Source organism: Musca domestica, unplaced genomic scaffold (assembly GCF_030504385.1).
Source record: "Musca domestica strain aabys unplaced genomic scaffold, Musca_domestica.polishedcontigs.V.1.1 17, whole genome shotgun sequence".
Lineage (NCBI taxonomy): Eukaryota > Metazoa > Arthropoda > Insecta > Diptera > Muscidae > Musca > Musca domestica.
In genome coordinates this window covers 2,678,205-2,966,562 of record NW_026712230.1, presented here as the reverse complement: position 1 = coordinate 2,966,562, position 288,358 = coordinate 2,678,205, and the positions used below count along the sequence as shown (strand labels likewise).

The 288,358-nt window shown below is 35.0% G+C and overlaps 6 protein-coding genes across 7 annotated transcripts; 3 read left to right on the top strand and 3 right to left on the bottom strand.

Moving 5' to 3' along the window:
* Window positions 1-987: 987 nt before the first annotated feature.
* Window positions 988-9,735, top strand: LOC131801584 (serine protease inhibitor 42Dd-like). Its single transcript, XM_059120388.1, has 4 exons — window positions 988-1,146; window positions 1,221-2,251; window positions 9,341-9,482; window positions 9,550-9,735. Exons 1-4 carry the CDS (start codon window positions 1,101-1,103, stop codon window positions 9,672-9,674), a joined length of 1,344 nt encoding a protein of 447 aa, XP_058976371.1. The 5' UTR covers window positions 988-1,100; the 3' UTR covers window positions 9,675-9,735.
* A 7,198-nt stretch (window positions 9,736-16,933) lies between these two features.
* LOC101895825 (serine protease inhibitor 42Dd) lies at window positions 16,934-18,631 on the top strand. 2 transcript variants are annotated; one of them, XM_020035467.2, is made up of 4 exons: window positions 16,934-17,084; window positions 17,176-18,098; window positions 18,172-18,316; window positions 18,433-18,631. In XM_020035467.2, the coding sequence occupies exons 1-4, from the start codon at window positions 17,069-17,071 to the stop codon at window positions 18,444-18,446; spliced, it is 1,098 nt and encodes a 365-aa protein (XP_019891026.2). In that variant the 5' UTR covers window positions 16,934-17,068; the 3' UTR covers window positions 18,447-18,631. The 2 variants fall into 2 exon arrangements, with proteins under 2 accessions (XP_019891026.2, XP_005179835.2); XM_005179778.4 differs by having other exon boundaries at window positions 18,404-18,631.
* Window positions 18,632-37,526: 18,895 nt separating this feature from the next.
* LOC101897092 (serine protease inhibitor 42Dd) lies at window positions 37,527-39,167 on the bottom strand. Its single transcript, XM_005179785.4, has 4 exons — window positions 39,028-39,167; window positions 38,071-38,954; window positions 37,830-37,974; window positions 37,527-37,715 (listed from the first exon to the last, which is right to left on the bottom strand). The coding sequence occupies exons 1-4, from the start codon at window positions 39,041-39,043 to the stop codon at window positions 37,591-37,593; spliced, it is 1,170 nt and encodes a 389-aa protein (XP_005179842.2). The 5' UTR covers window positions 39,044-39,167; the 3' UTR covers window positions 37,527-37,590.
* A 26,076-nt stretch (window positions 39,168-65,243) lies between these two features.
* Window positions 65,244-66,569, bottom strand: SPN13 (serine protease inhibitor 3/4-like). Its single transcript, NM_001309013.1, is given in 4 exon segments — window positions 65,244-65,344; window positions 65,407-65,551; window positions 65,611-66,485; window positions 66,554-66,569. Coding segments are annotated over 4 exon segments (1,137 nt in total).
* A 16,303-nt stretch (window positions 66,570-82,872) lies between these two features.
* Window positions 82,873-86,750, top strand: LOC131801583 (2-amino-3-ketobutyrate coenzyme A ligase, mitochondrial-like). The gene is made up of 5 exons (XM_059120387.1): window positions 82,873-83,027; window positions 83,140-83,366; window positions 83,518-83,827; window positions 85,881-86,432; window positions 86,505-86,750. Exons 1-5 carry the CDS (start codon window positions 82,994-82,996, stop codon window positions 86,660-86,662), a joined length of 1,281 nt encoding a protein of 426 aa, XP_058976370.1. The 5' UTR covers window positions 82,873-82,993; the 3' UTR covers window positions 86,663-86,750.
* Window positions 86,751-151,157: 64,407 nt separating this feature from the next.
* On the bottom strand, window positions 151,158-262,081 carry LOC101894265 (protein espinas). Its single transcript, XM_011293514.3, has 6 exons — window positions 259,875-262,081; window positions 202,604-203,282; window positions 182,486-182,599; window positions 177,709-177,837; window positions 155,544-155,747; window positions 151,158-153,167 (listed from the first exon to the last, which is right to left on the bottom strand). The coding sequence occupies exons 1-6, from the start codon at window positions 261,326-261,328 to the stop codon at window positions 151,722-151,724; spliced, it is 4,026 nt and encodes a 1,341-aa protein (XP_011291816.3). The 5' UTR covers window positions 261,329-262,081; the 3' UTR covers window positions 151,158-151,721.
* Window positions 262,082-288,358: the final 26,277 nt, after the last annotated feature.

Genomic DNA, 288,358 nt, shown 5'->3' with positions numbered 1-288,358 from the left:
AAGATTTTAGATAAATCGAAATAGTAAGCGTAAAAGGAGGCGTGGTCAATATTTTTTTCTTTAAAAACCTAACTCGAGGAATGACAAATGTTTGTACAAAAAATTATGCAAATCGGTCCAGCCGTTTTCAACTGATGCCGTTACCAACAAACAACAATTGATTTTTATATATATAGATAATATTCATTAAAAATTCTGTTAAAATTTTAAAAATATTGGAAGGTGCCGATATATGGGGGATATAGGATATTGTGGACCTGTAAAGACAAATCTATTTCCTTGTGCGAATTTTCAGACAATTCCATTGCAAAATGTGGCTTTAATCATCAAAATACCGAATATCGGGGGGTACCGTTCTATGGGGGCTATACGATATCATGGACCGATATAGCCCATCTTCGAACTTGACCTGCCTGCAGACAAAAGACAGATCTGTGCAAAATTTTAGCTTCCTATCTTAACTCGTTTTGACTGAAGCGTGATTACAACAGACGGACAAACGGACGGACTGACATGGCTAAATCGTCTTAGAATTTTACGCTGATCAAGAATATATATACTTTATTGGGGCTAAAATGATTATTTCGATGAGTTACAACCGGAATGACGAGCTTAATATATTCTCCATACTATTTATGGTGGAGGGTAAAAGATGTAAGCTATCAAAGCCTAGAAATTATCCCAACGAAACTCATATTCCGAAATACCAACATACATTCATGTGTATGTAAATTATTTGCCACAATTTCCTACGAAAAACATCAAAGTCCCCTGGCAAAAGGCAAGAAAAAACCCATAAGCTTAGATTCCCTCATGGCAAAGAACTTTATTCCAGAAAGAGAATAATTCATTGACCACACCGAGATTAACACAACGCTCAGTAGCTGTGGCACAAATCTCTTACTCTTATTTAAATACAGCAAAAAACCCCAAGAGAACTCAGATGATAACGAGAATATTTGCAAAGCCATGACGTTATAAAATCAGAATATTCAATGAAGTTTCAGTCAGTATACGGCAGAGAGTAAGGCAGCAATCAGGTTTTTAAACGTAACGCAAATCAAGAAAATCAAAACAAAAAATAAAACAACAAATTTACAATGAAAAAAGAATGCAGCTCCGGCGTTAATAAAGCATGGAAATTTTGTAAGATAAAAATAAAAGCATTTACCAAAAGAATATTTATAAATTGTGTACAATTTTGTATTGACTAATTTCAGTTCTAATTGCCACGACAAGCCTGCACTTGGTTGCCGCTCAGTGTACTTCCCCGGAATGTATTGCACTCCTCAGTGGTAGGAAACAATTTGATGACAGAGAGACAGCAGAAACAAAATACGTTGAAAAGATCAAGACAACCCCGGCACCGACACGAATCTACTTCCCCAATGAAACACAGAATATTAAAATACCCTCGGACAGTTTTGATGTCAAACTATATCAGCTGATGTCGAGGACAACAAAGGATCAAAATCTGTGTATTTCCCCATTGTCGGTGCAGACATTGTTAACATATCTTTCCACCGTTTCCGAGGGCAAACTACACGATGAACTCTCCCGGTTATTGGATTTGCCAGAGAATCAAACACTAGTGGCCAAAACATATCAGATGTTAACCCAACTGCCAACAGAGAACACCGATGCCAATAATACAATCATCTTTGGAAATAAACTCTACTTTGACGAGCGTTACGGTTTTCTGAAGAGAAATGTGCTCGATTCTGCTCAAAGTGTGTATGCCACCGATCTAGAATCTGTGGATTTTCTATTGCCTTCTAAGGCCGCTGATAAAATTAATTCCTGGGTATCGGATAAAACACGACATCTTATCGAGAATATTGTCAACGCCGATTCTTTGAAGTCCAACACTATGGCATTGTTGGTCAACTCGGTTTATTTCAAAAGTGAATGGGAGAACAAATTTGCCCTGTACGATACGACGATGCGACCATTCTTTTTAAATCCTCGAAAAGAGATTCAAGTGGAGACCATGTACACTGAAGACCTTTTCCGTTATGGTAGTTTTGAACAGCTGGGAGCGACGGTGTTAGAAATACCCTATAAACTCGATGACTTCACAATGATGATAATATTGCCCAAGGATATCGATGGTTTGGCAGAGGTTGAAAGACGCTTATCGGAAATTAGTTTGAAACTGATCTCATATCGATTGGAGACGCGTGAAGTTATTGCAAAAATACCGAAATTTAAAATTGAATTTGAGGCGGACATGATACACACATTACAACAGGTGAGTAGTACATCTAACGCAGAATTTATAAATGTGCTGTACTTAGAGAGTGGAAGGGAATTCTAAAAAACCGTTGAGAACAAAATTCGGGTAGATACCCCATATCAGGGAAGTATTCGGGGGGAAAGGAGCCTTGGGTAGCCCTTCCTGGTAACCGGTAACCAAATTAGCTGTAATTTGGTGATATTGTTTCTTAAGTGATATTCTCACTCTTAACAAAAACAATTCCAGATTTTGACATATGACTGATCGGATTTATGTTATGTTATGCTTTGAAGGTCCTACGGAAATTGTCTGGAAGAAGTGTATTTAACTTGATATTTCAAAATGTTAAGGAGTAAAGCTCCTTTTCTCCAAAAAAGTCCAATATAGGTTCATGGTTTGCAATCCCTAAACGACGCCGCCTAATTATTGGCACTCAAAAAATCTGATTATTATTTCTCAACCGATTATATTTAAGTCATAAGTCTTACCGACATGGACTCAATTTTGATTCCTAAGGTAAATGATATATGGAGTTTGAATTGGCCGAATTAAAAGCTGTTCTTATTTTTATACCCTCTACCATAGTAAGTGGAGGTTGTGACTTATAACAACTCTAAATGAATATATTTTTGACCCCACAACATGTCTGTCTGTCCGTCAAAGAAAGGTTGATAACATTTTACTCAGGCGTGTGATAAGTTTGCAGGACTTTTAGTATTGAAAATGGGATGTATCGGCAGATTTGAGTTTTTTTGGGTGTTTTAGTCACAATTTTAACCCGAATTTGCAATAAAGTGGCAGTATATGTTCTCATTGTGAAAGAAATATTTTTGCCGAGAGGTTTCAGTATAGATCGGGGTTTTCCTATAGTCCCACATAACAGTTCCTCCAAATTTGAAATTTGAATTTCCAAAAGGGTACTAGGGTAAGTGTACCAGTAGTCGGCACTTTTAGGCTTTTCAATATTTCAATCTTTCGACATTCTGAGTGAAATCTTTCAATTGCAGAAAAATAAAGTTGTTCAGATTCCATATTTTGTTTAGTTTTCGAAATAATAAAAAACAACTGAATTTGGTTTTATTAAATTGGCAAAATTTGCAATTTTACCAAAAAAGTAGTAAAAGTTTTTTGCCAGTAGTCGGCACCATTTTCCAATGCTCGGCATGTCTATTTGCCAGTAGTCTGCATATATTATTTCATTAAAAAAATATTATTTTGTATATTTTTTTATTTCAAATAGTATAAAACAATACTAATTCACAGTTTAATTAACTAATTTCGTTTTTAAATAGTGTTTTATTTAATTATCATTTTAAACCAAATATAGGTAGAAAATCAAGAATAGAATGGATTTTCAATTAAAATAAAAATGATATTAAATAAAAAAGTACCTTTCTTATATTTGGAATTTGTGAATTGATCTTTTTCCTTTAGATAACCAACATTTTTTTAAAATGCCACCGCTATCTAAAACGTCAAATTGCTGATTTAAAAAAACCTACTTAATTTAGAAAAGTGGGTCAAAAAGCACAAATAAAAGCAACTGCCGACTCAAAACTATTTTTGTATTTGTGTAGTTTTTGGATTATTTTTTAATACTTTTTTCAAGTTTTGGTGAAATAGGTCAAAAATGATATTTTTCTAGTAATCGGCACTCCCTGCCGACTACTGGCAAATCTCTTTTTTTCTGTTCCTAATGTCGGCATTAAATAATATAAGAGAAAAAAGCTTGGTTATGTATGTTTTTTAAGTTATAAAATGATCTTTAGACTGTTATTTACTATTATAAACTATTTCTGATTCCAAAAGTATTAAATTTAATTTACTTAAATCGATTATTAAGTTGACGCCACCACTAATTTTTTCTTTACAAACAAGCACAATCGCACATGTTGCAAGACACTCACTGACAAAAACCGTTATTCTCTCGTAGTAAATGATGGAAGCTCATTGTTTTTTTACATAAAGAGAGCAGAGAACACTGTTAACGTTTTTCGCAATTATTTTATTATTTGGTCAATTCCATTTTAAGTTATTTAATTTTAAATTTCAAAACTGCCGACCACTGGGACATGCCGAACTTAGGCGCACTTACCCTATAACAGAAAATTGCTAATAGAGGTACAGAGGTATAGCTCTCATGTCACGGTACTTTCCTAAATTCGGTATTTTGATGATTTTAGCGACATTATCCACCGGAATTACTTCAAAATTTTATATTGAAGTTTCGTAATGGGTGCTACAGCCTGTGATCGAAAATTTTCGATACTGATCCACACCTTCGTATAAGTTCCATATAACGGTACCTGTATTTATTCGATATTTTGTTGATTTTAGCGACATTGTTCCGAAATTGTTAAAAATTTCGTATTTGAATATCGTACTGACTTATGACAAAAATTGCATACACAGATCGTTCGTTTAGGCCACAATATAGCAGTAACTCCCTATATTAGTTTTTTATGACTAGCGGTATTTTTCAAAGGCATTTTATTGAAAATTTACAAATTCATTCCAAATAGTGGAGGGTGTTCCAAGTTTGGGCCTGCCAAACTTATTGTTTTCGCACTTTCTATCTTCTCCTACTTCTTCATTTCGAAGAGTTACGTTGCCAGTTTTGCTTTAGTGCTGAGCCAAGTTTACTTGCGGGTAATTTTTATTGTCTACTCTACAGGTGGCAATTATGGTCCAATCCTCACGAAACTTTGCATAGAGGTGAGTTTAAAATCAGAATATAAGCCTATTGTTTTCGGAGATGACTGCAAAATATTTAGGGATTAAAATGGACCAAAAACAGAAAAATACCCTATTTTGCAGCTGCTCCACAGTTCGCAATTATAGACCAATTGACAGGGAATTTAGCATTGGGTTAGAGTCTAGGGCTGGGTCTACCATTTTGTTTGATCATCTGCTGGTCAAACAGACCATAACTCCTATGTTAAAGAATATAAACATTTCTGAACTGAATATGTGTTCAGATCTTTATATACAAGTCGCAATCAAAGTCCGACCCTCACGAAATTGTGTATGGGGCTAGGGTTAGGATCAGAATTGAAGCCCATTGTTTTTGAAGATGTATATTTAGGAGTGCGAAAATTAATATTTTTCTGACTTTGCAGTTCATCTACAGGTTGAAAACCTTTTGGACCTCAGGGGCTTCCAACATATTAAAGTTGTTGTAGGGTATCACATGGTCAGCCGCGCACGACTATAGCCTTTGCTTACTTGTTTTTTAATATGAATAAAAATAAAAAGACACGGTGGGACCAAATGTTTCTAAATTTTCAACCTCCTTACTCTCTCTTTCTCTCTCCTACAAAGAAAGATTTTCCTCAACTAAACGTTTCTAAAGTTAATTCGAACTTAATTTTATATCTTGGCGGAACATTCTTAGAGTCTTCGCGATCTCTGAGTTTTTGCGATTAATTATTAACACGGGAAGTTGTTAATCGTTTAACACAATTCAATCTGGTCTTTTTTGATATTGCAGCAATAATGCAAAATTTACTGTCTATTAGAAAGTTTAAAGTTGTTGATTTTTTGTTAGCGGCAAGTCTTGAAATTCCATATTATGATCCCACAAATGGATTTATATTAACCACTTATGTTAAGATCTCTGCACATATACCAGATAAAAGCGATTTTTTCGACTGATTCAGTTCAGCAAGTATTATGGCGTCTATTCGAAATGGCTATAAAACGCTATTAAGGTCATATTGTTCTTGATTTATACAATAAACAATAGTGGAAATTCCATAGGGGCTTTCATAAGAATATTATCATTATATTTCTTAATAGGATTGTGTAAAACACGTATGTTTGTACATCAAATTGAACTTAAAATAGAAATAGATTACATTTGGAAAACCAGAACAAAAGCTTTAATTGACTAGGAGAGATTGACATGAAAATCTGTACTTAATTGTTGCATTGTTTTACAAATAAGCTTTCTAACTTATGAAGGCATCAGACCAAGTTTGTGCGAAAGCATACTAAGATGGAATTTCCATTTTTTCGAGCTTTAAGTACTTTATTTCGTGTACTAAATATCGTGTCACTATATAATTATGTAATTTGGTATTTATATCACTATTGGTGTGTAGATATGAAACTCTTCTTGTAAGGTACTTGAAGGTACCAAATATCGTCCCATGGTACATAGAGAACAAAAAGGTAGGATTTTGAATTCGATGTTTGATTTTCGAACAAAAATAGCTCAAAGGTACTAAATATTGAATAGTTGTATTGATTGAACATATAAAGCTGGAACCTAGAAAGTTGACATATGATTCGCTGTTAGTGTGCAGGTTGGAATACAGCGTTTTTATACCCTACACCACAAGGTGGTCAGGGTATTATGTCTCTGTGCATTTGTTTGTAACAGACAAAAGGAAACGAGATAGACCCATAGTTCCTTTTGATGATCTGCATAGAATCACTTTCTTAGTTGATTTATGCATGTCAGTCCGTCTGTCCGTCCGTCCGCCTGTCCATGTAGTCTTGTGAACAAAATGCAGGTCGCATTTATTATCCGATTGAGATGAAAATTTCCAAACAACATTTGTTTGGCCCAAGGACGAACCCTATTGAAATTGGAGATAATCGGTAAAAATTTAGATATAGCTCCCATATATATCTTCGTCCGATTTGCCTTTTATTGTGCACCAAACGTGTAATATCAGCCCGAATAGTATGGAATTTTGCACATACAACCAAATTAGGCCTGAAAATAAGTATGCCAAATTTGATCGAAATCGATTCAGATATAGCTATAGCTCCCATATATATTGTTCATCCGATTTGTTATTTTTGTCCTCCGCAGCTGTAATATGCACTCTGTAACAACAATATTTGGGGAAATATATCAAATGCAGCTCAGAAATACCTTTGCTAAATTTCGAAATCGGTTCAGATTTGGATATAGCTCCCATATATAACTTCGTCCGATTTACCTTTGATTGTGCACATACGATCGAATTGAGTCTAGAAGGTAGTATGTCAAATTTGGTGAAGATCGGTTCAGATATAACTATAGCTCCCATATATATTGTTCATCCGATTTGTTGTATTTGTTACACACAGCCGTAATATGCACTCCGTAACAACGATAATCAGGGAAATATATATAATAAAGCTCAGAAATATATTTGCCAAATTCTATCGAGATCGGTTCAGATTTAGATATAGCTCCCATATATATCTTTATCTCCGATATATATCTTTATCAATACAAGTCCGAATTTAAAAGGTACAAATGCTTCGGCATATTTAGTCCTTTGAATTTTAAATTATAATCATAGGGTGTATGATTGAATTCTCCCATAAAAACTTTGAATTTTTATGTGGAGCTCTACTAAATTAGCAAAGTGGTGTAGGGTATCAAAAAGTCGGCCCGCCCGACTTTAGGACTATCTTTACTGGTTTTTTTGAAAAGTGATAAAGGGAACTTTTTATATAACAACTACAGAAAAAATTCTAAAATTTGGAATGTTTCGCCGAAGCCGTCCAATAACGGCGCATTTTTGGAGATTCAATCTAAAGGGGTATTACATTCTGTTCTTAGATATTAAGCAGTTGGGCACCTTTAGTTCACCTTTAGGGGTGAGATTGTACCGTGTTTTTTGGAAATTTTAACTAAATGGATAATAACAGAACTACAGCGTACTAAATGACGTATTAAACGATGGGTAAACCAGAATTCTCTCAAAGGGAAAATTAAGGGAATAAATGTTAGAAAGTAATAAATTAGGATCATTTATGATGTGTAGTATTAAATTATTTGCAATGGAGGTTATATACATAGACATGAAGGATTACATTAAAAATTATGTCGGAATATCATCAAATCTCGTATTTGCTTTCAGAATAAATTCAGTCGAATATGCAAAAATCTCTCCAATTTGGACTGATATATATGAGAGCTATTTCTGAGCTATATCTCCTATTTGGTGCCAAATATCATAGTTGTGGTCCAAATAACCAAATCGAATGAGACATATATATGGAAGCTATACCTATATCTGAACCGATTTTCACGAACTTCAAAGTAAATTCTCCTAGGCTGAATTTGGTCGTATGTGCAAAAATCTACTCCATTGGTATTGGTATTATATAAAACTGGAATCGGATAACGATATATATGTGAGTTGTATTCAAATCTGAACCGATCTCGATGAAATTTGGTAGAGGTATTTCTGGAATTTATCTGATATCTGTTTCAAAACATTATTTTGAGGAGTGCATATTACGAATGGGAGGGACAAAAATCCCAAATCGGAAGAAATATATGTGTGAAAGCTATGGCTATATCAGAACCGATTTTCCCTAAATCTGAAGTACTTACTTCTGAGATGACTCAATCGGATGTGACGAAATCCATTCCATTTGGACAAAAATTACACACATGGCGCACAATAAAATTGAAATCGAACGAAAATATTCACCAAAATTGAGTGTGCACAAATTCATTTAATTCGGACTGATATTTGGTGCACAATACTTTTTGAAATAGATCGACACTATATATGGGAGCTAAATCCAAATCTCATCCGATTATCACCAATTTCAATTTCGTCCTTGATTTGTTGAAAACTTTATCTCAATCTGACAATAAATACGACATGTACTTTGTTTACAAAAATACATGGACAGACGGACGAACTGACAGATGGACAGACATGCATAAACCGACTCAGAATATGATTATATGAAGATCGTCAAAAGGAACAATGGATCCAAATGCACAAAGACAAATGCATAGGTCGACTCTTTTAATGAGAATCCAAATTATAAAAATATAGCACAATTGGTTAAAAATTGGGTTTGAAGTTCTAAAGATCTGAAAATATAGTATGGTTATCCCGCACCTTCTGGTGCAAATTGGGGGCAGGCAAGTAAAATCGGCGAGGATATTTGAATTAAATCGTGGTCTCCTTTCTTTTCACAATTCTGGCCTTAGGTGTTTTTGTCCTGCAAATATTGTTGTTTCGTTCCAGTTACTATCAAGGATTCAAAATTGAAAATCTTGTATTTTGTATAATTATTTAAGAAATTTATAATTTTTTAAAATGTAATAATTTTCTTTCAAAATATTTGCATTCATAGTTGGGGTTGCGTTCTCTCTTTAACCGGGATTCTCGGATCAATATATTCAAACATCCATCGGAACCCTTGGTTGTGGATCAAATGAGGCACAAGACTGTAATAAATGTCAACGAAGCTGGCACAGAGGCAGCAGCAACCACTTGTAAGTATTACGTATATAAATAAAAATCAATAATATAAACACTAACTTCAATAATATTATTTTACAGTTGCAAAAATAGTTCCCCTGTCAATTCCAGTGGGCTTAGTGCGGTTTACGGTTGATCACCCCTTTATATTTGTTATACGAAATTCGAGAGCTGTATATTTTATGGGACATATTGTCGATTTTTAAAAATAAAATAAGGTGATATATATATTTTTGAAGGAAATAAATACAATTTTAAAAATTACAAGATTTATAAAATTAAATTTTCTTCAATTGAATTCAGCCCAAATTAATTGGCAAGTAATAATTTTCTTACTAAATGCCTACATTAACATTGATTTTTATATCTGCTCTCTCAACTAAAAATTTACATGCTGAGAATACTGGAAATCTTCATGTAGTACCTCTATCTATTTTACTAAAAGTTTGCTCTGTGTTCCTAATATTTTCATTTACCTCCAAACACATGCCATTTTCACATTCATGGACACTTTACGGCGTCATGAGTCTCATTAGTATTAAAAGTTTATTGTTCAACTTGTCTTTTGTATTTTTTCTCAAGACCAAAACATTTCCACTTCTCAAATTTAAAATATGTTCCACCCACATAGCAACGTGAAATGCCGGTAATGCATTTTTGCCAGTAAGTGTTGCACAATAACATAAATATTTTACTATAAACTTTGAAATAGAGAAAAAAGAAACAAACCTTTATTATTTGCAACAACTTAGCATATCGGAAATCTAGAGAAACTTAATATTATGGAAACGCAATCTTGTCATGCAGTTTGTAAATTAAGTGCTTGAATTTTTCACTTAAATTAAAGTGTCAAAGATGATGCCTTCGAACCATGTATAACATACAGAATTTTGTTTTCTGGCTAGCTTTATTTTTGTATATGTGTGTCACAGACTAAAATGATTAGAAATACGGTAGTATAACAGAACTGAAATCCAAAAAATTGCATCGAAAATAGAATATTTATGCAACATTAAAATTATCCCCGTTTGGCTCACCAGTCTACTTCCGTTCAAATATATTACATAATGAATTAATTTCTAATTCACTTACTTTTCGTATAAGTTATGTTAAGGGTTTCAAAATTAATCATTTTATCCAAATAGCAATCCAAACTGATTTATATAACAATATGCACAATTTTAGTTCTTTCCTACACTCTATTGCTCAAATTCTCAAATTTTGTACCATTTAATAACTGTTTTTCTTACACGTTACACGTTTGGGAATTTCCAAATTCGACTCCTTATCTAAAAACATTCACAGTTGTCTTAATACTTAAATTCATAATACCACTTCTTTTTCCATGCTATAAGCTAAATTGAGTAACATTTAGAACTTTTCGTAGATACAGGGTGAGATGAAAAAACTACAACCATCTTCAGACTGCTGTCATTTTTAAGCCACTCGTTCGACAGCTGTTAAAATTATTGCAGTGTTTAAAGCGTACAAAAGCATTTTGGTGAGAAATTTCCAGTTATTTATGATGTAATTCAAGCATGATAGTGTGATTTATTTTTATTTGGCTGGAAAACCCCAAGTGGCTATCGTTAGAGCACTCCAGCATTTAAATGTGAATAAGTCTTTTGTGTCTCGTATCATCACTCGTTACCGTGATACTGGTAGCGTAGCCCGACGTCAAGGAAGTGGACGGAAGAAAACAGCAGCATCAGCAGAAATGGTTCGATTTGATCGAAACACGCGTCGCAGTGGCCGAAGGTGGCTGGCTCGTGAGCTGAGCATATCGCATTATTCCATTCAGCAAATATTGAAAAATAAGCAATTGAAAGGAAATAGACTCAAAAGAGCTAAAGCGTTGGCGTGGCCGAAAGTGGCGAATTTGGGTTTCTTCAATGAGAAAACATTCATTGTCCAGCGGTTTGTAAACAAACAAAATGATCTGCTGAAAATGTGCACCTTTGGTTGGCCACCAGAACTCAAGCGCCGGCCATGGTGATGTTGTGGGCCGCCATAACAGCCGATGGTCGCTCTCCGCTCGCATCAGAATAAATGCCGAATACAATCGTGAAAATATTCTGGAGGGTGTATTAAAGCCTTGGGCACGCAAACATTTTGGCCGCAGACCTTGGGCATTCCAAGAGGACTCAGCACCATCGCACTCAGCACTCGCCACTCAAGAATGGTTACAAAATGAGGTTCTTCTCTTCATCTTTGGCTACCAATCCGTTAAACTATTGTGTCTGGAGTATTTTGGAAAACAAGGCTGCCACTAAAAAATACCAAAGTGTCGATCACCTCAAGCAAGCGCTTCGCCAGGAATGTGCCAAAATACCGCAGAGCAACATTCGGGCAGCGTGTGAGGGTTTCATTGGCCGTTTGAAGGGCATTATTCGTGCCAAAGGTGACCTATTCTAACAAATCTGAATTTATTCTAAAATTTGATACTATTTCCAACATATTTTGCTTTCATTCAATAAAATTTAAAAAAAGGAAACAATTATGGCGTTTGGCTTTGTTGCAGTTCTTACATTTAAACCACATTTCCAAAACTACCACTTTATATCAACCCTGCTTCCTACCTTGAATTTCATACTAAATTTCTTACCTTATCCAAATCCTAATGTAGAGCATTTTAGTACTTTTGTTACACTTTTTGTTGGAAGTCTTTAGTTCATCGATCCTATACAACAATAAAGACCTCCAATCCAAGCTTCTTATTTCCAGTTCTATTCCTTCCCTTAATACCAACATTAATGCTATTTAGTACTTTTCGTACGTTTTTGAATGTTCTTAAAAATCTATTTCCATATATCTAACACACTTCATAAAATGTTAACCTAATATTAAATTTCAGATTTCCCGCTCTATCTCGTACTCATATCCTAATTTGATAACATTTAGTATTTTTTACTACGTTTTTTTAGAATACACTTCCTCACAAAAAGTGACACCAATACTAAATTGCAGATTTCTAACTCTATCCCTTCCGCATGAACAAAATTTGGTACCATTTAGTACTTTACGAATTTAATTGCACATATTTCCCAAACCACCCTCAAATCTCAACCTTACACACTAAAACCAGTCCTAATATAAACTTTTAAAACTTCCAGCTTCATCCGTTCACTCAAATCCATTTTAGCATTTTGGTACACGTATTGTTACAATTTCGAAAAACCTTTTAGTTCTATCCTACACAAAATCAAATACCTAATTTCAAATTGCACTAAAAACTAAACAAAGTAAAAATTAACAATCATGCATCAATTTTAGATATCCAGCTTTATCCCTTTCGCAAACACCAAATTTTATGCCATTTAGTAATTTTGAAAATTTTTTGTACATATTTAGAAAAAACCTTTTCTTATCTCAACCCTACACACTAACGATGTCAACAGTTAAAATCTCCAGCTCCATCTGTGACCCAAATACAAATTGTGCCAAATTTAGTATCAATACATTTCTTACATTTTCATAATTCTTATACCAAATGTCTACATTTTAGCTCTATCCGTTTGCACAATGTCAAATGGTACAAAATGGTAACGGATTACAAAAAAAAAAAATACCTTTAGTGAATCTGTCCTACATCCCATCGGAGAGCTTAATTCTAAATTTCGGAATTCTACCTTCATTCCCTTGACCAATACAATGGATTCCATTTTTAGTACGTTTTAGTACATCTAGTACACTTAAGGAGGAAGTAACATAATTTGTACAATCTGGAACTCCTAATAAATTTACCATGGAACGAACTTTCTCTCGGTGTTCCGACTGACACATACCTTAAGCATTTGAACTCAATTGATACTTGGGATAGTTTCGAATTTTACGAAAGTTGTGATCATGTAGTACCGTCTAATTAGGATATGCGAAGTTTGAAGAAAATTGGAAACTCATTTTATATTTTTCGAGAGTTATTATTGCTCGAAAATCTCTCTTTTTTGGGAGGAGGAGAGTCAGTGAGTCAATATTTTCGATGATAGCTTTGATTTAAATGTCACCAAATTTCGATTCTATTGGGTACTCTATTCGTTTTATTTAGATAAATGATTCCTTCTTCGAGCTTTTGTGAAAGCACATACCAGAAAGAGTGGACCTGTATATTTCAACATCAAATATCGGGCAAGTCATGCTTAGCGCCAATTTTTTTATTTTATTATTTTTTTTCCAATTTTTGCAAAAGATCTTTATTGATACAAGTAATTGTCTCAATAATAATATAATAAAAATAGCCTAGATGATGTAAATAGAAATATCAATCAAAACGAAAGAAAGGTCAGGAATGTGTCAATGCAGTTTTATAATTTAATTCGACCATTCCATATAACAATGATTTCAATAAAATTCCACTCAATTATGCCGGCGTCTCGGTTACTACAAAACAAACCTGTTCTCTACGCAGAGGGTAGGCAGGCATTTTTGAGCTATTATCAACTTGTATTGTCGTTGTTGTTTTCTTTTTCTTAACAAATTAGTACTAATTAACACACCAACATGCATAAATATTATTTTGCGCTACACAAACTTTATTGAATGTGTTTACAAATTAGTCACTTTCCTGGAATTTCATTGGAAAATAACAAGGGTAGACCTAAAGTAAATCACCTACATCGGATGTGTAGGGAATATTTAGTTCGAACATGGTGCTACACTTCAATGGCGTTACTCTAATTTATTTTAAAGCTAGCATGTATATTAATATGACAACGATTTGCATACGAATGGAATTGAGTAAATCATACTTGTGCCGTTGACATACACTCAAAGAAATTAGTCCTAATGAAGATCTTTTAAATTATTTCATATTGGTCAAAACAATTGATCAAATCTAGGGTATTCCAAATGGAACTCAATTGTGAAATCGGAATTGATAACCAGCTTTTTTGGGGTAGGATTGTAGAAATTAATGTGATGGGCTTGTGCTTCATCAGTCAATTCTCGGTCGCGTTATTTCGCTTTTTGGATACCAGAATTGGCCGCTCAGATCGTGCGATTTAACACCTTTAAATATTTTTTTCTTTGGGGTTTATCTGAAGTCGATGGTTTACGCGAATAAGCCGACGATGACTCATTTATGCAAAACGATGATTGAAAATTTCATAAAAAGATCGTGTGTATGCCAACAAAGCCGCGGGGGCCATCTACACAATATATACTTTACCACATTAAAAATTTTCACGATTTTTTTTAACATTTGTGTTTTATTTATTCTAGTTCAGACAACGTAATAAACATTTTGGACACAAAATATTCAAATTCCATATTCAGCCTCACTGGCAAAAGCCAGTGAGCAACTTATGCCAGAAGTAAGTATTCTTAGGTATCTCCGTCCGGTATTGGGCGGAACCGTTATAAAGAACTTTACGAAAATGAAAACCTATTAAAACATTTTGTACGGGGTTGAATTACACTTTGAGACCCTTTTGTACAGATTTGATGTACCCGTAACCTATGTGGCAAACCACAAACAATTCCATAGCCAAATAGATTCAGCATCTTCAATATCGAGTGGATATACCCAATGGGAAACCTCAATACAAAATAATAACTATTTTCATTAAATGGGTTGCCAAAACTTTCAATATACATCAAATCGTTTAGACCCATTGAATGGGGTCTACTCTAAAACATGAACCGATTTCTGTACTTTTTTATAGCCAATTCCATGGACAAATGAGGTAAAACCTTCAAAATTTAAAAATGTGGTTAAATCCGTTCAAGTTTCCGAAATCGTGCGGTACAATTATTTTTGGTCACAATTTTGACTAAAATATCCCATTTTCAATCCCGTGAAACTTGCAGAAAATATGCGATTATAGGCAAACTTATAGTCATCTAGTGCGATCCTTAGTAATATGGAGACATATCATTTGTTACAGCCAAAATTTACCTCATGGGAATAAAGGTTCTAGAACAACTCACTCATTTGACGAAATCCGTTTTACGACATTCGGATTCTATCCGTCCGATTTTGAAAATTATAACTTACATAAAGTTTATAGTCAATGTCCGTTTTTTACTTCTCAATATTGAATACATTCAAAATTTTCATATTCGAATTAAATAGCATGAAAATAACATATAATCGCGAGTATAAAAAACCCAATAAGTTTTGAAGGGCCGAACATTGAAAACCCTCCACCATTTGAACGAATTTGGCAATTTTCAAAAAAAAAATCCGTTAAAAATTCTGTTAAAATCTTAAAACCACCGAATGTAGCCGTTATATTAGGGTCTATCCGACGACGTGGACCTGCGTAGGCAACTTTTGTCATAAGCCATTACAATATTCAAATGCGAAACTTGAAACAAAAAGTCGGTTAATAATGTAGTTATAATCATCAAAATACCGAGTATAGGGAGGTACAGTAGCTGTACCACAACGTGGACCTGCACAGACAATTTTCTGTCATAGTCTGTAGTATCCATTACGAACTACAAGTACCAAATTTGAAACAATTCCAGAGAAAAATGTCGCTAAAATGAACAAAATACCGAATATCGGGAGGTACTGTTATATGGGGGCTTTACGAAGACGTAGACCTGCACAGACAATTTTCTGTTTTAGGCTGAAGTATCCATTGCGAACTTCAAATACCAAATTTGAAACAATTCCGGTGAATAATGTCGTAATGAGTAAAATTGTATTAACCTACTTGATTTCGTTCAAACCCTAGAGTGATTTCAACAGACGGACGGACATCGATATGCAATTTTATGCTGATCAAGAACATATATACTTTGTGGGGTCGAAAATGTATACTTTGAGGTGTTACAAACGGAATGACAAACTTAATATACCCCCTATACTAGGGTGGAGGGTATAACATCCGTTGAAAAATTCGGCTAAACTCATAAAGATACAAAATATATAGAGGAACCGTAATATGGGAGCTATACGAAGACCGGGACCTGCATATGCAATTTTCTGTCATATGCTGTAGTACCCACTAAGAAATTCAAAAATCATAAAAATGTCGATTACAGGGAGATACCGTTATATGGGTCGTACCTGAAGACGTGGACGTGCATAGGCAAATTTCGGTCAGAGGCTGTAGCACTCATTAGGAACTTTAAATTACAAAGTTGATACATTTCCAGTAAAAATGAGACACAATACCCAAAAATTATATAATCTGTCGGTACACTTTCAATACCTTAAGTCGTGCAAACCTACTCACTCACTCACTCAAAAGCTGCGTTTACAAAAAAGGCCCTTACCGTAACAATTCATAAATAACAATAGTATTGGAGTATGTTCTCTTTGAGTTTGGTTGTTATTTGATAAACAATGCATAGCGCATTCATTCTTTTATAGCTTATGTAACACAATTCAACTATCTGTAAAAATGCAATAAATATCAGCCACCTTAAGTATTTTTTTCACTCACTCCAAACCGATATAACTCATTTTTTTCGCAGTGTAACGAAAAAAGCTCACTCAATTTTTTCTTAAAATTTACACTAAACGCTGGGCATCTGCTTCGAAGAAAATTAGACTAGTTCATGTGATAAGGCGTTAGTATTGATTTACATTTAGAGGAGTGGACATAAAATTCAAATAAGTGCTAGAAGTGGTTTAGTTAGTCTAAAAAATATGAAGTGCTACTTGTGTAAGATTTTCCCCTTTCTTAAACTTATCATATATAACAAAAAAAAAGAGAAGAAGCGATGGAGGTCAAAAATAAATCATTGTCTTTCTAGCTCTAGTTGTGACGATCGTGGCCATTGTGGGATTGGGTGAAGCAGCTACCACTTCATCACTGGCCTCCAATGTTGCCCAGACCATTGACCGCAATATATTCGCTGCTGACTTTTATAATGCCGTAGCTTCGGAAAAGCTAAACGACAATGTTGTTGTCTCGCCGGCAGCTGTGCAAATTTCTATGGCCTTGGCTTTCTATGGTGCCAAGGGCAAGACAGCTACAGAAATGCAGACAGGTTTGCGTTTAGGTTCCAGTGATCCAGAACAAGTGGTACGCCGATTTGCCGATTTCCAACAGACTTTTGCCAGGGGCAATAATATTCGTTTGGCCAACAATATTTACATCAATGAAAATCTGGAATTCAAACAAAAGTTTAAGGATGTTGCCCAGCGAGATTTTGAATCGAATATTGAAAAGGCTGATTTCCATCCACCCTACAACAAGCGAACAGCCGATCGCATCAACAAGGCAATGGAAACCAAAACGGCCGGCAAAATAACCAACATCTTGGATCATAACTTGCTGCAGGACCTGACTGAGGGTGTCATCGTCAATGGCATTAGCTTCAGTGCACCCTGGCAGAAGGCTTTCCGTACCGACAAGACATCGCGCCGTTCCTTCTCCGCTGGCGGTCGTCAAACCTATCAAGTAGACACCATGTGGACTTTGAATAACTTCAATTATGGCGAATACAAAAATTTGGATGCCAAGGCTGTTGAACTGCCCTATCAGAACACAGACTTCTCCATGGTTATCATTTTGCCCAATCGCAAAGACGGTTTGCGTGATTTGTTGCAATCCCTGAAGAACAAAAATTTGGTGGCCGTTCTCGACGAAGGCTTCAGCTCACAAAAGGTGGAAATTTATTTGCCCAAATTCAGTGTAGCATTCAATACGAATCTGGAGGAACCCTTCAAAAAGGTAGGCATAACAAATCACCTTGGCTAGCCATAAACTTGATTGGAGGCACAATAAATTTTATACCTTTTCACAGTTGGGTGTCACTACCATGTTTACACGCCAAGGTGACTTTGGCAATATGTATCGTATGTTTGTTAGCCACTACATCAACAGTGCCAATCACAAGGCCTATGTTGATGTTTCGGAGACCGGCTCAGAGCAGCCATTGGAAACTGGAGGTGAGTAGCCAACAGAAGATTGTCAGCAAATATGTTTGCCAAATAATTTTATTCTATTTTCTTTTTTTTTTTTTCTCTGGGGTTTAGGTTTGAAAAATCTGTTCTCACGTACAAAGAAATTCGATGCTGATCATCCGTTTGTCTTTGCCATCAAACACAAGGATTCGGTGATATTTATGGGCCATGTTGCCAATGTTTAATGCCTATGTTTAAGTGTTATTGCGATTTGTAAAATAAATTATTTCGAAAAGAAAAAATGAAAAAGAATTCACAGTTATACAATGAGTGAAGCAAAATAAACTATAAAATGACGCATATGAGTGTTGATCTGATAAGAAATGACATGTGTGACCCGGCTATGTACATATGTTTTGTATTTGGCATTGTGTGTTATCAGTGAAACGTAGAGAGTGCTGGTGAAATGAAATTTAGAAATTCCAGAAATGTTTGTTATGGGGTTTCTGAGAATTACAACCACGAGATGAAATTACTACCGTTTCGTCTTAAATCAGAGAAAAAATCCAAGTCCAATTTCCCCTTCTCCCAAAATGTTTGAATTTTTCGGATTAAGATTCCCTGAAATATATGCATTTTAGGTATATTGTGTCTGAACCAATATTACTGATAACAATATGATGATTATTTTGGTCAAATATCGTAATCTTCAAGCGAGTGAGATCACCAAAACCTTAAAAATTACTAAAATCAATTACAATTACATAACATTTCTCTATAATTTTTCAAAAAAATAATAATAAAATAAAAAGCTAATAAAAACTGTTCAGCCGCCGCCTTTGGACAAATAATACATTATTATATAAAAGTATCTGAATTCAAACGTGTACCACTTTAAATCACAAATACCAGTAAGACCGTTTGGATGATGCTGTCAAACTTTTCACAAAAAATCATAAACATACCAAAAGGGGAACATCTATGGACTATTTTATGTTTTAAGGTTTGTCATCTACCAAATTAGTTTTGTGAGACTAGGATTATGAAAGTACCGAATATCGGTGGGGGCTATAGGAAAACGTGGACCTGAACATTCAATGTTTCGCCACAGAAGCTAGAACCCATTATGACCTACAAATACCAATTTTAGACATTTCCGTGAAAAAATGTGGCAAAAATCATCAAATTACCGAATATTGGGGGTACCGGCATATGGCGGCTATGCGTAAGCGTGGACCGATATATCTATGCCAATACAAATTGTTCAGCCAAATTTTGAAGCTCTACGTCGAATAATGTGGTCTGTATTGTGATTTCAACAGATAGACAGACGGACTTTGTTATATCGACAACATTATACTTTATGGGTCTACGACAAATATTTAGAGATGATACAAGAGGAATGACGAAGTAGGTATACCCATGGTAAAATGAAGTGAAGGTAGGCTAACTTTGAAAAAATTGCAAGTATAGGGGTCTACCTGTTTGGCTTGTAATGTCAGAATTAGTATCAAAACAATAAAAAAACAAACAACTTGTTGCTTTTATTTTGAATAAATAATTGAAAACCGCGAAAACAGAATGAAAGATCCAAATTTCTTTTCAAAATCATGTTCATTATATATCTAAAGGTTTTTTTTCGCTACAAAAATTGTAGATTTTGTCGATGCATACGTTGAAATAAACATTTTGAAAACACCCGAATTTGAATATTTGCTTTTTTTTGTTTTTGAGAGGAAAACACATATATAAACAAATAAAGTTGACATATTAAGCCAAGAAAATAAAAAAATTAAAATCATATGGTATCATAGCCCTATTCACCATTGTTGCACCCTTAATGTGAGCTAAATCTAAATCTGAACCGATCTCCATAAAATGTGGCAGATATAGTTATACCCTAAACACTATATGTTATTATATATATAGATATTATAAGATTGAATAGAGCTCGACATATTGACAGAAGTCGCTGGCTCTACCAACGAAACGCAATTCCTTGGTTCGGTAATGCATTACTTGCTCGAAAAAACACGCGCCTGCGTATGCGGCTCTTGGGAACCACGACCGCCGAAGCGAGTGAAGTCCAGGACAACATCAAGATACGTGAGTGAATTCAGGAAGAAGAAAGATCGAGTTGACAAAAGCCGCTCAAGAGGACTCGGGTCAAGTCCAGTGAGTTGCCGAAGCCACTGAAGATAGGGACAAGGGATGCTGCTGGGAGTCCTCTTATCTCGAAGCCGGACGAATATCGGAGATCCATCTAAAAAGTCAGGTCGATATAAACAGAAAGATAATAAACAGATCTTTTTATACTCCCATCACTGACAGAAATAAATTTCTGTGACGAACTCTAGCCACCGCGAGCTAACCTCAGCAAACGGAGGAATCCGAGTCGTTACCTAATCTAGCTGAGTCTAGATATGTGTGTCCATCCATCGATCTGTCTTTGTTAATTTGTAATCGGGCAATTATGATCCCATACTTACGATCGTGTTCTGGGGTTGAAATGGACCAAAAACAGAAACATTTCCCAATTTTGCTTTGCTTTACAAGTCATAATTATAGAGCAATCAAAGCCGTATTTTTTCGTTAGATCGCGAATATATTTAATACCAGCCGTATTACAAAGACGTGTGGCTTCTGATCGGCAAGACATCGAATATATAGCAAAATGATTGTAATCTATATTAACATACATTTAGGTTAGGTTAAACGTTTATAACTCAATTAAGACTGACCTGATTTTTACAATTCTTACCAATTGAAAATAACTTCTTGTAAATATTTTTATGTTACATTTTGTAAAATTTTTTTTATATATTTATAGCATGATTTTTTCGATTAAATGGTACATTATGTAATTTTTTTACACACTGCAACTGTATCTGTTGGCTGTATTAAATACGGGTCTCAGTTATCGTCCGATCTCATGGGGGTTAGGTTCAGAATAGAAGCCTATTGTTTTTTTAAAGAAGATTGCAAAATATTTGGGGGTTGAAATATGCCAAAAACTGACAATTTTCCTGATTATGCCGACGTTCTACAGGTCACAATTAAAAAGCAATCCACATGAAATTTCACTTGTGGTTAGAGTTTAGAACAGAGCAGACACTTGGCTTTTTTAGTTGCCATTGGTCAATATGTAGCGTACATTAGCTTAAGTATAGGGCGAATGCCACCGGTCAAAAGCCAAAGGTAAATTGTTTGCAAGACTGTATTGGATTATTTCAAGAACGAAACCGACTAAAATGGGTTTGAATCTATGGGCCTTCCCAATATTCGCATTATCAGCCCTGCACGTTAATAGGCATTTTATACTGTTTTGAGTTATATCTAATATCTGGTACGAAATATCATTGTTGTTAATGCATATTACGAATGTGAGTGAATTAAACACCAAATCGGATGAAACATACATAAAGCTATATCTGAACCGATTTTCACTAACCTGTGAGGTGTTCAAACAATTTTTAGTATTTTACTCTACTAGTTTTGCAATATTGTACAATATCATAGAGGGAAAAACGTTTATCGTACTAAAAACATTTACGTTCTTTCAGTTTTCTCTATAAAAGTAATAAAAGCATTGCCAAATGCATAAATTTCGCCTCAATTTTTTCATTTTGTCCTCAGTAAAATGTATATTGATAACTCAATTAGAAACCGCAATTCTAATAAAATTTTTAATTAATTTCTCAAATAAATCAAAAAATTATGTTTTGTTGACAAATACGTTCACTCGTTCGATCGCTCGTTCACTTTATTAATTTCCAGCTATGGAAAAAATGTCCGTACTTGTCCAGTTTTGCATATTTTTAACCGGTTATAAATGAAATGTAATAACCTTTGATTGTATCCAATCAATGCAGTTCACATTTTTAATTTATACAAAACATAACAAATTTTATTATTCACTTCTAATCATAGAACTAATTGAAATTAGTTTATGTGTGGGCTCGACACGAAATCAACAGTTATTTACAGAAATTTATTCAAATCAAGGCATCGAATGTTTGAGGTAAACTTGAATTGATCAAACGGGCTGGACGTGTTACATACACAGGCAATGACTTGGAGTTTCTTTAAATTGGAAAGTACAGCTACATGGGAAGATATAACATAATAAGGTTTTTGATAAAAATTTTTACAAGGAAATTCAGCGCATTAATGTAATCCTTTAATGGGTTTCCAGAATAAATAGAATTTGTGGGACATAAGTAAATAGCTAGGAGTTAAAAACAATTTTTGATAATTTTCAAACGGATGAAGATAAGGGAATGAAATATATGGATATATTTTTGGGGAAATGGTTCTAAGTGTGCGGTACCGTTATCTGGGGGCTATATCAAACTATATGCATATATGCTAGTTTTCGTACCAATAAGAAATTGCAGAAAAGTTAGAGCTGTGCCTTCACTTCAAATAAGGCTACCATGGATAAAATCAACAAAATTATTTTTTTTTTTTTTCAGCCAGACCCTTTTCCATTACATTCAGTAAAACATTTGAAAATTCTTGAAAAAAAAACAAGTAAAAAGCTTGTAAATCCGGCCGGGCCAAATTTTGAATACCCTCCACCATTTGGAACGAATTTTGCCATTTTCCTTCCAAAAAATATAATCCGTTAAAAATTCTGTTAAAATCTTAAAAATACCGAATGTCGCTGTATGTACGCGATGACGTGGACCTGCATAGGCAACATTTGACATAAGTCATTACAATATTCAAATGCGAAACTTGAAAAAAATTCGGTGAATAATGTAGCTGAAATCATCAAAATACCGAATATAGCATTTTCAGATTAAATGAAACCTTTTGCAATTGAAATGAAACTTTTTGCAGCGGAAATGAAACCTTTTGCAGTGGAAATGAAACCTTTTGCAGTGAAAATGAAACCCTTTGCAGCGGAAATGAAACCTTTTTCAACCGAAAGAAACTTTTTGCAAATCAAATGAAACTTTTAGATTTATTGAAGGAAAAATTACAAAAAAAAAAATATTTTTAGTAAGTTTAAAATTAAATCAACTAATTATAACTGATATATAGTTAAAGAGGAATTTTTACTGATTATTAATATATATGTTTTTTTAATATTATTTCTTAAATTTTTGTAGATTCAGAACGATTAAAAAAAGTTTTTTCAAGGTCATTTCCCCAAAAGACCGGAATTAGCTATCTTTTTATAATTTCCCCCATGTAAAGGTGAGTATATTAAATTTGTCATTTTGTTTCAAAGTGTCAAATATTTGTATTTACTATCATGATCAAAGTTGACTTAATTATGTCCACCTGTGTGGCTATTGAAATCTCGATATTGAGGTGAAATTTGATGTATAGATTTCAAATTTGCACAACATTGTGAACATTGTGTGAACTTGAAATACCAAATTTGAAACAGTTCCGGTGAATAATGTCGCTAACGTCATCAAAATACCGAATATCAGGAGGCGCCGTTATATGGGGACTATACATAGGTGTGGACCTGCACGGACAGACGGACGGACATCGCTAAATCGACATATAATTTTATGCTAATGAAGAATATACTTTGTGGGGTCTAAAATGTATGTTTCGAAGTATTACAAACGGGATGACAAACTTAATATACCCTCCATACTATGGTGGAGGGTAAATTTTGAGATTGGGGACAATCCAGCAAGGTATAGACGGACGTCACGACAAATGTCATAAAAAAGATTTCAAATTTTTCTAAGGGCTGAGATTATGACTCGTTATCTCTGTAAGTGTTGAGATCTAAAATTCGTGATGTATATATTTTTTCTGTTATTAACAAAACTCCAAAAATTCAATTGAAAAATGTTCTTAAAATTGTCAAAATACTGAATATCAGGCGCTAGCGATGTATAATTCTTCATGGAAGCGTTGGCCTGTATAGACATAAGGTGTCGTCGGACTTGATGCCTTTTGCGAACTCCTAGTATCATCTTTAAAATTATTAATTTAAAATTGTAGATAAAATCATAAAAGTATCGGGGGTTACGGAGGCTGCACAAGCAAATTTATTTCATGGAAAATTTTGTTTGGAAATATGACTAAACTACCAAAAACGTCTTCAACCTGGCAATGGGATATAAGAAGACGTGTATCTGTAACGGCAATAATCTGTCATAGGAAGTATCAACAAAGGTACCTAGGCCTCAAACAGTTATATCGGTGGGGCACGTTTTGGTTGTATCAAATGATATATACCCTCTGAGTCATATAGATGAGAGTATAATAACTGAAACCCCCTGCAAATTTTGCGATCTTCTCGAAATTAAAACAAATAACAGGAAAAAATCAAAAAGAGCATGCCTGAAAAATACAAAAATTACGTATGGAACACTTAAGAATGACACTGACGAAATGTACTCCTGATTTTCTCGATATGATTAATTTCTGCGTAAAGTCAATATTTTCGTTCTATCTTATTGACAGTGGCCTTGCCCGTTTCCGTTTCCTTTAGAAAGTAACGACTCCCCAAAAAATCATTTAAATTTTTGGAGTCAATAGTACAAAGACTACCTATCCAATAAATTAACAATAATTTTACTTTCACATTGATCTTGGACCACTACTTGCTACCTTAAGTCATAATAAATTTGAGTTACATTTCTCGCTGAGTGACCTCAAAAAAAAATTCAAACTCAATTTTTTCCTAAGTTTTAACTTTTGCATTGTAATTTTAAATTTCTGAATTCCCTTCTAAAATAGTTAAATATTGAGTTATAAATGTAAAAAAAAGACTACCATACCTTTCTAATTCTGGAACATTTGTGGTTTGAAAGTTATCCATTTTGTTGAATTCGCCAGCTGATTATCCTTTAATATAAATTAGTATTTATGGAGTTATGCTGCACACTCTTACATTCACATGTTCACAGGTAAAATATTTTTGTGTATTCAAATTTAAGAAAACAACAGATTCACACCAACCGAATTAACACAAATTCACAGAAGTAATTTATCACTTTTTTTAAAATTTTTTTTGAAAATATTAAAAAATATTTCTCATTCAAAAATTTTTGCCACAGAAATTTATCTTTAATTCCATGATTTATAAATGAATGATTATGGGATTTATGATTTTACTTTTTTTTCGGAACAACCGAGATTGTCATTGAAGACAATCGCACGCTTTGTTGGAAATTATTTTTTATCACTTTTTTCTAATTTGTTTTATTTTATTACTATATTTTATGATTTCAATTCGGAATTTCCTTTTTAGTATGATTTTATTGCTGCTGTTGTTGTTGTTGTTTCGGTTGTATTACTGGTATTTTATTGACTGCTAGAGTATTTTTTTTTTTTTGGCTGCTGATCATTTAAATTATGTTGAACGATTTTTAATTATGATAGGCTTAGTGATTTAGTGATTAGCCACAAATCTAGTTGTTTTAACTGGTTGTTATTGTTGTTTCGATCTTATCCGTTGGATATTTATTCATTGTCGTGTTTAGGAGAGGTTTTATTGCCACTTTTGAATGGGAGTTTAAACGTTTAATTCGCTTTTTATTGCATTTTCATGGGGTACTTTTATTTATTCCTTTTTCTTTTTTTGGTTGGTCGCTCGGGCTGGCCGGTTGTTTCCTTGGCAAACGGTTCTCGTTAATGAGCGAAATATTTCTTTATTCGCTGTACTTGGTTATGGGCCAAGAAAAACGGCTGCAGCAGCAACAACAACGACCTCTCTGGAACGAAACTAACGATGTCTTGGGACACATTCACTCTCGAAAGTAAGAAACGCGCAAAAAACACGACAAGAACGTTGGTTGATAATTCTTGAGGCTTAAATTGCATAAAAAGCTATGCCACTGCCACAACTGCAATGGCAACAACATCAAGAACAAGAAATAGATAACTGCCAACGACAGCCTTCAAAGTATTCGGTTGTGATGCCGCAATTGCCACTGTGTTGGCCGGCTGTATTTCTTGTTGGTTTGCTACGGAGACGTACCGTCGGTCGATTGCACTTTTTCACGTATTTCTATAAGTGGACTTGTTGCTGCTATTGCTGTTGTTGTTGCGTTCGCGTAGTACTCGTACTTGTGTTGCAAGACACTTTAATGAAGCTCGGCTGCTGCTTATTAAGCAGTCTAGAAGGACTTTGGCTATCTTAACGTGGCTTGTTGTCGTCTTGGCCACAACGGACACACACATACAAAAAAACTTATATTAAAAACAAATGCCAAGTTGAAAACTTCACAAAAGAAAAAAGGCAACGAAAAAACTTTCAAGCATCGATCTATATTTACAGCGTCACGCAAACGCCAAGTAGTTTTTCCAAATTTATTTTTGTTACTTAGTTTTAGTACATTGTAGGCTTATTCAAACACACAAACAGACACAAACTCATTTCTATATTGTATTTTACAATATTTCACAGATCTCTCTGTGCAATTTATTAAAGTGGTAGGAAGGCAAGCTTCTTTTGATTCGCGTCAGACTACAATGACCGGACAATTGCATGGTAACGGTTTGCATTCTATTTCATTATGCTTGGCCATAATTCTTTTTATTTTGGCAAAATAACAATTTCACAGTTAACACTGGACCTGCAGGAAACACGCATAGGTTCCTGCCACCACACTACGGCAACAATAGAATTACACTTTCAAAAACATCGATCGTTAAAGGCCAAATGCAAAAAAAAATTCGACAATATTTTTACCCTCTTCCAAAAGACAAACAAGTCAAACAATTACACGCTCGCGCCGTCGTTATCCGCTTCTATTGTCAAGGGGTACTTTGTATCTTTAACAGTGAACACTGAAGACTGACATCAGCAACTTGGCAAAAGTCAAGACAGACACCCAAACAACAACTCAACACAAAATTTATCTGAAGTCAACGTCTGTTGTTACAACAACAGAAACAGCAGCAGCAACAACAGGCAATGTGCTCACTAAACATAAACAAACCGCTCTGCTAAACGCGATCGTATGGTTAACTCTTCAGATCGACATGCTCTCGAAGAACTCCCCACTTGAAGAAAAGAGTCATTTCAATTGCAAGATCTTCTCTTATTTTATCTATCTCTTCCTCTCTCCGGACTCCATTCGCGCTGAACAAAGCAAAAACTTGTAAAATACTGGTTCTTTAAATATTTATAGTCGTGTTTGCATTCAAAGCCAACGGCAGCCCAGTATTTTTTATTGTTATTTCAAAATGTGTATGTTTTGGGGTTTTTTGTTTACATTTGATCATTCCCCCGGTGGTATAGAACAACCATCTCCACGCAACATCAACAGAGAATTCAATCATCCAGTGCATACACATATCATTACCGATCAATGTTGATCGGCATACAGTGGCGGGCGAATGCAGTGGAACTATTTATGAGTAGTATGGTGCACATATGTTTTATTACTCCAAGATACAGCATGGAGTGTGTATTCAGTTTGTCCGGTTCCAACACAGTGAAATAATCCTTTTGAGACACAATAGAATCCTGCAGAAACTTTTAGCTGCATGACCTGAATAGAATACCAAGTAAAAAACATTAAGTTCGGCCGGGCCAAACTTTTAATACCCTTCACCTTAGGGTAAAAGAAACATTAGAAGAAATGTGGCAAAAACCATTAAAATGCCGAATATCGGGAGGTACCGTTATATGGGGGCTATACCAAAACGTGGACCTATAATTACAATTATGACCCACAAATACCAATTTTTAGACAAATCAGTGAAAAAATGTGGGAAAAACCATCAAAACACCGAATATCGGGAGGTACTGTTATATGGGGGCTATACCAAATCATGGACCCATACATGCAATGTTTCTCCACCGGAGCTGGAACCCATTATGACCAACAAACACCAATTTTCAGAAAAATTCGTGAAAAAATGTGGCAAAAAAAAAACTAAAATACCGAATATCGGGAGTTACCTTTATATGGAGGCTATACCACAACGTGGACCTTACATGCAATGTTTTGCTACACGCTCAGGGACTCGTTATGACCTACAAATACCAATTTTCAGACAAATCCGTGAAAAAATGTGGTATAAATCATCAAAATACCGAATATCGGGAGGTACCGTTATATGGGGACTATACTAGAACGTGGACCGATATATCTCATTTTCAATACCAACCATCCTAGACACAATGCAATTAGCTCTCTAAATTTTGGCAATAATGTGTGCTGTATCGTGATTTAAACAGACGGACAGACGGACAGACAGACAGACGGAATGACAAGGTTAATATACCCTCCTTTCCAAGGTGGAGGGTATAAAAATAGCAGTTGGAAGCAAAGAATAAAAAAAAAACAAGTAAAAAAGTTAAAAGTTTGGCCTGGCAGAACTTTGAATACACTCCACCATTTGGAATAAATTTGGCAATTAAAAAAAATAATAATAATAAATAAAATTCTGTTAAAATCTTAAAAATACTGAAGTTAGACGATATATTAGGGTCTATACGACCGCTTGGACCTGAATTCATATGCGAAACTTGAAAAAAGGCGGTGAATAATGTCACTAAAATCATCAAAGTACCGTTATATGGGGGCTATACGAAGACGTGGACCAGCACAGACAGTTTTCTGTGATAGGCTGCAGTATCCATTACGAACTTCAAATACCAAATTTTAAGCAATTCCGCTGAATAATGTCGCTCAAATCATCAAAATACCGAATATCGGAAGGCTCCGTTATATGAGGGCTATACGAAGACCTGCACTGACAATTTTCTGTCATAGGCTGCAGTATCTATTACGAACTTCAAATACCAAACTTGAAATAATACCGGCGAATAATGTCGCTAAAATCATCAAAATACCGAATATAGGCAGGTACCGTTGTATGGTGGGCTATACGAAGACGTGGACCAGCACAGACAATTTTCTGCATTGGGCTGCAGCATTCATTACGACCTCAAATACCAAATTTTAAACAATTCCGCTGAATAATGTCGCTTAAATCATCAAAATACCGAATATCGGAAGGCACCGTTATATGAGGGCTATACGAAGACCTGCACTGACAATTTTCTGTCATAGGCTGCAGTATCTATTACGAACTTCAAATACCAAACTTGAAATAATACCGGTGAATAATGTCGCTAAAATCATCAAAATACCGAATATAGGCAGGTACCATTATATGGGGGCTTTATATGGGGGTCTAAAATATGTATGTCGAGGCGGAATGACAAATTTAATATACCCTCCATACTATGCACTATGGGTCGAAGCCATGCTTGTGAGGCAACGAATCATATTTTGAAGTTTGTCGTTTGAATAACAAATTAATGGAATTATTACAAATATTACAATCTGGCCACAACTTACGACCTTATGCAGAGTTGTCAAAGATGTCATATTTTCTTTTTAAACTTAATCAAGCCGTATACCATTATTGGCGTCAAACAAATACTGTTTGCATTATATTAACAACAAAAAGTGGAAAACACGTGGAAAGAATGTAAATCAATTATTAAATATTGTTGACAAATATGAAACATAAGCATGAAAAAGCTAACTAATAACATACATGCACAAAATAACCTTAAGCGGCTCATTGGAAAGGAAGGTATATTAACTTTGTCATTCCGTTTGTAACATGCCTAAATATTCGTCGTAGACCCCATAAAGTATATAAATTCATCCACAACCTCTGGTACGTTTCGCTAACATTGATACTAGTTTAATAGTAAAATGTGAAGTTATTGCCGAATTTCCTCGCCTATATATTCCGGCTTCTCATAATAGTCCAAATTTGGAATGTTCATAATTCTCAAAATAAGTTATCGAACTTTGTTATATTAATACTACAATTTAATCAAATGCAAGACCTATTACGGGCCATTGTTGTGTATGGTCTCATATAGTCGGCCCTGCCCTACTCTATTTTTTTATATCCAACCTAGTACGAAGAGTATATTAAGTTTGTCATTCCTTTTGTATCTCCACGAAATAAACTTTTTAGACCCGATATAGTATATATATATATTCTTAATAAGATTCTATGTCGATTTAATATTGTCCACCAGTCTGTCTGTCCGTCTGCGGAAATCAATCTAGTTCCGGAGCGAAAAAAGATGAAGTTGCGCAAAATGTATAGTTTCGTACGTATTGAAATTGATCACATGGGCAGCGAACGAAAACAAACGAAACGAATAACGAACCGCTCACACGAAGTAACAATTTTTAATTTTTGTCAATCGTTTTTACTCCAAACAAAACATTTCAATGCCAGAAATACATGAACAATACGATTGCCTTAATGTACTTACTTTCGACAGGAAACGTTTCCGAAACGATGACTGGTACATTTGGAGTTGTCATTCTAAACATAGCTTTTTGTACCACTTTACATTGTATGATGGAGAAATAAATTAATAGAAAGGAATAAATTGATATTAATATTAGTTTGTAAATTACTTGTAATAAGTTAATATACCGGGAAACGTTTGCAATGCGTCATCCATCAGAGTACATTTCAGTTTTATAAAAATAAGAACCAGTAAGGAAAAGTCAAAAGTCGGATGGGGCCGACTATATGATAAACTACACAGAAATTTTGTTCACAAGAATACATGGGCGTGCCGACATGCTTAAATCGACTCAGGAAGTGATTCTATGAAGATCCTCAAAAGTAACTATAGGCCCATAGTTTTTTTTTCTTCTCCATGTTACAAACAAATGCACAAAGACATAATACCCTTACCACTATGTGGTGAAGAGTATAAACGAGTCTCGTTATCTTATTATCGGTTTTATTTAAGTACTTAAAGAAAATACAGGACGAAACGATCGCGGACGTTTCATATAGTTTATTTCATTTATTATCCCTCTTATAACTGTAGACATATGGTAGTTTGGGGTTTTTAATCACAATTTTAAACCGAATCTGCTGCAAATTGACAGTTTGTGCTCCAATTATGTAGAAAACGTCCTTGGAGAAAACTCCACATACATATCCAAGTTTTGATACAGACTACATACAGTGTGCTCCAGATATTCGGATTTTGATGATTTGTTTCACACTATCCACCAGTATGTTTTCAAATTTGACATTTAGAGTTCGTAATGGAATTATTTCAAATTTGTTGTTGACAATAGTTGCCACCTTCTCTGATAAAAAATATGTACTTGGTCCAGATTTTCGTATACCCAGATTTTCGTAACTGTACCTAACAAATTTAGGAATTTAAACAGTGTGGCTTGTTTGTTCGGGATACCGTAGTATTTTGTTGTTGCAAAATGGTCAGGCTTATCCCTTTATTGTTGTTTTTATAAAAACAACGTTTGTTTATTAGTGGAGAACGATGGTAATGTTTACCAGGGGGTAAGGCAGGGAATACCTAGGTTTCGGAAAGAGCCACCAATCCTCATCAGTTCCCTTGTTTTTTGTCTGGGATATTCTCCCCAGAAGTTATTTTAAAAAATAACTTCTATGACAAAAAACATTTTTTTTACCCAAGTGACGAGATCGTAAGCTCAATAGAAGAGGAACCAAAGAATTAAATAGAACTAAAATTCTTTTGGAAAGTCTTCTAAATCTTACAACCGCACTTATAAACATTTACATCTTTCTCCACTTGTTATGCTTTCGTTCAACCTGAACGAAGTAGCATAACCATGTAAGTTGGTTTTGTCTGTTACAACAAAAACCCCTTCGTCGACCGTGCCTTGTCTACAAATAGAACAGTGTGGCTTGTTTGTTCGGGATACCGTAGTATTTTGTTGTTGCAAAATGGTCAGGCTTATCCCTTTATTGTTGTTTTTATAAAAACAACGTTTGTTTATTAGTGGAGAACGATGGTAATGTTTACCAGGGGGTAAGGCAGGGAATACCTAGGTTTCGGAAAGAGCCACCAATCCTCATCAGTTCCCTTGTTTTTTGTCTGGGATATTCTCCCCAGAAGTTATTTTAAAAAATAACTTCTATGACAAAAAACATTTTTTACCCAAGTGACGAGATCGTAAGCTCAATAGAAGAGGAACCAAAGAATTAAATAGAACTAATAATAATTCTTTGGTTCCTCTTCTATTGAGCTTACGATCTCGTCACTTGGGTAAAAAATGTTTTTGTCATAGAAGTTATTTTTTAAAATAACTTCTGGGGAGAATATCCCAGACAAAAAACAAGGGAACTGATGAGGATTGGTGGCTCTTTCCGAAACCTAGGTATTCCCTGCCTTACCCCCTGGTAAATATTACCATCGTTCTCCACTAATAAACAAACGTTGTTTTTATAAAAACAACAATAAAGGGATAAGCCTGACCATTTTGCAACAAAAAATTTAGGAATTTATATTTCATTTTCTCAGAATTGTTTCAAAGTTGGTCCTTGGAATTCGTAATTCATATGCGAAAAATTTGCTGGACAGCTCCACATCTTCGTACATTCCCTATATAGTGGTACTTTCCAATTTTCGGTATTTTGTCGATTTTAGCCACATATTTTACTGCACAGAGAGATAAAGGATGATTCGATTTTTTTCAACCTTGCAAGTCCTAATATTTACATCAGGGTCAGGTTCGAAAATGGACAATATCGGTGCACTCCCTCAAGTAACTCCCTACTCTCTTAAAATATGATGCATTCATCACAATCTTTTTTTTAACCAAAGTTCTGGTATGAAGATGGAATTTATCGGTCCACTGCTTCTGGTACCTCTCCCACAAAGGGTCAAAATTTTGAATATCCATGAAGCTCATAGAAAGTTGGGTTAGGTTAAAGGATGCGCGGTTGCATTAACAACCACTCCACTCGGAGACCTTTTGGTCCATTGTGTTCATCCTAATTTAAGAAGATAGGAGAATAGAATAAAGAGAAGAGAAGGAAATGAATAGCGGATAGTGAAGAATTGATATCTATCAGAAGGTTTTGCATCCACGGTGTATCAGCGTGTCGTCCTTAGCCATTTTAGTCTTCTGGCTAACAGAAGAATGACTGCTGGCTCGATGTCGGAAAGGGAGCTCATAGAACGCGAAATTAACATTCGATTTCATTCAGACTTGGTACATCTCAATATTTCCATCAACACAAGATTTGTCACAAAGATAGTAGAGATCGTACTATTTCTTCTGGTACCTCCCCCACATAGGATTTAAGATTTTGAAAAACAAAACGCTCAAAGAAATCGAAATAAGCATCCAACACTCTTCAGATTTCGCGTATTAAAGTTGAGTACCAATGTTTGATTTTCTTGTATTTTTTCCCACACCAATATTTTTATGAATATTATATGAAGTAATGAAAGATGACATCACGCAGTGAAGGAAGTAACCGAAACCTGCCACGTCGCACTATCATCATATCATATTTATTTAGGTCCGATACGAAAAGGGCAATATTGACCAATCCCATCGGAACCTACTCCATAAGGGGTCAACAATTTGAATAATCATAAGAGAAGTCAAAATATATTTAAATAGTCGAAAATCAGCTGAGGGTATACATCTGTCGGCAAAACCGATTGATACCTTTTAACTTATTTTATTTTCCACCAACTGAATATTTGGCGGCCATGACTAAAAATCTATTCATGTCCGATTCCAAGCCTTTTGTAGAGTTTCGTGGTGAACGGTCCATACCGTAGTACAGAGTGTTGTGAAAGCGATATATGACTACACATGAATGTACTTTCTTTCAGAACATTTGTTTTTTTATTTCTCTTTTCACTGCATCTTTTTGCGGATATTTTCTCCCATTATTTCTGTCATTGTAATGTGTGCTCTTTATTGGGTCAAGACGGCTCGTAAATGCAAATTCAAAATGTAAATTGGGTTGTTGGATTCTCACATATCTCCAGTTTTCGACAGTCAACGATTGACATACAAAAACGACACATCCGCCAGCCCGTGTTTCGTGAAGAAGGAAAGTGTGCATCCAATTTAAAGTAGGTTCTACAGCGACGCCAACACCGAATGCATGTAGGAGAGTGTTTGTGTGAATGCGTTTGTTTTTGTTGTTGTTGTTGTTTTCTTAACCACTTGCCACTTGTTTTGGTCATTACAAAGTCTTTTAATGTTTAAATAGCTGCCTGCATTTAGTAGTTATGTCCATAAAGGAAATGCAATATTAATTTCTTGTAGTTATGGCATTTGAGACTGCGTGAGATGGCCAAATGTGTTGACAATTGCGGAGTGCAGTCAAGTCACGTCGGTGGGAGCCTCATTACCGAAACAAGGCGGATAATTGTGGAAATTTGTAGCTAGCGCTAATGTTGGATACCACAGCGATAGATGGCTAATGACAAGTTAATATGGTTTAATTATGAAGCCCCCTATGGGAAAGTTTTTGTGTAGCCCAGGCGAACATAGTTTCATATTTTTCCTATTCGCTTGAGGAAAAGTGGAAATTTATGATTTTAGACAGATTGTTGTTGAATTGTTGACTAGTTATTGTTGTAGAGTGTTAGTGTTGGCCATGTTTGAGTTTATTAATAACTAAATGTTCGATACTAAGTGAAAGAGTCTTGCAAAAAGCTTAATTTGGTAAACTTGCATAGCAGGGTGAAGGAGTAGGAGGTAACAGAAACGGCTGTTGATCATCATTTTCATTTTTCACATATAAGCAAGGAAGATTGAAGGTTTAAGACACTCTTGTTATATGTTCGACTCTTATCTTCCGCATTCTGGAATTAAAATTTAAATAGGAAAATTAGAGTGTACCAAAAATAAATTATATAAAAAAATTTAAACAGATGGGGGAAAATGTTAATTTTTTTTTTAAATAAACAAATCTTTTCAACAACATAATTTATAATATTTGTTTATAGTATATATTGAATATACAACTTCCGTTGTTTCCGAGAGATTAAGTGTAAAGGGAGATTTTGTCTCAGATTGGGTACGTGTTAAATTAACAATAAAAAAGCAAACTCGTAATTTTCACTTGTAGATCATAAATTTCGAATGTGATTTTCTTAAGAACTTTCGCACTCAGATATATAGTTTATTCTTAAAATACAATCAAATTTTATGTAGGATATTTCTTACGTTCTGTCTAAGAGGAAATTGTATGTTACCTTTAGGCTTCGATCAAAAAATTTGAAAAATTTGACTTTAGTGACTTATACTGAAATTTGATGAAGAATATATTTGTTTTTGACTTCATCCTTTTAAAATAATGCTTTGTAGGAGATTTTTGCATAGACTCAGCTTTAACCCTGACATATATTTTTACACAGACTTACACATTTGGTGTATGCTATTCCGATGTGTGTGTTGCACTCGATGTAAGTTTAAGCCTTTTCGAAGACATAACAAGCACTCTACAGCGTGAGATAAAAAAACAGCAGCCAATTTCAGATTGCTGTCACTTCTAAGCCACTGGTCCAACCGCTGTTAAAATTATTCCAGTGACATTTTATTTTATTATTTACAAGCGTACTAAAGCATTTTTGTGAGAATTTTCATCAAAAAAAAAAAAAGTTATTCGTGATGGAAGTCAAGCCTGATAGTGTGATTACTTTATATTTGACTGGAAAACCACAAGTGGCTATCGTTACAGCACTCCAGCATTTTAATGTGAATAAATCTTTTGCGTCTCGTACTATCGCTCGTTTCCGTGATACTTGTAGCGTAGCCCGATTTCAAGGAAGTGGACGGAAGAAACCAGCAACATCAGCAGAAATGGCTCGAAAAGTAAAGAAGAAGAAGTGGAGAACTGCCGTATTAGTTTTCACCGATGAGAAAACATTCGTTGTCCAGCAGTTTGTAAACAAACAAAAGGGTCGTGTTTGCTTGCCAAAGGGGTCAGCTGAAAATGTGCACTTTCGGTTGGCCACCAGAACTCAAGCGACGGCCATGGTGATGGTTTGGGCCGCCACACACACGCTCTCCGCTCGTAGTAATCCACCGTGGCATCAGAATAAATGCCGAATATTATCGCGAAAATATTTTGGAGGGTTTATTAAAGCCATTGGCACGCAAACATTTTGCCGCAGACCTTGGACATTCCAACAGGACTCAGTACGCGCCACCCAAGAATGGTTACAAAATAAGGGTCCTCACTTCATTTCCAGCGCATAATGATCACAAAAATCTCCGGACTATTGTGTCTGGAGTATTTTGGAAAAAATACCAAAGTGTCGATCACCTTAAGCAAGCGCTTCGCCGAGAATGAGCCAAAATACCACAGAGCAACATTCGGACAGCGTGTGACGGTTTCATTGACCGTTTGAAGGCCATAATTCATGCCAAAGGTGACCAATTCGAACAAATCCCAACGTATTCTAAAATTCGATGCTATTTCCGACAATTTTTAGATTTCACTCAATAAAATTTAAGAAAAAATATAAATATTATGGCTTTTGACTTTGTTACAGTTTTTTTTTATCTCACCCTGTATAGCAGTAATTAAAATATTTGAGGCACAAGCCCTGTGGTGCTGATAGGTATTCAAAATTTCACACGAAAGTTATGGTCCGTTTTACCCCCTAAATATAATCTAATGGTCATCTAAAATGCTAGGATTCTGTCCTGTCCTGTTTTAACTCTCTCCTAATGTAAGATTCAAGTCTGATCTGAAGAAAATTTGATTTTTTTTTTGTCAAATTGAAACAGTAGCCTTCAATTCTGACCCAAACCCTACACCCATGCATGAGGATTGGAGATGTAGAGCAACAGCAAAATCAGGAAAACTTTCTGTTTTTGGTCCATTCCAACCCCTGAATATTTTGCAATAATTTCCACAAACAATAGGCTTCTATTCTGGCCCTAACCCCACCTCCATGCTAAATTTTGGGAGGATCGGCCCATAAGTGCGAATTGTAGTGTGATTACAAATTAACATGAACAGACGGACGGATTGACATACATAACTAGATAGGTGGAACCATATATACATTCCCATGTGCAGTATTCACATATTTACATAATTGTTGGCCCAATCAAACTTATAATACCCACAACACATAGTGTTGTAGGGTATAAATACCTTCATATGTTGATTTCATCCGATTTCGACATATGCCACATAAATTCCTAATATTAACGTATGTTAGCGAAATCTGGAGTACTCCCTAATTTTGAATATAATTTAAATAATTCGATTGATCCCCTTGTAATTTAATTCAAATCTGTAAAATTATTACTTTTGCAAATATCTTTTTTGCAAAACCGATTATATTTTTTACAAATCTCTCAATCGAAAATTCTTCTTAATTTTTATTCTGTAAAAAGCAAAAATATCCCTTTTAATGCTAAAGCTAATCTTGTCGAATCTTAATATTCCACCAAATACCTATGCCATCATTATAACTATCCATTTTTATACGTTAAAACTACAATCACTTTGTCCTTCGAATCTTTCTGTTGTTACTTTTATTGCTTTTCTTGAAAATATTCCTTGCCTTAGAACTTTACAATATGTCCAGCAAAATAGACAGCAGTCTTGTCACGTATTATGAAAACAAAAGGATGATCGGCCACAAACGTCTTCGGATCCAGAGGCAATGACATTGGAACACCAACAGCCACTGTAAAGAGAGGCGATACCAGAAAACAGGCAGCAAACAAGAATGTGAAGAAATAGAAGAAGATTAATAACCCCACCACTCGTCACTTCTCAATATAAGGCCAAAACAACTTACCACTTGCCGCAGCTGCCTCACAGCCAATTTCATTGACGTCTATGAAAGCCTTGTGCTGCACCTTGGAGATGCGCATGCTGCCGGCACGATTATGGAACATGTTGGTAAAGTCGGCGGCATTCGAGAACATAGTGTTGATGCCAAGCTAAAACAAAACGAAGAAAAAAATAGCAAAGTGAAAAATTAGTAATTAAATGTAATTCCCCACCAAAAATGGCGGGGCTAATAAATGGCGAAATACCTTTTGCAGGACCGGCTTTAGATCAGTATCGAATTCAAAACCAAATTTAGGCAAATACACGCTCACACTCTTCCATTCCCAAAGATTCTCGAGGTCTTTGAAGTTGACTCCTTTGAGTTTTTGTTCCAAATCGTAGAGACCATCTCTTTTGTTGGGCAAAATGAACCACATGGTGAGATCAATGTTTTCAAAGAACAACTCCAGAGCCTTGGCATCTAAGTCCGGATAATCGGCATAGTAATACCAGTTATCGGCAAACATTGTCGGCACCTTAATCGATTCTGTGTTACTTAGCCAAAAATCTCTATCAGTAGTTTCATCATCCATAAATGGACGAGCCCACTTGGCCTTAAAGTAGATGGCATTCATCAGGGCGATATTTACGTCGGGATCAATGGAATCAATAACATGATCTATTTTACCATTTGATTTTTCCGACATCCACTGATTTATGGTGTTCACAGCAAAGGTCTCATTGGAGAAATCTAAAGGTTCTGCATCGGAATCAAAATAATCTTGGGCTATACGCCGGAACTCCGAGGCTATTTTCAATTTGTCATTGGTGTAAATCTTATTGGCTATTTCGAGTACAGTCTTCGATTTGATAAACGAATGCAACAAGGTATGATAGCCCTGGGCCAAGCCATCTTTGCTTTCATGGGCCGTGGCATGAAGACTCTTTTGCAGCTCCTTGGCTGTGTTACCATTGGCGCCATAGTAAAGTAGCCCCAAAGCTGTCTGCACTGCAACCGGTGATATAATGACATTTTTATCTTGACTTTGGCTAGCCACGGTTTGGAAGAGTTCAGTGGCAAAGAGATTTCGTTCTCGTACAGTATTGCACTCTATGACCACCAATAGCAGAGCCACTGGGATCAGAAAATCTATTCAAAAGAAATTTTCGTTGATTAATGATTCAAAAAATGTTTTTTTTTTTTTTAATATTTTGTTACTCACTAAGAACCCAATGCATTTTGTCAATAAAAATATTTGAATATCACTTTCTTTTTTGATATTGTTTTTTTATTTTTTGGGCGCACAATTTTCTTGGTTATTCCACCAAAACGTCCAGGTATTAACTGGCTATAATCCCAATGGGCACGCTCATTTATACCCCGGCCAGTTGTTGCGTCTGCCCATTTGAAACACACCCAAGAATCTTCATGAAAATACCTGTGGGGAATGGAGCTAACGACAAAGAAACTAATTTTGTGGAAAAATGGCTAGGAGTTGTAGTGTCAGATATGATATAAACTCTGTATTAAAAAAGGACAGGTGCTTGGTTTAAAAGGTATATGTGAGTATAAGAACGAATCCAAATTTCTTCTCTCTTAGAAGTAAAGGCATTCGACAAACAGATGAGCGAAGTTTATGTGAAATATAAGACTGAAGTTTTTTTTAAGATGCGAATTCGGGCCGACTATACATTCGTACAAACAACTCTAATAACACTAAAGAATTTCTCAGGAATATCTTCGGTAGATCGGTCCAAAATCGATACGAATGTCGGGAAATGTTTTTCCACACCGTTTTTTTACCGTTTATTTTTTACACTCTCCACCATACTATGCAGGGTATATTAACTTTGTCATTCCGTTTGTAACTCCTCGAAATACTCATGTCAGACCCAACAAAGTATATGTATATATTCTTGATCAACGTAAAATTCTAAGTCAGGTCGAGGTCTTCTTATAGGCTCCATTTATCAGCTCCTCCTTATATTCGGTATTTTGACGATTTTAGGTACAATACTCACCGAAATTGTTTTAGAGGTCGTATTTGAAGTTCGTTATGGATGCTACAGCCAATGACAGAAAATTGTCTATGCATGTCCAGGTCTTCGTATAGCTCCGATATAACGGTACCTCTCTATATACGGTATTTATTGATGATTTTAGCTCCATTATTAACCGTTCATTCCTACACGTCGTATGCACCCCAATATAACGGCATTTTTAAATTTTTAACAGAATTGAAATTGTGATTTTATTTTTTGAAATTTTCCAAATTCGTTCCAAATGGTGGAGGGTATTCAAAGTTCGGCCTGGCTGAACTTACTACTTTTTAACTTGTTAGTTATTTATTTTGGTTATTTGTTTATTATTTTGCCCGATAACATTTCTGCTTGAAATAAAAAACAAATGTTCCCATCAATACTTCAATAACTAATAACACTAGTCGCCTACCCAAACGGGTATAATCAATATTCTAGATTTACATACTCTCTCCACACCAAATGCAGTATTCAAGACATTTTCTTGCTGGACTTTTCTGTTGTGTTCTTTAATATTCATGATGTGATGCACATACAAAATCGCCTAGCCAACTCCAAAATATTCGAGTGACATGTTACTCTCTGGGCGACGAAAACTGGTTAACCACTTCCATGCTCATATGCTTCATGCAATACAATCTTTTAGAACTCATGGAAAGTGTCGGAGAGAGGAGAATTCGAAAGCGAAGACAAAAGTCATTATTTAATTCACTCAAGACTCTTTTGGAGAACTTCTCTCATGAAAAATATCAGTGTCTGCATTTTGTAAATCAAGCTTTGTACGAACAACTAGCAAGTGCATGCTACTTCGTCAGCGAAAAGGCCACCTTAATATTTCAGCTCGTGTAAGGCCTTTAGTAGGTATATTTTTTTCAGTTCGACAAAATCTTTTGATCAAAACTTCATACAACGTACTAAATTCTCAGAATTTCAAGATTTTATTTATTATTCAAGTTTTTCCTTTTTCGAGAAGAGCAATAGGAAAATGTTTTCCTTTTACATAAAGTCTTCAAAGTCATTCATTTTGAAGTTAACCTATGAGGATATTAGTAATACCAATGTAATACCATTTTCTGTCCAAAACTATCTCAAAATTTCCATATGTAAACCCTAGAAATCAAGAGTAACATCAAAATCAAATTTCAAGATTCAAGATCTATCCATTCCCTCAACACCCAATTTAGTACCAATTACTCCTTTTCGAACAATCATAGTACGCATTCCAAAATCCACTTTCTTCTCTCAAAACTATACAGGGTGATATGAAAAAACTGCAACCAACTTCAGACTGCTGCCCTTTCTAACCCAATCGTCCGACAGCTTTTAAAATTATTGCAGTGACAGCTCATTATATTTTTTACAAGCATTTTGGTGAGAATTTTCCAGCAAGAAAGTTATTCGTGATGGGATTCAAGCGTGATTTCTTTATATTTGGCTGGAAAACCACAAGTGGCTATCGTTAGAGCACTCCAGCATTGAAATGTGAATAAATCTTTTGTGTCTCGTACCATCGCTCGTTACCGTGATACTGGTAGCGTAGCCCGACGTCAGGGAAGTGGACGGAAGAAAACAGCAACATCAGCAGAAATGGTTCGAAACGTAAAGAAGCTACTTGATCGAAACCCGCGTCACAGTAGCCGAAAAATGGCTCATGAACTGAACATATTGCAATTTTCCATTTAGCAAATATTGGAAAATGATCTCGGGGTAAAGCCATTTAAATTCCAATAAGTGCAAGAACATACGCCACAAGAGAAAGAAAATAGACTCAAAAGAGCTAAATAGTTGCTTAGGCGAACTGCCGAATTTGTTTTTCTCCGATGAGAAAACATTCGTTGTCCAGCACTTTGTAAACAAACAAAATGATCGTGTTTACTTGCCTAAGAGGTCAGCTGAAAATGTGCACTTTCAGTTAGCCAGAACTCAAGCACCGACCATGTTGATGGTAAATTTAATGCTATTTCCGACATTTTTATACCCTCCACCATACTATGGAGGGTATATTAATTTTGTCATTCCGTTTGTAACTCCTCGAAATACTCATGTCAAACCCAACAAAGTATATATATTCTTGATCAGCGTAAAATTCTAAGACGATTTAGCCATGTCCGTCTGTCTGTCTGTGTGTCTGTCTGTCCGTCTGTCTGTTGTAATCACGCTATCTTTCGAACAAATTGAGATAGAAGGCTAAAATTTTGCACACATGTATATTTTGCCAGTAGGCAGGTTAATTTCGTAAATGGGCCATGTAGGTCCAAGTTATCATATAGCCCCCATATAACGGTACCTCCCGATATTCGGTATTTTGATGATTTTAGCGACATTATTCACCGGAATTGTTTCAAATTTGGCATTTGATGTTCTTAAGGGATACTACAGCGTAAGACAGAAAATTATCTGTGCAGGTCTACGTCTTCGTATAGCCCCCATATAACGATACCCCCCGATATTCGGTATTTTGATGATTTTAGCGACATTATTTAGCGGAAATGTTCCAAATTTGGTATTTGAAGTTCGTAATAGATACTGCAGCATAAAACAGAAAATGGGCCATGTAGGTCCAAGTTATCATATAGCCCCCATATAACGGTACCTCCCGATATTCGGTATTTTGATGATTTTAGCGACATTATTCACCGGAATAGTTTCAAATTTGGCATTTGATGTTCTCAAGGGATACTACAGCGTAAAACAGAAAATTATCTGTGCAGGTCTACGTCTTCGTGTAGCCCCCATATAACGATACCCCCCGATATTCGGTATTTTGATGATTTTAGCGACATTATTTAGCGGAAATGTTCCAAATTTGGTATTTGAAGTTCGTAATAGATACTGCAGCATAAAACAGAAAATGGGCCATGTAGGTCCAAGTTATCATATAGCCCCCATATAACGGTACCTCCCGATATTCGGTATTTTGATGATTTTAGCGACATTATTCACCGGAATTGTTTCAAATTTGGCATTTGATGTTCTTAAGTGATACTACAGTGTAAGACAGAAAATTATCTGTGCAGGTCTACGTCTTCGTGTAGCCCCCATATAACGGTACCCCCCGATATTCGGTATTTTGATGATTTTAGCGACATTATTCACCGGAATTGTTTCAAATTTGGCATTTGAAGTTCTTAAGGGATACTACAGCGTAAGACAGAAAATTATCTGTGAAGGTCTACGTCTTCATATAGCCCCCATATACCGTACCCCCCAATATTCGGCATTTTGATGATTTTAGCGACACTATTTACCGGGATTGTTTCAAATTTCGCATGTGAAGTTCGTAATGGATATTTCAGCCCATGCTAGAAAATTGTCTGTGCAGGTCCATGTCTACGTATAGCCCCCATATAACGGTACCCCCCATATTCGGAATTTTGATGATTTTAGCTACATTATAAACACATTTTTCTTCAAGTTTCGCATGTAAATATTGTAATAACTTATGAAAAAAGTTGCCAATGCAGGTCCACGTCGTCGTATAAGCATTCGGTATTTTTAAGGTTTTAACAGAATTCTTAACGGATTTTATTATTTTTTTTTTTTTTGGAAATTGCCAAATTTGTACCAAATGGTGGAGGGTATTAAAAGTTCGACCCGGCCGAACTTACAGCTTTTTTACTTGTTTACTTTCAATCAATAAAATTAAAAAAAAAATGTAAAAATATGGCGTTTGACTTTGTTGCAGCTTTTTATCTCACCCTGTAGACCATATAAAATTTCAGAATTCCAGCTTCTTTCTGAGACCCAATCCAAATTTTATTACTTTAATGTTCGTGCAGTTTTAACACGCATGTCCAAAACCACCTCCTTCTCTCCACCTAGACACGAACAGTTTCCCCGATTCCAAATTTCAGAATTCCTTCTCTATACTTACTATTTCTTCACACAATACCAAATTTAGTAACATTTAGAATTTTTCGTATAGTTTAGTACTAATTTGCCAACCTTTTCCATATTGCGATCATAGACACCAAAAGTTATCGCAATAAAAAATGTCACGGTTTCACCTCTATGCCATTATCCAATACCAAATTTTGTTTAATTTACTACTTTTCCAATAACTGTAGTACGATTTTCTACCTCCAAATCTCAAACTCTGATACCAAAGATTATCTAAATATAATTTTTTTCTTTTTTATCTCTATCCCTTCAACCACGACAAATTTAGTACCATTTTATATTTTTCGTGTACTTGTAGTACACGTTCGTAAAGCCAATTTTAATTCTTTAACCTTCCACAAATAGGCATTCCAATACCAAAATTGTAAAATATATTGCAGGAAAAACAAACGTCAATAAGGGTTTCACTGTTTTTTATACCCACCACCATACTTAGTATGGAGGGTATATTAAGTTCGTCATTCCGTTTGTAACTCATCGAAATAATCATTTTAGACCCAACAAAGTATATATATTCTTGATCAGCGTAAAATTCTAAGACGATTTAGCCCAGTCCGTCCGCCTGTCCGTCTGTCCGTCTGTTGTAATCACGCTACAGTCTAAACGAATTAATTGTCTTAAAATTTACAGAAGTAGTTCCTTGTGAATACTTTACCCCCTGAGAGAGAATTGTCTATATAGGTCCACGATATCGTATATCCCCCATATAAAGGTACCCTAAATATTCGGTATTTTGATAACTTTACCCACATTTTTCAACGGAATTGTCTGAAAATCCACACAAGGAGTTTCTTGTGGGTACTTTATACCTCGGCAGAGAATTATCTATATAGGTCCACGATATCTTATAGCCCCCATATAACGGAACCCCCCGGTATTCGGTATTTTGACGATTTTAGCCACATTTTTCAATGGAAGTGTCGGAAATTCCACAAAAGGAGTTCCATATGGTCACTTTATACCTCAGCACACATTCTACCCTCTGGAAAAGAATTGTCTATATAGGTCCACGATATCGTATATCCCCCATATAACGGTACCCCCGATATTCGGTATTTTGATAACTTTACCCACATTTTTCAACGGAATTGTCTGAAAATCCACACAAGGAGTTTCTTGTGGGTACTTTATACCTCAGCACAGAATTATCTATATAGGTCCACGATATCGTATATCCCCCATATAACTGTACCCCCCGATATTTGGTATTTTTCTGTATTCGGTATTTTGATGATTTTAGCCACATTTTTCAACGGAAATTGTACCTTAGCACTTTAGCACTTTACCCCCCGACAGAGAATTCTTTATATAGGTTAATGATATTGGGTATTTTGATGATTTTGGCCACATTTTCATATCGTATTGTCTGAGCACTTTAACCCCTGAAATAGAATTGTCTATATAGGTCCATAATATCGTATATAACGATACCCTCCGATATTCATTAGTTTGATGATTTTAGCCACTTTTTCCAATGGAATTATATGAAAATCCACACAATGAGTTCCTTTGCTTTTTTACTTATTGTATAAACGATTGTAGCCAAAACTTCTTACAGAATTTGAAATTTTTTAAAAAATGCCAACTTCTCAGGCAGAAAGTTATTTTTGTAGATCTACGTTGTCTATGGCCTCCATTTAACGAAACCTCCTGATATTTTGTATGTTGAAGTTTGAAGCTACATCTTCAACGAAATTAGTATTTAAAACTAGCAATAGATAACAACCTTTATGGCCGAAGTTGTCTATTTAGGACAACGTCTTCATAGAACGGTACCTTCCGATATTCATTTTTCCGAAGAATTATTTCACATTATTTTTAACGAATGTCATGCTGAGTATTACCTCTGTCGAGGTAATAGATATTCAAACAGTATATGAAAATTTAGATATTTAAACAGTATATGAATATTTAGATTCCTGTATGAGTATATTTAACATATCATAAGCGAATCCCCAAAAGGGACTGACGTCCTCTTTTGCCTATTGCAAATAAATATTCAAAGATCTTTACCTGTAGACTGTTAAAAAACGGTCATCCAGATATTAAAACGGATAAATGAAATTGAATTATGAACAATGCTGCCAAACTAACTATTAAAAATCATTGCATATCTTAAGGAGACTCGATAATTACCACATAAAAGTGTTACCTTCTTTCATTCATACAAATCGTTCATAATTGTTGTTACTATCAGGTTATAGAATATTAATATGAGTAATTAAATGAGTGTACTTCACCAGTGAGTCAACAAAATTATCTTATAATTATGCCTTGCTCATTTATTTAGCTATATTGTATGGTGCAAATTAAAAGTTTGTTTTATAACCTACGCCACACTGCAAAGTGGTTCCAAATCGTGAATAAAATTAAAAAAACCTGTACATAACAATTTTAAAATTTTGGCTCTAGCGCTCCAAAAATTCCCTTACAATATCCCATTTTAATATTCCAATAATATTTTTTGATATTAAAACCGCAACCCAAAGTAAAGAATATCGAATTATTATATATTAATAAATAATAATTAATATTTATTATATTATACCCTCCACCATTCTATGGAGGGTATATTAGCTTTGCGATTCCGTTTGTAACTCCTCGAAATATCCATAATAGACCCTACAAAGTATATATATTCTGGATCAGCGTAAAATTCTAAGACTATCTACTGATGTTCTCGACTGCCCGTCTGTTGTAATCACGATATCTTTCGAACGAATTGAGATAAAAGGCGAAAATTTTGAATACATGTATAGTTTACCAGTAGGCAGGTTAAGTTCGTAAGTGGTCCCCATATAACGGTACCTCCCGATATTCGGTATTTTCATCATTTTAGCCACACTATTTACCGGAATTATTTGTACTACTACATTATGGGTACTACATCCCATAACAAAAAATTTCGTATGCCGATTCACGTTTTCGTATATCCCCCACATAACGATACCTCTCGAAATTTTGATATTTTAATGATTCAAATTTCGTATTTGTAGTTCGTAATGGGTACTACAGCCTACGACAAACAATTTCGTAAGCAAGTCCACGTCTTCGTATAGTCCCCATATAACGGTTTTCATTTAGGTGGTAGTTTTTGGAATTTATTTGAAATTTTTCAAGTTCCTTTCAAATGGTGGAGGGTATTAAAATTTCGACCCGGTTGAACATAGCTGCTTTTTTACTTGTTTTTCTATGATTTTGGAAAAAGTTGAAGTACTGTTGCAGCATATTCAGTTCAAAAATGGCAGCTATTGCAGCTATACCCTTATATTCAATGTTGACAATTTTTGGCCCGTTAATTTGTTACCCTTTATCAAACTTTTCAGCAAAAATGGAAGCCATATCAAATTGTTGATCCATACACACAGGTTTTTGAAAGGACATTGTGTATACATTAAGAATACTAAGTGTAAGATTTCAGTCCATTTCAATCTTTCTAAAATCTTTCATTAAATCGGAAGAATTCCTCTTATGAATTTAAAAAATCAGATCGATTAGTTGAAGACAAACATTTTCGTGACACCTTCCGATACATGTGGAGCCACTGTGAATTGCCTGCGTAATCTTACCAGAATCAATTTGTGTATCGATTTATTCCTGACCATCTGTTGGTCCCTCTTCCAATACAAGAAGGTACAAACCGCATTTCTGGCCCAATTGAGATAGAATTCGGCACAGATATCCTGTTTGGTAAACCTTATTGAAATTGGCGGTAATCGGTTTAGAGGTGAATATATCTGTAATATAATTTAATTCAATTTTATATTTATTGTGCGGCAAATGTGTGATAACTTTCACAAAAACATAAATTTTATCACATAGAAGTGAATTAATGCTAGAAGTAAGTCCGAAACATTTGGAAAAATTGGTTCAGATAAATGTTTCACCCGATTTCAAATTTAAGCCTACCCAGCGACATAATAAACACTTCACAATAATGTTATTTGGTAAAAGATATTACCTACAACCTCTCGAAAAAATCGGTTCAGGTATAATTATTGTTCACATTCAGGGTGAGATAAAAAAACGGCAACAAAGTCAAACGCCATAAGTTTTACATTTTTTTTAATTTTTAATGAATGAAAGCAAAAAATGTCAGGAATAGCATCAAATTTTAGAATAAATTTAGATTTGTTATGGCCTTCAAACGGCCAATGAAACCGTCACACGCTGCCCGAATATTGCTCTGCGGTATTTTGTCCCATTCCCGGCGAAAAGCTTGCTTGAGGTGATCGACACTTTGGTATTTTTTAGTGCCTACCTTGCTTTCCAAAATACTCCAGACACAATATTCCAACGGATTGGTATCCGGAGATTTTGGTGACCTTTGTACGCTGGAAATGAAGCGAGGAACCTCATTTTGTAACCATTCTTAGGTGGCGCGTGCTGAGTTCGATGATGCAGAGTACTGTTGGAATGTCCAAGGCCTGCCTCCAAAATGTTTGCGTGCCCAAGGCTTTAATACACCCTCCAAAATATTTTCGCGATAATATTCGGATTTATTCTGATGCCACGGTCGATTAATATGAGCGGAGAGTGACCATCTGCTGTTATGACGGCCCACACCATCACCATGGCCTGCGCTTGAGTTCTGGTGGCCAATCGGAGGTGCACATTTTCAGCTGACCTCTTTGGCAAGTAAACACGATCATTTTGTTTGTTAAAAACTGCTGGACAGCGAAAAATTCGGCAGTTCCCCACTTTCGGCCAAGCGAAGCAACTCTTTAGCTCTTTTGAGTCTATTTTCTTTCTGTTGGGGTGTAAGTTCTTGCACTTTTTTGAATTTCAATGCATTTACCCCGTGCTCATTTTCCAATATTTGTCGAATGGAATATTGCGATATGTTCAGCTCACGAGCTAGTTTTCTTACACTGCGACACGGGTTTCGATCAAGTCGCTTCTTTACTTTTCGAACCATTTCTGCTGATGTTGCTGTTTTCTTCCGTCCAGTTCCTCGACGTCGGGCTACACTACCAGGAAGCCAAACTAAAGACTTAATACTCATTTAATCTCAATAATTGTTGGTATGATATACTTTGCATAAGTCTCCAAAACAATTGTTCGTTAAGAAAAAAAAAACACACATCGATAAAAAAAAATTGAATGTAATATAGCAAATAAGACCCTCCCTCATAAGATATACAAAGTCAAAATAAAGACCCATATCAATATTTTTTTTTTGTAAAGCAGTTAGATACCTATTCAAAATTCAAAACAAATACTTAATATATGGTGGTACCGATATATGGAAGGTATAGCACAATGTTGGATTATATAAACTGTTTTTTGCAAGGGAGGAGCCCGTAACAACCTCCAAATATCAAATTTCATGCAATTCCTGCGAAAAATGAGCAGAGAATCGTCGAAATTGAGGGAGGTCCATCATATGAAGGCTATACGAAAAAGTTGGCCGATATACTCGTAGCTCGCCTTCGAGGTTCTAAGCTCAGACCCAAAACTCATATGTTGCAAATTTTAGCACTGTCAATTCCTTCTGAAGATAGCGTGATTACAACAGATGGACTGACATGGCTAAATCGGATAAGAATTTTACCCTGATAATTAATATATATACTTTCTTGGATCTAAAACGATTAATTATGTTAATTACAAACTTAATATGGCTTTCATGTTATGGTGGAGACTTTAAAAAAAACTTCTAAAAATAGATCTATTTGGATAAATTTCTAACATTTAAAATAATTGAACTATTATTTGTGATTAGCAAATCATTATACAATTCGTCACGTTTGGTATAGTGCCAAATATTCCACAACTTAACACAGTTTTCAAATTAGTTTAATCGCATTTGTGGGTGCAATCGGAAAGCTTTTGTCATTGCCGGACCTCAGAAATAAAATGTTTTTCTCAATACATAATTTTAGTATTTGAATATGTTGGGCATGTAAAATGTTTCAACGTCTCTGTCGGTCATTGTACTTCAAATGTGGATGGACCGGTCTCTGACTTAAGGTTCTGTTGAATTTTACAAAAGGACAAAAAACATAAATCTTTAATTGTGTGGAAAATATGCATCTCCAATTAGTAATTATGTATATGTATAAATTGGACAAACATTAACTTGCAGTATTAAAAAAACACGCAAAGACTAAACATTGTACATTTATGTTCTCAAATATGAGACATAAAGTGCTCAAGTGCACATTTTCTGATACAACACTATTAAAATGCTCATGACGCAAAATAAGAATGGAGGAAAAGGAACCTATATTATGCATCTTTGTAAATTTTGGCTCTCAAAAGTCCATGGATCTTCTTACCAAATATATACTTTGTTTGCCCGACAAAAATCTTACATATACAGATACTCCAGATACAGAATTTTAGACAATTTGTTGAAAAATGTTGCTAAAATCTCTAAAATGCCGAATATTGGAGGTACCATTATATTGTGGTTATACGAAGAAAATGTTCTGTCTGTCCTTCTGTGGAAACCACTCTAGCTTACGAACAAAATTAAGTAGATTGAAAAAAAAAATTACTCAGATGTGTGGTAGGTCCGCGGGATTGTGTTATTGAAAATAGGTTTGTGCGCCCACGTTTTGGTATAGCCCCCATATAACTGTACCGACAGATTTAAGGGTTCTTGAGTGTTTTGCCACATTTTTAATCCGAATTTGGCAGCATGTATTCCTATTCTACAAGAAACATCCTTGCAAAGAACTGTCAAAATAACTCTAAGTTTTGATAAAGTCCCCATATAACTGTACCTCCACATATTCGGTATTTTAATGATTTGTGTCTCACTTTTCACCGGAAATGTTTCAAATTTAGAATTTGAAGTTCCTAACGAGTACTACATCACAGAAAATTTCTTATACAGGCGAACGTCTTCGTATATAACGATGCCTCTCAATATTCGATATATTCACAATTTTAGTGACATTATTCACCGGAATTGTATTAAATTCCGTATTTGAATATCGTAATGGCCTATGACAAAAATTGCATATAACTGTAATACCTGATACTCGGAATATTTAAAGTGGAATTTTCAACGGATTACTTTTTATACCCTCCACCATACTATGGAGGTACAATGAATACCCTACACCACATAGTGGTAAGAGTATTATGTCTTTGTGCATTTGTTTGTAACATGGAGAAGAAAGTGAGATGGACCAATAGTTACTTTTGAGGATTTCCATAGAATCACATTCTGGGTTGATTTATGGATGTCAGTCCGTCTGCCCATGTATTCTTGTGAACAAAATGCAGGTCGCATTTATTATCCGATTAAGATGAAATTTTGCACAAATCATTTGTTTGACCCAAGGACTAACCCTGTTGAAATTGGAGATAATCGGTAAAAATTTAGATATAGCTCCCATATATATCTTCGTCCGATTTGCCTTTTACTGTGCCAAACGTGTAATATCAGCCCGAATAGTATGGAATTTTGAACATACAACCAAATTAGGCCTGAAAATAAGTATGCCAAATTTGATCGGATCAGATATAGCTATAGCTCTCATATATATTGTTCATCCGATTTGTTATTTTTGTTCCCGCAGCCGTAATATGCACTCTGTAACAACAATATTTGGGGAAATATATCAAATGCAGCTCAGAAATACCTTTGCTAAATTTTATCGAGATCTGTTCAGATTTGGATATAGCTCCCATAAATAACTTCGTCCGAGTTGCTTTTTGGATGGAATTTGTCACATACGACCGAATTGAGTCTAGAAGGTAGTATGCCAAATTTGGTGAAGATCGGTTCAGATATAGCTATAGCTCCAATATATATTGTTCATCCAATTTGTTGTATTTGTTACCCACAGCCGTAATATGCACAACGATATTCAGGGAAATATATCAAATACACCTCAGAAATATCTTTGCCAAATTTTATCGGGATCGGTTCAGATTTGAATATAGCTCCCATATATATCTTTATTATACCCTACAACACTATGTGTTGGGGGTATTATAAGTTTGATTGGGCCAGAATTTATGTAACACCTCGAAATATTGGTTTCCCATATAGGAAAGTATATATGGATCTTCCTAGCTCGCCGAGCTGAGTCGATCTAGCTATGTATGTCCGTCCGTCCGTCTGTCCGTCTGTCCGTCTGTCCATGTTAATTTGTAATCACTCTACAGGTCGCAATTATGGCCCGATCTTCACGAAATTTAAAATGTAGGTGGGGTTAAGGTCAGAATAGAACCCTATTTCTTTTGGAGATGATCGCCAAATGTTTAGGGGTTGAAATGGACCAAATACTGAAAAAATGTCGGATTTTGCAGTAGCTATACAGGTCGCAATTATAGACCAATCGACGTGGAATTTCGCATGTAGCTAGAGTTTAGGGCGGGGAAGAAGCCTACCAATTTGGGTGGTCATCGGATAATATTTAGCGGCTAAAATAGACCATATCTTTTTTGTTGAAAAAATTCAAAATTTTTCATTAAACCGCGAATATTTTAAATCCCGGCGAAATCACAAAGCCATGACAAGGTTACTTCTGATCTTTACATTGATGTTAAGATCAAACAAATCGGATATATAGCAAAATATGTGCGATATGTATGTCTATCAAAGAAGATATGCTTGAAAGATCTCTTATATGTCGAGAACGGCTGAACTGATTTCGACAGTTCTTATTAATTCAGAATGGCCTCTTGGCAGGAAACAAAAAACGTCTAAAAAATCGCATAAAAATATCTCTCTAAAGATGAAAATATTGATTTTGTAAAATTTTCTCATATTTTTTCAATTTTGTCATATTTTTGGCATATTTTCATTTTGAATTAAACATTTGGTAATATTTCTACAGCTAACAAAACTAAGTAGTTAGGATATCAGGATATCATATACACATCGCATTTATGGCCCGATCCTTACGAAATTTTGCATGGGTATAAGATGAGGGTCAGAACAGAAGCCTACTCTTTTTGGAGATGATCGCAATATATTTAGGGGTTGAAATGGACCAAAAAACTGGAAAATTGTCAGCAGGTCGTAATTATCGCCCGATCCTCACGCACATTTGAATGAGGGTTACCGCACATTGCAAAAACCAAGCAGTTTTGGATGGCCATCCAAAAATATTCAATGTGTAAAGGAGTTTGCCAACTTTTGTAGACAAAATACGAAAATGTCCATTCCAGTGACTTTTTGGAGAATTCACAAATACAGGAAAGACGCACTTCCGACTATTTCGTTAACGCTGATTTCGTTGAAGAATGTAGTCAAATGGCTGTATCTCATATAGATGTGTTTCAGTCAAAAACCAATAATAAATGTTAATATTTTGCCACTTCTGAGAGATTATTGGTCTTTGGGAAATATTGGTTCCAGATCTAGGAACATCTACCAATAAATTGGAAATGAGCAAATTAGTTTAAGTTGCTATTATTCGAAAATTAGAGAACTAAATCTGATGGTTTTCTTTTATTATTTGTCACAATATCTTGTGGAATTCTTTCGAGTATCTCGCCTATATAAACTGTATCGTTTATTGTAGTGTTGTAGGGTATTCAACGGTCGGCCCCGCTCGACTGTAGCCTTTGCTTACTTGTCTGATTTCAAATTAATTTTGCAACAAATGGGTATACAAGTCCGAATTGAAAGGATACAAATGCTTCGGCATATTTAGTCCTTTGAACTTTAAATTATAATCATAGCGTGTATGATTGTATTCTCCCACAAAATCTTTTAATTGTTATGTGGAGCTCTTCAAAATTAGCAAAGTGGTGTAGAGTATAATACTGTCTGCCTCTTGTAATCACGCTATCTTTCGAACGAATTGAGATAGAAGGTTAAAATTTTGCACACATGTTTATTTTGTCAGTAGGCAGGTTAAGTTCGTAGATGGGCCATTTGGGTCCACGTTTTCATATAGCCCCCATATAACGGTACCTCCCGATATTCGGTATTTTGAGGATTTTAGCGTCATTATTCACCAGAATTATTTTAAATTTGGTGTTTGAAGTTCGAAATGGATACTACAGCCTAAGGTAGAAAATTGTCTATGCAGGTCCACGTCTTCGTATAGCCCCCATATAACGGTACCTCCCGATATTCGGTATTTTGAGGATTTTAGCGACATTATTCACCGGAATTGTTTCAAATTTGGCATTTGAAGTTCGAAATGGATTCTACAGCCTAGGAAACAGAAAATTGTCTGTGCAAGTCCACTTCTTCGTATAGCCCCCATATAACGGTACCTCCCGATATTCGGTATTTTGAGAATTTTAGAGACATTATTCACCGGAATTGTTTCAAATTTGGCGTTTGCAGTTCGAAATGGATACTGCAGCCTAGAAAACAGAAAATTGTATGTGCAAGTCCACTTCTTCGTATAGCCCCCATATAACGGCACCTACCTATATTCGATATTTTGAAGATTTTCAAATTTGGTGTTTGAAGTTCGAAATGGATACTACAGCCTGTGACAGAAAATTGTCTATGCAGGCCCAGGTCTTCGTATAGCTCCTATATAACGGTACCACCCTATGTATGGTATTTTGATGATTTTGGCTACATCATTCACCGTTTATTTCAAGTTTCGAATTTGAATATGGTAATGGCTTCTGACAAACAATGCCTATGTAGGTGCACGACTATATTCGGTATTTTTAAAATGTTAACAGAATTTTTGGCGATTATTATCTTTTTCGAAAATTTTCAAATTCGTACTAAATGGTGGAGTGTATTCAAAGTTCGGCCCGGCCGAACTTACTGCTTTTTTACTTGTTAATTATTCAAGTTTCTTCTAAATGGTGGGGGTATTAAACGTTCGGCCAGGGCCAACTTATCATATTTTTTACATGTTTATATTCCCAACCAATTTGCAAAAATATTTTTTTAATACGAAAATACCTGAATATAGGCTGTTAAAATTTTCTGAATACATAGGTAATGCATATTATTTTGTTGATAGTTTGATTTCAAATAAAATCGCTTTGTGACCATATTTTTTTTTAAATAAAAACATAAACATAATAAACTGGTTCCGTGATTCGAACCAAAGATATTTACATCATCAGCAGTGAGGAAATACAATGCAGATTCAAACCACATTGTGACTATTCTTTTGGCCAGCATGATCCTAAAAGAGTGCCCATATGGTTTCTCGCTTATCCATTGGCACAGTCCAAGGCCAAACCATCAAATTAAAAATAATAAAAATACAAAAGAAGTTCTGGTTACAAGAATACCACCATATGATGAAAGGAAGTTTGAACAGAACGCCAAACAATATCTGCAGGGAACAAACAAGTTTGGTTTTTTTTTTTTGTTCTTACGATACTGAAATGAAGAAGAGAAACGTATAAAACCGGACTTACATTTTCGTTTTTCCACCATAAAATGCGTACGTTAACATGATTTAAAGGCGAATAATATCAGTATAACACACTGGTTTAATGGATGACGTATAAAAAGGAATATAATAAAAATTTCAATTTTAAATAGCTAAAATGCATTTATGATATTGAATGAATGTGACTAGGATTATCAAAATACCGAATATCGGTAAACATTCATTCATTATAAACATTCAATGTACCGCCACCTGAGATAGAACCCATTGCGAACTATAAATACCAAATTTTAAAGAAATCCGTGAAAAAAAAATCTTTGTGAAAATCGTCAAAATACCGAATATAGGGAGGTATGGCGGATATACCAAAATGTGGACTGATATAGTCAAATAATGTTGGCTGTATCGTAATTTCAACAGATAGACGAAGATCGTTAAAGAATTTTATACTGATCATGAATGTGTACAGGGTGAAATAAAAAAACTGCAACCAACTTCAGACTGTTGTCATTTCTAATCCACTAGTCCGACAGTTGTTAAAATTATTCCAGTGATAGCTTACAAGCGTACAAAAGCATTTTGGTGAGAATTTTCCAGAAAAAAGTTATTCGTGATGAGATTCAACCGTGTTTGTGTGATTTCTTTATATTTGGCTAGAAAACCACAAGTGGCTATCGTTAGAGCACTCCAGTATTTAAATGTGAATAAATCGTTTGTGTCTCGTACCGTGATACTGGTAGTGTAGCCCGACGTCAAGGAAGTGGATGAAAGAAAACAACAACATCAGCAGAAATAGTTCGAAAAGTAAAGAAGCGACTAGATCGAAACCTGCGACGCACCTTCGGTTGATGGTGTGGGCCGCCATAGCAGGCGATGGTCGATACCAAATATTTATTACATCCGAAAATATTTTTTTACCTTCCATTATGGGAGGGATATGGAGGTTATATTAGCTTTGATATTCCGTTTGTAACTCCTCAAAATCATAATAGACCCTACAAAGCATATATATTGTGGATCAGCGTAAAATTCTAAGACGATGTAGTGATGTCCGTCTGTCTGTTGTAATCACACTATCTTTCGAACGAATTGAGATAGGCTAACATTTCGCAAACATGCATAGTATACCAGTAGGTTTAGTTCAGGTTAAGTTCGTAAATGGGCCATGTTCGTCCACGTTTTCGTATAGCCCCCATATAACGGTACCTCCCGATATTCTGTACTATCATGATTTTATTTTTATTTACCGAAATTATTTAAAATTTCGTATTTGAAGATTGTAATGGGTACTACAGGCTATAACAAAAATTTTCGTAAGCAGATCCACGTTTTGTATGGTTCCCATATAACAGTTTTCATTTAAGTGATAGTTTTCGGCACTTTTTATACCCTACAACACTTTGTGTTGGGGGTATTATAAGTTTGATTGGCCCAAAAATTATGTAACACCACGAAATATTGGTTTCCCACATAGGAAAGTATATATGGATCTTCCTAGCTCGCCGAGCTGAGTCGATCTAGCTATGTATGTCCGTCCGTCCGTCTGTCCGTCTGTCCATGTTAATTTGTAATCACTCTACAGGTCGCAATTATGGCCCGATCTTCACGAAATTTAGAATGGAGGTGGGGATAAGGTCAGAATAGAACTCTATTTCTTTTGGAGATGATCGACAATATTTAGGGGTCGAAATGGACCAAAAACTGAAAAAAAATCCTGATTTTGCAGTTGCTCTACAGGTCGCAATTATGGACCAATCGACGGAAATTAGCATGGGGCTAAAGCTTCGGGCTGGGCAGAAGCCTTCCGATTTTGATGGTCATCGGGTAATATTTAGTGGGTGAAAAAGACTATAACATTTGTGTTAAATAAAAGTCAAATTTCCATTATACCGCGAATATTTTTAGTCCCGGTGAAATCATAAATAGACGAACAGGTCAATTCTGATCGTTACGTAGATGCCGATAGTAAATATATCGGATATATATAGCGAAATATATACAATGCATATATACAAAGGAAGGGGATGTTAGCTAGAATGCTTATATTTCAAGAATGGCTGGTTTGACAAATTTTGTCAATTCAGAATGCCCTCTTGACATAAAAGTATAAAATCTAAAAAATCGCATAAAAATAAGTCAAAAATGATCTTAATATAGATTTTTTTGTATTTTGTGACATTTTTTTATTTTTTCATATTTTTTATCGCATGCGATTTTTCAATTTGACTTATAATATTAAGGTGTATGTTTTGTAATATTTTTCCACCTTACAACACAGGTTTGGGATATTATATACAGATTGCAATTATCGTCCGATCCTCACGAAGAGGGTAGGGTTAGGCTCAGAAGGACTTGGCCTATTGATTTTAAAGATGTCCGCAATATATTTAGGGGTTGAAATGGACCAACAACTAAAAATTTTCCTGATTTTGCAGCCGTTATAAAGGTCATAAATAGAAACCAAAGGACACGAAATCTCGCATGAAGTTAGAGTTTAGGACAGCGGGTAGAATGGACCACTACTTTTGTCTGAAAAATACCAACATTACTTACAGGCGATAGCCGAATTACACAAAATGCGAACTTCTGCCTTTTTTTGCTGATTTCGTTGACGAATATAGCCAATATCGTAGACAAGAAGATCGTATAGAAGAGTCTAAATTTGGAGATACAGAGGGGTCTCTTGCTTTTGGAGATGGTGGCAAAATACGACGGAGTGCGTAAATATTGAGCAAATGTCCCTGGTCAAAATGCTAAGGGTAATATCTGGGCAGTGCTCCATGATATAATTTCAAAAGCGAAATCTTCCAAAATGGATTTGGACATAAGGGGGCTTCTAATCTATTGTAGTGTTGTAGGGTATCACATGGTCGGCCCGCACGACTATAGCCTTTGCTTACTTGTTTTGAAATATTTTATGTTCCTTCAAATGGTGGAGGGTATTAAAAGCTTCTCTTTTACCTGTTTTCATTTACAATATAGTACTACTGGTGAAGAAATTAAATTTTTAAGCAAATATACGAAGTGAATGGCAGATTGTGATTAATAATTTGTTGAGTATTCATAGACGAAAACCAACAATTAGTATAATCTGACTCATGCTTCCATAATTTGGCAATCTATTTTCAATTCTAATCATTAGTGAAACATATGGAACGCTCTTATTTTAAGTGATTTTAATGAAGTAGTAATTATACGATTATTTATTAACACAATGTATTTGCAGTAGGTGTACAAAGTTATTTCTGTTGACTACAAAAACACTGTTTGAAATTAGAACTTTTCTTAAATGCATTCATGCATACATACATACGAGAGACTTTGCAAGAGAAAACTGGTTCAGATAGAACTGTACAAAGACGTCAGATCATTGGGATTTCCTGCGTTACAATTAAAGTAATCGACAACAAGCTTTTGTAAGCCCTGACACTGATTCTCGAAAGAAGTGTTCTTGTTGTCTTAAAGCTCTGTAACAATTTACCAACCAGTCGCTCAAGTACTCTAGGGCTTCCTCTGTCAATGAAATTAAAGAAAATGAAGACCAAATGTATTTTTATCGCTGCGTACTTTCGTACGCCAAAATACTTTTTTTTTGAACATTTCTGTTCCATGTTGGGAACTGATGCGGGGAATAATAGTTGAATTTTCTATTCTATCAATATCGATATTTAAAATTCTCAAACAAAATGGGGGCAACGTTTCAAAAAATATTTATGACAAATGCAAAAGCCAAAAATAGTAATAATGAGGCTAAGCCTGAATATTTTAATACATCCAATTTTCAGATGCTCTTTTTAATATTTCTTGCGGTATCTCACGAATAAACGCTTCAATGTAGTCTTCCAATTCTTCAATTGAAGTAGGCTCGTCTGCATAGACATGAGCTTTAAAATAGCCCACGATCTAGGCTGCCAATTAAATGCGATCCCGAACGTGAAATAAAACATTCACCGAATCCGACTCTCAAGAAGTTTTTGGTTACCAATGCTGTGTGGCATGGATATTATCTCAGAGTAGCGTTCACCATTCATAGTTACGTTACGATTCTTGGTAGAAGTACGGTCCAATGAGCCCATCAACCGCACCAAAATGTGATTTTTTTAAATTCAAATTTTTGGTACTGCTTTGTATTGAAAATTTTAGTACTGCTTTGTATTGAAAATGAGGTGTAAAGGTCCTCGCTTTCATAAAGCCCTCCCGATATTCGGTATTTTTATGATTTTAGCCATATTATTCCACGAGATTGTTTCATAGTTTTGGTATTTGAAACTCATAATAGATGACAACCTCTGCAGCGGAATAATTCTCTATGTAGGTTCATGCTTTGGAATAGCGTCTATGCAACTGTTGGATGAACTTATTGCAAAATATTTGTTAAATGTACCAAAAACAAAAGCTTTTTTATTTTGTAGTTGCTCTAGAGGTCAAAAGAATTTTGCATAGGGATAGAGTACCGAACTGGGCAGAAGCCTACCAATTTAGATGGTCATCGAATACAATTTAGCTTTTGAAATAGACCATATATTAGAAATACGGAAATTGCCATTAAATATTTTTAATCCCAGCGAATTCACAAATACATGAAAAGGTCACTCCTGACCGTTATTCACAACCAAGATTTCGCAAATATGTCAAAATATATATCTCATATATCAAAGGGAATGTTAGTTAGAACGCTTATAACTCAAGAACGGCTGGACTGATTTTTGTAATTCTAACAAATTCTGAATTAAACATAAAAACATGCTAATAAAAATGTGTAATATTTTGTAATTTTTGTGTCATATTTTTTATAGCATGACATTTGACTTACAATATTGAATCGTTCATTTTGTAATATTTTATAACTTCACAACTCTATGTGTTAAGATATTTTATTATATCGAATAGCCCCCATACAACCGAAACCCCCATTATTTGCTATTTTGAAGATTTCAGCGATTTTTTTACTGGCATTTTTACAAATTTCGTATTTAAATTCGTAATGGGTACTACAGCCTATGACAAGGTTTACGTCTTCGTATAGCCCTCATACAACGATGCCTCCCGATAATCGGCATTTTGATGATTTTAGGTGCATTATTCAACGGAGTTGTTTCATTTGGGTACTACAATCTATGACGGAAAATTGTTTGAAACATTTTTACCGGAATTGTTTCAAGTTTGGTATTTCCAGTTCGTAATGGGTATTACAGTCTATGACAAAAAATTGTATAAGTAGGACTGAAGGCCCCAATGTAACGGTTTTCCTTTGAGCTATATTTTTCGACGATATTTTTGGAAATTTTCAAGTTCCTTCAATATGGTGAAGTATAATATAAATTCGGCCCGACCAAAATTAATTTCTTTTTTACGTGTTTTAATATAGTCCTTCTCGAAGTTACACCATGCACAGGTCGCAATTATAGACCTATCGAACAATCGGAAGTTAGCATTGCGCTAGGGCTTAAGGCTGGGCAGAAGCCTTCTAATTTTGACGGTCATTAGGTAATATTTAGTGGGTGAAATAGACCATTACATTTGTGTTAAATAAAAGTAAAATTTTCCATTAAATCCGTCGAAATCACAAATAGTCGAAAGGGTCAATTCTGACCGTTACGTAGATGCCAATAGTAAATATATCGTATATATATAGCGAAATATGTGTATATACAAAAGGAGGGGATGTTAGCGAGAATGCTTATATCTCAAGAACGGCTCGACCGATTTTCAATTCAGAATGCCCTCTTGGCATGAAAATAAAATGTAAACCAGTAAAGAAAGTCTTAAAGTCGGGCGGGCCGTCTTTATGATACCCTACACCACTTTGCTTATTTAGTAGAGCTCCGCATAACAATTAAAAGTTCATACACGCTATGCTTATAATTTAAAGTTCAAAGGAATGAATATGCCGAAGCATTTGTATCTTTTAAATTTGGACTTGTATTACCCATTTGGTGGACAATTAACTTGAAATCGGACAAAGATATATATGGGAGCTATATCCAAATCGGAACCGATCTCGATGAAATTTGGCAAAGATATTTCTGAGCTGTATTTGACATATTTCCCTGAAAATCGTCGTTACGGAGTGCATATTACAGCTGTGGGTAATAAATATAACAAATCGGATGAATAGTATATAGGGGAGCTATAGCTATATCTGAACTGATCTTCAACAAATTTGACATACTAGCTTCTAGACTCAATTCGGTCGTAAGTGCCAAATTCCATCCCATTTGGACAAATATTAGACGTTTGGTGCACAATAAAAAGTAAATCGGACGAAGTTATATATGGGAGCTATATAAAAATCTGAATCGATCTCGATAAAATTTAGTAAAGGTATTTCTGAGCTGTATTTGATATATTGCCCCAAATATTGTTGTTACAGAGTGCATATTACGGCTGCGGAGGACAAAAATAACAAATCGGATGAACAATATATATGGGCGCTAGAGCTATATCTGAACCGATTTCGATAAATTTTGGCATACTTATTTTCAGGCCGAATCTGGTTGTATGTGCAAAATTCCATACCATTCGCACTGATATTACACGTTTGGTGCACAATAAAAGGGAGCTATATCTAAATTTTGACCGACTATCTCCAATTTCAATAGGGCTCGTCCTTGGGCCAAACAAATGATTTGTGAAAAATTTCATCTGGATAGGACAATTAATGCGAACTGTATTTGTTTACAAAAATACATGGACAGACGGACGGACGGACATGCATAAATCGACTCAGAATGTGATTCTATGCAGATCATGAAAAGGAACTATGGATCTATCTCGTTTCCTTTTGCCTGTTACAAAAAAATGCACAAATACATAATACCCTGACCACCTTGTGGTGTAGGGTATAAAAAATCGGTTCAGATATAGCTATAGCTCCAATATATATTGTTCATCCGATTTGTTATTTTAGTCCTCCGCAGCCGTAATATGCACCCCGTAACAACAATATTTGGGGAAATGTATCAAATACAGCTCAAAAATACCTTTGCCAAATTCTATAGAGGTCGGTTCGGATTTGGATATATATCCCACATATAACTTCGTCTGATTTACCTTTTATTGTGTACCAAACGTCTAATATTTGCCCAAATGGGGTGAAATTTGGCACTTACGACCGAATTGAGTATAGAAGCTAGTATGTCAAATTTAGTGAAAATCGGTTCAGATATAGCTATAGCTCCCATATATATTGTTCATCCGATTTGTTATATTTGTTACCCACAGCCGTAATATGCACTCCATAACAACGATATCCAGGGAAATATATGAAATACAGCTCAGTAATATCTTTGCCAATGTTTATCAAGATCGGTTAAGATTTGGATATAGCTGCCACATATATCAAATGGGCAATACAAGTCCGATTTTAAAAGATACAAAATTATAATTATAATCATAGCGTGTACGATTGAATTCTCCCATAAAAACTAAAAATATATTTAGGGGTTAAAATGGACAAAAAACTAAAAATGTTCCTGATTTTGAAGCCGTTATAAAGGTCACAAATAGAAACCATAGGACACGAATGCATGAAGTTAGAGTTTAGGACAGCGGGTAGAATGGACCACTACTTTTGTGTGAAAAAATACCAACATTACTTACAGGCGATATCCGAAATACACAAAAGACGAATTTTTTGGCTTTTTTATGCTGATTTCGTTGATGAATATAGTCAAATATCGTAGACGTATTATATAGATGAGTCTAAATTTGGAGATGATCGCAAAATATTAGGGGTTCAAATGAACCAAAAACAGAAAAAATTTCCTGATCACACAATTGAAGCCATTCCACACACCTGAGAAGAGCGTTAAGGACAGGAGTAAAATGTACCACAACAACTAACAGCACGACGGAGTGCGTAAATATTGGGCAAATGTCTTTTGTCAAAATGCAAAGGGTAATATCTGGGCAGAACTCCGTAACATCATTTCAGAAGCGAAATCTTCCAAAATGGATTTGGACATAAGAGGGTTTCTAACATGTTGTAGTGTTTTAGGGTATCACATGGTCGGTCCCGCACGACTGTAGCCTTTGTTTACTTGTTATGTAATAATCCAGAGTTTTCCAGATTATAGTCTAGTAGGCCATCAGGAAACCAGCAAGGAAAGGTCAAAAGTCGGGCGGGGCCGACTATTTGATACCCTACACCACTATGCGTATTTAGTAGAGCTCCCGCAAAAAAGTTTATATTGTTATTTCATGTAAAGTATACCAAAAAGTATACGAATTTATTTAAATGCGTATCATGGCTTTAGAGTAGTCACCAGAGTACACCACTATGCGTATTTAGTAGAGCTCCCGCAAAAAAGTTTATATTGGGATTTCATGCAAAGTATACCAAAAAGTATACGAATTTGGGAACTATATCCAACTCTGAATCGATTTGACGTAGGCATTTGTACCTCTAGTACCAATAACTTCATGCACCATAACATGATTTGACTTCGATAAAAATTAGATTAAAAAACCGAGTTTCACAAAAAACAGGTTGAATATGAAACAAGTAAAAAAAAAACATTAAGTTCGGCCGGGCCCTCCACCTTAGGGTAAAGGAAACATTAGAAGAAATGTGGCAAAGACCATTAAAATGCCGAATATCGGGAGGTACCGTTATATGGGGGCTCTACCAAATCGTGGACCTACACATGCAAGGTTCCGCCAATGGAGCTAGAACCCATTATGACCTACAAATACCAATTTTCAGACAAATCCGTGAAAAAATGTGGCATAAATCATCAAAATACCAAATATCGGGAGGTACCGTTATATGGGGACTATACCAGAACGTGGACCGATGTATGTCATTTTCAATACCAACCATCCTAGACACAATACCAAGTGCTCTGCTAAATTTTGGCGCTCTACGTCAAATAATGTGGGCTGTATCGTGATTTCAACAGACAGACAGACAGACGTACATCGTTAAATCGACTTAGAATTTTATGCTCCCTTTGAATATATATACTTTATGGGGTCTAAGACGAATATTTAAGGATGTTACAAACGGAATGACAAAGTTAATATACCCTCCTTTCCAAGGTGAAGGGTATACAAATCTAGCTATCTATCCGTAAAATCGGATGAAGATGTTTTTGGAAGGTAAACAAAAATCTGAACCTATCTTGATAAAATTAGGCAGAGGTATTTCTATACGATATATGGTACCATATATAATTGTTGTGGAGTGCATACTACGCGTGTGAGGGACTTTAACACCAAATCGGATGAAACATATATATATGGGGGATATAGCTATATCAGAACCGATTATTACCAAATGTTTGTATCTGCTTCTTGGCTGAATTCCGTCGAAAATGCCAAAATTCAGTCCATTTGGGTTGATGTAAAATAAACCTGAAATCTGATAGAGATATACCCGGGAGTTATATCCAAATCTGAACCGATCTTGACAAAATTTTATTTCTGAGCTGTATCTGATATCTGGTACCAAAGATCATTCTTGTGGAGTGCATATAGATACTTGTATAGAAATTTCCAAGTTTCAGTTCATTTAGGCTGATATAAGCCATTTGGTACACAATTAACCCGAAATCGCCTGTGGATATATGTGGGAGCCATATCTAAATTTGAACCGATTCTCACCAATTTTAATATGGTTCGTCCTTGGGCCAAACATATTTTGTTTGGAAATGTCATCTCAATCGGATAATAAATGCGACCTGCAGTTTGTTCACAAAAGTACATGGACGGAACGATGGACTGACAGACAGATGGACAGATAGAAAATGATTCTATGAAGGACCTCAAAAATAACTACGGGTCTATCTCGCTTTCATCTTCATGTTATAAACAAATGCACAAAGAAATAATACCCTTTGCCACTATGTGGTGTAGGGTATAAAATGTCAGTCTGGCTATATGGAAAAAAGTAACCTAAAATGCTCTATTGATGCAAGATAACCTCGATCAGTGACCAAAATGAGTGGTAACATAAGTGTTACGTTCTTATTCTTAGTTCCAGTTCTTATTCTAATTTTTGTGGTGACTTCTGATCGCTTGTATTTCCGTTTATATTATCAACAAAAGAAGTATTCAATCAACACCCAATTCCCATTAACAAAAACAAAGTTACATTTTACATTCATTGTTTTATTTATTTTCAATTTGCCATTCTAAATAAAACTTGCAGCGATTTACTGTCAATGGCATCGACAATTGTCATTTCAGTCATAGTTCCTTCCCTCTTACAACGATACAACATGGCCAGCAAACAGAACGTTGTGCTTGTTGCGGATGACGAAAGCAAATGGATGATCAGCATAGAAGGGAATGTAGGTTTTGGTTTCTACGAAGAAAAAGGAAAGCATTCGAATCACTGGCGAAAATAAAAGTCAAGTTTCAACTCACCATCGAGAACCAAATCGGAGGCATCACTTTCATGAATTTCAATCATTGCTGCATGTTGTACTTCCGAAATTGGCATATGGCCATGACCATGTTCAAGCATGTCACTGAAGTCAGCTGAATGGGTAAACATTTCGTAGATGCCAAGCTGAAAACGACAACATTACATTTATATATGGACTTAGGGACCAAATATGTTGGCCTTACCTTCTGTAGAGCAACTTTAAGTGGAATACTGGAACTAATTTTGAATTTGGGCACGTAGACATCCATTTGTTCCATTTTCCAGTGATCGTTAATATCGTCGAAATCGAATGACTTGAGTTTCTCTTCCAATTCATAGAGGCCGTTTTTCTTATTTGGCAAAATGATGATCATCGAGAGATCGCTCTGTTCGAATGGTGCCTCCAAAAGCTGAGCATCCAAAATGGAACTTTCGGCATAGTGGAACAAGTCCTTTGCATGGATTGTGGGGACCTTAATGCACTTTTCTTTGTCCAAGCAGAAGTCACGTTTGACGGTGAACTCCTTGCAGAAGGGACGAGCCCATCCTCCCTTGAGGTATGCCGCACTGACCATCTCAGCAATGGTGTGCTCATCGATCGAACTGCAAATTTGACGGATATTTCTCTTGGTTCTCTTCGATATCCATTGATTGATAATGTCCATGGACTTCTCTACTTCATTGAAATCAAGGGACTCGAATTCCGAATGGAAAGGCGTCTCAGCATGCAATCTATATTTGTCGGATAGTTTAATATCATGATTGTAGAAAAGTTTGTTGGTAAAGTCCAGAATTGTACGATTCAGTGAATCCGATGTCATTTTGGCATGTTTGATCAGATCGTCTTTGTTCTTCGTAATATGGAGGGCCAGTCTTATTTCTTCCGCAGTGTAGCCATAGGCACCACAATAGAGCATTTCCATGGCATATTTAATGGCCAGTGGAGACATGACGACATTTTCCTTCGATCTCTGCAAAAGTACTTTACTCAACACTTCCATCTCAAAGTCGCGATACTTCTCCACTACAGGATTGGCGTTGCTCAATGCCAACAACGATAGGCATATGGCCATAAGTTCTGAAATGGAAAATGATTTTAGGAACCACATTTCTTGTATTTCTGTTTTTCGTTTGGCCCACACTTACTTAAACACAACTTCATTGCTGCAAATATTCTTTAGAATCGTAGATGCTCTGATTGGCAACTGATTCTGACAGCAGTTGTGAGCCGTATTTATATCGTGGAAAACCAATAGAGCTTGCCCAACTCTCTCACTCTCTTTCGGTGTTAATATCTTCCTTGAAATTTAAATTTAACGCGCTTGGGAAAGATATATGACTTCTTGCATCCAGTTGGGTTTTACCAACAGCAAGAACACACATTCATTCGCACACTTAAGCTCATTTCAAAAGCGATTGGCGATTTAGTTTCTTTGTTCTTACCTCAAAACCGGTGTTCAATTCTACAACTGCCGAAGGGTGGGTTTCTTTCATATTCGTGGAATATTCTCTTTAGAACAATTGTTGGAAAATCGAAAGAGTGTTGCTGTATTCTGGCCAAAGTGTTGCCGTTTTAATGTTTTAAAAAGCAAAATGGTTACAAATTAAAGAAGTACAATAAAGTATATTCTCTTTAATGCCATAAAATTTTATAATGATTTTAGCGTATGACTCCACATTAAAGCTATTCATGTTACAGAACGTCCAACTGTAAAGGATATCAGTAAGATAATCGGGTCACAAATCGCAGGACAAGGACTACATTATAAATACTGCATATTTTAAAGAATGGAGATAATCTTTAGAAATATTTGCAGGCAACTCAAATGCTATTGAAAAAATTTTTGAATATTTTTGGTCTTTTTTTACATATGGTTAAAAATTCCATTAAACGGGATAGCAGCAAGTCAAAATATTCTATAAACTGATTTGTCATAAAATTCTATTATAGGTCTAGAAGACGTCAAAAGTCTAAATCTTACCTGAACACCTGGAATTCATATATATTAAAAACTCATTTAGTTTGTGCAAAAATCTGAAAAAAAATGTTTCCATCAATATTCCTAAACAAACCAAAAATATTCCATAATTTCCTAGGACTTTTTACAGTCGACGCCTGAAAGCCGTCACTGAAAATGAATTTCAAAATTTACGTACTTAAAGTGAAAAGTATGTCTTCGGTTTTTATACCCTAGAACACTATGTGTTGGGGGTATTATAAGTCAATTCAATTCGGAATGGTCTCTAGCCAGAAAATGATAAACAAAGAAAATCGTGAAAAAATAAGTGAATATTTTATTTTTTTTCATGTTTTTTACCGCATGCGATTTTTTTAATTTGACTTACAATTTTGAATTGAACATTTTGTAAAGTTTTTTACACCCCGTAACACTATGTCTTAGGATATTCTATAAAGGTCGCAATTATTGTTCTGATTTTGCACGGGGTCAGAATTAAAGCCTATTTTTTTGAAAATGTACATTTAGGGGTTCAAGTAGACCAAAAAATTTAAATTTTTCCAATTTTGCAGTCGCTTTACAGGTAACAATTGAAAAGCAATCCACACGAAATTTAGCATGGGAAGAGACTTAAGAAAGGAAGAAGTATGGACCACAATTTTCGCGTGAAATTGTTTTGAATGCCTAACAACATGAAGGAGTTTGTAAACATTGGCCAAAAGCCTCGATCAAAAAGTTAAGGGTAACATCTGGGCAGGGCTCAATGACATAATTTCAAAACCCAAATCTTCCAAATGGATTTGGACATAAGAGGGATTCCAAAATATTGTAGTGTTGTAGGGTATCACATGGTCGGCCCCGCACGCTTTGCTTAGTTGTTTAATGTTATTTTACATAGCAGTTAAAAATTAGAACTTTTTCCCAATTCGCTGTACATGTTCTTTTAATTTGACCGTGCAATAGGCAGTCTGGGTTCTAGAAAACGACAAGTGGACTCGCTAATTCTCGTTTATAGATCAAACCCCCAAAAGAAATCCTGGATTCTCTGGCCAAATGTTGTTAATGCCTTTATGTAATTGTGACTATAAGCAAAGGGACCCTCAGATGATTTGAGATATGTTTCGCTAGACTTAGGATAGAGCTTTGAAATTAACCGGAGATCTTAGAGTAAAATAGTTCTTCTTTGTTATCATTTGCCTAAAAAGACATTTTATGTTACATTTAGTCGTCAAAAATTCAGAGAAAAAATTGCTGAAAAAACTTTTTGGGAACATTAAGGCAAATATTTTTTGATATTTAGTGGAAATAGAGATCTCTTTTCTTTTGTGTCTCATAGTGAACTTTATTTTGAGTGTTTCTGAATACCGGTTCAGGTTTCTGTACAGCACTTCCATGCAGGGTGATATGAAAAAACTGCAACCAACTTCAGATTGCTGTCATTTCTAAGGTACTCGTCCGACAGCTGTCAAAAATATTCCAGTGACAGATCATTATCATGTTTACAAGAGTACAAAAGCATTTAGGTGAGAATTTTCCAGAAAAATAGTTATTCGTGATGGAATTCAAGTGTGATAGTGTGATTTCTTTATATTTGGCTGGAAAACCACAAGTGGCTATCGTTAGAGTACTCCAGTATTTAAATATGAATAAATCGTTTCTGTCTCGTACCATCGTTCGTTACCGTGATACTTGTAGCGTAGCCCGTCGTCAAGGATGTGGACGGAAGAAAAAGAGCTCAGTGTAAAGCCATTGATATTCCAAAAAGGGCAATAATTTACACCCCAACAGAAAGAAAATAGACTCAAAAGGGCTAAAGAGTTGGTTCGCTTGGCGAAAAGTGGTGAACTGTCGAATTTGGTTTTCTCCGTTGAGAAAACATTCGTTGTCCAGCAGTTTGTAAACAAACAAAATTTTCGTGTTTACTTGCCAAAGAGGTCAGCTGAAAATGTGCCCTTCGGTTGGCCACCAGAACTCAAGCGCAGGCCATGGTGATGGTCTGGGCCGCGATAACAGCCGATGGTCGCTCACCGCTCGTATTATTCGACCGTGGCATCAGAATAAATGCAGAATACTATCTCGAACATATTCTGGAGTATGTATTAAAGCCTTGGGCACGCAAATATTTTGGCAGACCTTGGACATTCCAACAGGACTCAGCACGCGCCACCCAAGAATAAAGTTCCTCGCCTCATTTTCAGCGCACAATGGCCACCAAAATCTCCAGATACCAAACCGTTGGACTATTTTTCAGTTATATGGGGGCTATACGATATCGTAGACCTATATAGATAATTCTCTTCCAAGGGATAAAGTGCTCACAAAGAACTCCTTGTGTGGAATTTCAGACAACTCCATTGAAAAATGTGGCTAAATGCATCAAAATACCGAATATCGGGGGCACCGCTCTATGGGGGCTATACGATGTCGTGAACCGATATAGCCCATCTTCGAACTTGACCTGCCTGCACACAAAAGGGAGATGTGTGCAAAATTTTAGTTTCCTATCTTAATTCGTTTTGACTGTAGTGTGATAACAACAGACGGACAGACGGATGAACAGGGCTAAATCGTCTTAGAATTTTACGCTGATCAAGAATATATATACTTTGTTGGGTCTAAAATGATTATTTTGATGTGTTACAAACGAAATGACGAACTTAATATACCCTCCATACTATGGAGGGTATAAAAATGTAACAATTATGGCGTTTGACTTGGTTGCAGTTTTTTATCTCTGCCTGTGAGGACATCTTTTGATTTTCAGATTTTTTTAGGTTTGAACAATATTTTCCAAACAAATCTACTGTAAATTCACATTTTGAGTTGTTACATACCCCTTATAGCAGGTTTGGCTGAATTTGGTATGTAGGGTTTTTTGTGGATAGAATCTCTTCTTACAAAATGCTTTCATAACGTTTTCCCGATTTTTGGAAATGTGATTTTCGCCACAATATCCAACGGTGGAGGATTTAGTTTGCAATTAAGGGTTCTTACTGGTTAACACTAAGTTCCACTATTTATAATTTCCCCTTATAATGATAACTGAAGATATTCTGTATTTTTATTGTTTCAATCATGGTAGATTTGTGCAATTGAAGGAAGGATGGTAATTAAGTTTGATCAGCATAAAATTCTACATCAATTTAGCAATTTCCGTCCGTCTGTCCATTTTCCTGTCTGTGGAAGTCGCTCTAGTTTCCGAACGAAATGAAGTATGTTGATAAAATTATACTCAAATGTGTTCTAGGTCTGCAGGACCTTTGGTATATAAAATGGGATATATAGGTCCACGTTTTTGTGTAGACTCCATATAACGGTACGTCCCTATGTTCCGTATTCTAATGGATTTAGAGATATTATTCACTGGAATTGTTTCAAAGTTCGTATTGTAAATTAGTAATGAAAGCTACAGCCTGTGACAGAAAATTGCCTACACAAAACCTCGTCTTCGGTACTCATAGGGGGGTTATGCGACATTATGTCGGAATTGTTTCTCATTTTTCGGGTTTTTAATATTGTAATGCCTGTGTAGACCTCAATATAAAGGTAACACCCTATAAAAGATATGTACTGTATTAGGCAATATAATCTAGAAAATGATATAAAACCTTGAACAAAACCTTATCGGCAGCTCATATGGGTGCTATGCTCCATAGTCAACAAAAATTTAAAGACTATTCCGGAAAAGAGTATTCTATATTGAAAACCTTATATGTTAAATTAGGGCAAATTTAGTCAAAGAATGTTAAGCGATGCCATTATAAGAGAGCTATACCTAAATGAGGACCGATATACACCATTTTTAATAGCAATCGTACTTCGAATAACATTTAAAACAGTTATATTTTAACAGTAAGTGTTTATTTCTATTTAAAAAATTAATACCGATGTTCTCCATTCTTTAGAAGTATTGACCTTGAAAGATTTATAGCATTTGTCACATTTTATTGCTGAAGGTTATAGCACGGTGTTTCGTTTTCCAATTTCAGACTTGGGAGAATTTCCATTTAATTAAATTATCACCAGACCTATTTAAAATTTGCTACAAATCTTAAAAAGCGACCACTTTTCCCAGTATGTGAGTAAAAATCTATCAATGACAACACTGTTCGATAAAGCTTTTGCTGACCCTAACCAAGTTGCAGCAGCATTTCCAATTTCTTTGCACCAGATACTTGTGGTGCAGAGGACAAGGTAAATCATTTAAAAACCAGTTTAAAAGAGGCTCAAAACTAATGTATCAGACATGCATGAATGCACACGTGTCATTGGCGTATCTTGTTTATATTTCGAAGGGGTGGCCAGTACATTTCGATAATGGGAAATGGGAAATAACCGAGAGACCTTTAAAAAATTCAAGCTCATTGCTGGAATTATATAGTTTTTCTACGCCATTGGAAAAATTGCAATAATATTGAAGTCAGTGGCGGTAATTACATTTTAAATAAATGCACTATTCGGACAGATCAAACATATTAAATTATTCGATCATAGCCATTGTGATCGCAGACAAGTTTAGACAATAGAAAAATAATAATTCATCACGTTTTAAATTAAAATAAAGGCGACAAAAGTGGTTGCAAATGCAATGTTAGGATAGGTTCACTTCAAGCAAAATACAGTTATCTTAATCTTCGGCTTATTTCACGTTCTATAAAAGTAAACTTATATACATACCAATAATTTCAAATGAAATGAACATATTTTTTCAGCATTCGCTACTACTTTTTCCACAAGATAATTTCAGTGCAAAAATAACAACTCCTTGGGCATAATTTCTGGCACGGCATGCTGGATATTTTCATTGATTGCTGCGTCAAACTAAATCTATAGTTTTAGAGCAAAATGTAAACGAGCATCCTAAGTCCACCAAATGATATGTGATTTTGACGATGTATGGATATCTAAATGGGCCTTCCATATGATTTTTATGATTGGGCTTATCGTATTGCAATATATCAATTTTTCATCCTCGATTACAAAATGCTTATTATAGCCGAAGTTATGTTTTTAAATACTTGACTGTTTATCGAAACTATTTTTAGGGGTATTTACAGGGTGAGATGAAAAAATTGCAACCAACTTCAGACAGCTGTCATATCTAAGTCACTCGTCCGATAGCTGTTAAAATTATTCCAGTGACACTGGTTGCGTAGCCCGACGTCAAGGAAGTGAACGAAAGAAAACAACAACATCAGCAGAAATGATTCGAAAAGTAAAGAAGCAACTGGATCGAGACCCGCGACGCAGTGGCCGAAAAATGGCTCTTGAGCTGAACATATCGCAATATTCCATTCGGCAAATATTGAAAAATGAGCTCGGGGTAAAGGCATTGAAATTCCAAAAAGTGCAAGAACTTACACCGCAACAGAAAATAGACTCAAAAAAGCTAAAGAGTTGTTTCGCTTGGCCGATAGTAGTGAACTGTCGAATTTGGTTTTCTCCGATGAGAAAACATGTTGCCCAGTAGTTTGTAAACAAACTAAATTATCGTGTATATTTGTCAAAGAGGTCAGCTGAAAATGTGCACCTTCGGTTGGCCACCAGAACACAAACGCTGGCCATGGTGATGGTCTGGGTCGCCATAACAGCCGATGGTCGCTGCCACGGTATCAGAATAAATGTCGAATATTATCGCAAAAATATTCCGAAGGCGTATTAAAGCCTTGGGCACGGAAAACATTTTGGCCGTAGATCTTGGACATTCCAACAGGACTCAGCACCATCGCACTCAGCACGCGCCACCATAATTCGTGCCAAAGGTGACCAAATCGAACAAATCTAATTATATTCTAAAAGTTGATGCTATTTCCGACATTTTTGCTTTCACTCAATAACATTAAAAAAAAATTTAAAAATTATGGAGTTTGACTTTATTGCAGTTTTTTCATCTCAACCTCCGACTCAATAATACAAAACCTCAAAACATTCATGATCAGCAGAAGCGAAATTATTTAATGGAGATCTCTGAATTTTGCCAGAAAGGAATGTGTTTCGTATACGAATACTGATATTGCAAATGAGATAACCGAATGTTTAACGGCTACTGACTTTCAATATTTCTTTCAACACAGTTCAGTTTTTTACGTTTTTCAGCGAGAGAAATTTGTATCAACAAATTTCAATAAATGTGAAATATTTTTTGTAGCTCCTTCATACCCCACCCCTCAGGAATCTTTGAAAACATATCTAGTATTCACAATAGCAGCTGATTGTTGAAGCTGAGCTGAAGCTGGAGAACTGAGATTCGAGAGAGCTGAGATTTGAGATTTATAGCACCAAGCGATATTGTACACATTGTGTATAGAGGGTCTCTTAGAATCGCAAGAAAATGATTTGGACAGTTTTTGTTGAGCATTTTAGGATCTACAACTTTTATTTGAGCAAATGTGTGATAAAACCTAACGTTTTCCAAGAAAATCAAAATAATGACATTTGACCCTGAATATTTTTTGCACACTTTTGAGTCCTATATATCAATACCGTTCAATTTCTTGGGACCACAGCTTCGGTACTCCCCCATATTGGGCTTCACTACATTAAAACAAGTAAAAAAGGCAAGTCAAGTTTGGCTGGGCCGAACTTTTGATACCGAAATTCCAATATTCGAGGGGTATGCGTCACTTCTGTTATTAGGAACACCTCATACAAATTTCAAACAATTCGGTAAAAAAAATTTGGCTACAATCATCAAAATACCGAATATCTGGAGGATAGGGGCTATAGAAAAATGTTGACTTTTTTGGAAATTGTTCTACATAAGCAGACACATTTTAAGTGGTTCCGTGAGAAAATGTTGCTTAGATCGCCAAAATACAGAATATCGGGTAGTGCCTCTATATCAGGGCTACCAGAAAACGTGGACCTTTAAAAACAATGTTCCGGCACAAGTGGAAGAACCCACTGAGAACTCTATGAACCAAATTTTAGACAACTCCGTTAGAAAATGTGGATACAATCATAAAAATACAGAGTATCGACATGTGCCGTAATATGGGGTCTATAGGAAAACGTTGTTCTATATAGACAATATTCTGCCACATGAAATAGTTACGGATTCTAAAAATAAAAAATAAAATATTGGAAAATGTGGCTAGAATCGTTAAAATTCCGAATATCGGGATGTAAAATTAAATCGGGACTATACGAAAACGTAGACTTGTATTGACAATGTTCTGCTACAGAAGATAGAACCCATTATAAACTCCAAATGCTAGATTTTAAGCTATTCCGCTAGAAACTGAGGCTACAATCAACGAAATACCGAATATGGGAAGGTATAATTAAATGGGGGCTAAATAAAAAGGTAGGACTATGTTAACAATGTTCTTCATATGTTGTAGATCACATTTCAAACTTTAAATACCAAATTTTTAATTATGCCGTAGGAAAATATGTCTAAAATCGTCAAAATTCTGAATATGGGGAGGAACATTATATGGGGGCTATACGAAAAAGTGTATCTATATAGACAGAGTTCTGCCACAGTATTTAGATCCCATTACAAATTCTTAATACCGAATGTTACACTATTCTGTTGAAAGTGTGGCTAAAATCGTCAAAACACCGAATATGGGGAGGGATAATTTTGGGGGCTATACGAAAACCTTAACCAATACGGCTTATATTAGAATATGACCTGACTTCTGACAAAAGACAACTCTATGCTACATCTTTGCTTCCTTTTACATGTGGTTTGGACTCTAGCGTGATTACTATAGACGGGCGGTCGGACGGGCATGGCTAAATCGACTTAAGGTGTAAGTACATAAGAAGCTTGAGGTCATGGCTAGGCATATTTTGTGTGTTCATAAATGGATTAGAGAGCCGCACTAAAATCCTGCCGTCGTTTCCCATTATAATTTGATATTTATGTGTCTAGCCATGACTTTAGGCTTTTTATGTACATGCACCTTTAGAATTTTACGCTGATAAAAATTATGCTGTGTCTTAAATGATTATTCCGATGAGTTACAAACGGAATGACAAGCTTAATATACCCTCCATACTTTGTATGTGGAGGGTACAAAATAATGATTAGTAGTGCCTGGTTTGTTATATTGTCCCTCTAGTGGAAACCCAAAATTGTAGTCATTCTAAACCCCTTGGTCACATTAAAAGCTTGGGCTAACTCATAGTTGAGGGCACAAAACATTCTGTCAATTTTTTACGTAACTCTTGCCTGTTTTCCTTTTTTCTTTTTGGTTTCGCCGCATGTAGAAAAAGTATTTCCACTTTGCAATTGGGAAGGTCATTTGAATTTACTCGCATCTCTACGCCACTGACACATGCATACATTTTTTGGTCGCTTATTTACTGAGAAAAGTAAATGGAAATCCCAATGTTTGTGGCAACTTCTTGGGGTTTTTCCAAAGATTCTGATTATGTTCAATTTTTTTAACTTTCTATTTTTGTTGAAAATGGTTAACATAAATTTTTATCTGAATTAAAATTTTTTCACTACAATGAGAATCGGTAAATAGCAACCTGAAAATAGTCAGCTTAAACCTTTAAAACTTAATAAAAATTTACCATTTTAGTCTAAATATATATGCAAAATGTTTGATCCTAATAATTTTAAAGGCCATTAGTCATAACCAATGTCCTTCTGTCAATGAAAAGCAATAATGGTCTGCTGACCAAGTCTCAGTGGAAGCTGCTTTATTAAATTTTAACAGTTTTTTTCATTTAGTTTTCGTTAAATTGTATAAATAAGAACGCCTCAATCACTCCATATTAATAATATTTTAATTATATGTATGGTTCAATAAATTAGCGCCACTCTCTTCCATATTTCGCTTGAATTCTTTTTACAGTGATTGCAATCGATTTTTGTCTCACATCCAATACATTTACTTAAATTATGTAAAACATTTTCCCGCAGTGTGATCGCGTGCCAGTTTCGTGTAAAACCATTTATTTTTAAATAAAAGTAATTTCATTGGTATTACGACATTCTTGGAACCAACTACTGTTTCACCGAATTCTTAACGTGAGTCGGTCATATATTTTTGTTTAAAAAAACGCAGTATTGTTGCCTTTGGTAAAATGACCGACCATTCCCTGCATCAACAGTTGAAGATATTGGTTTAAACAGTAACTATACATGACTTTTGTTTTATGATGAAACTCTTTAGGCATTTGAATGCTTTGGGTACGAATAAATTCTCACTGTCCTTCTACTCAGAAAAATTCACAAATATGAAGTCTGATATATTTGATATTCCACGTGTTCTGACAATTCATGGTACAATAATTAAAACGTAGATCATACAAACCTCTGAATTAAAATAGTTCCTTTAATTGTTTTAGAAGGCCGCTATCACACACTCACCATCATGTGACACGTTCTGTCATTGCCCAGCAATAACTTGGGTGCTGTATGAACCAATAGCTTTAATATATAAGTTTCATCCGATTTGGGGTTTAAAGTCCCGTCCCTCACATGCGAATATGCACTTCACAACAACAATCATTACAGCTTAGAAATAAGTCCCTAAAATTCTCTCAAGATCGGTTTAGATTTGTATATAGCTCCCATATATATTTATCCGATTTTAGGTTTATGGCTAATTTCGCCCAAATAGAGTGAATCAAAACGTGGGTGGTGTCGTTATATGGACGCATTGCCAAAACGTGACCCCATGAAGACATTATTCTACTACAAGAATTGTTATCTTTGCGGGTCTTAAATACATAATGTATAACAATTCCGTGTGAAAATGTGACTGGAACTATCAATACTTCGAATATCGGGCGGTACCGTTAAGAATCCGGGGAACAATATGGACAATGTTCTGACACCGAGAGTAGACCCCATTATGAACTAAAAATACCGAATTTGAAACAAATCCGATAGAAATCCAAGATACCGAATATCTGGAGGTACAGTTTTATGTGGGCTGCAGGGAAAAAGGACCTACAAATTCTAAATACCAAATTTAAAAAATTTCGTGGAAAAATGTTGAAGCACATTCTAATCATTCTATACATATCCTATTGTCCATGTATTTTGTAGACACGGTATAGGTCCCATTATATCTTCGATTAGATTGAAATTTTGCTTAGCTAAACGAAGGAACTAGGACGAACCATACTGAAATTGATAATGATTGGTTCAAATTTAGATATAGTTTCTGTATATATCCTCGTGCGATTTCAATTTTATTGTACTATAGACCTGCCTGGAAGCAAAGACGATATATGAACTTTACAAGAATGATAATTGGCACCAAATTTCAAGAAAAATCGTCAATTTTTTAGAGAAAATCGGCATTTATATTTGTGAAAATCGGCAACATATATTTCATTAAATCTAAATAACAGAAAATGCATACGCAAAACTATGCATTTCAATAAAAATAGGATAACAAATTTAGTTTAGTGAAAAAATAACAGAATAAAAACCATTGTGCAATAAAAAGGTAAGGTAGAGTTACCAGCTGGTTACAATTTTTAAGTGTGCCCGACTTCTGCCAATTTTGTGTATGTATTTATTGGCTTAAAAAACAAAAGCCAAAAATTTTAAAATCAATGATTGGATAACACGTACATTGCAGGACACATATTAATGGTAATAACCATTTTTGCCATGGAATTGGCAGGTCGATCAATGTAGATCATATTTTTGAATAAAAATCCAGGCATTTCATTTATCTTTCGCGCCTTATAAGCAATATTTAAAATAATGAAAAATGTTAAATTAATTAGAACCACCTGCTGCATCTACTTTTGAATAATTCTGACAGAAAGCGGGAGTAGCCCCAGGGGTGTATTTCTGTACTTTTACGGAGCTGTTCTACCTCCTTATTGTACCATGATAAAAACATAAATATTAATCTTAACGAATACTATCAATAATGAGATCTTCAAGATTTGCGTATAACAGAGTCTATTTAATAAGGCCATGGAATAATAATCCAATCCAATCATATCAGATTTGGATGTAGCTCCCATATATCTTCAACCGATTTCAGGTTAATTGTGCACCAAATGGCCAATATACGTCCAAATGACCTGCATTTTGGTACATCCGACAGATATAGCATATACATGTTTCATCCGATTTGGGGGTTCAAGTCCCTCATATTCGAAATATACACTGATAATTGGTACGGGATATCTTATAGAGCTCAGAAGAACTTTTGCCAAATTTTTTCGAGAACGGCTTAGATTTGGGTATACCTTCCATACATATCCTTAATCCGATTTCAGGTTTATTGTGCAAAAAATGACAAATATCCGCCCAAATAGAGTGAATTTCGGGATGTACAGGGTTGTCCATATTCGACGGACCCATCTGGCAACGCCATAACTTTTGACAGAGATGTCACATCGCTTAATGACGTACCGCGTTTGAAGCGTCAGTCCAAGCAGATTTTTACCATGAACCAATACACGCCACGCGAGCGCTCTGAAACAGTTGAAATTTACATTCAACAGAAGAAGTCAATTGTGAAAACTCAACGTGCTTTTAAAACATTAAAACATGTGAGAAGAGCGCTTTCTAAGAACATCGTTAAGCGTTTATATGAAAAATTTTCGACTAGTAAGGCTCTTTCTAATCCGAAGAGGCCATATAAAAGTCGACCAAGGCGATCGGCCGAGAATATCGCTGCCGTACGACCAAGTGTTGAGAGGTCCCCAAGAACATCCCAAAAACGCCGTTCTCAGCAGTTGGGCATGGCTCGGTCCACTTTACAACGGATTATTTGCATTAATATGCATAGTGGTGTAGGGTATAATATGGTCGGACCCTCCCAACTTTTGACTTTTCCTTACTGGTTTCTACTGAACTCTAATTAAGTTACAATTAGTACATATTTTTATTGTATATTTTGAGTTAGGTATTGTGCCTGAACTCAGGTAGTAAATATTGTCATTCTTTTTATACCCTACAACACTATGTGTTGAGGGTATTATAAGTTTGATTGGGCCAGAATTTATGTAACACCTCGAAATATTTGTTTCCCACATAGGAAAGTACATATGGATCTTCCTAGCTGGCCGAGCTGAATCGATCTAGCTATGTATGTCCGTCCGTCCGTCTGTCCATGTTAATTTGTAATCACGCTACAGGTCGCAATTATGGCCCGATCCTAACGAAATTTTGCACGAAGGTGGGGTTAGGGCGAGAATAGAAGCCTATTTCTTTTGGAGATGATCGCCAAATGTTTAGGGGTTGAAATGGACCAAATACTGAAAAAATGTCGGATTTTGCAGTAGCTATACAGGTCGCAATTATAGACCAATCGACGCGAAATTTCGCATGTAGCTAGAGTTTAGGGAGGCAGAAGCCTACCAATTTGGGTGGTCATCGGATAATATTTAGCGGGTAAAATATACCATATCTTTTATGTTGAAATAATTCAAAAATTTTCATTAAACAGCGCATATTTTAAATCCCCGCGAAATCACAAAGCCATGACAAGGTTACTCCCGATCTTTACATTGATGTTAACATCCAACAAATCGGACATATAGCAAAATATGTGCGATATATATGTCTTTCAAAGAAGATATGCTTCAAAGATCTCTAATATGTCGAGAACGGCTGAACTGATTTCGACAGTTCTCATTAATTCAGAATGGCCTCTTGTCAGGAAAGAAAAAACGTCTAAAAAAATCGAATAAAAATATATCTCTAAAGATGAAAATATCGATTTTGTAAAATTTTCTCATATTTTTTCAATTTTGTCATATTTTTGGCATATTTTCATTTTGAATTAAACATTTGGTAATATTTCTACAGCTAACAAAACTAAGTAGTTAGGATTTCAGGATATCATATACAGATCGCATTTATGGCCCGATCCTTACGAAATTTTGCATGGGGATAAGATGAGGGTCAGAATAGAAGCCTACTCTTTTTGGAGATGATCGCCATATATTTAGGGGTTGAAATGGAAACAAAAAACTGCAAAATTGTCAGCAGGTCGTAATTATCGCTCGATCCTCACGCACATTTGAATGGGGGTTACTGGACATTGCAAAAGCCAAGCAGTTTTGGATGCCCATCCAAAAATATTCAATGTGCGAAATAGTTTGCCAACTTTTGTAGACAAAATACGAAAATGTCCATTCCAGTGACTTTTTGTAGAATTCACAAATACAGGAAAGACGCACTTCTGACTATTTCGTTGAAGAATATAGTCAAATATCTGTATCTCATATAGATGCGTTTTAGTCAAAAACCAATAATAAATGTTAATCTTTTGCCACTTCTGAGAGATTAAAGGTCTTTGGGAAATATTGGTTCCAGATCTAGGAAGACCATTTACGTGCAACATCTACCAATAAATTGGAAATGAGCAAATTAGTTTAAGTTGCTATTATTCGAAAATTAGAGAACGAAACCTGATGGTTTTCTTTTATTATTTGTCACAATATCTTGTGGAATTCTTTCGAGTATCTCGCCTATATAAACTGTATCGTTTATTATAGTGTTGTATGGTGTTCAACGGTCGGCCTCGCTCGACTGTAGCCTCTGCTTACTTGTTAGAAAATAAAAGTGGGTAAATTTAAAAAAATATATATATGTTTAACAAAAAATTATTATCTTTCTATGTTGCCATTGTAAAATTAAGAAGATATAGTAATTTCAAATAAGCATTTATCTTGTCAAATTTCGCTGCATACAAAATAGGATCCCATCTCTGTATACAATGGATTTATAAATACAAAATTTTAACAATGAGATGTTGTCAAACGAATATTTAAAAAAAAATTGTAAACACATGATTACATGACTTTACCTCCTTATCCCACCATGTATTTTACTCTTTTAGGGTCAGTAATTTTTAAACATTTAAATGAATTTGAATTAAAATCAAAGAGTCTCCATATTAGATTTGCAAGTTCATTAAATATTTACGAAGTTTTGTTCAGGAAACGCCATAAACCAAAATATACTTCAACATATTCAAAAAAAATGTTGTCTATAAAATCAATTTTATGAATATTATCTCTTATTAAGTCCTTCATTTCGTTAAGTAAATGAGTTTCGATTGTTTTTTTTTTTTAATAATTTGCAAGTGCTATTAATAAAATTGAGAATATACTTCAAAAAAGATATACTTTTTATTTCGTTCAGATGTTCAAAAATAATTTGGCAACGTTTAATGCCGCTTTAAGTTAAAATTTGAGACAATTTGCGTCGATCATTAAAGTATCGTCAATTTTGAGTCAAAAATCGGCATTTTCCATTGTTAGGGTAAAATATCGTCAAAATCGGCAAAAATGGCAGCCCTGCATCAGATGCAGACAGACAGTTCTAGGCAGGTATGTTTCCTATATAGTGGAAACACAAACTGCCAATTTACAGAAAATTGGAGTTAAAATTGTGACTAGACCAACCAAAAGATCATAAATCCTATATAGCCCTGAGACGGAAGGACATCGCTAAATCAACATAGAATTTTACGCTGATTAAGAAAATATATACTTTGTAGGGTCTAAAATGTAAATGTACAGAATGACAAATTTAGTGTACCCTCCATACATTGTGATTAAAAATTTACAATGTTATTTAAAATCCCTTCCTTCGCCAATTTTGCAAAAAAAAAAAAAATATACGAGGAGTTAACAATGGGGTATTTTTGATCCCTTTTTAAAAATATGGTTAAAAAAACTCACTTTAAAACGGATTGTAACAAATTAAAATATTCTAAAAAAATATTTGTCATAAAATTCTACTATACGTCCTAGATGTCAAGGGTCTAAATCTTACTTACTAAATTTAATATGTATTTGTGTTTGCTTATAATTTAAACAACTCCGTTGTATTATTTTGCCTTTGGTTTTCGTAATTCTGAATTTAACGATATACCATTTTTTTAATATTTTTAGGAATAAATTCCACTTTCATATAATTTGACTAGTTCTTTCTTCAAATCCTTCGCGTGAACAGTGGGCGATATAAAACAGGACAACCTATAGCAGTAAACGAAATATGAGCGTTTTGAAACCCTTCAACTGGACGAGAATTAAAAGACTAGCTGATAAAGTTCTTCCCGCAATCTCTGGATCTCATATAAATGTATATTATTTCTTTCAGTGTTTCATATTTTAATGAAAGTGAATTTTTTGTCGTTCTAAATTGAATCAATTTCGTTGTCATGGCCACACGAAAATTGTTTCTATATGTACTTGTGCCGATGAGCCTGCTTCGCACACCCCCTTCCATAGTTAAAAATACATTCAATGAAGTTCAACAAATGCCGACGCATAAATGAAGAAAAAACAGAAAAACTACACACACACACCGACACTCGTACATACCACCACACATGGTTCAATTATGATGAAAATTCACTTCGTCCATGGGCGGTGTGAGACAACGCATAACGCCAGATAGTCAGTCAGCTGTTGTCTTGGCGTGTCACTCATCGAATGTAAGGCGGGTAGCGACGTCGTTGCAGGGAATCCAAATAAATATGAAGAAGCGGACGCGGCCATATGCTTCGTAAACATGCGACATGGGGGTTTCTATGGCATCGTCACTGAAACAAACATTCAGTTCATTTCAGCTGGAAATCAGCGAGGGTGTCTCTTGTGGTTCGCTAGATTGTAGTGTAGCTGGTGTTCACAGCATCCGAATAGCAAGAAAGAGCATAACGTAACAGGAAAAATGCCAAATTTTTCAAAATTGACACAAATGCGAGGTGAGAAAACCAAGGCGACGAAACAATATTCATATTTTTTCTCAACATTGCATAATATTCTTTGCGTATTCAAATTAAATCGAATATATTTATTTTTACAATACTTCCATAGGTTTGCAAGTGTATCTCTTAAGGGGATCGTTGCACCGCTCATACTCCTCGTCGCCAGCCAATGCACAATTTCGTGAAATAATCTCAGAGCAAATCAAATCAATCAAAGAGGCTGGCACATTTAAATCGGAACGCATTATCACTTCGTCCCAGAGCACTCAGATTACAGTGGAGGGCAGCAACAAGAACATTTTGAACTTTTGTGCCAATAACTATTTGGGCTTGGCTGTAAGTATTGACTGGCGTTGAATTAATTAGCTGTGTAATTGCAATGATAGAAAAAATCTGAATTGATTGAGAACATTTCGTAGAGAAAATCTAGTTCTATTTAAGTATTGGAAAGAACTAATGCCTTTTCGTCCACTTATTTTCTTTTCAGAACAACCCCGAAGTAATTAAATATTCCAATGAAATCCTTTCCAAATATGGCGCTGGTCTAAGTTCGGTACGTTTCATTTGCGGAACCCAAGACATTCATAAGAATTTGGAAAAGAAAATCGCCCAATTCCATGGACGCGAAGATACTATCCTCTATGCTTCGTGTTTTGATGCCAATGCTGGTCTCTTCGAGGCTATTTTGACTCCTGAAGATGCTGTTTTTTCGGATGAACTCAATCATGCTTCCATCATTGATGGCATTCGTTTGTGCAAAGCTCAAAAGAATCGTTACAAGCACCGTGATTTGAATGGTAAGTACGACAATTCCAATTTAACTCAAAAAAATAAAACAAGGTAAAAAGTATCAGTCGGTTTTGCCGGCAGATGTATACCCTCAGTCAATGTTCGATTATTTAAATATATTTGACTTCAGTTATGATTATTCAAACTGTTGACCCTCTTTGGAGTAGGTTCCAAAGGAATGGGCCAATATTGTCCATTTCGTAAATAAACAAATATGATGTAAATGTTGCGACGTGCCAGGTTTGGACTATGTTAGTTACTTTCTTCACTTTATATGAGATATGTCATAATTTTTAGAAAATATTAAAATGTGTGTGATGTACTAGATATAGTCAATCGAAGTCTTCCGTGTACTTCAAATAAAAATATTGGTATAGGCAAAAATTGCACGAAAATCGAACATTTCAGTGTGTATTTTGGCCATATTTTTGGCCCGGCGAAGCGATTTCTTGAGGTAATCGACACTTTAGTATTTCTTAGTACCAACCTTGCTTTCCAAAAAACTCCAGACACAATAGTCCAACGGATTGGTATCCGGAGATTTTGGTGGTCATTGCGCGCTGGAAATGAAGCGAGGAACCTCATTTTGTAACCATTCTTGGGTGGCGCTCGCTCAGTGCGATGGTGTTGAGTCCTGTTGGAATGTCCATGGTCCGCGGCCAGAATATTTTCGCGATAATATTCGGCATTTATTCTGCCACGGTCGATTAATACGAACATAGAGCGACCATGAGCTGTTATGGCGGTCCACACCATCACCATGGCCGACGCTTGAGTTCTGGTGACCAACCGAATATGCACGTTTTCAGCTGACCTCTTTGGCAAGTAAACGTCATAAATTTGTTTGCTTACAAACTGCTAGACAACGAATGTTTTCTTCCGTCCACTTTCTTGACGTCGGGCTACGCCACCAGTATCACGGTAACGAGCGAAGGTACGAGACACACAAGATTTATTCACATTTAAATGCTGGAGTGCTTTAACGATAGCCACTTATGGCTTTCCAGCCAAATATAAATAAATAACCCTCACTCTTGAGTATGGTACTCGATATTTTTTCGGGAAAATTCTCACCTAAATGCTTTTTTACGCTTGTAAACAATATATTGAGCTGTCACTGGAATAATTTTAACAGCCGTCGGACGAGTGGCTTATAAATGACAGCAGTTGGTTGCAGTTTTTTCATCTCACCCTGTATAAGGATGTTTCCTACACCAACTGTCAATTCGGCTTAAAATTGTGACTAACACAACCAAAGGTTCTCAAATCGGCGGGTACATTTATATTCTAAAACGTGGACTTATATTGGCCATTTTCAATACCTCTCAATCCTACAGACCTAACCCACATCTGAGTAAAATTTTATGAACTTCATTTCGTTCGAGGACTGAAGTGATTTCCACAGACGGACGGACATCACCAAATCGGCATAAAATTAAGTAGAAATTTGTGGGGTGAAGGTGTCTCAGAAGGAATGACAAACTTAAGATATCCTCAATACTATGGTCGAGAGCATAAAAATTGGTAAAATAACGAATTATGCTACACCGTTTATTATTTTGTTTTGAGATATCATCTGATTGCTTGCAAGTTTTTGCATGGATTCCTTCAGTTTACGTTCCACAGTTTTCTTGCGAAAGATAATTCCTTGAGGAAAAGTAACCATATAGACCTAATATTAGCTGTTTCAGAGTTTAGCTTGGGTCAGTATCCGGCAATCTATTTTCTTACTTTATTAGTGTCGTCATTAGAATGCTTGATTGTCCAAAGCCCTCAAACTTGACCAGAAAAACAAAGGGACCTTGACTGTATGCCTTGAGTGTTGTATTATAGGGTCTTTAGTGTTGATGTTAGAGATCAACATACACAGAAGGGATGTCAAATATTCGCCTCATGGATCCAGCGATCAATGGCATTCTATCTTAGGATACGTTCCATATGTTTAGTGTTCATTTTAAAACTATAACAGCTTAAAAGTTGAATTGCACATAAATATTTTGTGACTATAAACTTCTATTTAATTCTAAACTCTTTTTTGTAAACATTTAACTCTTATTACAGATTTGGAAAATCAATTGAAATCATCGACTGCTCGCATGAAGTTGATTGTTACCGATGGTGTCTTCTCCATGGATGGTAATATTGCACCACTCAAGGAAATCGTTTCGTTGGCCAAGAAATACAACGCCTTAACATTCATTGATGAGTGTCATGCCACCGGTTTCTTGGGTAAAACTGGACGCGGTACCGAAGAGTATTGCGAAGTTATGGGCAGTGTAGATATCATCAACTCTACTTTGGGCAAAGCCTTGGGTGGTGCTGCTGGTGGTTATACAACTGGTCCAAAGGAACTCATTACATTCTTGAGGCAAAAATCTCGTCCCTATCTGTTCTCCAATACCCTACCACCAGCTGTTGTTGCCACAGGCACCAAAGTCCTGGATATGCTCTTGAAGTCAAGCGAATTAACCGAAAAAGTTCAAACAAACACCAAACATTTCCGTGATGCCATGACCAAGGCCGGTTTCACCATTGCCGGTGAAAATCACCCCATTTGTCCAGTTATGTTGGGCGATGCTCGTCTCGCTTCCATTTTTGCCGATGAAATGTTGAGTAAGTGTCGAAAGTATAACTCTTTAGTGGTTTTATGAGATACTTAATGTTTGTTTTTTTTTTTTTTTTCAGAACGTGGCATTTATGTCATCGGTTTCAGTTACCCTGTAGTTCCCAAGGGCAAGGCTCGCATCCGTGTTCAAATTTCTGCTGCCCACACTAAGGATGATATTGATCATGCCATTGCTGCCTTCACCGAAGTTGGAAAGTCACTCAAAGTGATCCAGTAAAATGAGACATGAAATGTCGTTAGAATATTATTCCGGTCAAAATGTGCATTTATTTTCTGTAGTAATAATAAATATTCTATTATTTTAATCTTTTACAATTGTTTTACTTCATATATGATTTGTTTAGCCTACGCCACGCTCTGGTACAGGATATTATGTCATCTATACGAGTATTAATAAAATTAACAGACTGACTCCTCGATTTATCAACGCCCACACAAAACGTCTGAATCTAGAAATTTTGGATGGGGGTCACTCTTGGTCCGAAGGTGTCAGATAAGACTGGGTTTTTGGAAACTCGTACTAAAACAGTACGAAAAGCACCAAAAGTTATCAATTATGGTACCCTTTGTATTTTACTTACCAGCTTGATATATGACGTTTGGTTATGTAGCAACTTTTGGAAATTCGTACTTCGCCATAATTTTTACATTTTTTTTTTAATTTTATTGAATGAAAGCAAAAAATTTCGGAAATGGTATCAAATTTTAGAACAAGTTTAGATTTGTTCGAATTGGTCATCTTTGGCACGAATTATGGCCTTCAAACGGCCAATGGAACCGTCTAACACTGCCCGAATGTTGCTCTGCGTTATTTTGGACCCTTCCCGGCGAAGCGCTTGCTTGAGGTGATCGACACTTTGCTATATTTGGTGCCAAGCTTCCTTTCCAAAATACTCCAGACACAATGGTCCAACGGTCTGCGGCAAAAATGTTTGCGTGCCCAAGGCTTTAATACACTTTCCAGAATATTTTCGCTATAATATTCGGCATTTATTCCGATGCCACGGTCGATTAATACGAGCGGAGAGCGACCACCACCTGTTATGGCGGCCCACACCAACACCATGGCTGGCGCTTGAGTTCTGGTGGCCAATCGAAAGTGCACATTTCAGCTGACCTCCTTGGCAAGTAAACACAAACATTTTGTTTTTTTTTTTTAAACTGCTGGGCAACGTATGTTTTCTCATCGGAGAAAACCAAATTCAGCAGTTCACCTCTTTCGGCCAAGCGAAGCAACTCTTTGAGTTTATTTTCTTTCTGTTGCGTTGTAAGTTCTTACACTTTTTGGAATTTGAATGGCTTTACCCCGAGCACGAAAATTATCAAATGGTACTAATTTTAGCTGTTGGTGTCTAATGTGGAGAGAATCGTAGGGAAGGTGGTTTTGAAAATGTGTGCTATAGTTATTCGAAATGTACTACATTGAACTCAGTTGGTATTGGGTGAATATGCAAATGAGTACTAAAATTTTACGAAATGGAAATGGATAAATGGATAGAGTTGAAACCCCGAAAATTGATATTGATATCTCTTTTGGTATCTGGTTTGAGATCTGGTGGTGCTTTTGCAAATGCCTACTATAATTGTACGAAAATCACTGAACGGTACTAATTTTGGATCTGTTGGTGTCTAGGATGAAGAGATGTAGATTGTTTTGGATATGCGTACTTAATGTAACTAAATTTATTATTGGGTGAAGGTATAGAACTGAAATTTAATATTGAGATCACCGTTGGTTCCTAGGGTTTACATGTTGAGACGTTGAAATAGTTTTCGACAACAAATTGGATGTGGCTCCATTGTGCAATGGTTTCACTAATATCCTCCTCGGTAAACTTCATAATGGAAGATTTTGAATAATTTGTGGTGTAAAAGGTAAACATTTTTCTGTTATTTTTTTCGAAAAAGGAAAGATTTGAACAATATATACAAACTTGAAATTCTGAGAATTTAGTACATTGTATGATGTTTTCATCAACATTTACTTTTTCAAACTGAAAAAATGTGTGTTTTGAGTACTAAGGCCTAACACGAACTTTTGGAAAGAATCTGAAATTTTATGGTGGAATTTTCGCTGACGAAATAGCAGGTAGCATGTCAAAGGAAACGAAATATATGCATAGTTTTTTTGCTGATCTCTTTCACTACCTCAGTCCGTCGGTCCATGTATTTTTGTAAACAAAGTATCGGTCGCATTTATTGTCTGATTAATTTAAATACGAACATACGGACGAATTTAGCTTGAAAGTAAGTATGACAGATTTGGTGAAAATCGGTTCAGATATAGCTGTAACTCCCATATTTAATTCTTCCGATGTGATACCTAAGTCCGCCAAATGACGCAATTTAAAGCGTGAGATAAAAAAATGCAACAAAGTCAGACGCCATAATTTTTACATTTTTTTAATTAACCTCTTAAATTGACCTCTTTGGCAAGTAAATACGATCATTTTATTTGTTTACAAACTGCTGGACAACGAATGTTTTCTCATTGGAGAAAACCAAATTCGGCAGTTCACCACTTTCGGCCACGCGGAGCAACTCTTTAGCTCTTTTGAGTGTATTTTCTTTCTGCTGCGGTGTAAGTTCTTGCACTTTTTGCAATTTCAATGGAATATTGCAATATGATCACCTCACGAACCATTTTTCGTCACCGCGACGCGGGTTTCTATCAAGTCGCTTCTTTACTTTTCGAACCATTGACTAATGTTGCTCTTTTCTTCCGTCCACTTCCTTGACGTCGGGCTACACTACCAGTATCACAGTAACGAGTGATTATACGAGACACAAAAGATAGCCACTTGTGGTTTTCCAGCCAAATAAAAAGATAAAATATAGAGATAGACTATCACGCGTGAATTCCATAACGAATAACTTTTTTTGTGGAAAACTCTTACCAAAATGATTTCGTAAGCTAGTAAACAAGGATTGGAATAATTTTAAAAGCTGTCGGACGAGTGGCTTAAAAATGACAGCAGTCTGAAGTTGGTTGTAGTTTTTTCACTCACCCTGTACACTCTGTACCGATGGTATTTGGTATATGATATCAGATAAGACATAGAAATATATTTGTCAATGTTTTTAAATCGGTGCATATTTCGAAGGACCTTCAAGTATGTAGTATCAGCCCATAGTGGATGAGAAATGAATTGCAGACGTTGCTTCTGCCGACTACCATTTGATACTATCCACGCAGGACGCACTCCGTGAAATGCTCTTTAAATAAGAGCGCAGAAAGTAGGTTGAGTTATTCTTTGCCTCAAAATCGCAGGAGTTCTTACGGTACTGAATAGATGACTTCGTTGATCCACCATTTTTCGATGTTTCGGTTTTATGGTGTTTTTTTTTTATACCCTCCACCATACTATGGAGGGTATATTAATTTTGTCATTCCGTTTGTAACTCCTCGAAATACTCATGTCAGACCCACCAAATTATATTTATTCTTGATCAGCGTAAAATTCTAAGACGATTTAGCCATGTCCGCCTGTCTGTCTGTCTGTCTGTCTGTCTGTCTGTCTGTCCGTCTGTCTGTCTGTCTGTCCGTCTGTCTGTCTGTCTGTCCGTCTGTCTGTCTGTTGTAATCACGCTATCTTTCGAACAAATTGAGATAGAAGGCTAAAATTTTGCACACATGTATATTTTGCCAGTAGGCAGGTTAAGTTCGTAAATGGGCCATGTAGGCCCATGTTATCATATAGCCCCCATATAACGGTACCTCCCGATATTCGGTATTTTGATGATTTTAGCGACATTATTCACCGGAATTGTTTCAAATTTGGCATTTGAAGTTCGCAATGGATACTACAGCCTAAGACAGAAAAAAATCTGTGTAGGTCCACGTCTTCGTATAGCCCCCATATATAACGGAACCCTCCGATATTCGGTATTTTTGATGATTTTAGCGACATTATTTAACGGAATCGTTCCAAATTTGGTATTTGAAGTTCGTAATAGATACTGCAGCATAAAACAGAAAATGGGTCATGTAGGTCCACGTCTTCGTTTAGCCCCCATATACCATACCCCCCGATATTCGGTATTTTGATGATTTTAGCGACTTTATTTACCGGAATCGGTTTAAAGTTGGTATTTGAAGTTCGTAATAGATGCTGCAGCGTAAAACAGAAAATGGGCCATGAAGGTCCACGTCTTCGTATAGCCCCCATATACCTACCCCCCGATATTCGGTATTTTGATGATTTTAGCGACATTATTTACCGGTATTGTTTCAAATTTCGCATGTGAAGTTCGTAATGGATACTTCAGCCCATGTCATCAAATTGTCTGTGCAGGCCCACGTCTTCGTATAGCGCCCATATAACGGTACCCCCTATATTCGGTGTTTTGATGATTTTAGCTACATTATAAACAGATTTTTCTTCAAGTTTCGCATTTAAATATTAGATTTTAACAGAATTTTTAACGGATTTTATTTTTTTTTTTTTAATTGTCAAATTTGTACCAAATAGTGGAGGGTATTAAAGGATCGGCCCGGCCGAACTTACAGCTTTTTTACTTGTTTTTTTTTTTTGGTGAACTGTAAGACGTTCATTAAGAAGTAGAATTTTGATAATGCACATGCGAGTACACACTTATTGGATTTTCTCATTCCAGCAATGATCTTTTATACCAAAGTTCGTTTTTTTGTATATTGATGAACTTCCATATCATTTTCATTTTGAGTTCCTCCTTATGTAATATTAAAAACAAATATTCAGCTACGAATGAAGATGTATTTGTTTTGTTTTCGATTTTTTGCAATACGCCGAAATTCAATGTAGAAAGTGCTTGCATTTGGAGAAAACCAAATAAAAAGTAACAAACCAGAAATCCCAAAATGTTTGACATCTTACCGCCACAACATTTGCGTAAAATTGTTTGGATACATATCAGTACGACATAGAGTTAAATATAAGGAAAATGTCTCCGGTAAAAAACCAAAAGTAACGTTTGTGCATTATTTGAAATAATCAACTAACATGTGTGTGGATCTAAGGAGGTTTTCCAATATATTATAGTGTTGTAGGGTATCACATGGTCGGTCCCGCACGGCTATAGCATTTACTTGTATATGTTTATAAACTTTCATACCATTTTCATTTTGAATGAAAATGGTATGAAAGTTTATAAACATATACAAGTAAATGCTATAGCCGTGCGGGACCGACCATGTGATACTTATATAATATTAAATCTCAATTGTTATGGACGTTTTAGTCGAATTATGGGACAAATATTCAGCTACGAATGAAGATATACTTACACCGAAATTCAATGTAGAAAGTGCTTGCATTTGGAGAAAACCAAATAAAAAGTAACAAACCAGAAATCCCAAAATGTTTGACATCTTACCGCTACCACAGCTGGGATGTCAGCGGTTGTTGTGCTGTTGATAGGTGCTGATCGATGGATGTTCCTATTGACAGATGAATTTGCATAACCATAGATCGTCGTCAGATGTGGTGTACAACTTCTGGGCATGGCAAGTATGTCACATCCGTTGCTATTGTTTTTGGCTCAGATGAAATTGTCAGACTTGTGCCACAACATGTTGCATACGTGAAGAATGTGGAAACTTGTGCCGGTATGGAGGATACCTTTAGCCAAGATTTTATGCAACTTGTTTTATTTTTTGTGACAATGCAACGAACCTCAGCAATATTTTCGTTTCATTCAATAGGTGCTTTACCTTTAAGCGTTCTGTTTTTGCTTCAATGAATGGATAAAAAATTTGCATTGCAAAGCGTTTGAAATAAATTTGAGACAAGAAGAAATATGTAAATATCCACAACCAGATCGGAGAAACATGACAGCAGCAGCCACTACCGATCAATGAAACAGTTGTAAAAATAAAATTGTAGCTGTAAACATATTGAAGGTTAATATGCACATGTGTATGTACACTGGGCTACACCGGGGCGGAAATATTGGGATATGAGATTTAATCTGACATTAAAAGACATGTTTATACATGAGAAATGTACAAATATCTAAAGAGATGAAAGCCAAGTTCGCGAGAGCAGAAGTTTCTTTTGTTATGCATTAGGTCGGAGAAGAACAAAATCGGAAAGATATTATATAATAGAGCACTAATAATTCGATGGAATGACTCATTTTAACTTTGTTAAAATTTGAATGTAGTCTAAAATGTGTAGTTTTATTACCAACTAAAACAAATAACCAAATAATGCAGAAATACTTTTGTCTTACAGATTAAAGGCAACTATGAGAAATTGGCTTCATCTTTAAAATTGGTAGTTGTTCATGTTTGAAGCAGATGTATACCATATTTGAACTCATAATTCGTCATACCCTATTGTCTCAAATACGCAGAGATCAATTTAAATGCTTGCATTTCAAGTTGGACATAGTAATTTTTAGAAATGTAACAATAACTATTGTTTATTAATTGGTTGGGCGAAAACTCTAGGTTATTAATCGGATTTGTTGATTTCAGTCAAGGAGAGCAAGCGTGTTTTTTTTTTTTTCAAAAGTAAGAAATACATTCTCATAGTTCATTGTTCTTTAATAATGGATATTTTTTAGTTTCTTCAACATTATGCATAAATAAGTTTTCAGAATAATCATTAATCGTCAATGAGCAGTGAGTTAAAACAAAGGATGGATTTCCCGTAAATAATAGACACGGAAAATGGATTATTTCAATATAAAATCTTGGTAACTAAACAGATAATTACGATTATTTATAATAATTTTCAATAACACAAAAGTCCGGTAATTGAGAGCGACTGAAGAGAGCAATTTTTAAAAATTGTCTCAGTAAGAATTTCTGGCACAGTCAGCTGTTTTGTAGCAGATGTCAAAAGTTTAAAAATGTTAAACAATATTTTACAAATTTTCAGATAAGAAATAAAGGGTGTTTTTTCAGCTAGATAGAACTCTAAATTGTAAAAAGTATAAGATACAGCTGGTGCAGGAATTGAAGCCACGAGACCATTATATGCGTTGTTCTTTCGCCGATTGGGCTCTAGAGCAGTTGGCAAATGACCCGTTGTCTTATCGCAGAATTGTGTTCAGTGAAGAGGCGCATTTTTGGCTTAACGGGTTTGCTAATAACCAAAATTGCCGCATATGGAGTGAGACCAATCCACAAGAGACCCACAGACTCCATTACATCCAGAAAAATGCACCGTATGGTGCGGTTTTCACGCTGGTGGCATCATTGGACCTTATTTTTTTTCAAAAGTGAGGACGGAGCCCGCGATCGTTGGAGACCGTTGCCGCACCATGATCAATGATTTTTTGTTGTGGATGACATTGATCCGGAGGAGATGTGGTTTCAACAGGATTTGACACCTCTCGATTAATTCCTGTGGGGCTACGTGAAGTCACGGGTTTACGCTGATAAAACAGCAACAATTGACGCCTTGGAAGCCAGCATTGTTCACATTATTCGTAACATACGGCCAGCAGTGCTCGAAAAAGGGGCAAAAAATTGACGTCCAGAATGCACTTCGTCAAGAACAGCCGCGGTGTTCATATGCCCGAAATCATTTTCAAATGTTAATGTCAGGTATTGGTCTTTTGAATAAAAAAAAAATATATTAAAATTTAATTTAATTTTTTGTGTTATTTTTTACAATTTCAAGTTCTATCGGCCTTAAAAAAACACCCTGTATTTAACGTTGAATTACAACAGTAGTGTTTTTACTGGAAAAGCTATCATACAGACCAATTTATATGGTGAGGATAATAGATTTTCCATCCATTTGCATCGGTCCACGTTTTCGTATGAAACCCACATAAAGGTACCTCACTGTATATGGGTTCTAAACAATTTAGCAACAAATTTCCATGAAATTGTTCCAAATTTAGAATTAAGATGAAACCGTCACACGCTGCCCGAATGTTGCTTTGCGGTATTTTGGCCCATTCCCGGCGAAGCGATTGCTTGAGGTGACCGACACTTTGGTATTTTTTAGTGCCAACCTTGCTTTCCAAAATACTCCAGAATATTTTTGCGATAATGTTCGGCATTTATTCTGATGCCGTGGTCGATTAATACGAGCGGAGAGCAACCATCGGCTGTTATGGCGGCCCACACCATCATCATGTCCGGCGTAGTCAACCGAAGGTGCACATTTCTAGCTGACCTCCTTGGCAAGTAAATACAATTATTTTGTTTGTCTTCTCATCGACGAAAACCAAATTTGGCAGTTCACCACTTTCGGCCAAGCGAAGCAAATCTTTAGCTCTTTTGAGTCTATTTTCTTTCTGTTGCGGTGTAAGTTCTTGCACTTTTTGAAATTTCAATGGCTTTACCCCGGGCTCATTTTTCAATATTTGCCTAAAGGAATATTGCGATATGTTCATCTCGTGAGCCATTTTTCGGCCACTGCGACGCGGGTTCCGATCAAGTCGCTTCTTTACTTTTCGAACCATTTTTGCAGATGTTTCTGTTTTCTTCCGTCCGTTGTATTCATGATCAGCATTAAATTCTATGTGGAATTAGCGATGTCCGTCCATCTGTCTAGCTTCCGATCGAAAAGAAGTAGATTGTACTCAGATGGGTTAGGTCTGTGGGACTTTTGTTATTGAAAATGGGCAATATAAGTCGAGGTTTTGCTATAGCTCTCATTTTACTATACCGGCAGATTTAAGGTTTTTTAAGTGTTTTAGTCACAATTTTAACCTGAAGTTGCTGTAAATTGGCAGCATGTGTTCCCTTGCAGTCAATATAGATCGAAGTTTTTCAATGATTTTTCATGATTTCAGCGACATTATCCACCGGAATTATTTCAAATTTCGTATTTTAAGTTGGTAGTGGATGCTACAGCGTATGACAAATTGTTGCTCATGCAGGCCCCCTACATGCTGGTTTTCATATAGCCCCCCATATAACGGTACCTCCCTATATTCGGTATTGTGGTGATTTTTGCGTCAAAATTCGCCGGAGTCGTTTCAAATTTCTTTCCTAAAGGGTACTTCAGTTTATGATGGAATATTGCATATGTAGGTTCAGGTCTTCGTATGACCCCAACATAACGACAACTCTCTTTTTTCGGGGTTTTTTTTATCATTTTATTTTTTCAACGTGGTAAGTAATTAACTTTCTATTCGTGGTTCGACCCTTAATGATGAAATATCCTGATTCCTGTTTTTTTTATGAACGAACAAAAATGTTTGTACTTTGTTTAATAAAAATCACTCCCAGAATTGTGACGGCAAAAGTCGTGCCTCAATTTTACCTCACCATAATATGTTTTTTATTGAAATTTTCCTTGTTCTATTTATTTTTGGAGTTGTATTTATTAATGTAATATAATGAATTATGATAATTTAAAGTAAATAATAATTTTTATAAGAGTTATTTTTTTGATTATTATTATAATAGTACAGTTGTGCTTAACATTTTTTATATGAAGATGTGAACATGATCCCGTTAATCCTGTACAATTCACGTGGTCGACTCAGAAGCAGAGGTTCGATGTCGGGAAGGCCATTGCCTGGATTTCTTTGCCGAGGGCATAAAAGACTTGGGATCAGTTTGTGGTGAGCCGGCGAGGAAGGTGCAAAGGGCGAGTGCTATAATAACCTAAAAAATATTACCAGGTGAACGGAAAAAAATAGAATACAATCCTTAGTGTACCGGCGTGGGTCACAGAAAACATTATGTAAACGAGAATTTGGCGTCGAAATTCAAGAGCCGTTATGGGCCTAGGATATAAAAAAGGAAGGAACTCGGAATTTAAGTGAAAACCAAGTGCTGTTATGGGCCTTAAAACTTTAAAATTAAGAAATCCAAGTGTCGTCGTGGAATCTTCAATATAAGCAGTGAAAAAGTTGAAACCGAATTACAGCGAAGCGAGAAAACATAAGCCTACGCCCCTTTCAAAGAGCCGTCATGGGTCTTTGACTAAAATAGGTACAAATCGAATCGTCCAAGAGCCTCCGTTGGCCTGAATCTGACCCTACACTTCCTCCCACCTGCACTCCTCCGATATATCTCAGCCACCTGCACTCCTCCGATATATCTCAGCGACCGAAGGAAACTCGTCGTTACAGAACTGCATTGAAATATTTGCCATTCCTATCAAACGAGAGAATTTATCAAAAATAAAGCATCACATTTTAAAGTTCCAAAAAAAAAAATAATAAATTTGTCAGAAAAATGTCAGCAAAAGTAATTTTGACAGACTAAACTTGAAATTATAAAAATTTAATTAAAACAACAAGATATTCAGAAAAAAACATGAATAAAAATATGGAACTAATTATACAATAATTCTAAAAAAAGACATTTATTTCTTCTGATTATATTAGCGCATATTAATGTTTAAAATGTTTAACGCTTATAACCGGAAGGTTTACACTGGCAACGCTTTAATGAAGAAGGTATTAGGTTGTGGGCTTAACTAAAAAGTAATTATATTTTACATCCCTAAAGTATGCACCATTTTAAATTGAGTTTTAAAAATTAAGAAACATAAATGATTTATAAAGAATATTTCAATTTAGTTAAAAAGGCTTAAGAACGTATTTGGTTAAGTATTTTAGATCATTGGATAAGAAGAAGTATCACTTCCTTCCATGTTAAGTAGAACCAGATTGAGATGCCGCTCTTTGAAATGTGTATTACATTTGCAAAAATAAATATCGACAGATTTTATAATATTAAAGCCATTCTGCTACTGAATTTCATTGCTCATAATTATTTAAAGTTCATTCAAGTAAACGTTTTCAAACAATTTCGTCTTGTAAATTCTTAAAGTTTTTAAACGAAAATTTCATAGCCATGCTCTATGTCTAGAAGCATCAATCATTCCGTTATTCAGTGGTTACACCTAAGGGAAAACTCCAAAAAGCAACATCGACAGCATCAGAGACATGGTGAGAAAAGTGACAAGACACAATTTTCCAGGCAGACAGCTCAAAGCAACTCCAACTTGCCGTTAAAAATGATTTCTTTGTTTGAACCACAAAGCATACAGTTTGCATATCATCAACAACCGCATCAAACAAAGCTTGGGAGCATCATACAGAAATGTTCCGAAATAACAGTGTTGTACGAAGGTATACGCCAGTTAACATAGAAAGTTAGCAGTCTTGCCACACTGTATTATGTATTTGTGTAAATAATCGTGTAAAGGTATATTTGGTGCGAGTAGTTCTGCATAATATGTATCGTGAGTAGAGCTACCCGTTACAAATAAACGTTCATACTGGAAATTAATGTGAATTGGACCGTACCAACTATTAATAATTTTTAATTGCGTACTATAACATTTATAATTTGAAACCAGAGGGAACTAATAATTGGGATGTACATCCAACTCTGAATCAATTTCCACCAAATTTGACGGAGGCATTTGTAACTCTCGTATCAAATAACGTGCATAATATGACTTCGGGAGGTTTTACTAAAATCTATATATCGGATATCGGATAGATATATGGGAACCAAGTTTCGCCAAATGTCGAATTAGCTACCAGGATAAATTCAATTGAATGTGCAACACCCCATCCACATATTTGGCAGTGGTATTTCTGAGCTGTATCTGACATCTGGTACATTGTTGTAAAGTGCATATTACGAGTTTGAGGAACATAAACACCAAATCGGAAGAAACATATATATAGGAGCTATTTTTCCCAACTTTGAAGTATTTGCTTTTTGCTGAATTTGGTCGTTTGTTCAAAAATCAAATAACAAATAACAATTTGGTGCACAAATCGGGAGGTATATCCAGATCTGAACCGATCTTGATAAAATTTGGCAAAGATATTTCCGAGGTTTATCTTATATCTGATTCGGAATATCATTGCTGGGGTATGCATTAAACCACAAATCGGTTGAAACATATTTGGGAGTTATAGCTACAAACTTAATATACCCTTCATACTATGGTGGAGGTCATGAAAGGGTACAAATAATAGTAAATTATACGAATAAATGAGATGTAGACCCTAAATTTGCTAAATACGATCAAAATCTGAATGTTGATTGGATGGCATTGGAATTAAATTTTTATTGAATTGAGAACTTTATTTATTTAAAAATCGACTACTATTCGCATCCTCTTCTAATATGGACATTGTTAGTGTGTAATATAAGCGTAACCAGAGTTTAAATACGAATTTCCGAACACTTGACAAAGACTATCCTGCTTTTTAAATTTCTTTACGAACGTTCTTACATTATCTTTGGTCATTACATATATAAAGTAATTTTTCTAGCATGAATTTTGAATCATTCTGTTTTTATTGTATATTGAATTCAGTGATACCAACATTTCAAGTTTTTAAAATTTCCGAATCCTAATTCACATTTTTTGTACCCTCCACCATACTATGGTAGGTATATTAATATTCATGTTCGACCCAATAAAGTATAATTGATCAGAGTAAAATTCTAAGTTGATTTAGCAAAGTCCGTCGGTCTGTCCGTCTGTCGGTGGAAAGTATTGAGATAGAATGCTAAAATATTGCACATATAGCGCCTCCCGACATTCGATATTTTGACGACTGTGTATATAAGTTCACGTTTTTATATAACTCAATAAAACGGTACCTCTCCCCCGAAATTCGGTACTTAGGATTGGTAATGGGTTCTAACTCGTGTGGCTGATTATTGCCTAATAGGTTCACATTTTGCTATAGCTCCTCATGTTCCAGTAATCCCTATTTAGGGGGAATCGTTTAATATTTGGTATGTTGACTTTTTAATGGACTGGTTTTAAATTTCGTTTTTATACCCTACACCACAAGGTGGTCAGGGTATTATGTCTTTGTGCATTTGTTTGTAACAGACAAAAGGAGACGAGATAGACCCATAGTTACTTTTGATGATCTGCATAGAATCACATTCTGAGTCAATTTATGCATGTCCGTCCATCCGTCTGTCCGTCCGTCTGTCCATGTATTTTTGTAAACAAAGTACAGGTCGCATTTATTGCCCGATCCAGATGAAATTTTGCACAGATCATTTGTTTGGCCCAAGGACGAACCCTATTGAAATTGGAGATAATCGGTTCAGATTTGGATATAGCTCCCATATATAACTTCGTCCGATTTACCTTTTATTGTGCACCAAACGTCTAATATTTGTCCAAATGGGATGGAATTTGGCACTTACGACCGAATTGAGTCTAGAAGCTAGTATGTCAAATTTGGTGAAGATCGGTTCAGATATAGCTATAGCTTCCATATATATTATTCATCCGATTTGTTATATTTGTTACCCACAACCGTAATATGCACTCCGTAACAACGATATTCAGGGAAATATATCAAATACAGCTCAGAAATATCATTGCCAAATTTTATCGAGATCGGTTCAGATTTGGATATAGCTCCCATATATATCTTTATCCGATTTCAAGTTAATTGTGCACCAAATGGGCAATACAATTCCGAATTTAAAAGATACAAATGCTTCGGCATATTGAGTCCTTCGAACTTTAAATTATAATTATAATCATAGCATGTATGATTGAATTCTACCGTAAAAACTTTTAATTGTTATGTGGTGCTCTACTAAATTAGCAAAGTGGTGTAGGGTATCATAAAGTCGGCCCCGCCCGACTTTAAGACTTTTTTTACTGGTTTAAGTTACAAAACATGACAAATGCAGGACCACGTCTTCGTATGGCCCCATATAACGGTTTTCATTTTTCGAAGGACTTTTTTTAATTTTCCAATATCTTTCCAGATGGTAGAGGTTATAAAAAGTTCTCAACTGCTTTTTTAATTTGGTGTTTGATATTTTGACTACCACTTTGGCAGATATCAATATGGAAGCAGCCCGATTCTCATGGTGAAGGGTATTAAAATACATTTTCATACCTATGAAACTTGACAAAGTGTCTTTAGTAGCCTCTTCCTTATTTTGCACATGAGTCCCAAATTATTTTCTCCGCGGTCTCGATTCTTATTATGAGTCACTTTTTTCAAATTGAAAATTTTCAATGTACAGGAATTATTGTCGCAGATAAGAAAATACTTTTTGTATGCACACTTTGTTCGAGCACTGTATATTGTCTAAGCATGTGTACATAAAAACATTAGTTATAGGGATCTCATTTACACTTTGGGGAATTTCGACATCACAAAGCGCAGAAGAACAACGTCGGTTTGGCTGATTCAGACCGCCCGCCTGTCTGTCTGTCGGTCTGCCTTAAAGTATTTTCAGCATTAAAGATGACAATGATGTCGTCGTTAGTGGCCCACTTTACTCATCGCCTGCGAACTTTTTGTTTATTCAGGGGGCATACAAACGTACAAACATATTTTTGAATAGGAATGAAAATAGCGTTTGCAAATGATGAAAGACGAAACTGAACCCGCAAAGAGGAACTTTCATTTGTTCGTAACTCTCAAATCTCTCTAACATTGTAGAGTTGGCAACTCCAACAACAATGTTCGTGGCGTTGTTTATGACAACGCCTAATTATATGCTCTTGAAAATAATGAAATTGATGTCACATTGAAGAATAGACGAACAGATGCTTCATATTCGTGGCAGTCTTTATTCAGTACGCATAATGAATGGAAATATTCTTTGTAGGAGAAAGCATATTGAAGTTGTCCTGTGTGTTATCAAATTAATATATGTCATATTCTTTGTTTTCGATTAGGTATTTTTTCTGCAAAAGTCGGATTACATATCATGTTAGAGCCGTAGCAAAGTGACTGATTTTACATTTATCTTTAACATTTGAGATTGTGTACATTTTAGAGCAGCAGTTTTGCTCACTAGGCTAGCCCTAAATTATTTGTAAGTTTTTTTATTAAAAAAGGTTTCTACATATCTACGCCAAAATAAATTACACCAATTTAATATGTCAATCCGCTAGCTTTAAGAGTTTTCGTTTATAAAAGCTGTGGTGTGGACGATCTACCCTACACCCCAACGAAATTTCGAAAAAATATAACCTATGTTACTTTTAGACACTCCTCTAGCATACTGTGAAAATTTGGATAATGTACCGTTCAATTGATTTTTATACCCTCCAACATAGTATGGAGTATTGTATACAAAACGTGTCATTCCGTTTGTTACACCTAGAAGTATACATTTTAGACCCCACAAGGTAAATATGTTCTTGATCGGAATAAAATTTAGCGATATCTGTCCGTCGGTGGAAATCACTCTAACTTCCGAATGTTTTAGGTCTGCAGAACTTTGGAGAATTCCGTTTGTAATTCGAATTACTCCAACTGACATTGCAGAATTTTATTTGTAATCCATTTGCACAATTCGAATGACAAATGGAATAATTCCAAGCGCAATTGATATAATTTGAACTTCAAATTAAATGTTATGAACTACAACTGAAAAGGGTGTATTGTGAAGATAGAATACGTAGGTCCAAACCTTAAGGACCGTCTCCATAATGGATATTAATAAATGCTGTTCATCGGAACATTAACTGAAACTTTCTAAAATGTTTCATAAAATTTTGTGGTATTTCATAGAATAATTTAGCATTTAATTGTCATATTTAATTTTTATTTATTGCCGTACAGATTGAAAATGGATCCTACTGGTCCCCGCCTTAATGTATACCACATACACGTGGTATATATGTATTAATAGCAAGTTATAGAACCGAAATGTCAAATTACATTATATTAAGTTAAGTTGACTAAAACCTTAAAAGTACTTCTAATAAAACTCTATTTTTGATGAATCCATATTAAAAACCAGTATGAAACAAGTAAAAAAGCTGGAAGTTCAGCCGGGCCGAACTTCGAATTCCCCACCACCATTTGCTTCGAATTTGGCAATTTTCAAAAAAATAAAATCCGTTAAAAATTCTGTTAATTAGGGTCTAAACGACGACGTGGAACTGCATGGGCAACATTTGTCATAAGCCAATAAAATATTCAAATGCGAAACTTGAAAGAAAAATTCGGTGAATATTATAGCTAAAATCATCAATGTAGAGAGGTACTATTATATGGGGCTATACTAAAATGTGGACCTGCACAGACAATTTCTCTGCCTTAGGCTGCAGTATTCATTACGAACTTCAAATACCAAATTTGAAACAATTCCGGTGTATGATGTCGCTAAAAGCATCAAAGTACCGAATATCGGGAGGTGCCGTTATACGGGGGCTATACAAAAACATGGGCCTACATGACCCATTTCAATACCATGGGTATAAAAATAACACAACTAGGTAGTACATGAATTGAAAGACACTCTTTATCTTCAATTTTCTCTCCATTAATCGTGTTTCGTTTTGATTATCCAATATTTATGTACGCCTATATCTGACTTCCTCCTGTTTCGACTCATATTTAACAGTAAAAAATCACGATTTTAAAATGCTTGTCTTTAAAAAATGAACTCTTGATATATTAGCTGCGCATAAAAGTGTTAAAAGTGTTAAGACACCTCCACCATCTGGCCCACTCGCCTCTGAATCATTCATAAACATACTTCCACATTTGTGACATGTGTTTCTTATTGTCCTCTGCATAATGGCTTACAAAGTGAAAGAATCGCCTGCCCCCAAAAAAAGTGTGACGACAATGTAAATATAATAGATGATGTTTGACGAGGTCTGGAAGGAGTAATGGTATCTTAAGAAATTTCACATTCCCAATCGTTCTTCTCTGCCTTGGCAATGAAAAGTTTGTAACTGTCACTTTCATATGCAATGCGACGTATGCTACGCCAAAACAAAAAAAAAAAATCAAGACAGACAAACAAACATTTATTTTAAATATTTTTCCTTGAACGAAAAAAAAAAAAAACAAACGAAAAGAATTCAACTGCTGCCATTTTGCTATTCAAAAGCTGCGAATACTCTGATGTGCGGCATCACATTCAGATGTGATGAAACAATTTGTCATTTGTAGCCAAGATGGAAAAAGGGGTGCGGAAACCCAGCAACCTCGGGGGTAAGACTTGAAGATATTTCCAAAATTTATTTATCATCATCATCGTCATTTTCTTTTCTTCAGCTCGCAGCACCCCAAAGATGTTTCAGCATCTTTGTCAATGTCTTTGTCTAGCTGGCTGGCAACCACCCTCCTCCCTCCTAGCCATCATCGGCAAGGATATATCGTTCGTGCTCAGGGGATCATGTGATGAAACCAGACGCTCTATTAAGGTGCACATATGTTTGGTAAGGATGCATGATTATTGTTATAATACCGTGTCGCATATAGCACTTGTAGCCATAAACAGAAACGGAATCATGTGCATTCCTTGACACACCTTCATCATTCATCATTGTTATCCTGCGTCATATGTGTCTAGGGTTTAAATTCAAATTTTATACTTTAACACTTTTTTGGAAAAAAGTGAATAGTTTCCAGCGAGTTTGGGCTCCAACCATAATCTGCATGTTCTCGCCGCCATAAAAATGGATTTCATGTATACCTCGGGTCGACATTGTATTGTGGCTTTCGGAAACCGGAAATACGGTTTTAAAGCTTAACACACACAACCAACGTAAAGCCAATGACCAACAAAATGGAAAACTCCGCGAAAAAAAGGACTGCAAAATTTCCATATTTAACAACAATGACATCGAAATAAATGGCATGTTTTTACATTTTGTGCACAAAAACAAAAAAAAAAAAAAAAAAAAAGCTCCGTGTATTTAAACAACATTCAGACCGTACCCAACATACCAAAAATACAATACAGCTTGAGAACAATATTATAAAAATATAATTTTTCAACAATGCTTGAGAAACACTTATGTTCCACAAACATTTCTCAAATCTGTCCTTTGTTGACAAATTACTTTTAATTTTTTGTGAAAATTGTCAGCAAGAAATTGTTTTCTTTGATAAAAAAAAAACAAAATCACGCGAATTTAGGACCCATTTCTGAACCGAACCCTTAAGGTATGGATGAATACTAAATCCGGGAATCTTTCACATAAATTATTCCAATCCCATTTCAGATTGGAAGCATCAAAAAAGTTGCAGGAATTCAGTAGATGTGTAGTCTTAGTGGAAGAGATGCAGAAGTTCAAATAAGGGAGAAGAAAGCGTCAGGGTATCAAGGCCACATGAGGCAGTGATTACTGGGATGTCCATCAAGAAAAAAATGTGAAAAATGATTAAAAGTTAAAAAAATAATATTTTATACTATTACAAAAATAAGCTTATTTTAATATTATTTTTGTAAGCTTATTCTACAATTTCAAGTATAAGCTTATAAATAAGGGTTCCGTTTCGATTATTCTATACTTGTTACACAAACATTTTTCAATGTTTTCTCAAGATTTTCTCAAGCTTAAGGCTTATGTTCATAAGCTTATTGTAATATTATTCTCAAGCCATTTTGGTATGTTGGGTAATATTTACATTCACACATTTACAACGCCGCTTCCTTTGGCCGCACGTACCCAACATACCAAATTGACTTGAGAATAATATTTTAATAAGCTTACAAACATAAGCCTAAAGCTTGAGAAAATCTTGAGAATGTATTGAGAAATGTTTGTTTAACAATTATAGAATAATCGAAAAGGAACCCTTATTCATAAGCTTATTCTTGTAATTGCAGAATAAGCTTACGAAAGTAATATTTTATAAAGCTTATTTTTTCAATGGTAAAAAATATTTATTTATTCATTTTTTAATTATTTTACACATTTCATTCATTGATTGCCATCCCAGCTGTCACTGCATCCTGTTGCCTTGATACCTAGATGCTTTCTTTCCCCTTATTTGAGCTTCTGTATCTCCTCCACTTATTCTTCACTTCTGTTGAATTCCTGCAACTTTTTGACGCCTCCATTCTGAAATGAGATTGAAATAATTTATACTACAGATTCCCAGATTTATTATTCATCATTACCTTAGAGTTTCGTCCGGAAATGGGTCCTAAATTCGCGTGATTTTGATTTTAACCAAAGAAAATAATTTTTTGTTGACAATTTTCACAAAAAAAATCAAAACAAATTTGTCAACAAAGGACAGATTTGAGAAAAGTTTGTGCAAAAAAGTGTTTCTCAAGCATTGTTGAAAAATTCTTATGATAAACTATTTTCATAATATTATTCTCAAGCTGTATTGTATTTTTGGTATGTTGGGTATTTACTGCTTGACATTTTACAGTAGGAGACAAAAGTGTTTTAAATTAGGGGGATCATAATTTATTATTCAGGTAAGAATGTACTTAGACCAGGTCTCCATAAGGACCCACTGATCCTATAAAATAAGAAGAATATATTTTTCCCATTCCTCGGTTAATCAGATGTTTTATTAAGAGGGTGGACAATCACCAGCTATGATGTAGCGATATCGGGTTGTTAACGATTGGTACTCGAGTGAGAGATGTGAAGTGTGATTAGCCGACGATTCGAAGGTGATGGGATGACAGTCTGATGTTGACAAGTGAGAAAGACCAGGAATTACGATGTTTGTGTTCGGTGTGTCTCTAGCGTTCGGGATGGTGACGACTTCAAGGTATTCGGGAACTTGTGGATGTTCGCCAGGTGTCGATTGGTGCTGAAGACCAGGTCGATTTGGAAGGTAATCGGAACTTTGCTTGTCGACGGGTTTAATGTTATCAGGAATAGGAATGATGATGTCGGCGTAAGGGTTCTTGACGATTTGAAGGTAATCGGGAACTTCAATGAATGGTCGTCGATAGATACCAATGTCGTCAACCTTAACTTTATTTTTGGGTTTCAAAGTTACAGATTTTTGTCGGTAACTTAAAAACAGATTTATAGAATCGCTCTTCAGGGTTAACGATGTAGTTGGGATGTCTTCTGAGACGCGTTGGAGTAATCTGAAACTTGTGAATAGTCGCTGGATGTTGACTGGTACTGGAGATCAGGAATTAGAAAGTTTGTAGGAAGTTGACAATTTGAAGGTAATTAGAATATTGGTTTATGGTCGTCGACGTTTTGAATGTAATCAGGAATAACGATGTTTGATGGTTTTGAAGGATAGAATATATTTGGCCTTCTAAAATAGATCGGGCTCGTTCGGGCTCGGCAGCTCACCCTGGCTATGTTCGGGAGCAGATGTCCAGGCCTTCTAAGATGGATAGGTGTCTGTTCGAGTTCGACACTTAATTTGTTCCGTGTTGGCAGCTCATTGTGATTATGTTCGGGCTTAGCACTTTTCGTCGTTCTGCAAATACAAGGGAAGGATTCTTGCTTGCACTACGGTTATGACTACCTCTAATTAACAACCAATGTGTGCTACTGCAGTGGGCTTCCCTAAGGGTAGTTAATGATTTTCTGAATCATTTCCTGTTCTTCGACTAACAGAATTGTATGCTAGGAAAACTTTGAATTTGTTTTACAAATTGGTCTCGGATTTTTGACAGCAACATTTCCGAAGACGCTGCACATCTAAAATGCCGAGATTACCAGAAAGTACGTTTGAATAATAACCTTTCAAACTCCTATATATATTTCTAACATTTTTAGATTTTTTCTCATAATCAATTCGGTTTTGTTTGCAAGTATTCTTTGTGTCACATAGTAGTATTAATATTAACAACATAATCCTATAAATAATTATTCGTATTATTTGGGCAATAACCATCACAAAATGTCTTGGTATTTGCAATTTAATTTATCCTCGACTTATTTTTCACTTAGCGTTTTCAGTTTTACTTGCCACTGTGCAAAAAATATAAATATTCTCTGTTTTATGGTGTTATGGCAAAAGTTAAATAGATCCACTTTTGAATAAATGCGGGCGGCCACTAGCATATGATCCCTACAAGCTTATGAATAATTGTCCCCATACAGGGGAATGATTTCTTTCATTTTTCAATTTAATAACATTTAAGTGGTATAATTTTTTTCTGCTCCAACTCGCTGTGAATTACGAGCTAGACAGAGAGGACAATTAATTTTATTGCATGGCTAGCAAACAAAAGCGTCGAGCAGCCACTGCCACAGCCATAACCACATCCCCAGCAGCAATGGCAGTAGCACGTGACATCCGCTTTCGCTAATGGCTCCTTTTATGCCACAGGACAATCAAATATTTCTCTCCCGTTCTTTTTTAGGTCGCTGGTTATTAAATTTCTTCCATTTCTTTTTGCCATGCTTATCAAACTGTGAAAATCACTGTTGGATAGAGTCAAGTTGTGCTCTGTAGAGAAATACAATAGACTTCCATAAATTCATAATGTCCACAACAAATAGGCGATACGAATGAGGGCAAATAAATTTCGTAAAAAAATCATTAACTTCGAATGGGTATGTAATATTTTTTTTTTAAATAGTGAAAAATTTGTAAAACCGAGCTTTTGTGTAAATGAAAAGTAAATACTCGTTTGTTATATCATCAAAAGTTTTAATTAATTTTTGGCTGTATTGATTTTATTGACATAAATGAATTTTAAACACTTCCATTAGAAAATGTCGTTTAATGTGGTAAAACCCGAATATTTGGAGATACCCTGATATGAAGGATATTCAAAAACGTGGACCGACATGTTTATTTCAAAGAGTTACAAACTGAATGACCACGTAAATACAGGGTGAGATAAAAAAGCTGCAACAAATTCAAACGTCATAATTTGTATACTTTTTTTATACCCTACACCAAATAGTGGTAAGGGTATTATGTCTTTGTGCATTTGTTTGTAACATGGAGAAAGTAGCGAGATAGACCCATTGTTACTTTTGAGGATCACCATAGAATCACTTTCTGAGTTGATTTATGCATGTCAGTCCGTCTGTCCGTCCGTCAGTCCATGTATTCTTGTGAACAATATGCAGGTCGCATTTATTATCCGATTGAGATGAAATTTTCCAAACAACATTTGCTTGGCCCAAGGACGAACCCTATTGAATTTGGAGATATATATAGATATATATCTTCGTCCGAGTTGCCTTTTTTCACCAAACGTGTAATATCAGCCCGAATAGTATGGAATTTTGCACATACAACCAAATTAGGCCTGAAAATAAGTATGCCAAATTTGATCGAAATCGGTTCAGATATAGCTATAGCTCCCATATATATTGTTCATCAGATTTGTTATTTTTGTCCTCCCCAGCCGTAATATGCACTCTGTAACAACAATATTTGGGGTAATATATCAAATGTAGCTCAGAAATACCTTTGCTAAATTTTATCAGATCGGTTCAGATTTGGATATAGCTTTCACATATATATACAGCCTGTGTCAAAATATTGTACATATTAATCCACGGTTTCCATATAATAATACCGACCGATATTCGTTATTTTAATGATGATAGCCACATTTTTCTTCAGCGTTATTTCAAATTGGGTATTGGGAAGGGAATTGCCTATATAGGTTTCATGTAGGTTAGTTAGTCAGTAGGTAGTTTCCTTACCTCACTGGAATTTGCAATTTTTACAGACTGGCCGTACTCAAATTTTGTATACTTATTTAACATTACATATTAATGGGTTGGTTATTCGTCTCATAAAGCTCCGAACATTTTTGTTACATATGTTAAATGTCTAATGTCAAAATATGTACTCTTTTATAATGATATTTAGTGCGAAAGATTACATACATATACTCCATCCGATTAAGCATCATTAAAGCCGTAATACGCATGGTACAACAAAAATGTAAGATAGAGCTAATATCTGATTAAATATTTTTTCTAAGTGCTGCCAATTTTGTGTATGCATTATTGTGTATGTAAAATTAATGATTGGAAGAAACATGCATTGTGTGACGCGCATTGAAGATATTCACCAATTTTGCCATGGATTTGAAATATCAAACTGTTTAGATCATATTTTTGAGAGAAAATCAAGACATTTAATTCATTTTTCGCACCATTTTACTCATTTGAAAAATGTGCAAAAATCTCAAATAAATGGAAAAAACTTGTTGCATGCAAATTTGACAGGGAGCGGGCATGGCCTCAGGGATGTATTTTTGTAGTTTTGCCAAGCTGTTCTACCTCCTTATTGTACCATAGTAATACGCACTCTATAACAATAATAGCTGGTGTGCTTTTCTCCACTTAAATGAATGTATATTTCTTACGGGTAGCGCTATGAATAGGCCTCCAACATTGGTGTTTTTCGGTAAATAAAGTACGACAAGAAATTAAATATCCATCTCCAAAAACAAAAAAAAATCTACATTTTATGGATATTTTATACTTTTTGAAACTGGCTACATATCTGAGGCCTCACATAAATATCACTCCATTCTCAATGACAACTTATTTGCCGCATAAACATATTTTTGGCTCGATTTATTATCATTCTTCACAAAAACGCGTTGAAAGTCCAACAAAGTTCTTTTTTTGGAATTCCTATAACGATTTTATTTTGTGTTAACTGGCATTTGGATTAGAACTGTGTACAGCATTCTCTAAATCGACATTTTTTAGATCGACCTGTCTGTCTTAACAACCTCTACCACCATTTGGATGGGGAAAAGCTTTTAGAAATGAAAAAATGGAAAACAAAGAAAAAAAAGTATGCATGTTAGTGATTTGGCGAAAATGTTTTCTTTCCTTTGTTATGTTTGCTTTGATAAAACATAAAATTTAAAGGAAATAAAAACAAAACTAAGAACATAATAAGCTCCTTTTACCCCATGCCAGCAGGCATTTTTAACGTCTGTTGTTTCCCCAACAGATTACTGGGCTTTTTCTTATTTTGTGTGTGTGTGTGTTTTCAACAAGCGAGTCATTGCAGGGGCAGGATTTTTGTTGTTTCAAAACAAAGTTTTTATTTTTGTTAAGATTTTTGTCAAGATTTACAATGACTTTTCACAGTAAATATTTCGATATAAAATTGGAGTTGTAGGGATGGGGGATGTTCGCCCCGCCCCCTTCGAAAATAAGGCAACTACTGCAAAATCCACTCAAATAACGAATCAATGCTTCTTGATAATGATGTCTAACACGCGTACAATTGCTTTAGGGTAAAACAGAAATCTCTCCCTCTTTCCTTGGTAGAAGAACTTTTCCTTTTCATTCTTTGTTTTAGCAGGAAAGATGTTATCTTTTAGTATCTCTGTTTGTTTAAAGTCCCACAAACACACACTTGCACGTTTATAGAGAAATGTATTTGTTCTTTAATATTGAAATTGCTTTTAAGTTTATTTGAATGTTGTTTAGTGAAATGAAATTTGTGTTTTAAATTAAATTACCTAACGATTTTTTAGTTTTATAAAGAGACTTGTTTTTACTTGGATGTTTGGAGGCGGGAAATGTGTAATAACACACCACCACCTTTGTTATCACCTCCTTCACGTAAATATAAATTTGCCATTCCATTTATAAAAACTCAAAATAATCATTTTGGACCCAATAAGGGTGCTTGTTTTGTTCAGCAAAAAACACTACACCATATAAATATATTTAAAGTCCATAGAATTTTTGAAAAATAAGGAGGATAAGTCCATTTGCTTTGTAAGATTTTAAGAAATGAGATATTAATACCAACCTACTAGTTGGTATAGGTAACCTTTCTATGGCAACCATACAACTCAATGTTTTTACGGTGCAATATGACATTTCGAAATCTCCCTACACTAATTATATCGCAGGTCCATTACTTGGCATAAACTTCATGGGCAGATACCAAACCCTTTTTTAAGACCCATTATTTCAGTACCTCTTGATTTTTGATCATTCAAAGTTTTAGGCAGAATCTCAAAACGAAGTGGATGTAACTTATCATAGAATAAAAAATCTTAAAAAGTCTTATAACAATCATTTAATATAAGTCATCTTACCTACCAGAATTCTTCATCGAAAATGGAGGTGATTCAATTTTTGGAAATCTTAATGTAAGTCCAGTCTTTGAAAGTACTAGCAACACTTTTTAAATGCGTTGAAGTTTGGGATCATATTGGGTAAAAGAAGACTAGCTCTCAATGATATTTACTGCAAAACTGCAAAAAAGTCAAAAGCCATAATTTTTAGATTTTTTTTAAATTTTATTGAATGAAAGCAAAAAATATCGGAAATAGCATTAAATTTTAGAAAAAGTTTAAATTTGTTCAAATTGGTCACCTTTGGCACGAATTATAGCCTTCAAACGGCCAACGGTGCCCGAATGTTGCTCTGCGGTATTTTGGCTCATTCCCTGCGAAGCGCTTGCTTGAGGTGATCGATACTTTGGTATTTTTTGGTGCCAACCTTGCTTTTCAAAACACTCCAGACACAATAGTCCAACGAATTGGTGTCCGGAGATTTTGGTGGCCATTGTGCACTGGAAATGAAGTGAGGAACCTCGTTTTGTAACCATTCTTCGGTGGCGCGTGCTGAGTCCTGTTGGAATGTCCAATATCTGCGCCCAAAATGTTTGCATGCCCAAGGCTTTAATACATCCTCCAGAATATTTTCGCTAAAATATTCGGCATTTATTCTGATACCACGGTCGATTAATACAACGCACAGCGACCATGGGCTGTTATGGCGGCCCACACCATCACCATGGCAGGCGGTTGTGTTCTGGTGGCCAACCGAAGGTGCACATTTTTAGCTGACCTCTGGGGCAAGTAAGCACGATCATTTTGTTTGTTTACAAACTGCTGGACAACGAATGTTTTCTCATCGGAGAAAATCTAATTCGACAGTTCACCACTTTCGACCAAGCGAAGCAACTCTTTAGCTCTTTTGAGTCTAATTGATTTCTGTTGCGGTGTAAGTTCTTAAACTTTTTTGAATTACAGTGACTTTACCCCGAGCTCATTTTTCAATATTTGCCGAATGGAATATTGCGATATGTTCAGCTCACAAGTCATTTTTCGGCTACTGCGACGAGGGTTTCGATCAAGACGCTTCTTTACTACGAACCATTTCTGCTGATGTTGCTGTTATCTTCCGTCCACTTCCTTGACGTCGGGCTACGCTACCAGTATCACGGTAACGAGCGATGGTACGAGACACAAAATATTTATTGACATTTAAATGCTCTAACGATAGCCACTTGTCAAACTATTACGCTTGAATTCCTTCACCAATAACTTATTTTGTGAAAAATTCTCACCAAAATGCTTTTGCACGCTTGTAAACAAATATAATGAGCTGTCACTGGAATAATTTTAACAGCTGTCTGAGGAGTGGCTTAGAAATGACAATAGTCTGAAGTTGGTTGCAGTTTTTCATCTCACCCTGCATATTTTTAGATTTTGAAAAATGTTTATGTTTTGAAGCTGAGATGAACAGATAGTTTATAAAGTTGGAAAAAGTGGTAATAACGAATTCTTTATAGAATCGGATTGCTTGACATATTGACCAGATATCCTCCACAAGTGATATCAGAATATATAATATAAAATACACATAAGAAAAAATATTAGCTCCTTTAGACTCTTATAGTCGATATTTATAGATTGTTGATATGGTGGAAACTCTAAACTTGTCATATTGTGAAAGGTAGCGCCGTTTCCACCCTTACATATTTTAATGTTATATTTTAGTAGGAAATAATATAAAAATTCCAATGGATTTTTGAAATTGCACATAATTGATAGTATCCGATTACCAGGCAGTTCATCAGATTGACTACTGCATGCCCTGTGCATTCCTAGTATGCTTACTACTCACTCTCTTACGATGTAATGAGTAACGGAAGACCAGAGGGAGCATGTTCTACTACAAAGCCTAAGTTCGTTGGTTCGAATCTGCATATTGCCAAACAAATAAGAGAATAGTAATAGTTTGTAGAAGAAAATAACCTGCAAATAATCTCACTCATAGAGAGTGCAAAATAAGGCCAACAAATTATTGAAGCGTGAAAACAGTATATAAGAGGCGTATTATTCGAGAGTGGTTCTCCAAATTCGTCGTACAAAATCATGAAAACTTAATATTATAAAGATTATAAAGAAGGTTGGGAGGTGCCTTTATATGGGACTATACGAAAACGTGGACCGATATATCCTGTTGTCAATCCGATAAAAATTAAGATGTAATATGCATAGCAATTTTATCAATCGATTCCACAGACGGACTTAATATACTCTCCCTACTCCATACTATGTATGGTATAGTGTATAAAAACTATTCAAAACTCGGTGTGGAAACTTAGCCAAACATATAACCCCTGACGTATTCCAGGTATTGGAGCATGTCCCTTTCTCTCTCTAAGAATATTTCCTTGTAAAAGGTTGTCAGTGGTAAAATTCTATCTTTCTCAACAAGCTCTGTTTATACCAATATCCGTACACCCTCTTCTATACTACTATTTAATTCTAGAAAGGTACTTGTTTTGTCTTTTTTTGGCACACCTTTTGGATTATTTTTTTTTTTTTTGGAAATACCGTATGTTCTCCTTCTCTTTTGGGCGTTCTTTGCCAAACATTAAACTGTTGTCGTGATGTCTTTAAGAGGCTAGATTTGTGTCTCTTAAAACTCTGGCTTTATTGCCAATGACTATTTGTTACCTCTAATCCCTATATCGACACCAGGTCATGTCTCGATATAATGCGTTCTGATTCATGCTGAGAGTAGTTTTTATTCGTCCTTTCGTAGTTAATCATATTTATTGATTTTACTTTAATAACGAGTTCGTTGTCCGGTAGTTGGTATTACGTTAGTACTTAAACAGTTTAAAGTCACTATAATTGCTTTGATTTTCTGCTGGAAATCTGTGTTTTGGTCTCCAAAAAGAGTTCTGGCCTCGTTTTTCCCTAACTTTGAGCCGTTCATAAAGCAAAGAGATTTCTGTTTCCAGATTCTCCATAAAGAGGTCTGGCCTCGTTTTTTTCGCTAACTTTGAGCCGTTCATAAAGCAGCAGTTTCCATTTAGCATACTCTTTGGTCCACGAGTCTATGTGAAGAATTAGTATTTTGCACCATGCAACTGATTTTTTTCGGTATTTAATGGGATATAGTCTCCTCTATTCAAGTTACATGTTCAGACTTCACGCCAAACGAAACTTCAGATATCGTCACTTAAAAATTTTCCAAAACCCGTGTGGGTTAAAAGTTATTTTAAGTCCTTAGTTTTCAAAACTTCTTATAAAAATTGTTGCAAATTTAGTTCAAGCCACTTTAAGAGAAGGAAATTCCAGCACAATAGAGAGTTTTATTAATTTTGACTAAAATTGATTTAAATTACAGATTACACGCATTTTCACAGTAAATCAACAATTCCATTAGCTGGTGGTTTTCTCTTTCCGTCATGTCGCTGTGTGTGTTTTTTTTTTTTTTTTTGCTCCAAATTTCAGCACACCCAGCTGGAATGTAGTATTTGCTGACCATTAAGGGCGGTCATTTGAAAGGTCTTAGAACTTAATACTCGCCAACCACTCTATCCCACACCAATCAGTGTCTTTGGCTGGACTTGATGTTCATGTTAAGGACTCATTATGTTTTAATTAACTGACCACAACTAACAAAGTCTTCGTTGTTGTTGTTCGCGGCTACTTGAAGGTTCTGACAAAAATCCCAATGGTTTTCCGGCCACTGAAATAAGAGAATGCGTACTTTAGTGTTTATTTTTTGTATTTAATTTGGGCAACTTTTATTTGAATTACGGACTTCAGTGAAGACCATGCGTATGTGTGTGCGTAGGTGAAATGATATTAAAGTTAAATTTTCCAAAAAATGTGGCTTTTACTATTTTTTTAGTCAAGTTCTCGGTGCGTGATACGAGTAGAATGTGTGTGTGTGTGTGTGCTTGAACTGCCGTTGGCAGCATGTGGTTAAATGGCCTTTTGGGTTTCATCAATTATACTCAATGGCGCATAATTATGCCATTATTGTTATCTTAATGTGAGTTTTATTTATTCATTTTTATACGTTTACTCAACAAAAAGAAAATAATGCAAATTGAAGTATTTTAATGAATGAAAAAGGACTCTTCGCAAATCCGTATGAAGACACCTTTTCACACGTTAGTATTTTAAATGGAATGAAGTAATATTTAATCCTTTGTCTGACAAATGATGAAAAATGTACGGTGTGTTGGATGTCGGATGTTGTAATTTTTTTATCATTATTTTCGAACATCAAGTACATTTGAATAGAGAAAGCATTTCAAGAAAATGAAAGGAACAACTAGAAAACCTTGATGTTACCCTTGGAGGAAAATTCTCGTAAATTTTATAAATTTAAAATTTGCAATCTATACGTTGTATGTTTTGTTGGACTTGCAAATGATTTTGTGGTTATGACTAAATTATATTCCAAGGTCAAAGTAAGAAAAACAATATAAACTCGCCTAATTTATTGGCATTATGTTTTCATAGTTAAACAAGTAAGGAAACACAAAAGTTGGGAACTGCCAACTTTATGATATCAAATAAAAGTTAATATCCGCAATTTAGGTACTAATTGTGTATTAAGGCTTTAAAGCGGCTTAAATTTGAAATAGGATAAAACTAATCTATAAAATCTATATCTTAACCGATTTCCACTAAACTTGACTGAGGTGTTTTTATGTTGTATGCGACCTCTCGTTATCTATGTATGATTTACATCAAATTAGAGGTAAATACATGGGAGATATATTCATATATGAACCAATCTCGACAAATCTTGGCAGAGGTATTTTTAGGATGTATCTAATATCTTGAACACATTTGGCGAACAATATCATCATATATATGGGAGGTATATCCAAATCCGAACCGATCTCGATTCTGAATTAGGTTGATGTATTTCGGGGCTGTATCCAATATCTTGTACAAAATATTATTTTTGTCGAGTGTATATTACCAATGTGAAGGACTTAAACTCCAAATCGGATAAAAAATTCATCATATTTGATACAGACTGACTTAGGTCGTATATGCCAAAACATGGAACCGGATAAAGATATTTATATGGAAGTTATAACCAAATCTGAACAAATCTCCAATAAATTTGGTAGGTGTATTTCTGAGCTGCTGTTCCTGATATCTGATACCAAATATAATTGTTGTGGAGAGCATATTATAAATGTGGGAGACTTAAACACCAAATGGGATGAAACATGCATATGGGAGCTATAGCTACATCTGAACCGATTTTCACCAAATTTAATACACAAACTAATAGACAAAATTTGGTCTTATGAAATCGGGCGAACATATATATGGAAGCTGTATCTAAATCTGGACCGATTATCACCAATTTTAATAGCGTTCGTCCTTGGGCAAGACGAATTATCTGCGCACAATTTCATCATAAATAAAGCAATAAATGCCACCTGTATTTTTTTCACGATAGTACATGGACAGACAGATGGAAGGACTTGCATAAATCGATTCAGAATGTGATTTTTAAAGATCACCAAAAGACACTCTGGTCTATCGGTTTTTTTTTGTCGGCCTCGAAAAAACCCTCGGGGCAATTTTAAGAAAATCGGTCATTGGAGTAGGATCAGAATAATCGTTCATTCTCACATGTCACTTTAGCCTAATGTTAACGTTACTCTGTGCGACAAATTTCAATTTTTTCAATAGTTACGGGGCAAAACCAGACGATTAAGAAAGTAGAGCTAACAAGACACATGTATCTTCTTTCTTAAAGGTTACATCGAAAACTAACCAAAATTTAGGGGGTGGATTAAGATTCCCCGCAATCCGTGCATTTTAGGAATTTAGTGTATTGCAGATAAAAATACGAATGTGCAAGGTTTGAAGACAACCAGACTCCCGTTTCACATTTTATAAGAGCTCCTGTTATTAAAACCAGTAAGGGAAAGTCAAAAGTCGGGCGAGGCCGACTATATGACACCCTACGCCACTATGCATATTTAGTAGAGCTCCCATAACAAAACAATTTATTTGAAACAGATCTAACCACCTATCAACATTTGGCTTTAGGGCAGTTATAGTTTGATTTCAGAATGAACCAATGTATAGGAGGCATATCCAATTCTGAGCCGATTTTCACTAAATTTGACGGAGATATTTTAATATTTTATATCAAATAACATTCCTATAGAGTGCATGATATCACTTCGAGAAGGATTATATTAAAAAAAATATACACGGAGCCGAGTTCCACAAAATGGAAACGTACGTCACGATATTCGCTCCATTTGGCTGATTTTAGCGATTATTTCTGTATTTCTGCGATCTATCTGACATTTGGTACAAAGTATCATTGTTTTGGAGTGCATATTACGCATGTGAGGGACTTATAACTCCAAATCGGATGAAACATATATAAGGAAGCTATAGCTGTATCTGAATTGATTTTCTCCAAATTTGCTTTACTTGCTTCTAGACGGAATTCGGTCAGATGTACCAAAATTAAGGCCATTAGGATTGATATTCTCTATTTGGTGCACAATTAACCAGAAATCGGTTGAAGATAATTACGAGCTATATCTAAACCCGATCCGATTATCACTAATTCCAATAGGGTTCGTCCTTGGGCCAAACAAGTATTGTTTGCAAATTTTCATCTTAATCGGATACTAAATACGACCTGCATTTTGTTCAGAAGTATATTGACATGCATACATCATGGATCGACATGCCTACATTCTATGAATATACTCAGAAGTAACTATGGGTCTATCTCGCTTCTTTCTCCCTGTTACAAACAAATGCGTAAAGACATAATACCCTTACCACTATGTGGTGTGGGGTATAAATATGAACCTTTTATGGGAGAAGACAAAAACAGAAACAAGTATTTCAAATTTGGTGAAAATCAAATATATTGTTCATCCGATTTTTTTAAATTTGCCTTCCATAGCCGTAATATGTACTCCGTTATAACGATTATCGGGGAAATATACCGAAAACAGCTCAAAAATACATGTGCCAAATTTTATCGAGATCGGTACAGATTTGGATTTCAATTTTATTGTTCACCAAATGGTTAATATAATCCTAAATTGAGTGGGTTTTGGCACATATACGAATTCAGGTTGTAAGAAAGTGTATCAAATTTGATGAAAATCGTTTGATATTCCGATTTTGTATTTAAGTCCCCAAACGCGTCAAATCCCCTCTACAAAAACGATATTTGATGCCAGCTATCAGGTACAGTATAGAAATAATTTTACTAAATTGTAAGAGATCTGTTCAGATTTGGATATAGCTACCATATAAATCTTCACCCGATTTCACGTTTATTGCGTCCAAAAAGATAAATATCAATTCAAATAGTATGGATTTTGATGAATATCGGTTAAGACTTAAATGCCTTCGTAAAATTTAATAGAAATCGAGGAGCATTTATCTCCTTATTATAATAATTCCTTTCGACTTTAAATTCTAACTGCCTTAAAGTCATAATACGCATTCAAAAACTATTATATTTTTTATGATTTAATTCCCATAAATTCCTAATAAAAATGTTTATTTCTTCTGGTTAGCTATATTAAATTGGCAATGTGGTGTAGGGTATCATAAAGTGGGCCCATCCTACTTTTGGCATTTCTTTACTGGTTTTTCTTCTTCGCCTTTTGTGGCTGAGGTACCTGAAGGAGTGGACCAATGTGCGCATCTCCGAACTCGATGTACCAATTTTTACGATGTACCTAGTTTTGACCAAATTGGATACTCTCTTCTCAAATTATCGCAGACGGATTGACTGACAGACACCCCTAGATCGACTCCAAATATCCTGAAACGAATTTCGTTTAAAGAGGTCTAGGGTATTTCGATGAGACACATTTTGAAAGTATCAAATGACGGTTGAGAATATAACAATAATGACAAAAATGTTTGTGATTGGGACGATAGTGCAGCGGCTATATAACTTTCATTTTACTTCTCTTGTTTTCCCATATTTTGAACAAATGTTCGTCTGCTGTTCAACATTACCTGCCAAAGTGGCTCAGACGGATGTGTAAGTTCAAAACTCTTTAAATTACCATCACTCTAAGTAGTTTTCTCCACTTATTCCACACATCATAAATTCTCCCCCACCAAGCTATTGTGAACAGAATCAATTCACTTTGTTCGAGGTGTCGTCAGTCAGTGGTTGTTAATGGAGGGAAAAAAGGAACATATCCAGGAAGAAATCAATTCTTTTCATATACACCAGCATTACCTTTGTGTTAGATTTTTGTTACTCTTCGTCGCTAGCGTCTCTACAGCTCCAGCTTTGTTTATGGGTTCATAATGTGGCGAAGTTATCACAAAAATGATTGCAGGAACCATTTTAACCTTTCCCCGTTCCCTCTCTCCCCGTTGTTGTGGTGTTTTATTTGGCCATTGTTAAACGAAACGAAAAAATTGCGGAATCGAAAAGCTTTTAACGAATCCATTAAAAAGTATTTCATTTTGCCACATTTAAATCCTTGTGAAGCCTACTTAAGCATCGTCCTATTCTTTTGTTTAGACTTTGTTTTATTTCGACAACTCATGCAAACGGAAAATGGGAAAATACGGAGAAGGAGAGGGGATGGAAATATTTTAAAGATTTCCATTTAAATGGCAGCGACACACACTCACACATGCATGCAAGGTATAATGGCATAATTGTTGTTGGGATATACCAGCCATTTTGCTAAGGGGTGTGGTGGGTGATGGGCAAATATTATTTGGCTCGAGTTACTTGATGATCAATTAGTTTGATTTTAAAATCGATATCCATGTGTGTTTGTGCATGGAATTGAATGGATATTTTATCCTGTGCTTTCTAATGACAAATATAAACATTCAGAACAGAACTGCATGTTTACTGATTCAAAGATGCTTCTCTAGCCAAACTTCACTCATTTAAAGGATACGAACACTTTCATAACAATGGATTTTGGATTGGATTTATAAATTTACCATTGAATACTTTCTATTGGAATATGCGCTTTGTTTTGATGTATACAGGGTGAGATGAAAAAATTGCAACCATTTTCAGATTGCTGTCATTTCTGAGCCACTCGTCCGACAGCTGTTAAAATTATTCCAGTGACAGCTCATTTTATTGTTTACAAGCGTACAAAAGCATTTTGGTGATAATTTGCCAGAAAAAAGTTATTGGTAATGGAATTCAAGCATGACAGTGTGATTTCTTTATATTTGGCTGGAAAACAACAAGTGACTATCTTTAGAGAACTCCAGCATTTAAATGTAAATAAATCTTTTTTGTTACGTACCATCGCTCGTTACCGTGATACTGGTAGCGTAGCCCTACGTCAAGTAAGTGGACGGAAGAAAACACGAACGTCAGCAGAAATGGTTCGAAAAATAAAGAAGCGACTTGATCGAAACCCGCGTCGCAGTGGCCGAAAAATGACTCGTGAGCTGAATATATCGCAATATTCCATTCGGCAAATATTGAAAAATGAGCTCGGAGTTTAAGAACTTACACCGCAACACAAAAAAATTAGACTCAAAAGAGCTAAAGAGTTGCTTCGCTTGGTCGAAATTGGTGAACTGCCGAATTTTGGTTTTCTCAGATGAAAATACATTTGTTGTCCACCTGTTTGAAAAGAAACAAAATGATCATATTTACTTGCCAAAGAGGTCAGCTAAAATGTGCACCTTCGGTTGGTAACCAGAACTCAAGCGCCGGCTATGGTGATGGTGTGGGCCACCATAACAGCTGATGGTCGCTCTCCGCTCGGATTAATCGACCGTGGCATCAGAATAGATGCCGAATATTATCACGAAAATATTCCAAAACCTTGGGCCCGCAGACCTTGGACATTCCAACAGGACTCAGCATGCGCCACCCAAGAATGTTACAAAATGAAGTTCTTCGCTTCATTTCCAGCGTGTGACGGTTTCATTGGCCGTTTAAGGGCCATAATTCGTGCCAAAAGTGACCAATTCGAACAAACTTATTCTATAATTTGGTGCTATTTCCGACATTTTTGCTTTCATTCAATAAAATAAAAAAAAATGTAAAAATTATGGCGCTTGACTTTTTTGCATTTTTTTTATCTCAGCGGAGCCTGGAAATTTACCATCCGATTTTAAAGATTTAAAGGATATTCAAACATGTTCAACCTAAATTGTTTTTATAATTTAATATTGTGTCAAAATTAATATAATGTGTATTCTAACAATATGCAGATTAATGTTTTCAACTATTCCAAATAAATGTTAAACTCCTCTCAAGTAGCCTGTCAATAGAGCGTTCACATTCCCAGAAAATAAATTTGAATTTCTTTTAATAATTTCCCGTTTTATAATTGCTCGCTACCTTGAAGATTCCAAAAATTTCATAAAATCCACAAAGCAATTCCACCCAGATTTATGCCCAAATAAAACTGTGTTTAATGAAAAGAATTTATAATTTATTGTAATTGTTAGAGGAAATAAAATATTGACTGTCATCGCCAGCAAATTGATTGCATCCATTTGCAATTTTATGGAAAAACCAACTGTACAGAGGAAAATGACTTTTATTTCGATTTAAAAAAAATCCTCCAATGGCGTAGCTGCGACTTCTCAACGCTGCCATCGTCATTTACGACATCGTCTAACTTCAATTCTCACATGACTTTGAGGCAGTTACAGTGCCTAAATTGAACTGTCAAACTTTGTCAATTTATTGGTTTTGCTTAACACAACCAACAATCAAATAAAATGGAAATAAAATGGCTAAACTTTTTAAGAGCCACCTCAATCCTCATTCCCATACCGCATGTTTTTTTTTTTTCGTTTCACGCATGTAAATCGCGTACACAAAGTTGGGACCAATTTTAACGCCAAAAGTACTTTTAGATACGCTTCAATCGTCATTCATCTAACAGCTTTACATACCATCCATACCATAATATCATGGTGCACTGTGTTTTGGCAGTGGGACTGAAGCCAGTTTTTCGTTTTGTTCAAACAGTAATATTTAAAGAGAATTCCGACAGTACAATAGTCACTAGTAGAAGCCCATCCTTTAATATACCGAATTTTCATAAAGTCCCTGCAGCACACTTCAGATATTCACATAACAACAATTTCCTTACAAAACCCACCCATACGTGCTTTAGAACCGAAGATATTTAATTTACTAATCAGCAAAAAATTCCCATTACCAAATAATGGATTCTATAACTTGCAAAACAACGTTATTTTAATGTGCAGATTTAATACCAAACTACCATCAAGAGCCCATAAATATGTTAAAAGGAGCGTAGTATTTTTTTTAGAACAGTAGAGTTGAACCTGTTATTATTTCAATTTAACGATGTTCGTTTGTCGGTCTATTGGAATCAAGATAAAGCCAACATTATTCGTCATCGGTTCACATTTTCGTACAGCCCCATATATTTTTTCACAGATTTGTCTAAAAGTTGGTATCTGTAGGTCATAATGGTACCTCCCGATATTCGGTGTTTTGATTATTTTTGTCACATTTTACGGATTTGTCTAAAAATTGGTATTTGTAGTTCGTAATGGGTTCTAGCTCCTGTGGCGGAAGATAATATATATAGGTACATGTTTTGGTATAGCCCCATATAACGGTACCTCTCGATATTAGCCTCAGCCTCGTGGCTACATAAAGCCAAAATATGCGTTAACAAATTAACGATTTTAGGCTACAGGACTCTTTAGAAGAAATCCGTTTGAGGACATTTGAAGCCAATCGAGCTTTCCTCCGTCCATCTGTCTGGCTTGCTAATAACACTCGAAGGAATTAGCAGCCAAACTTAGACCATCGTAATATCTTTACAAAGTTCGTGCTTTGAGACCTGCAATATCGGTCCGCTCCATCAGTTACATCCCCCACAAAATGTAGAAATTTTAATACCCCGCAGGGGTCGACATTTTAATAAATATAACACTTATAACACAAGTCGTTTTTTCTTCAAACTTCATATACATATGTCAATGTTACTACCTATCGCAGAACTTATATAAATAAGAAACATATCGGCTTTCTCCTATTGTATCATACCAAAAAAGCTCAAGAATATGATTAATGTTTACTCACACGAAATTTCAAATAAGTTCCACTTTTCTTGAAACTTTGGACATATCAAGATTTAGCCCTATGTTAAAGCAAGTATGGAAATAGAATGTATCTGATGAATGGGAGCTTTACGAAAACGTATATTCCTATAGCCAGTTATGTTATAACTCTAAATACCAAGTTTGACATAATTCCGTTAAAAATGTAGCTAAAATCATCTAAATACCGAAAATTGGGAGGTACCGTTATATGGGTGCAATATGAAGGCATAGATCTGGACGGGAAATTTTATGTCCTTGGAAGTGGTACCTATTACGAACTGGAAATACACAATTTTAAATACAGGGTTGCCCATATTCAACGGACCCATGTTTTCCTTTTTAAAAAAATCAAAGAAAAAAATAAAAATTTGGCGGTTGGCAATGTTAATCATTTAATTTGTTCCAAGTAGATTTGTTTACATCAATTTTTGAATATGATATCTCTCAAATGGCCGCCTCTGGCGTTGATGTGCCCTTTTTGGTGCATTTTCCATCGTTTTTGCCAACAATTCGGCCGGAATAGCGGCTATTTCTTCACGAATGTTTCCCTTGAGCTCTTCTACGGTCCTTGGCTTGTTAACGTAAACCTTAACGTAAAACCTTCAAATATCCCCACAAGAAGAAGTCAGGCGGCGTTAAATCGGGCGAACGCGGTGGCCAGTCCAAATCACCACTTTTCGACATCAAACGGCCCGGAAACAAATTCTTCAGAAAATCGATTGTTATGCGACTTGTGTGCGGTGGAGCGCCGTCTTGTTGAAACCAGAACTGCCTCATACGCTTTCGACGAATAATTGGCATCACAAAGTTGGTCATCATGTCGCGATAACGCTCCTGATTGATGGTAACAGCATGGCCATTTTCATTTTGGAAGAAAAACGGCCCAATGACCGCTTTCGCACTAACGCCGCACCAAACTGTGACTTTTTCGTCATGAAGAGGCACTTGTTGAATCTCCTGAGGATTTTCAGTGGAGTAAAAACGGCAGTTTTGCTTATTTACCGTCCCATTCAATGTGAAATGGGGTTCATCGGACAGGACAAATTTGTTCCAAAATTGCTCGTCATCTTCGGCCATTTCGATGACCCTTTGGGCCCATTCCAATCGACGAGGATTGTCCGCAGGCAGCATTCTTTGCGTCAATTGAATTTTGTACGGGAACAAATGCAAATCAATGCGAGTAATCCGTTGTAAAGTGGACCGAGCCATGCCCAACTGCTGAGAACGGCGTTTTTGGGATGTTCTTGGGGACCTCTCAACACTGGCTCGTACGGCAGCGATATTCTCGGCCGATCGCCTTGGTCGACTTTTATATGGCCTCTTCGGATTAGAAACAGCCTTACCAGTCGAAAATTGTTCGTATAAACGCTTAATGGTGTTCTTAGAAGGCGCACTTCTCACATTTTTTAATGTTTTAAAAGCACGTTGAGTTTTCACAATTGACTTCTTCTGTTGAATGTAAATTTCAACTATTTCAGAGCGCTCGCGTGGCGTGTGTTGGTTCACTTGGACTGACGCTTCAAACGCGGTATGTCATTAAGCGATGTGACATATCTGTCAAAAGTTATGGCGTTGTCAGATGGGTCCGTCGAATATGGGCAACCCTGTAATGATGTTGAAAGGGGTAACCCAAATCATCCAAATATTGAATGTCTGGAGGTACAGGTATATGGGGACTGTAGTAAAACTTTGATGTTAATAGACTGGTTCTACATACTGTTCCCAGCCAATTTAAAGGGAATTCGGGTTAAAAATGTGACTACAACTACAAAAAGACCATAAAATTTACCACTATATTGAGGCTACACCAAAACGTGGATCTGAGTAAAATTTTATCAGCATACTTTTCTTTTGTTCGGAGGCTAGAGTGATTTCCACAAACAGACAGAGGGATGGTCATCGCTAAATCCACATAGAATTTTTCGCTGATCAACAATATGTACACTTTGTCTAAAATGAGGTACAAATTGTATATTTCGAGATGTTACAAACGGAACGATAAACCTTATATACCCTCCATACTATACTACCCTCCATACTATGGTATGGGTAAGTTCCCGATGTAGTTAAACTTGGCTCATCGCAATATTAAGATGAGACCAGCCTTTCGAAAAACACCTTCAAATTCACGAAAAAAGTGAAACTCGCTCGAATTCGGCAACTCTCTGGGATTTGAAAAAAAAATCGATTATACTCTATTTTTTTATGCAACTCGAATAAGAACGAGCATACCCCGTAGAGCGGGAAAAATTCACTCGAAATGCAGCAGATTCTACTCTTGTCGGCAACACTTATAGTTCTTGTCATATTTTTTCTATGTTTGTATGTGTATTTTCTCAACACACAACTGCAAACGAAAAAAAACAAATTCGTTGAAGAGCATCGCCAATCTCTACCACCGAAGCTTATGAGAGTGTTCTTGCTGTAGTTGTTTTTGTAGCCAAAATCCACTGACCGCTTTCTTCTATTATGTTTCTCTTCTTTGATATTGACACGAACCGGTTTGCTATTACACACATGAGCTTACACAAATCAGCAAACAATATAAGTTTTTCCACTCGATTTCACTCCTAGAGTAATCTTTTAGTCTATTTTGAGAGTTTCGACTCCCACTCTAAAAGGATTTACTGGAGAGTGCTTTCACATAAAACAAAAGCCTGAAGAGTACACTCCATACATTTCGTAGATAAAAACGAGCAAATACGTGCTTATTCCGGAAGCTAATAAGTCCGAAATTTTGAATAATAATAATAATCGTAACTTTCAGATAAATTATTCCAGAGTGTTTGTAAATCCCCAAATATCATACGCAAAAAGGTGGTCCAATGCTAAAGAAATATATCGGTCGGAAAAACGTTTACAGCTTTTTTATATTTGCTGACATAGAGATACGAACCAGCGACGTTATGATTTATGATTATTTGGTGAGAATTTTCCAGAAAAAAGGTTATTCGTGATGTAATTCAAGTGTGATGGTGTGAATTCGTAATATGTGGCTATCGTTTGAGAACTTCAGCATTTAAATGTAAATAAAACTTTTGTGTCTCGTACCATCGCTTCTATTCCATTCGGCAAATATTGCAAAATGCGCTCGAGGTAAAGCCATTGAAGTTCCAAAAAACAAGAACTTACACCGCAATAGAAAGAAATAAGGCTCAAAAGAGCTAAAGAGTTACTTCGCTTGGCCGAAAGTGGTCAACTGCCGAATTTGGTTTTCTCCAACGAGAAAACATTCGTTGTCCACCAGTTTGTAAACAAACAAAATGATCGTGTTAACTTGCCAAAGAGGTCAGATGAAAATGTGCACCTTCGGATGGCCACCAGAACTCAAGCGCCGGCCATGGTGATAGTGTGGACCGCCATAACAGACGATGGTCGCTCTCCGCTTTTATTAATCGACCGTGGCATCAGAATAAATGCCGAATATTATCTGGAGGGTATATTAAAGACTTGGGCACGCAAACATTTTGGGCACAGACCTTGTACATTCTAACAGGACTCAGCACCAGAGCACTCCATCACACGCGTCACCCAAGAATCGTTGGACTATTGTGTCTGAAGTATTTTGGAAAGCAAGGTTGGCACTAAAACATACCAAAGTGTCGATCACCTCAAGCAAGCGCTTCGAAGAGAATGGGCCAAAATACCGCAGAGCAACATTAGGGCAGAGTGTGACCGTTTGAAGTCCATAATTCGTGCCAAACGTGACCAATTGGAATAAATCTAAACTTATTCTAAAATTAAAAAAAGTAAAAATAATTGCGTTTGACTTTGTTGCATTTTTTTTATCTCACCCTGTACAGGCGATAGTTACGTGTTGCTGGTGGTTTGTGTTAAAAAAAAAAACTCTTATAATTAAAGACTCTTGTTTTTATGTTTTATTTATTAAAACAATTCCTTTTTTTTGACGAAAGTTTTAGCTTCTTCTTCTTTAGCGATCGTTCTTCTTTGATGACAACAGTTGAGGTATCAGTCGTTTCCTTGTTGGTGTTGAATCAGAAACCTCAACATTATTTTTCATTTAACCGCGTAAGGCAGCGGGTATGTTGAAAAAAGTTAGTTATCGCGTTGTAGCGTTTTTAAAAATATTTAATTATTTATCAATGAAACCAGAATGTAGTTTGTCCTTTAATCCATTTTTCGGCTCATAGAGCTTCCAAATTTGTGCTGGGTATGTAGACATGTTCCAAGGCGGCAGGACATCTCTTTTATTCATGATCATAATAGAAGTACAGGCCAACAAGTTTCTTCCCTCTTCTAACTCAAAATGTAAACAGTTCTTTGAAATTGTAATTTCATACAAATTTCATACTTCGTAAAATAAATCCTTTAATAGGAGATGTATTGTGTAGCTTTTGTTTGCATGCCATAAATGCAGAATTAAAACCACTGTACACTCCTTTGACACGGATTAAGTGGTAACAATAAAGTCAAAAACAGGAAAAAAATCCAAGCTGCCAAAACGGAACAACTCTCACTTAGACAAAACGCACTCGTGAATAGAAACTGCCAGTCTGTCTGGCAAACACTATCCTGGTGGCAGTGGGTACGCAATTACATTCCGGACGGAAAGCCGATTTCAAATGTTGTATTATTATTCTCTTTCTGTTCGGTTTGCATGGATATCATTTGGTTTTGCCAGTTGGCGCGGAAATACAAACGCACACACGACATCGAAGTTCATATGTTCAGCGGGAATGGATGAGTGAATGAATGGTGCGATGTGTCAGCCAGTTCATGGTGAGTCTATGGCGAATTGGAGGTTACTACGTAGTTCGCGAAACATTCGACGGCAACGGAAATAGTTTTGATTTTAATGGCGGCAATTTGCGCCCGAAACAACGAAACAAGTGCTAATGTGTGAGATTCATTCCATTTGAAATGTAGTCGTTCGGAATGGAAGTCTTAACGGATTCACTTTTGTTGTCGTCATTGTGAGAGGCTCCGCGCTGATTGGTGTAGTCTATGAAAATTGAGACGATTAAATCGTTTCAATTGTTCTACGACATGCCGCCGTTGAACTCTTCCCTTTTGGTTGGGGGCAGTGGTAGAGGAGACATTATTGTATATTTAAAGCGTCACTGTTGTGCTAAGTTTTAATCCGCGATTCCATTTGAAATTTGAATCAATTACTGGAAATTAATTGTTGTTTAGAATTGTGCGAGTCCGCAAAGATGTACATATTTTTATCGAGGAGTTAAAGCAATGCTTATGCACACGTTTGAACTACTACGATTCAAGTACAGTATATTGCATGTGCGTCGTTTAAGTTTAGTACTTAGCAGTGTAACTGCATCAGCTTGGAAATTGTATAATCTACGTGATTTTTGTGGTTCCCTTCATTCCAATCGATCAATCAGATCGAGTGGGTAATTTTTTCTCTTACCGCAAATTTAGGCTTAGACAAATCTGTGGTACGCAGAATTGTATTGACCTTCATTCACGCTCGGTCTGACAACATTTTTATACCCTCCATCATACTATGGAAGGTAAATCAATTTGCCATTCCGCTTGTAATACCTCGAAATATTTGTCGGAGACCCCTAAAAAGTATATATAGCATTTTCAGATTAAATGAAACCTTTTGCAATTGAAATGAAACCTTTTGGACCAAATCCCTTTCAGGACGTTTGCAGTCGATCTAGCGATGTCCGTCAGTCCGTCTAATAATTCTCGAAGGTAGTATCCGATTTAGTCCAAACTTGGCACATCTTAATATTATCAAGCTTATATCGAGTTCGGAGAAAGGCAATATTGGTCCACTTCTTCTGGTACCTCCCCCACAAAAGTTCGAGATCTTTGAAAACATGTATTTTACTGCACAAAAAGAGAAAGGATAATCCAATTTTTCTCCAACTTTGCAAACCCTAATATTTGCATCAAGGGTCAAAATTTTGAATAATTATAACTCTTATAAAATGTGATGTAAGATTCCGATTGTCTTCAAATAACACACATTACAATATTTTTTATCAACCCAAGGTCTGGTGTGATAGTAGAATAAATCGGTCCACTTTTTCTGGTACCACTTTTTCTGGTACACTCCTTCTGGTACCTCTCCACAAGAGGTCAAAATTTTGAATATACATAAAGCTTATAAAACGCGAAATTAACATCTGATTCCATTCAGACTTGGTACAACTCAATATTTCCATCAAGATCTGTTATAAAGATGGTAGAGATCGGACCATTTCATCAGGGTTCAAGATTTTGAAAAACAAAACGCTCAAAGAAAGCAAAATATGAAAAATTTTTGATTTCGGATAAAATTGGATACATATGCAGGGTGAGATGCAAAAACTGTTACCAACTTCAGACTGCTGTCATTTCTAAAAAAGCAGCTCGTGTGCCAAATATATCACAATATCCCATTCGGCAAATATTAAAAAATGAGCTCGAGGTAAACCCATTGAAATTCCAAAAAGTGCAAGAACTTACACGGCAGCAGAAAGTAAATAGACCTCAAAGAGCTATAGAATTGCTTCGCTTGGCCGAAAGTGGTGAACCATCGCACTCAGCAAGCGCCACCCAAAAAGTGGTTAGAAAATGAGGTTCCTCGCTTCATTTCCAGCGCACAATGGCCGCTAAAATCTCCGGATACCAGTCCGTTGGGCTATTGTGTCTGGTGTTTTTGGAAAGCAAGGTTGGCGCTAAAAAATACCAAAATAAATAAACTAAATTAAAAAAAATGTAAAAATTATGGCGTTTTATTTTGCTGCAGTTTTTTATCTCACCCTGCATATTTTTAAAATGGAATACTTTGATTATCTGGTACCTCACGTACATTTTGATATATGCTAAGAATTATCACATATCTCATATAAAATGAAGGAACTAACCAATATAGTCCGAAAACTGCCGTCGCAATATTTATATCAAATTTATTAAAATTTAAAGCCTTCTTCAATTGTTATAGTTTTTTATTTATATAGCTTACGGATCAGTCGAAGAAGGTTCTTTTCTATAATAATATTTCATATTCTTAGATTACTGAAATACTGTCTCAGGCTTCATACGTACTGGACGTGATTAGGTTATTCGGTGTAAAGGAGATTTCACTTGTCAAAATCTACATCATTTAAATTTGTGGAATATGCGTGAACTATTGTAGACTTTTTTAGTGTCTGCATATATATGTAGAGGAGATGTTTCACTGACACTTCCTTATCCTGAACTTGATTCCGAAATGAACAAAGACTTTTTTTCACAATTCTTCCCAAGCTCACCATATTTTATATTCCAGTGAAATATTTTCGTAATTTTCTATAAATTGAAAACATATGTTCCGTCTATCAAATTGAATCTCTGCAAAACGGAACAGCAAATAAACATTTTATTTACAGACATTTTAAATGATATCACGTACGTTCAATAAGTTCTGGAACCGGCACATACAGCCGCAGACGGCATCCTTATATGAGCAAAGAACACAAAGAAGACGGAAGAAAATTCGAATACAAAAAGAAAAATATAGTTTTTTTCTCACGACCAACACGGAAGACTTTGCCTTGCCACATCATTGCACACATCGCTCACAGCAAGCGAAAGTCCCAAGAGATAGTTCATCATCCTTATTGTTATGGTCCATCATCATCATCATCGTCGTCGTCCTCTTCATTCTCATCCTTGTTCCCATTCCCATTCACATAACCTTCTTCCTTGTTGTCATCGTAACGAACATTACGAGCCAAGTCATCATTACAAACGTTTTCCTTGAATCCACAACGTTTACATGGAAAAGGCAATTTCCGCAAGTTTCCACCTTTGTGATTCTGTTGGCAAACATGTGTGTGTGAATGTTTGTGTATAGTTGTCGGTGCTATCCCGAAGGATACTAAAAGTATCCTCACCAAATCACAACCACAAACATTTCGTTTATTTTTCTGCATTCTGCCTAATAAAATATTTAGTTGCTTCCATTGACATGTTCGCTATAGTACCCGCCTTTGTTGTTGCTGTTGTTTTTCTCAGTCGAACTCTAGTTGCGCTTCATGAAAATATTGCGTTGTATGTTCTTCGTTGCGATGGATGTGAGTCTATGTGTATCTGTTGTATGTATCATTCTCAGCATTTACATTAACATTTTCGGAATTTATGGCTGAATAGAAATCCATCACAGGTCCACAGACAGGAAAAGCGGTAGAATAAATGATGTTCGTTTATGAAGAAAGTTCGAGCAGGAGGAAAAATGACAAGAACATGTCAATATGAACACAGAACAAGTTGCCGTCATATCAACACGTCTTGCTTTCCTCACGAAGTGTGCATGCTAACAGTTGCTCCTGGTTTGGAGTGTTACATTAATAATTCAAGATGATGGCGGAAGAGTTTGCATTTTTTTAGAAATCATTGCTTGAGAATGAACGCAGTGGCGGCTTTTTGAGAAAAATATTAAAAATTGGTTTCTTTTGTATAAATTATAAACTATTTCCAGGAATACTTCACATATCCAGTAGAAATGACACATAGTATTTTGTGGTTAAAAGAGAACACTCCCTACGGGGGTGTTCCTCTAAAATATAAAACTAGATGGAAGAGAAAAGAAATAGTCACCGTGCAGGGCCTAAATAACGCTGTACTGGCATGTCTTGCTGATCAACCTGACCGTCATCATTCAGTGATCCTCAGCTTAAGCACGATCTAGCCTTCAGAGACAGACAGCAACTCTGGCTTGGACTCTGAATCTAGAGTAAATAAAACAGTTGTTGAAATCTCCACTAAAGAGGGCGTCAATAAAGTGGCTAGCCAAAACTTTGCAAAGCTCACAACTAACAAAAAAGATTATCCTGGGCGCCAAGGCGTAAGCTCGAGATTTAGGATTTAATATAGGAAGATCTCCAAAAGATGCAGAACCATCCTTTCACTTCTTCGGAAGCAGGAAAGAGTATCAGATCACCGAAAGAGCAGGATGACCCGCAGCCTGCTTTGAAAAAGTGCTTCCCACCAGTTGGTGCTGTGGGCAAACTGGGTCAGTTATATGAAAATGGTGACGTTAAGGAACTAAAAACAGGAAATTATAAAGGAAGCCAGAGTAAGAACAAGACGAACGTGTCCGCAGACCCCTACGCGAAACATGTTGTCGCAACAAATTATGTCTATGGAAATCACTATAGCTTCGGATGATTTGTTTCATATTTTCACCGGAAATGTTTCAAATTTGAAATTTGAGGTTCCTAATAGGTACTACGTCCTATGACAGAAAACTACTCTACGTCTTCGTGTAGCCCCTACGTAACGATACCTACCTAGATTCAGTATTTTTAATAATTTTAGTAGCATTATACAAAGAAATTGTTCGAAATTTTCTTAGCAATATTTTATTACAATGAATGTTTTTACAGATTTTTCACTTCTGATATTTGCTGTGTATAATGACGTTTATTTTACTCTAATGCAAAAATTCGAAAAAAGGCCGAAGAAAACCCCAAGAAAAAGGTAAGAAGTATTAACACGCTCCTTTTTTACTGTCATTTTTTAGCTACTCGTCCGATAGCTGTTAAAATTATTCGAGTGACAGCTCATTATATTGTTTACAAGCGTACAAAAGCATTTTGGTGAGAACTTTCCAGAAAAAAAGTTATTCGCGATGGAATTCAAGCGTGATGGTGTGATTTCTTTATATTTGGCTGGAAAGCTACGTGTGACTATTTTTAGAGCAACCCAGCATTTAAATGTGAATAACCGCGTCGCAGTGACCGAAAAATGGCTCGTGAACTGAACATATCGCAATATTCCATTCGGCAAATATTGAAAAATGATCGTGTTTACTTGCCAAAGAGGTTAAGCGCCGGCCATAGTGATGGTGTGGGCCGCCATAACAGCCGATGGTCGCTCTCCGCTCGTATTAATCGACCGTAGCATCAGAATAAATGCCGAATATTATCGCGAAAATATTCTGAAGGGTGTAGCCTTGGGCACGCAAACATTTTGGCCGCAGACCTTGGACATTCCAAGAGGACTCAGCACCATCACACTCAGCACTCACCACCCTAAAATGGTTACAAATAAAGGTTCCTCGCTTCATTTCCACCAAAATCTCCAATCCGTCGGACTATTGTGTCTGGAATATTTTGGAATACAAGGTTGGCATTAAAAAATACCAAAGTGTCGATCACCTCAAGCAAGCGCTTTGCCGGAAATGGGCCAAAATACCGCAGACCAACATTCGCGCAGCGTGTGATGGTTTCATTGGACGTTTGAAGGCCATAATTCGTTTACCAATTCGACAAATCTGAACTTATTCTAAAATTTGATGCTATTTCCCGACATGTTTTGCTTTCATTCAATAAAATTAAAAAAAAAAAAATGTTTTTTTATTTTTTTATCTCACCCTGTGTGTGAGGGCTTTATCAAAATCTGAACCGAAGAACCTAAATACAAATTTTTGCAACAAGGGGAAAATGTGACTCTTCTGGTTGCTGCGCACAATAACTCTCGAAGAGGTTATCCTATTTGGTTCAAACTTTTGACATCGTAATATTATTATCAAACTTAGAACCTTAGAAAAGGTCCAAATTTTCAAAAAAATATTTTTCTGCACAGAAAGGGAAAGGACAATACAAAAAGGGTCAAAATTTTGAATAATTTTAACTCTTATAAAATGTGATATAAGCGATCGATTGTCTTGAAATTGCACACATCACAATATTTTTATTAATTCAAGGTCTGGTAGATAGATGGGTCCACTCCTTCTGGTTCAATATTTTTAATATCCATGAAGCGCAGAAAACTCATAATTTACTTTCGATTCCATTCAGTCTTGGTACATCTTAATGTTGCCATCAACACAAGATCTGTTATAAAGATGGTAGAGATCGGACCATTTGTTCTGGTACCTCCCCCACATTGGGTTCAAGATTTTGAAAAACAAAACACTCAAAGAAAGCGAAATAAGCATCTCTTCAAATTTCACACATACAAACATTTTTGCAACCGGATTCCAAGAAAATGCTATGCTCACCAAAATGTTATGCTAACCAAGAATATACATAGCTTTTTGTGGTCCCCACCAAATAGTTTATGGTGTTGCAAACGGAATTATAGAATCAACATGCCTTACATATTATAACGAAATGTATTCTCCCATTATGTTGCGGTGCGACAACCTATGTTCTTGTTCTTTATTATGAACAAAGTTATTTATATTTTATTTAAATGAGGGCTCAGGTGTTTTTCGACCCTATTGTTTTGCAAATATGCTTGAAGTAACGCCTAATTGATGATTCTTTAATCTCATCCTTTATGTCATGGAATAATTTTATTGATTAGATGAATTTTTACAATTCGAGATTGATGAATAATTTAGATGCTGCAGAGTCGGGGTTCATCAATCAACATTGTTATTGACAGAAACTGCTTAAGAAGCATGTTAACACATCATGTCGGGCATGTGTTTCTTTTTTTGTTCTTTGAAACAAAAAATAAAATCAGAAAAGTTTGTATTAAATTACTAAAGATTTAGAATGATCTGACAAATTATAGTATATTACCATGACAAAAGACATGTACATAAAATAACTGGCATCCGACCACACACAAATCTATATTGAAAAACAAATAATACTTTCATACGTCTAAAATGCCTTACATAGATTTTTTTTATTTTTATTATTCTTTTTTTGTGGCAAGATAGTTAGCCTTAGTTTCAATCATTTTTTTTAAACCATCGTTTTTATACCCTACATCACATAGTGGTAAGGGTATTATGTCTTTGTGTATTTGTTTGTAACATGGAAAAGGAAGCGAGATAGACCCATAGTTACTTTTGAGGATCTCCAGAGAATAACTTTCTGAGTTGATTTATGCATGTCAGTCCGTCTGTCCGTCCGTCCGTCTGTCCATGTATTCATGTGAACAAAATGCAGGTCGCATTTATTATCCGATTGAGATGAAATTTTGCAAACAACATTTGTTTGGAACAAGGACGAACCCTATTGAAATTGGAGATAATCGGTAAAAATTTAGATATTTGCCTTTTATTGTGCACCAAACGTGTAATATCAGCCCGAATAGTATGGAATTTTGCACATACAACCAAATTAGGCCTGAAAATAAGTGTGCCGAATTTGATCGAAGTCGGTTCAAATATAGCTATAGCTCCCATATATATTGTTCATCCGATTTGTTATTTTTGTCCTCCGCAGCCGTAATATGCACTCTGTAACAACAATATTTGGGGAAATATATCAAATGCAGCTCAGAAATATCTTTGCAAGATTTTATCGAGATCGGTTCAGTTTTGGATATAGCTCCCATATATAACTTCGTCCGATTTACATTTTATTGTACACCAAACGTCTAATATTTGCCTAAATGGGATGGAATTTGGAACATGCGACCGAATTGAGTCTAGAAGCTAGCATGCCAATTTTGGTGAAGACCGGTTCAGATATAGCTATAGCTCCCATATATATTGTCCATCCGATTTGTTGTATTTGTTACCCACAACCGTAATATGCACTCCGTAACAACGATATTCAGGGTAATATATCAAATACAGCTCAGAAATATCTTTGCCAAATTTTATCGAGATGGGCTCAGATTTGGATATAGCTTCCATATATATCTTTATCTGATTTCAAATTAATTTTGCACCAAATGGGCAATACAAGTCCGAATTTAAAAGATACAAATGCTTCGGCATATTAAGTCCTTTGAACTTTAAATGCTAATTATAATCATAGCGTGTATGATTAAATTCTCCCATAAAAAATTTAAATTGTTATGTGAAGCTTTACTAAATCAGCAAAGTGGTGTAGGGTATCATAAAGTCGGCCCTGCCCGACTTTAGGGCTTTCTTTACTGGTTTATTAGGGGAGAAAGATAGTAATATTTACTGTGTTTATTTTAAATTTAGAATCAATAGATTTTTAAATCAATATTCAATTGTGTTTTCAATTATTTTTTTTTCGGTTTTATGCACAATACGTCTCGATTTGACAAATGCTCAAACCTGAAGCAGGTGCCTTGTTGCCGAAAAGGGAACGAAAATCCTAGTTCTTATTTTAATATGGAATTTTTGATTACAATTTTTTTCATTTCAAAGCATAGAAATTATTTTTTTCCGCAAACACTGAATAAGAGAAATATATGTGCTTACATTACAAGAGAAATCATTTCTAGCAGTAACAAATACCTTACAATCTGGGTAATAAATTGTGAATCTCATTATTTCTTAAGAGTTGATTTAAGACAGTATTTGAAAAATCTTTTTCAAATCTATTGACTTGGTTATGGTCTAAGTCAAGCATTACGGCTAATCACTGACGTTAATTGTCCATTAAAATATTCTCGTCTTGGTTTTTAAGGTTGTATCACGCTTGAAAAATAATGTAGAATAAATTAAGTATTTTGTTGAAACCTTTCAAGAAAGTAGCCGAACGACAAGCAGCGAAATGCATTTACCGATTGATTCGTACTCCATATGAACAAACTACGTGATGTATTTGATTTGCCAGTGGCAGTTGAAATTTGTACAGTGGGTTTGTCGCTCACTTACTTCGGGAGAAAAGTTTTTTATTAATGTTTTCCCCCAAAATCATTCAAATTATATAAAACATGTGAAATAAAAAGAGCATTCGATAGAGATCTAATATATATATATATATATATATATATATATATATATATATATATATATATATATATATATATATATCCAAAAAGGATAAATTTTGAAACATTCCACCCAATTGAGCCAAGGAACAAGTGTGTTTTAAATTGGTTCATTTGGTGCTCTCATTAGGCAAATCGATAGAAATATATGGAATGACCCCCACAATAATTAAAACTAGGGGATATTATTTTATAAGGGCTGTACCAATATTCAATCTATATTGAATTTTTTTGTAAAAAGCATTTTTACATGATAAGAACTGAAAATGTCAAAATTTAATTGAAGACATGGCCAAAACTTAAAAAAATCTTGAAATCAGAGTTTTCCTCACAAGGAGAGTATTGCAAAAAGTAAACCGATATGACCCATTTTTTTTTTTTTTTTGTACCAATGATTCTAAGTGTAATCCAAAGTTCTCTATCAAATTCCAAACCTCTATCCTAAATATTGTGAAATATATGCCAAGCTATAGGGGTACCATTATATATAAAAGAGTCTCAACCACATTTGGCAAAAGAATCCAGAACTCTTTTGGGGTTTCTATCTACAAACGAGTACTATAAGTCCGCTTGAATTTTGCCACAACTCCTCTCAACACTGGATCTTACGGCAGCGATATTCTCGGCCGATCGCCTTGGTCAACTTTTATATGGCCTCTTCGGATTAGAGCCTTACCAGTCGAAAATTTTTCGTATAAACGCTTAATGGTATTCTTAGAAGGCGCACTTCTCACATTTTTTAATGTTTAAAAGCACGTTGAGTTTTCACAATTGACTTCTTCCGTTGAATGTAAATTTCAACTATTTCAGAGCGCGTGTATTGGTTCATGGTAAAAATCTGCTTGGACTGACGCTTCAAACGCGGTATGTCATTAAGCGATGTGACATCTCTGTCAAAAGTTATGGCGTTGACAGATTTGTCCGTCGAATATGGGCAACCCTGTATAGTGACATATTGTGCTGAATATTTATTCTTATACCTTTCTCTTGAATCGAATTTTATGAAACATTCAGGCGTCAACTCAAAAAAAAAATTGTTAAAATAATTCAAAAAAGTTTTTCGACTTTTCGGAATATAGATGCACAAATATTTTGGTATACAATGGAAATAGAGATGTCTTTGTTTTGGTGACTTATAGTAAAATTTGATGAATAATATTTTTGTCTGTGACATCATCCTTCTAAAATGATTTGTTGAAAATTTTAAAATTTTATGTTTTTAATATGTATGAATTCCTGTCGCTTAAGTAAGATTAAGCCCCTTCTTCTAGGTCTTCTAGGACCTATCGTACAATTTTTTTTATACCCTCCACCAAAAAAGTATGGAGGGTATATTAAGTTCGTCATTCCGTTTGTAACTCATCGAAATAATCATTTTAGACCCAACAAAGTATATATATTCTTGATCAGCGTAAAATTCTAAGACGATTTAGCCCTGTCCGTCCGTCTGTCCGTCTGTTGTAATCACGCTACAGTCTAAACGAATTATGATAGGAAGCTAAAATTTTGCACAGATCTCTCTTTTGTCTGCAGGCAGGTCAAGTTCGAAGATGGGCTATATCGGTCCACGACATCGTATAGGTATACGTATAACGGTACCCCCGATATTCGGTATTTTGATGATTTTACCCACTTTTTCATCGGAATTGTCTGAAAATCCACACAAGGAGTTCCTTGTGGGTACTTTATACCTTGGCAGAGAATTATCTATATAGGTCCACGATATCGTATAGCCCCCATATAACGGTACCCCCACGGTATTCGGTATTTTGATGATTTTGCCCACATTTTTCAACAGAATTGTCTGAAAATCCACACAAGGAGTTCCTTTTGGGTACTTTATACCTTAGCAGAGAATTGTCTATATAGGTCCACAATATCGTATAGCCCCATATAACGGTACCCCCCGGTATTCGGTATTTTGATGATTTTGCCCACATTTTTCAACAGAATTGTCTGAAAATCCACACAAGGAGTTCCTTGTGGGTACTTTATACCTTAGCAGAGAATTATCTATATAGGTCCACAATATCGTATAGCCCCCATATAACGGTACCCCCACTGTATTCGGTATTTTTATGATTTTAGCCAAATTTTTCAATGGAATTATCTGAAATTCCACAAAAGGAGTCCCTTGTAGGCATTTTACCCCCTTAAAAAAAGAATTGTCTATATAGGTCCACGATATCGTATCGTATAGGTATACGTATAACGGTACCCCCGATATTCGGTATTTTGATGATTTTACCCACATTTTTCATCGGAATTGTCTGAAAATCCACACAAGGAGTTCCTTGTGGGTACATTATACCTCGGCAGAGAATTATCTACATAGGTCCACAATATCGTATATCCCCCATATAACGGTACTCCCCTATATTCGGTATTTTGATGATTTCAGCCACTTTTTCCAATGGAATTATCTGAAAATCCACACAAGGAATTCCTTGTAAGTACTTTACACGCAGACATAGATTTGTCTTTATAGGTCCACAATATCGTATATCCCCCCATATATCGGCACCTTCCTTTATTAGATATTTTAAAGATTTTAAAAGAATTTTTAATGGATTTTATTTTTTTTTTTACATTTTTTTAATTCGTACCAAATGGTGGAGGGTATTCAAATTTCGGCCCGGCCGAACTTACTGCTTTTTTACTTGTTAATTTTACGATCCCATTTAAAGGGAGTTTTTAACCATATTTTAAAAATAACACCAAATAGACCTCTTTGTTGACTCGCTCTTCGTACTTTTATTTGCAATATTTCCGAAATACACATATCCTAAAATGCACAGATTCTGAGAAATTTTAATCAGAAATTTTCCAAAAGTGTGGAAGTGGGGGAATTTGCCCCATTTATTTAGGTTACTTTGCGATGTAAGCTTTCAAAATTCCGATACACGTGTCTTCTTTTTTTTTTTGTCTGCATTTTCATAATCTGCCAAATTTTCTTCGTAATTATTAAAAAAAAATATAAAATTTCTTCGAAAGGTGTCAAAAAAGTGTACCGATAAATCGATTTTTACACACGCTCTTATATAGACAAAAATGTCAAAAATTTGCATTTCATGAGAGTTATAATTATTCAAAATTTTAACAATTTGTTGGGGAGGTCCACAAGTATTTTTCTCTATATGCATTCTTCACGCTAGAATGATAAGTAAGCATTTTATAAGCTTTATGATTATTCAAAATTGACTCGTAGGGGTGATGTGTTTTTTATACCCTACACCACAAGGTGGTCAGGGTATCATCCGAGTCGTTACATTTTTTATTTGTTATATGAAGGTCTATGTGTGTCAAAAGTGTGAAGGGTATCATAAAGTCGGCCCTGTCCGACTTTAAGAATTTCTTTACTGGTTTTAAACCTATCTCCATGTCAGATGTAGAATATCTCCATGCCAGATGTAGAATAATGAGTATTTTTTAATGAAATTTATATGAGTTATGATTATTCGAAATATAGAGGTACCAGAAGGAGTGATCCGATGTTAACTACTTCCCGCCTATCATAAACCTTATAGTAATATTGCGATATGTTAAGTTTGAATGAAATCTGACACTCTTTTGCTCTCTGTGAAATATACAATTTTTACTATGTATAGGTGTACAAGAAGAGGAGATAGTGTATAGCTATTACCCATTTAGAAGTTGATCTAAGTTTGAAAAAAAAATGTGTGCACCAGCCAGCCCTATGAAATGATGTAGCCATAGGGATGAGGGTAAATCGATCCAGATTGTGATCTTAAGCTGATCAATTTTATACAAGTGAAGTGGGGAAATTCGCACTATTTGCCGATATATTTTACGCTCTAAGCCTTATATGGATATGTAAATCATTTGATACGCCAAAAATATTTCGTCGAAATAATGGGCTTAGATCCCAGGGCAAAATCCGTTTCAGTACATTTTAGTTAGCCATGTACGTCTTTCGGTTTGCATGGGCGCACGATAATTGCGATTTTGCCAATTCATTATATTTTAGATCGAGTTAGGAGATGGACAAAATCGGGTCATTTCTTCTGGTACCTACTCCAAAATAGTTCGGATTTTCGCAAAAAAAAAGAAATAGGAATACAAAGCTCATATTAAGCGATGGGAATACCCGATATTATTAAAACTTGGTCCATAGTAACATTAAGAAAAAACCTAGATCATGTGCGGGAATGGACAAAATAGGTCCACTCTATCCCTCAAAATAGAATAACACCAGAGGTATCTTTGAATGTGGGTTAGGACAAACCATGGACATATATTTTTTTTATTTCTTACAAGGAGGCGAAGATAGTTTAAAAATTTGGTAAAAAGTTAAAATTACTTGAAATCGAGTCTCCTTATTTGTATGAAGACTAAGACCGATATCACCCGATATGGAACTAACGATTACAGAAGTAATTCAAAGATCTCAATTAAATTTAAATTGTTGGGTTCCTTTGTTTTAGAATTATGCAATAAAATAGGTCATTACTTTAAATTTTAGACTGAGAACTTAAAATCCTGTTTGGGGTTATGATCTTCTAAGCGAGCGCTATATTCTTCATTTGAAAACTCTAAAGTTCTATATTGGACGTTGCACAGTGTTATTGTTGGTAAATGGTATGTCCAACCTCAAGTTGATATGTAATTTCATAATGTGTGTGCGTTTCTTTTTATCTTGGAAAGGCACCACTGTGCACCACTTAAAATATTTTCAAAGAAGTTTATTCAACCGTCATAAAATTAAAAGCTTTGCACAAAAAAGAATGAAAACATCCTGTGCTTTATCAAACTTCAGCCAGTTCAGTTGGCAATCATCGTCAACACACACACACACATTTGCAACTATTGATTTACTGTCAAATTCGAAGTGTGATGAGGGATGGATATCCCCTAGACAGTGTGAGGGTTATTTTTTAACTTTGGAATCAATTTGTCTCGGTATTGAGAAAATTTTATCCTACATTACTTTCAAGTTACTGACAACCAAAATATGGTCCCTTCAGTTCCCAATATTTTATACATTACCAATGAAAATACAGATACCAATCAATTCACGTTCTACTAATTTGTATACTAACACAATAATATTCAAAGTATTTTTGAATACCATTCAAGTGATAAAGGATTCGTATATAAATAATGTTGTACTCAATTTTATTAACCTCCACGCATTTACAGTAATAAATTCTATGTTTTTATTAAATGAGTTTATTTTTGTGGTGACTTCAAATTTACATTTGGATACGTCTTTAAAATCAACTAGACTTTTTCTAGACAATACCAATTGTTATAATTTTCGTTCGAGTTTTGAAAATTATTTTTTGTGTCTACTGTTATATCCCGCTGTGGAATATTCCTGCAACAGATTTCTACTCAATAAATGAGAACCTTCCCTTTTCCGTCGCTCTTAAATCTTTTTTAGAATCCTTGCTGTTTTTATGTATGCGAGCGTAAAGTAAATTTTATTTTATGTCCTGGTGGTGGTGGCGGCTGCTGTCTGCTGTCGTAAAGAAAAACGAAAACGACGAATCTACTTGCAGTCGATGACGGTAGACATGCGATTTTCGGGTGAATTTTTATGACATTTTAAGTAGTCGTAATATGGAACACTTGATGCGACATTAATCGACGTTTATACACTGTTCAAACACATATTCGAAAGTGACGGAAAGGAATAGGAAAATAAGCGCCGGCATTTGGCAGGCGATGCAGAACATAAATCCAAATGGGTGAAGAAAGTGTTGAAAGCTTCGATTGTGGGACGGTTGGAAATTACTTGGCAGCATATGGTACGCCGTTGATTTTCAATCAGTTCCCTTTTCGGCATCTTGGCCAAAGCCATAAAAAAGTTTTACAATTTTGTTTGTTTGTATTGATGTAAGACTCTTTACCCATTCGACCAGTTGGGTGCAAGAAAATCAACAAAATAGTTCGTTAGAAGTTTTCAATCCATATGTGATTTTGCCAATATGTTTCTACTCAATGGCGGACTTAAATACATAATGGGAAATTCTAATAAGAATTTCGGATTTGGGCTACCAAATGTGACAAAATAAATATATTTTATGAAGAGAAGAAGACGCGGAGCAAAATGCCTCGTTCACTAAAAGAAATATTTGCACAACAACGTTTGCTAAGGGATTGATGTGTTTTTGCTTTATTACCAACATATTTTGTAAAATATGTTAGGGGCAAAAGTAATAATAACTCAATGGTAATTTATATCCTTTTGAAATTTCTAGTTAATGTACATATATTATATATTATACATTTTTAAGGTCGAAGACAATTGTGAGGAAACAATGAACTTGGCTACCATTGGAAGCGGTATGTTATTTTCTCGTCAATATTGTCGTCAAAATTAGACATGGTCCTAGTGAGTGGTTCTCACTCGTCATCACATTTGTGGTAGCTGAGCTGTTAATTTTGTGCTGGCTTCCATTGTTTATGTAGGGCGAGTACCCATTGATTGCATTTATCACTTCTTGCAGAAATAAAGTGCAAATCTCCCTACTTACACTCCTTTATAAGCATCAATAGTTCCACCTCGTTGAGTTTACCACTAAGCCTTTGTGTTAAGAAACTATCAGACATTTTGCCGACATATATGTGTGTGAGGAAACCAGATGGAGTAGCCTATTTTTACTCCAAAATTATTTCAGTTTATTCGTATTTTGTAAGAGTTCTGACAGTTAAACATTTCGGCACTTTGAGAGGCAAGCACTAGAAGAATTGGGTCCATACTGTCGACTTTCACATTTCACTTAAATTTGATATAAATATTACCATGTGCAAAGATTCAAACTAGTTGGATATTTTTAACATTGTATTAGAGATTTATGTTATTATTATTATTATTATTATTATTATTATTATTATTATTATTATTATTATTATTATTATTATTATTATTACTATTATTATTATTATTATTATTATTATTATTATTATTATTATTATTATTATTATTATTATTATTATTATTATTATTATTATTATTATTATTATTATTATTATTATTATTATTATTATTACTATTATTATTATTTTTATTTTTATTATTGTTATTTTTATTATTATTATTATTATTATTATTATTATTATTATTATTATTATTATTATTATTATTATTATTATTATTATTATTATTATTATTATTATTAGTATTATTTTTTTTATTTTATTTGTTTATTTATTTTTTGTTTTGAATATTTTGTAGGTAAATTATCAGAACGGGTGGACTAATATAGCCCATATTTGAGTTGGCAGAAATATTTCATTGCGCAAAGTTTAGAATTCATTAACACTTTATTAGAGCTTTGTTTATTCGAAGTTTCGGGCAAAATTGTGGTGGATTTACCAGTAGCAGTGGACCGATGATGTTCATATTTCAACCTAAAAAACCCCGTCTAAAATATTTCCATGTGTAAAATATGAATTATATCGGATTCTCGATATTTTTTTGGATCTTCAAACCCTATATAGACTAAAAGCTATCGTTGGAAAGCTTATAAAAATTCCTAACCAGCAAGTGGTCACATAATGATTTTTAAGCGGTTCGGAAGTTATATTCATATTATCGATTTTTTGACGCGATTCTAACCAGTTCATTAAAATTATGTTTTCAATAAAAAAGGTTTAGCCGGCGTCGGAATTACAAAAGTATCGAATGTGGGACATACCTATGGGAGAAAACCTCTAGCTTCGGCCGCAGGCCTATTATTTACAAAAATTTTCAAATTAAGAATACTTTCGCCATGTGGCACATACCCAGAAGATAAAATATCAAGCGTATTTACAAAAACGCCATAGATTTTACTTTTATTTATTTTTTTTTAATTTTATTGAATGAAATCAAAAACTGTCGGAAATAGTATCAAATTTTAGGTTAAGTTAAGATTTGTTCGAATTAGTCAACTTTAGCACGAAGCACGCGCCACCCAAGAATGGTTACAAAATGAGGTTACTCACTTCATTTCCGCGCATAATGGTCACCAAAATCTCCGGATACCAATCCGTTGGACTATTGTGTCTAGAGTATTTTGGAAAGCAAGGTTGGCACTAAAAAATACCAAAGTGTCGATCACCTCAAGCAAGCGCTTCGCCGGGAATGGGCCAAAATACCGCAGAGTAACATTCGAGCAGCGTGTGACGGTTTCATTGGCCGTTTGAAGGCCATAATTCGTGCCAAAGGTGACCAATTCGAACAAATCTAAAGTTATTCTTAAAGTTGATGTTATTCCGACATTTTTTTTTTGCTTTCATTCAATAAAATTAAAAAAAAAGTAAAAATTATGGCGTTTAACTTTGTTGCAGTTTTTGGCTTGTAAACACAATAATTTTGTTTGTTTACAAACTGCTGGACAACGTATGTTCTCCCATAGGAGAAAACCAAATTCGGCAGTTCACCACTTTCGGCCAAGTGAAGCTAATCTTAGCTCTTTTGGGTCTATTTGCTTTCTGTGGCGTTGAAAGTTTTTGCATTTTTTATAATTTCAACGGCTTTATCCCGAGCTCATTGTTCAATATTTGCCGAATGGAATATTGCTATATCTTCAGCTCACGGATTTCGATCAAGTCGCTTCTTTACTTTTCGAACCATTTCTGCTGATGTTGCTGTTTTCTTCCGTCCACTTCCTTGACACTAGTACCACGGTAAGGAGCGTTGGCACGAGACACAAAAGATTTATTCACATTTAATTGCTGGAGTGCTCTAACGATAGCCACTTGTGGTTTTCCAGCCAAATATAAACAAATCACACTATCACGCTTGAATTCCATCACGAATAAGTTTTTTTCTGGAAAATTCTAACCAAAATGCTTTTGTACGCTTGTCGGACGAGGGGCTTAGAAATGACATCAGTCTAAAGTTGGTTGCCGTTTTTTTCATTTCATTAACGGGGTTATCTACGATCTTTCTGTTTCACGTACCTACAAAAATTTGACTGCCAATGATAGTGACTATGGCCGGCCGACTATAGCCGTTGTTTATTTGTTCATATCTGACAGCTTGTCAAATAACTTTATAATCTCTTATGGAAAAATAAATTATTTTTATATCCCTTGAAATATTTTATACAAGATCGTAATAACAAAGAAGTGTGCGAAATATGATAATTTTGACCAGTAAAAGTGTCTATTTGACTTAAGGTGCGAATTTACAACAAGTGTGCGGTGGTGTCAAAAACCCCCGGAATAGGTCATTGGATTAATGTTGCAATTGCAAACCATGTGGCATAAAAATATTAAATTATAAAGTGAAATTAGTCAAACTCAGAATCTTGATGTTGCAAAATAGTCAGACTAAATCCCATTATTTTTGTTTGTATAAAAACAACGTGTGTTTATTAGAATCTATGTCTTCGTACTGTTCAATATTTTTGTATAATAAAACACACAATTCACAGTATATAACATATTTTCCTTTATTTTTGTTATTTAATAATTTTATACACTTAAGTTCTAGTGTGTAATGATATATTCATATATAAAAAAGAACTTATTTCACTAAAGGAAATTGATCACAAATAAGAATTCTTATAATCTGAAAAACTAATATTATAATACATAAACACAACTCAATGGCTATTTCCAGCATTAACTACTAGTTTTCGAAATCAATTTCGACAACGGGAATGACTCATCGACTATGGGTTTATTGCTATAATGTATATTTATGACCTTTGTAAATCAAAAAAATCTATATCAATCTAATGAAAATATAAGCAAAACAATGCAATTTGGGAATAGAAAACAGGGTTTGAACAAACGTAATATATTACTAGCATATATATATATAGTATTATTATACACTTGTATGCACAGATATATTTAACTATTGTTTTAATGGCAAAACTATCTTTGATAAGAAAAGAAAGTCTTTCAAATTGAACACAACTTCTTCGAAGGTAAAACTTAAATTAAATTATCAATAACACGCACATCTCTTATTAACAATAGTAGAATGCATTAATTTGGATAAAATACCGAACCTTTTATGAGTATAATGGAAGTGCTACAACTGAGACAATAGGGGGGTTTTCACGCCTCTTCACTTTTCCCTTGCCAATGAAAGAATTAGCATTTTAAGATTTCGATTAATAACCTTCGATTGGTGGATGCGCGAATATGAAACCATTCAACTTTAGTCGATCTTTAAATTGGCGACCAACAATCATTTGTTCGGTGTGTGTGTGTGTGTGCGTGCTGAGCTCACAATAGACGCCAGGGGCCACATATATTTTCTTTTGTAATTCTTGGCAAAAAAACAAATTTTTGCATAATAGAACTTTCGTTTTTATGTTCAAAATTATTGTTACTTTCGTTGTAAACATATTTCTATGGAATTCGTTTCTGTGGAAGTGTTGTTGTTTTCTCTATTATTAGTTAATTTAAAATTCATTTATTATTGTATTTGGTTAACAAAGAACTAATAAACTATTCTTTTGATATTGTTTCGTTGTATGTCTGTATGTCTATGAGTATTTTCTATTAACTGCCTATTGTATTATGTGTCATAAGTCAGTGTCGTCTCGGTGAATTCAACTCTACAAGGTTGTTAGTTCATCTAAGTTATGTTAAGTGTTAATCTTTTTAAAATATAAAAGAAAAAACAAAAACACAAGATTCCTGTCTTCAGTATAAATATTTCTTAGTACATATAAATACGAATATATGTATGTATGTAGGTGTGTATACATTTTAGATATTTAAGATTTGTACAGTTTTTGTTTTTCGAGTTATATAATTGTGTAAAATATAAAATACGATATGGAAGTTTCTTCTTTGATATATATATATTTTTTATATAACTCACAATATTTACAGCTCTGAGGCAATGAAGTCATATTTTTAGATTGTTTATTGATTTGGGTTTCTTTTTTATTTCATTTTAATTCTCTTATTGTAAAATATTTGCATTGGCAGGATTGATATTAGTTTTTAACACATATTTTCAGTAAATAGATTATTTTAAGTAAATTTGTGTACACTGGAGACATAAATGCATATAATGATCAAAATATGTACATAAAACTTGAAGGGGCATTGCTTGCCTTAATTTAAGCATTAAGAGATCTATATGGATTACAACGTCCACCTGTAGAAATAAATCGGAGGGCATGACACTATCGAATTAGAGTATTTTATATAACTATAGTATTTTAGCACTCATATCGTAAAATTTATATCAAACTTAGGTCGAGTTCGACTATGGATAATGTAGGTCCATTCCTTTTGGTGCCTCCCAAAAAAAATCTCGAATCTTTACAAAAAATGCAAATCTCATATTTGCTCTGTTCCAGAACCTGCAAGAATCTACTTGTTTTGCATTTCACAAATCGGTTATCGTGGTAAAAACTTTACATTCCTGCTGTTTTGGAATATACCAATTGAGTGACGGAGGTATCCGATATAGGTCAAACACTGGCACATCGTAATAAATAAATAAGATATATGAGTTGGCCTACTACCTCCTGTACCTCCCGCTTAAAAGATCAAAATTTTGAGTTATAGTAACTCTTGTAAAAATTGTGTCTAATTCTGTTCAAACTTCTCACATTCTTATATCAACCCATGCTACAGCAAGTATGAGAAGTTCTTCTAGTACAACTGACGATTCACACTTTTTATATCCAGAATTAAGAAGGTATATGAAAGAAGGAAAATCGATCTGGTTAAAATCACAAAATTATTGAAAAAAAAAAAAACAAGCAATAAAGCAGCTAAACTCCAAATACCAAATTTGAAAAAAAATCCGCTGAAAACTGAGACACAAATCATCACAATATCGAATATCTCGAGGTACAGCTATATGAGCTCTACACGACACCGTGGACCTGTTCAGCTATTTATCTGTCAAAGACGGCGGTGCCTATTACGATCTCCAAATATTCTTTTAAAGTTGAACGGCATTTCTCTTACTTTTAGAGGGATTTGAGTTTGTAATATAACTGAACCTATATGATTCACCGAAATCATCGTAGCCTCACTTGAATCGTTTTGCAGTTTTTTACCGTTAAACTAATATCATTGTAAAGGTGTGATGGGTCTATTTTCTTTAATAAAATAATATCCGAATCTGAACCGATTTCATTATTATTTGACAAATTCATTTTTAGACCAAATTCCGTCACACATTCAATACGTCATTGAAACTTGACATACATAGCGAGTTTGGTATACCAAATATACGAAATCGAACGAAGTGATATATATGTCAGCTATATCCAAAGCGGAACCGGTTTCAATATAATGCGAATTTATTTCTTTTCCAATTTCCCTTAAATATACCAACTTAAAAGACTGTATTTATAACCGATCAATAGATATGCGCATACAAAATCTAAATTTATTTGATGTACCTTCGATCCTGGTCCTATACCTCCAATTCTTAGTGAAATTTCAAATAATTTTATAGCTTATGTTACTGTTACTGTTGATTACATATCTCTTTAGGGAAAGAACAGTCAAGCCTTGTACACAGAAAGTTTTTAACAGGTTTTAAATTCTGCAATCTAGTTTTCTTCCTAAAATGATTTCAAACAAAAGGCAACAGCGATGTATACCGCACTGTTATCCTTTCCAAATTTGTATATGCTCCATCATAAAATGTATTGTATATGGTGAGATGAAAAACCTGCAACCAACTTCAGACTGCTGTCATTTCTAAGCCACTCGTTCGACAGCTCTTGTAATTATTAAAGTGACTGATCATTATATTGTTTACAAGCGTACAAAAGCATTTTGGTGAGAATTTTCCAGAAAAAAGTTATTCGTGATGGAACTCAATCGTGATAGTGTGATTTCTTTATATTTGGCTGGAAAACCACAATCGGCTATTGTTAGAGCACTCCAGCATTTAAATGTAATTAAATCTTTTGTGTCTAGTACCATCGCTCATTACCGTGACACTAGTAGCGTAACCCGACGTCAAGAAAGTGGACGGAAGAAAAGAGTAACATCAGCAGACATGGTTCGAAAAGTAAAGAATCGACTTGATTGAAACCAGCGTCGCTGTGCCGAAAAATGGCTCCATTCGGCAAACATTGAAAAATGAGCTCGGGGTAAAGTCATTGAAATTCCAAAAAGTGCTAGAACTTACACCGCAACAGAAAGAAAATAGACTCAAAAGAGTTAAAGAGTTGCTTTGCTTTTCGTTGTTCAGCAGTTTGTAAACAAACAAAATGATCGTGTTTACTTGTCAAAGAGGTCAGTTGAAAATGTGCACCTTCGGTTGGTCACCAGAACTCAAGCGCCGGCTATGGTGATGGTGTGGGCCACCATAACAGCCGATGGTCGCTCCCCGTATTAATGGACCGTGGACTCAGAATAAATGCCGAATATTATCGCGAAAATATTCTGGAGGGTGTATTAAAGCCTTGGCCACCCAAACATTTTGACCACAGTCCTTGGACATTCCAACAGGACTCAGCACGCGCCACCCAAGAATGTTTATAAAATGAGATTCCTCACTTCATTTCCAGCGCGCAATGGCCACCAAAATCTCCGGATACCAATCCGTTGGACTATTGTGTCTGGAGTATTTGGAAAGCAAGTTTGGCACTAAAAAATACCAAAGTGTCGTTCACCTCAAGCTTCTCTGAGAATGAGCCAAAATATTGCAGAGCAATATTCGGGCAACGGTTTCATTGGCCTTGAAGGCCATAATTCGTGCCAAAGGTGACCAATTCGGAGAAATCTAAACTTATTCTAAACTTTGATACTATTTTCGACATTATTTGCTTTCATTCAATAAAATTAAAAAAAAAATGTAAAAATTGTGGCTTTTGACTTTGTTGTAGTTTTTTTGTCTCGTCCTGTATATAGATCTACGTTTTAATTTAGTCAAATATAAGGTTATATTTGTTTTCGGTAAATTCGGTATCTGCCGTTCGTGATATTTTCTACCTGCGTTTGCCGAACATAGTCTATATTGTAGCCCTATGTAACGGATCCCCCTGTTTCCCTCTAGCCCTTATGTAACGGTATCCTATATTTTTATTTTGGAACTCTATCAAATATTGTCCGGTCAGGACAATAAGCACCCGAGCCGTTTCATTTGTTTTTATATGAATATACACAATTTGCAATTGGTCGGTTGAGTGTTTTTGAGGTTTTAGGGGCCGTGGGAGATACTGTTACATCTTAATTGATTTTCAGCAAATGTGACAATGTTACTACGGTTGGGCGAATCAATTTTATTCGGACGGATGTAAACTATCAAGTTCAAACCGATTCCTATAGGGACTCTTCTTAAGCCAAATAAAAAATGTTGTATTTTGATTACAAGCACAAGTTTTACAATTTATGTTGAAAAAGTCACTATGTGTCAATCTCCTCACTATGGGCTTAAGATTACATACCCATATTAGTTGTTTTTGTTCAAATTAAAAAAATAACCACTTTGTATTTTTAAATGACATACATTATAATAATCATTTATTCTTTTTATTAATGTTTAGCATTATGGATCAGTGTACAACAACTTAACTTGACATAATTTGTAAACTGACTTCTCTTACTCTGATATGATGAAATACGAAATAACTTAACAATTAAATTTTACATTATTCCGATACAGCGAATCAGATATGGTCTATTTGGTGTGTAAATCTACGTCTATATACGAATATGTACAGATACATTCAACATTCCGAATTCATTGATTACAGGAGTACAATTTTTAAATTGTGTACGAAAGTTACATGACTTTGCAGTCTTCAGTAGGTTTATATGCTATCCTCTAGTCTAGTCTGTCTATATCTATGGAGTTGGATGCAACTTAAACATTTTCTAAATGCTTCGATTGCTGCTTATTTTTACTTGAACTCAATATATTCCAGAAACGTCTAAAACAACCAGGTTTCTTTTCTATGGCCACAAATCTCTCCTCCTCCAGTATGGTGTCCAGGATGTAATAGCTGCTGAGATTGAATGGTGGTGGTGGCAAAATCGGAGGTTGTCATGATATTATGCAATTCTTGCCATCCCCACCAGTGCCAATAGTCGAATTGGTACTGCTCATAGCCATTGGTCCAGTTGCGTTGGCCGTTGTTACACCGCCACCACCACTACCACTGCTGTATGTGTTTGCCTGTTCCATGGCCTGTTTCTTCTTTTTCTCATAAGCGATAGCATCGTTCGGGACATACGAGACACGCACACCGCCATAGTGTTTGCGTGCCGGCAAACGGTAAACATAGTCGTCCATATCACTGGACGAACTCGACGAACATGTGGAGCAAATGCTGGCTGTATCACAATTATCCGAATTTCTTACGGCACTCGAACCCGCCTGAGTCTGGGCATTGTGCAATCGCAAATTGGTCTGATTGATTTGCATTTCGGAGTTGCTACGTGATTGGTTGCGTTTGCGTCGACGACGTCTGGCATTCGAGTTGTCTGTGTAGCTTTTGGAACGCGACATGGTGTCTTGTATGCTATGGAAGCGTACCTCTTTAGTGGGGTGGCGATTATTTTCCTCATCCTCGTCGTCATCATCATCGTCGTCGATATCGTCTTTAATTCGTTCATAATTATCTTGGGGTGAGCTATTGAAGCCATTGTCGTTTTCATTATCCAGATCTAATTCATTGGTGATTTCTTGGGTGGATTGGGTCATGTCGGAAGCAGTGGGTGAGTTTAGCATGATTTTATCAATGCTCTGATAACTGTGAGAATCTTCACCTTTGGACACCAACATATCGGGTAGGGAGGCGGTAATATTGGGATCACCGAATATTGTTTTATCTCCATCACATATATTATCTAAGCTTATACCCAACTCTGTAAGATCAATGGGTGGCGGATGGGCAGGTCTGGGTATACCAGGCACTCCCACCGCTTCCATATTACGGGCAAGCATTAGTCGGCCCAAATCTTCTCTTCTTTGTCTTTCCTGGCGTTCCAAAAGATCGCCCGCACTACCAGAGCTCTTACCACCATGGCGATCTTTACTATGCGATCCCTTACCCGGACGTGGTGATCTGGCAATTTGGCTGGTGGTGCTGGCACGATGCGTTGGCCTTAGCTGTGGTCCCGAACTGGTGTCAGACGGCGTTGGCGGTTCACCTTTACTGCAGGCAATCGAACAATAAATGGTTCCACGACGCGGCAGGAACGGTCGTCCCAACAGCGAACAACGACATGTGCAACATGAAAAACACTGATCGGTGGCGTGCCAGTGCTGGCCATCGTGTGACATTTGTCCCTGATCGACACCGATAACTTCGCCGCAATAATCACAGTATTCGGCGAACATGGTGTCGAAGCAACTCAGACAGTACGGTTTGCCATCGCGCATTATGTATCGTTGACCTCCTAGCTGGTGATCGCACTCGAAGCATGCGAAATGTTTCATATGCCAGGTGCGACCCTCTGCCTCGGTGCACTCGTCGGAGAAAATGATCTGAAAGAGATAGAAAGAAAATCGGGAGTTATTTTAGAGCATTTATAGTTCTTATAAAAAAGAATAGATTGATAAGCGACTGACTGATGAACTGATTCATCAAAGGCGAAACAAAAAGTACTAAATTTGGTAACATTTGGTATTTGGAGCTAAAATCATGACATTTGATATGAGAATTATGTTGGGGAAGTATATAAGTACGGAAGATTGAGTTCTAAAATTAGAAATTTAGTATTAGAATCGATTTTTGTGAGTTGGGGTTGAGATATGGTAGCGGTTTTGGCAAAATGTACTATAAAAAAGTACGAAAAGTATTAAAAAGTACTAAAATTGGTATTGGCTGAACGGATAGCTTGAAATGGAAAGGACAAAATAGTACTTAATTTAGAATCGGTTAAAGAGGGCACGTATGTACGTACGGGGTGGGTATGTACGACTATGTTTGAGATTTAGTATTATGTGAACGGAAAGAGTTAAAATCTTGACATTTGGTATAAGAAGTAAGTTTGGAATGTAGGGTTGTTATTAGGAGATATTTTTGGAAAAGTGTACTACAAGTATATGAAAAGTTCTAAATAGTACCACATTTAGTTTTTGTTGATAGGAGAGTGCTTAAAATCTGAAATTTGGCAATAGGATCACTGTTAGTGTCTAGGGTTGTTATTTAAAGGTGGTTAGGGAAATACGTACTAAAAAAAATTAAAAATTAGTTAAGGTAATAAATTTGCTATTTGCGGCAGGGATATAGCAGGATTTTTGAAAATTTGGTACCATTTGGAATTATGTGAACCTATAGAGGTACAATTTTGAAATTTGGTACCATTTGGAATTATGTGACCCTATAGAGGTACAAATTTCAAGTTTGGGAAAAGAGGGTTGAAATAAGTAGGTAGTTCGTACATTTTAGTTTTGGATGAACGGATGGAGCTGGGTAGGGTTGAGATTTAAAGGTGGTTTTAGAAATATGTACAATAAAGTTCGAAATGGTTAAATGGTACCAAATTTTGTGTATGCGGAAGGGATAGAGTTGGGAATCTGAAATTTTGTATTAGGGTCACTTTTAGTGACAAAAATTACGAAAAGTACAAAATGTTATTACATTTTTTGGAAATGCGTTCAACAATGGAACGAAAAGTACTTAATAGTATTAAAATTGGTTATCTTTGGTTTTTGGTGAACGAAGGGGAACATACACAAATCAAATAAAATCAGAGGTTTTAATTAAAACTTTCTTTGTAATTCGTGAATTTCCAACATTTCTGACATGGCGGTCAGAAAAAAATTGGCATTTAATTATGAATAGAATTTCATAATGGATCTATTCGGAATTTTTTTTTGTTGAGTTATACTCAAGGATATTTCCTACAAAATTAAAGCTAGCAGATCCAAATTAAAGAGAAAACAAAAAACATTCGAAACTCTTATGTTCATCATGTTCATTCGAAACTCTCTGTGTTAAGGTCGGTCGGATCGAAGTTTTATGTGTCCCTGTTAATAAACAGAAAATTGAGAAAGTCAATGACTGGATCATTCTAAAATATAATTCTATATTTTAAACTACTGCAGGATATGTGGGTAGGACTTTTCACATTTTTGGAAGTAGTATTTTACACGAAGAGTCCTAAAATTAGTTCGGCATGAGAACCCAAAACACTTTTGGTGTTTTGATGCACAAACCAATGGTCGGACGGAAACCGATTTTGCCCAACTTTAATTCGAAAATTTCAAAAACAAATTCATTATCTGACTCAATTTCATAATCTACTCGGTGTTTCCTGTAATTATGGAGAAAATTTAAATTTTGTCGCTTAGTGTTATTTTCCACAAATTTAGTAAACTGCCTTTTTTTTATTTTTTTATTATACATCAAAATTTAAAATTCTTTGGTATCTCAAAACAAAACCTTTAGATGTGACTGCCCAGCGGCGTCCAAAGTTTAATCGGTTATGTTTAAACGTCCAAGCTAACATTCTTTCCACCTTTTTTTTTTCTACATTTTTCCTAAATGGATTTTTATGAATTAAATTGCTAACTACCTAAGCTTGACGTCACTCTGTGCGACGGACAAGTAAGTTTTATTATTGTATTTGCTTTAAAGCAATCAAATTAAAGCCAAAATCCCCCATAATGATATTAAATATAATAATGCATCGTAAAAAAACTACTTAGCACCAGAATCATCTCGGTTTGCTTTTGAGATATGGAATCTGTTGGCAAACGAAGGATTGGCATGACATTCAAAAAAATGCTCTGCCAACGGACAGACAAATTACGGCTGTCACCGAAGCTGCAGCAGCAGTCGCTTTGGCAGATGTATACCTTCACTCCAATCGGGAGAGCAAGAGCAAAAACAGTATATTTTTAAGTTTAGCTTACCTCATCACATGCCGAGCAACGTGGCTTTTGGGTTTCAGCATGATGTCGTCCGCAATAGAGGTTACCATCACGATGGAAATATATTAAATCCACCAGTAATTCCTTGCAGACACAGCACACAAAACAGGCAGGATGCCAGCAGACTTGTGCGCCCAGACGCTGGGCAAAGACCACAATGTCACCGGAGGAAAGTTGTTCGTTGCACTGAAAAGATGGAGCAAAAAAGAAAAAAAGCGATGTAAAGAAAACAAATCAAATAAAATAAACATCATTGTGTGTGTGTGTGCACAAGTCACAACGAAAGCAACAAAAAAAGTGTTTTACATGTTTACAAATGGATTTGTATTTTGCAGATATAAGCAAATTAAGGAGATGTAGTCGTTGTTGGTTTGAATACAAAATAAGATTCACTTTTTGATAGCCGGATACAGTGGTTTAAGGTTATTGGTTACGTTCTTGTTATGGCATGGGAAGTTTTATTTAATAAACATTTTTAAATAATTCGAAACTTTATAGTGAATTTTCAAAGTATATTGTTATATATTGTCCTTATTAAACAAAGAAAAAAAAATTATTATACATTACGATGGTGGTATGGATATTGACCTCTCTGAATAAATTTTATTCAGCCCTACATATATGATTTTGACATAAAATTATGGTGCCCAAATTTCAATTTCAATTCAGTATTGTCAAAAAGTTTTTTTTTTTTTTTTTTAACCCAATACTCTGAAAAAAACCTATATATTTGAAATATGTTTCTTGGCAAGACTCCGCATTCAGAATGTAACATTATAGTTTAATTGTTTTTTTTTTTCTCTCTCTCAATGTGGATATTCAAATTATGATTTTCAAAATTTTACGAAAATAACTTTTTTACTGTATTGACATATAAAAGATCTAACCATAGAGGAAAATGAAAACTTTTAAAAGAGTTTTATATTCCGAACATCTTTGGCGTTTATAAAAAACAACGGAAATTATGCCTTGAGGACACATTATTATTTTTCCAAAAGAAAAGCGAAAACTCTTGCTGCGAAAGGGGTTACAGGGCCCTTAACGTTGGCCATAAATGCCATCTATTCATTTGAAATGTGCCAGAGGTTTTTATTTCTATTTAGCGAAAGTGGTCCCTGGAGGTAAACGAGTTGTATGGCAGCATTTTATTTGTATGTATGTGTGTTTCATTCCAGTTGGCGGGGGTGTCGTTTAATGACTACGATTAAACCATATGATCTAAAGTTCAAGGCTGTAGGGGAAATAAGTATTGAATTTTGTGGCTGTGGATTAATAAAAAATATACTTGGAGGTTAGGAAGATAGCAAAAGGGTTTGGTTAATTATAATTGTTTCGAGTTATTTGGTAAGAAAGTGAATATTTGGAGCATCTTTGAAGGTTGCAACTAAGCATCGTCATATTGTCATGTAGCTCTTCAATATTACTACAAATATAAGAACATAATAACTTAATCTTAAAGAATATGAATTAATTATTTAATTCAAATTGATAGGTGGTTTTGGTTTACTTTTGTGTGTTCGACTGCCAATCAGAGAATATGCAGTTCAATCCCTCTATGAGGCAAACAAAACAAGTAAAAAGGCAGCTATATTCGGCTACCCTCCACCAATTGGAAGAACATTGAAATTTTCAAAAAAAAATTCTGAATGGACACCATTATATGGGGGATATACAAATACGATATTTGAACATTTCTGGAAAATTTCTGAAAAAATTCGCTAAAATCATGAAAATACCGAACATAGGGAGATACCGTCGTCTGGGGCCCATACGAAAACTTGGACCTGCATATACAATTTTCCGTCATAGGATGCTGGGCCCATTTCAAACTTCAAATACGAAATTTGAAACAATTCCGGTGGATAATGTCGCTAAAATCTTCAAAATAATGAATATTGGGAGGTACTCTTATATGGGGCTATACGAAAACGTGGACCAACACTAAACTTAAATTGAGTTCGAGGTTAGCCCACATTGTATATAGACAAAAAAGGGGTATCTAATACAAATTTAACCTTGTCACTTCTTCTAGCTCCAAAACCAAATATAACAAATTGAATATCGTAAGTTGCGAAGCAGATTTTTATTCAAGCTTTTCATATACCAATATTTTTATTTACCAATATATACCCGTGGATTATGATGTGTTCTACGTCTCAGAAGAACATTAAAGTTTTTATCTCCCAACTACCAAACAGTAGTCAATCACCTCTACCTTTTCTTCGTCTTCACATAATCTACAGTCGTCGGGACCACCATGGTTCCTTACAGTGGTCAGTCAATATGCCTTCCACGATTCTTAGATTGGACCTAGTAATTGAAAGAAGGGCATTTTCCCACCAGAATACCGGCCAGATGGCCCAAGAAACCTTGCAACCGTTTTCTAGGTGCCAGCTTTTCGTTCAAAGCCTTTTTTTAATCGGCTGACATAATAAAGTGGTTTGATATTCCTTCAATCGGTAGGCCAAACGACTGGGAACCACCTCTAATAAGTTCGCCACCAACTTAATTCCCCACTATCCTGGGACCCAACAAAGCTTAATGAATTCACGTATTCAAGACGGAAGTTCTTGCAGTCAAGATTGGCTGTCAATTTGATGGCACTTGACTCGATGACTTTGGCCCTGTTATGCAACAACAAAGTTCTTTACCATTTCGGCTGCCTTCTTTATTGCAATAATCTCCGCCTGCAGTTATTCAATGTATGGTCGAAGCCCCCAACCCTTTTCTATAGCGTCCCTGCATCAAGAGAGGGCAATAAGATCTTTGTTGTGTGCTTCTTGATGTTTCTGCCCCATTTTAAATCAGACCTCCTAAAAACTCGGGTACTCCATGCAGTAGAAAAGGCTAAACGAACAGAACTCTATTTTTAGTACTCGCTCTAATTCTTTGTCAATTTTAGAGTGGGACCCAAATTCGTTCTAAAACGAGCAGTTTCTACTCTTGTCCAGCAAACTTATAGTTTTAAACATAGCGTTGTTGTATTTTTATCCATGTGTATTTCTTACACATTCAGGCTTAGAAAATCATATGGCAAAAAAGGTAGTACAGATTGGGAATTCCAAATTCAAACAATGGGAAAATTCCGTTAAAAATTAATTATCAGTAGGTATGGTTATGGACCAATTTCTAAATCAACAGAAATACCTTAAATCGGACGATAATAAATTGTACCTGAAATATATTTACGTACAGGGATTACCCATATCCACTCGTATTTTCACTTTGTGGCGTCTAAAATGCTTATTCCGAGGAGTTTCTTTCGGAATGACAAACATAATATACCCTCCATAATATAGTGGAGGTCATAGAAAATAGTAGGCTTTTTAAACTATTGAAAGTTTCATTCCTAACCTTATTTTTGGAACATATTTTTATGACCTACATACATTTTAATGGCATTCAACAAATTTGTATTAACACTTATTTCAACACTTTAACTTTCAACGTGGAACTCGTTTTTTTTTTCACTTGAAAGCATCTGAACTACAATGGAACAGCGTCTCCTTTGATCCTTTTTTCTTTTGAGTACAAAGTTCTACTTCCTCATACAAATCTTGAGTGCACACATGAGGAGGTCATAGAGATGTGTTTGAATGATTTTAAGGATCTTTTACACTTTGTTGCCTGGCTGTTATTTTCTTCCTCCTCCTCTTTTAGGAACACAACAAAACATCTACGACAAGGAGTAAAAAACCCGAGCTTAATTGTCACCACAAGCCAACAGAGTGGAGCAATTCAAGTGTTTTCCAACTTATAGGAAATTATGTCATTACAACAAAAGCAATGTAAAGAAAATTAACGTGGAAATAGAATCGTCGTCACACACACAGGCACACGCATCCATTCGAATACTCGCCGCCACGAAACACACAAAACAATAAAAGCAAAATAAGAAACATTAGCAAAAACCAATGTTGGTTGCATGGTTTCAATTTATGTATTTTATGGTTTTTTAGCCCCGTCTCCTAACCCCCATCCATCCAACACCATTACTGACTTAACTGTCGCGTTTTAATTTCAAAGCAACCGACACTTAACATTGTTTCATTAAAGGTCTCTCGCCCCTCCCGCTTTATGTCTTTCGCTCTGGGGTAATTGAAAAACCAACTATGTAAAAGTTTTGCCATCACCCCCAATAGCCTGCGGCCACCTCCCACCCCACAGCCAACATTTACTGGCTATGAGTGCAAATGACATTAATTAGTCGGATCCATGCTGTGTCTTGGGGTTTTTGCAACATTTCGTACTGCCACTGCTACTACATATTATGTAATGTACTAGTCTCATTTCGATTCTAATAAATTGCCCGGGATATAATTAAACCGGAAAAAAGTTCAGATTTTGCTTAAATGTTGCGGAAAACGGAAATAAAACATGAAAATTTGACGAAGTTAAATGAAAGGCAAAAGAAACATAATTGTAAATTTTGTATTTATACTTAGCACTAATGGCACGGGAAAAAGTTCAGGAAGAAGTAGAACAGAAGGAAAACAACAACTCATTAATAAGAAGAATGGTAATTACCAAAGGAGGCTGGTGAATAATGGCAACATTTTTGTAAAATTGCTGTAAATGTTCTGCAGGGAATTAAGCAACTTGATGTAATGACAGTTTCGGCGTAGTTGTTGAATTTATATTGTTTGTTAAATATATTTCTTATTGTTGGATGTTAACTTTTACACAGGAATTGTTTTGTTAAAACAAAAATTATGTTTTATTACTTTCTGCCTTATTTTTTAGATGCACAAAAAGTTAGCTTGCTTTCCTCGTTCGAAAAAACATTGAATAACTGGGAAAACAAGTAGGCAGTTAATATCTCTGAACTAGAAGGAAGGATTTGCATAGGGAATTTAAGGACCTTTCCCACTTTCCCGAAAGCGTTGGAGAGTGGTAGATCTCCTGAATGGCAATCACTTTGCAGATACCAAAGGTAATAAGAACTATTTCGCCTTAAAATGTTTTAAGCTATCTAATTCATCAAACACGCATAATCGTCAGTAAAGTCTTGGGAATTTGTGAATAATCCCGGACCCAGCAGTAAGTTCGGCAGAGTCGAACATTGAATACCCTCAAACATCTGGAAGAAATTTGCAAATTATATAAAAAAATAAATAAATAACAGAAAATAGAAGAAAAATACTGCAAAAATCATAAAAATGCCGAATATAGGGAGGAACCTTTAAATGGACGTGGACCTGCATAAGCATGTTTCGGTTACAGGCTGTAGCACTCATCACGAATAATACAAAATTTGAAACAACTCCAGTGGATAATGTCTCCAAAATCGTCAAAATACCGAATATAAGGAAATACCGTTATATGGGGGCTATGCGAAGACGTGGTCCTGTATGAACAATTTTCAGTCATAGGAGCTAGTACCTATTAGGAACTTCAAATTTGAAACATTTCCGGTGAAAAGTTGGACAACAATAAAATATTGCAAAAAAACGACACTTAACTGCCAGCCAGTGAATCGTGGGTCGATGGAGTATAACCCTACTGTTTTTCAGACCTCTCCCGCAAAATGACGAATTTTGAATATTAAAAATCATCATAAATCGTAAAAAGTTTATCCGATTTACTCACACATTAGCTCTACTACAAAGACGGAATGTGGCGGTCTCCGGCAGTCACCTACAGACGATCCATATAACGGCAACAGCCACTTTATAATATTTTGAAGACCTATACTGCATTCACCTACCAATTTCACTGGCATTTCAAGTTTAAATGGAACTCGTTCGAATTCCTCAATAATTTAATTCATAAGGGTTTCTTTACAACAAGTTTTCTTTTAATTTAACTGGCATTTAAAAAAATTGGATAAGTCAAAAATTTCATAGAAAATAAGTTAATGCATAGGAAGAGAACGGATAATCTGATTGTTCAAACTTTGCATTGTTCTGGATATTTGAATTACCGCAAAATCTGGTGCGAGAATGAACAAGATCGGACTACTCTTTTTAGTACGTCTCCCAAATTTAGAATATCTAAATGGAATATCTAAAATGTGAAATATACTGCAGATTCTCTTCAAATTGTACACATACCAATATTTTTACCATTATAACATCTGGTGTAAAGATGAAGTATAGCGGATCACTGCTTCTAGTACCACTGCTTTGAATAACCAAAACGCTCATAAAATGCGAAATAAGCATCCGATTATTTTCAAACTTGGCATATTCCAATATTTCTACCAATTCAAGATCTGGTGGGAAGATGGAATACAACGGACCACTCCTTTAAATACCTTTCCCACAAAGGGTCAAAATTTGGAATATCTAAAACGCTCAATGCGAAACATGCATCAGGCTCTCTTTCAATTTCGCACATCCCAATATTTTAAGCATTACAAGATAGGGTGTGATATATGGGATATGCCAGCTCACACCCTTGGTACCTTCTCTACAAAGGTCAACATTTTGAATAAGATGGGATATATCGGCCCAATCCTTTCAATATCTCCGCCACAACGGGACAACATTTTGAATAATAATAACTGTTATAAAATGTGAAAAAAGAGTCAACCATCACAAGATCAGTTATGAAGAACGGAATGATATATACCCCTACAACGGATCTATATTTTGAATAAACAAACATGAATCAAGTTGAAACAACCTAATAAAGGGTGATTTTTTTGAGGTTAGGATTTTCATGCATTAGTATTTGACAGATCACGTGGGATTTCAGACATGGTGTCAAAGAGAAAGATGCTCAGTATGCTTTGACATTCCATCATGAAAAGACTTACTAACGAGCAACGCTTGCAAATCATTGAATTTTATTACCAAAATCAGTGTTCGGTTCGAAATGTGTTTCGCGCTTTACGTCCGATTTATGGTCTACATAATCGACCAAGTGAGCAAACAATTAATGCGATTGTGACCAAGTTTCGCACTCAGTTTACTTTATTGGACATTAAACCAACCACAAGAATGCGTACAGTGCATACAGAAGAGAACATTGCGTCTGTTTCTGAGAGTGTTGCTGAAGACCGTGAAATGTCGATTCGTCGCCGTTCGCAGCAATTGGGTTTGTGTTATTCGACCACATGGAAGATTTTACCCAAAGATCTTGGTGTAAAACCGTATAAAATACAGCTCGTGCAAGAACTGAAGCCGAACGATCCGCCACAACGTCGAATTTTCAGTGAATGGGCCCTAGAAAAGTTGGCAGAAAATCCGCTTTTTTATCGACAAATTTTGTTCAGCGATGAGGCTCATTTCTGGTTGAATGGCTACGTAAATAAGCAAAATTGCCGCATTTGGAGTGAAGAGCTACCAGAACCCGTTCAAGAACTGCCCATGCATCCCGAAAAATACACTGTTTGGTGTGGTGTTTACGCTGGTGGAATCATTGGACCGTATTTTTTCAAAGATGCTGTTGGACGCAACGTTACGGTGAATGGCGATCGCTATCGTTCGATGGTAACAAACTTTTTGTTGCCAAAAATGGAAGAACTGAACTTGGTTGACATGTGGTTTCAACAAGATGGCGCTACATGCCACACAGCTCGCGATTCTATGGCCATTTTGAGGGAAAACTTCGGAGAACAATTAATCTCAAGAAATGGACCGGTAAGTTGGCCACCAAGATCATGCGATTTGACGCCTTTAGACTATTTTTTGTGGGGCTACGTCAAGTCTAAAGTCTACAGAAATAAGCCAGCAACTATTCCAGCTTTGGAAGACAACATTTCCGAAGAAATTCGGGCTATTCCGGCCGAAATGCTCGAAAAAGTTGCCCAAAATTGGACTTTCCGAATGGACCACCTAAGACGCAGCCGCGGTCAACATTTAAATGAAATTATCTTCAAAAAGTAAATGTCATGGACCAATCTAACGTTTCAAATAAAGAACCGATGAGATTTTGTAAATTTTATGCGTTTTTTTTTTTTTAAAGTTATCAAGCTCTTAACAAATCACTCTTTACTACAGAATGTCTACTATGGAGATATAATATATTGGTCCTCTGTTTCTGTAATCTCCCACGCACACACACACACATTTTTGAATAATGCAAAATATGTCAACGATTTTCTTCAAACCTTGTATATAACAATATTTTTAACAACAAGAGATCTGATCTGAATATGAAATATATGAGTACACTCCTCCCGGTACCTAATTTTTTAAATAAAATCTTGTACAATATTTCTGGTAACTTCCCAAAAGTAACTCCCAAAAGTATAAACACATTACCCAAGACCTACCACCCCTAATGATTATATCAGACTAAGGTCTTAATCTAAAAAGACAATTTTGTTTTACTCAATCGGTAGCCCTCCTATAGAGGGTCAACATTTCGAATAATAATAAAACATGTCAAAATATATGTCAATAAACGGATGAAGGTGTCAATCTATCGGCAAAACCGACTGATACTCTTTAACTTGTTTTTTTTTTAGATTTTATACAAAACCCATTCTAAAATATTATTATTAAATCCGATTTCATTTTTCATTTCTCGGATGTACAAAAACTTTAACGTAATTTGTAAATTTTATGAATAATGTAAAACAAATCATAAAATGTCCTCCATTTTCTCTCGAATTTATCACATCAAACTTGTACTAGTAATTAGGATTTAATGATAAATATTTTTTATTTCTACTCAAAAATATTCACATTTTACTACCTTGTAAATAATTACTACCTTTTCTCATTAATCTTATCGGATCCAATTAATCCAATATCCTCTTTTTCCTGTTTGTCTTCCTTTGCCATTTAACGCCCTTTTTCCGAACTCCGGTCATCCAAATGTCAACAAGTTTTGCGAGTTTAATTTCACGGCATTGACGTTAACAGAGGTTGACAAAGAAGTCAAAAGAAAATGAAACTCCTACAATTGTCCTCTCCGAACAACCGACAGTTAGCTTGTATATCTGTCTGTCTCTGCAATATTTGTATTGACAAATTGTCACTCATTCATTCGTTCGTTTCGTTTGTGTGATAGGTCGATCCTTTTTTCGTTGAGTTTGATTGAAGTGCCAACCTGAGGCTAATGTCAAGAAAAGGTCATTGGCTGATAATACAACTGTCTTTTCGTTTATGTCCAAATTGTCGTTAGTATTGTCCAGTTGTTGTTGTTCTTCACTCCGTGTGTTACGTGGAAATCGTTGGGGGTTATCCTTATCCTATTTGAAAAAGTATTTAGCAAACTAATACTTTGGATAATTTTTTGTCTCTTTTCATGCACGAACGATGACAAAGTTTGTCCGGAACCGGAATTATTAATGGTTCTTGTCATCATTTCTTTCTGCAGTACATAAACATTGTTCGTGCTTTTCCTCCCAACTTTCTTCCTTTGGCCATTTGTCGACACATTACAGAATGCTTGACGTAGATTGTAAGAAGATGATTTCGCTCATCATGGCCTTTTTCATTTTGTTTTCTTGGATTTTTTTGTGATTTTTTCATTTTTATCAGCTTGCTTTGATTATGTTTCTTTTGGCAAAACCTGCAGCAATTGGAATTTCTTTTTTCCCTTTCTTCGATGTTTGCATACACTTGAATGAATTCTTTCATTATTTTTATATGGGGGTATAGGGTTGGTCCTTTTTTGCTTTGCTTTTGTCCTGGCATTATCCTTTCACGAACCTTGTCAAATACGCCAACATTATTGTTTGCGTTCTTCATTACGGGATGACATTTTTTCGTTTCCTCTTGGCGTGTGTTAATTTCACATTTTGTGAGAGACACGCGTTGACGTGTTCGTTAGCATGGTTGGCTGGAATTCAATATTTGGCATTCGTATTTTTTTTTCTGGGCCATTGAACATTTTCCTGATTTCTTTATAAAGCGTCGTTTTATGCAAAGATTGCTGCGAAGGCATTAGCAACAGCGAAGGTGATTATTTTAACACTTTAAGTTTCATTTTAATATATTTCCGACTACATATTTGCTTTTAATTTGGATATCAGTGAAGTAGACAGTGAAGAGGGGAATAGAGCAGTTTTAAAGATATAGGGGAGCGATTTTGATACAAAACCTTTTCTAAATACCCTGTCCTATGTAAGCGGTGTGAATTTCGAGTTTTCGAACTAGTTAATATGAGCAATTTATTGTTGAAAATGTAAAATGTATATGGTATAAATCGGTTAAATGCTTTGAAAAATGGAAAATGGTTGGTATTGTGTCTAGGATAATTCAAGCTTTAAATCGACTATATCGGTCAAGGTTATTCTTATAGCTTCTAAATCTATAAAAGAGGAAAATGTTTGTATGTCTGTAATTTATGCACTCGAAAACCGCTGAACAGATTTCCCTGAAAATTTCCAAGTATACTACAACATCGCCTGAAAGTAACATAGGCTATTTAAATTTTTGAAATTCCACTTGAAACTGGAGATATAGCATTAGAATCGGAAGTATCTCCCAAAATATCTCCCATATCTACTGATCGATTACAGATGTATTGTCCAAATTTGGAATGTGTAACGGAACTTGAAACAAAAACAAATTTGCCCAATTTTTTTTTTGAAATCGGTTCAGATTTGGATATAGCTCCCATATATATTTTCATTTCAATGAAATTTGGAAAAAGTGATGGAATTTGTCTAGGAAATTGTTTTGGCAAATTATATCGAATTCGGTTCAGATTTGGATATGGCTCCTATATAATTTTCGACCGATTTCGTTTATTTGATGCACCAAACACGATATGTATGTTCGATTGCAATGAAATTTGGAATGTGTGAAGGGATTTTGATCCAAAAATAAATTCTTCAAATTATATTGAAATCGGTTCAGATTTGGATATAGCTCCCATATATATTTTCGGCCGATTGCATATATTTGATTCCAATGAAATTCGGCATGAGTGACTAAATCTGGTAAAAAAATAAATTTGTCAATTTATATTCAAATCGGTTCAGATTTAGATATAGCACCCATATATATTTTCGACGATTTTATATATTTGATGCACCCAACGCGATATGTATGTCCGATTCCAAATAAATTCGGACAGAGAGACGAAATCAGGTACCAAATTACATTGAAATGGGTTGAGGTTTCGGTATAGCTCCCATATATATTTTCGGATATGTGGAAGGTGTGATGTAAAAGTTAATTTTGTCAAATTATATTGAAATCGGTTCAGATTGGGATATTATTTTATTAAGAAGCATCGACCCACAGCGCTTTGCAATAGTATTAGGGTAATTGTAAAAAACCTTATTCAAATTGGCGGTGTTCAGTCCAAATGTTGATATAGCTCACATATATATCTTCGTCCGATTTCAATTTTATTGTCGCAAAATGTATATTATTTGTCCAGATCCTTATTTCGGCACATTCGATCGAATTCAAATGTTTGATTCGATTTGATGTTTGAGTCCCTCACGTTCTTAGTACGCGCTCCACAACAATTATATTTGGTATCAGATACAGCTCAGATACACCTTTGTTAGATTCTATCGATATCGGATCCTTAATCCGATTTCAGGCCCCGATAATGGCTAATATCTGCCAAAATGGAGTGAATTTTGGGGCGTACGTTTTCATTTTGAGGAACTCGGCTCCGATATATATTTTTTTAATATAATCCTTTTCCAAGTGATATCATGCACTCTATAGCAAACTATAACTGCTCTAAAGCAAAATGTTGATAGGTGGTATGATCTACTGGAAATTAATTCTTTTTTTACGCGAGTTCTACTAAATATGAATAGTGATATAGGGTATCACATAGTCAGCCCCGCCCGGCTTTTAACTGTTCCTTACTGTTTTTTTATACCCTACACCACAAGGTGGTCAGGGTATTATGTCCTTGTGTATTTGTTTGTAACAGGCAAAAGAAAGCGAGATAGACCCATAGTTCCTTTTGATGATCTGCATAGAATCACATTCTGAGTTGATTTATGCATGTCAGTCCTTCTGTCCGTCCGTGTATTCTTGTGTACAAAATGCAGGTTGCATTTATTATCCGATTGAGATGAAATTTTCCAAACAACATTTGTTTGGTTCAAGGACGAACCCTATTGAAATCGGAGATAATAGTATGGAATTTTGTACATACAACCAAATTAGGCCAAATTTGATCGAAATCGGTTCAGATATAGCTATAGCTCCCATATATAATGTTCATCCGATTTGTTGTATTTGTTATCCACAGCCGTAATATGCACTCCGTAACAACGATATTCAGGGAAATATATCAAATACAGCTCAGAAATATCTTTGCAAAATTTTATCGAGATCGGTTCAGATTTGGATATAGCTCCCATATATATCTTTATCTGATTTCAAATTTATTTTGCACCAAATGGGCAATACAAGTCCGAATTTAAAAGATACAAATGCTTCGGCATATTTAGTCCTTTGAATTTTAAATTATAATTATAATCATAGGGTGTATGATTGCATTCTCAAATAAAATCTTTTAATTGTTATGTGGAGCTCAACTAAATTAGCTAAGTGGTGTAGGGTATCATGAAATCGGCCCACCCGACTTTAGGATTTTCTTTACTGGTTATTACTTAAGTTCATTTTTTCGAATAAAAAGCTATAATATGCAAAACACTATGTGGTTAATGCTTCAAGCAATTTAAACCAAAGCCATTCATCTGATTCAGCATAGATGGCGTGAATCTCGGAGAAAATTACGTTATTCAAGTGTAACTTGCTCGTTGTAATAGTAAAATTTGTTTAAATTTGTTTTAAAACTACATAAAATTTCAAACATTTTCCTATAACTTAACACAAACTGTGAGTACATTATTAAATTTTTAAAATATATCTTTAAACCAGCATCAGAATAAAAATTTTTTAAGTTAGCCCTCCAGCTAGTTATCTTAGTTATAACAATGCACTTTTCATTTCATATTTCATTCTTTTTTTTTTTTGCTCAAGATATTATTTTTTTCCAACATTTTATATTTGCATAAGATAAAAGTTATGGCAAAATAAAAAACTAACTCCCAAGAAAAGTACAAGTGACTGGCTAGTGCGTGTATCTACATACCACTATGTCTGAGATAATTTAAACTCGAATCCAGTCAATAGCCATTTTCCCCTATCTCCCCCACGTTTTATTTGAAAAAGAAGCGTTTCATTTCATATTTTGTTTGTCTGCTTCTGAATGAATTGCAGAGTTTTCTCCTTCTTTATTATTGCTTTGAACACTGAACACCCTGTCATCTGCGTAAAAGGGAAACTGTTGTATACGGCTGTCTGGTGTGGCGGCAAGCGTTGGATGAAAAGGAATTTTTGCAAGGAGCGGCAAAAAAACGAACGGAGTCTTGTTAACGTCTTTCTCTTTTGTATTATTTCGCTTCTTTTTAATTAAACATCGTTGTAGTATTATCAAGGATTTTTCTTATTGTTTGAAGACTTTGAAACTTTGAAGTTGTTCCCTTTTTTTCAGTTGCTGCCGTTGTTGTTAAGTGAAAAAAGGTATTTATGGCCATTTTCTTTCAACTAGTCCTTGTTGTAATAAAAAACACAGTCTATTGTTTGAAAACAGTCGCCTCACAGAGATTTTCGCTAGCATTTCCATGGCAGGTATCGGGGAGTATTTATTGTCAGGGAATCTTTTGTTGGAATTTTGATTTTTAGACAGACATGTTCAAAAAGCAATCGTTTTTAATGAATAATTAAAGAGAAGACGTTATAATTTTAAAGAGCGGGGCGAACGACATTGGTTCCACTAGGAAAACATGAAAATTATAAAATAACCCTTAATGTGGTGGCAACAGTTTCGACTTCTAGCAATATTTTCTTACCAACAGATAATTGAAATGGCGTTAAATCGCACGATATAGGCAACCAATTTACTGCTACCGAATGTGAAATAAAATGTTAAAATCACCGAACTCGCCTCTCAATTGGATCATTGTTACGCGTGTTGTGTTGCATGTGGTAACGCCTTGTGGAACCACATATCATGCAATTCAAGCTCTTGCATATTGGGCTCAAAATGTTAGGTTTCATCTCACGGTAATACCCACCATTCCCAGCTACATTACGATTCGCAGTATCTTTGAAGAAGTACAATCCAATGATGCCACATTTAACCAAGTCTTTTCTGGAGGCATACGTTGAACTTTCTTAAAGAAGCATGTATTTTGATAATGAAATTCAACGATTTGAAAGCGTTTTTCGTTTGTAAGACGATTCATGGTTAAACTTTCGGCCAAACTGAAAATGTTTGACAGCAAACAAAACAAGAAACGTGCGCGAGCTGTTCAACCTAGTGTCACCATAAATATGATACCTTAAAAATCACAATTTGCTTTCATAACCTACAGAGATTTTCCTGTATTTTTTGTGTGTTGCACCGATATATGGACTCTATATATATTTCGGGACTCCAGGTGTATATGGAGGTGTATATGAATTGGTTTAAGTTTTCGTCATCGCAATATTTCCATTAAATGTAGAATGTTATCGATGAGGGAATATAAGTTCCGCTCTTCTCTATTGTATACAATTAAATAAATTGTAAAGGTATTCAAATTGTTCACCTTCTATGGAGTTGGTTCCCAAGGAATAGGCCAATATTTTCCCTTTCGTATCGGTCCTAATTAAATATGATATAAATATTGCGACGTGTCAGGTTTGGACTACCTTCACTTTATAATGTGATAATTTTTAGAAAATGTGCCAGACATAGTCGACCGAAATATTCCATTTTTATACTTCATCTAATACAGATAAAAATATATTTTTTTCAAAATTACAAAAAATTCGAACATCTATGTCCAATTTTATGCGAAATCAAAAATTTCGTATTAATTTCAGGTTTCTGGTTGAGAGAAATATTAAGTTATATAGCAAGCTGTAAAGAATCGCCGACTTGTTTAATGATAATTAATTGAGAATTATGACGTGTTGGTCAGGCACCATAAGGGGTTCGCAGATATATATAATCTTTACAACAGATTTTGTGTTAGTATAAATAATGGGATGTGAAATGAAGGTCGTTTTAAGACCTTCACGTATAATCAAAATAATAAAAATGGGTTGTAGTTCCTGTGGCGGAACATTGTTGATATAGGTCCATGTCTTCGTATATCCACATTTTTCAATGGAATTGCTTTAAATTTCGTATTTGAAATTCGAAATTCGTACTACAGCATATGACATAAAAAATACTTTTGAAGTCAGGATCTTCGTATCCCCACATAAGAGATATCATTTAAGTAGCATATTTCGAAGGATTTTAAAATTTTCGATATCGGTTTATGAATGTCAGTAAGTCTGACCGTCTGCCCACGTATTTTTATGAACAAATTGCAGGTCGCCTTTTATTGATATGAAATTTTTTATACATAATTTGTTTGGCCTAGAGCGAACTCCATATCGTAACGTTTCATTCATTTCATGAAACTGCTTCATCAAATTGACGCACAAAATTAAATATAATAATTATCACTATTTTCCCTCTAATTATAAATACTTTGGTTGCGTATTTGCTTGTATCAGACAGCGCGGTTTACACATTTTTTACTGAATTTTGAAAAAAGAAGTAGTTTCGTAATATTAATAAAATCCGTATCAAATATTCAATGAATCCAAAAATCATTGAATTTTAAAGCAACGTAAGTTTTCATTGCATGAACAAAATATTTAATATATAAATGTAGCTTTTCAATGCATCAATGAAAAATTTCATTGATTAACGGTTCATTGATACAACGGTTCATTGATACAACGAATCATTTTTCTTTCAGTGTTGTGTGGAAGGTATCAGGAGGAGTGGACCGATATTACCCATTTCCGAACTCGATCTAGATTGATAATAATATTACGATGTACCAAGTTTGGACCAAATCGGATACTCCCTTCCAGATTTATCGTGCACATCAGCCAAAAAAAGAGATGTACTGAAACGGATTTAGTCCAAAGAGACATTGAGTCTAAAATTGTTATTTCGATGAGGCACGTTTTGGCCGTATCAAATGATATATACTCTCTGTAGCAATATGGCTAAGGGTAACAATGGGTAACAATAAAAATAACAATGATACAAGTAATGTAAGATTGAGCATTTCTATATTAAAGGCTGAGAATATATATCTGTAAACCAAACAAGTGTTTGCTTCTCAAAAACTGCAGTATAGATAAACAAGTAAGCAAAGGCTACAGTCGAGCGAGGCCGACCGTTGAATACCCTACAACACTATAATAAACGATACAGTTTATATAGGCCAGATACTTGAAAGTATTCCGCAAGATATTGTGACAAATAATAAAAGAAAACCATCAGGTTTCGTTCTCTAATTTTGGAATAATAGCAACTTTAACTAATTTGCTCATCTCCATTTTATTGGTAGATGTTGCACGTAAATGGTCTTCCTAGATCTGGAACCAATATTTCCCAAAGACCTATAATCTCTCAGAAGTGGCAAAAGATTAACATTTATTATTGGTTTTTGACTGAAACGCATCTATATGAGATACAGACATTCGACTATATTCTTCAACGAAATCAGCGTTAACGAAATAGTCAGAAGTGCGTCTTTCCTGTATTTGTGAATTCTCCAAAAAGTCACTGGAATGGACATTTTCGTATTTTATCTACAAAAGTTGGCAAACTATTTCACACATTAAATATTATTAGATGGCCATCCAAAACTGCTTGGCTTTTGTAATGTCCGGTAACTCCCATTCAAATGTGCGTGAGGATCGGGCGATAATTACGACCTGCAGACAATTTTGCAGTTTTTTGGTCCATTTCAACCCCTAAATATATGGCGACCATCTCCAAAAAGAGTAGGCTTCTATTCTGACCCTCATCTTATCTCCATGCAAAATTTCGTAAGGATCGGGCCATAAATGCGATCTGTATATGATATCCTGATATCCTAACTACTTAGTTTTGTTAGCTGTAGAAATATTACCAAATGTTTAATTCAAAATGAAAATATGCCAAAAATATGACAAAATTGAAAAAATTTGAGAAAATTTTACAAAATCCATATTTTCATATTTAGAGAGATATTTTTATGCGATTTTTTTAGACGTTTTTTGTTTCCTGCCAAGAGGCCATTTTGTTAATGAGAACTGTCGAAATCAGTTCAGCCGTTCTCGACATATAATAGATTTTTCAAGCATATCTTTTTTGATAAACATATATATCGCACAAATTTTGCTATATATCCGTTTTGTTGGATGTTAACATCAATGTAAAGCTCAGAAGTAACCTTGCCATGGCTTGGCGATTTCGCCGGGATTTAAAATATTCGCGGTTTAATGAAAAATTTTGAATTTTTTCAAACACAAAAGATATGGTCTATTTTACCCGCTAAATATCATCCGATGACCACCCAAATTGGTAGGCTTCTTCCCCGCCCTAAACTCTAGCTACATGCGAAGTTCCGCTTCGATTGGTCTATAATTGCGACCTGTATAGCTACTGCAAAATCCGACATTTTTTCAGTTTTTGGTCCATTTCGACCCCTAAATATTAAGCGATCATTTCCAAAAGAAATAGGGTTCTATTCTGAACCTAGCCCCACCTCCATTCTAAATTTCGTGCAGATCGGGCCATAATTGCGACCTGTAGAGTGATTACAAATTAACATGGACAGACGGACAGACGGACAGACGGACGGACGGACATACATAGCTAGATCGACTCAACTCGGCGAGATAGGAAGATCCATATATACTTTCCTATGTGGGAAATCAATATTTCGAGGTGTTACATAATTTTTGGCCCAATCAAACTTATAACACCTCCAACACATAGTGTTGTAGGGTATAAAAATTAAAAAGTTCCGACGACCAAAACCAATGGAAACTTTTCATACCCTTTAAGTATGAATTTGTTTGGACGATGGTAGATTTTCTAAGAAAAACTAATCAAGAATGATTCTTAGTTGCCTTTTTTCATTCTTTAAACATAGTATTTAGTTGCTATTCTCACTGTCAATGTCCAGCATGAAAGTCATGTTATGCGGTATTGAAAAATTAGCCAAATATGTTTGTTCTTAACAAATTTCTTATAAGCCAGCCAAGTATGCAACTACCATGTTGAAGTTTGCGCAACTTGTTACAGTAACTGTTTGGGACACGGTTTTTGTCAACGTTTTTCCCATTCCAAGAGTTTTAGTTGCTTTTATTACTGTGCTATTGTTGTTTTCAATCTTTTGTTTCGCTAGACGAACAAAACAAAAAAAGTAGTACGCCTGTCGTCGTTTACAATTGTTTTCGGACTGTTTCTACCACCTTCTTCGCCCCTCATGGTTTATGTGCATTTAATGAAATCTTTTTGTCGTCTTTCAAAAAAAAAAGCTTTTTTTCTCTGCCAAGTAAATGGGTCTCTTTAGTGTGCAAAAGACCAACTTTTGTCTTACCACCGACTCCCAGCATTAACACCACGACGATGCATGTGTTAGTCTGGACGCCAGAGCTGTCACACACCGACCAACGTTACAACGTCGTTGTAATGGCAGTGGCAACAATTGTCGTTTTTTTAATCACTGAAAATGGCAGATGAATGACAAACAACAGCGAGAGAGGGGAAAAATTGAAACAAAAGCAAACAAAACTCTGCGAAAACTCAAACTCCAATTGAAACTGAAAATGAAACGTTTTAATATTTCGCAGATAAACAAACTCGAATAAAAAACGAAAAACAAAAATGGAGTGCAAAATTGTTGCATTTTATGATTTCCTTTCGGTGCACTGGCAAAGTGTTTGCTTTCATCGAATAAATGCACAAAAACGAAAAGAAAAACTTTTGCGAAAACTTTGCATATTTTGGCGACAAGATGTCTCTCTAAGTTTATGAAAAGTTTGACGGCATTTTCAAAAGATATATCCATATTTTTTTGCATATTTTTTGAGAATAATTCATGTATGTAGATAAAAGTGAATATTTTGGTGCACAAAATATTCAAAAATGTAAAAACCGTGAGTGTGTGATTGAGCTCATAGCTAACTATAAAATGCAAATAAAATATAGATCAATTTTACAGTTCCAGCAGAAATTTAAGATAGCCTGTAAACTCCGTACTTGGTTTGTAATTCTTTGTAGATTTTATAGCTATTTTAAGAATTCGTGGCTATTTTAAATAATTTCTCGAAATTAAATTGTATTCATCAATGGTGAAACGTTTTTCAAGAACGCCAAGAGTTATTGTGTTCAAAAATGTTTTCTTTAAAATCAAAACATATATTTAGTAATGGCATTCGTAGTTTTTGAAACCATCTGATCAATAATTAATAATAATTTTTTTAGGACTGATTTTGAAATGTTTTTCGATTCTACCTCTTTGTCTTTTCCTTAACGCGAAATTAATGATCAAAAATTTGCCGAGAAAACAAGCCAGCGGCAAATTATCAAACACTCGGCACTGAAGACCCGATTCGCGATTGGTAAAGCGGCTCGTCAGGTATATTTGGTGTGAATGGTTTACCATGTTCGTGATAAGATGATTCATGAATCTTTATCAAAGTTATCACCTTGGATTTTAAGCTAATTTTTAATGTGATTTAGTGAAATTCTGCGAAGAATATTTCCTCCTTTGACACTATCAGTCTAAAACAAAGTTTTATTTTACCTCAACATGAAAAAAGTCCATTCACAATTGAAAGATTTTCAAAAAAGTCGATTTTTTTTGCAAATTTCCTTAATATATTATGGAAATAGAGATTTCTTTCTGAAACCCTTCGTCATCCGATCTTAAATAATGTTTTCTTGGGAAATTTTGGCCTAACTTATATGAAGTACAGAAATTCGTTCCTTATATTTATAAATTCCTGGTTTTGATGTTTTTCAGGTCCTTTAGTTACGATCCCGCTTAATGGAAGTTTTTAATTAATTTTGAAAAAATAATCCTCGAATTCTTATCAGTAATGTTGTATTACCTAAAATATAAGGATTTAAAGATATCTTAACCCAAAAATTCCAAAAAATGTTGAAGATGGTGAACTTTCCATCTTTTTCGCTTACTTAGCGATGCAAACTTTCAAAACGCGGATATGCAGTAATAAGTATTAGTACGTCCGAAGATATCGTTATATGTGCGCTATAAGAAAACTTGGACCTACATACAAATGTTCTGCAACCAAAGGTAAAACCCGTAACAAACTACAAATAATAATTTGCAGACCAATCCGTGAAGAAATTTTACACAAATCAGTTAGAAAATGTGACTTAAATCATCGGGTACCGTTACATGGAGGCTATAGTAAAACGTTAACCTACATAGCTAATGTTCTGTCACCAGAGGTAGAACTCGTTACCAACTCTTAATATCAAATTTGGAACAATTCCGTAGAAAAATGTGGTCATCAAAATACCGATTATCGGGAATGTAGTCGTAAGGGGAATATATGAAAACCTGGACCGATGTACCTCATTTTTAATACCAACAATTGTACATAGTATGATTTCAACAGACAGAAAGACGGACATTGGACTTTAGGGGGCCTAGGTCGAATATTTGGAGGTTTAACAGACGGATACACCCTCCTTTCCCTTTGCATATTTAGTACAGCATCATATTAAAAAATAAATAAATATAATGAATCGGATGAGCAATATATATTTGAGCTATAGCTACATCTGAACCGATTTTCACCAAATTTGACATACTGGTTTCTAGGCTCAATTTGGTCGTAAGTGCCAAATTCCATCCTATTTGGCCTTATATTACACGCTTGGTGTACAATATAAGGCAAATCGGACGAAGATATATATGGAAGCCTTATCCACATCTAAACCGATCCCGATAAAATTTGGGAAAAGTATTTATGTGCCGTATTTGCTTTATTTCACCAAATATCTTTGATACAGAGAGCATATTACGGGTGCGGAGGACAAAAATATCAAATCGGATGAAAAATATTTATGGAAGCTATAGCTCAATCTGCACCGATTTCAATCAAATTTGGTATACTTGTTTCTAGGTCTACTTTGGTCGTATACGCGAAATTCCATACTATTTGGGCTGACATTACACGTTTGGTGCAAAATAAAAAGCAAATCGGACTAAGATATATATAGGAGCTTTATCTAAATTTTGTCCGATTATCTCCAATTTCAATAGGGTTCGCTTAAAAAAATGACTTGTGCAAAACTTCATCTGAATCGGGCAACAAATGCGATCTGTACTTTGTTTACAAACATACATGGAGAGACGGACGAACATGTATAAATCGAATCAGAATGTGATTCTATGCAGATCACCAAAAGGAACTATGGGTCTATCTCGTTTACTTTTCCCTGTTACAAACAAATGCACAAAGACATAATACCCTTACCACCTTGTGGTGTAGGTATAATAGACGAGCCATTTATATAGGGCTTCTGCCAAAAAGTGCAGCGTTATTAAAATTTTATATGAGAAGTTTTTTCATTTGACGAGATACCAATTCGATTGGGATTTTTTCATGTTATATGAGTGCAACAACAAAGATTGGATCTTTATGAACAGTTCTTTTCATGAAGGCTTTCCAACTTTATTTACACTAAACGCCAATCAGCAGCCATTTCTATTGAATTATATAGCTAAAACACCCACAATACCTTAGGCGTATGAACATCAAAAGTTCAATGGACAGCCTTTCGGAAGGTGTAATAGTATCGACAGTCCTTCGCATTTAAACTTACAAGTCTACTATGGTTTATAGGATGTCTTTTGAAAGAGGTATGGTGTGACGACTTGTTCCTTTTACATAAGTATATGGTTTTAGTGTCATTGTTGCTTATTGCATAAATTATTTTGATCCAGTCGAAGAGGGGTCTTTCTCTAGAAAACTTGTCCTTCTGACATAGTTCCTTTAGTATTTGGCAAAATCAAGACTTTTCTTTTTGGGTCAACAAATATTTTATGCCATAACTCATAAGTAAAACAAATGGCGAAATGTTCTTTCCGAGTTTGGAAACAACTCTCGGTTTTTTGGATACCAAATTATTTTTTTGATATTCTAATATTTACATTTTTGGAATTGTATCCGTTTTAAATTAAAATAATAATCGCAATAAATCAGCATTAGTAATTCACATCATTAAAACCACTGTATGCAAACTTGAATGACAACGACACAAAAAAACAATTACCACTTAAGTTACATGCGTATTTAATTAAATAAATACACACATACATAAATTCAAGTCTTAATTAATGTTCATGTTTTTTACATTTTTGGAAAATCGGGTGAAAAGTGCATAAATTACTTACATTTTGGCAGGGACGTTCATCGGAGAGCAGTCGTACTGCGCCACGACCCAAAGCTTCACGTTTTCGTTGCGCCGAAAATATACGCAATTCTTTGCGTTCTTCATCGCTTAAGGAGTGGCAGTAGCGGACCTGTCGGATACAAAATGAAAAAGAAGAAAACAATTTAGTCAATTAAAATAGTCAACAAGTTTAAGAGTGTTTTCAGCGACAGCTAAACTGGCAAAGAAAAGCCTAATTTAAATTGTTTTCCCACGTCAAGTGATTAATGGGAAATCTATAAAGCCGCCTCATTCAATGTATCGGATTCTAATCATAAATTCTACAACATTGTCGCATTTCCTTCTGAGAATTATAAGTACAAGATCGTTGATGTTAATGTGCGCATGATTTAGTTGCTGTGATGTAAAAATGAAACAAACCTTTTTTCTCAAACATATGACCTAGTTTTTTTATAGGTTTCCTGCTCTACAAGTTCCATGAAGCTGATTAGTTGGTGAAAAACATGCAATTTACAGTCTTGTTGAGCTCATAAATAGTTACGCACATGCGTAAATAATTACCAGCTATACGATTGCACAATTTGTTTGCATACATTTTAAATGCAATGGGAAAATTTTGAAAATTAATGGTAAATAATGTAGGAGGAAGAAAAAACTTTCATGCCACAATTTTTCTGGTAACATGTTAGGTTAATTATCCTATAATTTTAAGCATTAGGAAACTTAAGCAAAGAACATTAAATTGCACGAACTAAAATCATCAAGAATATATTTACTGTATGGAGATCCGACGAATATCGTTATACCCTCAACCAAATTGTTATAGAGGGTATGCCTCATCGAAATAACGATTTTAGAACCTAGCTATCTTTCTGTCGCAATACGTTCCAGGAAAATTGGAGTCGATCTAGATATTTTCGACCGTCCGTCTATTTGGTAGTATGCACGATTTCTCTCAAAGACAGTATTACTTGATACTTTGTAATATTTTTGTCAATCTTATTTCGAGTTCGGATATAGAAAAGATTCACCCTTCTACTTCTGTTACCTGATCCACAAAAGGTTAACATTTTCAATGGAAATAATTTACTTTATATAAAACCATTTGATTTTTTTAGACTTTGCACATCTTAATATTTGAATAGAATAAATCTGTCCTCTCCCTTTGGGATAAATATACCTTTTATAATATGCTAAACAATTCGGTATTTTCTTCAAACTTCGCACATCTCTATATTACCACAACCATATATCATGCACCTACTCCCCGGTGGGTCAAAATTTTGAATAATAATGATATACCGTTACGTTTATTGGACCTTGTGTTTTATCGGTCCAATTCTTCTGATACCTCCCCAACAAAGGCTAAAAACCTAACAAAAGGTCGTAATTTTGAATAATAATAATAATTTTTTGAATAATATATAAAATTTATAAAAAAAATATAGTGTCATATTGAGCGAATGGAGTACCCAATATTGTTCACACTTGGCACATCGTAATATTTAGGTCAGACCTCGGACAGGCGCGAAAATAGACAATTTAGGTTCAACGCCACAAAATTTTGGAAAAAAAAACCTGACATATAGGGTAAGTGTACCAGTAGTCGGCACTTTTAGGATTTTCGCGTTTTTAATCGCTCACCATTCTGAGTGGAACTTTTCAATTATTAAAAAGTTAATTTATTCAGATTTGAAATTGTGTATAGTTTTTGCAATAATAAATAAAGTTTTTATTAAATTTCATAAATTTATAGTTTTATTAAAACAATGCTTTTGTGCCAGTAGTCGGCACCACTTGCCAATTGTCGGTATTGCATGTTTCAACAGTTGGCATAATATTTTTTTTTGTAAGAATAATTAATAATAATAATAAATTAATTCATTAAAATATTTTTTTTTTGTTTAGTTAAACTGATTCGACATCTTTATTGTACTTTTCTTAAGAATATGGATTGTTGAGGACCTTCATAGACAAAAATTTAATTTTTATTAGAATAAATCATCTTTTCTTAGCGAAAGTGTACACAAAGATAGCTGACAATATATTTGAAAGTAAAAGAAGTAAACAAAATACATTTAGTTATAATAGTTTCATTTATTTGGGCTTAAAAATAAAAAGTGCCGACTACTAGGACATGCCGAACTTAGGCACTCTTACCCTATCTCAAATAAAATGAATCAGCTAGGTCGATATTTTGTTCGCGATTTTTTTTCTTTTTGAATTTTATTTATGCCTCCCCCGCAAAGGAGGCTACTCCGAAGGAGTGGGACAATATTTTACATTTCGTATCTGACATAAGACCGATATAAATATTTCAACGCGTCAGATTTTAACAATATAAACTATATTAAATAGGGTAAGTGTACCAGTAGTCGGCACTTTTAAGATTTTCGATTTTTCAATCTTTCAACATTCTGAGTGAAATTTTTCAATAGCAGAAAAATAAAGTCGTTTAGATTCCAAATTTTGTTTAGTTTTCGAAATAATAAACAAAAATTGAATTTGTTTTTATTAAATTGGCAAAATTTGCAATTTTCCTAAAATAGTACTTTTTTGCCAGTAGTCGGCACCCTTTTCCAATGCTCGGCATGTCTATTAGCCAGTAGTCGGTATATGGCATATCAGTAAAAAAATATTATTTTGTATGTTTCTCTATTTCAAATAGTATAAAACAATGCTATATTACTAATTCACAGTTTACTCCAGAATTTGAAATTAATTAAGTTTTTTAATAGTGTTTTATTTCATTATTTATAATTTAGAAAAGTTAGTCAAAAGGCACAAATAAAAGAAACTGCCGACTCAAAACAATTTATTTATTTGAGTAGTTTTTGGATTATTCTCAAGTTTTTGGTAAAATTGGTCCAAAATGATATTTTTCTGTTCCTAATGTCGGCATTAAATAATATAACAGAAAAATGCTTGATTTGTATGTTTTTAAGTTAAAAAGTTATCTTTAGACTCTTATTTACTATTATAAAATATTTCTGATTCCAAAGTATTAAATTTAATTTACTTAAATCGATTATTAAGTTGACGCCACCACTAATTTTTTCTTTACAAACAAGCACTATCACATGCGTTCTCTCGTAATAAATGATCGGAGCTCATTGTTTTTTTTTAAAGAAAGAGAGCAGAGAACACTGTTGACGTTTTTTGCAATTATCTAATTATTCGGTCAATTCTATTTAAGTTTAAATTTCAAATTTTTAAATTTATTTAAGTTTAAATTTGAAAACTGCCGACGACTGGGACATGCCGAACTCAGGCGCACTTACCCTATGATGTTTTTTTTTTTTTTTTTTTTTTTTTGAAAATGTTTAAATGTGCGTGAGGCACCATATATTTGTTCGAAGTGTTCCGTAGAATCTAAAATTGATTCAAAATAAAAATTTAGGGAAAACCGTAAACTAATTTCCAAATTTATGCCAATAATAAATTTATGCCAATAATAATATAAATAATGACCGATAAATTCCAAATTCACATCTCATAACCCTTTGACAGACAGCTACCGGAAGGACTAGACCCATAAACCCCAGATTTTGTGTTAGTAAAAATATTGTGATATGAAGGCATTGAAGAATCGGATACTTATTTCACATTTTATGAGAGTTATAATTATTCAAATTTTGACCCGTTGTGGTCGAGGTACTAGTGGGAGTGACCCCATATGTAATATCTTCACCCTAGATTATGTGTTCATTATAGGGATGTACCGAGTTTGAAAATAATCGGATATTCATTTCGCATTTTATGGGTTTCATCGTTATTCAAAATGTTAACCCAGGTATCAGAAGAAGTGGGTCCAGTTCTACCATTTTCGTAGCGGATCTTGTATTAGTAGAAATATTGGGACGTGTGAAATTTTTCTGCATTTTATGGGACTAAAAATTATTAAAAATTTTGACCATTTGTGGGGGTACTTCACGGAGCGTGTCGATATTGTTCATTTCACATAGCTCTGATACAAACATTGAGCTTTGCAAATTTGTTTACAGTAAATCATTTTCTTAGGATCAAAATTGCCGATTTCCGAACTCGATCTAAGGTAGACAGTAATTGTACGATGTACTAATTTTGGATCAAATCAGGTACTCCCTTCGAGAGTTATCGTGCACAGACAGACTAGACCTCTAGATTGACTCCAAATGCCCAGAAACCCGTTATGTATATGAGGTACGTTTAGACCGTATCAAATTATATATACCCTCCGTATCAAATTATGTATAGCCATATAAAAAAGACGTCAGAACATGCTTCTTTTTACAATTTGAAAGATGCTGATGTTGTTCATCTATTACATTAATTACGATTTCTCTGACTCCCAGTTGCCTTTGTTGGAATATTTTGTCTTACTTCGAGTATTCCCCAGCATGTTGAAGGGAAGAATAATAATGTTGTGATTATTTCTTTACTCAACCCAAGACGCGTTTCTAGAGTTTTCAGTTTATTGGTAAGAGAGTGGTTTAGAGGTAGATTTTCAAGAAACTAATTTAATGTAAATCAATGCTTTTAAATAGGGAGTTTTGACCATTAAATTCTTATTCTGAATCACTAAAGAAATTACGGCCCGTCTCATCTTATACGGGAGGCTGTGTCTGATTTTCTATTTTAATTAAAATCATAAGAATCGTGATGCTAACTTGACCCCAATCCTAACTTTCCCCGGTACACTATTTACAAATACAAGTAGTCAAAACCGATTAACCAAATATGATAATACTATTTAAGAGTTAAATTAAATTTAATTTCCCAAACACATCCACACTCACCTCATTGTCCTGTGGCGGCAGTTGATGTAGCAATTGTTTAATGCGATATTTTTCGCCTGGACTATTTACGTACGGCACCTTGTCGTCGGGTAATTGAGAGAAATACAAACGAACCTGGAAGTAAATTAAGAAAACGATCGGTAAATTAAATTGCCAAGACATGTTTGGGCATGCTGGTCGCATTAAAATAAATTGTTTCATAATGTTGCCATTTTAGGTGGCCTCTAATTCAACCCCAAAAAAGATATATTGCAAATTTTTCGAATTTATCATTGACAATTCGTTGGTTCGGTGGAATGGCTGTTGTCGAGTATCGAATATTTGTTGTGCCATTCGAAGTGGTCACCATAAACTAGCCATTTATTTGGCTGATTTGCTGGTCTACATGTTTTTGGTTGTTATTTTTGTCTGTCGCCGAGTCTGGCTGAGTTTGTCTGAGACTCAAAGTAATTTTTTTTTGTTTTTATTTTGGGGCCTTTGCACTGGAAAACTAAAATATTGTACTTTCACTCTCCTTCGAATCATGACAATTTGGTCAATTTCGATTAAAAACTAATGACGAGCCATGCATCATCCGGTATCACTGGTGGCAGTGCACCCAAATGACTTTTTGTGAGTGTGTGTGGAGTGAAGCGTTATCAACAGCTTTCGAATACAGCCGTTAGAAATGGTTACACTTTCTGTAGTGCCCTCCAGCTAGTTGGACTTTAGATAAGTTGATTTATATTTGGTGTGTGAGTGTGTGTCTGTCTGTGTCTATCCTTTATTGCCGTAACAAGTCTTTTATATTGCACCCTCCACGAACACCATCTCTGAAGGCAGTCGAGCCATCCTTTCATGGCTTCCAATAGTTTATTGTCGCGGCACTCATGCTGTGCTGTGCATCAGTACAAGTGGTGTTCAATTAGTTGCCATCACCAGCGCCACGACCATAGCCCATCATTAATAACGGGGCACAGTGTAAGATTTGGGAAAAACATCAGAGAAGGGAAAACTTGACTGAATGCCAATGGAATTATGTGGATAAATACGTAATAGGTATGATGGATATCTGTTTTCTGGGGATCGTTTTCGTAAAAGCTCTAAAGACTGTCATTTTCACATGTTAGAGGATATGCCAAGTACAGTTTAAATCAGCTCGTACTTGGATATACAGGGTGAGATGAAAAAACTGCAACCAACTTCAGATTGCCGACATCGGATTAAATTATACCAGTGACAGCTCATTATATTGTTTACAAGCGTACAAAAGCATTTTGTGAGAATTTTCCAGAAAAAAGTTATTCGTGATGGAATCTAAGCGTGATGGTGTGATTTCTTTATATTTGGCTGGAAACCCACAAGTGGCTATCGTTAGAGCACGCCAGCATTTAAATGTGAATAAATCTTTTATGTTTCGTACCATCGCTCGTTACCGTGGTACTGGTAGCGTAGCCCGACGTCAAGGAAGGGGACGGAAGAAAACAGCAACATCAGCAGAAATGGTTCGAAACGTAAAAAAGCGACTTGATCGAAACACGCGTCGCAGTGGCCGAAAAATGGCTCGTGAGCTGAACATATCGCAATATTCCATTTGGCAAATATTGAAAAATGAGTTCGAGGTAAAGCCTTTGAAATTCCAAAAAGTGCAAGAACATACGCCACAAGAGAAAGAAAATAGACTCAAAAGAGCTCCGATGAGAAAACATTCGTTGTCCAGCAGTTTGCAAATAAACAAACTGATCGTATTTACTTGCCAAAGAGGTCAGCTGAAAATGTGCATCTTCGGTTGGCCACTAGGACTCAAACGCCGGCCATGATAATGATGTGGGCCGCCATAACAGCCGATGGTCGCTCTCCGCTCGCATTAATCAACCGTGGCATCAGAATAAATGCGGAATATTACCGTGAAAATATTCTGGTGGGTGTATTTAAGCCTTGGGCAAGCAAACATTTTGGCCGCAGACCTTGAACATTCCAACAGGACTCAGCACCATCGCACTCAGCCACCAAGAATGGTTACAAAATGAGGTTCCTCGCTTCATTCCAGTGCAAAATGGCCATCAAAATCTCCGGATACCAATCCGTTGGACTATAGTGTCTGGAGTATTTTGGGAAGCAAGGCTGGCACTAAAAAAACCAAAGTGTCGATCAGCTCAAGCAAGCGCTTCGCTGGGAATGGACCAAAATACCGCAGAGCAACATTCGGGCAGCGTGTGACGGTTTCATTGGCATATTCGAACAAATTTTCTAAAATTTGATCATATTTCCGACATTTTTTGCTTCATTCAACAAAGTTCATGTAGGGAATCATATAGTTGGCCCCGCCCGACTTTTGGCATCGACATCTACATCTGACAAATAGAATATTTTGGATTACTAATGAAATGACTCAAATTACAAATGAAATATTTTGGCTTATAAATGAAACAATTCGAATTTTTTTTAGAGATAGACACATTTCGAAATGTGAACCCTACCGAATCAAAAATTCTTATGGAGTGGCTCAGCTATATTTACTATCCGACCTATTTCTCATATGAGCATTTAAACAGATTTACAGCAACAAATAAAGTTGGTCCTATCTTCCCCATTTTCATACTTTATTGCCCAATTTTCGTCGATTTTATCTTGACTGATGCCAACACTGTGCCAAGTCAATCTGCTCGCACAATACGTGCTGACTTGACCATAGATTTGAGATTTACTATACGTTTTTCGCCAATCTGTCCCCTTCCTCCCAAACGCCACAGACGACTTATTGTATATGTATGTGTGTGTCTATGTGTGTTTTGAAAATTTATTGCAGTTTTTCTGTGGTAAATGTTTTCGGTGGCCGGTGGAGAGTGGTGGTACGATGAACGGTGGTATTTTTTGGCTTGAGACACCAAAATCAAACTAGCTCCAGTTGTTTGTGGGTGGTGTACACAAATGAACAGAAATATGCGCTCATTGGCTCTTGCGGTATTGGTGATAGGGGGAGTCCTACAGTCAGTCACATTATTAATTGCACTTGCCGTTGCAAGTTACGGTTAGAAATATGTGCAAACTGTTTCAGGGTTTGTTTTTTTTTTTCTGTACGTTTCGTTTTTGAGAGATAAAACAGATTCCCACATACATCGGTGGCATCCACATATGTATGTACAACATTGGCTACATAACCGTTGTTGGTCAAAAAAAATGTTTATATGCGACTCGCCATAGCTTTTCAAACCGAACCGTACCGAACAAGCTGTACTCATTTCATTGCCCATACATGGCGCAGCTTAGGATTATTTTTGGGTGGGTCTGGTGATTAATAGAAAACTATAAGATTTAAAAAGCATTCAGGATACTTATGTTACGAGTTGATACGCCCGCTATCTGCGTCGTGATTAATTCAGCCAATACATAATGTGCAAAGTATCCATACAATGTTGGAGATCTAAATCGACAAGGTTTCCCGAATAGAAATTGTATAATTGCTAATTTGAAACTTTTTTCTTGGTTGCAGTAATGTCTGGGCAATTACAATATATCAAGAGAGTAGATTTTCGACACATGATAGGTGGGTCCTTATAATAACTTATCAAGTGAGTGGAATGATTAGGTATTGCTTTTTTAACATTATTGACAATCTTCGAAGTTTGTGTTAAATCCAGACTGTTTTAAACTGTGTAATTAACTTCAAAGAGATTAGGATAGGTAGAAGCCTCAGAAATAGAATACTGAAATAACGATTTCTCTCTGAAATTATGCAATGTGTTTTAATTGGAAAATGAATTCATTTTCTTTGGAAATTGAATAAAAATATTATTGGAAAAAGTACGATACAAAAATGATGGCTTAATATTGCGATTTATCAAAATAATCCATCCTGTAATTTAATCTAAATTTGCAAAAAAAAAAAAAAAACGATAGAATAAACCAGAGTACTCTGTTCGATTTCTGAAAAATTTTACTCTTACTCGAAAATGAGCTTTTTTTAGAGTCACAACGAAAATTCAGTATGTTCACTTTTTTGCTCTACTTCCAGGAGTGCTTGAGCTCGAGTTAGAGTAGAGAGATAAATTCGGAGGCATGACAATTATGCATAAAATTTAAGGCAGTTATTTAGATACAGAAAAGGCTTTGATTAAAATGGGGTGAACAACTATAGCTATATCCGAACCGACTTAATTTAACCTAATAAGACAAACGTAACATCGTTGGTTTATCATATACATTAAATTAGAGGGAAACATATACAGGGTTGAATAAAAAAAAACTGCAACAAAGTCAAACGCCATAATTTTTACATTTTTTTAAATTTTATTGAATGAAAGCAAAAAATGTCGGAAATAGCATCAAATTTTAGAATAAGTTTAGATTTGTTCGAATTGGTCACCTTTGGAACGAATTATGGCCTTCAAATGGCCAATGAAACTGTCACACGCTGACAGCGTGACCGTTGTGCCACTAAAGTATCAATTTTGCCACTTTTTTGGGCTTTAATACCTTTGTGCCCCTTTTTTATTTTGATCCTAAATGAGCCACTTTTTTGAATTTTGTGCCACTTTTTTATACCCTCCACCATAGTAGGAAGGGTATATTAAGTTTGTCATTCCGTTTGTAACACCTCGAAATTTACATTTTAGACCCCACAAAGTATATATATTCTTGCTCAGCATAAAATTCTACGTCGATTTATCAATGTCCGTCCGTCTGTCCGTCTGTGGAAATCACTCTAGCTTCCGAACGAAATGAAGTAAGTTGAAGTAAGTGCAGATCTGCATCTTCGTATAGCCCCCATATAACGGTATCCCCGATATTCGGCATTTGGATGATTTTAGCGACATTTTTTATCGGAATTGTTTCACACTTGGTATTTGAAGTTCGTAATAATTACTAAAGCATATGACAGGAGATTGTCTGTGTAGGTTCAGGTCTTCTTATAACCCCTATATAACGGTACCCCGATATTCGGTATTTTGATGATTTTAGCGACATTATTTACGGGAATTGTTTCAAATTCTGAACTTCGTAATGGATACTACAGCCTATGCCGGAAAATTGTCTGTACAGGTAGACGTTTTATAACCCCAATGCACCTCCCTATATTCGGGTTTTTATTTACTTTAGCTACATTATAAACAGATTTTTTTTTCAAGTTTCGCATTTAAATATTATAATAGTTTATGACAAAATTTGCCTATGCAGGTCCACGTCGTCGTATAGACTCTAATATACGGCTACATTCGGTATTTTTAAGATTTTAACAGAATTTTTACCAGATTTTATTATTATTATTATTATTATTATTATTATTATTATTATTATTATTATTATTATTATTGTTATTATTATTATTATTATTTTTTTTTTGTGAAAATTGCCAAATTTTTACCACATTGTGAAGGGTATTCAAAGTTCGAACTTACAACTTTTTTACTTGTTTTAAATAAAATGTGAAATAAATTGTGCCACTTTCTGTGCCACCATTTAAAGTGATATGTGCCACTTTTTTTAAGAAATGTTACTTTTTGTAATACTTTTTGAAAATTTCCAGCGGTCACACTTCACACTGACCGAAAGTTGCTCTGCGGTATTTTGGCCTATTTCCAGCGAAGCGCTTGTTTGAGGTGATCGACGCTTTGGTATTCTCCAGACACAATGGTCCAACGGATTGGTATCCGGAGATTTTGGTGGCAATTGCGCGCTGGAAGTGAAGCGAGGAACCTCATTTTGTAACCATTCTGCGGCCAAAATGTTTTCGTGCTTTAATACACCCTCCAGAATATTTTCGCGATAACATTCGGCATTTATTCTAATGCCACGGTCAATTAAAACGAGCGGAAAGCGACCATCGACCAACCGAAGGTGCACATTTTCAGCTGACCTCTTTGGCAAGTAAACACGATCATTTCGTTTGTTTACAAACTGCTGAACAACGAATGTTTTCTCATCGGAGAAAACCAAATTCGGCAGTTCACCACTTTCGGCCAAGCGAAGCAACTCTTTAGCTCTTTTCAGTCTATTTTCTTTCCGTTGCAGTGTAACTTCTTGCACTTTTTGGAATTTCAATGGCCGAATGGAATATTGCGATTTGTTCAGCTCGAAAGCCATTTTTCGGCCACTGCGACGCGTGTTTCGATCAAGTCGCTTCTCTAATTTTCGAACCATTTCTGCTGATGTTACTGTTTTCTTTCCTCCACTTCCTTGACGTCGGGCTACGCTACCAGTATCACGGTAACGAGCGATGGTACGAGACACAAAAGATTTATTCACATTTAAATGCTGGTGTGCTCTAACGAAAACCACTTGTGGTTTTCCAGTCAAATATAAAGCAATCACACTATCACGCTTGAATTCCATCACGAATATTTTTTTTTTTTTTTTTTTTTTGTAGAAAATTCTTACCAAAATGCTTTTGTTTGTAAACAATATAATGAGCAGTCACTGGAATAATTTTAACAACTGTCGGACGAGTGGCTTAAAAATGACAGTAGTCTGTAGTGGGTTGCAGTTTTTTTTTCATCTCACCCTGTATTTGTTTGGCCCAAGGACGAACTCTATTGAAATTGGGGATAATCGGATCAGATTTAAATATAGCTCGCATATATCTTCAACCGAATTCGGGTTAATTGTATATCAAATGCCCAATATACGTCCAAATGACCTGAATTCAGTCTATGAAATGTCTCCGACAAATTTTGTGAAAATCGATTCAGAATTGGAGTGCCTCCCATATATTAGTTTCCTCTGAAACCAAACTATATCTGCTCTAAAGCCAATTGTTAATAGGTGGTATGATATACTTCAAATAAATTCTATTGTTACTGGAGCTCTACTACATATTCATAGTTGTGTAGGATATCATATAGTCGGCACCGCCCGACTTTTGACTTTTCCTTACTTGCTATCCTTTCGTTTACTGATTTCCAAATTATCTCAATTAACATTGCAAAACGTATTTACCTACCAAAAAGTTTTAAGTGGAATTGAATAATAATATATTGGCAATTTTAATAGCCAAATTACATTTGTGATTGGCTACTGGTAACGAAAAATACGCATTCCGTCATATTAATTTGCGACCTGTCATGTTAGCATCATTATTTCGCTAACGTTCAATACATTACAATAGTTGGATTAACATAGCCCAGCCTGGGTCATAAATTATAAGTTTCACTTGAGTTAACCCATGGGCATGATGTTAAAAGCTTTTGCAATTGATCATTAATATTTGGTCAAAATCGCTGGCCCACAGTTCAGTCTGATGTTTATTGCCCATTAAACACCGCACCGCACCACCTTAACTTTGTTCACTCAGGCATTAAATCAGCAACATCATCGACGAACAACACTTCCATGTGGCCACTTATTCACTCGCTCCATCCAACCATCCATTCAAGCGCAACTTTAAAATTCACTCTACCACAAAACAGATGCTTCCGTATTTTCAGACATTCAATGAAAATGGTACATTGTTTTCCAGGGAATTTCATGGTTTTTGGATTTGGATGTGGATTTGTTGCGGGGACGTGTAAAAATGTCTGTTCATTAGAGAGACAAATTAAAATTGTAACTATTTTGTCCATTCGCATGTTACGTTTTGTTTCTTTTTTTTGTGCCTCAAAACCGCATACATCAAACTTCATTTCGATGTCGGTTGTCGGTTTTTTTAAACAATTTCCCAACATGGATTTTGATCTGTCCGGCTATGCCGATGTCTAAAGGCGAAAGCATGTTTAATTGCATTTCTTGCCGTTTACGGTCATTTCAATCAATCAATAATTACTAATGGCTTTGGGGGCAAGAGAAAGAAGGAGGTACCATTAACAAATATTAGCTTCCACAGCCGGTTCGTATTTTTGAACGAAATACTTAAGACAGTGCATGCTGCATTAGTTCCACAGCAATTAGACAAATTTTAGAAAATTATGGGTCAAAGTTGTTTCAGCATTTCGATTGAAATATTTTTGTATTATTACCTAATGATAGGCTCACTGAAATTGTATTTTCCTACCTTTGTAATTTCCTTGGTTTTTGGCGAAAACTAGGTCCTTTATGTATACTAATGGATTACTTATTATATAATCAGTTTTCTTGCTCTGCGATATAAAAACCCCATTAAGTGAATACTGCTAGGTAACCAATTTGTGTAAATTACGAAAGAAATCTATAATTAGCTTTTTATAGTTTAATCTAAAGATATAGATCTAGAAAAAAGTAGTGATATGCAGAAATATAAAATATGATACGCAGATAACAGTCCGGCAAATAGAAGGAAGAGGAGTTTTCTTTAAAAAGTGCCAGGGTTTCTATTTCCCACATATGCCTCTTCTTCGAGATAAATATGTTAGAACCTTGACTCTTGGAAAATCCGTTTCATAATATTTAGAATGAATACAGCGATTCTGTCTGTTAGTCCATCTATCTATCTGCCTGGGTGGCTGTTGCGTACAAGATGGTCTACTAATGTTTTCCCTAACAGAGTGTAGTAAAACTTCTATTTATAATAAAAACGAAACCTTTATAAGAACTTAACAGATGGACGGATATTATATTGATATTTGGGTTTCGCTCTTGGACAGTTCTTTCACCAAGCTTGTTCAATGACCTCGGACGGCGGGAGCCATTACATCTAGCTACAGTCGGTTTTTGGGTGGGGGTTGTCCTTGGTTCATCGAAACACATGTTGTCTACAGCAATATTTTAGACTCCCTATTGGTATGAATTAAGAGAAAATTAATGATAAATGACTATCGTTTAAAAAAAAAATACCCCTTGATAATCATGGTGATTTTGTTTCGGATTTGTGCATTTTAACAGGATCTCGGATGGTAAGAGATCAGCGCTTTTCCTGCCCCCCCTAGCCAATGTCCTGTTAGCGCTAAGATTCAGGACCCCAAATGTTCTTTACACTGGCCACACACTACCACATAGTAGAAAACACTTAAGTTATTTTACCAATTCATAATGTATTCTAATTTATTGTTCAATTCATGATATTAAAATATACGCTAATCATTATTTAAATAATGTAGTTATTATTAGGTTTTTTTAATATAGGTATACCTTGAAATAAATATTCCAAGAAGAGAGAAACAAATAATAATAAAAAAAATAACAATAAAAAAATAATTCATTATTTGAAAAAAAAAACCTATTTGGAATTTTTAAACAATGTAGCATAAAGTGGTAACCCTTCAAAATAATCTTTTGGTTATTGCTGCATGATGTAAAGATCAAAGCAAAAAAAATAAATTTACCAACAACTACTAGGTTTATTGATACATGAAGTAAGCGACAATTATTTCAATTGTTATTTTTTTCTTCTTCTTTCAATTTCTCAATAGATTCTTTGGGAATTTAAAACAACAACATTAATAAAACTAAAGAGAGAGCAAAAAAAAAACTAGATCACTACATGCTATTCATTTGTGTTCTTTCGTAATTATGCATTGGCAATGTTTGATTGTTAGTCGATAATGATAATTACCGTGTACTCACCAGCTCATGCAAATTTCTTGAAGGCCTTCATGAAGTTCGATGATGGTTGTCCAGTTTTAATGAAGTTCGACGGTTAATGGATGCTAATGATGGATGATAATGATGATAACGAAATTACATGTGGGTGATCATAGTTTACGGAATGCTCATTAAGGTTGTTGTTGCTGCTGCACTTAACATTAAGATTATTAGGTTATCATTTTTTTTCATCAGTAGAAATTTGCCTTTTTTTTTTTAAATCATTCTAAGTGATTCATTATTACATTATTTTTTTAAACATTTTAGGAAACATTTATCAGTATTGAAATTACTATTTGAAAGAATTGATTTTTAATTGTAATTATTTTGAAACAAAAATATGAAAGGTTACGTACTATATGATAATATTAAGACGAAGTTCAAAAAAAATAATTCATGCTTAAGCAAAGAAAAATTTTAATATACAAAATTTAGAGAAATTTACAATGTCATTAATTAATATATTATTTAATTATTGATATCATTCGAGATATTAATAATTAACATATGCTAATTTCAGATTCAGGTATTTTATAAAAAAAGACAAAATTTGCAGGTAATTTCACAAAGCATTCATTAATGAGCTAGTTTCTATGAGGCTTTTTCGGCCACCATGGTCGATTCTTATGTATTGGACAGCGTGGGATAGAAGTACTGTTCAAAATTCCGTGTTTAATCTCCTTAAGGTAATGATCCTTGGAAGAAATATGTTCCCCTCCACTCTTTATGGAACCGGTAGGTGTTTATTGGATGACTTAATGGCACTCGGTATTTGGGGTTTCAAAGAGTGGAGTATGGAAAAATGCAAATGTTACACGGATCAAGAAAAATTGCGGCTTTTTAGGAGATTATTTCAGTATCGGGGTATATCTGGAATTATTTTACCACTTCTTTAATGCACTGGGAGGCTTTGCACGATTTCGGTAGTGGCCGTGGCAGCACGTGTATGGTAAATTTATTGATGTAAATGGTACTTTCTTTATGTGTACTAAATTATTAAAAACTTTTATTGAAAATTTTTGCACTCTGATGATGTAGCAAATGTTTGATTATTTTAACGATCAAATTGATTTTTTCTGCTTACAACGTCTGTACTCTTTGCGAGGTTTAAGAAAAAGGAAGTTTTATTCTGTCAATTATTTGTTCAATACCTCTGTCGGAATGAGAGAATGAAGAATTGAAATCGATAACAAATTAATGAATAATGAGCAAAAGCGTAAAAAACTAATCGTTGAAGCCAACAATAAGGGTTGCCAACGAGCTAGTGCCGAAAAAGGTTTACACAGTACGCTAGTGGAATTATTATATGTTAAATTACATACGATACAATTCACTTTCCTTTATAATTTTTATTCCAATTTTTTTTTTTTTCAAAAACAAATTGTTTAAATCTATTGGTGCTATGTGGTTAGTAAGAATAAGTCTTAGCGTTCACATTACAAACCGAGTAATATTTTCCTAATAGGAAGCAATATTAATCGGAGGGGGAAGTACATCAAAACTAAGGACGAATGTCCTTGGCGTGGAAAGTGCCTATTTCTTTTCCGCTCAAATCTTCCAATATATAATAGTTTGTGCCAACTTTCTCTTTTATTCTTGCCTTAAGAAACAGTGGAGAAAACTTAGAGTTAAATGCTTTTTCAGCGCTGCTTTGAGAGAAGTTACGTCTAAAAATTTCTTGACCAATTTCGAAAGAAATAGGTCGAGCTCTAAGATTGTATTGGTGCTGGTAACGATTATATGCTTTGACCATATTTTTACGAACATTCTGTCTGATGAGTTGAAGCTCATCGTCACGAGAAACAACGTTTGCCGGTTCATCCAACATTTTCAAGTTTCGCAGAAGTTTATATGTAGATCCGTGTGTTATCATATCAAACCCAAATAGGGAGTGATACGGAGACATTTGAATGGATTGATGTAAAGAATTTCTGAGGGCGCAACTTATGGAACTCAAATTTTCGTCCCATTGCCCGTGGTCTTCTTTTAAAAAGGATCTTATACCTGCTAATATTGAACGATTTACTCGCTCCGAAGCATTCGCTTGGGGCGAGTAGAAGGCCGTGTATGTATGTTGAATCCCGAATGAAGTCAAAAACGCATTAAAGGAATTTGATTTAAATTGTGATCCATTGTCACTCACTAATACTTCTGGGACACCATACATATGAAATATTTGTTGTAAAAGGAAATCTTCTATTTTAGATGAGGTAAACGATCTTAAGGGACATAACCAATGAAATTTAGACATATGATCCAAAACGATCAATATGCCTATATTTCCTTTCCTGCTACGAGGATATGGACCTAACAAATCAACATATAGTCGTTGGAATGGACGCTCAGAAGTTATCTGATTACTCATTTCGGGTTTCAATATCTGGTTAGTAGACTTTGTGGTCTTACAAATTTCACATAATTTTATGAAGTTTTTAACATCTTTAACGAGCCCTGGCCAAAAGAAACTCCGCCTTATCAAATCAAGAGTCTTTTGGATGCCACCATGACAAGCAGTTGACGAGTTATGAAATCTGGATATAACAGAGGGACGAAGATTCAAAGGGATCCATAGTTTCCAGGATTTTTCCTCCTGATCTTCATCTCCCGTATAGTGCTCAGTTCTTATATATACAAAATTATCGGATATTTTGATATCAGGATATTTAGCTTCGTTACCACGAACTTTTTCTTTGAGGGATATATAGTCTTGGTCGCAAAAATGAGGTGAATTTAAGTCAATTTCTGGTTCTGAAATAGTGATAGCTGAGATTTCCTCACAATAAATCCTGGATAAAGCATCCGGTACTACATTTTCTTTTCCCTTCCGGTGACTAAAGCTGAACTTATACCCCTGCAGTTTAAAAACCCAGCGGGCTAGTCTACCTGTGAGGTCTTGTTGTCTCATCAACCACAACAAGCTTGAGTGGTCGGTTATGACCTCGAACTCTTGAAGTTCTACATAACATCGGAATTTTTTTATTGCTTCCACAACTGCCAAACATTCTCTTTCAGTGACGCTATAATTTCTTTGTGATGAGTTGAGCTTTTTGGACATATAGGCTATGGGCCTTTCGTCACCATTCTCATCCAATTGGACGAGAATCGCACCAATGCCGTAATCGCTCGCGTCACAATGGATAAAGAATTTTTTGGAGAAGTCGGGGTTAAGTAGAATTGGGGCCGATGTCAAGTGTTGTTTTATTTCCCTGAAAGCCCTATCAGCTTCTTCAGTCCAAACAAATTTTTTCTTGGTTGACAAAAGCTCGGTAATAGGGAAAACCTTTGTTGAGAAATTTTGGATAAATCTACGATACCAGCCAGATAAGCCCAAAAAACCTCGAACTTGTTTCAAATTCTTAGGGATTGGCCACGACAAAATAGACTCTATTTTGTCGGGATCTGTTTTTAGGCCCCCGTGTCCGATAACAAACCCTAAGTATTTAACTTCGGTAACACAGAAGTTACTTTTCGAGACGTTAATGGTGAGGTTGGCCTTTCTGAACTGGTCCGCTATTCTAACAAGTACAGCTAAGTGTGTAGGAAAATCTTCAGAAACCACGATGAGATCGTCAAGATATCCAAACACACAATGTCTCAGATCAGCGGGAATCAATTCGTCCATGAGACGACACATTGTCTGAGGGGCATTGCACAGTCCAAATGGCATGACCACAAACTGGTAAAGGGGTCTACCAGGGACTGTGAATGCCGTCAGAGGTTTGGATCGATCGGCTAAGCCGATCTGCCAAAATGCGTCTTTCAAATCGATCTTTGATATTAGATTGGCTTTGGGTAAACGGGCAAATATTCCTTCAATGCTGGGAATGGGATATGCGTCTTTTTTAGTCACTGTATTTAGCTTTCTAGCATCTAAGCACAGACGGACTTTATTTGGCTTTACAACTAATCGCATGGGAGAGCTCCATGGCGATGTTGACGGTTCAATGACTCCTAAGGATAGCATTCTATCTATCTCTTGATACATTAATTGCTCCACTGCTGGAGAAACGGGATAAAACCTTTGCTTGATCGGTTTGGCATCGCTAACATCGATCTCATGTTTTATAAGGCTAGTTCTTCCTAAGCCATGCTTTTCAAAGTTAGGAAATAAAGCTTTGACTGCTTCTAACTGTAAGGTTTCGGACGGAGTCAATGGATATTGTTGAACAATTTCATTCTTAACGGACAAAACAGAATTAGGAACGGACGAAAAATCGGAATTTAAAGCAGACAGACTAGTGATGTCGGACATTTTGTTATTTTCAGACGGAAAAAATCCAAACCTAATATTAGACGTTGACTTAAAGTAGGAACAATCAATATTCGTAGCTTTTTTACCAGATTTTTAAAACACACATGTACGTTTAGGAAGCCTAGAACTTTTTGGAGTTGTCCATCAGCGGTTTTTACGCTGGATTTGAAAACTTTAAACTCATTAAATTTTGAAAAGTTGTGTAGAGCCAAATCTGAACCAATGCATGTGACATTTGCTCCCGTATCTAAAAGGCCATGTTCTTCAAAATTTAAGAATGAAACTTTTGCATATAAACGCTTGTCTGTGGAGTTGCACGAAATCGACGAGATTAGATATTTTGAGGTGACCTTACGCCGCTTGTAATATAAACGAAGTCTAAGTGTAGATCTTCTTGGTTTGAATACATTGTAAGACAAAGCTGCAATTTCGAAGATTTCTTGTCTTTTCCGTATATATTCCGAGAGCCTTTGATGATAATGCCGAAGCGGAAATAGGTTGATATGTCTGGGTAAATTTTGGATGGGATTGGGTCTTTTTAATATTTCAATTGGACATTTGTTGGTGCTGGAAGGTTGAGCAGTAGTATAAGTTATACTACTGTCTTCAATTATGGGTTTTTTGATGCATTGCACAAATTTTGGTTATATGTTCCATGAAGTTTCTTTGTGGTACATTTCAAACAGTTTGGTTTATATATGTTTCTAGCACCACAGCCATAACAAAACACAGATCTGTCTTTCAGGCAATCCTCCCAAAAGTGACCTGGTTCTTGACAGTTCCAACACTTCACATTGTGTGGACCATGCGCCACTGCATCAACAGAAACACTTGTTTTTTCCGGATCCAAATTGTCAATAAAGTTTTCAAAATGTTCTACTTCTGATACATATCTCTTAGGATAACTATTATTAGTCGATTTATTTGACAGATGACGACGACATGTCTCATCGTTGAGAAGATTCTCCCTCATCTGTATTAATTTCCTCAAGTGAGCTATTGACAATATTGGAACATATAAAAGTTCATGTCGTATATCTGGGCGTAAGTTTCTTTTTATGATTTCAATTAGTTCAATATCAGGGATTTGGGAACTTAACCGATCGAGTATCGTGCATATAGAATCGTAAAACGATTCGAAACTTTCACCGGGCTTCTGCTTCCTATTGCGAAGTTCTTCTCGGATATCAGCATCGGAACGAAAATCTTTGTATTGATAGCGAATGGCGATGCAAAAGTCTTCCCAAATCGCAGAGGGTACTTGTTTGCGATAACGCCAAAACCATTCCCTAGCTTTACCTGACAAAAGAATATTTAAGTTCTTACATATGACTGTATAATCTCCTTCAAAATTATCGGCTGCTAGAGATTTAACCCTGTAAAGGAACTCATCTACATCTAGTCCTTGGGTCGAGCCATCAAACTGGAGATTCCAGTTCCTTATAATAGAAGGAATCTTGTCGGAGGATAAAGAAGAGTTGAAATTTGGAGTAGAACTTCGCGAAGTATGTGGTTGGTCAGTACTAGTTGGATGGTTATTATTTGTGTTGGAAACACAGTTGTTAAGGTTCATATTTCGTAGAAGTTTACTGATACCTGATTCGATCATACGATTTATGATATCATAATCTATATTATTCGAGTTATGGGTGACGTCTGTTCTTTGTGGAGTTCTTGGATTGAAACTTGGAACATGAGATCTATTCGAACTAGGTTCGCCAATAGTATTGTCTTCGGCAGTCATTGTGGAATTCTCATATATATCCGGGAGAAGTAATTGATTTGAATCAAATTGGGCGTTTCGAGCTGAACTTCTCGTATTATATTGTTTGGCTAACGCGCCTCTTTTCTTTCCCCGATAGGAGTTAGACTTTTGTCTTTGAAATTCTTGAGAAGTGTTTTGAACCTCATAAGATTCATTCTGCAAAAGTTGCAGAGGTTCATTCTGGGGGTTCATAGAACGCAGTTCTGATAATTCGAATGGACGTTTACAAGTGGGACATTCACTTGTGCTAGCAAGGTATTTTTCTATACAGTTTCGGTGAAATGAGTGATGACATTGTGCAATATACATACACTCTTGATTTTCTAATGAATTTTCATTGCAAATTGTACAAATAAAATTTACTTCATTTGTCCCAGAAGTTGGAAGAGGGGGTGTTCTGGCCATAGCCATATTTCTAAGGATTAATGAGTATAACAAAATACGTGGGATAAAATATATTTATAGTTTTTTTTTTTTATAAAAAAATCTTATCAAATTTTTAGTTTTCGTACTTTCAGTGGGTGTGGACCAGTATATTGTGAGAAATGAATGCACCAGAAAATTTATATATGGGTGTGCAAATTAAGAATTAGTTTTTCTATTTTAGGAACAAACCGAATGGTATAATTACTTTTCTCAAGATCTGTCATTTATTTGACATTTCATAGCATTCAGCTAATGTAATGTATTCCAAATAAATTCAGTTTTCGATACCTAAGCTCACTAAAATGTCTAAAATATCCTTAAGATGGACTTAAATTTCATGAAATCTAAAATATATAGTAGATTGCGAAGCCTAGAAATTCATCAATGATACTTAATGGTCGATGTATTCGAGTAAAACTCAAACAACCGAAATTCCTAAAAAGGTCAATTGGAGTATTCTAAGTTTTGCAATCCATATATATCCCAGACTTAGGGCTATTGCATTGGAATGTAAATGAAAAAGGATGGAAAATTATAACTTTTGGGGAAAAGCACGTAAATGCATCGTACTTGGCCCCACGTTGGGCGCCATTTCTGTAGAAAAACTTCTATTTATAATAAAAACGAAACCTTTATAAGAACTTAACAGATGGACGGATATTATATTGATATTTGGGTTTCGCTCTTGGACAGTTCTTTCACCAAGCTTGTTCAATGACCTCGGACGGCGGGAGCCATTACATCTAGCTACAGTCGGTTTTTGGGTGGGGGTTGTCCTTGGTTCATCGAAACACATGTTGTCTACAGCAATATTTTAGACTCCCTATTGGTATGAATTAAGAGAAAATTAATGATAAATGACTATCGTTTAAAAAAAAAATACCCCTTGATAATCATGGTGATTTTGTTTCGGATTTGTGCATTTTAACAGGATCTCGGATGGTAAGAGATCAGCGCTTTTCCTGCCCCCCCCCCCCTAGCCAATGTCCTGTTAGCGCTAAGATTCAGGACCCCAAATGTTCTTTACACTGGCCACACACTACCACATAGTAGAAAACACTTAAGTTATTTTACCAATTCATAATGTATTCTAATTTATTGTTCAATTCATGATATTAAAATATACGCTAATCATTATTTAAATAATGTAGTTATTATTAGGTTTTTTTAATATAGGTATACCTTGAAATAAATATTCCAAGAAGAGAGAAACAAATAATAATAAAAAAAATAACAATAAAAAAATAATTCATTATTTGAAAAAAAAAAACCTATTTTGGAATTTTTAAACAATGTAGCATAAAGTGGTAACCCTTCAAAATAATCTTTTGGTTATTGCTGCATGATGTAAAGATCAAAGCAAAAAAAATAAATTTACCAACAACTACTAGGTTTATTGATACATGAAGTAAGCGACAATTATTTCAATTGTTATTTTTTTCTTCTTCTTTCAATTTCTCAATAGATTCTTTGGGAATTTAAAACAACAACATTAATAAAACTAAAGAGAGAGCAAAAAAAAAAAAACTAGATCACTACATGCTATTCATTTGTGTTCTTTCGTAATTATGCATTGGCAATGTTTGATTGTTAGTCGATAATGATAATTACCGTGTACTCACCAGCTCATGCAAATTTCTTGAAGGCCTTCATGAAGTTCGATGATGGTTGTCCAGTTTTAATGAAGTTCGACGGTTAATGGATGCTAATGATGGATGATAATGATGATAACGAAATTACATGTGGGTGATCATAGTTTACGGAATGCTCATTAAGGTTGTTGTTGCTGCTGCACTTAACATTAAGATTATTAGGTTATCATTTTTTTTCATCAGTAGAAATTTGCCTTTTTTTTTTTTAAATCATTCTAAGTGATTCATTATTACATTATTTTTTTAAACATTTTAGGAAACATTTATCAGTATTGAAATTACTATTTGAAAGAATTGATTTTTAATTGTAATTATTTTGAAACAAAAATATGAAAGGTTACGTACTATATGATAATATTAAGACGAAGTTCAAAAAAAATAATTCATGCTTAAGCAAAGAAAAATTTTAATATACAAAATTTAGAGAAATTTACAATGTCATTAATTAATATATTATTTAATTATTGATATCATTCGAGATATTAATAATTAACATATGCTAATTTCAGATTCAGGTATTTTATAAAAAAAAGACAAAATTTGCAGGTAATTTCACAAAGCATTCATTAATGAGCTAGTTTCTATGAGGCTTTTTCGGCCACCATGGTCGATTCTTATGTATTGGACAGCGTGGGATAGAAGTACTGTTCAAAATTCCGTGTTTAATCTCCTTAAGGTAATGATCCTTGGAAGAAATATGTTCCCCTCCACTCTTTATGGAACCGGTAGGTGTTTATTGGATGACTTAATGGCACTCGGTATTTGGGGTTTCAAAGAGTGGAGTATGGAAAAATGCAAATGTTACACGGATCAAGAAAAATTGCGGCTTTTTTGGAGATTATTTCAGTATCGGGGTATATATCTGGAATTATTTTACCACTTCTTTAATGCACTGGGAGGCTTTGCACGATTTCGGTAGTGGCCGTGGCAGCACGTGTATGGTAAATTTATTGATGTAAATGGTACTTTCTTTATGTGTACTAAATTATTAAAAACTTTTATTGAAAATTTTTGCACTCTGATGATGTAGCAAATGTTTGATTATTTTAACGATCAAATTGATTTTTTCTGCTTACAACGTCTGTACTCTTTGCGAGGTTTAAGAAAAAGGAAGTTTTATTCTGTCAATTATTTGTTCAATACCTCTGTCGGAATGAGAGAATGAAGAATTGAAATCGATAACAAATTAATGAATAATGAGCAAAAGCGTAAAAAACTAATCGTTGAAGCCAACAATAAGGGTTGCAAACGAGCTAGTGCCGAAAAAGGTTTACACAGTACGCTAGTGGAATTATTATATGTTAAATTACATACGATACAATTCACTTTCCTTTATAATTTTTATTCCAATTTTTTTTTTTCAAAAACAAATTGTTTAAAGCTATTGGTGCTATGTGGTTAGTAAGAATAAGTCTTAGCGTTCACATTACAAGAGGTTTAAAATATCAGAGAATATTATACAATTCTTATATATGGAAGGGAGTCTCCGCTTTAGTCCAAATTTAATACCCGATAATATTTGTATCAGAATATTGGAAAAAGAGTTCTACAATTTTAGTGATAGTTATGATTATAATAATACTTCCTATAACTCGAATTTGTTAAAACTACGCAAATTCCAATCTTTGCCTGTTTTGGATCGGGGATGTTCTGGTTTACGCTTCTAGTACCCATTCAAACACGATCGACACGAGCCACCTCCCAGAATTTTTTAAATGACCTTCTGGTTAAAAATCATGCGCTTTTAAAAACATATTTTTAGCTCTCCTGAGGAAAATTAAAGACATTCCACGAATTGGAAATCCTAAACGATCATTCTTCGCCAAGAAATATCGTGATGATATTATTAAAACACAAAATCGTGATTTTTTCAGAGTTATATCGTAATCTGAATCGATTTGCAGAGTTTTTGTGTTTTTTGTGACCTCTCGTACCAACTATCATTGCAACAGACTGAAAACGCTGACTTCAATAAAAAGTCGGAGGAAACATATGTGGGAGCTATGGTTATACCTTATCCAATAAGGTCTATGCTTATAAAACTTTTCGAGTTCTGGCGGATTTCTTTCGTGATCCAAAACATCAATAATTTTGACACATCTCCGAACCATATTTTTTTCTTGGGGGACGGACCCAGATACTCTGATATTTGGAAATATTATAGTGTCAAGTATATTTGGCACAAAATGGGGCCTTTTTCGAGTTTTGGGGAATGTTTTTATAAAATCCGGATCCAAAATATCGATAATTTTGACAAATATCTGAACCGTCTCTTCAACATCACTTGCTTTTTGAAGACACTTATAGCGAGGAATATATACAACCTAAACCAGTTAGAAATACAATGTATGGTTGTAACAAATCCTTGTTTGTTGCAACACAAAACCACTGTTTTTTATTATTATAAAATACACCTGTCCGTGTGTCTCCAACCACCACATGGTGACAAAGTGAAATTTTATTTTACACTTCCTAGCCAAAAAAAAAATTCTGCCGTCACCCATTATCCTTCTTTGTGACATTCATTGTCATGAATTGCTATTTTCTCTTACCTGATCGGGGCGAAGACCCGGCGGCACCCAGGTGTACTCTTCCAGTGCACAGCCACTGTCATCATCCGATTGTGAGTTACGCTGGAATTCTAATTGCTGATGATGACTGTGTAAATAGGCTGCCGTCTTGTAGTTGGCACGCAGTGGCGATGTGATCGAACTGAGCGGCAAATTATTGGGCGGCTGGCAGTGTCGACGCTGTGGGGGCCCCATAAAATGTGTTGATGCGGCTGTGTGACTGCTGCCGCCATTGCTGCTACTTGACGCTGGATCAATGTGACTTGTGCTACTGGGTGTGGCATTCGATGATGAGGTGGGCGTAGAGCGATCATTATTATTCAAATTCGGCGGTGGAAGACTATGCAGATGCGAGTGTGAATGGTGATGATGCTGGTGTTGCTGCTGCTGCGTCGACGTCTGTTGAACGGTTGGTTGTGCAAGCTGTGTCAGTGTCGGATCGACGGCCTGCAATTGATAGGCTGGCAAGTGCACTCCGGCTGCCTCCAATTGTAAGAGTTCACTTTCGGTTTGTGTGTAGTAATCACTTGGCTGTTGCATAATGACCTCGGCCAGCAACTCGTGATGAGGTTTCTTCGGTGCAGACCGCTGCGGCAATGATGATGTTGCAGCTTGGCTAGCTGTGGCACACGAATCCTTGGCTAATGTGTTTGACGTAGCACTGCAAAGAAGAAGAGAAAAACGAAAACATCATTTAAATGAAATAATTCGTTGCAGATTAAACTGATTTAGGGGTGGAGAAATCATAACTATGGCATGAGTTCGAAATCAAAAAACCTTCCCACATAAATTTCAATAAGTATTCAAGTCAAAACCTATATTTAACTAAATCTGTTACATCTCCCCTCGACTTCACCATGAACACCCCTTACACCATGAGCCATGGTAATGGGCAATTGGACTTGGCTGGACTGAATGGCGGAATAAATTACATCAATTTAATTCAGTTTTTAATGCATTGTACAAAGTTGTTGCTGTTTTCTTTTTGTATGTGTATGTGTGTAAATTGTATTTTAACGATCCTTGTTGCATTTGTGTCCGTCCGTCTGTCAGTCTGGTCGACGGACCAATTGAAGGCAGGTTATTGTGTTTGTAGTGTTAAGGAAATATTCAACAATTGCATAGTTTCCAAGAATGGACTGACCAACCGACCGAAGACCACAACAAGTTGCAATGGATCGCAGCGTTATGGCCTCGCTTAAATGTAGCAGTACACTAATTACTTAAATATGATTTTGGTTGCTGTTGGGAGTGCAGATGATGTGGTGGCCACAATGTGGTTGCTGTGGCATGAAACATGTCTGTCTGATGTTGCATGAGTAGGCTCATGGGTTGCATATAATCATGCAAATGAAAATGTCGGGTTTTATGGTTTTTTGATTACCATATACATTCATATATACATATCTAAATGGATGTGAATGTAGTTCTATTCTTCTTAGACAATTTAATGTAAAACTATGGCCAACATGGTTTTATTTTCTTTCAGGCAGCATATTAAAAAGAGTTGTATGTGTACAAGGGTATGTTCTACAGAAGTACTCAATGTCCCAAACAATAAAAATCAGTATGAAATTTCAAATTATTGCGAATAACTTATGTGGAATTCATTAGACAATAAACCTATGGGAAAAGTGGCAAACGACTTTCAAAGTATATCAAATGGTGCATTATCAATATTAGCATTTATTCTTTTTATATTCTCTATCTTGGGCTAAGTCATGTAGTCAAATTAGTTGGCTTCATCTAAAATTTAGGTTTACCAGCATCTATTGGTCATCTGGTCATTTATACATTTCGAGTGTAAAATTGAACTCCGTTTGGTAGGAAAATGTAGGTTTACTAAAACCAATATCTATGGTTCCATTCCCCAAGACCTGGAACCAACATGAAGCAATTTTCGGGGATTTTTCGTAAGGCGAATTTTTTTCCACGAAAATTAAAGATGCCAAATTATTATAATTTTTTTGAACATTTTGGCCGAAATCTTAAAATTATTCTAGAAAGTTGTCCTACATAATCTTCGAAAAAAATTCTTAGTTGGATACTTCTATGATTTCTGAATAGAATTGGAATATATATATTTTATTTTTTATGTATTTTGCTATTTTTTATTATAAAAACCGCCTCTAGAAGCTTCACACGTTTTAAAAATTGTTTTCAAAAATAGAAAAAAAGCGCAAAAAAATTATTATCTAAATTGGACCTTGAATATTAAGTTCAATGGAGTTTATGTGTTAGCGATTTTTATTCTTAATGACAAGAGCTACACATTTGCCTCCGAGAGAAAATTAATATTCTTAACGGCTGAAAATTTTGGCTTGGAAGTATTAAATTATAGTCCCTTCCAATCGACAAGTTGGCCATTACAATCATTTTGTTTTAAAATAGTGGGGAGAAAAACTTTTGGCAAAATTCGTTCAATTGATCGGAATCATTGCATGGGCGCCAAATTAAAACATGGACCATGATGAACAGTTCTTTGCAAGGATGAATTCTAACTTTTTTTGAATACGAAGTACTTGTAAGCAAAACTTGTAAACAAAGACTATATTCGTGCGGGACCGACCATGGTGTATCCTTCAACACTATATAATATATTTAAATACCCCTCACATGGTCGATTTCGTTTTTGAAATAATACCATTCAATCTTGCAAAAATGCACCAAAGTTGTTGTCCATTTTGACTCCTTAATTTTACCCGATTGCCAACCTGTCCTCAACTCTAACCTCATGCGAAATTCCCTGTCGATTGGTCTTTAGTTGTGCCCTGTAAAGCGAATGCATAATTAGGATATTTTTCAGTCGTCTCCAAAAACAATAGGCTTTTATTCTGACCCTAGGCCTTACTTCGAAATTCTGTGAAGATTGGGTCATAATTGCGACCTGTAGCGTGATTACAAACTAACTCATTAGCTAGATCGACTTAGTACATTGAAATAGGAAGATTCCTATGTAATTTATACTCGTATACATCCAAAATACTTTAAAATGGGCGGTGCCGGTATATGATAGCTATACCACAAATTGGACCAAAACTAATGATTATATGGATATACGGACAATGCAAAATATGAGCAGATTACATGCGGATTAAGAATATTTGCTTTCTTGGATCAAAAATATTTGTGTTGAACAATCATAAACAAATGAAAGCCTTATATATTCTCTACCCCATTGTCGGGTATATAAGGTCCTATAACTAATTTAATTATTCAAATACTTACACATCCAGCATCATATATATAATTTAACAGAAGATAGCGTTTTGTGTTTTTTCTAGTTCCCTAAGCTTCAAGGCAAGGTTTGTTTGCTGCCCAAGTGCAACAAAAATTACACACATGTTTCTTGCTTAATAAGTTTGGCTTGGCTGGCTAGATATTTGTTCGTTAATTAAAATTTAAGTTTAAACCATGCAAAACGGACAGCCGAGAGTGGAGTACAGAAAAATGACTTTCACCGCCACTCCAGCATTTTAATAGGCATAAAAAGAAAATTACATACATCTACTTATAAGTATTTGCATATTATTTCGAAAATTGTGGATAGTTACTATTTCTTATGACTCAAACAAATCCATTAGCCACAAAGCACACACACATACAAACAACATCTTACATTAAAATTTTTAATTTAAGAAATTGCTTTGCAATCCAAACGAAAAAAAAACTGCAAAAAATTCAACATTCGAAATGGAAAACGAAAGCCAAATATAAAAAAATGTTCGAAAGCTTTCCCATGCTGACATGCTCTGGCTACTGACTAATGATGTATGACTGTAGATAGCCTCATTTACATATGAACACTTCTTTATTATTGAAATTTATAGATCGTTGTAACATGAATTTCCAATGGAAATCTCTTGAAAAAGAAGTTAATGGATGGCCAGTCAGTTGGATTACAAATCATCAATCAATCAATCAGATAAATCTTCGGAATAAAAATGATATGGAATTGAATGGGCCTCATTTCTTGTGGTCACACCTCAATCCATAGATATTCATTTGGTTGGATGTGTGTGTGTGAAAATTATGAATGAATGAGTGAAAGAAACGCCTTTCATATTCGAATAATACCATGCCTAAGTAGAACAATATCCATCTATGAATTATGAAAGCAGGTTAATAAGTGATTCCGAATCGATGGCAGCTCAAAGTAACTCTCACTGATTTCAGCAGGTGTATTACAATTTTTTTATCTTTAGTTTTTGTGCGAATGGAATGTCGGGTGAAAAACGGAACTATTACTCATTATGGTAGTAAAAATCTGGAAAAATGCTTTTTTATGGTTCATGCAATCATATGTACAAAATATTTGTAGGAATTATCAATAAATTATTAATAATAATCTGTCGCTACCAAAATATGGGATGATTTGATAACTGGGTGCAGGGTAAGCTGCCAACATATCATTTTAATAAAGCATTCTATACGAAATAAGGGGTTACAAGAACAGAAAATATTACGCTGTGTTTATGCGAAATTCATTTTTTTGCCATCTTCGAACTTCATTATGTTTGGCAAAATAACAAAATAAAAAAATCGATATGCAAAATCGTCCAAAAGTTTCTTATTTGGTACTAGAACTCCGAGCTCAAATTTGCTCTGTTTTACTCGCGACGAGAGAGCAGTGTGACAAAAAAGTACTCGGCAAGAGTAGAATCTGTTCCATTTCGGTTTTACCCTTCTTCAAAAACGAACAATGCCTACACTATTATTCGAGTGTCATGGGCAAATAAAGTGTACTCGATTTCTATTTTTACTCACAGGAGCATATCCGAGTTTCTCTCTCTCTATTCGAATATCAGATAAAAAGATTACTTATTTAGTGATTATGGCCGATAATGTATTCAGTCTTCCGAGAGGCATGAAGGAAGGTCTCTATTTCACATGGCATGGCAGAAACAGAGTATTGTGAGCTCAATCCAAAAACTAAGGACAGATTCCACTTTAATTAAAACGTCAGTGAAAAAAATGTCGCCAAAAGCAAAAAAGTTTGCTGTGCAGGCTTATATTGCACAGCATCGTTGCACCGACGTTGCCAGAGGCCCGCACCCGAAAAGCTAAATTTTTAGATATTTTTAGGAAATTTTGCTTGAAAATCTGATTTCTTGTCGATTGGCTGTCCGAAAGGTTTTCGAAAGGCTCTTCTATCTACATCGCTTCACGAGTGGGTATTATTTGTCTACCTACGAGTGATATTACATCGACCTGCGAGTGTGAACAATAATTTTCAACAGATGTGAATGACATTGATCCTGAGGTCAACAACAATGGAACAAGCAAACAAGGGCCAACGAATAAGTAAGATAGAGAACAATGCAAAGTTTATAACAATCAAACACATCTATTTGCGACAAATAAAAAAACGTATTCTGGAGATGCCGCAACGAGTCTTAGCTATTACCGATCTGGAGGCTTGAGTAGGCAATCAGTCTATCAAAGGTCTGCAATGCTCGAGCGAGTTTCATTATCTACTCGAATTTGAGCGGGAGTACTCTAGCGGACAAGAATAGCAATCTGGTAAAATCTACTTTTCTACGCCATTCGCATAAGTGGAAGCATGTTTTGCTCGATTTCAAGTTGAGCAGATTCTAGTCTTGCTGAGTCCAAACGAAACAAAAACCAATTATATGTTTATGTCTCCTTCGAGATGAGCTTTATGATCGGAAGGTTGCGATGAGAAAGAGTGTGTGACAGTGTCCCTCTGGCTTTTCTTTACACTTGCAATTTCAGATCATTAAGCTCATTTTGAAGGCGAAATAATTAAATAAATCATAAACACAGGATTTTCGTCTTAACTACTCAAAAATTAGAAAAAAAAAATATATTGCCATTATTCACTTCCAACAATACATGTGACGTTGTAATTGTCTTTATTGTTTTTGTACACAAAATCAATCGGCTCCTTGCAAAATTTTTGTTTTTTTTCTCTCCTTGGCTTCATTTCCTATGGAACATCAAACCTGTTGTTTCTACACTCAATTTCACTTTTAGAATAAATTTTTACTCTATTTCGAACATTTGACTCTCAAACTTGTTTTAAAAAACAAAAATACGATCTCTCCTCATATAACAAAAGAGTTGAGAGTAATTACTTTAAAAAAATTTAACTCTCTGAACACTTTCAGCGTAGACAAATAAATGTATAGACTAAAAAGTTGTCTCATCTGTTATCTTCAAAAAAAGTGTTTCAATAGATGGCGTTCATGCTGTGAGAGAGCATAAGTCTATTCTTCAATTCTCTCAAAATACAAAATATTAAATATTTTTATGATTTATTATTATTTATCAATTGAAAATGAAACAGTGACTTTGTTTACATTTACATTACCCGACTTTGTCGTGAACTATAAAAATCTAGACCTTAAATAGCAGAAAAATGAATATTGTTTTCGAAGTCGAGTGACTTCACTAGCCCTGTGTGACTCTATTGGCGCAAGATCAATCATAGTGACATCTGCCGGAAGGGGTAAATTTTAAAACTTTGTAGTCTATACATTTATTTGTCTGTGCTTTCACTCGCTAGTGTTTTCGAGACTCCCTACATTTTTGTAGACAATTTTTATCACCATACTGAATGTCAGAATGAGAATTTTTTGAATTAATACAATTGTTGCATTCGATTTTCCTGTTGAACGAAATATATTTATTCTCTCGAGACAGTTAAATGAAATGAAACAATTCTACAACAATTTTGCTTCCTTAGAAAACCCCTATTCAATTTAACGCTCATAAATTTTTATATTCTATTAACCGATTCTATTTTGGAATATAATCCGTTAAAACATCATAATCTGCTTTTAATTTGGATAGCATCATCCAAGAATTCCATTTATAGAAATTTTATTTAATTGCAATTTAAAATCGGAAATATTTTGGAAACACAAAAAAATAACAGCTAAACATTCATCAAAATTGGAAGATTTGATGGACATGAATCTGGGTCTGTATATGGCATTGTTTTGGTAGATTTTCATCATTTTGCATTGTTATTTTATTAACATTTTAACAATATCTTCAATACAAACACCACCTTTCACTTTCCAAATAAAGTCAAAGAATGGATGGATGGTTTCCAAAATAACACCAGACCATTTGTGGCGGCAATCGGTTATATTGTCGGTGATTAGTATTGATATGGACATTAACACAGATTTTTTTTGTGAACACACTGCAATAAAAATCGTGTATGGCCTTTCCATTTATTTATTTGTATACATTTTTTTGTGGATTCTTGTGATTTTTCGTATTGGATTTCGAAAATATGACAAATCTTTTAATTGTTGTTCACAGCAGCAGCATTCACCAAAAGCATGAACTGTGCAATTTTATGATACAAATGCCCAGTGGACATTAGAGTATGGTTTTTGGTGCGAAGCAATTTCAATTTTTGTAAAACAAGTCTGTCAATCATGTCCGCTGCGACCAAGTGACCATTGGCCGGTTGCAATATAATCTGCATAGATTTATGGGTACATTTTTGGTTGGCGGTAGCGGAGGGAGACAGACGGCCACCAGAAAAATGTATTATGACCACAACTAATGTTGTTGAAAAATAAAAACTATTAAAAGTGCAAATTTTTTTAAATAGCTAGTGGTTTTTTTTTTAATTTTGTTTTCATTTACAATTCATTTCAAGTGGCTAGTCAATGGTATATTTTGTTAGTTTTTTGGCGGCAGCCATAAATTATTGTATTTTGTGTATTTGTTTGACGTCGATTTGTATTAGGCTGTGTATTTAACACCCAGACCCAAAACATGCTCAAACATGCATTTCAATTTTTATGCATAAATATTAGATTTCCACCAACGAACGGCATTAATTTGAAGGAGGGGGGAATTTAATAAAAAATATTAATTAATTGTAACAGCTTTACGATAACTCATATCGTTGGCTACCAATGGCTGCAAACATTTCGAGTCACAATTGCCAATAGAGTAACTGCAATACTGTTGCTATTTGTGGCTGCTGTATTCCGACAATAAAGTATTGAATTTCAAATGCAGTTTTATTAGATAGAAATAGTCAAAGGATGCCATATCTCAGGCCCAGAGACAGATAAGTAATGTGAGACATTTATTAACCGGTCTTGCGTATTAAATTGCTTATTCAATTAGTCAATTTTTGGCATTTCTGTTGGAATGTTTGTGGAATATTTATTGGGAGTGTAATGGATATCTACTTGTGTCCAGCAAAAAGAGTTATTGTGTTAGGTGATAATAAATAATAACATGTGTGTGTGTGTTTGTGTATATTAGTGCATATGAATATTTAAGTTTTTCATGCAATACATAATCTAGGTGTTGACAAATGTGATTAAGTTTGACGGGAACAATAGTTAACGAATTAGTATTTTTTTCATTTTAAATTTTTAGGGGCGAAGATCAATGATAAAATTTAGTGAGTTAAATGCACTGCTGGATATGAGTTTTCTAAAATAGTGGCTTATATCGAGTTATATGGAATTTTTCGGCATTTGGAGTTTTTTAGTAGAATAATTTTATACAACCAAATTTAACCAAGCTCCCAGTTGTAGAAATTCAATTGGAAATTTTTCATTTCGAAATGGGCGAAATTTAGCATTATTATTACTTTTATTTTTTTGCGTTTTTTCTACTAAAAACACTACAAAGACTTATTGATGCGAATATTCCGACAATGCTATCCCTCATTCATCATTCACAGTGTTCTTCTGTGAAGACTGAAACAATAATGGAGATGATTGTATTGTCAATACGGACGCATCCGAAATAAGCTTCAGTATGGATATTTTATTTGAAGAAGTAAAAATATCATCCCTAGTAAAACTTGAAAAATGAGCTCGGGGTAAAGCCATTGAAATTCCAAAAAGTGCATGAACTTACACCGCAACAGAATGAAAATAGACTCTAAAGAGTTGCTTCGCTTGGCCATAAGTGGTGAACTGCCGACATTCAAAGAGGTCAGCTGAAAATGTGCACCTTCGGTTGGCCACCAGAACTCAAGCGCCGGCCATGGTGATAGTGTGGGCCGCCATAACAGCCGATGATCGCTTTCCGCTCGTATTAATCGACAATGGCATTAAAATAAATACCGAATATTATCGCGAACAGGTGTATTAAAGCCTTGGTTAAGCAAACATTTTGGCCGCAGACCTTGACATTCCAACAGGACTCAGCACCATCACACTCAGCACGCGTCACCCAAGAATGGTTACAAAATTAGGTTCCTCGCTTCACAATGCGCACAATGGCCACTAAAATCTTCGGGTACCAATCCGTTGGACTATTGTGTCTGGAGTATTTTGGAAAGCAAGGTTGGCACTAAAAAATGCCAATGCCAATCACCTCAAGCAAGCGCTTCGCCGGGAATGGGCCAAAATACCGCAGAGCAACATTCGGTCAGCGTGTGACGGTTTCATTGGCCGTTTGAAGGCTATAATTCGTGCCAAACGTGACAAATTCGATGGTCTAAAATTTGATGCTATTTCCGAAAATTTTTGCTTTCACTCAATAATTTAAAATAAAAAATGTAAAAATTATTATGTTGCAGTTTTTTATCTCACCCTGTATATCAAATTGTCAATCTAAAAGGTGTTATAAACGAAATGAAAAATTTAATATACCCTCCTTTCCAAGGTGGAGGGTATAAAAATTGAGAAATATTTTAGCGTTTTTTCTTTCTTCTTCTACATAAAGGAACCCAATTCGCCCTCTACCATAGCATGGATGTTAAATTAAAATTCTAATTCCGATTGTTAGTCCTAGAAATAAAATTAACACCTCGTCCGAGAAATGGGAGATAACTAAATTTGAATAAAAAATAAAAAAATAAAACCTATCGTGCAAGTATGTACTGGAACAAGAAATTTTTAAAAACCTTTGCTTTTTCCGAAATTAGATAAACTATTCGTCTTCCAATATGTGTTTGGTGCTATGCATCCGATATCATGGCGCTTATGTCTTATGTACTGTCTTTAACATATCTAAACTCTCCCTCACCCAATGACGCAATCCTGAAAATTTCAAAACCCTTACTAGATTTCTTTTAAGCAATTCAAACATTATTCCTACCCAACAAGCCACATGTTCGAATTTCAAGAGAAATTATTAATGCACGTGTTTACTATACTATTTTCTGATAAATTTTCAAAAAATATCTTTTGCCCTACAGATTTTAGAAGTTTTTCTCATCTCTCTCGAAAATGTTTTGTTGCAGCCTTTCATCGTATTAATTATGTTATTCCTTATGACCTATGACAACTTGTTTAACCTAACCATTTTTCTTTTTCTTTCTTATTTCCATTCTCCAACAAAAACTATAGAATAAAAATTCTTTTCAACAGAGTCTCTTGCCCAGAGAAAATAGAACCAATTAAAATCCGATTAATATTCAATTCCCCACGGCTCTGGAGTTTCATATGCAAATCAAGTTGTATTTGTGTCAATGCATTGGGGGTCATTTGAGGTTAAATGCTTGCTCTTAAAAAATGGTCTGTCACCAGATTGTTTGCCAAACCTGTTTGAAGGTTTGAAAGAACACAAGTAAATCTTTGTTTAGAATGTGTAATTTATTGTTGTCCATTGTTTTGGATTCTATGGTTATCTATTGGTTGGGGTAAGCCCATTATTAAGTAATAATGATATGTTATTATTTTTTATGTTGGTTATTAATGAAAGGAGGCAACAGAAGGTATTTTAATGACCTTGATAGCTAACACCTTATTAATTATCGTTTTTCAAATGGAAAACCGGGAGAAAATAAAAACTCCAGGCGCAGTATGACGAAGTATAAAACAACAACAATGATGAGTAAATGAGCCCAGTGTGAGCATTTTATATTGGAAAATTTTTACTATGTGAAACAAAGGTGTAATACACAAGCCTAATACTCTAGTTCTCAGTGGCTGCCGAAACGCATTTTTTTTAAACTTATGAATAACGAACCAATTCAAATTTGTAAATGCCTGCTGGTTTGGCCTTGGAAAAACCGATGCTATTTTCTTTACACTCAGAGGCTAATCAAATTAATGTTTTCCACAACATAAATTTATCCCTCTCTTATCCCTTCAAATTATTTCCTCACCCCATAATATTTAGCTAGCTGTCTGGGCATTGTGCATCACATCAATACTCATCTTTTCTGCACATAATTAAAATAATTTTCGATTAATATATAACAATTTTTATAGTTGTCATAAATCCAGCCGGCTCTATACTTATATCGTAAAATAAGAAGAATTTTTAATAAAATCACCTTCGTTCCCTGCGACCACAAAATGGGCTCAATTTTCAAGTCAAACATGCTTTATTCTCTGCGAGTTAATGCCAAAACTGATAAGAATGAGGGGGGGGGGGTTGTAAAAGAAAATCCAGGGAAAAAAGAAAAATCGATATTTTCCAAAGAATTTAACCAATTTTCATGAAGAAATAGAACATCAAGAGGAGCCAAATCGCAATCGGACCCTGTTAACAACAGACAACACTAAAAGATAATGAAGACAACATGGTCTGTGATTAAACCCGTGACGATGCTGTTGATGCTGATGATGCCATGCCGGCCATGACCATGGCCACCACATCATGAATGGCTGGCCAGATAGATATTGACCATGATGAAATACAGAATGAATTGTTGTTTGGGAATATAATAGCTAAAATGGACAGACCAACCGATGCTGCGACCGCCTCTGCTGTGGCATCTGCAGCTACAACGAGCTTAGCTTCTAAGGTGAATTAATTTGATGTTTGGCCTGTTGGATGAGTGTTGTTTTCAGAAGATTGCTTGTATTTCTTGCCAACAAATATTTAACATAGACATAAAATCGACACAGCTTAAGCAGATTGAACGTATTACTTATTGCGGTACAGTGTTTTCTAATAACAAAAATGGAGTATGTATTATTAATATGAAAAATATCAAATCCCTTAAGTTATTGGCTTTGTGAGTTTGTTATGTCCTCTTCCTTATGGCTACAGTGTGTATATATTATTTTATAATTAAATGGTAATGAGGAAAATATGGTATGTGCTTTTCTTTTATATGTGGCTAACAAATCTATGCTGGGCCGATTTTTAGCCACTGTTAATTATTATTTAGTAATGACGAAAATAAAACCTGACAGACGAAACGACTAAAGCTAAAATTCTGAAATTTTGGGTGAGGGTCACTCTTGGCTCGAAGGGTACATCCATCATATACTCCATTATTTTTAGAAATTCGTACTAAAGGTGTACAAATAGTACTAAAATGTACAAAAAGTATTAAGTGGAAAGTACTAAAATGTACTGCTAAAAGCTTGACATTTGAAATGGGAATTATGGTTGAGGAGTAGAGTCGATATAAGGAGTTAGTTTGCAAGTGTGTGCTCATGTTTCCGAAAAGTAATAAGCGGTACTAAATTTGGTCCAATTTGAATTTGGAGGTACGGATGGAACTGGAATCCTGAATTTTGAAATTAATGTTTTGGATTCCTGTATGCACTAAAAGACAAAATAGTACTAAATTTTATTCAATTTGGATTCGGAAAAAAGATTTCAATTGGATTGTGTGATGTAGATAGTTATGGATATTTGCACTTATATGTACTAAATTTAGTACAATTTGGATTTGGGTGAACCAATAGAGCAAGAATATCGAATTTTGGAATTAAGGTTATTGTTGGAATGTAGGATTGGGGTATGTAGGAAGCTTTGGAAATTCGTACCTATGTGTACAAAATGGTACTAATTTTAATACAAATTAGAATTGTGACAAACCAATAGAGCTGAAATTCTGAAAGTGTGAAATAAGAGGATAGAGATAGTTTTAGAAATTGGAGAGTAGGATTGGAATATGTAGGAAGTCATCGAAATGCGTACTCATATGTACTAAATTTAGTATAATTTAGATTTGTGTGAACCGATAGGACTATAATCCTGAAATTTGGAGTTAAGATTACTGTTGAAGTAAAGGATTGAGTTATGTAGGAGCTTTTGGAACTTATGTTTACTAAATGGTACTATAATTGGTACAATTTGGTTTTGGGAGACAAATCATAAATTTAGTATTAAGGTCGTTGTTCATGTGGAGCATGATCATATGTAGGGGGTTTCGGAAATGTGCACTATAATTGTACTATATTTGTTATCGGGTAATGGTACTATACTTTTTATCGGGTAAATGGATATAAAATTCGGAAATTTGATATTTAGATTACTCATGGTATCTGTGTTTGAGATTTGGCTGTGGTTTAGAAATACATCAAGATATGGTGGTGGTTTTGAAAATGTATACTACAATTGCTAACTCTACTAAATTGGGTGAAGGGATATAACTGAAACCCCGAAATTTGATATAGAGCTGTCTGTTGATATCTGGAATTGAGATATGGAGGTGATTTTGGAAATATGTACTATAATTGTACGAAAATTACTAAGTAGTACCTAATTTGTTATTAGTGGGAGGGATAGAGATAAAATTTTCAAATTTGATGTTTAGATAACTGTTGGTATTTCAGGTTGAGATTTTTAGGTGAGTTTTTAAATGTGTACTTAAGTTGTTCAGAAAGTGCTAAATTAAACTAAATTTGTTATTGGGTGAAGGGATAGAGCTGAAACCGTAAAATTTTATATTACGGTTTTTCCATGGCATTAATGGTACTAATTTTGGTTCACTCTTGGTGTCGGGAATGGAGAGATGAAGATTGTTTTGGATATACGTACTAAATATTACCACATTTTGACATTCTAAATTTGGTATTGAGATCACTGTTGGTTTCTAGGGTTACATATGGTGACGTTGAAATAATTTTGGAAAGAAAATTTGGATCTGGGCCCATTGTGGTTTTACTGATATCCTCCTAAGTAAACTTCAAAATAAAAGATTTTTAAGAAGGAAAAGCTTGAATAATATATAAAACCTTAAAGATCTGAAAATGAAGCTAAAACTGAACAAAATGTGAATTTTGAGTACTAAAAAGGCCTAACACGAAGTGTCGGAAAGAATTTAAAATATTGAGGTGGAACAAAGCAGCTGGCACTTGCTACTTTTTATAAAAAATATTGTGATAAAATAACTGAATTCCCAATTTAATTTGTGATATTTATATTTATTATATTATTAACAAAAACACCAAAAAAAACGAAAATTTCTCGGTACAGACTTTATTCGTCTGAGTCCGTATGGCAAAATATTTTCAAATTTCCAAACGCATGTGCAACGAGGTAGACTCTCCGAATGGGGAGGCAGATAATTGGTAATAGCTTTGATTTAAAATGAACAGCAAACATATTTTTGCAGATTTTGCAAAAACAACAAAAAAAAAAACTAAGTAGCAATGAATATGAATAAACGGCATTGGCAATTACAACAAAATCACGTTTCTGGCAGTCCATGTTCCAAGATCAAAAACTCACACACATACACATTTACATCCACTGAATGGGGAAGCCAAGGATAACTTAGTCTTCGTCGTCAATGTCGAATGACGGTGGTATCGGATGCATCGTGTTGCTTCTTTTCCCCATCCACTCCGCCATGGCCAATGTTTTTTGTTGGCATTGTACGTGGCTCATCATAGTCCGCGTCTAAACTATTAATTATGCATTTTTGTTTATGATGTTCTACTATGATTTCTTTTAAATGGAATATTTCGAGCAACAGCAAGTTGTGAGGATGGGTTGGGTTAAAACCAAGAGGAGAAGCAAAAACAAAGACCAAAAAAAGCAAGAGTTAAGTTGGTAGTTGATCTACATGTTTAAACTTGCAACTTGTGCTCCATAGATAGTTGGGTTGGATGAGCCACTGCTGGTGCGAGAACTCCGGCAGGCAGACCATACCAGTTGCTTATCAGTCAGCTAACGGTGTATGAGTACTAAATCACTTTGTGTCTGATTTTCCTGTTGTTGTTGTTGTTTATATTTTTCTAGCACCGGCAATTGGTTTTGGCCTTAGACAGTGGCAAAGGAAATCTACAGCGACTACAGATGGGGATGGCTGGCTGCTGGTGAAGTCAGGTGCTCTAATGATTTGAGTTGAAATATTATTGGATTTGTATGGCTTTAAAAAGCTATATTCGGCTAGATTAATTCGAATCAAACTAAGCTTTAAATAGGATGGGTCTGTAGAAATTATATTTTATTATTTTAGATTAATATGCTTACATATAAGCGTACGATTAATGTCGTGCGGCAAATGCATTAGGGTGAAGTTTAAATGACATTTCATGGTAAACATTGTTTATAATATATACTGAAAAGTTAATGTGGTTTATTCTTTTCTAATCTGGCTTAACAATTGTTATATTAGTAAAATTTGTGTAATTTGGGCTTTGCTGTGGGAAGTGCTTACTTTCTGTAGCCGATACTAAATTCTTGATATGCTTGAAATAACTTATTTTGCTTTAAACTTTTGAGGGAATAATCCATCATTTTCAACCTTCTGATGAATAGGGTTTCTGTCACATCGTTACTCTATATTGATAAATTTTCATAGAACGAATTTTCATTTAGTGCAAAACAGGAAGTGCCCTACCAGAGAGGCCGAACCCGATGTAACTAATGATAGCTGACTCGTGTGGATATAGTGCCGTGTCATAATCTCCACAAACATAATCGTCATTACATGTCACATGGGGATTATGTTTTCTTTTTTCGGTCATGACCCTCACAAAAAGTCGGTCAATCCCCAGAAAGTTGCGTACAAAACCCCCATAGTATTGGGTATTATATCCAAAACGATTGCAGACATAAACCTGATTGAGAGGTAGGTATTTTTAAACTGGTTAGGGCAAAGTATTTTTTTCGTGGGGAAAATATCCGGTTACCCGGTTATTCGACCCGAAAATTACAACACACCGATTCCGGATCAACACAAACAAATTGGAATTTTTCTACCGGAACTTTTTGAAAACCGAAAATGGAAAAATTCGGGAATGGCCCCATTATGGGGTATTAAGATCTACACACAAAATTATAGTCTACAATGTTGTGTTTCCAAAATAGTGCCAAATATGCTAATATCTCTTCTAGTACCGAAAAAATTGAATTAAAATCGAAGACCGGCTAGTTATAAGGTTTAGAAAACTGCATATCCTTATATGACCACTTGTTAGATAGGTATTTCCACAAGTCTTCAAATGATTCCCATTTTGTACATATCAGTTTTGTACAGACCCGAATTTTGGTTTTCGGATATTATTCCCACAGCACACGGTCATAATCCCCATAATTGCAATGGCGATTAAGTCCGGCTCAATGGTTTAATTTCTACCGAAATTAGGATAAACAGGAACATAAAAACTTATGCCGATCAAGAGCATATAAATAGTTTCTTGGAAAATTTGGCTATTGATCCAAAAATAAAAAAAAATTCGGACGGTACTGTTGTATAGGAGGTCATTCCAGACAATAGACCAAAATTGCAATTCGTTGGTGTAAGGTGTTCTAGCCATTGAAAATATGGGAGATAACTCAGATGCCCCGATTCTAGTCGTGAGAATGGAATTTGGGCTCTTTTGGACCAAAACTTATTTTTAGGGAAATCGTACAACAACAAATTTTAATCAAATCAGAATCAATACATTTAACAAGTAACAAATGAGTACGAACGACCGAGCCGAACTTTGAGTACCCCTCACAATTTGGGAGGACCTTGCAAATTTAAAAAAAAATAAATAAATAAATAAATAAAATAATAATAATAATAAAATCCGCTAAAAATACTACTATTGGCGTTTTGTCATAGGTATTACAATATTCAAATATGAAACTTGAAACACTTCCGGTGAATAAATAAATAAAATTCCGAATATTAGGAGGTACCGTTTTATGGGGGCTATAGGTATATGGGGACTATACCAAAACTCAGACATATATTGATAATTCTATCCAAGGACGTTTCTTATGGGAACACATACTGTCAATTTAAAGCAAATTTGGGTTAAAACAGTGACACAAAAACCCTTAAATCTGCGGTGCAATTATATGGGGGCTATACAAAAACATCCTGCCGGCTAAACACATATAAACACACAGTAAAATGGTACCTATCCCCTATATTACGGTACCTACTTTTTTCGTTCGGAAGCTAGAGTAATTTCCACAGACGGATGAACATCGCTAAATCGACATAGGATTTTAAATGTTAAACAAGGATATTCCGGGGTCTAAAATGTATATTTCGAGGTGTTACAAATGAAATGACAAACATAATATATTATGGGTGGGGGGTATAAAAAGAAAATGCACTTTGCTAAGTTGACCGAATTCCGATACTAATTTCTCTCGTCAAGGTAAATTATTTGAAATGGAATGGTTAAGTTGTAATCGCAAATTATTTTTGAGGACTATTATCCAAGATTTTTCATCTATTTTTTTAAAAGGCTATTTATAATATACCAGACTTTGAAATCTCCCACAAGTAAGCTACAATATTTCAAAGAGAGTGGAGATGGCTCACTTCTTTAATATGCCGCTAATGTGTATACTTTTAGCCGCACTTTTCTTTTAATTACAAATTCGAAAATATATGGCTTCCATTAAATACATTTCAAAACAACATACTATTACCATCATTTATACACCACCATCGCGCTTTTTTTTTTGCAATAAAAGATTTGCAGTTCAACATTTTACTGATAATTCATTCACACAACATTTGGTACTTTCAACACGTTTCGGCTTGTCTGTGGGATTTTCTTTTCTAACTCCGTTAAAATAAAAAAGAAAGAAAAATTAATTTCATTTAATGTCGGTTGGATTCTTCAAAAAGATGAGAAAAGCCTCCAACGGCAGATGCATTCCAACGACGACTTCCCCAAACAACAACAACAACGACAACAACCACAAACTTTATGGTGGCCACACAAAATATGATTTTTCAGTTTGATTTGTAATTGCAAATGCATTTGCAGTAGTTTGCAAAAGTTAAACCGCATTTAAACTGCAATTAAATTCGTCATCATTTTCCTCAAGAAACAGTTATGTCTGAGAAAAAGAAAGAGAGAAAAAAATACGAAACATGAAAAGCATTTCCTTATCTTAACGGCTTTTGAAGCCTTTGCCGCATTGATGATGAATGGCTTAATTCAGTAGAACGGACACATTTTATTAAAATCCGCTTAATTATTGTTCACCGACCTTTTGCTCGAAACGAGAATTTTCGCATTTCTAATGAAACCACAAAGTTTTTCGAGCAATGGGGAGAAAATTAGTCAAACAAGTTTTCAATGATCCAAACACACACACTTACACCCAAGAAAATCCTGGTAGGCATTTAACAAAATGAGTTGCATGTATCGAAAACAGTGAGGCAGACATTTTACTAACCAGCAGTTTGGTGGGCTGTTCCCAACTTTCTTGATCCTATCTTCTAATGACTGTCGAAATATTTTATAGACGAGTTTCAGACATGCAATGTATCTCTAAGCTGTTCGTTCGTTTCTTCTTCTATTTGGTTTTGCCAAATTAATTGAAATCTCTGTATCTCCTTGACACCGCTCATTTTGTTGCGGTAAATAGATGGTGACTATGGTAAACTACATATTTCCTCCTTCTCGGTACACACTATTTGTCCACACCACAAGAATCCGTTTTTGAGGTGATTTTTCAGAAGACATTTGTAATTTGCCGTTAATAGAGCTGTTCGGCACATCCAGTTTTATCCGATGATTCCAAGGTGTTGAAGCTGTGATTTATGTCCCAAGACACGAACTTTGTTGCAGCAACTGTAAAAAAATGTGTAACGAAGAATCTATAGACGGTTTTCACTTAGTCACAGTTATGTGATGTAGTTGTGACAAGGAGAAGATCATAACCGAAAACATCTGTTAAGAAATATTTAAAAAATATATGCAGTCATTACTGACAAATTTCAGCATTTTATAGAAAAATAATTTAGAACGTCAAACGAAAATATTAGACAAAAGGTTTCATTCAAAAGTTGATTTTCTTTTATAAATTTCACCTCAATCCAAATATTAAAATAACTGGTTGCAGACAATTGTTATCTTATTAAACAGAAATATATATGCAAATTTTGGAAAAATTCTGTTAAAAAAGTCAAAAAATCTTACTGTATTATCCTATGGATCACAGCTATGTTGTTTGAGAGTAATTTGACTTCTATAATACATGGGAATAGATGGAATAAATTCCCTTTACCATAGTAAATATATTCAATTTACTATTCTAGTCTAGAGAAGTTTTGGTATTGAAAATTATATAGAGGGTATTCAATGTTTATATACTGCATATACTGTTTTTTTTATTCGTTTTATATCGATTAAGCGATATCCGGCTGCTTGTTCCTCTATAGAAATCACTCTAGCCTCCGATGGAAATAAAGTTGGTTAATAAATTTTGGTCAGTTGTGTTTTAGTTCCCTTATTAAGTTTGTCATTCCGTTTGTAACACCTCGATATAAATATTTCAGACCCCACAAACTACATATATTCTTGATCAGCATATAATTGTATGTAGATTTAGCGAGTTTCGCCCGTCTGTGGAAATCACTCTAGCTTTTGAACTCAGTGAAGTAGATTGACAAAATTTTACTTTCTTATTCTTATTTTACTTGTCTGCAGGACTTTTGGTATTGAAAATGGCCCATATAGGTCTTGGTACTTCCCTTTTTCGATATTAAATGCCATTAAATGGTACTTCCCTTTTTTCGATATTTTGGTGATTTAAGCGACAGTATTCTTCGGAAATGTTTCAAATTTGGTATTTGAAGTTCGTAATGGATACTTCAGCCTATGAAAGAAAATTGTATGTGCAGGTCCACACGTCTTCGTATAGCCCTCATACGGTACCTCTCGATATTCGGTATTTTGATGATTTTAGCGACACTATTCTCCGGATTTGTTGGTATTTAAAGTTCGTAATGGATACTACAACCTATAATAGAAAATTGTCTGTGCACGTGCACATTTTTGCTTAGATCCCTATAATGATACCTCCCTATATTCGGTATTTTGATGATTTTAGCGAAATTACTCACCGATTTTTTTTTCAAGCGTCGAATTTGAATATTTTAATGGCTTTTGACAAAAGTTGCGTATATAAGTTCGTTCCAAATGGTGGAAATAGACGTGTTCTCAAAGAGATTACTGAAAAATCTCGATTACTCTTATTACTCCCGATTAGAGTAATTGATAATAAGGAATGATAAAAATACCATGCTCTTGAGCCGTCCCAAAAAACGAGATAAGAACTAATCAACCGTCCAGCTATATTGGCTGTGACGCTATCTCTGGGGCAGTTTACAATTTTGTAAATGCGACCTTAAACTGGTTCTCAAATTTTGAGTAAGGATTTCAATGCACACATACTTAAGGTACGAAGATATTTCATCCGACATTAACCGACAGAAGCTAAATTCAAATTGTGGAAGAACTACCTGAGATCGTAGCTTATCTCTCAACGGAAAATGAAGACGACCAGGCACTCGTCTGTGGTTATGGACGAAGGGCATTGGCAAAAATGTAATTCAAATATTTTACTTGCAGTCTAAGAATTCCTTTCGTAATTCGTTATTATCTTTTTTTTTGTAATTCGAATTTTCCATTTGTTATTCCTAAAATGTTAATTGTAATATGAGAATTCCTTTCTTTATTCATAAAATTCCATTTTAAATTCGAATTATTTCGTTTGTAATTCGAATTTTGGCATTTGTAATTCAAATTATTTCATTTGAAATTTGATTTTTTTGTTTCGAATTTCAAATGGAATAATTCGAAACAAAACAATCGCACACATTTTTGGCATTGGCTTCATATTTGTTTTTCGAATTACAAACGAAATTATTCGAATTTCAAATGGAATAATTCGAATTACATATGGACAGGTTCGAATTTCAAATGGAATCTTACGAATTACAAATGAAATTCTAAAAATTACAATTAAAATTTTTCGAATTACAAATCGAATTTTCGAATCTCAATTGAAATTTCACGAATTACAAATGAAATATTACGAATTCCGATAAAAATGTTTCGAATTACATCTGAAAAAGATGTAGAGGCTCTTAGACATATTTTTTAAATGATCACCAGTATATTGATTCAAATACGATTTCTAACTCACAACAAAACTTTTAATGACATATGTGTGTGTCGGAAGACTAAAGCCTAATATCACACACTCTATCAGGTTATATTTTATAAGTTAAGTCACATATACCTTGTAAAACAACTCAACTTACTTTGTAAAATACGTTTTCTGAACTTGCTAGGATCTGTCTAAAATTTTAATAATTTTCAAAGTGTATTTCAATTCTCTTATACTCGCTATAAAAACGAAACACTCTCTTCTTTTGTCTCCTTTATTTTATTGAAAAATTTCTTTTTTATGTCAACAACATTGTTTTCGTAAAAATCTTAGTTGTTGTAATCCATGCACATATCATTAATATACACTTGCACTCTATTTTATTTTAACTAAATTCAAATCATCAAACTAATCCCAGTTCAGTTTTCAACATTTAAGCTATTTTTGCCATTGCGGATTATAACCACATATTAATATACTTAAGCTAAGTAAAAGTAAAGCTTATCTCAATACAAGTTTTGATTTTAATACAAATAATTTTCTCAGCGATGTTAGTCAAATGTTGTTACATTTAATTGAAATCGGTGGAATTAGCCAACAATCTAATGGAAAAATCGTCGACTTCATTTATTGCCACTTTACATTTCCTGAGGACATTCATTAAAATTTTTGTCCGCAAAATGTGACGGCTAGCAAGCAATGTTAACATACATTTTAACGAACATCGCGAGATTAAGGCACTTTATTAATATGAAATTCTTGTCTCAGTAATTCCAAATATTGCTTCTTCATTAAGTGATTGGCGAGACGAAAAAGAAATCTACAGATCTGCATTATCTTTGGAGCGGACTGGCCAACTCACTAATCAACACTAAGTGCTCGACTCCGCTTTAAATATAATATGATTTGATTGGAAAAAAGGCAAATACCTAGAACTACCCGCTGGATGTCAACTGAACAGCATTACTGCTCTGAATGCATATTTTCTTAGTTTTCTTCTTCTTCCATTTAATCAATCGCTCGTAAATATCATCAGAAGTGCTTTTAAGATAGATGCATGCAGCAGATGCAGTGATATTTGATGCCGGACATTTTTTGATATTTCAAAAGCCAAAGGACTCATAATGAAGTGCTGAACTTCTTCTACGTTGTCATGTTGTTGTAAGCCCTTCTTGTGGTCGGTCGTTCGGTCGCCGGTCGGTCATTGATTTGATATGCAAGAAATGCCACCATTAAGAAGAAAATGAAAGAAAACTAATTAAAACTGGCATCGAAGCTTGAAATATCCATTGAGTGACTTGGGTGGTCGCGCATCTTCTGTATGTAGGTATGTATGTATGTCTCTGCAATGCTCTTCATCTTTATCACAGCCCTACTACACACTTGCGTACAAACAAATAGAATATAAAGTAACCGAAAAGTTTACGCATTGCAAAGAAGTCATCCAGTATCTACCAACGCCACCATCACCACCACCACAATCACTAGAGGCAGCAGCAACCGAAGCTTATATATTGGCATGGAATTAAGTCGCCTGCTAGATGTTGTTGTGGCCAGCCACTTCCGTTGACTTCGGTTTGGTTCGTTTGGCTTTTGCTCTTTCTGCGATGCGATTTTAATTTAAGCTGAAAACGCACTCAAATGTGTATGATTTTAATTAAAAGTGAAATGACTTCAAAAATCCAATGTACTGAAATGTGGTGCATGCCCGAGAATGGGACACCAAAAGAAAAACGAAGCAATCAAATAAATGAAAATGGCTTTTAAGACGAATACTTTTCATTTCAAATCGAAATCCGTGAAAATATATATGACACTGTTGCAAAAATTTACAATTAACGAGAATCCAAATTTAAATTTATGAAAAACGATTCTGATTTTTGGGTGTGTAAAGAATCGAAACCTCATAGTTAGAGTTGCAAAATGATATGGGCAATCAGAATTCTTCCAAAAATAAATTCTAAACTTCAGGATCAATTCTTTGGTCAGTCGATTTGAAGTACAAACAATGAAATTGGAATAATTTTCGCCACAAGATAAACTTAAAATATATATAACGGTCAAAAATGTGGCGAAAATATTTAATTTTATTGAATATTTTTGAGAGATGAATTACTCTAAGTTTCAAGACTTAAATTATTATTATTATATCATCTATAGAATACTAAAAATTAAGCAATGTTGTTACATTAAGGAATGCTAAAACCTGGGCCAAAAATTAACTCTTTTGTCTATTGAGACAAAACAGCACAAATTGATATGGGTAGGCCAACTGCTTTCTTTATTTATTAGCAGATAAATTCCCACAGCATTTCGTCCGATCTTAGTTTGCTTGTATTGTGCAAAGTTTGGACTAACTCATTGACTTTGCTCAGTTTGTATGCACTTACGACTTTTTCAAAATTTGTATCGTTTGTTGGTGAAGTACCCGAGTCTGTGGACCGATATATCACGCTGAAGTAGAATTTTGAAGAGGGCTACGCAATATTTTACATGGTATTCCAATTTTCATATCTGACATAAGCGTGATACGCATATTATATATACTTGCTTCCCAAAGGGCATATGATTTTTTGTTGAGAATGTTAATATTTTTAAACAGAGGTATCAGAAGAGGTTGACCGAGATATCCCATTTTCACACCAGGTATTTATTCATAAAAATCTTGAGATTATCTAATTTTGAAGGAAATCGAACTCTTTTCTCACACTTTTAAAAGTTATTATCCTTGATTTTTTTTTTTCTCCAAGCTGTTGAACTTTTTGAAGAGGTACCAAAAAAAGCGAACGGCATAACTTTGCATTTTTTAAAAACCGTTTAAAATTTTGAACATTTAAAATGGATACCAGAAGAATCGGACTTATATGTCCCATATTCCCAATAGATCTAATTTAGATGGAAATATTATATTGTGCGAAAAATGCTAAATGCTTTCTTTTTACAAAAATATTTGGTCAGTTTTTGAAAATGTTGTCTTCTTTTGTGGAAGGTCCACTACGAAATCGATCTAATTTTTATAGAAATATTTCGTTGTACCAAATTTGGGCGAAATCGGATACACCATTTTAAAGTTATCGTGCTCACTAGTCAGTCTGTCAGGCAGACAAATGGACAGACATCTCTAGATCAACTCAAAATCACCTAAAACGGAGTTCGCTCAAAGAGACCATTATTTCGATGTGACATATTTTGTACAAATCAAATGATATACACAATCGGTAGTCATAAGACTGAGGGTATAACGAATTTGAAACATTCAAAATACTCAAAAGCCGAACATAGCGTTAAATGAGATTTATCGCAAATAGGGGACCTATACTGACTATTTCTAGCGACCCAGGGGTTAATAGTGGTTGCCGCGATATTGGTTTTCAATTTTTTTACCAGGAATGAAAAAAAAATGAATGAAAGTATGAATGAAAGTACATATGACTGAAAATGGTCACAACGATTGGATTAATAAATTATTCCGCCATACTGCCAACAAATTAATTTTGAGAAAAATTTTGAGGAAGTCAAAATTAACAAAACTTACTGATGTACTTGTCTTAAATAAAAAGATATATAAAATTCCGAATTTATTTCTCAAAATAATTTTCAATTTTAAACCCAATCACTTTCACATGTAAGCTCATTGTCGGGGTCTTTCTGTCAATGCGACACATTCATAACAACCCAACAAATATTGGAAAAACAAACGTTGGGATTATATAATTATGGGGTCTGCGACTAACATTTCGAGGCGTTGGACTCGGAATAAAAAATGTATGGTGGATGCAGTAGTTTTCTCATATAAAATGTACTAATAAAGACCTTTAAATTATTTTTTTTTTTACCGAGGATTAACAATCAATATAAATGATGGATCCATCAATAGGATTTAATATACAATATATTTCAATCGCATCCCCACTTCAGATCTATTTTTTTTTGAAGGTAGTACTTTAGTGTGTTCCTTTTTGTGAGTCCCATTCTTTAGAAGAGGAGGAGGAGTTGATTCCCTTGACTATGGACGACTATTTCCATGAGGTTTGATTTGTTATTTGGTGGAATGTAATCTGAGTTATTTTTACTATAATTATCTCTCAGAAAACTTTATTAATATGAATATACACCCTCCTGTTAGGGACCATCAATTCCTAGCACATTAACTCCAATTCTAATATGATTTATTGATTATGGCAATAATTACTTTCATGTGTAACAAGCCGAATGACCATCTCATAAAACTCCCCATAGTGCGAGGCCTCAAAATCACCAACGACAACAATACAAAGTATTTCATTTAAAGATAATTGTTTAGAAAATTGTCGCATACTTTGCTGACCAATTTGAAAAGAAATATTAATGTATTTTGACTTCTTAAGAGTTCTGCGGAAACTGCTGAATAAGAAACGCACACACGACGCACACACAACAAGGGAGAATGAAAACAGACAAACACCGCAAATGCCGACAACATATAACCACAAAAATATAATTGAAAAAATTTTCTGTTAATAATTTTCAATTATTTTATTTTTTCATTCCACTTTATGTTATTCATTTTTTCTCTTTTCGGTTTCCAACTCATGTCGTTTGTGGTCATTTGGTCAGCTGGCAAGGCAACACTGCCGCTTGACTTAACAATTTATGGAGGAGGAGGAAATTATTGTGTCGGCTCATGATATACACAAAAATAGGAAGAAACCTCACGCTTCCATTCTCAGGTCAGAACATGAGGCAAGAGTCAGTATTTTTGTGTTTTCAACGCAACAAAGGGCTGGACCTAAAAACAAAACAAACCGACTCGAGATGCTGAATTCGAAAAGAGTGAGAATAAAGTTAATTGGTTACGCCTTTTGACTTTCAAAATAAATATTATTGCAGACAATTTGCCGCGTTTTTTTTTTTTTTCATATGTACGTACGTCCGGGATGGTACTGTTTTGAGACTACGTACGTACGTACGTTCGTCTGTTGGTCTAAGGGAATGGTGTGAACGCTTCATACACATCGTGACTGTGGCAAAGATCATGATAACATGACCTCGCTCACTGTACCGCGCGCCGCAAATGAATGCTATGAATTTATGATGTAGCAAATCAGATTGTGATCATTGAAATATGTATGTGTAATGTGATAACATAATTTATAATTAAAATTAACAAAAAAAAATAATAATTTGAAAATGATAATAAATAATGTTTCATAAATTATCACGATTGTTATTAGGATAAGCTTAATTTATATCTGCAACAAAAGATTACCCAAATATAAATGCGCAAATCGGTATGAATTGCATTTCCTAGTCTGGCTTATAATAACCTAAAGAAATTTCATTAAAAATTAGAATTAGCGAAGTCCCAAGCAGTATGGTATATACGTCGTACTCTTGACACATATTGGCTTTAGATGGCAGTTCTTGGTTGAGTACAACTCGACCACCGCTTCAAAGAAAATCCGTGGAAACGAGATAAATTATCTATGTACTGTCTAAACCCAAATCTCTAAATGGAATTTTGGCCCTGTCCCAGGTCGTGTTTATGTATGAGCTATATCGAAACTACCGATTTTAGGAGGTTAAAGGTATTCATAAAAATGGTTTCGAATACAAGTTTATTTTGGTATATTAGAAAATTTCCGTATTCTCAGTGACGGGTTTGGAGAAAACCGAATAAGCAGATTCTAACATTTTTATAACTATCTTAAATTTATCGCTCCGTTTGCAACACCTCGTCGGAGACCACATAATGTTTCCTTGATCACCCTAACATACTATGTGGTTTATTGATATCTGTTGAAATTAAGATAAAATCCACGTTGTTTTATATAGGTTCTAAGTGATTTGAAGGTTTCGAGAAAATTTAGAACCAATTAAACCGAATCTTGCCACTTTGCTTTCCCCTTAGGTTTGTTCTCATCTAACCAAAATTTTTCGAAATAGGTATATGATTTCTCAAAATGTCGACCCCTTGAAGGGAAAGTAGCAGATAAAGTGGAACAAAAATGTTCATTGTATCTCTTTTTCCAAATTTTGAATGAAATATTATGATGAGCGCGGTTAAAACCAACTTCTAGTTTCTGTGGACTTTATATAATATTATTATTACTTTATATATATTATATATTACGATTATTTAAAATGTTGACCCTTTGTTGGGGAAGTTCCGCAAGGATTAGACCGATATGGTCCATCTTCAAGTTTTATATAAATACTACTCATTCATCAGCGAAAAATTCACCTTAAAATTTTGATTCGTTCAATATGTTTGTGTTAGCACTTTTTAGTGCACAATTTGTTCAGTTTCATTAAATCAAAATCTCATACATCGTACTAAAGTTCCAGACTTTCAAAGTTTTATATTTTATTAAATTTTTCCTTTTTCGAAAAGAATACTAGGAAAATGTTTAGCTTTTACAACAAAAAGTATTCAAAATATTTAATTTTGAATTTTACCGAGATATTAGTAAAACTATTGCCATGTAGCCACATCCAACTTCTCCATTTGTAAACCTCGGTGACCTCGATTCCCAATACCGAATTTTGTAACATTTTGTATGAATATCCAAACCGATCTACACCCATCCTAGACACCAAAATCAGTACCACTTAGTACTATTCGAACAATTATAGAACACATTCGCAAAACCGACAGCGATTTCATTATCAAATTTCGGTATTCCATCCCTATACATTCACTCAAACCCAAATTTAGTAACATTTAGTACTTTTCGAACAATTGTAGAACCCATTTTTAAACCCATCTCAATATCATAACCACAGACACCAACATAGGCATCTATAACAAATGTCATTTCTTTTCCTACTACCAGTACCAACTTTATTTCATTTCGAAACAACCGCCAAATCTCAAACACAGATACCATGAGTAATCTAAAAATCAAATTTCAGAATTCAGCCAATAAAAAATAAAGTAACATTCAGTACTTTTCGCATAATTGTGGCACACATTTCCGAAGCCACATGAACAGCAACCCTAACATCAAATTTTATATTTCAAACACTATCTGTTCACCCAATACCAAATTGTGGTAAATATAGTACTATTTAGTACTTTTCGGGCACCTGTTGCACGCATTTCCAAAACCACCTATCTATCACAAACCAACCACCAACATGGACTACAATACAAAATTTCAAAATTTCAATTTTATCCATTCATCCTTAACCAAACTGATCCAAATTTACTACCATGTAGTACAGTTCGCACACATTTCCCAAGTCAATTTCATATATCAAACTTATTTCCAACCTTGATTCTCATACTGAATTTCAAGTTATTAGCTCTATCCGTTTACATAATGCCAAATGGTACCATTTTGGAAGTTTAGTACCATTTTGGAAATTTTCGTAAATTTGAAATTCGAATTTCCAAAAACCTTTTGGGTACATATATCCAATTCGTCCAATATAAAGCATTTAATGTTTAGTACATTATAGACTTTTCGTATCCTTTTAGTACGCATTTTCAAAAACCTAGCCTTATCACACGCCTATGCACCAAGATTTAAATTTAAAGTGGAAATTTAAATTTCGATTTTTATTTCAATTTTGAAATGTAATGAGATAGTTTGATTAAATAGTTTTTATAAAATAAAATTAAAATTAAGATTTAAAAAAAAATTTACAAGTAAATCCCTTTAATCAGTATTTTCATATCAAAATTTTCAAGCGGATTTTGTTGTAATTATAGGCTACAACACTGTGTATTGAGTGTATGTGTGTCCATCCGCCTATTTGTCATCTTAATTTTTATCCTCCTTTTTATCTGTAATGATTATTTGAAAGAGGAACCCAATAATCACAAATCTGACTGTAAATTTCAAATAAACACATTATTTATAAGCCTTATTAATTTAATATTAGAGAACAAACCTTTATATTTCGAAATTTTAGTCCATGTACATATCGCAATATATCGTGGCATTAGTTCATTTTAAGAGAATTAAGAGCCAATCTGGTGCCATGTAAATACCATGTTTAAATTTTGTCTGGACATTAAGTCGAATTGTACCATTTGGTTAAAAAAGGCCACCATTATAAGAATCTAGTTCAAACTTATTGAATAAAGCACCATAGCAGTTTCAGTATTCGACCAAAAAAGTCAAAACTCTATCCATTTTATTTAGTTCTAAAATATTTAACATTTCAAAATAATTCACAGTGTATAAACATTTAAACTGCTATGAGCAAAACCGCACTCGCAAATTGCCAATTGCGGATTTCAAATCAAAGTAAGAATTCATGCTGATAATTACATCAGAACCACTTCTCATCGACAGAAACATGAAATTGGCTATTTCCTTTGGGGCAAATTAGTTTCGGTTGTTATTTCATCACAAAACATTCGGACGATTGATAGATAAATGATTTGTCATTACAACAAATGACCGCTGATCAGATAATAATAAAATCTTGAAAAAAAAAAAACACTAAAATGGTTTTTGGTTTTAGGTAGTTTATGAAAACAATTATGGGAGGCGAACAACAAAACAATTAATAAACACGAGGTAATAAACACAATACACAGAACACCAAGTCATCTGCATTAGGCCAAGAATGATTTGTCGTTTTTTTCTAACTTTATTTTGGTTTCTTTTTCGTTTGGTATTTTATGGCTTAAAGTATGTTAATTTATGTTCATATAAAACAAGATTCTGATCAGATTAACTTTCATTTCTGCGTATATCTTTTTTTTCGCAGATTGGCAACGACGCGTCGTCTGTTGTGTAAAAACAAAAACAAACATCTCTGACAACAACAAATTAATTCATACGAAATTGAATTTTTAGGTGGGGCGTCGATTCTCATCAACGCATGCGTCGATATATTAGTGGCCGGGTGTCTTGGAATATTCTTTGCAATTTATCTCACAACAAATTATGATGAGAGCAGCACCACAAAAGTGTGTCACCAACATTAAAGCCAACATGTATGAAATCTTTCTCCATCTTGAGAAGAAAAAACCCAAACACCGCCAACATCTCCGAAGTCAAATTGAAAAAACGCCAAGACATTTGAATGTGGCCAAAGACAAAAAGAGGAATTAAATTGTGAAAGTGTAAAAGACTTACAAGCTAAAAATTTGATCTGACCAAAGTTGTCTTACAGAGCTAAGCACTGACCATGTTTGTACATGGATTTGTTTTGTTGTAGGCCCACAACCACTTAAAACAACTTCACTGCGCACATGTGTGTGTGTGTGGTTTAAATGGATGGAGTTTGAGTCAGAGCATGGTAGCAGGTACTCACCGCCACCACCACCAACTCATCCGTTTCCCATCCATGCCAAATAATATTGTGTGGTGCTACATGACCATGGTACTTGGAATCTTCTTCTTGTTTTTGCTGTTGCTTCTTTTTTTTGCACAATTGTTTTGCATTCGTTACTTACTGATCGAGATTTGTCACGATTTCCTCTAACTCTTTTGTGTGACCATATGTGGCGACAGTGATCGTATTTTCACCGGCTAAAATTAAGGTCAATTCCAAGTTGTTGATGAGTGTTTACAAACAATTTCAATTGGCATAAAAAACGATGCATGCCAATATGATCACGAGTGTTTTTCATTTTGGTTAATCAGTGAAGAGGAATGTTTGGATTTTCCCACTACAGGAAATGGTTGGAAAGAATTCCAATAATTTCAATTGAGTACCCAGTCTTAATAATTGGAAATAGAACAAGAAATTAAATTGATTTCCAAAATCTAATTTCAAATCTAAGCACATGCACTTTTCCATTGAGATGGTTTAGCGCAGCTTATAAATATCAACATACAATGTTGGTATCCTTTCAAACCTTTCGCCGGCAAACATCATCCAGACCCACAATTTACTTCCATCATGTTGCGTACGTGCGTGAATTAAATGGAGTATTCATGCAAGGAGCGGAGTCAATGAAGGTTCAAGGTTTTAACCATATATCGTTGATAGTTTATGATATAATTGCAAATTATAGTTGAAACATTGTTGTTCAAGAAATGGTATGACAGAAACCAATTGGTGGCTAGGTGCGTTCCTCCAAGGATATGTACAACAAATACATAATGGCTGCATTTGAGAGATATGAGTATAGATATAGGGTTGGGTACATATCGATTCAAACATATTATACAACATTTTTATTAATCAGCCAAAAATGCATGTCTATCACGCTCAACGACATAACACTGTTTAACCCCAAAAATATATAATTTTTAGCCTTAGAACGTGAAAACCGTTTTGGTTTCCAGTAGAACTTAATCAAATTTTTCATATGGTCCGATGTTAGTATTGAACTTACCAAATAATCAGGTTGAAAGTTCGAGATTTGGCGTCGGTAAATGAGGAAAAGAAAAATTATGTTCGCAGCACTTGCATTGCTCATCTTTTGATTACAACCAGAGACTCGTGCATCGACGGAATCCTAACACAAACTATCACACAAACGGCTCAGTACTAGGCGGAGTAGGAATTTTTATTGAAGAACCATATCTCTATTCGCTTGTTCCATTATAATACGATCCTTCAAGCAAAGGTCCGAGCGATTGCAAAGTATCAGGACTGACTTAATGCCAACTCGAGATCGGCCACAATAAAAACTGTACTAAAAACTGTAATATTCAAGACAGAAAATCTGAAAACTGTATTAGAATGTATAAATTCAATCAACAACTATTCCCAACACGGCTCAGTACGCATTATAGGGATACCAGGTCTTGCGATATAGCGAACTCTCTCGCCAAAACCAGCAGGGAATTAGCAACAGTAAATTTGGACAATCCAATGCCGCTAAATGCGTCACGTCTAGAATTCAATACAAAGGCAAAAACATATCCCAGTGAAAAAAAAATATCAAAAATCCTATGGGGCGACTCCAAAGAGGTAAAAATGAATAATCTTTTATTACGAGGTAAGAAAGAGATAACTGGTGTAACAGACATCCTTATGGGGCTCCTAGCTCATTTGTACAAGATATGATTTGCAGATAACCGCATATACAGGGTATGCGGGGAAGATGATGAAACTTTGGAGCATTTTCTCTATCAGTAGCCAGTGTTTGCAAATATCAGTCCTATTCTTAGGGAACGACTCCATACAAGACCTTAATCGGATCATGGTAAATGAAATAAAACAATTAAGGAAATTTTTCCAAGGCAACAGAATTTCTAACTGTAAACTGATCGCCTTCTTTCAATAATATCTTACTGGCTTAAGTGTATGTCCACCAGGACCTAAATAGTTTATTTTATACCCTCCACCATAATATGGAGGGTATATTAATTTTGTCATTCCGTTTGTAACTCCTCGAAATATTCATGTCAGACCCAACAAAGTATATATATTCTTGATCAGCGTAAAATTCTAAGACGATTTAGCCATGTCCGTCTGTCTGTCTGTGTGTCTGTCTGTCTGTTGTAATCACGCTATCTTTTGAACAAATTGAGATAGAAGGCTAAAATTTTGCACACATGTATTTTTTCCTAGTAGGCAGGTTAAGTTCGTAAATGGGCCATGTAGGTCCAAGTTATCATATAGCCCCCATATAACGGTACCTCCCGATATTCGGTATTTTGATGATTTTAGCGACATTATTCACCGGAATTATTTCAATTTTGGTATTTGAAGTTCGTAATGGATACTACAGCCTAAGACAGAAAATTATATTTGCAGGTCCACGTCTTCCTGTAGCCCCCATATAACGGTACCCCCCGATATTCGGTTTTTTGATGATTTTAGCGACATTGTTTACCGGAATCGTTTCAAATTTGGTATTTAAAGTTCGTAATGGATACTACATCCAAAATCAAAAAAACAAGCCATGTAGGTCCACGTCTTCATATAGCCCCCATATAACGGTACCCCCTGATATTCGGTATTTTGATGATTTTAGCGACATTGTTTACCGGAATCGTTTCAAATTTGGTATTTGAAGTTCGTAATGGATACTTCATCCAAAGTCATAGAATGAGCCATGTAGGTCCACGTCTTCATATAGCCCCCATATAACGGTACCCCCCGATATTCGGTTTTTTAATGATTTTAGCGACGTTATTTACAGGGATTGTTTCAAATTTCGTATGTGAAGTTCGTAATGGATACTTCAGCCCATGCCAGAAAATTGTCTGTGCAGGTCCACGTCTTCGTATAGCCCCCATATAACGGTACCCCCCATATTCGGTATTTTGACGATTTTAGCTACATTATAAACAGATTTTTCTTCAAGTTTCGCATTTAAATATTGTAATAATTTATGACAAAAGTTGCCTATGCAGGCCCAAGTCGTATAAGCATTCGGTATTTTTAAGATTTTAACAGAATTTTTAACGGGTTTTATTTTTTGGAAATTGCCAAATTTGTACCAAATGGTGGAGGGTATTAAAAGTTCGGCCCGGCCGAACTTACAGCTTTTTTACTTGTTTAATTATTATACATTCCTCGTGGAAACATATTTTTTGGCTAATTGACACCTCATCCCAAAAGTTTCGGAATATATTTATGAGGACGTCTATGTATTGGAGAGTAAGAAAAAGAAGTGCATCAAAACATCCACTTGAGAAACACTTTTTCTCTTTTTGGGGGTGAGGTACGAGGAACTGCGGCCAATATTTTCCATGATCCCTGCTGACTCAATTCTGATATAAATATGACCGCATGCCAATCTCGGACAATATTTTGGGTACTCCACCATTATTATGTTAGATATACGTATTTGTTTCATAATCTTTGAACCTTTGTCGGAGAAATATTAGGATTTGCAAAGTTGTAACTTAATCGGATGGTCATACTGCTCGAAAATTACTTTCGTTGAAAATATTAACCTTTTGTGGAGAAGGTAGAGGGAACCAATACTGCATATTTCCGAATCCGTAAGTTTGATAACAAGTTTGAACAAAACCAGATATTACCATCGATACTCCTGAAAAGAATGTCGTCCGAAAAACCTAGGATCTAAAATGAGATGAGTCACACTTTAGCCATATCGAATGATGTATACCCTCTGTAGCCATAAGGCTAAGGGCGTTTTGCACGAAATAAGTAGTTATTTTTTAACCGCTAAAAGTCAATTATATGAGTATTTATTTACCGACTTTGGCTCTAGAAGGGTATTTTAGAAGTTTCCAAAAAATGTCTCAAGGATTTTCAAAATGTATGGTGTGGTTATGCATGTTGTCAATATTACGTCCCTTCTTTCCCCCATTGATTTATAACAACGCTTAATTTCATGGCATTTTAACCTATATGTTTACTCTCTTCGGTGCTAATGGGAATTCAAAGAAATATTTGAACAATTTTATTCCTGCCTATATTTTTTGGTATTTCATGTTTGGTATGGAAGTGATTTTCAACATTAAGAGTATTTGCGGTAGAATCGAACTTTTCATATTTCACCACAACAGATAAGGTCAATTTCACCCTCTAAGTATTCCCCGGTGACTTTTACTCTAAAACTCTAAACTCAATGGGAAATTCACATCAATTTTGTCCATTTCATATCATAAATCTTTGGTTAGTATAATCGCGTTCGAACATAGTCCTGACCGCGGTAATTAAGTAATTAAATTTCAACATGGGCACACATAGCTAGATTATTATTTTGACAAGATCTCATTGTCAAATGAAATCAGAAAATGCAGATATTTACTATTACTATACTTTCTTAATTTTAAAGTGCATAGAATCAACAAACAACATAATTTGAAAATTGTTTTTTTTTATACCCTCTACCATAATATGGAGGGTATATTAAGTTTGTCATTCCGTTTGTAACACCTCGAAATATACATTTTAGACCCCGACAAAGTATATACATATTCTTGATCAGCATAAAATTCTATGCCGATTAAGCAATGTTCGTCTGTGGAAATCACTCTAGCCTCCGAACGAAATGAAGTAAGTTGATAAAAATTTACTCAAATGTGTATTCTGTCTGCAGAACTTTTGGTATTGAAAATGGACCATGTAGGTCCACGTCTTCGTATAGCCCTCATATAGCGGTACCTCCCGATATGCGGTATTTTGATTATTTTAGCGACATTTTTTACCGGAATTGTTTCAAATTTTGTATTTGATGTTCGTAATGGATAATGGAATGGTCTGTGCCTATTTTCGGTATTTTGATGATTTTAGCTACATTATAAAAAGTTTTTTTTTTCAAGTTTCGCATTTGAATATTGTAATAGCTTTTAACCCTATGCAGGTCCACGTCGTTGTATAGACCCTTATATGCGGCTACATTCGGTATTTTTAAGATTTTAACATAATATTATTTTTTTGCAAATTACCAAATTTGTACCAAATGGTGGAGGGTATTCAAATATCGGCCGGCCGAATTTGGAAAAAGAGTTGTACACTTTGAAACTCGAACTTTTAAACATATTGGCCTTTTTTTTTTAAAAAAAGAGACTTTATATTGCGGTTAGACACCGAGAAGAAATGTTATATAAAAACAATTAATGAACCGAAGTAGCCAATTTCAATAGCAACACTTAAAGCAACCCTATAGACTGTTATGCCAGACTTTATAGATCTGTATACATTTAAAATTCTGATCAATTTAATAATTCTCATTTTAAATGAGAAATGTGTATTGAAAACTGAATCCATCTTGTTGTGCTATTGTATTCACAACAGTAGTTTTAAGACTAGTTCGAAAATTCTATTTAGTTTCTTATTATTCCCATATTCTAGATGGGCAATTATTTAAGCAAATATGTGTGGGAAATAATGTTGTTTCATCCTTAACGATTTCAATATGCAAATGCAAATTTTTGGTAATTAATTACTTGGAATATTTTGTTTATATCTTTTGGCCATGGGAATTTTATTTTGTTTATTGAACACACCCCAAGAGCGAAGGTAGATATAAAAAACGCTTCATTAAAATATGTTAAGGCTTGATCACTTTAACCAAAAAGAAATTTTGCTATCGTCCATTGAAGTCGTTTGTCTTCAAACCAAAGAATACACCCCTCACCAATGACAGTGTGTAGGAAGGAGCCTAAATTGATGACTTCAAACTATTAGAGGGTTGAAAGGTGAAGTCAAGCGTTGATGTGATGTGCTGCCAAACATGAGATGTGTCTTAAGACATGCCATATTTCTCGGCTTGAATGAAGACTGTTCTAAACGTTATTTGTCTGTCTGCCGAAGACATTTTTCTTTTCTATGTTTTTGTTTTGTGGGAAATTTGTTTATTGTTTGACTTCCGTGTGATAATGTCATCCATGTAGGGGTAACAATAAGATCTACGGTATTCGTTGTAACAAATTCCCACGTTCTAACAGGTGTGCTTGTATTGGACTTGCTAACCCAGGGAATCGTGTCAATAAAAATTATATGTTTGAAGTTTTATAACATTTTGTGGGGCATCTTATCTTCACATAGAAACGTTAGTATGGGTGGTCAAATCCAAAGAGGGAGCTGAGAAGAATTTGTGGACAATTAAATTATTTCATTTTCTTATGACTGACGAGTGTTAGAAGACAATGTTGTTGTTGTTGTTGTTGCGGTTGAATGTGTAATGACAGTTGAATTGTTATGACTTTTGTGATGAATGACGCTGGATCACCGAGCATCAGCAGTGGAAGTTTGTTTTCTTGATTCAAGTCTGTGTTAATGACTCTGAGTTTCATTTGAAAAGTAAATTTAATTAGATTGAAATTACACCTCCACACGCAAAACAGAAGAAACATTAACATAATGTTCAGATATGAATGTTTTTAATTTCTAGAGTAATTATTTTAATGTTTTTATGTTTGTCTCATTTTTGTTTGTTTTGAAGAATATGTTTTTCTGCGTTTAATTCTTAGAATTGTGACTTTAGGAAGCTGTGTTGAATTTTGGAAAGATGTGGTTGAAAATTGGCAAATTAGCAATTACTTGTTAATTTAGGTTTCAAATATTATTAAGCGGAAGTAATCAAAAAAGGGGCATATGACACTTTTGGCTTCTGAAGTGTCAAGTTCTTCCTTTAATAATAAATTAAAGGAAGATCTAAAATATGTTGTGCATGTTGTAATAACATTTCTTAAAGCTCTTTCTTATTCAAACATGTTGTCACTAATGAAAACCGGAAATGTCAACTTCAAACTCATTTGGTTGGAAATCGCTGCAAAAACCTTTAAAATGCCTGTCCCACAACTTTTGTACCTCATAAAATCCGAAATGTCGACCTAAGGTTCATTTGGGTGAAAATTGTGCTCGAAAAATTAAAAGTACATAGAGACACGAGTATACTGTAGTTGTATATGACTTTTTTTTTTGTGAGAAACAGTTGGGACTAATGACAACCTGAAATATGAAATTAAAGGGAGTTCCGCACCTATCATTTAAATGCAGAGCAAGACTTTACCTGAACATTGACCGATAAAGCCCATTTTCAGTATCAATTATTCTAGGCATGATTCCAAATATTGTTCCAAATTTCAGAACCCTACATAAAATAATGAATAGTAATTTAATATCTCAAAGAACTGAAAATAGCGAATTAAAGTCCGTTTTTCGAAAAAAATCTAGAGAGTAAAGTGTGGTGCGATAGCCTATTTTTGGGCTGCATATGGAGAAAACATACTTGTGAGTCAAATTTAAGCCTTGTATATTAATCTATTGGAAAGATCAAAACAGGGATCAAATTTGGTCGTGTATACTCACGAGTAAAACATACTCGCGTGCGGGAATTCTCAAAGAGTACGAAGTTTTTACAAAGATTACTCTCCACTCTGCTATTTTATGTGAGAGCACTCCCGAATTGGGATTCGAAATGTCCGAATTAGTGTTAGAGTTTACTCTGAATGTTAAATCAGGTGAAATAAATGGTTTTGTTGTCCGATTTGTGTGGTCTAGCGTATTTCCTAAAACAAAAAATACAATCACTTTTTCACGTTCTTTGTTGATACAGATTGCCGAAAATGCTCTTCCACATATTTGTCTTTTATTCTGTTTGCAGCTGTGGTTTCATATAATGTACATAAAGAGTACTCGTCTAGAGCGGAATCTGCTCGAATTTCAGAGAATTTTATACTCACTCGAAAACGAGCAAAGCATACTCGCTCTTATTTGAGTGCCGTAAAAAAAGAGTTTTTTATATTTTTTCTCGTAGAAGTACTTCAGATCGAATTCGAGTGAATTTCACTCTCTACTCAAATTCGACCGAGAATTTCGCAGTTCTGAGAGAGAGACAGTCTTTGAATAAATATTTTGAAAGGTCTCAGACGGAATGACAAAGTTAATGTACTCCCCACAAAGAAAGAAAAACAACTAAAAGCGACAACAGGTCCGCACTTTTTTGCCCTCCATAATGTGAAAACTTAATTTGTAGCCAAATTTGCCATCCTTAAAGTCCATAACATTTGGAAGTTCCCATACAAGTTTAAAGACCATAGCTATGCATATATTGTATATTCTTGAAGAGGAGGTAATCTACCCACTAAGAATCCAAAATACCAAATTACAAGTGATTTTGTTGAAAATTGGTTCGGAAAGTCAGGAGAGGGCTATAGCTAAAAATAAACAAATACAAAATGTTGTTATTGTTTCATTGAAAACCTCCATTTCTAAAATCAAAAACTAAACATTATTTTTCTTTGCTTTATCTATTTTTTAAACCTATTTGTCACACCCTAAAAAGCAGATTATTAAAGATGTTTAATATTTAAAAATATTAAACCGTGACCTTGAAGACTGAGTAATACATTATACTTTGCTGACAGTTTTAATTAATTTACATATTTGAAATTTAAATTGTATTCATTAAATAGCAACATGACATACTTTGTTAGCGTAATTTATTTATATTATCAACGGAAATGAGTTGGACGAGAAAAAAAAACAAAGTCATGAGCCCTTCTTCGCCATGTAGAGATTCATGCATGTATGACCTCATTTTTTTGTGTCATCAGTTCATGACCGAATCCCCTCAGCCTGGTGAGATTCTTTAAAACGCTGCTATCGGGTTAGTATTCCCTTCTTTTTGGAAAATGCATTTTCATTACCCGTAAAACTCAGCAGACCATTAAAAGAACAAAACTAACAAATATTTGAAGGCAAGCCAAGGTGAACAGGTTCTTTCTTATTTTTTGGACTTCAATACAAAACTAACTAACCAACATTGTTTATGGTGCACCATGGTTGACTTCATCGCAGGGTTTTTTTTTTTCACTTCATCGCTGTATTTTATTACAGGAATTGTTTGTTGCGCTGGTGTTTCATTTTTGCCCTGGCTGCACTTGTTGCAGATACATTCGCAGAGATAAAAGTAACACACAGAAAAAGAAGAAGCAACAAAAATTCAAGCATTTGGTGTTGATTTGAATATGGCTGATCCAGAAAGGAAAATAACCCATAGCAAGGTAGAACTAAAAACCACAGAGGCAGGCAAAATCATAAACATTGTGTGAAAGAAGACCATGACAAGATATTCCAATTAGAATAGTCGTATGGTTATTATTTTTCCGCGGCTATAAAATTATTGAAGCCAATAGAATTTGTTGCAAGTAACTGTATTCCATGTGCTGCAATTCCGGTTTCATCATAAAATAGGAATATTTTATTTGTCATAGATTGCGAATTTAATACCATCCATATAAAAAAGGAGCAAGTTGAAAGGCACCATTTTGCAGGGAAGTTTTATTTTGTTAGTGCGGGCTTCGAGTAGGGAAAATATTTCTAAAACTGAGACAGCTTTATAAATGTCATACCATGGCCATACTGTTTCGTTTGAATATCGCTTTGGTTAATGAAAAATCGACTACACTGTGCAACAAAAATTCCCTTGTTTCAATAATTACCGTAAAACCCAAAAGAGTAGAGTTTTTTATAACCTCCATGTAGTATTATGGAGGGTATATTAAGTTGGTTATTCCGTTTGTAACACCTCGAAATATACATTTTATCTATGTCGATTTAGCGATATCCACGCATTTGTGTGTCTGTCCATCCGTCTGTGAATCCACTATAGCTTCCGAACGAAATTGAAAATAAACTACATAGGTCTATGTTTTGGTATGGCCCTCATACAGATTTAAGACTCTTTGGCCGCTTTAGTCAAACGTTTAACCCAAGTTTTCTTTAAATTGACAGCATATGTTCCCATTATGTAAGAAAGGTCATTGTATAGAACTGTCAATGTAAGTCAAAGTTTTGATATAGTCCCCATAAAACTGTACCTCCAAATATTCGTTATTTGGATGATTTGTGTCTCACCTTTCCCCGGAAATTTTTTTAAATTTGCAATTTGAAATCCCTAAAGAGTCCTACATCCTATGGCAGAAAATTTCTCAAACAGGTCTTCGTCTTCGTATAGCCCCCATACAACGGTAACTCCCTACATTCGGTATTTGGTGATTTTTATGATTTTGGTGTTCGGCTCGGCAGAACTTACTGCTTTTTTACTTGTTTCTTTTATTTTCGCATTAAAATTACATAGAATTCTCGCATTTTGAATACACGAGGATTATTTCGGTCGAAAATTCAGAAGAGCCAGGAAAGGAGTTTTTTTTTTTGGAATTATGGTAGACACTGAATTTAAACGGAATCAAAGCAAGTTAGAACATTCTACAAAATTTATTTGTTATAGAATTTTACGGCAGGTTTCAGAAGACATATAAAAAACCTTAAGCTTTGCTAAATGCCAGGCATCCATTTATATTAATAACACCTTTTAGAGTTAGAGCAGTAACTTATGTGAGTTAATGCAAAATTATTCTGCATGATTTTAGAAGAATGACTTCAAAGACAAGATTATTCTTCATCAAATTTCACTTCAGGTCACCAAAAGAATATCAGACTGGATTGTGAACAATCCAGATGGATTTTATAGTTTTTGGTTTGTAGCTTAAAACTCCAACTTTCTTAAGGGCTTTATATGACCTTGGCAATGCACAAAGGGACATTCGTTTTTTGAGATATCTTTCTTTTTTGAGATATCTTTTATTAAATTTAGAGCTTTAAAAAATAAAATAAATGGTTTTGGTATAGTCTCTAAATATGGGTAAACAACAATTTTAAAGACTTTTTTACATTTTAATCATATTTTTCATTAAATTTCACCAAATTTTGGCATTTTAGAAAAATAAAAATACCCAAAATGACACTTTAAGAAACTGATTGACAAAAATAATCCTCTTTTTGTTATGTGTAATGTTGCCTAGGATAATATATGTCTAAAGTGTAAGGCAGAAGCTCCGCTCCATTTAGGTTACTTTGAGATGTATTCTTTCAAAACGCAGATACACATGTATTTTATTTTTAGCTTTACTTTCATAATTTACTTAGTTTTCCCTGTGATTATTTTTAGTATTGCATAGGGTTATCGACATTTTTAAATTAAATTCATTAACATCATTTTGATGTTCTTTATTTGTAATTCGATTTCAGATTTTAATTTAGAATTACGAAATGCCATTCGAATTTTAAAAATACTGTTCAACCGAAATTCCAATTTAATATCGGAATTTTTTGTTTCAAATGAAATGTCTACCTAAATTAAATTAAATTCCTAAGATCCTTTTGTGAGGGATTAGTTTATTGAAATTCTGAAATATTTCGTTATATTCAGAAATTCTGAATAATTCCTATGTGTCCATTGCTACATTGAAAAAACCTAAAATGTTGAACATTGTATTTTTTTTTTTTTTTTTTTTTTTTTTGGTTAGTCATAATTGTAAAAGACTTAAAACCTTGCCCCGATATTGGTATTCGAGCTGATCACAGAATATAAAAACAAATTTAAACAAGTTTTTAGATCCAATACATGGTAAATATTGCACAGTTTTACCTTCTTAATTCTACAATGGATCCAATCATAATTGTTAAAATATTTCATTCCAATTTTGTCAGTTTCACCTATTCAGTTTTCTAAACTTTATTCCATAACTTGACTCGAAATCACCCACAACATAAAAAATACCCACCATTTTTATTTGATGTAAAAATTTCCCCTTCCCACTTAGTTCAGTGAAAATAAATGTCAAACGGCGCCACTTTGACAGTTACAAAAATTCAACCGTTAGAAGGTATGCACGTTCCTGTTGTATTCGACTTTTGGCATGTAAATTAACCACACAATGTCTAAGAGTTATGGAACCTCCAACCGGCCAACAGTATTCCAGCTATTGCAAATTAACTCTTCCATTTCATATCCCTCACAGTTGACATTTCTCTTCGAGGCCATGACGCATAGCTCATGGTCATTAAAGTGCCTACTACTGTCGTGGTCAATTTGCATCAAATGCCATAACAACAAAGATGCTATCGAATGATCTGTTCCCGAGACCGGAGAACAATTGTTATGACTTAAGTGGAGTGCTAAACTAGTGGCAGTAGACTTTGCAGAAAAAATAGGTGGATATCGAAAGCACTATAGCTCCTGTTTCTCCTCCTCCCTCTCTTTTTCTTCAAATCCATTGGAATGTGAAAATAAATACAACAACACAACAGCGAAAAATGATGATGATAATGATGGAAACAGGAATTATTTCTACGTTTACATGTAAACACAATATCTGATATTCATTGAAAATGCAGCTATGCTCTCTTGCATGAGCAACATTTTCACATGCGATGACGCTATGCAGCATATCCATCTGCCACAAGTTCCAATGCCAGCATGTGGCTGGATGCCAGGCAGGCAGGTAAGCAAGCAGGGTGGACGACTTGTTTGGATTGTTCTGACATGTGAGCTCTTCGTCGGATGGCTTGGAGGTTGTTTATTTTGTTCGATTTTTGGCGGCTACAGCTGCTGCTGTTGGCTGCCACTGTCGCTGTCTATCTATGGGGCTGATGCTCTTAGATCAGTTAAGAGCGAAAATTGTCTTTCAGTTATTGGCGATTTTCTTGAGGCCTAACACGTTTTTCTGTCAAAACGACGAAAAACGCAAAAACTTTTACTTTGAGAAATTGTTAAAACAAAAAACTTGTTCTCTGGCAAGGATTTCCAGTGTAAATAATATATTGACTTCCCAGGCCAGAAGACATCTTCGAACACTTTAGACGCAGCAATGTTATTACCGTTAAGCAACAAGTTAGTGTGTTGCCTATGAGCCTCACTTGCACAGCGGTTGCAAGTTGCTGGGCTAGTCTGAATGCTCGTTCACTCACTCGCTCGCTGGCTGGCTTGCTTTTCGAAGACAAATTATAATTATCATGATTGTTTAATTACCCCGAAATTAAATCAGTGGCCGGCTACAAGCTCAAACCAACTCCTAGGCCGTGGTAGTTCAAGTAACCGCCATAAAATGTTTTTTATGTAAATATAAACGATATACAGCGAACAAAAAACGAAAATAACGTAACCAAACAAATGCAATAAAAACTAATGCAATAGCCATGCAGTCAGCCAGCTTTCCTAGCCATGAACTTATCAAGCCTACAGTTGTTGGTTATTTTAATTTTGAATGTTATGAATTAGCAAATATTTTCTCACTTTGAATAACATTGAAATTAATGGATTTAAATTGCTATGATTCTTGGGAAATATGAAAGAAAGCTTGGAAACAAATTACAAGTTGCAAAACACATGTCGGTCATTCCAAAGTTAGGTGGTAAAAAATAATAAAATCAGTTTTCAATTAAATTGAGTATTGCTAATGACATGGTATTTAAGACACATTATGCAATATCACGAAAATTAAAGAGATTTTACCATGGACCACATACAAGGCCATATAAACACTACTTGAACCAGTTTTTGTTACCAAGTTTATATAAAATATATCTCAATTTAAAAGAAAATTAAGGGCTGACTTTAGAGTGTTAGCTCTGTATGTCATTTAATATGAAAATGTAATCTTTAAATATGAAAAAGAAAAATTGTAGTAAACTTTGCAAATGGCAGAAGAAGGAAATTGGATTCACCGTGAGGAAGACGGATAAACTCTACAATGTAAACTGGGTATTCCAAAAGAGGATGTATTTCGTAAATTGCAAAGAATCTCCCGATAGGTATATTAAATAAATGAACTACCCCAAGTCTATCGGCGTCAAGTTTTCTGTTCTCTGTCAAAGAGATCAATAATGCAGGCTTTTTCTGAATTTCATTCCTGAGTTTAAATTTAAGTGCTATAAGCAATCATCCCAAGCTGTTTGGTGAAGAAAATATATGGTTAACCTTAACAAGGCTGACAAAATTCATTACAACAGAGCAAGCCACCTTTGGATTGGAAGGCTTTTAAAGAATTCTTTAACAAGTACAATGTCAGAAGGGCCAAGCTTAAATCCTGGGTCTGCATTAGTTAGTCCGTGAAAGAAACAACGATGCGCCACTCATCTTTTCAAGCAGCCTACACCTCAAATAATGCCCTCACTAACTCTCTATCCTGATAACATGGCATACATTTTATTCATTAATTTTGCCACCGAAATGAACTTCTGGGAGTAGTGAAAAATTGAGCATACCTGACTTTTTAATTGTTTCGATTGAATTTGAACCGATTCTATTTTTACAGGGTGTTCGTTAATTTTTGAAATTAAATCGAATACAAATGAAACAAAACCTAAGACAATGAAGATCATTGTTTCCAATCTGTACAAACAAAGCATTTGTTATACAATCCACCATATATAGTATGGAGGATACATTAAATTCGTAATTCCGTTTATAACTCATAGAGTTATTAATAATTTTAGACATAACGAAGTATATATATTCTTGATCAGCGTAAAATTCTAAGACGATTTAGGCCTGTCCGTCCCTTCGTCTGTCCGTCTATTGTAACTACGCTATAGTCAAAACGAATAAAGATTAGAAGCTAAAATTTTGCACCAATCAGTCTTTTGTCTGCAGGCAGATCGAGTTCGAAGATGGTCTATATCCCCAATATAACGGTACCCCAAAATTCGGTATTTTGATGATTCTAGCCAAATTGTCTGAATAGGTCCACGATGTCGTATATCCCCCAGATAACGGTACATGCCTATATTCGGTATTTTTATAATTTTAGCGACATTATCAGCAGGAGTTGTTTCAAATTTCGTATTTAGAGTTCGTAATGGGATCTACAGTCTATGACAGAAAATTGTCTATGCAGGTCCGGGTCTTCGTATAGACCCCATATATCAGAACCTCCCAATATTCAGTATTTTGATGATTTTAGGTACAATATTCACCGAATTTTTTTGAAATTTCGTATTTGAAGTTCCTAATAGATACTACAGCCTGTGACAGAAAATTGCCTATGCAGGCCCAGGTCTTCGTATAGTCCCGATATTACGGTACCTCCCTATATTCAGTATTTTGATGATTTTGGCTACATTATTCACTGTATTTTTTCAAGTTTCGTATTTGAATATTGTAATGGCTTATGACAAAAGTTGCCTCTACAGATCCACGTCTTCGTACAGACCCCAATATAACGGATATATTTGGTATTTTGAAGATTTTAACAGAATTGTTACAGATTTAATTTTTTTAAAATTTCCAAATTCTTTCCAAATGGTGGAGGGTATTCAAAGTTCGTCCCGACCGAACTTACTGCTTTTGTACTTGTTTGTACACAAAATCCACCGGTCCTTGCTTCTAGTGTTTTTTTTTTTCTTTAAGGCTTTTTTACACGACCTCCCCCTTCCCAAGAAAACAAATTAGGGTTTTCTATGGCATACTCACTAACACACAATTCAGTAAACAGCGCATTTTCCACTCGATTATACTTTTACTCTAACAGGAGTAACTAGCGAGCACTTCCATGAAAACAAAAGAATGGAGAGTACACTCAATGCAAAACTTGCACTCTTCGAGCGCTCTAAGCTCTGCTCCCAATTGATACTGAAAAAATATTCGTAATCCATATATCGTAATATTTTTTATGCCTACGACAAGTGTTAAAAACGTTAAGATTACTCCGGGACTCCGTCTCTAACTCAACTTAAACTGCTTAAATCCGAAACTTAGACTGCAACATTAAATTTGCATGATCTTCAATTGCATATATAAATAAAGTAATAATAAACCAATTCAGAATTCTTTTCACAAATCAAAATATATTTTTTTTCGAAAAAAAAAGATTTCGTAATCTAATTTACAAAAACCACTCTATTAATGTTTAATTTTAGAAGCTTTCAGATGGACGTGGTCGGCGAATACCTACTGGATCCTCGCAAATAAATAAACAACATTTTATAAATTCTCAAACCTCATTTAATTTGAGAGGTGTGTTAGATTTGGTCCACCCTTTACACATACTTATATTTACATAAATTGAAGAAGTATAAGTACTTAATGATGTATTGACCAATTCTACTACATATCCGAAGGCTGTGACTACATATCTATATCTGTCAGAAAATCGCAACCTCATTGATACCACTGAAATAAGTCTGTCATCGGTACGTATCAAAAGCACTTTGAGGAACCGCAACTGGTCAAATGTACAAAAAAAAATTTAGACAAATAAGCATTTCGAGGGGAGACCGGACCCTACGGCCCCTTGTTCGATTTCATAACAAATCTGTATGGATATACGAGCAAAAACAATACACAACAGGCACCACAGGTACTGTGTTAAAAAATATTCTTCTTAAAAGTTATAAAACCTCAACCGCTTTTAGAGCTCCGGCATGGTATGATTTTCTTAAATCACCAGAAAAAAGTTCCTTCTATTCGCTAATCTGTGTATCGACCACAAATATTTAAGTAGATTGGTTCAACTTAGTCCAATTTATTCTTTGTAAAGATTTGTGGCTCCAATGGTGAATATATGTTCAAAACACCTTTTCACATGCTATCAAAACCACATTACATTACAAAATATTACCTCATCTTTAACATCAACAAACTGTCTAGTCCAATGTTGTGATTCCCGTAAACGATTTAATTACGAAATTTGTAATGAAAGCAAAAACTTATTTAATTTGAAATAAGATTACATCCCCAATAGAAAGGTCATTAAAAATTATTTGAGTTTACAACTGGACATTTCCACATATGTAAACCGAAAAAATACTTAAATTGTAATTAACGGACCTATAAAGCATTTTATTTCGGGTTAGGTAATGTTTTCCACTTAAATGAATTAAATAACTGAATCTGTTTACTTTCCAAAATATATGTGTGTGCAACATAAGTATACACATATGTACAACCCAGCCCCCTCCTCTTTTTCCCACAAAATTGACGGCCGCCAATGTTGTGAATGACGAACGAACATTTATGATCGACTGGCCATTTCGTTTAAGTAATTTGGGACCTAAGTTCAAGCTGACTCTTTGATTAATGACCGTTTTCTCCAACCTTACACCAGAGTCATAATAAACATAATTAAAAAAATGAAGAAAATTAGAAAAAATCCCAAGTAAAAGCGAATGTTTTTTTTGTTATTTGTTTTGCTATTTTCGAGTAGCTTTTGCATAAACACCATAATTATTAAAAAAAAAAAAAAAACACTAAGAAACAAAAAGAAATCCACAACCAATATTCCAAGAATATTTTTGCATCACATAAACAACTCAGTTCAAATTGCATGCTTGTGAGATGTCACCGGGAAAGAAAGACATAAGAAATAGGCGGCTTTTGCCAATGGCGGGCCGAGATGTTGTCATGTCACCTGAAGGGGACGTAAATAACAACGGCCGCTTGTTTTGCCTAACAACGCTACAAGGTGCCGTATAATCATTTATGAAAAATCAACAGCTTAAATTTCAAATGCAACCCACGTTTGAGATTTATGTATATTTTTCATATGCACCGAAAGAGGGCAGGCGGTGTGTTAGACAAGAAGTAGTACATGTTACCATCCAGCTCGACGGCATTAATTTTCGTTAACATTCACTTAAACAAATGACAAGTGTCATGAAATGCTTGGTCCCATTCGGTCCCACAAAGAATAGCCACATCCCACAGCAGTTAGTGTTCAGTGGAAATCCACTTGAATTTAACGAAAATTGCTCCCTCATCATCTAGCACGAAAGAAGAGCAATGGTTTCCAGAGAAATATTTGAAATTTCGGTTCTTTTTCTCCGTCTTTTCTTGGCCGTTTTGTTCATTCTTCTTGCGTGGAAAACAAATTAGAAACATTCCGCAGAAATAATTCTTTCACCACCACCACCAACAACAAAAAGCCAGCTCATTATTGTTGTTCAGGGTCACGGTCAAGCGTTCATTAATCAGTTTGTGGTATTTGCAACAAATTTTGTTTTAGCTTCCATACACATTTGTGCCAAGAATGCTGGCATAGAATGGAAGTAGACATACATATGGATGTATGTGTTTACGAATGTTCGTATGTAAGACGTTGCCTATAATGACTTACTAAAAGACCATTCTGTTATATCGAAAAAAAGTAGATGGCCACCACATAAATGAAGAATATTTGTATTGGAATTCGCTGTATTATGGAGATTAAGGAGAAAATCGAGACAATCAAATATTTGGAATACTGTATATCTAATAACTTTACAGTTTTGACAATCCTCCATATCCCACATTTAAATTTAAAAAAAAATATATATTCAATCTAACTTTACAGAGACCCAACATTTTTGGTTGTAAGATTTTAAAGCGTAGAAATTGGGAATAAAATGATTTGCTTCAAAATATGCTACATGAGGGTTAACAATTTTATCCAGCTGATTAAATTACACAAGCTAACTAAAGCTTAAGACTATGTGGAGATAGGTTCCATTATATACCGAAAATATAAAAATTGAGAATAAAATGTTTTAATTTAGAATAAATCTCAAATTAAAATAAAATCGGTTTAAAAATAGGAAACAGAAAGTCTTACTATTCATAAGTGTCAATTATGAAAAATCTCAAATGAACTGTAATTTTTGTTCTTCATACACTGTTATGTCTATCATGTGTTAAGTATTTGGTTCAATTCTTGTGTCATTACCGATCGTGGCATGAGTGACATCTGCATAGACAAGGTGCCGGAAGTGACATCGAACCATGTCATACAACAAGGATGGGTGTCATTTAAAAGTGTATCTGCGCTGAAACTGGAAGAGCCATCGAAACGGTTAGGTGGTGCTCTCATTAAATTGCGACGGCCATGCAGATATCAGAATCCTCAATTACGATATAATAAAAAAAATTGAATGAATTACGTTAATTTTGTATGTTAAGGCTGTATAAAGTCGTTAAACAAATTTGACGAACAAACATGAATCTCTTTCGGAGTTTTCATCTGCAAACCGAGAACTTTGTGCATAAGAATATCTTTCATTCAGAGACTCGCAATGAAATTTGATTCAGAATATTTTTTCACATGAGACTTCCCCAAATTAGAAGATTTTAACTTACAGTGGAAAAGTTTTATCAACAAAAAATGAAAAAAATAGTATACAGGGTGAGATGAAAAAACGGCAACCAACTTCAGACTGGTGTCATTTCTAAGCTACTCGTCCGACAGCTCTTAAAGCTCAGCTTAAAGCACAGCTCATTATATTATTTACAAGCGTACAAAAGCATTTTGGTGAGAATTTTCCAGAAAAAATGTTAGTCGTGATGGAATTTAAGCGTGATAGTGTAATTTTTTTATATTTGACTGGAAAACCACAATTGGCTATCGTTAGAGCACTCCAGCATTTAAATGTGAATAAATCTTTTGTGTTTCGTACCATCGCTCGTTACTGTGACATTTTTAGCGTAGCCCGTCGCCAAGGATGTGGACGGAAGAAAACAGCAACATCAGCAGAAATGGTTCGAAAAGTAAATTTTCATAGTCATAAGGAATTTCAAATACCAAATTTTAAACAATTCCGGAGAATAATTCCGCATATGCCGAATGCCGAATAATGCCGTACGTGGACCAGCATAGGGAATTTTCTGTCACATGTTGTAGTAACCGTTATGAAGTGAAAATACGAAATTTTAAATCTTTCCGGTGAATAATGGAGCCAAAATCATCAGGGAGGTACCGATATTTGGGGACTATACGAAGACGTGGATCTGCATAGACATTTTTCTGTCATAGACTGTACTATTGGGAACTTCAAATGCGAAATTTGAAACATTTCCAGCGGATGCGTTGCTATAATCATGAAAATACCCAATATAGGGAGGTACCGAAATATGGGTGCTATACGAAGACGTGGACCTGCATAGACAGTTTTATATCACAGGCGATAGTATCCATTACTAAGTGCAAATACGAAATTTGAAAACATCTTAAATCTGTAAAAAACTGAATATAGAGAAGCACCGTTATATGGGGGCTATATGAAGACCTGGACCTGCATGAATAATGTCCCTAAAACATCGAAATATCGAATATAGGGAGGTACAGTTATATGGGGGCTATACCTAAACATGGACCTTTATAGTCCATTTTAAATACCAATAGTCCTGCAGACCAAACACACATTTGAGTAAAATGTTATCAATCTACTTCAGTTCTTCCGAAAGCTAGAGTGATTTCCACAGACGGACGGACGGACATCGCTTAATCGATATAGAAATTTATTCTGATCAAGAATATATATACTTTATTACAAACGGAATGACAAACTTAATATACCCTCCATACAATGATGAAGCGTATAAAAATAAATGGAACAAAGCTCAAAATTCCTAAATTTAAATACACGAAAACAATCACTGCATTTCTAACTGTAAAAATATATTTGCAACATTGCACTCAATTACACATATACTTCTTCTTAATTTCCTTATCCGATCACCTCATTTCCCAATTTCAATTGCTAACCGACCGAACATACATACGGTAAAAAAACCCGCAACATATCAGATTTCAATTAATGTTAGATTAACTTCAAATCACAACACAATGTTGAGATATCGCATCACAGAAAATCGTTGTGCAGTCTCGTCTAATGTCGTTGATGAAATCACGACGAATGGATTGCCAGCCAGCCAGTCAGTCAGTCAGTCCATGAAACCAAGTTGAAAGTCCGCAAATGATAAGCGACAAATGTTTTTGGTGAAGGGAACAATGAAATCTCAATTTAAACATGATATTCATTTATGATAACAACAACAACAAAATGGTTAATGCACAACACCGACACACATATATGGCTACATTGATTTGACACAGAAAAAAATAGAATGGCCATAAGTGGTCCATTGAACATCATGATATCAAATTAGGAAGGTAGCAGCATCAGCAACAACAGCAAGAGCATTTAAGCGATCATTGAAATTGAGCCAAACGATAAGACTGATCCGATGTGTAGACATTTTTCAGATTACAACAGCAGATATTATTGCAACAACAAGTGAATCGAAATCATTCATCATTTTTATGCAAATTAAAATATCTAATTTTTTGTTGGTATTTGTGTTCATAATTTGCTAAAATTGTACATCTATGCATACCTACCTACCTACCTTCGTACATGTATGGGAGAAGGTTTTAAGTTTAAAATCAAGATCTAATAATGAGGCATCATTTTAACATTTGAATAGGGGCTAAATGAATTAAAAAATACATTTCAAATTTGTTGTCAAATATTATGTGCGAGAAGACATTGAAACCATCCACGATAGATTTGATGACAAATATTGCCCCCCTCCGAATCCATAGTCAACAACTACCTGACCACTGCATCACAAGATATGTATGGAGTCTGATGAAGACAAATTGTGGACATCATCAGTGAACACAAGTGTAAATTACAATGATTAGGGCCGTGTGTCTGTCGATTAGTCAGTCGTCTGTCCAGTTGGCTGTATACGATGGGAGCGCAGGCCAGCTCATCATAATTTTATTGCGGCATCTACAACAAAATACTTTGGAGGCACCGACTGGTACATTTAATTTATTGGCTATCAAAGGTAACACAAAAGTTGCCACATTATTTTTTAATAATACCAATAGCTTCACTTAACCATATTTATGATGTGTGTGGTGGTTGTCTCATTGTCTCACATCTTGTTTTGTTTAAGGTTGGTCGGTGAAGGCAACATCAAGCCTTTGAGAGTTATAAATATATTATATTATGTTCTTTTTTAACAGTGATGGCCAAATGTGGAACATATATCTATATATATAAACAATAAGTGGAACTGTGTTAGAAATTGATGTTCTCTGGAATTCGTGAACCGATCATGTTTCTCAAAACTTCAACTGACAGGTAACATCAATACGAAAGTTTATATGTATTAAAAGTCTCTGTGTGTGAATTGATTCAAGACCCAAAGCCAATTTAGTGCATTCATTTCGAATGATGAATTTTAAAGTATATTAATGAGTAAGTTATTGACTGATTCAGGCGAATCGGCTAGCATGTGGTGTGTAGGATTGAGTTGAGGGTAGGTTTTTGGAAATTCGAACTATAAGTGTAATAAAAGTACTAAAAGGTACCATTATATTGTGCGTGCTATAAAGTGTACGAAAAGTACTAAATTTGCAATCGGGTGTGGAATAGATCTGGAATTATAGGTTTTGGTATTCGGATCACTGTTTGTTTAAGGTATAAAGGCGGATTTGGATTAATGTAAAACAAGCAAAAAAGCAGCTAAGACCGACCTTTACTGAACTTTACAAAAACATTTAAAAAAATGTCTATTAAAGTATTGTGTTATATTGGGGGCTATACGAAAGTGTGGATCTGTATAGTAAATTTAACACCAGAGAAGGCGGTGCCTGGGAACTCCAAATAACAAGTTTGAAACAATTCCGTTGAGAAATGTGACATAAATTATCTAAATACCGAATATCGTTAGGTACAATTATATGGGAGCTGTTCGAAAATGTAAGCATATGTATATATTTTCTATCAGAGAATATGATATCTACTATCATTAATGAATACCAATTTTGAGATAATTCAGATGAAATGTGTCACTAAGATCATTAAAATACCAAGGTACCATTATATAGGGGCTATACGAAAATGTGGACCAGTATAGGATAATCTCTGTCATAGGAGGTAGTACCAATTACAAATTTGAGACAATAATGGTGAGGAGTGTGTTACATAAATCATCAGAATACCGAATATCTAAAGATGCAGTTATATGGGATATTTATCAAACCATGGACTTGGATATTTCCTACGTACTGGGGACATAAAATCAGATTTATAGCAAATTCAGTTTAATATTGTGACAGAAACATCCAAAACTCTGTAAATCTGTAAGTATACTTTAATGGTGGCTGTAAACGTGGATTTATATTTCAATACTAAAAATGCTAGGGATCTAAAACATATTTTAGTAAAATTGTTACCAAATACTTCATACCGATTGGAAGCTAGAGTGATTTCCACAGAAGGACAAACATAGATACGGAGAGGCGGACGGACATGGCTAAATATACATATGGTCTTATGCTGATCAAGAATACTTACTTTGTTACTACTCGTAGGAAGTTAACCGACACAATGGGAAAATCTTTTTACATCTATTCAATTTTTCAGCCCAATACCAAATTTAACACAGAAATCTAATTTTTGGTCACAAAATTTCAACCCCCACTGTAAACCATGTCCCATGTGTTCTTATCGATATTGTTGTTTGCTAATGTGTCCCTCTATTTTAAATGCAACACATTAAAATGCCATACAACGGGGACAACCGCCATACATGCCGTGGAATGGACCACTGAAACACACCACCTTTTTGCATCCAACAACGTCCAACATCTCTACAAGTGTTGCCTCGTTGTTTTGTGTTGAATGAACTGAACACTGTTTCGTCTGCCTGTCTGTCCGTCTCTTTCGCTGTCTGTATGTCTGCATTGTTGTCGACATAAAATATGAAAATCCGCTTTCACATTATGTTTGATATCTTTGTTGATAAATCATCATTCTTGGCTGGTTCAATGATGCTGCTGCATGGCTCACAGCAACAAGCTGGCCATACAGCCAACCAACCAACCAGCCAGCCAGCCAAACAAGCATCCATCCAGCCCAGCTTGCAACTTCTGTAAATAATCAGTGCTGTTTGTCTTTCTGATATTGAGCGCATTGCCGGTTAAAGCCTTCCGTTTGCCCTGGTATTCTTCACATGCCTGCGGGGCACAAGCCAACAAATAAGGCGGTTCATGCTTAACTCGCTCCCCGCTGCTGCTCACCGACAAGACGGCAAAAATGATGAGTTAAGCACTGCTGCTGCCAAAGACTAGGTCTCAAAAATGCATAAGATGCATACGATATCCATAAATTGTATTGGCCATCGATGTTTTGTTCTACCATCTCCGGCAATCTTGCAAGGAGCCATCTTCCACTGTATGAGGGAGGAACAACAGTAGAACAAAGTTGCATTTCGTCTGTTGTTGCCTGGGATGAATGAAGTAACTAATTTTTATCGCTTTATTTGCATGATTTTTTAAGTGTAAACAACACTTGATGCCAAGGTTTGAATAAAAACAATGACGTTCCGAAATACCTATATTTTCCATTAAGGCTTGGTTGGCCACGCACAAGGATGTCCAACTCGCACTGGTGAGTGTGGCTCTCTCGACAAAAGAAGAAAAGGCAAATCTTTGGTTTGCATGTTGTTGGGCAATTTCCACATATGTCGGTAGCCAAAATAAACCACTACAACAATTTTAACCCACTTCAAGACAAAGATAACCACAAGCTGAACACTAACGATATGGTATACTCCTAATACCCTAATAGGGTTAAAGCACAAAGTATAGTGGACCAGGAGATACACAGACATACATGTGCAAAAAAGCAGCAGGTCAATTGATATGCAAAATTTACTTGATGTGCATAATTATTGTCTTCAAAATAATTATTTATGCATACCAAAAAAAAAAAAAAAATAATAATAATAACAACAGACGAAGGATGATTTTGCATATATTCAAAATTATCTTATTTGTCCAGAGGGCAAATTTTTAAGAATGATTTTTATGAGGAAGGCATGCACTTAAGAGGCTGAATAAATAATGACAATACCCAGTAAAATGTCTCATTACGATGTAATGGGCAAGGTGTTAGCTATTTAGTAATTAGTGGATAAAGGGTATGCCATACAACATCACTACAACTGCAAAGAAAATGAAATTGTTTCAGTTGACAAATTTTTAGGTGATCTATGTCATTCCGAACTCACGCGACATTCGATATTGTCCGTTTTTTGTAGTCGAACCTTCGATCTTTTAATTTTTAGTAGACACATTACCACTTTTTTTATACTTATTTATTTTTTTGGTGGCAGTTTGGTAAGTACTTACATTCTAGATTTCTTTTTATTGTGATTGTTATCTATTGCGAGTTTGAAATAACAAATTTGAAAAAAACGGTTTGTTTATAAATGTGTCTAAATTCACCAAAATACTTATATTGGGGGGTACCGCTAGATGGAGATATAAAAAATCGTAGACCAATTGCAGCAATATTCAGCCACAAGAGATAGAAGCCAATATAGACTCTGGATACCGAATTTTAAACGTTTCTGCCAAAAATGTGGCCAAATTCTATAAAAAATGTGACCTGCCCAGTGAACCAAATGGCGGACGTCCGACGCATCTGCGACAACTCCAATTTCTCATCCGAAGTTCCTATGAATATCCTTGCGAAGTCGGTCCGACATCAGTTCAAAAGTCGCTAAAAGTTCATAATATCATTCGAACCTTCGGTCCGACAACACATCAATCACTCCATATGACTGTCAGTCAGAAGTCGGACCGAATACGCATCCGAAATCGGAAGTTTAATCCGTCCTTCAGTTTGAAGTCGGACCGAGCTCGGACAGTTTGGTTCGCTGGGTACATAGACAACGGTCTGCCACAGGAGGTAGAATCTATGACGAACTTTACGCACCGCATTTCCGTATTTTAAAATCATAATAGTATCGAATATTTGGTGGAATATCCGAATAGTATCCGAAAACGTGGACCGAAATATACCTTATTCTGCCACGGGAGGGGAACCCCCTACAAACACTAATAAGCAAATTTAAAAGATTTCCCTTAGAAAACGTCATCAAAACATCGAATTCAAATTTTACGCTGATCAAGGACTTCGTCCTTAATTAGGTCCATATTACTTTGTGGGTCATAAGTAGGGATAAGTAAGACGACCTCCAACTAATCGATGTTTGGTGTTAAAAAGCCCGTTAGAAAAATCGCAAAGTCGACTTTTTCCGATTTTGAGATCCTATATTGTTACTCCACTTTTCACCTTCATGCAAGCCAAAATATATGCAGCTATTTATTAATTATTAATAGATCTCATCGTCCGCTTTACAGAAATACACCTCAAAAAATCTATATTGTTTTTAATCGATTTTGTTTTTTTGTCCAGCCTCGTCGGGCTGAACTTTGAGTACCCTCCACTATTTGCAAGGAATTTGCAAATTTTCAAAAAAAAAAAAAAAAAAAACTTTAAAAATATTTCTAAAATCATCAAAATACTGAATATAAGAAGGAACCGTTTTATGGGGACTATAGGAAGACTAATACCTGCAAAAACCTTTTTCTGCCGTAGTCCGTATTACTCATTGAGAACTTCAAATACCAAATTTGACACATTCCCGGCGAATAATTTCGATAACATCTGAAAATACCGATCATAGGAAGGAACCTTTATATGGGGTCCATACGCGGACTTGTTTAAGCAATTTTCTGTCATAGGATGTAATCTCCGTACTATGGTGGGGGGTATAAAAAGAAAATATTTTCAAATCAATGATTCGAAGAATCGACCATTACATTGAAGATTTTAACCAATTTTGTCATGGAATTGGAAGAAAATCCAGTCACTTCATTAATTTTTTAATGAAAATGAAAACATAAAATAAATGTTGAATCTAATTTTGAATAATTCTTACAGAAAACGGCATGGCCTCAGGGATGTATTTCTGTTGTTTTACGTAATTGGTCTACCACCTTATTTTCTGTTTACTGAGAACAACAATAAATTTAGTTGGAAACTAAAGCTGTTGTAAATGATCGTATACCGTTTCCAAAACCAAACTTCGTTGGTGCGAAATTCTGAGTCTGTTATAAATCTATGTAGATGTGATGATCACCAATCTAAATTTTTTAATTACTGCGAATATAAATTTATTTATAAAACAGACTATTTAATTCAAATATTCTTGCTGATATAATCTTAAATTTGACGGGCATCTACCGCCCTGAGTGTAAACTCCTTTAATATTAATTAATACATAATAATTATAGAGTCCTATAGATGTCTAATAAAAATCAGACCCAATAACTTGCCGTTCTATATCTATTCAGACATTTAAATTAAAATGTGATACATTTTAACGACACACACATTATTATTAGCCATAAATTACACATTGCTATAATGATCAAACTTGAAACCAGATCCAGTTCAATTGAATTTCTAAGATACTACATAACACATCATTTAGCCCAGTAACACAACTTACTTTGATGGCCGTCCCATTGCAGCGTTCCTCGCAATGTTCCCACTATAACTATTATTCGGCGTTGGTTTTATTTTCTGTAACTGTTCCTCAATATCGCTTAGCTGTTGATCATCGCTAACGGTGGCATGCATCCAAACGGCATTGCGATTACGGCACTTATTCAAATTTTGCAAGCCCATCACCTTCAGAGCGGGATCGGTCGAAGGAGTATTCTTGGTAGGCAATGGCCGAACGTTCTGTTCGCCGGCACATCGGCCAGTTATCATTTCCAATTCCAGGGAAATAAGTGCATCTTCGTCAGGATTATCGTCAATGACAAGATGATGGTGTCGTTGATTGTATTGAAACGCTTTGGCCACTGTCTGATGTATGACAGGCGTTTGATGGAACGTCGGCGAGTCGGTGGCACTCGCTTCGGAGTGTGTCTCACTGGGACATGATATGCCCGATGATAGAATTGTGTCATCTGACATGTTTGGGACAAGTTTGTGACCAACTTTGTTGTTGTTGTCACTGCCATGGATGCTCTGCTGGCTGGTGGTGCAACTCAGATCGTAGCTGATCAAACTGGATTGCTGCGAGTGCATGGCGTCTATAGCGTCGCCGGTGCCATGGTAAAGTATTTGAGACAATTTGGGCGTTAGCCTGGTCTGCTGTGACTGTGGCTGTGACAATGATTTTGATGTCATGGCTGGCGCTGATGATGGAGTGGCATGATGGATTTTTGCATGGTGTTTGATTGACTTGCTGCTGCTGCTGGACTTTTCATTGCGATTTTGACTAGTTTTAGAACATTTCTTCTGCGGTAAATTATTCGTAATTGTGGTTGGGGTTTTCGTGTTTGTGCCATTCGCACGATGCTGATGCTTAGAACAGTTAGCTTTGGATTTCTTGGATGGTGGTTTATTGGAATGTACGGTCGTCATCGTTGCAACACTTTGCGTTTGAGAAACCCTGGCAAAGGCACTTTTTTGTGATGCATTGAAAATTGCCTTTGCTGTGGTTGTTTTTGCTGCAGTGTCTGTGGTCGGCTTCTCTCGACTGGTGGCTCGTTGCGTGCCGCTGCCGTTCTGTTGCAAACGGCGGCGACTCCGTCTGATGCTGGGCATATTACGTGGAAATAATTTGGCAGCCTCATTAAGTGTGCACAAGGACTTTTGCGAGTTGGAGTCAAGCGTCGACGAGGAATTCGTGGAAGAGTATTTGGTGGAAAGGGATAGCGTTGAGGCCTTATCATTGACGAAGGTGTCTGGCACAGGCAGCGTCGTCATGTCACGACATGTCTTGGAGCCATGTGCAATTCGCGCAGGCGTTGATGTGGGAACATCATGTGTGCCACCATCATGCTGCGTATTTACAGTTATTAATTTCCAGAGCTTCTTAGCGGCCCGCTTGCCAAGAGTAGATTTTGGCGTTGCTGCCGTTGCACTTTTTGGTGCATCGGTATGTGTCATTTTTGTTTCTAGTTGTCAAGACGCATGCGTCTTAGATTTACACTTCTATAAATGAAGATCCACAATTAAATTTCACTTATTTTTATGTGGGTCGTTGTCGGTCGGCGGCGTAGTCACGCTTTTAATTGGAAACACTAAATAATCGATTACTGATGACCAAACACAACGGGAGATTTTTGCCTCCAACGGACCCAATCAATCTATCAATCACTGGTTCGATCACAATTGTCTAATTATAGACATTAAAATTTCATATAAGGCGTGTTTTTATTGACTCCATTCGATTTTGTTTTGTTTTCATTTCATTTCTATTTTATTTTATCTTTCTCGGCGATAATTGGCAACTTATTCACTACGTTTGTTCTACATACGTGATCGGAATCTATTGTGGCGACACTACACACGATCACCAACCACTACCGTCTTCATCTAATCATTTAATTATTTGCTCTACGCAAAAATGGGAAAACACCAACAAATCGTTTCGCAGAATTTCAGAATGCACCACATAGGTGTATGCTACGAGTACGAGACGTGCCCAAAAACCGCTTCAAAACAATGCAACACAACACAACAAAACCAAAAGAAATAAAAACAAAAACACAGACAGAAAACACGTTTTAGACCGCAACACAATCACTTCGTAGTGGAGCAACGATCGCGAAATGGCTATCAGTTTTCACGATACCAAACTTCATGAATGGAAGGAAAAATAGAATACGGCGATCTCAATTCATCCGCTGGCGATGCGTTTACGGCGGTGTTCAGCTGAAAACTAAAATAAACATGAAAATTTGTTGTTTGATCATTTTACTCGATCGGCCAAACCAACTGGCAGCGCCATCATCAAGATCTGGTGGCTTAGATGTTGGCTGTGTGTTTACGAATTGTTAATCGAAAGAAAGTTAACAACAAAACTCCCCGCAAAACAGAGCTCCTAACAAGAGCCAATATTATCATCATCGTCATCATCACCAGCAACAACCACCACCATCGTGGCTGATGCTATATACACAGGTGAGACAAGCATTGAGGAAGCATGGAATGTGTCCGCCGCATGTTATTCTACAACTTCAAACACCGGTTTGCAGAAATACCAATGTATTTGGCCAAAAAGAAGTTAATGATCGTTAGTGGAGTGCGCATCGTTTAAGCCAGTTTAGTGCTCACCACCAGTTTGTTCTCACAATGGCCGCTCTCTCTTTCTCTTTTTGAGTCAATGCTCTCAACTGATCGTTGTTATGGGTTTGAGACCTGTTTTAGCCATTACAACTCAAGAGACTGAGCTACACTTTTTGAATTTCATTCATTGTTTTTGTTTATAGTATCTCATAGATTACATTGTTTTGAGTGGAATTTGTGGATATACTCTAGTGTTGTGTTGCCAGATTTGGGTATTTTATAGTATACAGTCGAAGATGTTGGTGTTGTTTAAAATTTTAGTTTAAAACTTTAAATAACCTCCACCTTTGGGTAAAGTAAACATTGTCATATATAAGTATATGAATTCAAACGTGTTCCACTTTTATCTACAAATACAAGTAAGACCGTTTGGATAATGCTGTTTCAAAAAACAATAAAGTAAGTTAGGACGGGGGCATACCAAACCGGAAACTTCTATAAACAAATCTTTTTAAATATAATATTTGAAACAAATGTGACCGAGTATCGGTGGTTATTGTTACATGTGCGCTATAGGAAAACGTGGAACCAAACTTTCAATGTTCTGCCGCCAGGGCTAGAACCCATTATGACCTAAAAATATCAATTTTGAAATTCGTAAAAAATATGGCAAAAATGATCAAAATACTGGATATCCGAATCATCAAAATACTGAATACCATTCTGAGGGGACTATACGAAAACATGGGTCTATATATACCTATATACATAGTATGTTCCGCCACAGGAGCTAGAACCCACTACGAACAACAAATACCAATTTTAGGACAAATTCATAAAAAATGTGGCAAAAATCTTCAAAAAACAGACTATCGGGATGTACCATTATATTGGGGCTATACCAAAGCGTGGACCTATATGTACCATGTTCCGCCACCGGAGCCAGGACCTATTATGACCGAACATGGGGAGGTACCGTTTTATGGGGGCTATTCCAAAACGTGGACCGATATATTTCATTTTTAACACGAACCATGCTAGATACAATATGTTAAAAATGTGAGCTGTATCGTGATTTCAACAGACAAACGACTTCGAATTTTATGCGGATCATCAATATATATATATTTAGGGGTCTACGAAGAATATTTATGGATGTTACGAACGGTATGACAAAGTTAATATAACCTCCTTTTCAAGGAATGTATTATTTATGTGGAATGTATTATTTATGTTCATAATTCTTTAGGAATAATTGTAAGTCAATATTCAACCAGAAGATGTGAATCGAAAAATGTATTAGATATATGAATATGATGAAAATCGCTTACTTATTTCGCATGGTATGTGAAATATATTAGTGGGAAGGTACCAGAAAGATTGGTCCTATATATTTCATATTCGCCCCAGGTATTGTTTTAGTAGAAATATTGGGATGTGTGAAATTTGAGAAAAGTAGATGTCCAATTCGCATTTTATGATCGTTTTGGTTATTCAAAATGTTGACCCTTTGTGGTGGAGGTACCAGAAAGAGTTGGCCGACATCTACCATATTCACAGCAGATATTTTGTTGATAGAAATATTGAGATGTGTTTACTTTGAGTATATCGGATATTCATTTCGTGTTTTATGAGCATCATGGCTATACGAAATCATGACCCGTTGTGGGGAAGGTACCAGAAGGAGTGGACACCAAATAATGTATTACTAAAAATATTGGGATATGAGAAAACAATCGGACTCTTATTTCATTTCTTATATAAGTTATAATTATTCCAAATTTTGGCCATTGTGGGGGAAAACTTGATGGAGTGGGCCGATATTGTCCATTCTCGCATCTGACCTAGCACTGACCTTGATAATATAATTACAAGGTAGGGAAAACGAAAACGAAAAACGATACTCAAGCTAGAGTCTTACAACTTTCAATTTTATTTCTCTTATCTCTCTATATTTCTCTTATCTCTCGTGGACTAAAATCAGTACGCCAAATCGTAGAACATTCATTTTTTTTCATTGATGGGATATTAAATCTATTCTTTCTAATAACCATCATTATAATCACCATTTACCCTATAAATGAACTCTTACATTGCTTATATATAGTATATCACATGACCAATGATAAGAATGACTTCTTGATGAAAAAGTTCTGCTAGGTAAATATTGACAAAATAACTATATTTTATCTTCTACACAATATATTCTTTTGAATCCAACTTTACCAAAGCTTAGCTAAACATGCTACTGGTTTAACATTTGGCAACATCGTTTCACAACTTCTGTCCTAACAATCGCTCTCATTGAGTTATTTTCTCTCTTTCGACTATAAATAACACATGTCATTGCAATTTTTCACTTTGTAAAATATAACTATTGCATTTTTTACTAGCCACTTGCTCTCCCTCTCTTTCTCTGGCATATTCCTCAAGAACGGATTAAAAGTGACGATAAAAATGGTAAAGAAGTACAAAAACCTTACAGACAGTCTGACACAATAAAACCATTCGTTTCATTTATAATTGACCGATTTATTGTTGAAACTATCTGTGTCAATGTCTGTCAATTATCGTCGATGAATTTATGATTTTTACCGCCAGGTGATAATCTTATCCTATGTTCTTTGATTTGCCATTTGCAATTTTCCAATGGCTAAGAGGAGGAATTCCTTTGGAAAACTAATGCAATTTTCCCGCATACCAAAGTGTATTCGTGAAGTAGTCATTGAATATAGAGCAGCACTTGAGAGTAGCTTGGAAAATTAACATTGATGTGCAGAAGTAATTTATGTTCTAACATACGGCTGAGATGGGCAATTATATTCGTTGTCGGATATCTGCACTGTGTGATAAACTTCATTAGAGGGAAAACGTTACGTTTTTTCTTCAAAATAAAAAGAATGAAAACGAAGTCGAGTTTCATTGAAAACGTTTTAGGCATATTAGATGAGAATTCCTTAAAAAATACGAAGAAAAGTAACTTTCTTCTCTCGGGTTCGAGTTTAACACAAACAGATTACAAGTGAAGCAAGTTAAAAAGTATCATTCGGGTTAACCGAATTTATTATTCTAAATATTGAACCTATATGGAATATATACCGAAAGTGTGGACCAAATTATCAACTTCTTATCTGAATTAACTCTGATAAAAATATAACAACCTGTTCAATTTGGACCATATCGATATATTTAATAAATTTTGGAAATGTTGAAGTGTTCCACTTAAAATTAATATGTTCCACTTAAAATAAACATTTGGGAATAATTGTTAATAATAATTCGAATATTTTGTGTTGGAGTTACCGGAAGGAGTAGGTATAAATTTCACATTGGCATGAGATCTCTGGTGAAAATAACCGCACACTTTTCTCGCAAGTTATGAGAGATATAAGTATTGAAAATTGTGACCCTATGTTGGGAGATACCAGAAGGGGTGTTGGAAACATTGGAATGCATGAAGTTTAAAAAGAATCGGATGCTTATTTCGCGTTTCATGAATTTAACGGTTATTCATGGTTATTGCAGATTTTGATCCTTCTTGGGAGAGGTATCAGCAATAGTGGGTCTATATTATCCATTTTCGTACTTGACCCAGCACAGATACAAATATTATGATTTGTAAAGTTTGAAAAACATCGAATGATCCTTTTTTCTATCAGGTAAATTATTTTCTGTGAAAAATTTGACCTCTTTTGGGGGAGATACCATAAGGAGTGGACCAATATTGTCCATCTTCGAAATCGATCTGATTTTGAAAATATTACGATACACCAAGTTTGGATGAAATCGGATACTGCCTTCGAGTATTATCAGCAATGCAAAGAGATGGACAGACGGGCGGGCGGACACCGTTAGATCTACTCCAAATGTCCTGAAACGGATTTGGTCAGAAGAGGCATAGGGCCTACAACCGTTATTTTGATGAGACACATTTTGGCCGTATCAAATGATATATACTATCTGTGCCATATGCCTACACGAATACACTTTGCAGATATAAAAAGAATAACAAAAATAACTTACTATCTTCACGTGGACCTAAAAAACAATGTTCTGCCACCGGAGCGAGAAATCGTTACGAAATGCAAATCCAAAATTTTAGACAAATCGGTAATAAATGGGACTAATATCTTCAAATTATCGAATATCGGGACGTACCATTATATGGGGGACTATACGGAAACGTATTTCGATATACTTCTATTCTCTACGCTCTACGTCAATTAATGTGGACTGTACATGGTTTCGGGTAACATGCCCTTTTAAATACAATAGGTTTGTAGTTTGATTTGTAACTACTTACGATTGATAAAAATTGGGTAGTGAATTCATTTTTTGGTAATTGGATTTTTTGCTTTGGCTGGGAATCGAAGAAAACATTTCAAGTACTGAATAATATTAGTTATTATTTCAAAATATGTCAAAATCACCTCTTTTTGCTAACCGATCAAAAGCATAAGCACACCCCTTGAATAATCTTCATACATACACATACATAAATATTGTTTAAAATTCCTCACGTTTTGATACATTTAAATATTTATCAGATAAGAGAGAATTCTTGTTTACTTTGACAAGTAAACTTGCAATCAGCAAATAGAGAAGATGCGATACAGTGATAAGAACTCCATGCCGGAGAGATTTGCAAAGGTTCTTTGCCGTAGTGTTGATAATTAATTGGACTAATTAGAAGAAGACAACGTCAGGGCAAATACAAAAATCACGTCTTAACTTTTTACTTACGTTTAATTAAATAAATAAACATTACTCGCAAAAGTATTTCAATTAGAAAGTGCCAGTGGAAAAGTTTGAAACTCAATCCTAAACAAATGTTCGTTTGTCCCAAATGAAAGGACCAGACAGCGAAGCAGTAACATCCAATGCTTGCCACTCTCCAGCGGAAACGGGGCCTAGTAGACACGAATGCTGCAAGATGTTTAAAAAAAGTTTATGTTACAGCAGCCTCTTGACAACAAAAAAAAAAAACACAATGACAAACTTCAAAACAATGCTCACTGAATGAATGAGTAAAAGCATGAAAATTCAAATAAAATGTCAACATTTGACAATTGTTGTTGAGTAAAATTACATGTTGTACGACGATGATTTTCATTTCTTATATTGCAAGCATTTGGCGGCGGGGAAAAAACATGTCACAGAAACATATTTTTTACGGCGAATACAAGTATATGAGTTGGCGGTATGTCGTTGAGCACGTCTAGGTTGAACATCAAAATACCAACAACAATCTGTTATACTCTTTTGCCAGAGCCAGGAGGACTCTGGGGAGGCAATGACAGGTGGAGTGTGGACTTTTGTCTGGTTTTTATTTTTATACCCTCCACCATACATAGTATGGAGGGTATATTAAGTGTGTCATTCCGTTTGTAACTCCTCGAAATACTCATGTCAGATCCAACAAAGTATATATATTCTTGATCAGCGTAAAATTCTAATTCGATTTGGCGATGTCCGTCTGTCTGTCCGTCTTTCTTTTGTAATCACGCTATCTTTCGAACGAATTGAGATAGAAGGCTAAAATTTGGCACACATGCTTATTTTTCCAGTAGACAGGTTAGGTTCGTAAATGGGAGGGCCATATAGGTCCACGTCTTCATATAGCCCTCGTATAACTTCCGATATTCGGTATTTTGATGATTTTAGCGACATTATTCACCGGAATTGTTTCAAATTTGATATTTGAAGTTCCAAAGGGATTTTAGCTACATTATTCACCGTTTATTTCAAGGTTTCGAATTTGAATATGGTAATGGCTTATGACAAGCAATGCCTATGTAGATCCACGTCGTATAGACCCAAATAAAACGGCTATCTTCGGTATTTTTAAAATTTAAACAATATTTTTTAAGGATTTTATTTTTTGAAAATTTCCAAATTCGTTCCAAATGGTGGAGGGTATTAAAAGTTCGGCCCGGCCGAACTTACTGCTTTTTAATTTGTTTCAAGTTTTGCATTTGTATATTGTAATAGCTTGTGACAAAAGTTGCCTATGCAGTTCCACGTCGTCTTATAGACCCTAATATACGGCTAAATTTGGTATTTTTAAGATTTTAACAGAATTTTTAACGGATTTTATTTTATTTTTTTGAAAATTGCCAAATCTTTACCACATGGTGGAGGGGATTCAAAGTTCGGCCTGACCGAACTTACAGCTTTTTTACTTGTTTTTTTTTTTTCATAGACAACTTATTTGACAATAACAGAATTGTTGTAAAGTAAAAAAACACATCCGACACATAATCATCATCGCTGTCATTACAACGAGCACACAATCATCAGCACCATCGTCAGTGTTATCACCGAAAATAACATCACATCCTCAACAGCATTTGAAACAAAAAAGCAGAACAAAAGCAACCTAAAATAAAGGATAAGGGAACCAACCATTTTACAAAAGCAATTTGCGAGTATTGCAACAGAGATAGAAATCGTATGTATAAACACTTAAGAATTTCGATTATGCGAATCAGTTAAAGGGCTTATAAACTCAACGTTAAATAGCTTGATTTGTATTTTGAAAAAAAGTGTAAATTTAAGCCGAGCCGAATTTCGATGAAAAGCGTGACACACATCATCAAAATGCTAAATATTGTAAGGTACAAAAGTTTAAAGAGAGCATTATATGAAAGCGAATAATTATTAAACACTTTGTGCCAAACAATATTCTCATGCCCCCTTTTGGAGGAGTGATAGTTACCAAATGTAGTATCACAATATTTTCCATGTTAGCTTCTGACACAAGTCTGACCAATTTGGACTGTATCGGATACTCGATTCATTTTATACGTGACAGAAATATTGGGATGTAAAAAATGTGAACAAACTGGCATCGATTTTCCACTTTAAGAGAGTTATTCTTAATATACATAATTTTGAACTTTTGGGGGAGAAAAAGAAATGAGAGAACCAAACACTTAACATATCCAAATATAACAATGAATCAAGTTTGAACTCCTCCGGGTACACTCTTTGTTAAACATAAAATTTTGATTTTTTTTTGTTATAAAATTTTTGAACTTTGCTTCTAGTACCCTATGAAGACGTGCCCCAATGTTGAAGATGTGTTGCCTCCTAAACTAATAATGAATAAATTATTAAAAATTTGGCACGGACGTTGTAGTAATGTAAAGATGTCATGGTGGAGGTTATTAAAAGTTCTGCCGGGTTTTTTTATACAAAATTTTGAAAAGTAGGGGAACGATATTCCATATCTTAGTACTTGATCTAAGTTTGGAATACTATACGTACACGACCAGACTGCCAAATAGATAGACGGATATGGCTAGCTCGACTTCATACATATGTCCTGTCCAAAGAGACCTAGGGTCTAATCCAATGAGGCACATTTTGGCCCTCCTAAGTTGTAGAGCTAAAGGAATAAAAATAATGAAACATCAAGAAAAATCTATTTCTCCCTTCAAGTATCTCCTTCTGTTTTGCTCATCACTGGTCTACACTGAACATTTTCTAAAAAGGGTGGATATCGTCTTAGAATTAACTTAGAATTTAGTTGGTTAGATAATGCCTTTAAAATACGTCAACCACGAAAACACTGTAGCTAATGCCAAAAAGTGGACCAAAATTACAGCACATTCGGTTGGAAATGGTGAAAATACCGAAAGTAAGGTGGTATCGTACAATAAATGCCAGCTACTTCGTATGAGGAAAGAGGAATTTATATTAATCCCCAACAGATAGTAGTTAATAAAACACAACTATTTCATAATTTCAAGTTATAAATTGAACGACCAGTTTCAATACACAACGAAAATAAGTACATGACATATCTCCGTCAAACAAATGGTAAAAATGGGTACATAAGTATATGTAGCTTTGTATTTTACTTTCTTTTTAAAAATTAAATATATTTCACGGTGATCTTAATAACAAAATGCACAATTCTATTTGCTCTATGTAACAAATGTAGTACAATTTGATAATTTTAGTACACGTTACAGTACCCATTGGCAATTAAAAGTTACACACACACAGTAATCCTAATACGACCATTTATATTTCCTCTTCTGTTCTTACACTCCCTACCGAATTTTGAAATTGTCCTACACTATAGCGCACGCAATTCCAAAACCTGTCCCTTGGCTAATCCATAATTACCCCAATAGCAGAGTTCATGAGTTCAGCTCTGTTCTTACACACATGCCAACTTTAGTATCATTTAGTACTTTTCGTAAATTGTATATTAGGAATTTCTGAATTCACCTCCTTTTGTAAACGCTAAACAGTCACAATGATCTCCATACTAATATTCTCAATTCTATCTCTTTCCCTACAAGCTATGTCAAATTTCGTACCATTTAAAAAATACTTTTCGTACACGCTATGCATTCACAGTTATCCCAATACCAAGACTCTTAATACCACTTTTATTCCCATGATATGTGCTTTAGTACTTTCTGTACATTTGTTGTAAACAGTTCCAGAAAGACCTCTTTCTATAATAAATTTTATCATTCTACCTATTTTCCTTGCACCTAAAACCAATTTATACCGTTCTTACACTTAGTACCCATTTCCAAAACTAACTCCTTATACCAGCCCAAATTATTAAATAGGGTTTTTATACAAAATTGCTTAACTTAGCTTATCCAAATTTAGTACTTTCGCTACACTTATTGTTCGAATATCCACCTTTGATTCGTCAGTTCTAAACAACATCAAACACTTATACCAAATTCATATTTTCAGGTATATGAGGAAGGGATAGACTTCCTCATATACCAAATTTAGTACCCGTTAGTTCTTATCGAACTTTTTAGTAAATATTTCCAAAATCACCTTCAAATTTCAACACCACACACTTACAGTGACCCCAATATCGACATTTCAAATTTCCAGGTCCATCCGTCCACCCAGATGTAAATGGTACCAAATTTAGTACTATGTAGCCCAGTTATTACACTTAATACTCAGTTCAAAAATAACCTTGTTATATCAACCCTAGTTCTCCGACATAATTCCAGGTGTATCCGGTTCACATAATACCAAATGGTTTCAAATATTGCACTTTAAGTTCGAGTTAAAAAAAATCTTTAGGGTATCTATCCCACACCTCATAAGCGACCTATATTTAGTCTGCCTAAGTGACTTTACTAGTCCCTGACCACTTTGGCGGTATCTGCTGAAGAACGAATGATTAAAACATTACTTTCCATATATGAATTCGTCCATGGTAATACTACTGAACTTGTCCAAAACCAATCTGTCATTAGGGCTTTCGAAGCTATAAGCTATATTAGCTATATAACTTGAGATACTTCGCATCCCCAATTTTCTTACACACATAACACCCTATTAAGATGTGCTTATTGCCAAATACTTTGGATCATCTTTCTTTCATCCTCCATTGAAAACACATTAAAGGGATAAGCTCTCTCATGTTGTCTATGCCACAGCACTGTGAAACACCCTTTGGAATACAAGAAAACAATGTTGAACGGTTTGTTGAACAAGTTCTTCATACACATGTTGGGATTTTATCCTCAGCCCTCCCCACAACGATGGACAATTTCTACAGTTGTTTTTATGTTCCACATTTTCATTTGGGAGTTTTTTTTTGTGCTTCGTTCATTTCGTAAACATTTTGAGAAACCGTTTGCAGTTAAACAACAACATTTACAAAAGTAATATTGTACTGCTGCATGGATGGCACAGCGCTCACTGGTGGCTGGCGAAATTGCTTGTTGGGTACACGTGTTTTTCACGTAACTTTCATTGTCACATAACAACCACTACCACCATCATCACCATGCAAGGGGGCGAAGAAGCGGCAGAAGATGTACAAATGTCGCAACGGCAGCCTAGGATGCGATGTGAGTGTGGGGAAAACAATATCACTAACTGCAATATGGCGTTCCAGATGACGCCATTAAATCTTTGAATAAAAATGAAAAAAAAAGTATTAAAACAATTTACACTTTCTAGCTTTTTTAGTTTGTTTATCTTTATTGTTTCGTTTTTTTTTTTTTTTTTTTGTTCTGATGTATACGAGCCGCAAAGAGGCAAATTCAACGATTTAAACATTGTAGAATAAATTTTAAAGCTTAAATTAAAACATAAGAGCAGTTTAACTCACTTGCGGGAAATAACAAACAATTCGACAGCGGAACCCATTTATTTGGAAATTGGAGTTTTCGGTGGGTTAAATGTGTATATAGTAATAATACCTCCAGTAGTATGTGTTGAGGGTATTGTAGGTTTAATTGTTCAAAAAATTGTAAGACCTCGAATTATTAGTCCTTGACTCGCCATGTCGTCTTCCTACATATATCGCCTAACTGAGTCGATTTAGCTATATATGTCCATGTTTTTTTATTACTCTGCAGGTGACAAATATGGCCTAATACTCATGAAATTTCGCATAGAGTTAAATCAGGGTCAGAACAGAAATTTATTGATTTTGGAAATTCTAGCAAAATTAGGAGTTAAATATAACCAAAAACAGGACAGAAAATGTTGCATAGGGTTAGAGTTTAGGACAGGGTAGAAGGAGTTGAATATAACCAAAAACAGGAGTTTTTTCTGATTTCCATATTTCCCTGGTATAAACCAAATGACGCGAAATGTTGCATAGGGTTAGAGTTTAGGACTGGGTAGAAGCCCACCATATTGCGGATGAAATGGACCAAACATTTTGTGTGACATTTACCAACATTTCCATTCATCCGGCGAATACACAAATATATGAAAACCTTTACATTAATGCTAATTTTTTTGACCTATATACTCAGATATCGGAGATAAAGAAGATACATATAGGAATATAAATTTTCAATTATTATTTTGAATTACCATTAGCACTACAGTTGGCATAAATCCTCCTGTCAAAATCCAAGATAACCCTTTTACATTACAATTTGCCATTATTTTAAGAATGTTGGACAGATAAACTCTCAGATGAAGGTCTCTGAAATGTTCAAATAATCTTCAATTGTTCGGCTGGGTTTACAGCAGTAGATACACTGTGTCATAGGCACTTTCAGATTTCATATATTTTGCAACATATTCTTTGCACATTTGGTTGTAACATAAACAGGAGGAGTGATCTCCAGAATCGCATTCTGAGTCGATTTATGTGTGACACATTCCACCGAATTTAGCCTGGTTGGTGAAAAACGGTTCAGATATAGCTATAGCTCAGATATATACGCTTCTCATGATTTAATTTTACGTCTTCTTAAAGTCATATCATATATTAATATTGTGTGATCCCCGTTTTTTTGATGTCGGGATATAATCTTCTTTAACAACACAAAAAAGCTGTAAGTTTGGCCGGGCCGAAATTTAATTACCCTCCACGATTTGCAACGAATTTAGCAATATTCAAAAAAATGAAATCCGTTAAAAATTCTGTTAAAATCGTAAAAATAACGAATGTGCCCGTTATATAAGGGTCTATACGACGACGTGGATCTGCATAGGCAACTTTTGTCATAAGCAATTACAATATTCAAATGCAAAACTTCACACCATGGGGCTGTACCAAAACGTGAACCTTCACAGACAATTTTCTGTCATAGGCTGCAGTATCCATTACGAACTGCAAATACCAAATACTAAATCATCAATGTACCGAATATTGGGAGGTGCGTTACGAAGGCTATACGAAGACGTGAACCTGCATGGACATTTTTTTGTCATAGGCTGTAGTATCCATTTTGAATATCAAATACCAAATTTGAAACAATTCCGGTGAATAATGTCGCTAAAATCATCAAAGTACCGAATATCGGGAGGTACCGTTATATGGTGGACCTACACGGCCCATTTTCACCACTAAAAGTCCTGCAGACATTATATATTTGTGTCAAATTTTATCAACATACTTCGGAAGCTAGAGTGATTTCCACAGACAGACGGACAGAATTCTATGCCGATCAAGAATATATACTTTGTAGGGTCTAAAATGTATATTTCGAGTTGTTACAAACGAAATGACACACTTAATATACCCTCCATACTATGGGGGAGGGTATGAAAAGCTAAGGTTTTGAGTTTGCAATAGTAACTTTCTTGTTTGTAAGCAGTGGGTTACGATACCCTGCCACCAGTAACACTCGCGCCACCTTAGTTTACCTTTTGACATTCCCTTGAATAAAAAAGGCAAGAAGATATATATGTATTTATTCACAAGTTAAGATCGGAACGTGAATAGGTAAATATATAGTTGAAAAATTCTTTCAATCACAAACAATTAACGAAATTCTAGCTCTCGATCGATTGAAAGTATCCTTGCCTGCTTGTTTAATCTTTCAAACTTCTTCTCCCCTTTACAATCTCATACCTATGCCAGGGTGGATTTTTAGTTATGGTCAATATAAGAATAAATATTTAAACAAATGGAATGTGTATTATTGAAATTGATGTTAAATCTATAATGACAAAAAATAGAAAACAAATACATCCTTCCCATTGAAATAAATATTTTTACGCTTAACCTTTTTTTGCTCTATTGCACATAATGTCCAGCAATCAAAAGCGAACACATTTTAAATTACTTTTATTTTATGCGGTTAGTAATGGTATCAAATCAATGCTATTAAATGTTATGATTGTCTTATTAGTTTTTTTGTGAGGTAAACGCTGAGATATTAAAACTGGTTTGTGTTGCCTACTTTTAGGCTTAATGAATGGTGCATTGATTTATATCAAACACGATAACTAAGATATCTATTCTAATTAGTAAAATAATTAGTAACAGTGGTGGAATGCTGTTATTAGTTAAGCGATAAGAAAGTGATAATTATCCAAAAGTTATTAAATTGTTAAAATAGTGTTGAATGAAGCCAGATCAGATTGGTGATCAGATTACTGTCGTATATTGCAGGTTATTTAAAGGCAAACTAAGGTGTTTCTAATTCTTGCAGATAGAAGCATTATAATTGTCATTTACTCAAATTTAAATTTTGACTCCTAGCGATTCTTGTAAATAAAATGCATATATTTTTATACCCTCCACCATACATAGTATGGAGGGTTGTTAAGTTCGTCATTGTGTTTGTAACCCATCGAAATAATAATTTTAGACTTAACAAAATATGCCCGTCCGTCTGTAGGAATCACTCTAGAGTCAAAATAAATTAAAATAATAAAAAATGTTGCACAGTTCAGTCTTTTGACTGCCGACTTGACCTGCCAAGTTCGAAGATGGGATATATCGCGATATTGTACAGCCCCCATATACCCCTTATATTAGATAATTTAAAGATTTTAGCTAAATTTTAAATTGAAATTGTCTGAAATTCGACTCAAGAAGTTCCTTCTGAGTACTTTACCGTGTGTAAGGGTCCACGATATTATATAATCCAAATACAACTGTACCCCCTATATTAGCTATTTGGATTATTTAGCAGCATTTTTATGGGAATCGTTTCAAATTCGTAATGAACAGAAAAAATAACAGAAAATTGCATGTCCACGTCTTAGTATACACCCAATATTACGGATTTCCTTAGAGCGGTACTTTTCGAATGATTTTTTTGGAGGGTATTAGAAGTTCGGCCCGGCTAAAACTTAGATGCTTTTTTACTTTTTTTTAATTTTTTAAAATTTGTTCAAGTCTATATTAACGAATAGAAATTTTGTTTACCTATGATATGTTTGTATAAACTTTTCAATAACATATGCAATACAGTATACATTTTTCTTCTAACAATGGAAGGGATGGCAACTTCCTAAGTCGCGGCTTAATCAACCACAGGAGTTATTCCAAATCATAAACATTTATTATTAAATATTCAGATGACAGCGTCATAATGTTAATAATGTTAAATTGTTGCTGTCGCTCTTGTCTTTGACATCATAAACATTTATAATCTTCAATCACTGTACTCATAATCGTTTGAATTCCTACAATATGTAGTATATCCAACCACCCCACTAAAGCCACACTCATACTCTGTCACTTACATCCTTACACAATACTTAGGCATTATTGTCAAAGAAAGTGGAATTCTTTACCTACACACGCGTAAGTAAACACTCCCATATATCAACACCCTCCCCATCCCTTTGCATTTTCTTCATGTATGATATTTAATAATGATTTTTATTTTTAATTTCATACTTATATCCCGTCAAAGTAGATGTCGGAGATGACTTGTTTCTCACTCTCACTGACGTTGTGGCTTTCTCCGTCTCTTTATCCGTCTTGTTATAAATAATTAAAATCCTAATTATCTTGAACGCATACACAGGCACATTCTAAATTACCACACCATTGAAAAACCTCAACATGAGTTTAAATGAATATGTATGTGTGTGTGGGTGACATTATGCTTTGGAAATCGTGGTAAAATTTTTAGGATTAAGGCAAATTTTTATGTTTCTTATTTGCAAAGCGTGATATTAGGGTGTCCTTAAAAACACGATGTACATAAGTCTTTTGAGAAAACGAGTATTTTATCCATCATCGCATAGATACCTTATAATATTATCCATAGTTTCTCTAAAACTCGGTAAGAATTGTATCCAGTAAGAATTTAAATGAATTTTACGCGCTCTGACAAGCCGATTTGCAATATCAGACCTGGCTTCAATTTGACTATATAAAAACCAAAAATTTGACTTTCACTGAACGTTTCAGGCATAGAATGTAACTAAGATTAGAATTAACTTGACAAGTAGTCCTTTCTAGTTCTTTTGATTCTCTCAGCTTTAATGTATTCTCAGCATATTTATACCCTCCGTCATACATAGGATATATTAAGTTCGTCATTCCATTTGTAACTTATCGAAATAATAATTTTAGACCTAAGAAAGTAGATATATTCTTGATCAGCATAAAAATTGTTGCCAAATATTTCAATGGAATTGTCTGAAAATCTACAAAAGGAATTTATTCTGAGTACTGAGTACCCTCGCGGAGAGAATTGTCTAAATAGGTCCACGATATCGTATAGCCCCTATACAATGGTACCTCCCGATATTCGCTATTTGGATGACTTTAGCGACATTGTTTACCGGAATTTTTTCAAATATGGTATGTGCTGCTATAGCCTACGACAAAAAATTGCACATGCAGGTCCACATCTTCTTTGTAGCCCCCATATAACAGTTTTCATTTGAGCGTTTTTTTTTTTTTTTTTTTTTTTTTTTTTTTTTTTGAAAATGTCTTTAAAATGGTGGAGAGTATTAAAAGTTCGGACGAAATGTTTTTTTTTCTTGAAAATGGTGGAGGGTATTAGAAGTTCGGCCCGGTCGAACTTAGCTGATTTTTTACTTGGAAATTTATAATATATTGTTGAAAGAAACCTCCTCGCCAAAATTTTGTCACAAAGGTCTAAGGTTGGGCTTCGTTTCATGCAAGCAAATTTTCCCATTTAGCACCAAAAAATTGTCTCGTACTGCCTGTGCTTCATAAAAACTCCAACAAATCTCGAACTATGACAATTAAAGTCAACAGATGACAATCTAACCCTTATAAGAAAAATATTGCAATGATATCACATTTTAGTCTACAACGCCGCAAATTCATAACGAGACACCCTAGTATAAACACATAAGCCAGTAACTGCTAACCACAAGTACAAGTTTTATATGCATGAATAAATAATTTTTGGTGTGTTACTTTTTAGCTGTGATTTTAGTTATTAGCTCCATTATCCTTTATGGAGTTTTTGCTCGTTTTTATAACACTTTCTACCACGGAAATATGCAAAGACCTCCATCACACACATACATATATACACATCGCACACACACACTCTCACACACCCTCGCTCAGAATCATAAATATAGACTTTGTTATTATCCTCAAGTCAAAATCGTTCTTTGGGTTCTTGTCGTTCTCGTTATCGTCGTCGTCGTCGTTGTCATTTAATTAAATTTAATAATTTATTACTTCTATTTTAGTTTTTGGTTGCCACCGTGAAAGGAGTAAAAAGCAGAGAAAATTTTATGGCACATCTATGGATAAGATTTATGCTACAAACCAGAACGGCACTGATTGCGAGAGTTAATTTTGGGAAAATTGTTACAATTTCATAGGAATGAATTCTGGCGAGGCTTAGCCTTTAATTAAGTTTTGTGGCATAAAAAGACATAGGGACTCCTTTTAATTGTACAAATAAAAGTTGAATATTTTTATACAAATATGTTTAAATATAGTCCAAAAAAAAAAAATATAAAAATAACATTTGTCATTAATGACGAGCAATAAAGTTGTATAGCTTGTAAGATTTGGTTCCTCCTCCGATAATGTGGATATATAAAGAAATTGTCATTAGAGTTGAGAATATCGCCTGAAAGCAAGGGAAATGACGAGCATTACTGGCTTTCTTAAACCATGTTTTCCCTGTATTATTTTCATTTTTCTCCACTAGGAAATAAACAACAAAAATTGCAATAAGCCTGACTATTACAAAAAAAAAAAAAAATATTTCTAATTATCAATGGTTTGTTATTTAAAATTAATTAACAAACCACAAATACAAATCTGTTTGGAAATGGGGCTCAAATCTTCAAAATACAGAATTCCCGAGGTAAACATAGACCAATATGATTTTCAATACAAACCAAACTATATAGAAGAAATCTCTATGACAAAAAAAATGTTTTAAGCAAATTAAAACAAATTACCAAAATGGCCCCTTTTATGACTCGCCTGAGGGTTAATATTTTCGACAATATTGCCGAAGATAGTGTATACATAAAATGCACGGATGTCAATGAATCTTAATCCGAGAATTTCCAAAAGTGTGGGAGAGGACGGAACTTGCTACCACTATTTTGGTTGCTTATCGATGTAGACTTTCAAAGCGCCGATACATGTGTCTTCTTTTATTTCATCTACTTTCATAATCTGCAAGATTTCTCCCGTAATTATTGAAAAATTTGAATTTTGTCGCACAATATAATAAATTGTGTTAAATAAAGGTTGGGTAGGACGACTATGTTTCACATCCACACATAAGGCCGACAATACCCAAGTGAGTTAAACACAATAGTTTATTAGATTGCGTTTTATAGAAATTCGATGTTTCAGGGGCATAACATTTTCGAAACCTGAAACTATTTATCTACTTATTTTTTTCTTTCTTCCGTAATCATCGATGGAATAGTTAAAACACAATATACAAATCAAAACATGGATTTTTATTTTATAAGGAGATGTTCGGTAGCACATCTCAATCGTATGAGTAAAAATTAATAAAATATCCAAATGTTTCTATAAATATTAAAATTATGTCCACATTGTTAAGTTAGGAATTACTGAATTGTTCAAAATCGGTTTTGTATATTTTACATATCTGTTCATGTTCTTGTATGTAAAGTCTGGCTACTCGGATTAACCTTGTGATAACAAGTTAGGAAAGCAATAAAAAACTGTTTACAATTGTATTTTTCGACTAAGGCAAACTAAGGCCGAGTTATCCCGGCTCATCGTTTCATAGCAAAATATCGGAAAGACCTGAGTGGAACCATCATGATTTTGCCACAATAATTCTATCTGTAGTTTCCATCGAAAATTTAGAATTAATACTCTAAACTTCTGTACTAGAAAATTTCCTATGTAGGTCCAGGGAGATAGCTTCTCACAATGGTACCGCCCACTTTATGCTTTTTTGAAGAATTTTATTGGATTCTTCAATCGGTTTCACTGGCATTTCTAATATAGAATCCAGATACATTTTTATCTCATGGTAGAGGATATTACAAGTTAGGCCTGGTCGATTGTAACTTTTTATACCCTCCGCCATAAGGAGGGAGACTATATTAAATTTGTCATTCCGTTTTAACACCCCGAAATATAAATTTTGGACCCTAGACCTAATATTATCTGTTCCAGAACTGAGCGAACGAAAAGATTTTACTACCATAACCGAATTTACCTTTTATGATATCAAAAAAAAAAAAAAAAAAATTGTGAAACTAGTAAATTCTTGTATGTTTCGGAACAGAGCAATAGTCTTGGTCAGTTTAAAATTCTATGTTAATTTAGTAATGGCCGCCCGTCCGTCTGTGATATACACTCTCTCTTCCGAACAAAAGAAGTTACTAAAATTTTACTCAGATGTAATTTAGGTCCGCAGAATTTTTGGTATTAAAGATTGGAGTTAAAGGTTCACGTATATCTCCCAATATTCGGCATTTTGATGATTTTAGCTAAATTTTTCTACAGTATTATCTCAAATTTCTCTGGCAGATTATTGGCTGTATAGGTCCACGGTTTGGTCCATATATTCGATATTTTGACGATTTGTGTTACACTCTTCACAAGAATTGTTTTAAATTTTGTATTAAGAGTTTGTAATAGATACTACTTCCCATTACAGAAAATTGCCTCTACAGGACCACATCTTCGCATGGCCCCCACATAACTGTGCCTCCTTATATTCTACCTCCCTATATTTAGTATTTTGATGATTTTAGCGACATTTGGCATAGCCCCAGCGATCGATATTTTAAGGATATATGTCACATTTTCGACGGAATTTGTTTTTTGGAGTTCGTATTGGGAAACACTTCCCATTACAGAAAATTACCTAAAAAGTCAATACTTTTGTATATCCCCCATTATTTACTTTCCGATTTAATTCGTGAATGGGTCATGTCGGTCCACGTTTTCATGTAGCTCCCATATAACGATATCTTCCTATATTCGGTATTTTCATGATTTTAGCGACATTTTTCACCGGAATTGTTAAAAATTTCTGATTTTTTTCATTTTGAAAAGGTTTTCCCAATGGTGAAGGGCCTGCCGAACTTTGCTTACATTAAATTTATCATTCCGTTTGCAACACTTCGAAATATTCGTCGGAGATCCCATAAAGTATATATATACCTGAACAGAATAAAATTATAAGGCGATTTAGCGATGTCAGTCTGTCTGTCTGTTGAAGTCACGATAGAGTCCACATTATTTAATATAGAGCTCTGAAATACGGCACAAAGGTTTATATTATATGCAGGTTGTTTGGTATAGAAAATGTATTTTATTGGTCCATATTTATGTATAGCTACCATATTTTCGGTATTTTGAGTTTCTACAACAATTTCCAAACAAATTAGATGAAACTTGACCACTTGGGTTCTTGATAGGTGTATTTTCTCCTTGCAAAAAATGTCCGATTAAGGTACACTAATTGGTATAGCCCACATATAACGGTGGGCTATATTTTCCCGATTTCGTCATTTTTAAGGGTTTCTGCCACAATTTCCAAACAAATTAGATGAAACTTGACTATTGGGGTTCTCGTTAGGTCTGTTCTCTTCTTGCAAAAAATGTTCAATTCAGGTCCACTAATTGGTATAACCCCATATAACGGTTCCACCCAATTTATTGAAATTTGTAATTTTTGCGGTATTCTTCAGTCGATATCACTGGTAGATGCGGTTTAAAGTAGAATGCGGATACTTGAATTTATAAAAGTTTTTTTTTATCAAATGGTGAAAGGTATTGAAAGTTCGACCCGGCTGAATTTTTTACAGACTTTAAGAACACATTTAGACTTTAGAATTGTGCTAATACAAATGAATTTTTATGTGGAAGTATTTAGTAAACCTTAGACTCTGAAACTTTAGATATTTTTAGGCGAACAAGATTTTTAGAAGATATCTATCGTTGAGGGTCCAAAAGTTCGTCGATACCAAATTTAACGTCATTTTAGTGAGTTTTATGCAAAATACTTAGATTGGATTATTCTAGTGGCTAAAGATCTGTTTTAAACTTAGTGCGGCGTTTTACTTGGTTTTTATATCATACAGTAAAAAATGCGGAGTTAGTGGAATTTTCTTTTGTTTGCCAATAAAAATCAATTTCGGGTAAAACAGTGATTTAAAAATAAGTGATAAATCCCGAGAATCTTGTCGTGAAACAATCTACGTTGAAGATGCATTTAAATTTTTGAAGACTATTTTTACATAAGGTATTATATGGAATTCTCGGTTTTTGTCTTTTTACGGCATTTTGTCAGTAATATATAGCAACTTAAAGATTAATTTCCATTTTCATATAGTAACAAGTTTCGTCATTCTTCCTTGCATAGTTAAAACTATATTATTTTTTCCATTATGTAGCCAAATCCAAGGAACTGCATTTATAAAACCGTCTATTTCCTGCTTTTTTAGATTGCTACTATGAAGGATTTCTTTCCACCAAGTCGAGTACATGAGTAAAATACTACACCGTGTTGAGATATTCAAAAGCAAACATTATTAATTGAGTCCTCAAAACACAGCACAGAAACAATAATCCATTTCATTTATCTCAATATGTTGTTTTATTGTTTTTTCCTCCCACAACTTCACTTGAACTTACCTTTCTGTTTTTTTTTATCCAATATTTAAAGATATTTCCAAAATCCAAATATAATTGATGAGATAGTTGTCATTTTTTTGAATCATAAAGTTATTGAAACACTTTAGTTTTAATCAATTAATGCTGTTTTGTATCGATCAAAGAATTTATTTTCAACAATTTGTAATGCTTCGACATTGGTATTTATTCATTATTTTGCTTTCTCAATTAAATCTCAATTAGTAGCAAACAATTTTTTTTAACTTCATTAATTAACATCCAAGAATGTGGAACAAAAATCAATCACTAAAACACGTGCAGCAAAAAATTACGTTAAGCGGAACCAACGCAACGAAGGACACAGCACCTCTTCACTCCACTAAATTGAACGAGGAAGCACAAAACACAGGGTTGCTAGCTGGCAGTTGAACACAACAGTCGAAGAACGCAATTCAGTTTCTATTTTTTCGAAAGACTGAGGCAGCAATTCATTGAGGCTAGAAGTGCAAAGAATCTGTTTAAGGGAAATGAGGAAACCAAATTGCGAATGCGACACGGATCCAAATAAATAACCGAACCAAGCGACTTCCGTATAATACGTAACGCAATGTCTTACGTTCAAACCGCAACTGAATGGAGAAATCTGCGAAAGCCAGAAACTCGCTGATGGTGGTCGGAACAAGGATGCGACAAGTGTTGTTGACTGCCGCTTTAGTTGGCATTGTTTGGGCTCGGTTGTCACCCCCCACAAACATCCACAACCAGGAGACACACAGTCTGTGAGAACGTGAACGATGTATCCACCCACGATTCGGTTGTGGGCCACAACCGACCGATATAGCTAGCCCGTGTGTTTGTTATTGTTGTTCTGAACTGGTGGGTTTTCATTTTGATAACAAGTGGTGGAATTTACATTTCATTCATGCCAAAACTGAGAATGTAAACAATGGAATGTTCGATGGTTCGATGTGAATGGGAGAGTTCTACTGTCGTTCTCTCCAAGGATATGAGGGGACAGGCGCACAAATGCGTTTACTCTTACAATCCACATATGATAAATGTAATTGTAAAAGATTATCGGTGGATGCGAATAACGGTTGTAACTAATTTCAAAATCAACAAGTAAAATTAAGAGTGAATATTATTTATAAAAGCATTTACCGTTGAAGATTTCTAACAAAATTTGGTTATTTCCTTATATAAAAAAAAGAAGAAAAATCTCTTAAAATTCAGAAATTAAAAATTGAGATGTAATTTTAATACACTGATATCCTTTTATCTATGGAGAACGTTATTAGTAATTTAAGCACCTGAAGCTACAATGTTGAATTTTTGCATTTTGGCCAATGCTGGTGTGCTAAATAATTTTAAAATTACCCGGGACACTGGTATAAGAAACAATATTTTTGCATTTTAACCCCAATTAACGCGGTATATTAATCCGCGATATGATTTAAGGTAATATTTATTTGATTATGAGGATTACATAAATTGTGACATTATTAACTCAAGTTGGAAATAAATGAAAGCTTAAGTTGAACTCTGTGTTTATACTCTGCACTACACTGTGGCATAGGGTATATATCATAGTGCATTGGTTTGTACCATACAGAAGTAAGCAAGCTAGACCCATAGTTTCTTTTAATGAACTTCATAGAATCACTTCGGAGTTGATTCATCCATATCCGTCTGTCCATGATTTTTTTAGTTTATTTTTTTCAGCAAAGTACACAAATCATTTTTTTTTGCCCAAGACATATCTTCCAACGATTTCAACGATTGAGAATAAAAATCCAAAATTGGATGAATTTTGGTACATGGCACCTGATACATCCAAGAATCAAGTTCGATAATTGTACCATCAGCCATATGGCTATAGAGGGTATATATCATTTAATACGGCCAAACGTGCCTTATCGAAATAGCTGTTTAAACCCTAGGTCTCTTAATAGAGTAGATGAGATCTACTACTGCTTGTACCTCCCCAATATTCAAATATTTTTTTTAGTATTATATGATGTAGATTACTTCGGTCCATTACCCCTGACATCTCACGCACATTTGAACATTTTTTAAAACTTATCACATATCTCATATCACATATCATGTAAAGCAAATAGTCGATATAGAACTATAGTATAGTAGCACGTTATAATATTTACAGGTGAGTTAAAAAACTGCAACAAAATCAAATGCATTTTTTTAAATTTTATTGAATGAAAGCAAAAAATGTCGGAAATAGCATCAAATTTAAGAATAAGTTTAGATGTGTTCGAATTGGTCACCTTTGGCATGAATTATGGCCTTCATACGGCCAATGAAACCGCCGCACGCTGCCCGAATGTTGGTCTGCGGTATTTTGGCCCATTGAGGTGATCGACACTTTGGTATTTTTTAGTGCCAACCTTGCTTTCCAAAATACTCCAGACACAATGGTCCAACGGATTGGTATCCGGAGGTTTTGGTGGTCATTGTGCGCTGGAAATGAAGCAAGGAAACATTCTTGGGTGGCGCTTCTGAGTGCGATGGTGCTGAGTCTTGTTGGAATGTCCAAGGTCTTGGGCCGAAATGTTTGCGTGCCCAAGGCTGTAATACACCCTCCAAAATATTTTCGCGATAATATTCGGCATTTATTCTGATGCCACGGTCGATTAATACGAGCGGAGAGCGAGCATTGGCTGTTATGGCGGCCCACACCATTACCATGGCCAGCGCTTGAGTTCTGGTGTCTGGTTGCCAACCGAAGGGGCACATTTTCAATTGTCCTCTTTGACAAGTAAACACGATCATTTTGTTTGTTTACAAACTGCTGGACAACAAATGTTTTATCATCGGAGAAAACCAAATTCGGCAGTTCACCACTTTCGGTCAAGCGGACCGAAATATATATAGTGTAAGGTGTATAGTGTAAGGAAAGTATTGAATGGTATTATATTTGGTAAAGAGTGTAGGAAGAAAGCTAGAATTGTGCATTTCGGTTTTAAGATCACTGTTTATATGAAACAAAGTTACAACAGTGTTGGCATGTTTGTTCGGGATACCGCAGTATTTTGTTTTGGCAAAATAATTACGCTTAACCACATTATTGTTGTTTTTATAAAAACATTTTTAGTCGTCATTTTTAGCCATTTTTAGTCATTTTAGGGTAAGACAGGGAATACCAAGGATTCGGAAAGAACCTTGTTTTTTTATACCCTACACCACAAGGTGGTCAGGGTATTATGTCTTTGTGCATTTGTTTGTAACAGGCAAAAGGAAACGAGATAGACCCATAGTTCCTTTTGATGATCTGGATAGAATCACTTTCTGAGTTGATTTATGCATGTCAGTCCGTCTGTCCGTCCGTCCGTCTGTCCCTCCGTCCGTCTGTCCATGTATTCTTGGGAACAAAATGCAGGTCGCATTTATTATCCGATTGAGATGAAATTTTGCAAACAACATTTGTTTGGCCCAAGGACGAACCCTATTGAAATTGGAGATAATCGGTAAAAATTTAGATATAGCTCCCATATATATCTTCGTCCGATTTGCAATTTATTGTGCACCAAACGTGTAATATCAGCCCGAATATTATGGAATTTTGCACATACAACCAAATTAGGCCTGAAAATAAGTATGCCATATTTGATCGAAATCGGTTCCGATATAGCTATAGCTCCCATATATATTGTTCATCCGATTTGTTATTTTTGTCCTCCGCAGCTGTAATATGCACTCTGTAACAACAATATTTGGGGAAATATATCAAATGCAGCTCAGAAATACCTTTGCTAAATTTTATCGAGATCGGTTCAGATTTGGATATAGCTCCCATATATAACTTCGTCCGATTTACCATTTATTGTGCACCAAACGTCTAATATTTGTCCAAATGGGATGGAATTTGGCGCATACGACCGAATTTAGTCTAGAAGGTAGTATGCCAAATTTGGTGATATAGTTGTAGCTCCCATATATATTGTTCATCCGATTTATTGTATTTGTTACCCACAGCCGTAATATGCACTCCGTAACAACGATATTCAGGGAAATATATCAAATACAACTCAAAAATATCTTTGCTAAATTTTATCGAGATCGGTTCAGATTTGGATATAGCTCCCATATATAACTTCGTCCGATTTACCATTTATTGTGCACCAAACGTCTAATATTTGTCCAAATGGGATGGAATTTGGCGCATACGACCGAATTTAGTCTAGAAGGTAGTATGCCAAATTTGGTGATATAGTTGTAGCTCCCATATATATTGTTCATCCGATTTATTGTATTTGTTACCCACAGCCGTAATATGCACTCCGTAACAACGATATTCAGGGAAATATATCAAATACAACTCGAAAATATCTTTGCCAAATTTTATCAAGATCGGTTCAGATTTGGATATAGTTCCCATATATATTTTTATCCGATTTCAAATTAATTTCGCACCAAATGGGCAATACAAGTCCAAATTTAAAAGATACAAATGCTTCGGCATATTAAGTCCTTTGAATTTTAAATTATAATTATAATCATAGCGTGTATGATTGAATTCTCCCATAAAAACTTTTAATTATTAAGTGGAGCTCAACTAAATTAGCAAAGTGGTGTAGGGTATCATAAAATCGGCCCCGCCCGACTTTAAGACTTTCTTTACTGGTTTTTGTCTAGGACATTCCCCCCAGTAGTAGGTAATGGTAAATTACTCCTATGGTAAAATTACTCCTGTGACACAAATCTGTTTTTACCCAAGTGACGAGATCATAAACTCAATAGAAGAGGAACCAAAGAATTACATCAAACTAAAATTCTTTTGTTCCTCTTCTATTGAGCTTACGATCTCGTCACTGAGGAAAAAAAGGTTTTTGTCATAGGAGTAATTTACCATAGGAGTAATTTACCATTACCATCGTTCTTCACTAGTCGTGCTAGTGCCTAGTGGAAATAATGGTTTTAAGCCCTAGGTCTCTTTGGACCACATCCGTTTCAGGACATTTGGAGTCGATCTAGCGACGTCCACCCGTCCGTCTGTCTGTCTGGCTGGCTGGTGCGCACGATAAATCTCGAAGGGAGTGTCCGATTTGGTTCAAACTTGGTATTTCGTAATATTTTTATCAAACTTAGAACGAGTTCGGAGATGGGCAAATCGGTCCACTCCTTCTGGTACCTCCTCCAAACCAAAGGGTTAAAATTTTGAATATCCATGAAGCTCATAAAACGCGAAATTAACATCCGATTTCATTCCAGACTTTGAACATAACAATTTCCATTTCTTTTGCTACCTGCCCCATACAGGGTTTCAGGGTCAACAATTCCAATAATTATAACAGAAGTCTAATCATACTTAAATAATTGAACATTGGTTGAGGGTATACGTCTGTCGGTACAATCGATTGATACCTTTTAACTTGTTTTTGTTTTTATACCCTACACCACACGGTGATCAGGGTATTATGTCTTTGTGCATTTGTTTGTAACAGACAAAAGGAAACGAGATAGACCCATAGTTCCTTTTGATGATCTGCATAGAATCACTTTCTGAGTTGATTTATGCATGTCAGTCCGTCTGTCGGTCTGTCCGTCTGTCCATGTCATTTTGTGAACAAAATGCAGGTCGCATTTATTATCCGATTGAGATAAAAATTTCC

Bases quoted from the DNA above. Each gene is read 5' to 3' on its own strand.
- LOC101897092 (XM_005179785.4), bottom strand. The intron at 37,975-38,070 runs GTATTTCGCCAT...GTTTTGTTTTAG, and splicing joins TAAAGCCGGTCCTGCAAAAG to CTTGGCATCAACACTATGTT. The intron at 37,716-37,829 runs GTAAGTTGTTTT...CTCTCTTTACAG, and splicing joins TGAGGCAGCTGCGGCAAGTG to TGGCTGTTGGTGTTCCAATG.
- LOC131801583 (XM_059120387.1), top strand. From the start codon at position 82,994: ATGCCAAATTTTTCAAAATTGACACAAATGCGAG. The intron at 83,028-83,139 runs GTGAGAAAACCA...ATACTTCCATAG, and splicing joins AAAATTGACACAAATGCGAG to GTTTGCAAGTGTATCTCTTA. The intron at 83,828-85,880 runs GTAAGTACGACA...CTCTTATTACAG, and splicing joins CAAGCACCGTGATTTGAATG to ATTTGGAAAATCAATTGAAA.
- LOC101895825 (XM_005179778.4), top strand. The intron at 18,099-18,171 runs GTAGGCATAACA...ACCTTTTCACAG, and splicing joins TGGAGGAACCCTTCAAAAAG to TTGGGTGTCACTACCATGTT. The intron at 18,317-18,403 runs GTGAGTAGCCAA...TCTGGGGTTTAG, and splicing joins GCAGCCATTGGAAACTGGAG to GTTTGAAAAATCTGTTCTCA.
- LOC101894265 (XM_011293514.3), bottom strand. From the start codon at position 261,328: ATGACACATACCGATGCACCAAAAAGTGCAACGGCAGCAACGCCAAAA. The intron at 203,283-259,874 runs GTAAGTTGTGTT...TCTTCTTTGCAG, and splicing joins GCAATGGGACGGCCATCAAA to TGCTACGTCAAACACATTAG. The intron at 155,748-177,708 runs GTAAGTAATTTA...CCATCTTTTCAG, and splicing joins ATGAACGTCCCTGCCAAAAT to TGCAACGAACAACTTTCCTC.
- LOC131801584 (XM_059120388.1), top strand. From the start codon at position 1,101: ATGAAAAAAGAATGCAGCTCCGGCGTTAATAAAGCATGGAAATTTT. The intron at 1,147-1,220 runs GTAAGATAAAAA...GACTAATTTCAG, and splicing joins TAATAAAGCATGGAAATTTT to TTCTAATTGCCACGACAAGC. The intron at 2,252-9,340 runs GTGAGTAGTACA...TTGCATTCATAG, and splicing joins TGATACACACATTACAACAG to TTGGGGTTGCGTTCTCTCTT.